The sequence below is a fragment of the Drosophila hydei genome, unplaced genomic scaffold (assembly GCF_003285905.1).
Source record: "Drosophila hydei strain 15085-1641.00,03,60 unplaced genomic scaffold, DhydRS2 tig00008135-arrow-pilon, whole genome shotgun sequence".
Taxonomy (NCBI): Eukaryota; Metazoa; Arthropoda; class Insecta; order Diptera; family Drosophilidae; genus Drosophila; species Drosophila hydei.
Window position 1 is genome coordinate 518,966 of NW_022045844.1, and position 268,302 is coordinate 787,267.

The window sequence follows — 268,302 nt, forward strand, 5'->3', positions numbered from 1 at the left end:
TTGCGCGAGAGCTAGCGCTGAAGGCAGATCTCTGGGCTTTGCTGCAAAGAGCACATCTGTTAGACTGCGCTTGAGACCCGATATGAACACACGCAACGCATCGTCGCGGAATTTTTCACATAGGCCCTTTGCTAAAGCCGGCTCATATGACATATTAACTTTGTTTGTGAGAAGAGCGAGTTTCTTCTCTACTTCATCATAATATTGAAGCAGGGACAGGCCACCTTGCCTCAAGGTACTTAATTCTTGTTCAATGACATGAATTGGTCTCTTATCACTGTATGTGAAATCTAGGCGATTTATTATCGCATCAAAATTCAGCACAGTACCAAATGAGGCTAGCACCGCGTCTGCGGGGCCCCTAATCTTGCTTCTTATGATGATGACGGCCTGATAATGACGAGAACTGCCATTATACGGTCTGAAGATCTCGTAAGTGGCTAATGCTGCCTGCCTCCAAGATACATACGATTCCTGTACCCCTGCAAACTCAGGTAAGCATTTGACGGCATCTAGTGGCTCGTCACAGTGAATATCGTTCCTAATTCCTATAGCAGCATACGCTACTACTTGTGGGGCGGCAACGTTTGCTACCGCTATTTGTTCAGCTAACTCATTAATTCGTTGAGTTAATACATGTTCCCTCTGCTGGTTTACAGCGGCCTGTTCGGCTAAAGCTTTGCTAGTAGCCGTCCTTATTATTTCCGTAAGCTGATCTGCATCCATTCTACCTGATGGTGGGGGAACTACACAGTCGGAATCTGAGTCGCTAGACTGCCTGCGAGGGTTTCTATATTGGTTGAACCGAGACATGCGCAGGTCAGTGGTCGCGAAAAATAAAACGGGCCGTCAGAAGATGGGTCGAATTACGTCACAGCTCTGAACTACGAGAACTGCATGCACAACTTCAGACACACAGAAAGTAACACAATGTAATTTTATTGACGATCTGAATGATCAATTGCTGCCACTAAAATTCCCAAAGTAGTCACTCTCACTTGGTTCTGATCATTAATTTTTTTTTTTTTTTTTTACATGCAATTGCAATATAAAATACTCGCTAGTCCTAGCTATTTTTTTATAAAATAAATTTTAACACTTTTTGTGTTTGATGAAAAATTTTGGCTAGAGTATCCACTTACAAGATTCAACTAACACAAAACAAAAAAAAAAATCCCTTTATAAGATCTGTCAATTGCAGCTCCCGCGCTGCTGTCTTAATTGTTGTTGGTTGTGGAGTCCGACCACTAGTTGGGCGCCAATTATATGATTTCCAGTCCTGTGGTGACTGAAAGTTAGGTTGAGAGGCGACTGTGCCTCTTATTGCTGGCCTCGGGCTCAGACAATGAAATAAGCCATTTAACGAGCAAATGACGGAGTGAATATTTATTTAAGCGGTTTACTGGAAGAACGCTTTTTAACCCTGCTTTTAATTGTTCTTTTTTGAATAATCGAAACAGTTAATTTTATTGGTTTTTCTTATTATATTCACTATTTTTAGTTTTACTTATATGACACCAATTTTTAGCATGTCCTATCAGTACGAGTTAAAACACGAGACTGATCTATATTTTTACAAATCATAGCCTCACCGGCGTAAGTAGAGTTGCCCTTGCCAGGGCTGTTCCTTAACTTGTCTAGCACCCGATAATAAGTGTTGAATAATACCTTACATTAAGTGTTATAAGCTAACTAAGTGTTATAAGTTAACTTATATATATATATATATATATATATATATATATATATATATATATATATCTGACTCGGCTGCTATTTATATACTTATTTGGTATACTGTCTGACTGTGCCTGTGTGTGTCTATGCGTGTAAGTGTGTGTGTGTGTTTTGTGTATAGATCATATCGATTCTTTTTAAAGGCAGCCCATCTATAAGCATAAATCTCTTGACGTTGCTCTCGGCTAAACTGAACTCAATTGAACTGAACTAAACGAACGGACCCCGTGCCCGAAAAGTATATCAGCATTCGAAATCGAGCCATAATCGATGCCATTGTATACCAAAAATGAACGAGCTCTCTCGCATATAGAGCCAAAAACAGTAAATCCGAACCGTCGAACCCCGTTGCCATGTGTCAGCACAGAGCAGAGCAGAGCAGCGAGGTTATCGTGCAAGACTCTATGAATACGAATACGAATACGAATACGAATACGAATAGAGTCGAGCGTCGTAGTCGTAGTTTTATAGATATAGATACAGAGAGATACATGCAGCATGGGAAAAGATGAGAGGCAGGGGCTGGGCTTCGCCAATTGGTGGTGAGTGGAAACGAGTCTCAATCTGAAACTTTGACTTGGCCTGAGACCGAGACTGAGACTGAGACTGAGTCTGAGTTAGAGTTTGATTCTCTGTAGCCCCGGCATGGGCAGACTTCGACAGCAGCTGCTCCGTTTGTTGCTGCTTAAGTATTTGGGTTGTAAGCCTCTTGGGCTCCTCAAATATATATACTTATATATGTATAAATATATATGTTTATATAACATACTGTTGCTGTTGTTGTAGTCGTTGGCATTGCTTCAATTCCATAGGCATCATTGAGACCCAGAGCCAGACGATGATGGCACTTGAGCATCAGCTCCACCACAGCCAGTTCTCGACTGGCTTAGACTCTAGGGGAGGCATCGGGGCTATCAGCCATGCCATTCTCCTTCAATGCTGATGATGATGCTGCTGCTGCTGCTGCGGCTGATGATGATGCTGCTGCTTTCAGTTTTCAGAGTTCAGTTTTCAGCTTTCAGTCATGCGCCCGAGCGACCCGCATTCATTCGGATTCATTCGGTCGGTCGCTCGTTCGTTCTGCTGGCACAGCTTTCGATAGATGCTAATCTATCTTTATTGTACAAAGATGTCGAGAGGATGTGTATGCGAATTGTGGATTGGGGATTGGGGATTGGAGCTTGGGGATTGGGGAATGTGCTCACAAAGACGACAGTCGGTGCGACAGTCAGTTGTTCAGTTGTTCTGACTCTCTTTTCGGGGGGCTGGCTATAAATATAAATGGTCTTTGGGCATTTGTATGTATTGGATTTCACTTGGGTTCGATTTTGGTGTGAGCTACGTTTTAGGGAAGCCAAGCGACTTATATATATGCTGCATACAGCACACACATACCTTTTTCGAAAGGTATTATTAGAGCTATGTGCTTGGCGTCTGCTCGCCTTCAAGAGGTACAGTTGTGTTGCCTTCAACTAGGCATGGAAAACTCCAGAAAAGGTAGAGATACTTTTCTTTTCATAGACATATATTATTAGATATATGCACCTTGATAATCAAGTTAACTATTTTGTTTTGATGTTCAGTAATTGTTAGCCTACAGTTCTTTCCCCTTTTCGGATTCAAAGTATATATTATATAGACTAACGAACTATGATGAATGAGCTCATGGCAAGTGTTTGCATTACCTGTAAATATCATTAGCAATATTCTGATTCATTGGCCTAGGAAAGTCCCTAGTTATTCGAATTAACTAATTGCTTATATGCAGTCACTTGATATCTCTCAGTTCTTGGTAATTGTAGGGCATGTGTGAGTCGTATACGACCTAAGTCTAATACACAAACACAGAGTAAAAGATCAGCATCATTCATTCATAATCTTTGGATCGGGTTTTAAATGATCGTATATACGACACGTTCCTTGAGTTTTCGCTTACTTCTTTTATTTGCTGTTTTTTTTGTTGGTATTCAGTTTTCCAGTTCCAGTTTTCCAGCTAAGCCAATCGAATCGAATGGCAGGCAGAGAATACAACGCAAGAGATATAAAGCCCAGATATGGAAATGGCAATAAACTCGTATACATAGGAGACGAGGGAATTGGGATTACTAACTGACGCTGGCAGCGACGTCAGCGCCGACGCCGACAGTGCTGTGAAGTGGCAGCCAACGAGGCCACTGGCACCAGCCATAGGAAGAAGCGAATGGCACAAAGGAAATTACGAGGAAAAATTCAGGTCCCTATAGACTGCAAATAGAATAGATACGCACCCATACTTACATATATATATATATGTATATAAATATATATTTATATATATATATATATATATATAGAGTGTGCTGCATATAGATTATAGAGCACACAATGTGCGAGATGCAGAGATACGCGAGTCGAGAGCCGGGAGCCGGGAGTCAGGAGTCGGCGATACCTTTAGCTGTGGCAGCTACAGTAGCAGCGGCCGCAGCAGCATCCGCAGCAGCAGCAGCATCGACTCGCAGACCCGGACCTAATCAAAAAAGGTAATGGAAAAATACTATCTGGTTGCTATGGCTATGGCTATGGCTATGTCTACGTCTACGTCTACGCCTGTTCCTCCCTGGCATATCGTATCTGTGAAAAGGGACGAGCACTAAGGACATTCAGAACTTGTTTTGTGGTGCGCTCGGTGGGTTAGCGGTATGAGGGCATTTCAGTTCAATATAATACATGACCATAATAAATTCTATGGCTAAATCCCCGCTCTGTAGAAAAAGGTCATAATAGATGAGCTTTTGTCAAGGACTGAGTATGTGTGCGTGTGTTTATCAGGGTGGGGGAGCTGGCTATATATGTATATATATATATATATATATATATATATATATATATATATATATATATATATATTTATATATATATGTGTAGCTATGCATCTGTATGTTTTATCCTTAGTCGTAATCATTCGGTTTTCGTGCAAAGCGCAAAAGGAAAGGTCATTTTCTTCGCTCGTTTGCCACAGCTCGTTTTTGGGAAAGGTTGCCAAAGGGCTTACAGCTCCCTTAAAGCCAGCACCCTACCGCCTGCCCTTGGCTCCTAGCTTCTAGCTCCAAAAGGACAACCCCAAAAAGCATTTGAAAACTTTTGCCGGACAGTCGATAGCTGCACAAAATATAATGTATATTAATGTCGAGTCATCGTCGTCAACTCTAGAAACTTAAGGCATAACTCGAACCACCGAACCACCCACCCACAGCAGCTGCTGCTGCTGCTGCTGCTACTGTTGGATGCTGTAAGGTGGACACTGCGTGTGGTTTAGCTACCTTTGCTAATACTTTTAGTTCGCATTTATGCACACATATAAAATTGCTAATATTTTCCCAGCTTCACTATATACCTTTTATATATATTTATATATATAAATATGTCATATGTGTGTATATAGATTTTGCAACCACCATAATCCAATCCAATTCAATTGAACCGAACTGAACCGAACCCAAACTGCATTAACCAGCCACATTTCTACTTGGACTTCGACTTCTCTCTCACTGGTCCGACTCCTCGTATTAAAACTAATCCATCAAATTGCTTTGGGCGACCCACAACCAACGACGATAATGGGTTTAACTACAACACGTTTATAGTGTATATATTTGTTGTTGTTGTTGTTGTAGCTTCTGCTGCTGTTGCTGCCCGGGCAGAGCAGCAGAGCTGAGCAGAGCAGAGCAATACTTCAAGTTACAGATATACACACGTCGCAGTGGTATCAACTTCTCAGCATCTTTTAGATAGCTCCATGTATGCACGAGCTTGTTATAAGTATTTGTATGCGTGTGTGCGTATGGGTGTGTGTGTATGAGTGTGTGTATTGGAAAAGATGTTGGCGTAGAATGGATTTTCTGTATATATATATATATAAATATATGTAGAGCTCGCATTGAAGTTGCTTTGGCATTTCGTTAACGGATATGTATAAAATATAATGACCTGGGAACCGAAGCAGCAGCTACAGATACAGATACAAATGTATCTTTTGGCTCACGATTGATTGAAGACGCATAATGTGGGTAGCATACGAATACGAAGTACTCGCATCGTATCATACGGAAACTTGTTTAATTTGGCCTGATGCCGAACCAAAATAAGAAAGATATATATATATATCTTTATAAATATTTGTATATATATAATCGAGTATTTCTCGCACTATATTTGCCATTTGGCTGGACCAAAAAGATGTGCTAATTATATGAGATCTGCTCAGTTGGCTGCGATATTAGGCAAAACTGTTAATCCAGAGAGCAGCTGCTTATAGTATTTAATAGAGTTTTATAGCTCTAATCAAAGGTAATTTTCCATGCATGGATCACGCGCGGCAAAGTCGAGTTACCTGAGATCGGTGCATTAACAAAGATCGGATAGGTAAGTGGCTAGCAAATCAAATAACCCAGCTGAGTCCTAAGTAAATGCTGCCACTGTTTAATATATCGTAAAAAGTCGAATGATGTCCATAAAAATGATATCACGCATAAAATATATTTACGATATATACATATAAAGAGCATAAGGCATATACATATATTATAAAAGAGCACACATATGTATATACAATTATAAATATATATGTATGTATATACAGTTGGGCGAACACACCCTATATCATTAAAATAGAGAAATTTAGTTGACGGACGAGCTCTACGTCTCGGCGCCTTCTAAATCCCATCAGTGTTCGCTATAGACGACGCACATAAAGTCCCGAACTCGGGTAGCACGACTAGTCGAGACCAGCAGCAGCCCCCAGCCACAGTCACAGCCACAACAACAGCTCCAGCGCCCTCTAACCACCTAAATAAAAAGTCTTAGCGTACCACCAAAGGGCCCAACAGAGCAGAGGCAAAAGCACCCCAAACATCGGATGAACTTCGGGTTTTTGCTATTGCCGGTTGACGAACTGACAAACGGACGAACGAACGAACTGACTGAATGACGAACGACCAGATAGACAGACAGACAGGCAAGCAAACAGTTTGGCTCTGCTGCTGCGTATTTGCTCTGCACGCCTGACGCCGACTGCGACGTCGACGTCGAAAGATATTCTGCCCGTCCTTGCCGACTGCCTTGCCCCTCGCCCTGCCCTGCCCTTCCTAATGCCTGGCCCATCGCTTGGCTTGCTGCTTGCTGCTTGCTCGGTTGGTTTTGGTTTGGTTTGGCTTGTTTGGGATTAAATATTTCCTATAGATGGGAAAAACGAGTCGGTCGGGTCGGTCGTCGAGTCGCTTGGCGATGTTGTCGCTAGTTTCGTATATTTCACTTTGTGTTGAACGTTCGTCCGAAGCGGTTCTCACAGCGCGACCAAACGCGCTTCTTGTTAGCCAGGCGTTTTTTTCGATTCGATACGCTACGATTTGATTTGATTTTCGGCTTGGCTTCAGACCGATTATAATATATAGACATAAATAAATAACACATTTATATACAAATATAAAAATAAATATACAGACTTTATACGGCATCGATAATCGTGCAAAGTTTCATTCAAGAATCGAATGTTTGTGCTCGACACGGCACACGCTCCTAAAGTGAGTACCACTGTGCGAATGTGTAATGTGCCTCTGTGTGTGTGCGTTTGTGTCTGTGTGTGTTTGTGTGCACGTGTGTGTGGCGATGTAAACAAACGGGGTCTTGAGATTCTGCCTCTGCCCAGCCGCTGCTACGGCTGCTGTTGTCAATGCTGTCATTGTTGCTGCTCCCGTTGCTCTTGTTCTTGTTCTCGTTCTTGTGTTGTGTTTCTGTGCAATTAAAAAAGCGGCGCAACGCGGCGCCGCTGACGTCGCTGCCAGCGGCATCGTCATCGGCGTCGACATCGGCATCGGCATTTGCATGCCACACGCGGCGCCAGCTGCGACAGCAGCAAGTGTTTGCCCGCTATTTAAAAATGTTTGCGGGTCGCGTTTGTTTTTGTTTGCATACAGTTAGACTGCGCGTCGGCAGCGACGTCGACTGCGAAAGTGTTTTGGTCTTTGGGCCGTTGATTGTTTTGGTTTGTTTTTGTTTTCATTCTGCTTCAGTTTTTTTTTCATCGTGCTTTCGTTTTTCGCGCCGTTTCCGTGTTGGCGTATTGGCTTTTCGGGGTTGTGTGAGAAAGAACCGTAGCACTGATAAGCGGACATTGACACTGGGCGACCAGCAGCTGATAAGCATCTAGTTTTGAGTGCATGTGCAAGTGGAAACTAAAGTGTAAATAGCTTAAATAGAAAACAAACTTAAATAGAAACAGACTAAACTAAAAAGCGTATAGTTCAAATACATATATTCATATGTCCATATTGAATCTTAAGTCGAGTTTCACAAAGCAGCTTTATGGATACATAAATAATTCTAATTACAGCCATAAACGTAAATCATTTATTGGACACTTTATATCCGTTATTAAAAGAAATCCATCTAATATAATAAATATATTCCATGTATAATGATTATTAATATATCACATAACCCAATAGAAAAGGTCAAATCGAAGTCACCTTGAACTATCACGACTAACACATACGACATAAATAGCTCAACATACATATTTAGATACATACATAAATGCATAGACATATGTACCACATACATATACATCTACCTAAGCATGACGAAAATCAATCTAAAAATTACCTGACAAAATGAAAAGATATGAAAACAAAACAAAAAATACACACAGACTCAGAAATCTGAAACTGAATTAGGAAATGGAATGTTAATGCTACGAATATTTGAAGCATAAAAGGCAAGAACGGGCAGTAGGTAAAGTGTCTGACGGAATATATAAAGGCAATAGCTGGGTTATACAAAGATAGAGAGATATCGAGATACAAAAGATACGTAGCAACAAAAGGGCGCTCGACGAGAACTGAACTGTAGACGTAGCCGAGCTAAGGCTCACGACGACGATGATTACGGTGATGATGATGATGATAATGATGACGATGCACGAAATTTCACGAATCCCCAAAGCAGCCTTACAGCTAAAGCCGACAACCTTAGCCAGTTGTAGGCAACCATTATTCAGGGTGTGCGAGGAGGAGGATTTAGGGCGCGGAACAGGGACGATGTCTCAAGGCGATTAAGATAAAGTGCCAATCGATATAAGGGAAAGAAAGGCGAGCAGGGCAGCATCAGCTCAGCATCAGCATCAACGGCAGCAGCAGCAGCAGCAGAGAGATGAGATGAGCTGAACAGAGCTCAGCTAAAGCAGAACAGAGCTAAGGCACAGGCAGAGCAGGGGCAGGGCAATATGTATTCGTATAGCAGAAAAACATCCACAGCCACAGCTCGAACGCTCGAACGCTCGAGCAGAGTGTATATAGCTCAGCGACGACATAAAAGGAAATATAAAACCATTTATAAAGCAAGTCAGTCAGGGGAGATTTGAATTGGAATTGATGGTGTAGTGCACTCGACTACAAGTATATATATAAATATATATATATATATATGTGTGTATATGTATGTTTGTCTTCGACTGTCTTTTCTGTATGTGAGTGTGTCTGTGTTTGGAATACGAAGCATAGACGAAGACCGAAGCGTTTTGTTCGTTTTGTGTCAAGGTGTGCGACGGGCTGTGTAGAAATATCTTGAAGATGCTTAGTGGAAGGGTTTTTTGGGCTATGAAACTTTTGCTTGCCAACTAAGTTTCCGGCACACAAAAAGTTTTCGCCAACAACAGCTGCGACAGTGAACAACCCCTAAGCTAGCTGACAGCAGCAGTTGAACTGAAAGATAAAACCCAATTCCGTAAATCCAACCCAAGCAACAACTTGTGCCGGGCTGCGAGGGGAAAGGCAACGATTTCAAATAGTAAATCTTCAGGCGAACACGAACATTGCTTTATGTATTAAGTCATCTTATTAATCGAAAATACCGGCTTCTCTGACTCAGGCAGGTGGCTTATTCAAAAGGGGGCATCGTAGCTATGTATCTGAGTCAGCAGAGTATTACCCTCAATCTTAACAAGGAGGAGGCGGAGGCTCGACCAAGTCGTTCACTTTAGTCAAGTGCTGCTGTTGCTAGAGCGGAGTAGAGCAGAGCAGAGTTAGCAGCAGCAGCAGCAGCTATCTTCGTATTTGTAGCTGTATGCGAGTGTATCTGTATGTGTGTGTGTGTGTGAGCTCTGCCGATATGGGTATGGGTGCTTGGGTGCTCCCATAATGGAGCGTTCGACGTACGACTGGTTCTGGTTTTGGGGGCTGTGACTTGGGACTGGAAAACGTATCGATTTCTGAAGGCGTACGCATCGTTGCCTCAGCAGCGCTTCAAATTTATCAACAGTTTTATATAAGTATGTGTGTGTGCGTGTGAGAGAGATGTTTTTTATGGTGTGCTCGTATCTGTAACTTATAGCGGGCATCACGCTCGTCGTACTGCTCTTATATATATTCAAACTTTCTGAAGTACCTACATAACTAAACGCATTCATAAGCAGGCCTGCCTGTGTGTGTGAGTGTACGTATCTTTATTGTATGCGTGAGTGTGCGTGCAGATGGTATTTTTCCAAAAACCCGAGGTCGAAGCTATTATAAATACAAATGTATTATATAATCTATAGATATATAAGCATGCATGTAGATATAATGCGTCATGTGTTGAACCCCCATAAAATCTGGTTTGTTCATAGATTTCAATATAATTTCGTGGTAGTTTTTGTCCTTCTGGATAAATAGTATTGATTCATACTTCACAAGAAGTCGAAACCAAATTTTATTTTCAATTTTAGTATACTACACAAGAGTTTGTCTTCTCCTCGATAAAGTACTTCTCCCTAGGGCATGGCTTAATGGAGTTTGCTTGCAACAAAAGTTTCTTAGTTTTTGATGTTGATTAAGCACAAAAACTTCTATTGAACTTTCTTTCAAATTGTTTTCCTTTTTTTTTTAACTTTTTGAAGGGTTGCTTGGCAATTTCTAAGCTTACAGTTGATTGCAGTTTTTGCAATTTGAAGCTCTTTAACCGTTATATTTTTAATGTTATACCCTAGCAAGCGAGAGCAGAGTGAAAAGTCTTAATTGCTCAGACAAAAGTTGATAGTACAATTAATTCTTATAATTTAATTTTCAAATAAATTGCGTTGCGCCCTCTCAAGGCGAGCTAATAACTGTATCTGAAATTTCCAGCGTTGCCAGACTGTTCGCTTAAACCGCGGCGAAATTCAAAGCAAAACGAAAGAATAGATAATGCCAAAGAGGCAAAGGACAGAATAGAATCAGTGTAAATTTACGCATATCTCAATAAAAAATGAATATATACATTAACTATACTTAATTAAACTAACATTTTACGTGCTTCTTCTCTTTGCAGCTGATTATTTATATTTTTATGTTCTGATTGGTATTGGCGGGCATTTATTTGCAACGCCAACAAAAATTCATTAACAATTCGGGGCGTAAACAGTTTACCAGTTGCCATGCCGACTATACGGCGATGCTGCATCATTGGATGCTTGTCGAATTCGAGACAGCACCCAAGCATGCAGTTCTTTGCCTTTCCCCGGCCAGACAATCCCTTTCACAAGTTGTGGAAGGAGGCGTGCCATGCCTCATTGCGGCGCATCATTCCATTCAAGAAACCCGTTGTTTGCGCTCTACACTTTGATCCCAGTGTGCTAGGCGGGCGACGCTTGCAGTCGAATGCATTACCCACTTTGCGTTTGGAGGTGCCCTCGAATTTGGAGGCCGTGGAGCAGCAGGCCATGGTGGAGGAGATCGAGCGCAGTCGCAAATGCGCCTACATTAATGCAGTTGTCTATGAGTGGCTGGTGCGGGCCAATATCAATCCACAGCTGAGAGGCAGCATCACTCATGGCATGATCAAGGACAAAGCGGAGAATGCACGCCAGGTGATTGGTAGCACATCTTTCATAGCGGACAACCGATGGCTGAATCGGTTTCGCGAGACGCACTTGCAGGGCTTTGCTCAGAAACTGGCCACCAATCAGCTGAAACCGATGGGAACGTCGCTATGGATACCGGACATTGTGCAGGACTTGCAGCATTTGTTTCCGCCGGCCAGTGCAGAGCGTGTGGCCAAGCTGGAGGAGATGCCAGAGCAGTATATGAACTACATGCAACAGTATGGCGAATATGAGGAGGACGACGACAGCATGGACAACAAGGAGCAGAGCTATCAGGAGCAACAGCAGCAGCAGCATTACGCGCTACAGCAACAGCAGCTCCAGCAGCAGCAACAGCAATTAAATCAAGCCTGGCCGCCCTTCCCAGGCCATCCACACGGACATCCACATCCACATCCGGGCTTTAGCTTTAATGACTACTACTTTGAGCGCCATCAGCAACAGCTGCAGCAACAAATGCAGCAGCATCAACAGCAACAGTTGCAGGCACAGTTCCCACCGCCGCATGTGGTGCCAGCACCACCAGGCGCAGCGCAGCCACCGCGCGAACCCTTCCAGCCACAATTGCCACCAAATCAGTCGCAGCAGCGCGTCAGTCCCTTCCAGCCAGTACAGCTGGCCAAGCGTCCCAAATTGGAATCTCCAGCCGATGATGAAGTACAAGAGATCAATGCTTCGGCTGCTGCACGTGGATCGCCATTGTCATTAACTTTGGCCGAATCCACAGCCACCACACAGCTGGATCAGCATACTCCCAGTCCCAAGGAGCAAAACAATAACAGTGGACGTGACAGCGCCAGCAGCAAGGAAAATGCACCCAAAACTCTGACCGACTGCCACAGCGGCAAGTCAACACCTGTACGTTCTATCAAAGGCAGTAGCCCACCAGCAACAGCATCCGCGCCAGCCTCGCCGAAGAAACATAGTGGCAGTGCCGGCAGTCAAACAAATGGCCACAACTCCCCAGAGCCGGATTCAAGCTCCTTGGTCAATGTGCTCAAGGAACTGGATAGTTATACTCAAGCGTTGGAATATTTGAAGCCTTTAGAGGATTTCGTGCTCTTCAAGGAGAATTTCCGTGCCATTGGACTATTGTCGCAGCTGGAGCTAGTGCTGCGCAAGGGTGACAAAGCCACGCTCATAGAAGGTTAAACTCTACTCAAAAGATGACAAAAACAGAAATGTGATGAACAGTGTACATACTATGCATATGTAGTTAATTAATGAAGTAGTATTATTAATTTGTCTTTCCACACAACTTGATTTAGGTAATACATGTTTGAGCAGACAGTACTGTGGCAAACCAATGATATTCGATGAGATTAAAATAAAACATATTAATTTATTTGAGAACAAACGTATTTTTATTTGAAAAGATGCGGTAAGTAGAGGTAAGGTAGAGCAAGTCTGGCAACGCCAATAAGAACACTTTACAACACTGTTGCGTTTCATTGTGAATGGCATTTAGTGACTGAAATGATAAACAAAACAGGAGTAGCAAATTGTTAAGCATATTTTTGCAAATCAACAAAAAAGTAATTGTAATTTAAATAAATAACAAATGTCGCTTCTTGAGCAATATGAGCAGCAATACGCAGCGCTAATCGCTGAAATAACTGCACACATTGGTCGTTTACAACAGAATGCAAGTGAGTGCAAGCCTTAAACATATTTTTCGAGCAGTTTGATTGAACCCCTCCCCTCGTAGCCGAACGCAATGAACTGTGCACCAAAATCGATGCCAGCCTGTCCGAAGCACAGGAGCTGCTCGAGCAAATGGGCCTGGAGGTGCGCGAGCTGAATCCATTGCAGCGCAGCACCTTCAATAGTAAAATACAAGTCGCCCAGGCGGAGCTGAAGCGGTTGCAAGCGGAGTACAAACAAACCAAAGACAGAATACGATCGAAGACAAATAATTTCACAACACTTGATTTGGCTGGCAGCGGTGACTACTACGAGGATGTAGCCATTACCAATGATCAACGTCAGCGATTGCTGGATAACTCCGAGCGCATTGAACGCACCGGCAATCGATTAAACGAAGGCTATCGCGTAGCTATTGAAACGGAAGCGCTTGGCGCACAAGTTTTAAATGGTATTTATTTTTTCTTCGGGTGTTATTTACATATTTAGTAATGCTTTTGAAAATATCTCAGATTTACATCATCAGCGGGAGACATTGCAGGGCGCACGCGCTCGTCTAATGGAAACGAATGCTGATTTAGGACGTGCCTCCCGCACCCTTAATTCCATGATGCTGCGCGCACTGCGCGAAAAGGTCGTCCTCTATGGCGTTGGCGTTTGCTTCGTGGTTGCTGTTGGAGTGAGCCTCTATTTAACATTTGCACCGAGTTCCACAGCTGCCACATCATAGTTTCGTGACTATAAAACACGTTAGCGCATTCCTTGTTGAGTTAATTGTTTATTTATTATTAGTTTCAATTGTGAGTTAGGTATGTATATTGAGGAAATTTTAAACATTAAACTACAAAGCTTAATTTACTATGACTTATGCACCTTATCCGTACATATGAGTGTTAAATGTATTTAAAGAATAAATTGTTCGTTGGATTTTGTATCTGGGCGCATTTAAATAATAACTATATCATATTGAATATATATAAATATATCATTTTAGGACGTTTTAGCATTAAATTCGCAGTGAATATTTACAAATAATAATAAAACTAACCAAGTTTGGTTTGGTATTAATAAATTAAATAAATTATTAAAAATCCATTGAGTTCAGCTTTAGCCAATAAATTAGCCAAACTCAATGTTTCCCAACTGCTAGCAGCTGCAAGAGGAGGCATCCTCGTTGATCTCTGTCTGGTTGGTTTTGTCTACTTGAAAACTTTGTCGTTCGAGCGCCTGAAGCTCCATTTTGGAACGATTGGCCTGCACCAGTTGACATGAGATATCTTGGAACATTTCCTCAATACCTTTGCCCGTGCGACAAGATGTCTTGTATGTTGCACTAATCAGGTTGTGGCACTGTTCACAAAAGGCTTCGACTTCTTCATCGGTTACCTCAGGCTCGCGGCCTTCAAGGTCGCATTTATTGCCGCATATAAAGATTTTGGCATTCTCCGCATAAGTGACTATATCCAACAAGTGCTGCGACAAGGAATGAAACGACGCAGCATTGTCCAGAGCAAAGACCAGAATAGCACCCTCTGCAAATTTGTAATAGGATGAGGTCACAGACGCCACACGTTCCATGCCGCCAGTGTCCCACAATTGCAGCTGCCCAAATATTGTGAAAATCAGTATTTTGATATAACAATATACACTACAGCGCACCTTAATTTGTTTTTCGCCCACATTGTACTCGCGGTCAATGTGATCGAGACCGAGCGTCGATTTGCGGTCTGTCTCAGTGACAAAGGTATTGTTGGTGAAGCGTCTGAATAAGGAGCTCTTCCCCACGCCATAATCCCCGCAAAGTATGACCTTCTGCTTTGGTATGCGAACCGATGCCATGTCGTTGATTTATTGTGAAATCTAATTTAATTAATGCCCACCCACACCTGCTGCTAGACACAAAGAAATATAACAACACTCAGCACTAACAGCTGTTGAACTGGTGCTGCCACATTTTATGTTTGCCGGTTTCATGTGGACGTTATCGATAACATATTTTAAGGTGCATTGAGAACTGACCGTTTTTATTTAAGCGGATTAGTTGCTTATTGGGCTTAGCTTTTAAACAAGGCTCAACAAACATGATTTCTATATTTCCCATAATCCCATTATTGATTTACTGGAATAATTATAGTTTTGGTAATTCTATATCAGTTCTTATTGAATATTAACTCGGGATAAATTTCTGTTAAGTGTGACACTTGCAGTCAATAAATCGATTAAAATATCGCGCTTATAGGTAAGACTACTAAATAAAAGCTTATCAAGATTGCCTAGCATTGACATTTCTGATAAGCGATTCTATTATAATGGAGTCCAACGAGCTGGTGGTAGTCATAGCGCCGTGGGTTTCTGACTATAACGGATGATGGCGAATACAACTCCAATACTAGCAATATTTTTGCTGTGCTACGCAACACTGGCACAAGGCAAGTTCAAACGAGAAATTTTCAAATAAAATTTTCATTTGCAACATCGAATCTATTAGGAAAGCCCGGATATGGACCCGGGGAACAGGATTGGGGCTATGTGGATGTACGTCCTGGCGCCCACATGTTCTATTGGCTCTACTACACCACAGCCAATGTCACCAGCTATACGGATCGGCCCTTGGCCATTTGGTTGCAGGGCGGTCCAGGTGCTTCATCCACAGGCTATGGTAACTTTGAGGAGCTGGGTCCTGTTGATTTATATGGCGACTATCGCGAGTGGACATGGGTAAAGGACATGAATGTGCTCTTCATTGATAATCCTGTGGGAAGTGGCTTCAGTTATGTGGACAATACGGCTTACTATACGGCTACAAACAACGAAATTGCTTTGGATCTGGTTGAGCTAATGAAGGGTTTCTATGCCTTACATCCGGAATTCGAGACTGTGCCGTTGCATATTTTCTGCGAAAGCTACGGCGGAAAGATGGCTCCGGAGTTCGCTCTAGAGCTCTACTATGCAAAGCAACGAGGAGAGATTAAGAGCAATTTGCTGTCTGTGGCTCTGGGGGATCCCTGGACTTCGCCAATTGATTCGGTATTAGCATGGGGTCCATTTCTGCTCGAAATGGGCATCGTGGATCATGATGGCTACAATGCCATCATGGAGGCGGCCAACTTTACGGCCGAACTAGTGGACAACGAGCGTTGGATACAATCTACTGCACAGTGGGGCAACACGCAATGGGAGGTGATGAAAGCCTCAAAGGGCGTTGATTTCTATAATGTGCTAAAGGAGACTCGTGGCGATCGCTATCAGCGGGGGATGTTGCAGACACCCTCAGGTGAGTTGCGAGAATATTATCAAGTAAAGCTGAGTACAATAAATGCCTATTCATAGAGCGCATGTATCGCACCATGGTAAAGTTTGACATCGATGAAGATCGTGATGAGCTGCTAGAGAATCTTATGCGCGGACCTGTAGCTGAAACTCTGGGCATACCCTCTAATGTTAAATGGGGTTCACAGAGTGGCACCACCTTTGACATACATAAAACTGATTTTATGAAGCCCGTTATACATATAGGTAAAGGACAGCATTGTCTTATATAAGAGAATGTTAGGTAATATTCGTATTTCCTATATATAGTTAATGAACTGCTGGACAATACTTCCTTGAAAGTGGGCGTCTTTTCGGGTGGCTTGGATCTGATCTGCGCCACACCTGGCACAGTTAACTGGATAGACAAGTTGAACTGGAGTAGAAGAGAAGAGTACCTGACGGCTCCTCGTGTTGCAATCAGCGTGGATCGTATTTTGGAAGGCTATCAGAAGTCGGGAGGAAACTTTACCATGTATTGGATAAATAGGTCGGGTCATATGGCGCCTGCGGACAACCCCGCCGCCATGAGCCATGTCTTGCGCCAGTTCACAGGCTTTGGATAGAGTTTCCAGTCGTGTAGATAGAATCAAATAAAGTTAATTGAAAATTGAAAGCCTCTTGAAACGAAACACATTGAAGCAAGGCGGTGATAAGAAACAATCGCTAACGCAAGTGTGCATTAAGTAATCAACTTATTGGCTTCTTCTTAATTTATGATTGCAAGTGATAAGGTAAGTATTTTAGAAAACATCACCCATAAATAAGTAAATGTCCACGCTTAACTCGTCACTCGTGAAGACCTGAAGACATATCTACATTTACGATCACAGTGTATCGTGATATTTGCTTTTTTGTTTTTCGCCCATGCGCCGCACTCGCAACCAAAGAGTAGCAATTCGCTTACCTTTGCCGTGTGTGGATTTACCTACGATCAGACGATCGACACAGTCCGTGCTGCGCGGTCGCAAGTAGTGCAAAATGAATGGTCTCTTAATCAGCTTAACTGTGCTCCTAGCACTCTTCAACTCTGGCGCAGTCAACGGTAAGTGGAACTGTAACAACTCGACCTCAATTTTGGCAGAAATCCAACTGTGCTTAGAACCTACTTTAAATGCCAATCGGCAGATAGTGATAGGCGAAATATTAAACCAAGGAGACATAAACCATTGGAGCATGGCTTTCAAGTGATTTACAGTAAATTTGCATATACCTAGAGAATACTTATAGGGAATACTCAAGTAGATCAGAGTGAGGCTTTCAATACTTTTATTAGACCATTTCCATGAAATACCCATAGAAATACTTGAACAGATTCTACTACTACTGCTAAGGCAACTTTATAACTAGTGGAGCTTGTCAATCAAACTCTTTTCAGTAGCTTTTTCTCTAGTTACTTTTTACCTAGATAGTTATCTTATCATACGAGTTTCTATCATTATATTTAAAGAATACTCAATCAGATGCGTCTCTATGAAGATAGCAAAGTTCACAAGAAATCTATTAAGACAGCTGTCAATACATTAATTAAAACTCAAGAGCTTTACTTTTTATTTATTTAAGCTATACGTGTATATCGAAGCGTAAAATGATCGTTACAGTAGCGCTGCGCAGGGTTCAGGGTATCTGCTAGTTGGGCACTTCCGACAAGAGCTTTCTTACGGGTATTTTAATTTCAATTCATTCTCTTTATAGCCCGCACGGGCTATGGTCCGGGCGAACAGGATTGGGGCTTTGTGGACGTTCGCAAGGGCGCCCACATGTTCTACTGGCTCTACTACACTACAGCCAATGTCACCAGCTATACGGATCGGCCCTTGGCCATTTGGTTGCAGGGTGGCCCAGGTGCTTCATCCACGGGCTATGGCAACTTCGAGGAGCTGGGACCTTTGCAGCTGGATGGCAGCTATCGCGAGTGGACTTGGGTCAAGGACATGAATGTTATATTCATTGACAATCCCGTGGGAACTGGATTCAGTTATGTGGATGGCTCCTCTTATTACACCACCACCAACAAGCAAATCGCTTTGGATCTGGTAGAGTTCATGAAGGGCTTCTATGCGCTTCATCCGGAGTTTAAGAAGACGTCTTTTCATATTTTCTGTGAGAGCTATGGAGGCAAAATGGCACCAGAGTTTGCCCTGGAGCTGTACTATGCTATACAGCGAGGTGAAATCGAGAGCAACTTGCAGTCAGTAGCTCTGGGTGATCCCTGGACATCGCCCATTGACTCCGTGCTTTCCTGGGCGCCTTTTCTACTTCAGCTGGGCATTGTGGATCAGGATGGACATGATAAGATCGAAGCTTCTGCCTTGAAGACCAAGAAACTTGTTGATGACGGAAAGTGGACACAGGCCACACTCCAATGGAGCTCCACCCAGTCGGTGGTGCTGCGTGAATCTAAGGGCGTGGATTTCTACAATGTGGAGACGCCCACTCGTGGGGATAAGTATCTGAGGCAGGTTGTAGAGATGAATCCAGAAGGTGAGTTACAATTCGCCAACTTGGTAAACAGTTTCTACAGTTTCATATTCATAGAGCGCATGTATCGCACCTTGGTGCACTTTGACATCGATGAGAATCGAGATAAGCTGCTGAATGAGCTAATGCTGGGACCCGTCACCGAAGCACTTAACATAACCAGCGGCATCAAGTGGGGCGCTCAAAGCGGAACAACTTTCAACAAGCTTATGGGCGACTTTATGAAGCCAGCTGTTCATATTGGTAGGCCTTTATACATGTATAGAAAGTATATATAATTTGTTTATTTTATAAAATTTTTTTATTTGCATAGTTGAGGAGCTGCTGAATAGCACAACTGTTCAAGTTGGTGTCTTTTCGGGTGGCCTGGACTTGATATGTGCCACGCCCGGTGCGGTCAACTGGATTGGTGATATGAAATGGAACGATAAAGACAAATATTTGAGCAGCCCTCGCGTTGGCATCACTGTGGATCGCGTGCTGGAGGGATACAAGAAAACAGCTGGAAATTTCAGCATGTTCTGGGTAAATCGGTCTGGTCATATGGTACCAGCTGATAATCCCGCTGCCATGTCGCACATTCTGCAACAATATACGAAATTTGGTTAAGATAAGCTAAAATGTTCATAATGAAACAAATAGCGAACGCTATGTAAACATGTATAGTATATAAACAGAAAGTTGTGCGTGCTCAAATTTTAAAATAAGTTTTTTCATTAAGTCGTTTTGTTGCGATCGAATTGAATCTCAAACAAGTTGAGTCAAATGTATATCAAATTTGTGCTGTCGTTCGTAAAGTTCTCGCATGCGCAGTGCATGGAGAGAGCGAATTGGTAAATAGAAATGAAAAATTGCAACCCTCTCTCGCTCTAACCGCCTTACAAATATGTGACCATGTATGAGAGTGTGAGTGTGCTGCTGCCATTATCTGAGGCGGTAGCACTCGCATACACTCACACACACGCACACAAGTTAAAGTTGCGCGCTGCTTGGACGCTTATCACGAAGCTCTCCGCCGGCGCAGAAAAGTACTCTCAATGCGCATTCGCGCTCACAGAACGAACAAACGCAGGGAACAGCAGAGTGAAAACGGCAGCCGCTGGCAGCGGGTGGGCAGCTATTTTTATACATATATAACGCTGTTCTAGTCGGGAAAAAATTATAAGCAACTGCACACGTGTGCATATGCGTTTGCTGTGCATTTAAACAACAATAAGAACAAGTTTAAAGAAAAGTGCATAACAAATTACTAACAAAATACCAAAAACAAGAGAAAAACAAAAATAAAGAACGGGCGACGTTTTGTTGCTGTCAACGCGCATAATCGTAGCCATCGCACACGGACACACTCAACCACACACACACACACGTATGTACTCTACGTATGCATGTGTGCCCATAACAGAATCGTGCGTAAAAGAGAGCGCAGGGAATAGGTCGCTGTGCACAGGGTGAGTCAGCGCAGCGAAACAAGACAATAATGCTTAAAACAATAACAGGCAGTAACACATCTCATTTTAGGTGTAAATAAATAATAAAGAATATATTTGTTAAGGAATTAAATAACAGCAAATACGGCAATGCGTGTGCGCGACAAACGTAAGCCGCACAAAGAGCAAAAGGCTCAAAAAAACAACGATAAACAAAAGGTAAACAATGTTTGTTTCTTTTTTGGGTTTCGCCTTCATGATTTTGTCTTTGCAGCCAATTGCAGGCGATGTGGAGGAAAAGCCCAATAAACCAACAACAGCAACGGCAACAGTAACAGCAGGAGCAGCAACAAGCACAACAACAACAACCAAAGGAATAGTAACATCAACCAAAGCAACAACAGCCAAAACAACAACAGCAACAAAAGCAACTGCAACCCGGCAGTCGCCACCATTGCCGCCATTGAATCCATCGGATAGGATCGCCTTTGATAATCGTATCAAGCGAAAAAATGTGCTGGCTCTGAATGAGAAGGTGGCCGCTCTGCGGGAATATGATCGACAGCCTGTATACAAGCATGTGGGTCGGATGTTCCACTGCAGTCCGGATCAGATCAAGCGCATTGTGCAGCAGAAGGAGCAGGTGATGCGGGCATGGGAGCAGCGAACGAGACGTTGCCAAGATAACAAGACGAAGGAGCTGAAGGTGGTGGTGGTATCGATGCTGGGCAAAGCTGTCTTCGAGTGGATACGTCGCATGATGTACTACAAGGACTTCATCATATCGGACGGACTGATACAGAAGATGGCGCTGCAGTTCAAGAGCTCTATGGGTCTGAACAACTTCTTTCCGCATCAGGAGTGGTGCGATACGTTTCGTACCACCTACAGCATACATCACAACGATACGAAATTATTGAAGGTGGGCTACACGCAGAGCTATTCGGTGCAGATCAATGATATAGTCAAGGATGTGATGTCTGAGTGTACGCCAGCCAAAGATGTGGCGCCCGATCTTATGGATGACGATGACGATGACGAGGAGGATTTCAATGCCACCATCAGCAACAGCAGTCATCTGGATGAGGATGAAGGCGACGTAGATATCGATGGTGGCGGCGATACATGTGATCTGGAGCGAGATCAGCATCAAGATGTGAAGCCCTCGCTCAGTGAATTAAATGCGCAAATGCTGCAACCACTGCCGCAATTGGTACGACTGCCACAGGTGCCACCGGGCACCTCGCAAAAGGTGCTGCTGGCCACGCCTATCTTGCCACCTGGGGTAACGCCTGCTGGCGCACAGACCATGACCATTATACCGCTGGCTACGCTGGCGCAGAGCATTACACAGCGACCGGTGACGACGCCACCGAAAAAGCCTTTAAAGCCGGCAATACCGCCACCCATGCTGGACATTAAGCAGGAGATCAAAACGGAGCCTAGAGATGCGGAAGATCAGGAGGTGGAGCTGACGCTGGAGCTGGCGAAGCAGCAGCAGGAACAACAGCAGCACGAACAACACCAACAGCAGCTGCTACAAGAGCAACTGCAGCAGCAGATAGAGGAAGTCGCCAAGGAGCAGCCAGCTGCGGAGCATACGGCTGTGTGCATCAAGCAGGAGTTGGACAGCGATGGCGAATACATCGTGGATGATGATGACGACAATGGTGGCCGGTCCAGCGTGACGTCCTTGGCGGAAATACTGGCCGCCAATGTGGATGATGAAAAGCAATATATTGAGCAGACGCGTGCTATGCGCCTGCAGAAACGAAGTCGCAGTCCAGCCAAAGAGATTGACACGCCCATGATCACATTGCCGCCCATGCCCACGCTGACCAAGGCGCCGTCTCAAACGCCGACACCGCCCCCGCTGTTGCCGAAGCGTCGACGCCAGGAACAGGAACAAAGTCAGCAGCAGCATGACAAGAACAACAATGGCCAACCGATAATTAGCTGTGCGGAGGCGCGCAAGTACCTGAAGCTGTTGAAAGAGTTTGCCACGTTCAGGAAAAACACGCGACTGATTGAACTAACAACGCGCGCCGATGAAGTCCTGTGGGAGCTGGACGACGATAAGGATTAGGAATAGAAATAGTCATATATGCAATGAGTGTACGGCTGATACACATGTATGCTTAAGAGCTAGTAGCACATCTCGAAGATGCAAATGGATGCAATCATAGAATACTTGTATATTTTTAATTACGTGTACTATTACCAAATACAGCAAACCAAATATAGCACCTAATAACGCACATACAACTGTTGCATCTCAGTCTAGTCAGTCAGCCAGTCGACCAATCACTCTGTCACCAAATAATCATAAAATCAGTCCACATATATGCGCTGTTTCATAGTGCGCATGTCTGCCCTTAGTTGGTGGCCGTCGCTGTTGTCGACGACAACGAGGTTGCCACTCTCTTGCATTCGCTCACCTCCTCAGTGTGTGCTCACCAATACGGCCACAAGTTCTAATTGCATTTGTGTGTGCGTGCGTGTGTGTGTGTGCGTGCGTTTGTGCGGTGGGTGGCAATGCACGCAAGTGCTCTGCACAGGGTGGCAATGTTAAAAATTTGCCGAAAAAGAATGTTAATTAGCAGTACTTAAAAAGATATGTATGTAAATGGGTTTATATGACAATCATTTGCTAAAGTAGACATACATTACATACATGACGCATACAGTTTCAGTATACAGCACAAAATGCAATTGGTTCAACCTAATGGCTACTATTGCAACTGTGCTTGTCTGCTAAATCATATGTATTAATGCATAGCCGGCATGCAAATCAACCTTTTAGCTTTGTTCTCAGTGCGCATGTTTGCCCTTAGCTGCAGACTTAGCCTGGGCGGGCAGCTACTCACCAACACAGGCACGCTAAACGATTTCCTACATACATACATTAGCACGTACATACATATGTACTTATATATAATTGTACAGACATACATTGAAACATGCGTTTAGGCCATGTGGCACAGGGTGGTATTGGTTGCGGCGAGGCAGTTCATAATAAATATTCAAAACAAAAGTTTCCATACAAAATAACTTTTTGATAATAATCACAAAGTTGTCTATAGCTTGGAAAAGTATGTACATAACTGACTTGTATATAAGTTAATGAAGGTATATCGTACACATATACGTATACAAGTGTATGCGTCAATGTGTCTACACATACACACTCACACAATTCCACGAACGTCTGTTGATTGATGGACAGTTTACCTAGACGCACACAAAAATAAACGCAAAAGCAAAGTAACGCACACATACACACAAACATGCTGACACACAGACACGAAACTAATCAATCAATCAATCGACAACAAGCAACGCTCACAGAGTCACACATCCACCGTCGTCGTCGTCGTCAGTCTGTGATTGGCGTTGCCACGAGGAGGTCGTCCAATAATGTGCATATATATACATTCATTTATTACGCATTTACTAAGCTAAACAGTAAGTAAAGGATGTAAACCTAAACAAAACAAGTCAATATAAAATACTTTCATATTAATAAAATTCATCTTCTGTATAGTTTGCGCAAAACCTGTAACTCTGCTAACTAACAGAGCACTGTTAACGCACACATAACGTGAAGTTGGCTGCACGCAATGTCAGGGTTGCTAGATCGTTTTATTGCTAATAAGCGACAGTTTTGGCGCGAGTTTTTGAAACTCTATCAAGATATGCCAGAGCTATGGGATGTTCACCATCCGGATTATCGAAACAAGGAATTAAGGAACGGATCATACGATATCTTACACAATAAACTAAGAGAGATTCAACCGACTGCAACAAAAAGCGATGTTGGACGCCGCATCAACATTTTTCGTACAAACTATAGACGCGAACAGATGCGCATTTGGAAGCAGCAAGATTTGGGACTACATCCAGACTTATGCAAGCCCACATTATGGTTCTACGATAATATGAGTTTTCTACTGACGCAGGAGTCCTTTCAGCACAGAGCACGCAAGATGCGTTGTAAGCCGTATATCAAACCACAGTCAATGTCAGATTTGAAATTTAATGTAAGCGACGTTTTTTGATTGATATGTATTATCGTATATATATATATATACTATTGCAGTACATGATGGATCCATTAGACACCGGTGCAATGACTTCCTTACCCAAGCTACAAAATGTGTGCCCTGAACCTTCGCCAGTCGAGTATAGCGAGAGCTTGCTGCTCAGCCCGAAGATTGAGATATTTGAAAATGATTTGGATGCTATGCAAACCGAGCCAATGGCATCGAATGATGTCGTCAAAGTGGATAATGCCGAAACAAGCACTTCAGACTTAAACGAACCAGCGTGCTCCACCGCAACCACATTGACTGTATTAAAGGGCTCCACATCGCAGAAGTCAAACATTTCGTTAAGTGATGCCTCCGAAACATTAGCCAAATCCTGGGCTATCCAATACGAAGAGATGGCCCCCACCCAGCGTATCCTGGCGCGCAAGGCCATTGCCGACATACTATTCGAGGGCTGCATGGGCAATCTGCGCATCAATCGCAATGAGCGAACCACTGTGGATAACTATGTGTAAACGTGCATAGCTGAGACTCTTCGTTAGTTAAGCTTCTAATTGTAAAAGAGCTACAAGTCTCTATTTAAATCTTGCCCATCTACAAGATCTATAAATGTGTATATATATATGTATATCAAGACATTTTCTAAGCCAAAGAACTTATTTGAGCTGTCATCAACTATGTTTCAGATGTCACTTCCTACCATTTCCTAAACACTAATAAAAAGTAAATTGTAAAATCTTAATTAGCAAGTTGTGCAGGTGACTGTAGCAGCTGTGAATGTGTGTATGTGTGCAGGTGTGTTGGCCACCCGATCGTCAAGCAGGCTGCCGCCCATCCGGTGATGCACTTAACGCGTTTGCAAATGATTTGAGCAGCTGTTGCCACTGCACCTGTGCCAGTGTCTTAATGCCGCCTGCTTTGCCCATTTACCGGCCCAACCGCATGGAAAAATTCAAATCACGGCGAACGGGTTGCTAGAGCTGAGCAGATCAAGCTGGCTGCAACGGCTGGGGTCTAAGTCATTGCAGCATTTTGCACCTGTCGTCCTACGCATGTGAAAATCAAGCGCAGCTTTAATTGATACAACAACAGCAGCTACAACTGCCGAGGGGGGCCCACAACGGGGCCGAGTTGCTGCCTAGTTGCACGTGTTTAGCTACGACTAGGTTCCCGAAGTGGGATTTGAAGTAGGCCCTGGGCCTCGAGTCGCGGCAAAAATGTTGTAAAAAATGCGTTGAGCTGCGCAGCTGCCAGGCTGTAAGGTTGGGGCCAAGACTCTGCTTGGGGGAAAAACTGAGCCCTTGACAACAACAATAACAACAACAACAACAACAACTGCTGCAACAACATGGCAAAGTTTTGCAGCCTTAAATGGGCATTGAAATTAAATGCAGCTGCTTTAATGACGCTGCTGCCTGCACTTGGGCTGCGTATCAAAATGGCCTAAACAAATCTGGGAATATGGCACAGAGACTGTGCTGTTGCTCTGGCTCTGCCCGGCTGTGGCTGCTTGGCTGGCTGGTGGGCGTTGCATGTGGCAGTTGTTGCATGGGCGTGGCGCCACAAACATGAAATGCATACAAGCGACTGCGCCGGTGGCCGCCGCAGCGTGGTGGGCGCCAGTTAACAAAGAGAACACTAACAGCAACATCGGCAACAGCAACAACAGCAACAGCAACAGCAACTTTTGCCTTTTTGGGCCGTTTAATGGGAGTTGCCGTTGCCTTTTTTGGTGCAACGAAATCAAGAAACAAAAATCTTTTTATCTCAAGTTGCCGTTGCCGTTGCTGTTGCTGCACAGATGATGATGTTGTTTGCTCAGGCTTAATGTATTACGTTTATAAAAATAAATTCGATTCCAAATGCAATGCACACAACAAATATCAAAAGACTTAAGCAACAAACTCATTATACCCTCAATCTATTGAAAATGGCTTTTGTCTAAATTCAGAAAGTGGCATAACCGAACTCCTAAGGCATACCAACAAGCTTGATCAAGTCGATGCCTATCTGCTCGTCTGTTTCTCTTTGATAGCGTTTATCGCGGGACTTTGGAATGAATAAGACTTAAGCTTCTAATGAAGATCTTTTTTAAGATATTTTAACTCGAACTATACCTGCCAGGGTATCTAACCAGTCGAATATTTATGACTAGAGTACTCTTACTGCAGCTGAAGATGGGGCAATTCGATGGGCACGCAAACGGCACCCTTCAGACACGACTGCAGCAGCTTCAAATGCCTTTCATAAGGTTGCCCATCAGCAGCCATAAAGCCGCAGATTGCAATTGGAAGTCTATATTTTTCAGAGAAAGAGAGACAGACAGACAGAGAGAGAGAGAGAGAGAGAGAGAGGTCAAGGCGAACAGCTGCCAGAGCTGCTGGTAAACTTAATGAGAAATTTGTAATTTTCAGTGCAAATTGGCAGCTAGCCGATCGAAACTCTTGTTGCAATCTGTGTAAACACAGGCAGAGTAAACAAAGCGAACGTTAAACAATAACAAATTGCATTTCTCACACGCGGCACGCGTCAGCAATGAAACAACCCCCATGGATGCATGGATGCAGGTGCAGCACACGCTCGCAACGCATTTTAGGGGTGGCATTCAAAGAGCTTACCCACGAAGCGCTGCGATACCAAAAAATCACACGAGAACTTGTGCAGTTGTTGGCAATGCGCCTGGGAACGCGAAAATCCATGGCCATAGCCAGGGCGATCATCGTCAACATGTGAACTGTCCCTGGCCAAGTTGAAGTGAACAGTGAGAGAGAGAGACCAAGAGAGAGGGAGGGAGCGAGCAGTGGTTGGGTAAATTGCTGGCCATCCGCTAATGAGACTGGGAATCAAACACGCACAGAGCACAGAACCTTCTCTGGAGCGGAATGTGGGCGCGCCGACGCGTTTGTACGGCGTGACGAATAATGTGAGAATGAGAACTTTATTAAAACACACTCTTTCGCCGCGATTTGTTTGATATGCCCTGCAAAAGAGCAGAGCGTGGGGTGGACTCTGTTGTCGCTCATAGCAAATACAATAGCATTGTGTGTGGAAATCTATATACAATGAATATTTATCTGAAATCTGTGTTGTCTTTCAAGTAGTTGCAGGGTATGTGAACTGCTATGGGATAGTTGCTTAATTGGCTGTCAAATCTATGTTTATCAGCTGCATAAGGAGTCGATATGCCCTCAAGCTTTACATATAGTTATAATATATATAAAGGGTATTAGCTGGGAGTAAGACTGACGCTGAGACTGTGGATCTACAGAATATTTCTGAGCTACTCAAGAGGCTTGAGCATGAGAGGCCATATACAATATATATATCAAATCTATATACAAATAATATTTTCATTGCTCATTTACTACAGGGTATCTCTTGGCTGCTCAAGCTGCTTTCTTTCGCATTACATTCGCCGAAAATTCTCAGTCGCTGCACATTTGGAGCATTCTGAAAATCGCTGAAATGCTTTTCACACGGTCAGCTGTGTGTGAAAGAGTTCTCAACGTGGGACTGTGAAAATGAAAACGATGAGGAAACAGCACAGAACTTTTTGTACACACACACAGAGACATTGGGCAGACACACCTGTATATGGGTCACTGCGTGTGTATATGTTAATGAATTGGTCAACCATTCTGGTGGCTGCTGCTGTTGCTGCTGCTTCGACTGCTGCTAAATGGGCATTACAATTAAAAATTAAAGCATAAGCTCCATAAAAGTTGACAAGCTAAACGCACAATTTGGCAGCAGCTGAAAATTTTTGTGCTCAGCTTGCTCTTAGCGGGCAGCCAGGCTCAAGGAACAAAAGGCAGAAACACAAAATTGATGCGTTAATTAACGAAAAAAAGGATACGGCGCCTTTTGATTTTTTGGGCGAAACTTTTATGGGCAGTCAGTGAGAATATAAAAATCCACAAAAAAAATGGCAGCTATACGTATGTGTATCTGTGTGTGTATGTATGAAAAGCAAAAGTTGGCGTATTTTATGGGCCGGCGACACCTTTTAAGAGCGCCAATCGAATCAATGTTTTAACACGAGAATACCATTTCCAAAAGCGGGCTCATTAAGCACAGCCGAATAACCCGGATGCCAAAAAAAAAAAAAACAGAAACTAAATATAAAAAACATTTATAAAGGATTGCTTCGAGTTCTACGAATGCTGCGGCAGCTGCAAATAAAAAAGGAATTAAAATTGGAATTGGAATTGGAATTCATATTCGTTTGATTTCACAATGCTGCGAAAGTGAAACCAGGCAGCAAAATGCCTCGATGCAGCAAACTGACACACATCTACCTGTCGCTCCACGTCCTCCTGCTCCTCTTCTTCTTTTGGTTGCCCAAAAAACTTTGACAAGCAGAAGCGCTGGACAAGTTTTGGCAATTTGAAAATCTCTGCGCTAATTACCAGGCAACCCGACAGGAGGAGCAATCGAGCAGCTGCTGCTGCTGCTTTCGTCTTGGCCTGGCTAATTGAACTCATCAATTTGGTAGCTAATGAAGTGGCTGCCAGTGGAGCAGCAGGCCAGCTGAGATGTGGAGATGCTGAACTGTCGCCTTACATTTGCAACTGCAATTCATGAGGCGTGCTCCGCTTTTGCCAACGCTCGCTGATTCTTGTGGCCTGATAAAGAGTCGCATAAAACACAAAATGCCAAGTGCTTCCTGCACAGGCAAAAGCCAGCTACTGGCGGCCATTTAATTAGCAGGTTAATTGCCCATGAGGCGGCGCATTTTGACTGCCAGCAACTTCATTAATAACTTGACTTGAGCAGCAGACGTTAACTGCAGCAAAAACAACAGCAGCAACTTCCACTGCAGCTTCAACTGCATTTGTCATAGACAAAGACCCGTTTGGTGAGTCGCTATCGATACGTTGAGACAAATGACAAATGATATGTTGACAGCGTCGCAGCATCAGCAGTTGCTAAATTTTGACACTGCCTTATCGCGGAGGCTGAGATTGCGACTAACTGGACAGCAGACGCATCTGCCAATTGCTCATTGCAAAATATTGTGAAATTGCGATAACTGAACAGCAGCAACAGCAACAGCAGCAGCAGCAACAGTTAAAGCCTGGCAATGCAAACAGTGAACAAGTTGCCAGTGGCATTAACAGCAGCAGCAATATTTCATTGTTATCTGCATCAGTGAAGGTCTTTAAGTGCCCTAAGTAGCTGACTCTTAAAGCTGCCCAGCATCGATCATCATTGATGCAATTTATCAACAGCATAAGCAAAGTGATTCGTAAGAGCAACGATAATGCGGAATGCGAAGGATTAAGTACTTAATAAGTCGCTGTCGTTGGACTTAAAAAAAGAATATATTTTTATTCAAGTTTTTTTTATATGCATATAAAATATATTTTTGATTTGATTGATTTAAATATATATTTAAATATTATAATTTGTATTTATTTTTTATTTATATATACAATTTATTTGAAGTCTCTCTTATTTATTTGCTCTTCTTTCTTAATATTATGCATATGCTTAACAATGGTTATCTAAGATTTTTGCACTCTTCTTTCTTTTTTTTTATCAATTCTAGATTTTATCTGTCTATGCTTATCTATATTTATCTCTAATGTATTATTCATTAAAATATTAGCTGCTCTTCTGGGTTCATTTCTCCTGCCCATTTCCTACCCCTCCCCAACTCTGTTACCCCAGTGTAGAGTTCGCACCCACCCCTCACAGCCCACACAAACAGTCGAGCCAGACCCACCCCTCAATACAATCCACATAGAAAACTCTACGTTTACCCCTGCCTATTGCCCCTTAGCCACCCCAGGCATTGCCCCTGCGCATGCGCGCATTGCTGTTCCCCTGCTGAGAAAATCCAGTGGAGAGTTGCTCGCAGAGAGAATTGAGCGCAGACGCGACACAGTCGGGCTTCAGCTTGAAAGCGAGCATGAAAAACGAAAGACTTAAGACACAAACTCGAGCTTCGGCTCTAGCAAGAACGAAGCGCATATATGACTCTCAGTGTGTATGTGTGTGTGTGTGTGGTTGACTGGTGACTCAAGAGCCATGCCCAGATGCGATGCCTACGCTCTGCGCATGCCACAAGCAACGAATTGCATTTGTAATCATGCGGAAATGATCGCGTTGACCTTTCAGCAAGTTGCAGTCTTAACTCTTAAGGCTGAAGTCTCAAGTCTGCATTCTGACTCTGTTTGTCTGTCCGTCTGTGTGCCTGTGTGTCTGTCTTTTTGTATATTTCTCTGTCTGCATTCCGCGGTTGCAATCTGCAAACTTATGATGGCTGCTGGGCCAACTGCTGTGGGCTGGCTACCCGTTCTCATCTGCAGCTCCATCTGCCTCATCTTCAGCTGCAGCATTTGGCCGCGTTATTTGCATGATGTGGCGACCTTTTGATCTGCATCGGCGTTCAGTCAATACAATTATTGATTTGCTCAGCCTTTCTCCTCAACCAGGCCGTGCCTCATTGATGCGCTGCTCCGGCTCTGATCTCGCCAAGGTGAATCTGAACCCTGTGGCCGCAATTTGCGGCTGACGTGCCTCTGCCTTGCACTCGGTGCACCCTGCGTCTGGCAATCAGCTTGAACTGCGGTGCTGAAAGATTGGCCTGCCAGCTACGTGCATACTCATCCATTGCGTGCTCAGCTCTGGACCACAATTAGTCACTCACTCAAGGGATTAACGCTGCAGCCGTAACTGCATCACATGGATCACTTTATTAAAGAGCTGCTCTTGCCAAGGAACATTTATATAAATGGCATTTTAATCAAAATTGTCGCCTGCGGTCGTTTATTAATATCGGGCATTATGAAAACAAATTGCACGGACAGCGGCGTTGATGGCCAACAACAGCGCAGCGAATAGCAACAACAACGTCGCGGAGTCTACAAATTAAAGCTGCCTAAATGTTAAACAATTTACACCGGGCACACACAGCCTCCGTCTGGCCAGCGACGCGACGCGACGCGCCGTTGTCGTGCATTAGTCAGCCAGGGTTAAGCCAAAACTCGTCTCCATTCGGCCCAAGTGGCTCTTGGTCAAGTGGTCTGGCCAACTGGGCAGCTGGCCAGCCTCTAGTCTAGTTGATTTAATTTCAACGTCACGTACTCTTCGTCGTCGTCGTCTGATTTGAATGCATTTTTTCTGTGGCCGAGCGGCTGAAATTACATGCCCCAAACCTGACTGCCAAATGAGAACTGGGAACTGGGAACTGGGCACCGGCTTTCGAGGTCATGGGAAAAACAGTTTTCAGTTTCTTGTATTTACTTAGCGTTTCTTATTTATTTTCATCTTGCATGCAATTTTCAAGCTGCAGCCAAATATCTCCCACAAAGATCATATAAATAAAATACTTAAATTGCAAACATTTTCAAAATTAATTTTATGGATGTCAATATAAATACTCAATTTCAGATGATAAGATAATAAAGTTGTTGTTGCATGTGATCGACTGGTGGGCGAGCAGTTCAGAGGGTGAAGAGGACGAGAAGCATGAGGAGGATGACGAAGAAGGAAGAGGACAAGGAGAAGGAGGTGGAGGAAGGCAGGAGGAAGGGAATAGTAAGAAAGAGAAGTAGGGGAAGGAGCTACTTTTAAAAGCAGTTTTAAAAATCCACTATCTAAATATAAATAGTAATACATTTTAGCATTTTGTCTGCAGCTCTTAATTATATCCCACATTTTAGTCTAGAAATCAATCAATCACAGCTGGACTATAAAATTGCCCTTGCACAATCTTGTTGCTCATTCGAAGGCGAAGTCTTTTCGGTCTGACAAGCCGTGTTGCCAGCTGTAAACGCTGGCAATTGCGGCAAATTGAAATGCATTGAACCTTTCCAGAGACCAATTGAGCGCCCACAGCGAGCAACAAGACAAATTTGGAGCTGTTAGTCGCAATTAGAGGATTGCGACTTGGACCTGGGCCGGTCGAAGCTGTCGCCAACGCCATTGATTTTGCTTTTCCATTCCCACACACACATACACCCAATGGAATTATTGACAAAAGCAAACACGAACAAAAGAGATTTGAATGCGTTTCCTGTTTCAGGAACAATTCAAATTAGCCAAACAAATGCGAACGTGAGAACTTGAATTGAGCTTGAAAAGTGTTAGATGAGCTGGCAGCAAGTGGCAGCGAGGACTCCATATTCAGTGAGCCGAACAAAGGATAGACAAAAACTTGAGATGAGCCACTTGCCGGCATCTGTCTGTGCCAGCTGCGCAGCTGCTCGTTTCTTAATAATAATAATTGAATTAAGCTTAAATATTTGTTCCGATAAAAATGTTGCTCATAAAACTGCGATAAAAATGTGTAATAAAACTGAACTAAAAATGTAATTTCCTCTTTTTAAGTATAATTTCTTTTCAAATTGAAGTTTGCGCTCATAAATAGTTTTGTTAACTTGTGCTTAAAATCATAAATAAATAATAAAAGCGTTTGCAGCTGCGCGCATTTAAGATCAATAAAAAAATACTCAAAATCATATAGTAGAAATGAACACAAATGTGTGCTTGGGTGTGTGTGTATGTGTGTGCCATGGTTGCAATTAAATATCAATTAAAAAAATTGCAATGCAAATGCGCACGCACCCAAAAGTGCCAAAACGTAACGAAAGACTTAAGGCACAAACTTGACGCTGCGTGCGGTTCACCTTCAGACCCCTCGCAGCGTGTGTGTATGTAAATTATATATACATGAATGTGCACACACACATCAAACACACATACACACACACATTCAAGCAACCCATTCGCAACGCACTTAAGACGCAGAATTTATGAGTTGGCCGACGGACAAAACGACAAACTTTATTAAAAAATTACGAATTCATATTTAATACACTAAGAAGAGAGTAATATGACTATGATATGAGTTATGCAACATTAAGTTATATATTCAAGTCAGGTTTTATGACAGTTTAAGTACAAGTGTCTACCCCAACCTGACCTAACTTAGCCCACTTTCATCATATATCATTTTAAGAAAGCTTTTATACATCTGTATGAACCAGAGAGTATTAAAACTTCATCCTCAACTGATATGCCTATTTTTAATTATATATATTGATTTTGCTTAATATAGTTAAGATATCTACATGATCCCACCCAGACTATTATGCGAAACTTAATTAGTCTTAACTTTATAAAACCAAGTCCTACACATCTTCAGCAAGTACATTCAATAGTCACCATTGGCACATACATGACTTCTCTACTTGCTATATTTTTCGGCCTACAGTCACAAGTTCAAGTCGTTTGTCATTTGCACACCCTGAGACTGGGAGCTTGGGCACTGCGACTGCGATTCTGAGATTTGTTGTGGCATTTGCATAAATGAATGCACCTTTAAATGGCTACTGGCACAATGCAGCGCAACAGCTGCTGGCATACGGAGTAATTAGAATCTAGACTTTTAATTATGTAGCAAATGCCAAAGCGAAAGAGCTACTCATATTGCAGCTGCCCGAAGTTTAGCTAAGACTCGCAATAATTGTGCTAAATGGCTTATGTAATTACTGCTTAAATGTTTAATTAAATGATATTGAGTCATTAAACTGATTTCTGTGTGACATTGCTGCATAAGTGACTTAATAACTAAAGCATAAACAAGGACGGGAATGTCGCTTAGCTAATCAATTTAATTTAATATGTGAATAATTTAATATGTGAATATGCTGAATTTTGACAGTTTTATGTTAAGTTTAACAGCTGGCAATGCATAGGGAAAACTCTGCATACGTTTTCTATTAAGCTTAACAGTGTTGATTAATAGCTAACAAAAATGCTAAATATTAGCTTGAGGTTAACAGTTTTCTGTTAATTGTCACAGAAGCAAGAAAATGATGCTCAAACAGATTATTTAAGTATATATGGATTATATAAAGACTAAAGTCGCAAAGTTAGCTATTTCCATTTATGTGTAGTTTACTAAAACAAATATTTATGTGAAACTCAAGTTAAGCTGAGCATTAATTTTGATAGTTTGTTAGTTTGTCTGGCGGCTTGAGTTGCAAAACTGCAGTTGCGTATCGTTTTGCTAAGGCTTCGCTGCCACTTGGAGTTGCACGCCCTCAAGTCTCAAATCAAGTCACGCGGCACAGCGCAGCCGTCGAAGTATTTGGGTTTATCTGGTTGTCTATAACTCGTATCTTGGCTGCCAGTGGCCTGTGGCCTAAATGGCTGGCAAAACATTTTTGAACAGGCAAAGCCAAGGATTTTGTTGCGTCTGCAACTGCGACGGAGTTGGCGGCCCACGGCGCACATTTGGCGCCATTGAAATCGAACAACATGCAACAAAGAATTGGAGCTGCGGCAGCACAGAGCAACAGCAACAGCAACAGCAACAATTGCAGTTTTGTCTTACAGAGAGCTACACTGATCTGCATGTCCACGATTTGGTTTTTGGTTTTGGTTGTGGAGCTCTATTTGGTAAACCGATTTGCCAGCTTGGTGCCAAGTTATGCGGCGCCACAGCTGCCACAGCAGCAGCGGCCGCAGCAGCATCCAATGCTAATGTTGCTGTTGCAGCTGCAACACTGTCAATGCCAATGCCATTGCGTTTGTCATGGCGTAGACATTGCCAAACAACGTCAACATTTTGGACAACCGGCAAACAACAAGGACACATTATCAAAAGCGCCGCATTTGCTTCCGCCATCATTAATAATATATGTATAAGTAGTTGCTGCTGATGCTGCTGATGTTGCTGCAGCTGATGTTGCTCTTGTTCTGAATTGATGCTGTCTTCGTCCTCGTTTGCTGGCAGCAGCAACTGTTGCTGTTGTTGCTGTCATTTTGCAGCGGACTTTTAATTTATTTATGGCCGAGGATGACTTGCCAACTGTTTGCATTGCCGACATGCCGACAATCCACTCCTCCCTCTCCCTCTCTCGCTCTCTGTCTATTGCTCATGCTCTCTCGCTCTCTCTCTCGCAGCTAAAGCTACACCAAAATGGCAATTAAGCAAACAATTTATAGCTAAAATGTTGCATTTAATTAATGTTCGAATTGCACGCAGAAATTAGCAAACATATGTGAGCCACAAACCCAGAGACCTCTGCAGCAAGCCCCACGATAACCCTCTAGCCACCAGCCTTACCGCCTTACCGCCCAACGCCCCCTACCTGCCTTGAGCAGGACTTTTGTTGAACGCCAGCAATTTAAATAAAACTTTTGCTTAATTGCATCGCATCTGGAGCTGTAAAAAAGTCTCGAAATCGGTTGCATGTTGCATGCTGCTGTTTTACCTCCCTCTGCCTCGCTCCCTCTCTCTTTCTCTCTCTCTTTCAATCACGTTGTCGAAGCTGCCTACCCCGACGTACCCCCTCTAGGCTTCCATTCAATGTTCAAGCCGACTGCCGTTTGTGATTTTGCGCTGATCGTTAATTTAAATTGAACACATTTTGGACATGGACTCGGCCTCTCGGCAGTCAGTTGGCGCTTTAATTGCACAGCCAGTCAGTCGCAGTTGTGCCTACCTCTGCCATTTCTCTCTCTGTTGCCTGCTTCTGCTTGTGAAGCTTAAGCCACGTCTTAAGTCTCGGCTAAACGATTTCGTTTAATGCAAGTGCCCATCATTTTGGGCCACTGCACGTGCTGAAAGTGATTTTGTTGCGCGCTGCCCGCCGGATATTTTGGTCATGGCGAACCGGCAATTAAAGCAGCATCTGAATACCCCTACCTACCTCCGGCAACACGGTTACCCCTACGCCCAGAGGCTGGCCTGCTGCCTAATGAGATTTTAATTGGCCTGTGCCGCATCGTCCTGCGCTTTTGCTAATTTGTCGATCGTAGCTAAAGTGCTTTTTTTTATTCTTCTCTTTTATATCAAAGCAACTTTCTTCGCTTGACGGGTAATTTCTTTGGCAAGCAGGTAACCAGGTAACCTGACCTGATTGAGCCATCAGGCAGCTGCCATGCTGACGATCGACGCGTAACTCGAGCTACTTCTTTCTAAGCTTCGATTCGCACCTTGCACCAAACAGTTGATGCTCTGCCAACTGTTTGAGGACACAACGGGTATGTCCGACTAGAAATTATCCGGAACTCCAAGTATTTAGCTAGCACCATGCAGCAAGACTTCTGATGAATATGGTCCATTTAATGTCTATCTGGTGGGGAGTGTCAGACTAGCTATACCCTGACTTCACTTCAAGCTACCAAAGCTCTTGCAAAGGTGAACAGATCTATATCATATTTTTACTAAAATTTCTGTTAAATCACATTCTTAATGGTTTATGTAACGGTTGTTTCTCTTGTGCACATAAGCACATCTCTGAATGTGCTCAGGACTCGCGTTTCTTCAATTTGGGCTCGTAAAATACATTTCTTTTTCCACTTAAAAATCAAGCATAAGTTTTACTAAATTTTAGCTGGCAAGTTAATGTATGTCGTTGCCGCTGCTGTCTCCCAAGACTCGCTCTACCTTCGTCCAAGTTATTTTGATTTCAATTTCTGTTTCAGTGTGTCTGCAGCGACGATATGGTTGGGCTTTGAGTGCGTTTGCGTGTTCCTCATCATTTGTTTGCAATGAAAATAACACCAACATAAACAACGATCGACAGGCTCCAACTGGGTCCAGCTTCAGATCGAGGACCAGGCATTAAAATGCATAAAACCCGCTGCGCATGCGCTTCCACTTGGCAATGGCCATTGGCCATTGGCCATGTCCTGCACTGTCCCTGGCGCCACACCCTGCTGTGGTCCAGACCGAGACAAAAGCCGCAGTAAACGAGGCTCGATAACGCGCTCGTAGGCGGCAGTTGCGTTGATTTGTGGCAGTCCGAAAGGTAATCGGCCTCTGAGTTATGTCAAAGGCTGAGACAGTTTCTTAATTGCATTTCGTGGCCAGGCAAAGCTGCTTAACATTCACTTGAAATTAGTTTTCCTAAAAATCATATTTAAGTCTGAAAACAGAAGCCAGAGCAGAACTTTAGCACCTTCAAATTAGTTAACATGCCAGAGAGCTACTTTTAACAGCTTGCTGTTAAGCTTAGCAGCGGTCAATAAGTATGGACGCTAGTCTTAACAGATTTCTATTAGTGTAGACTTAACAGTTAATACATTAACAGCAGTTAATACATTGCAGATCCTTTAACAGCTCGCTGTTAGATGCTTAATGATTCGAACCTCTGTTAATCTTAATTGCATGGAAAGTATATTTTATGATTAACACGATTTTGATTTACTTTCTTTACGACTCTGTCAATAACATTTTTTTAAATATTTAAATTAAGATTTATTTCAATACTCTAAAGTGCAGCTTATCATTTTTTCGTTCTTTTTAATTCAACTTCCTACGCATTTTTTAATCTTTAACAAAAATGTTAAGCTCTTTCTTTTAAAAATTCTCATTTAATCCTTGATTTGAAGCACTCAGCCAAAAAAAGCTGGAGCATTTCGCCTTCTCGAATTTCATGTTACGATCTCCTTTTTTATGACCCAAAATGCCGAAAATATTTTACAGTTTATTATGGCTGATTGAAATTTGTGGTGCCCCGTCGCGGCACCAAATTGCATCAGAGTGCAAATGTGTGTTTGATGCGGCTGCAGGTGTTGAAGCAACTGCATTTTTATGATAAGATAGCGCCCCAAAAAAGGCGAAACTTTAATGAGCCAAAGGGCAGCGGCCTGTCGATTGCCACCACAGCAGCAGGGGGCTAAGTTTGCAGTTGGAGCTGGAGGAGATGATGCTGCTGCTGCTGCTGCTGCTACATCCCATGGCGAGGCCATAAAGATTATAACGTAAAACGTTTAAGTGCCGTTGCCATGGAATGGGAATTATATAACCAGGTGAACCAGGCAAACCAATGACTGAAGAGAATATAATCGGGTAGAAGTTTTCCTCAGGGGCAACAACTGGAGAAAATTGCAACTGCAACCGCAGTGGGATTTCAGCTCAACGCCCACGCACGCACAACAATGTTGCGGCTGTTGTTTCTATTGGCTCGCAAATTGAGTTTGCAGTGGCTTTTGTTTGGCTTCGCCAGTCTCGACAAGTGCGTGGGCCAATGTTGCATGCCCCATTCCCGACAGCAACGGCAGCAGCAGCAGCTGCCTGCCTTCAAAAGGGCTTCGACCAAGCCGAGAGCCTGTCTTACTCAGTCTCTCTATTCCAGGCGACATCTGCGCCAGCAATCTAAGCCAAATGCGCAGACAACAACGTCGACAACGTTTGCCTGCTTCATATAAGGCAAACAGACTCCCCTCCCCCAACTCACAGCCCTCTCACCTGTCTGCTGCAATTCCAGCTTCATACCTTGGCGTACATTGCTGTGCAGCTGCAGTTACTCGTAAAATGTTCTGCTCTGGCTCATTTATGGCATTGCCTGGCAAATCTGTAGAGGATGGCCAATGCTGAGGTAGGGAGTGACGGGCGGGAGCTAGCAGTGGGCATAGGCTTGCAGGTGTTCCATAGACTGATGGGCGCCATTTCAAATGCCATTGTTCAGCTAGGTGGGACGCAACCACGCCCCAGTTAATTTAAAGGCGCCAGCTGACAACAAATTCAAATTAAATGCGTGACGCGTCACATAAAAGTCACCTACTCTTTAGCAGACTATGCAAATTATCAGCAACAGCTACAGCAAAAGCAACAGCAACAGTAACAACAACAACAACAATAATGGTTGACACATAAAATGCAAGCAAAGGTTGGTTGGTTGGTTGTTTGGTCGTTCGTCCGGCTGCTGGTCAACCTGGCTAGTTGGCCACGTTGTCATCGTAGTCGTCGTCGTCGCCGGCCGTTTATAAAGTCAAAGGGGGCACATGGCGAGTTTTAACTGACAGACAATTACGCTAATGGGACACAAATGGCAAATTAATTAGCTGCGGGGCCAACCACCAAGCATTGTGCTTGGATGTTGCTGTTGACTGTTGAATGTTGCTGCTGCTGCTGCTGCTGCAGTTTGTTTGGGCGCATAAATCACAGATGATGGCATAGCCGGAGTGGCGCATGGAATGAACCTAACACCGAGTTAATAGACAACAAAACTAACATACTAACTTTAGGCTATCGCCACAGCTCAACTGAAGAATTTGGCAGCGTAGGATCTTTACAAGCTTGCAATTTGTGGAGTAGACAAATTAGTAAAAATATCAACTACTCTCCGAAGCTTATCTAAGTAAATGTATATTTATATTTGACTTGATTTCTATGTGAAGTTGAGCGTTAGATAAGGGAACAGGATTTGGTTTCTAATATTCTTGATTTTTAAAAGAAAATTCAGCAATCCAGTCAGAGAATAAATTAAAGTTCGATTGAATTGAGTCTGCCAACAGCAAAAATGCATTGATTATAAGCTTAAAGGGTTTTCCACTTTCCTTTTATTGTCTTTTATCTTATCTAATACAGTTAGAAAGAAAAGTGAAATGTAAGCCAACAAATGAATTTTATTAAAAACAACTCCCTTTACTCCAGAAATTATATAACTAATACTCAACTAATCCTTAGACTCCTAATTTGCTTAAGCATCAACAAAAGACTTAGACGAAGAACTCAAAGATTTCATAAAAAAAACCTATAAACTATGTTCATTCAACATTCAACGCTGATATCTTAAATTTTGATCTGTAAATAGCTTATAAATCAGCTTTTGCATTTGCATTGCCTGACAACTGTCAAAGCCTATTAAAGCCGCCCGATGGACCAGTTAGCAATGCCAATTGGCTATAATTTTAAGCAGGTGTTGCTTAATAATCTGTTGATATACATATTCAATGTAAAACATCTTGTTTGGCTATTGTTGTTGCTCATGCTGCTGCTGTTGCTGTTGTTGCTGTTGGTATATTTCGGTAGCTGTGCGAATGTGGAACCGCCTCTTTGATTACTAAGCGAGCTGCGGGCGCTACAGCATGTAAATGTGTGTAGTAGCCAATAATAATGTCCATAATTACAAAGCGCGGCCAAAGTCAACGACAACAATGCTAACAACAACAGCAACAGCAACAGCAACAGCAATGTGAACAATGGCTACGTTCTTATCGCTTACAACTTGTTTCGATTCCATTGACCAACTATGGTCAGACTCTTAATTTGGCCAGAAGTCACATTGTTGTTGTTGTTGTGAATTGTTTAATTGCCGGCGTATGCGGCGCCATAAATGCGGCACAATGCAGACGAGGACAGACAGTCAGACAGAGCGATCCATAATTGCAGCTGAGCTCCTATTGATGAGCGCACACTTTGAATCAGATTCGCACATGTCCATGTCTGTAGCTAATGATAGGCCCTGCCATCAGAGAAAAGAACATTTGCCAGGCAACAGCAACGGCAGCAGCAACAGGCTCAATTGGTGTGAAATTGGCCTTCCTGGAAGCAGAGAGTCAGTTGGGGCAGTTGGGGCAGCCGCATCCATGTAATTAGCTATGTTGCGCTCAGTCTTTTGGTGGAACATTTAGAGGTGTTGCCCGTCGCTGCGCATTTATCAGTGCAAACAAGCGTTAAAAGCGCTGCTGCCCCAAAAAATCGTATGTGCGTTAAGCCCTTTGGGCCACAAATGTGTTTTCTGCCATGGTCGGGACTAATAAGGATAATTGCTAGCCGGACGGGGCGTTAAGTGAGCTCAGCGATCAGCCGGGCAGAATTTGACAAATTGCCATCAGCTCTTACTGGAGTCGACGTGTAAACGGTTGCAGGTGTTTTGGCTGGGCGTGGCCGAGGCCCAATGCCCAGTCGAAGCGGCAACAGTTGCAGCAGCAGCAGCAGCAGTCGGAATTGCAGCAGCAACAGTCGCAGTTGCGATTTGTATCGCTGTCCAATTAAGGCAGCAACATGCGCTGGCAGCAACATGTTGCCAGCTCGACTCTGTCCCGGCCACATCCAGCCGACGATATTGCTAACGAAGCACTGACAATGAACGCGTATTGCCGTCAGTTTGACACTCCCGCAAAAGTAAAAAAAAAATCGGCGAATAACGTATAACGAAAAATTCATTACGATTTCGATTTAAGTTGAATAATTATTTATCTAGATAATGCTACTCAGTTCTCGTTCACTCAGCTCTTGCCGGGTCCCGTGATTCATATCAGTGCAATTGCAGGCGTGTCAACGACGGCAGCAACAGTTGCTGTCTGCCTGCCTGCTGCTGCTGCCTGCCTGCAATCACAGCCACTAAGCTGCAAGCTGCTGAGACCCAAACTGAAAACTGAAGCTAAGGCCTGACATAAAACAAATAGACTGTCAGTTTATATAGCATTTGGAATGACTAAATGTTGCCGTGATTGGATTTTGCATGGGCTTGTGCATTAGATAGCATATAAATAGACTTTCAATATGGCCAGTGGGTGAAGTGCAGCAGCACAGGAAACAGAGGCTGGGCTGGCCAAAAGAAAATGGAAATGAAGGCTGACATGTCAAAGCAGTTAAGACTTACACATATATTAGTATATTTCTGCGCTGACAACTACTCTACAAGCGCTCTGTGCATCTGTGGAAGACTTCTTATATGTGAACGTCTTTATGCATATTCGTCATTTCGTTCTATAAATTTATCAAATATGTAAGTAGCTGTCTAGGCTATTGAAGATGTACACTTGTAGTAGTTTTCACTGTATTTTAAAGAAGTATTTTTAAACGTAGCTGTTGCTTGGCTTGTTATCTTTGCAGCTTGACATTATCTTGATAGATTGGATACTTCTTAGCTCTTATGTCTACGATTTGAAATAGTTATCGTACAGAAGTTATTGACTGAAATGGAATTTAGTAATCAAGAAACATTTGTACGATGAATCTGTAACTAGTACATGACTATGATTTCTGGAACTGTGACTATTCATATTTAGAATACAATTTGTATTCTTTCAAAATCATTTAGATTTGTCTGTTAAAATGACTGAACATGTCAGTGTTATGCAAGACAAATATATCCTCTTAGTTCTTCTTCATCTTCAACTCTAGTAGCACTAGTTTTCACTTGTTCCTCATAAATTAATTTAGATAGTAAATTATAGTTATTCATATGATAACTAATTATAAGAAGCATTTTTTCCCTTTCTCTCTACAACTGGAGCACAAAGTTTAATCAATCTGCAGTGCAATGCTGCCTCGATTCTTTTATTCATAACAAGAGATCTTTGTATGTCAGCGGCACAGGCATAATGAGCCTTAACAGATTGGTTTGCTGCTGTTGCTGATGTAATGGGAATGTTTGTGTCATGATATCTTGATCGGATTAACATGGAGCCAGCGCCTTACACAGACAAATCATGCGAATTGCGAATTGTGAATTGTTCGACCTGCACCTGCCAGCTGTCACCTGCTGGTGCTGCTGCTGCTGCGCCTGCTGCTGCTCAATGACAGACGCCCACCTTTCGGCCAGGTGAGGCGTGTCTGTTGGGCATGCTTAGCATATTTCTGATTCAATTACAAGCAGCACACTTGCACACGACATACATACTAACATATCTGCAGATCGAGCGCTGGATACTGGATACCAAATTACAGCCCATAAGCGATTCAGAGTGGAGGCATTAAAAATGCGTGAAAGCGCGCTATGTTATCGCGGCCCAGAGTCGGACGTCGCAGAGCACGCAAATAAATCAAAGCTGGACCAGTTTCACTCCAAGAGCGGCTCAATTGATAAAAAAAAACACTTTATATATATATATGCATTTAGCCAATGCCAGGCACAACAACAACAGCAACAGCAACAACGACAACTTTGTTAGGCAACGGCAAATTTTAGCCAAGATTTATGTGGCCATAAATGCGATTACAGTGCCCCAGCGAAACGTCAAAAAATAAATAAATACAAAAACAAAATAGGCAAAATAAAGGTAAATACAAAACTGTGCGTCCAGTTTGCACTTTACACGATTTTGTAATTTATTTCTGACGCTTCGATTGCATTCTAATGACAAGTGCAGCTACGTCGACTCCGACGCCAATTCTTTGGCATAATTCACAGAAAGTTGCTGCTGCTGCTTGTTGCTGTTGTAGTTTCTATTGCTGCAACTGATGTTGTAGTTGCTGCTGCTGGCTGCTGGTTGCTGGTTGTTGGCTGCTGCTGCTGTTGCCACTGGCGGCGTTCACACTTCAAATTGCCAATTTGCATATTTTCGGCATACGTAATGTAATTGCCAACTGCAGCTGCTGATGATGTGCAAGAAGATACCCTGTAAAAGCAAGCGAAAGCATTCATGAATGCATTAAATCTAGCCAAGCTACTTTCTATATACTTCAGCAACTATTTTGATAGAGTATCACTATCACAGCATTATCTTCCTGGAGATACGCTTCTTAGAAAAAAAGAATAAATACATATTTGAGATATATTTGATAAGTCTCAGTGTTGATCGTGTTGCTAGCTGCTGATAGCTGCAATGGAATAGAAATAAAGTCTAACAGCAATTACTTTAATCTATATAGCTGTAGGTAAGCCCAGCATATTATATTATATATGTATTTATTTAAAATCAAAACAGGTCCATCAGAGCCCAGCTCAGCTATCTGGAGAGTATGGCCCACAGTTTATATTGCATAAATCAACGAGCAAGCAACAAGCCGACGCGTTTTCGGCGCGTTTATTATCGCGCGCCTGCATCTGCGACTGGCAATTCATCTCATTCTCATGCACACTCAGATTTCGGATGTGGATATATCTTGTGGATATATACGCGAGAATTTGTTAGCTGTACGCTGCATTTGCTAATAATTAATTCCGATTGCACATGCAAACGTTGCAAGCGCTCCGAGTGGAGCTAGCAGCTAGCTGTAGGTGTGGAGGCGCATTCGCCACGCCCACTTGGAAGGTGCCTCATGTGGGTGTTGTTTGTCTAGTCTGGGAAGCTGTTGATGGGTTTGCTGTTGCTGCTGTCGATGCGGCTGTCGATGCTGATGTTGATGTGTTTTGACTTGTGCGCTGATTTACGGCCCAGCGCCTGCCGAGCGGCAATTTGTTTGGCTGCCATGCAACAGAGGGGCAAAAGTCTAAGAGTATAGAGCCGCAGCAGCAGCCAAGGCCAGCAGCGGGCACAAATTAACGCGCCAGTCGCCACATAACTTGCCGTACGCATAAAACATGTTAAGTAATCAATTGCTGGAGTGAAGAGGCGGCCACAAAACGTGAAGAGATGTGCACTCTAGACCCGCTGCCAAGTGTTCATTGCCAATGCCAAAGGCAACAAAAGGGCTAAAAACACGTGCAGCAGCAACTGTTGCCAGATGATGCTACAGAAAGTTGCCAGTTGCCAGTCGCCAGTTGCTGTGGCAACTTCAAAGTATCCTGCGGCATAATGCGCTTAATAAACCATGAATCACTGTCCAAGCGGCTGTCAGGCACTGCAACAGCAACAGCAGCAGCAACAGCATTGGGGCAGCAACATTGATTTTGTCACGACGCAAACACTTTAAAAGGCACAATTGCTAAAGTGCGCGAGGCTGCGTCCAGTAAATGATGTGCGCATGTGATAAAGGGCCCGCAAACGAGCCACAACAGCAGCAGCAGCAGCAGCAGCAACAACAACATCTACAGCTATAAGCCCTAGTTGCCAGTTGCTCAGAGTTCAGGCTTGTTTTGGTCGCCTTGTCGTCGCTTGAGTGGCATAAAAAACGGCTTGCACTTGGACTTGAGAGCTTCAGCATTTTAGCTTTTCAGCTTTTTGAGCTGGAGTTGGACTCTGTGGGCCTTGGGCTCCATGGGGGCTATCAACATTCTCAGGTGCGCCAGCGCAGAGCCTTTGTTTGGCCAATGGGCAACTTTTGTCAGCTTCTTTTGCTGGCCAAAAATTGCCGTTGTTGTTGCTGTTATTCTTACTTCGTTTTTATTTTCTTTTGGCTTGCATTTCGGCCACAACCCTAAGCCCACCATCCAAGCTAGTTAAGTTGTTAGCTGCCCTCGGGGACCAGTTGCAGCTTCAAACTTCCAATTGCACAGTTGTATGCAAGTTCCCTTGCCAGCCAGTCAGCCAGCCAGATAGTCAGCTCGCCAGCTAGCCAGCCAGCCAGGCATCATTAATCAGCTCGGGTTCATCAGCGGCAACATGGTTCATTAGCTTTGGTTAGTTGTTGCTGTTGCCGCGACGACTGCTGCTACGGCTGCTGCTGCTGCTGCTGCTGCTGCTGCCGTGCCCGTTTGGCGGCCTGCTGTCGACGATTCTAATCATAAGGCACCGGCACAGGCACCGGCAGCATTCGACTTTGGCTTCGTCTGCCGGCACACCGGTCGCCAAGTTAATTGGCTAGAAGTTTTACATAGACGCAACTGCAACAACAGCAGCACAACTGCAACATTGGCGGCAAAATCTGAAACATCTTGCCAAACTTTATACGTATGCTGTTCTATGTTGCTTTTTGTTGTCGTTCAGCTTATTTGGTAGCCAAGTCTGGGACAGCCTCCCATTATCAACATGCTCAAGCTGATGTTGTTACTTCAAATCCCGCTGCTTATTGTTGCTGTTGCTGTTGCTGCTGCTGCTGACTGTGCCTTATGCATATTTACATGTTGCCCAAGCCTTGCCTAGGTTGTTTGGCAGTGATCTTGTCGGAGCGAGTGCCACGTCTGATTGGGTTGACAGTTTCCAGCAGCTTTTCCAGCTACTGTTAGTCAGCGCAGCGTGGGAAAAGCAAAGCTCACCGAGATTGGCTCAATGCTTGCGCTCAAGCAATAGCTTTGATATAGGTAAACGCTTGCGAATGGACAGATTATAAAGATAAATAACACTTTGATGCACATCACTTTTATATGTGATTGTCATGACTTCAAATAATGTCTTTTGAAGTATAAGTGCTCAATTTACATATATTAAAGAAATATTAAAAAAAAGAGCTTAACAGATAAGCTGAATATCTTTACCTCTCCCACTCTTTCCCTTTATTTCAAGCTCTCCCTCAAGTATTGCTTATAAAATAATTTAGACTCTTTTCTTTTATCTGCAAGAAGCTGCACAGGAAATTCAGAGCAACAACTTTATGGCTACCAGCTGCTCGACTTCAGTTCGATTAGGCGCATGCGTACATCCGCGGCATCGTTGACAAATCATGTTGGCAACTGTTTGGCGCTGCCAACAAGTCTATCAAAACTTGACAACATTTGCATCTGGTTGCTGGCTGAAGCGGCTCTATAAGACAAGATCATATTTATGCGTGTAAAACCAGACAGAGACCGGCTACTGTTGCGGCTGCGGCTGCGGCTGCAGCTAGGAGCCAGTAGAGGCTGTGTGTGGAAGCGGCGACAGGATGCATAAAATTTATGAAACAACGACGCCTTTTGCGCACATAATTAAATCAGACAAAGCGCAGCTCATGTAAATCCAGGGGAAACTGGCCCAGCCCAGCCCACAGAGAGGCGACTCAACCGGATGCGGCGCAAGAAATGCAGCTTGACTATTTTTAATTACCACTGTCAGTGGCAAAAGGCAACAACAGCTGCTGTGTGGGGTTGTTACTGGCACAGCACTGGCTCTGTAATTGTTATAGTTTGTCAAGCGGGGCTGGAGCTTGGAGCTGGGATTGAGATTCGAGGCTGGTCTCAGGCACGCGAATCAATTACATATTGCTGCTGCCGGCAGTCGTTGGCGATTAACTGCAGTGACTCTACCTGTTCGACGACGCTTTCATTAAAGTGCAAATTATGACTTGCCAGTTCCGCCAGGTGTTGGCCTGGCCTATTTGTCTTTAGCCGGCTCAGATGCGACTGCCGAGCCGCCCTTTTGTATAGTTAAGTTATCAACGCCATCGTCGTCATTGTCCGATTATTACCGCTTGCTGCTTTTACGACATTAATTACCCCTCTTCGGACTTTTCAGATTTATAAATAAATTTACGGGCCAACAATAAAAGCAACTGGCGCTAACAGCTTTTGGTTTAGTCATGCCATACACAAGCATATATAAAGCTTATTACAAAAAACATCAGTAATACGTACTTAACAAGTAGATTAACTTAAGTGGCGCATACACAAACTACAGCTAAGCAACATTTGTACTTTGGGTCTAAAGCTATGCTTCTTATACCCGACTTAGGCACACTTGTAGCAATCGATTGCCTCTGTGAAATAGATGTGACAATCCAATATCTCATGCACTTTCTCCTGAATGTTCGACTCAATCTCATTGTACGCCATGTGCCAGCGACAGCTGCCGGCGCGTTTAGTCTTAATGAGACGGCACAAGTACTTCATAACCTCATAGACTTTGTCCATTTTGTTCTCTTCCACCAGATAGCAAATGTTCATGTACATGAGGTCGACATCTGCCGGTTTGGGCACCTCCTCTGACTTCACCCAAGTGGCAAGCATAGTTTTATAATTGGGATCCACAAACACATTCATATCCTCCGCAGACTTTGCATCTGGATTAGCAGCGGGCACTACAGCATCCGGCATAGGTGGAACTTGGGATATTGTATTGTTGGATGCGAGGTACTGCATGATGGCGGGATGCACGTGCTGTGGGAGCTCCTGGACGTAATCAGCAACAATTTGGTCGGCGCGACAAGTGCGCGCCTTCTGCTTGGCCAGGGCCGCCTTTGAAGTGGAAGGCTTTAGATCGCTTTCATTCAAAGAACTTGCAGTAGAGTTTGCAATACGCATCGATGGCGGCGGTGGTGGAGGCGTTGGTGAACGTGAACTAGAACGTGAGCGCGATTTCCTCTTCTTATTGTTATGTTCTTTGTGTTCGTCGGTTTGGTTGCCCCATTTGTCATGTACGTCTCTCTTAGTTACGCGCAAATATTCCTCCGGATAGCAGAGTATGTCGCGTCGTATCTCTTCCGGCAGCTGCGCCAGAACATCCGCATCAAACTGTGTTATGGCTGGCGGTGTTACTCCGTTGGATATTAGTGACTCGCCCGTTGGAATGGTCTGAAAACCGGTTGACTTCTTAGCTGTTGCGGCATTCTTCAGCATGTTAAAAACATTGATTTCAGGTGGTTTTGCTTTCTTTTCCAACACCTGCTTACGTGCCTCTGTAGTAGTAGGCGCAAGTATTTCATTCTCATTGGGAATTGTTGATACTTCCAATACATCAGTTGCTTTCTTGCTGATTGCAGCGCTCTTTAACATGCTGAGCACGTCCACGTTAACCGACTTTACTTTATTCTCTACTGGTGCTGGAACAGAAGCTGCCCCGTTAGCCGTTTTTTCTAGATTGACAAAGATTATAAATACGAGTAAAAATTAGATGAGAAATAGGGCCTACCCTTTTGCTTCTCAGACATCTTGACAAACATATTCTTGATGACATTCTCCTTTTTTGTATCGGAAATATCATCCAGCTTGCTTAAGTGTATGCCAATACCACGCAGCTCATGTGGCGGAAAACCGGACTCTTTCATAAGCTTTAGTACATGAGTAGTAATTACTTCTACGTCGTTTGTGCTTTCCTTCAGCAGCGAAGATTTTGTCTGATTATCACAGACGCCGTGTCCCATAAACTTGGACGCTTCAACGGGCGCCTCGGCAGCACGCACCATCAACTTCAACGTAATCGATTTGGTTTTGCGCTTGATCTCAATCAAGCGACTGTGTACCTCGACGCTCAGCTGTTGCAGAAACTTCTCCAGCTCCTCGTACTTAGTAAACCGTATGCCGTAGTTGACCTCAGCAGACACAGATTTGCGTTGCTGAAGGAAATATTGCACAATTATTTATTTTTAGATATTGGTCGTTTCTAAGACTTACCTGTTCGTAGACTAATGGACGCAGATCAATGCCGCGACAATTTTGGTGTAGTGTTAAAGCCATTTTTTTACCCAGCAGCATTTCCAGACGCACCAGCGAAGCCATTTGAACATCGCCACAAGTATGGTAGCCCGCCTGGTTGAGTTTATAGGTCATGCTGCTACCCACACCGGGCAGAATGTCTAGTGCAAAGGTGGACATATACTTGGCAGCATCATCAGTGTCCAGCAGATGCTGTCCATTAGGCTTGGCCAACTTGGTAGCCATGCGAGCTAAAAGTCTGTCATGGTATAAATTTATAAGTAAATATTTAAGTCAGTTAAACGGTTTACGCATACTTGTTGTCGCCCACGCCAGCAGAACAGGGGCAACCAGTTACATCACGCACTTCCTGACGTAGATGTGTCACAAACGTCATGACATCAACTTGCAGCTCGTGCAGCAAGTCTGTGAGATCCACAAACATTTCATCGCAGCTAACGGCTTCGATATTGAGCGTGTACTGTGCTACGGTATTGTATAGAGCAAAGGCCACCTGTTATAGAGACAAATTAGTACCAAGAATTTTGAAAGGTATGTCAAACTACTACCTCACGATAGCCCTCAAAGTCGTAGGGAATGGTCTTCAGTTCGGGGCACAGCTTTAGAGCCTGGCCAACAAACATACCATTCTTGATGCCCTTTTCGCGAGCCTCGTAACTACAGGAAGCAATCTCCGATAGCGACATCTTTTTCTCAAAACCATAACGCACTTTGTCTGCACGAACGTTGTCGTGCAAGAGGTGCTCGAAACGTTGGGCAAACAGCTCCTGTTCTACCTGTCGATCAGCTCGAGGATGAACTGGCACATCTGCAGCTGCGTTGCCTCCCTTGGAATGTGTCACAGCAATGGGCAAGCCTCGCAACTCTGGATGCTTTCGCAAACCCACAGATACAAAAAAACAATCCATATCTATGTGCATCACATAACGCTTTTGAGTCTTCGGGTGAGAGATGTTTTGTTGTATGCCACTCAGTTGTGTACGTAGTTCGGCTCGTTTAACGAACGATTTGTCGCCATGGGCCTGTCGCAGATCGCAAACATATTGCTTGAAACCGGAGCCAAGCGTCGCAATATGATGCAAGCGCGAGTTTTTGTAGAACTCGCTGAGGAACGCCGGATCGACGGCAGTGCGAGCGCTACTGCTGGTATTTTTTGTAGTGGATACATTTGTTACCGTAGCTGAGTTTTTGTCTGGTGAAGTGGCCACAGCCTGCTGCAGCTCTTTGAGTATGCCACCCAACTCATTCTCCAACGATCCCGCTTCTTCCGTCTCTGGATGAACTGGTATGTCACTGAGTACATTCTCCAACGATCCAGCTTCTTCCGATGCAGTGGAATCATTGCTCTTGCCTTTGCCAAAATTAAGTCGCGGTTGTGTCGTCTTTTGATTGGTATACAACAAGTACGGCTTGTAGTCAACAATGCGCATTTGTTGAACACAATCAACAACCCATTGCGCGCTGATTATCCGGCTGGTGTCGATTTTACGCACTTTAACGTCTGGTAAATTGGACGCTATGATGAAATTTGTGTGGGATCTTTCATAGTGATGAAATGTGCCACCGTGAACCATCATAATGCGCTTGAGCTCGTCGGCTGATGGACTGACCAATCCATTAACGAAAATTGAAATTCCATCAAAAAGATTAGACTTGCGAAATGGATCGCTAGCTGCCGCGAATTGCTCCTCGAGCTTTGCCTTTTTCGCTTCAAAGTAACCGCCCTGTAATTGCAAAATAAATCTGTGTTTCTTATTTATTTCTTTTTGCTAACTCACCCAATCGGCAAACCCATTGTCTTCATCGCGTGCCATCGCAGTCCATTACTAAAATTGAATACCTTAATGTTTAAATTTCTTCAAAATCACCTTCAACTCGGCCGATAAGTATCTGCGACTGACACCAAAAGTCGATAGCCCACTCGAATTGCATTTAATCGATATTTTAAAATGTGGCAACTCTTTCTCGAATAGTGTTGAAAAATCGCTAAATTTATTGTTTTTATTTGTGTACGGGTTTTTAGTTGCTGCCAAAATGTGGAAGTATGGACAAAATCAGATGAATCAAGGTGGATCTGGTGGAGGTGGACCGAATATGATGCCTATGGGCGGATTTATGCAAGGAGGTGCTGGTATGCACATGTCCCCGCAACAACAACAGCAGCACCAAATGAATCAAATGATGGGAGGCGGTGGACCTGGCGGGCCAGGTGGCATGCAAATGAATCCGAATGCTGGGGCTGGCAGTGGACCAGCCGGTCTAATGCAAGGCATGGGTATGTCTCCGCAACACCAAATGCAGCAACAGCATCAAATGATGCAGGGCGGCGTTGGCGTTCCAATGTCCAATATGCCGCCGCAACAAGCGAATGTAATGCAGCAGCAGATGATGGGTCCACAGCAAGGAGTGGTCATGGGTGGTGGTGCTGGTATTGGCCCACAACAACAACAACCCAATATACCACAAAACCAACAGCAGCAGCACAATCCAGGAACAGGTGCAGCCGGCGGAGGTGGCGGAAACAACATGTTGGCAATTTCACAACCGAATCCACACAAAGAAATCAACATAGTCCAATTATCGCGACTAGGCCAGGAGACAGTTCAAGACATTGCTTCACGCTTCCAAGAGGTTTTCTCAGCTCTGAAGAACATACAACCTACCTCTCACAGAGATAACAACACTGAGAAAAAGGTCCAAGAGTATTTTCGCACTATTCGATTGCTTTTCAAACGTGTTCGCATCATCTATGAAAAGTGCAATGATGCCGGCATGGACTATATGAACGCGGAAACCTTAATACCCTACAGGGATGAGCCAGATCCACGTATAGAGCCATCGCAATGTGATGAGTATCGCAAAGTGCTGCAGGAGAACCAGGAACTAATCGAAACCGTAAAACTGAAAAATCGTCAATTACGAGAGATTATTGATAGGACGCGCATAATAATATGGGAAATTAATACGATGTTGGCTATGCGGCGCTCCTAAATATAAATTTATTTTAATGAATTCCAAACATTTGTTTATTTATGTATGTAAATCTATTAAAAAAAAAAGAATACAAAAAACAACTTATATTTGATTTCGGCCTTTTCCAACACTGCCCATTTGTGATGCAGTAGAGAATAGGCAGTTTGTGTTTGTACGCGACGACAGCGACTTTTCTTGCGTACATTAAAGAATAATAAAAAATACGTTTTCGTTATCTTTGAGTCAAGTAATCAATATTAAAACTACACCAACATGGCGAAAATGGCATTTCAACATCAGGCCGGAACGGCTATGGAATGTTTAAGCGTAAGTTTCAGTAGTAAGATATACACATACTCACACAGGTAGCTAGAAACAGCGTTCTTCCTGTATATAGATGTGCGTGTATGTGTATGTGAATCGTGTATGTGAAATTAGGTCGCATTTCATAGATATTAATCATAAACAAACTTTCACATTGTTCGTTAATTATAATTTATGATTCTTATTAGATACCCATAACGCTACATAAGGAAAAGGATTACGACCAGGAAGGCAGGGAGATACTGAAGTGTGGCTTTAAGATAGGAGGCGGTATAGACCAGGACTACAAGAAGAGTCCACAAGGCTACACTGACTATGTATACATTATCTATTGAATATATTTTGAACCTAAATCTAATATATGTATATGTAGGGCATATACGTGACGGAGGTCCACGAAGGTAGCCCAGCTGCGAGGGCAGGTCTACGTATACATGACAAGATACTGCAATGTAATGGCTACGACTTTACTATGGTCACCCACAAAAAGGCAGTTAGCTATATAAGAAAAAATCCCATACTTAATATGCTGGTGGCACGCAAGGGCGTCACATCTACATAATTTGATCGGCTGGTCTCCAAACTTCAAAAATCTACTATCTAGTACTTCACTGCCTCTCATTGATACGGATCTCTAACTAGCGCTCTCTTGGAAACTACTCGAATACTTATATATATTTAAGCATGTATACTTATTTAACCTTAACTTTATGCATATCGCGCGCACATATATATATAGCCATATATACAAGACAAAACATTTAGATGCAAATGTGAATGTAGCACGTAGAAAAGCTTTTTGTTAAATTGATTTTCTTTGACTTGGTTTAAGTTGATAGATAAAAAAATCACCCTTCTAGGTTGTTATACGATTGCCAAGAAACCGTGTAAAGAAATTGCCAAAACAAATAAGCCACATGCTACAAACAATCTATAGAAAACCCATATAAGCCATAACCCAAATTCAGCAGGGGCAGATTTCTAACCCCATATTAAAGTGTATAAAGTAAAATTGTCATCTAAATTCTTAGCCCGTATTGAATAGGGAATCACACGCGTAGATATATATAAACAATTTTGTACTTTTATACACCAATCCAGATACATACATACATATATAGACATACGTATGTAAGCAACAAACAACAGCTCTAATACAATCAGCAGCATTCCAAAAAGAAAAACGCATAGTTGTTGAAAACTAAATATTTCATAATTGTGATAAATGCCGTTAATTGTGCAGATGTGTTTTTTTTAAATATGTATAAATACACATTTATTAAGTATTTTTAAAATCAGTTTTTAAATGTTTAATTGCATTGAATAAATGTTCGCCTCTAAAAAACAAATACCCTGTATTTAAGTTTGACCTTGAAAATTGTGCTATAAATGGAGATAACGAATCATTGTAAAATGTCATTAGGTGTCGCTTGTTGTTTTTAATTACAAACTACTTTGAGTTTACGTGCACACAGACACATACTCGTGCATTTAATTTGGTAACATTTTGCACTTAAAATTTGACAAAACAAATCATAAACAACTAATCGTACGCAAGCATTTTGCTAGTTAGAATAATTACAAATATTTGAAATTGAAGAAGTGGTCGAGGAACTTTTAGATAACATAACAGAATAGCAGATAGTACGTGGCACGTTGACAGAGCGACCTTGCCACGCAGCGGGGGCAAGAGGCACGCTGACCTAACTACTTATTGGCATAGCCGTTGGGATTTTGACTCTGCCAACGCCAAGTGTCCTCGCACATTTTATCAATGCCACGCGTCGCCTTCCAGCCCAGAGCTTGATTGGCCAATTTGGCATCCGCATAGCAAGTGGCCACGTCTCCTGCACGTCGGTCAACCAGCTCATAGGTTACCTTCTTGCCAGAGGCGCGTTCAAAAGCATGCACCAATTCCAGCACAGAGCAACCAACGCCACTACCGAGATTGTACGCAAAGAATCCCGTTTCAGCAATGTTGCGCAGCTTGTCCAAGGCCTTCACATGACCTTCAGCCAGATCAACGATATGTATGTAGTCACGCACACCAGTGCCGTCTTTGGTGGGAAAATCGCTACCATAGATGCTAAGCTTTGGACGACGACCAACAGCCACCTGGGCAATGTAGGGCATCAGATTATTGGGCTCACCATTCGGATCTTCGCCAATTCGACCGCTAATGTGTGCGCCGACGGGATTAAAGTAGCGCAACGAAACGATTGCCCAACGCTGTCAATTGAAAGTGAGAATTATTAACCTATATAAGAGTAAGCAACTTAATGATTAGTCTTACCTTGTCTGACTTGCACAGATCCTTAAGTATTTCCTCTGTGAAATACTTGGTTTTACCATAGGGAGACGTGCAGTTGCCCGTTGGGTGTTCCTCAGTAACAGGCAAGAACTTAGGTTCGCCGTACACGGTTGCGCTCGAGCTGTAAACGAATTTGAACACATTGTTGTCAGCCATGGCCTCCAACAGGACATTGGTACCCGTCATATTGTTGTGGTAGTATTGCAGAGGAATGCGACAGGATTCGCCAACGGCCTTCAGTGCCGCAAAGTGAGCAACCATGTCGATTTTGTGCTAAAAACATTACAAGTAGCTAAGAATTAGCAAACAATAACAATAATATTTAGATCATCGATGCATCAAGTGCAACGTCAATGTTGACGTTGGCGCTTGCCAGCACAGCGAGTTATGTGACCGAGGTCACGATAATGCGATCGTTGACGAGGGCGCGTAGGAAGTATGCGGCAGCTGCGTAAACAGCAGTTGAACGTTGATAGCGTCAGCAATTATGATAAGAAACATGGAACGCTTGCCTATAGAAATATGCCACATACATATATCCAGTAATCAAGCGCATTCTATCAATTTGCTGACGTGCCTGTTGATACTGGTAAATCTCACCTCTTGGAACACCGAGCGCACTTGCTCACGATCTGTGATATCCACACGATAGAAGTGCACCTTCTTGCCGGTAATCTCCTGTACACGACTCAATGCCTCTGGCAGCTTGGACGCTCCGCCGCTATACGCATTACACAGATTGTCCACACAGATAACATTATAGCCAGCATTCAACATTTCCAGCACAGTGTGCGAGCCAATGTAGCCCGCACCGCCAGTGACTAAGACAGTGGGTGGTGCCATATTTATCGAACCGTACTCTGCAATCTTCTATTTACTACTCTTGCTCTGGATCTCTGGAAAGTGAAAATTGGGTTGAGCTTAAGCGAAATTCTTATTGACGTCACCAAAATTCGCTACGCGCACAAACACATACAACAAAATGTATTGGTAAAGAGTTCTGGTTAACGGTGCTTGCCAACAAGTGTGTGTGTGTCTGTGAGTTTGTTTGGCACTCACCTCAGTACTCGTTAATTACTTGGCTGACTAGCTGACTGAATCACTTGGCTAGCTGGCTAATATACACACGTCGCTAGCGCATCTGCGTTACCCTTGAAACCGAATGTATTATTGTTTTGTTTAAGCACACGCACCAGACATGGGCTGATGCTGGTATTGTAGCTACTAATGCTGATGATGGAGCTTGGAGCTGTTTAAAGATCGCTGACCTCTCTCTCTCTCGCTAGCTTGTCTGAGCGCTTCTTCACTTTTGTGTTGTGTTATCGTAACTCGTTTCGTGCACTTGTCGCGTCGTGTTCGCACGTTCATTCATTCATTTGCAGGCCTCCTTCTACTTAAAGCACTTAGCAATTTCCGTACGTCTGTTTTGCTGGGCGGTTTGCTCGCAACTGATTTCTGTTGTGATGTGCGCTTTTAACTTGTATTTCCGCTCCCGTATGTTTGGCTTATCAGCTTGCGTTTTTTATCAATGTGAGCGCCAGTGTAACGAGAGTTATGTTAACGGCAAATGCTAGCTGCCATCGGTTTTATATTTTCTCTTTTTTACGTTCCCCGCAATCATGCATATTTATGCAACAATTAAATCCAGTGTAGTCTAATAAAAAAGAGGAAGCTCGCGCTCAGAAGACCGCTCTCCGCTATTATCAGCAGAAAGTAAACAATTATGACGTTGGCGTTGCCACACCAGCAGTGTGTGCATTCGATAGCTTATCGATAGACAGTCAATGTGCGATATACATCATACGCAGGCAGCAAGCAAAGAAAATATGCATTAAATTATTATCAATCAATTTGTCATTTAAATTAGTAAAAAGTTAGTCTAGCCATAATCAAAAATGGCATCTGCAACGGTAAGAAATGTATGTATGCCACACTAACAACTAATGAGCAGCAGTTCGCACGTCAAATGCAACTAATACCAGCCAGCGTTGAAACAACAGCAACAAATTTTATCTATGACTAAACCGCAAACAAAAACTAACTAAATATTTTTATACACAGGTGCCACTACTAGACGATGATACGATACCTTTTGGTGAGGAAGATGAAATGCGCGATCCCAGCACAGCGGCCAAGAAATACACGTAAGCAATAAAACAGCAAAGGAAATGTATGTATGTGTTGCACTCACATATGTATTTTGCTAGGCATCCGTATGTCACCTTCTTCCATCTGTTCTTCCGCGGCGCATCAATCGTCATTTACATGTTCTGCGGCTGGTTTAGTGACTCCTTTATCACCAGCTTTGTATTCGTTGTGCTCTTTCTATCTGCCGACTTCTGGACTGTGAAGAATATCTCTGGAAGACTTCTAGTAGGGCTACGTTGGTGGAACTACGTTGATGACGATGGCAAATCGCATTGGGTGTTCGAGTCGAAAAACGTGAGTGCATTAAAAGTATTTGATTGCAATCGATATGATAAGTGTAACACAGTCTCCTTCCTATCAGAGCCGGGTCAACAAGCATGAGCAGCGCATTTTCTGGCTGGGATTAATACTGTGTCCGTTCTTTTGGGGTCTCTTTTTTTTGATGGCTCTCTTTGGACTGAAGTTCAAGTGGCTTCTGCTGGTCATGATTGCCATAGCACTGAATGCCGCAAATCTCTACGGTTATGTGAAGTGCAACTATGGCGCTAATAAGGATTTAAACAGCGCAGCCACAGACTTTATGAAGACACAGCTCTTCAAAAATGCTTTTGATATAATGACCAAACCAAATGCAGCAGCTCCACCGACTAATGTGCGCCCAACGGGTGTTGTGTGAGATCTTGAATGCGAACCAGGCACCTTGCCATCATTTGCTGCGGCGCATTCCAAAGAGTATTAAGTTTTTATGCTGACATAATGGTCGTTGTCTCTGTGTAACATATGTAAAACTTAATTTAGCATTAACTTTTCTTACACTTACGCTGCTTTCAATTCAGTAAAGAACATATGTATGTACTGAAATCCCATTTAAAACAATAGCAAATGTATCATTGAGATGCTTAACATTTCGAAAAAAGGAAAATGTATTCAACATATATTCAGTAAAGAACATATGCATGTTCTGAAATCCCATTTAGTACAATAGCAAATATATCATTGAGATATTCAACTCGAAAGGAAAATGGTTTTAACGTATATGACGCTATTTATAAATGTATGGAAACGCAAACAAATCAGGTATTTTCGGTCTATTTAATATTTGGTCACATTGATTTTTGATGCTGCCAACCTGCTTGAATTTTACTGTCATACTCATCGATTAATTTAGTTCACATCACTAGCATATTAGCCATTGTCGGAAAATTTTCTTGCGCATACGGCTTGTTATACCAGTTGTCAAATATAATTGTTAAAATAATTGCAATCTTATTGCAAAAACATTCATAACCAAGAACATTAAGTTTGTTCATTTTAATACATTAAACCAAAAGGTAAGAGCGGCGTTATTTCAAAGTGTTTTTTTCGTGAGATGTGTAGGTAGCAATATTGATTTTCTACCGCTGTCAACGCCGGCCCCTAATGCGAGGTGGAAACAGGGTGCTTCAGTAGACAAAAGAGCTAATTTTGGTTGCTAAATTTGTGTTCTTGTATTTGTTTTTGTAGGAAAATGCGTGGTCGCGGCAACTACATTCCACGTGGAGGCGGCACCATGCGCGGCGGTGGCGGCTATTACAACAACCGCAATTCCAGCAATTACGTGAACACACGTACCCAAGGGAACTATCGGCCAAACAATGGACGATATGAGAACAACTATCATCATAACAATCGCTACAGTGGTGGGAATAATAACAACTCCAACAACGACCACTACGATAACCGCAACCGCGATAAGTTTAACAACCATCATAACTCGAGCACCGGCGGACGCTATGATTCAGGCTCTTCTCACAAGCGCAGCTATGTAAGTCGTGATTAATGCAAATTGAAATCACAATCCTAACACAATTCTTCATCTGGGTAAACAGGATTCATCTCGTGATCGTGGCGATGACCGCAAACGTCCACGTCAAGACGTAAGTTTATATTAGAGCTAACCAAATATTAATATGCCATTATAAGAAAAGTAAACCCCAAAGATTTTAGGTTTCTTAAAGATATATATGTATATATGTACAGCTGCTATTGTCTGTGTAATTTTAATGAGTTTCCAAATATTTATAGCACTATTTGTGAAGGTTTAACGCCGGATGGAAATGCACACACATAAATGGTAGTGCACTCAAAGTAGTCAGAATAAAAGACTTTGAGAACGCAAGAACTCAATTTGTATTGCATATATATTATATATTATAAATAGCAGCAGCAGCTACGCATTACAGCAAAGATTTTGCCACAGCGATCAAGATATATGTATAAATGCATATATAGTGCAGGCACGGCTGAGATTAAACTTGAGCTAAACAGTGAATGAGACCGTGTATTGTGTGTATATCTCATATATATATATATATATATAAATTTTAATACCTGTAAAAGCAGACAATTTCTCCGTTCCAAGCAACAGATATATATCTATATACCTATAAATATATATACATTTGATATGTATATTTGTATAATCAATCCATCTAAAATAGCTCAAAATATAAGGTTTGTTCAACATGCTACTACTACTACTACTACTACACACACTTGCCACCAGGATAATGATTATTGCATTTGAGATAACCCAATTTATATAAACATATAAGTATATAACTATATACAAATGTATATATAGTAATTCTTTATCATCCAAAAACAAGAAATTTATATGTATATCTCTATGTATTCGAATATCAAATCAAAACAAAAACAAAAAACAATGCTCCTGTACACTCCTTCCTACTCATCAATCGTCATAGGATTACCGTCGCACGTCGTCGTCAAATGATCACAATGATCGTCCATCGTCTTCATCGCAGAACATGGGCTCATCTTCGTCCAGTTACCATCAACGGAACAGCACTGGCGGTGGTGGTGGCGGTAGCTCAAGCTCATATCGGCCACGAGATGATTCTGGCAGCCAGCGACATCAGCGCGATTCATCGATGGGTCCGCCAAAGCGGCCGCTATTACGCAGTGTCGCCGGCACAAGTTATATATCACGGCCGCGGGGCTCAATGTCCATACGCGGCGGCATGATGCGCAACAACATGCGCGGCGTTGGCACCATGAGGATTGTGCGTCCGCGCCTCAACGAATCTAATGATCTGCGTACTATGCGCCGTCAGCTGCTCTATGCACAGCAGAAAGATCGCGCTCGTCTGCTCAAGATACAACAATTGAAAAGGTAATTAGACAAAAAGTTAAGCAAACAAAACAAAAAGTAAAAAAACCTAAAAATCATATTTCTGTGTGAGAGGCAGCTGTCTAAATCCTATAAAGAACTCAAAGCTGATGATAGTTTAAAGTATGCCATGTGCCAATGAAGTGCGAAAAGAGCATCAAATACATTTGGCAATATGTTCAGAATGTGGGTGATATGAACACTCTATATAAATATAAATAATATGCCACATTTGAGTGTGTGTTAAGAACTATTATTGGCTAAATTTACAAATTATAAGGTTTGTTTAAAAAACCATTCCTCTATCGAAATACTAGAAAGAGATAGAAGGAGATTTGAGATCTTGTAATGTGTATAAATATGTAGAGAATCAAGTTAAGATAACCAACGACACCCGACACTATATAACAAAGTATTTTGTTAGCTTACATCTTAATTGTATACGAGTACTTACCACATCAATTTGCATTTATGCCTTCCCCTTCACCACAAAACAAAAAAAAAACAAAAATTCAATTCGAATTCCCATGTATAGCTCGTTGCGGCGCCAACGCCAGGCAGGGAACAGCAGCGATAACTCTAGCGACGACAATGATGACTCTGATAAAGCTGACAAGGGGGACCATTCTGATAAAAAGAAGATGAAGAGCAATGAAGATGATGGCGAAGAAGACGAGGACAACGACGATAAAGATGGCGCTGATGGGGAGGATAAGAAGAACGAAACGACTAAAAAGTCGACAATCAAAAAACGTAGCAACAAAACGGCAACCGAAGATGCCGAGGGCAAGTCGCATGATGACAAGGGTAAAGACGATGACGATGATCAGGAGCTAGATGATAACAATGGCGCGGAGAAAAAAAAAGCCAAAGTTGGCACCGATGATGATGATGATGCTTATGAGGAGGCGGGCAAGGGCAAGACCGATGAGTCCGGTGACAATGCCGATAAGCCCAAAGAGAAGGGCAAATCCTCGGATACAGCTGAAAAGTCAATAGGTAAGAAAAAAGATAAAGATGGCGACGACAAGGACTCCAAATCAAAGAAGTCGTCCAGCAAGAAGGATCGCTCGGCGCGCAAGGACAAAGACGAGAGCGAAGATGATCGCAAGGAACGTCGGACAACCTCTCGTCATCGTGACGATGAACACAATTTGCGCCCGCGCACGTTTATTAAACTCACCTGCGTGCATTGTCGTATTAAGTGCGTTACTTTCAAGGTGGGTAAAGACTGATTAGTATACTTTCTATAAATACATATTTCGGTAATTACCACAGGAATATCACTATCACCTGAACTCACGTACACACAAGAATTCGATGCGTACAGTTGCATTGCGTCAGCGTGCAGACTTGCAGCGCATGCGTGCCCGTCAACGCACAACACAGCGTGAGATTGAGGAAAACAGCAAGGAAGAGTACGAGTCGCGTTATTGTCGCCTTTGCCGATTGGCCTATCGCCAGCCGAAAAATCTGCATCAAGCCTCCGAGCATCACAAGACGATCAAGAAGTTCCTGATGCCCTACTGTGGCTCCTGTCACCTGGCATTTAAGAATGCCATGCTTTATGAAAACCACCGCTGCTCGTTGGAGCACATAAGAGTAAGTGTTAACAGAATGAATGTCGTTTTTGTATTTACTAATTACAAATTATAACAGAATAAAGCGCGCAATGACGAGTCCGGCTCGGAGGACAGCGTTGACGAGCGTGAAATTGATTTGAATAAATTCCTTACCGTTGATTCGGTAGGCGAGATTGATGACGACATTATGGATGCTGATGTTGATGCTATGCTGCTTCAGGCTGAAACAGCGCAGAAGAGTGCAGACGAAGAGACTCGTAAACGCGGTCTCATTGGACTGGAATTCATCAAGGCTGTCGAGGCCTTTTATTGTGAAATTTGCAATCATTATTCATCCAAGCAAGGCGATGATACTTTGGAGGCGTACACAAAGAAGCATTGCTTGCAGCATTTGCATGTTAAGAACTATCTGCGCCATAAGGAAGAGACGGAAAAAAAGTCCAAATCGGATGAAGGCGAAGATGATGATCCAGACGTCGATGAGGAGGGTAATAAGCTACCTAAAGATACTGACGAAGCAGAGGCAGAAGAAGATATTGAAATGGAAGCCAAGGATGAAGATGAAGAGGAAGAGGATTACGAGGGCGAAGATGGTGATGGATCGCATGATGAGAAACTGTGGGAGGAAGTTGACAAGGATTTGGGTGATTTGTTAGCGGAAGTCAAACCACTGACCCACGAAGAAGAGGATGAGGAAGACGAATCTGTGCTGAATATTGACATCGAAAGGTGACTTGAAATAAATTCTCATTAATATTCAACACAAATTACAGTATTAATCAATTCCAGTGAAAAGAATAAGCTAAAGGATGTCAAAGATGAATCCAATGGCAACGCAGACGAGTCTGCAAAAGATATTAAGCCAGCTGCCAACACACCAGATAAAAAGCCAGCTGCTCCAACAAACACACCGACAAAATCCGCAACTGCTGTCAAAGCGGAGTCAACAACGGCTAACAAAGCAATGGCCAAAGTGATCAAGGCCAACCGACCCGGCCCGGCCTCAATGAAACGTCAGGTGTTGGTCAGCCTGAAACGCACCTCAGCAGCAGACATCAAGGCGGCTACCAAATCTGCAACTGACTCAAAATGAGCACGACCTGTCTACCATTCATACACACTAACAGACCCACATGGATAGCTGCAGTGATTTAGTTGCTGCATAATAAAGAAAACCACATTTGAAATTCGACTTTTACATGCAACTGCAAACAACAATGTGCAACAAACTGTGCACGAGGCATGTTTAATAACCTTTTAGTTTTTGAAAATGTAACTAAACAAACCAAACCACCTGGGCAGCATGTGGAGCACACTTTTTATATACCTTTCGCATCATGTGGCAGCAACGGTAGCAACCTTTCTAAAGTGTAAAGCGACCAAACAATGAGCCAGCGAAATGTGCTCCACCTGACAATTTGCAGGGCAGCTGTTATAGAGAGTGTGTTAGAGAAATGGTAGTTGTTTAATTTGATTAAGTGGATTTTTCAATTTCGGTGCCGCCTATTTATCAGATGTATTTATTAACCTTGTAGACGAGAAGAGCAAAGACTTCAAGTTGCTGCTGTTTATTTCCGCACCGAGCAGACAATGGCAAGACGGTGGCAATGCCAACTGAAAGGAAAATACATTTCATTTCATTTCATAATTTTCGCTAAAATTAACTTTCACTGCATGTCACGTAGGATTGTGGACTGTGGCTGCCAGATGTGGCAACATGTCTTTTGCATGTGCCACATTACACAATGTGCCACTTAATATGCGTTAATATTAGAGGGGGGCGCCTTTCTCACTCTGCAGCAACGGTTGCAACTGCGGTTGCGGTTTATGCAGCTTCCTTTTTATTAAATCAGACAATGTCAAGTTTTTTGATTTTATTATAGCAGCGCCTGCATTTTTTGATGCTTGATGCTGTCCACTTGGTTGACTGTTGAAGCTGTGTCGTTAATCCCTGACAATCTCTCATTCGGCGGTTTGGTGAATTGCATTTCAAGCTGTCGCGAGATTTATGCGCGCATTGTTCTGTGCCACAAATCCGGTTTTTCGATTCGTTTGTTGCCGGCTTCAGCTTCGGCTTTAGTACTATTAACATTTAATCTGTGGCTTCAACTTGTTTATTTTTTGTTTTCTTACGTTTTGGTGCTTCTATTAAGAAATTGCGACGGCTTTTTTGTTTTTAACGATCTTCCTGTTGTGTGCAGCTCGTTTTTCTTTTTTTTTTTTGGGTTTTTTTTTGCACTTTGGCACATTTTAAATGCCAAGGTAGCGTCTCATGTTAGCTGAATCAAGTTTGCCAGGCTGCAAAAAAGTTTTTGTTAATGCCAGCAAACGCACGTATAGTGTAAATATGCTGTGAAGTTACGCATTTACCGCTGGGCATTGGCAAGTCTCATGTGTGTAAATAAATTGTTGTTAAATTAAACCATTTGGCGACTTCATTGAAATGTCATTATTCTGCAGTGTTTGCATGTCTTAAGGCATTATTATTTTTCCTTTGTGCGGGTGCGTGCTTAATTGCTGGTATTTAAACAAATGCTTTGTTTTGCACATTTTCACATCGTTAAGTATATGTATGTCTTATTTTGTTTTTATTTTTGTTTCTTGTTGATTTCTAGTTTTTTCTTCTCTTGTAAAAACCTTGGCACTCAAAAGCTGGTATTTGCATACATTTACGTGTGTATTCAAAATGATATCTGTTGTCCAAAATGTTGGTAATGATTTGATTGTCCAATCTCAACGGTTTTGTAACGCAAGGTCTTAGCTTTTTCTCATTGTTTATATATTTCTTTATTCAAATGAATTAAAATTAGCCACTGGCCTAGCAATGCTGTTAAATGACAGCACAAATATCGGTAACAATTTGTAACGTAATCAAAGTCGATCCTTGCTTATGCGCAATAGTTTAAGGCCCGCGACTGTGTGCATTTGAAGTACATATGTAATTAATTTTTGCATGCCCATTCTTATTGCAATGCCTAATGCCTGAGTCTAATGTGTGAATATTTCACACGACTCTTTGCCAGCCTTGTGATTGATCAAGCAGCATTTAAGGCATGTTAATGCCTAAGAACTTAATTGCTGTGCGAACACAAACACAAACACAACCACAACCAGGGCCAGGTGGACCAAGCTTTGAGAAATCCTCAGTGGTACTCATTGGTACATTCATTTGTACCAAATACAGTGGTGCACAGCTTTTTGCTTTTTCCGCATCAGTTTGATTTGGACTTGCATAAATATATTACATCAGACAGGCAGGTAGCAATTATTTTTTTGGCACGCAATTTAAAAGAGCACATGGGATATGGATGTGTGCAGATCTTTGCATAGATACCACAAGGGCGTTGCCGGTGCGAATAAATAGTACTACTACAAGATCTAATTAAAGCCAACCAGGTGCAGCTGCATCTGGGAAAGATGCAGCCAGCACATCTTGCCATACAGAAATATGTACATACGTACATATATATCTTTGCTATTTTGTTTGTCATATTTTTGCATGCTTCATTCATTCTTCTCACGCCTAAAATGTAAATGAAGTCGTCGACGTCGTCGTCGTCGTTGCCGCCAAAGGCACCCGCCAGGTGAGGCTTATGGGGCTTACCTATTGCTAGCACTAAGCCAAAGACGAGTTTACATGCTTCGCTAGTTGCTGTTGTCAGCAACTGTGATGCGATCTTTGTAGTGTGAAAATCTTTTTCTTTCTTTTCTGTTGTTTATTTTCTATGATTATATTATTCGATATATATGTATATATATATATATATATAAATGTATTCATATATAAATGTATATGTATTGCTTAAGGTTTTTGTTTTTGTGCTAAACTTTGGCTATTTGGGCTGCATTTGCTTTCAGCCAAGTTATTGCAACGCTTTTCTGATTTCTTTCTATTGAAGTCCGAGTCACAGATTTATTGTGCAATCAGACTTAAATGAAGCAATGCTTAACTCTTTTTTATTTTCAGGCAAACACGTAGTATGTTAATAGCTTCACCTGTGCCTTTATTTTCTTTCTATGCCCTCTGACATTTTATGATTTGATTGCAGAGACGAAAATCATAAATTTATGCAAGGTCGCTGGCAACATGCGGAGATCAAGCTGGAGCTTGAAATGCACGCCGTGCTAGCACGTCTATCAACTGTCTGCCCACATTAGCTCATTATCGAATGATGTGGATTGGGTGCATTAAATGCTGTCTGTTTGATTTTAATGGGCTTCCACATTATGAGTGCAGAGTGAAAATCGAGTTGCCAAGCGTGCAGTACTTAAAGCTTAAGCACATTAATTTATCACACAGACCGGACTGTGTTTAATGGAAACACTTGGCTAAAATGAAAAACCAGGAAAACACAAATCATATAACAATGCGAGCCCAAAAACCGACCATCAGACCAAAAATGATCTCGTATGGCCCCAGCGACCCACACAACATGTAATGCCAATCGCAATTGTCTACAGTTGACTGGACGCCACGCTCATTAGCAAATTATAAGCATAGCGAGCGAGAGTGTGCCGTATCTGTGTGTATGTATATGTGTGTGTGTGTGTGGTCCACGCTTCACTGGAACCCGGATTTAACTACAGATATACTTAGATACAAATTGAGATACAGCCGCCGCTGAGCAAATACAAATTTGAGATTCGTCTCTTTGTGGGGGGTTCGCCCGATTGGGCTTGCAGCTCATGAATCACGAATTGGTTTATGTTTATAGCAGTTTTACGCCCGACTGGTTTTTCAATAAAACGATTAGACTTCAAGCTATATTAATTGTATTTAAATCTTGTGTGGCAATTGCTTAAACATAAATTAGAATGCTCTTTTTTATGGCTTCAGACATTTTAATTAATGCAAAAGAGTTTTTATGACATTTATGATTTATGGGATCCGTTAAAGGTTTTTGGGCCTTTTTCAATATATTAGCAATACAGAGTAAGCAGTAAAGCTTAAGCCATAAAACTCATGAATTTTAATAAAATAATATTTTTAGCAAATATTTTTTTTACCATCTAGCTGCAGCTGAGAATAATTCTATTTACACCACCCTCAAAAGTATGCAATGAAATTTCAAAAAAACATATCAGATTTTCTTGAGTAATATCTTTCAGGGCATAGTTTAATCGCTAGAATAATTGTACATTAAAAGTGAAAAATTAAAATTTTTTTATGTCAAATTTAATTACAAAATGTTTTGACAAAAAAATATTTTGGAGTTGACAATTTTTAGGACTTTAGTCTGAGTTACGCATAAGAGCACGATTCAGCAATCCAGCAGCATCCATACCTAATCGAGCTACATTCAATATGAAAATAGTTTCTGTAAGTAGCAAAAAATCTATTGATTTAACTGAATATATTCATCCTCTACTTTGACATATTTACACATAAACTGAAGCTTCACTTAAGCCTTTTACGCATATATCAATTACCAACTGTAATGTTAGCCTAATAGACGTTACCATAAGCTGTGTCTTGGATGGCATTTTAATAACGATTTGCCGCAGTTTAATTATACATAAATTAGCTATAATTATTATGGCCATCTATATGATTAACGGGTCAGAGCTAGACTCTAGCCGCTAACAATAACAAAAAGTTACGATACACAGATTTGACATATGCACGACGACGACGAGGATTATGCAATAGCATTGTCCAATGCACATTTCATTAACAAGAGCAGCAGCAACAACAACTGCAACAACTGGAAATAGTTTCGCGTAGATTCTGCCAATTAAGATCTCGGTAGATGTTTTGCAGAGTATGTATATCAAATGCATAAGCTAAATGCTAAGGTTGACTACTGTCCAACAGCCTGTCGCGCTATAAACAATTTATACACATAAAATTTAGAGCATAAAACTGTCGGCCGCAAAAAGCATCAGCATCAGCAACAGCAGCAGCAACAACAACAACTACAACATTCTAGCAATAAAAACTGAATGCAAATGCCAAACTGCGAAGTGCAACAGCAGTTGAGTGCATCAACAGCAATTGCGGCAGCAGAAGCAGCAACATCATTATCAACTTCATAATGAGCATTGATTGAAGCTAACTGTTGCACTTCTGCTTGGCTGTCGCAAAAAGTGTTTGAAATTAAAAGCTGTGCTGCAAAAAAAGAAGAGAAGAAAAATAGAAAAAACTTTAATACAATAATAATAAATAGTAGTAAGAGAAAAGAAGATGTTGCCAATGTTGTTGTTGTTGTTAGTGTTGCTGATCGCATCGTTGTTTTGACTGCTGTTGCTGCTGCTGTCTGCGTCCAGCATGCAATGCAACAATTTCACAAGCAACACGCAGACAACTAAATGACAATGTGAGCAAACCAACAACAACAACAACAACAATGAGCTGAATTTATAATAAGTAAATCCCATGTAGTTGTTGCTGCTGCTGTTGCCTGCAATTGATCGATGTTGCTGTTGCGCAAATGCTGCAAGGCAACAAAAAAATACCAAGATCTTCAGCTTAATTATCAACTTATTTATTTGGATTGCAATTGTCTTAATCAATTTGTTAAGGATGAGGAAATGGCATCGAGTCTATAATTTGTCAGGCCATTTAAGCGGATTTCCTCAGCGCTAAATTTCACAGCTACCGTGTTAACTTTGACACCAACAGCATCAGCATCAGCAGCAGCTACAACAACCACAAACCAACAATCGCCCGCACGAAGACAGGCAATTAGGCATTGGGTAAGAGAGCTTGAAATTAAATCGCTCTGCAATTGAGCCAAATTGCTGAGAGTTGAGGCTGCAGCTGAAGCTGGCCCACGCATGCGCTGAAATGTTGATCAGTTGCCCGGTGGCAATTGCAAATGTCAAACGAAAGACTTAGGCAGCGAACTTGCCGATTGGGCGTTATTAAATATGCAATGCAAATGCAAATGCTTAGCCAAATTTTCAAGCTTGTTAAATGTAATGCGCACAATTTGAGCCAACTAAACAGCAACTAAACACAAAATGTGCCCTTTAGCCTCGGCCAGGCCCAGGCCCAGGCACAGGCATTGGCACAGGCATAGGCACAGGCCCAGGCCCAGGCCATGGCTCTGGTTCAATTTAGTGTCACGTTAGCATTTGTTGTATTGGTGGTTGGGGCGCAAACGCTTCCAGGCGGCTGCCAAATGCACGGGTGGCCATTAAACAAGCGCCTAACTAGCAGTTGCGGCCGTCAACGTTGAATTAACCAAAGTAGCCCCCTGAAACGTTTGCTTAAAACCCATAGAGAAGTCTATAGAGAAGCTGCTGCTGCTGCTGCTGCCGCTGTTGTCGAACCTTTCTCTTTGTGCCGCCGCAAAGGTCGGCAACGGTTCGTGGCTAGCTTTCGGTCTTAGTCTCGGCTCTGTCTGTGCTCTGGCGGTTTTTTTTAATAAATACAAGTGTTGCCCGCACAATGGCAAAGATTCGTTTGTCGAACGTGCAACGCGCGCGATCAAGACTTTTGCTTCGGCTGCTGCTGCTGCCAATAAATACTGAAGGCAGGCTACAAAAACAAACGGTAAATCGTCGCCAATAACATCATTAGCCAGACGTTAAGCAGTCAATAGCGTGAAGGCTGCTGTAATTTAAGACGCGTGCGCATCCAAGGATTAAAATCGACAATTTTCCAGTTTTTCTGTTTTTCAATTTTACGCATTGTGTGTCGAATCTCCATGTCTATTATATAACTCTTGGCTCTCTTAATAAGCAAACGTATATCGCTCAGTGTTCATTATGTGTCTTCTGTGAGTTTCAATGTTGTTTGTTTGTATTGTCTTTGTCTTTTTGCAGCCAGCAATGTGTTTAATGCAGTAATCCGTTTTTGCGAGCATTTTTGACAAGGAAAGCGAAACAAAACTTCGCAGTGACTGTGAAAGTAATAAACAACGACCAGCAACGACAACAACAACCACAACAACAGCACCACCAGGCAGCTGCAAAAGATATTCAATTACTAGTCCGTTGCAACAACGACACAAAATGAGAATTCAAATATTGGCCCTAACACTTTTGCTGGGTGAGTATCAAATACGGAAATTAACTGAAATCGTGCAAAGCCACAATGTGGGGCTTTTCCCATTTTAAAACTGGGAAAATTTCCAATTGATGGCTGAAAATATGTGAAAGGTTTTTTAAAATCTATACATATATTTTTTGTCTTTTACTTTAAATATAAAAAAATTTTTCTGAATGGAAATGGCAGATAAAAAATTTTTAATTGAAATTATTTTGTGGATATATTTAAAATTCAAATATTTAAATATATACATACACATTTTTTATTACAAAATATATTTAAATTGTTGTTTGTAGCCACGAGAAAAATATTAAATAAATTTTACATATTGTTATAATTTGCACAAGGAGAAGTCAAATTAGTACTCAATTCAGCATTCTTCTATTATTTCAGTTAAGGCTATACGTAACTAAAAAATTTTTTTAAAAATTCGCAACTGTTTATTAATATTAATTCTATAATATTAATTCTCTTAAAGCAATTAAAATAATTTATTTAATTTTGATAGAATTTCAAACTTTGAAGCTTGAAATTTTGTTGTGTTTAAACCGATGTACACGCTGAATTTAAATATGTTTATAAATATATTATTTTATATTCAGCATTTCTTATATAAAAATTTAATTACCATTAACAAGATCAGAGTTTTCAGATCAAACATGTAGTAAAGTAGAAGTAGTAAAGTTAGTTAAGCAATAAAAAACATCATTAAAGAGTTTATAGTTAAATATATATGTTCCAGTATGTACATATATCACTTTAACTATCTGTAAAGAGCTCAACTAAAATTGTGCTTAAGTACTCAGTTTTTATTATGCACAACTTAAACGACTTAATTATGTCTTTATTCTGCGTTACTCTAACTGCTTTTGATTCATTTGCGATAACAACTATAAAAGAGTTTAATAGAGTCATAAAAATATATCACAATATTTAAAAATAGACTTTTATGGTGTAGTTAAAACACTTACAAAACAGAGTAAAGTAATAATAAATAAATAAAATGCCAAACTTAATTAAATTAACTAAAGAGCAAGAATCGAAAGGCATATTAAAAATTAAAACAAGCTTGCATCTATATTCCAGTATATATATTTATATAGGTGTAAACAGAGTGCAGTTTCGTTGACCTTTAATTTCCTTTCTAATTAAAAAAAAAACGTTTACAAACTATTTTTTACCAACTCACTTCTTCCCACACAGGCCTCGTCGTCGTCGGCCAAGCACTTGATGCCAAAGCCAAGAGCGAAGGCAGCAGCTCCGCCTCCGCGCAGTTGGAAACGGAAGCGACCAAAGACAAGCGACAGGTGAGCAGCAAGGAGACGCCCATTTATCCGAACCATCGCAGTTCAGCTGCTGAAGCAGCCGCTGACGATCCCGAGGATGGGCAGGAGTCGATCTATGGCAGCAAGCCGAATCAGTTCATCATACGCCCCATTGCACCGCATCAGCATCAGCAGCACGAGTCGCATCAGGAGCCGCAGTTGCGTAACTTTGCAGCAGCCAACTCGCGCCCACACGCTGCACAGCTGCTCGAGCAAAGCCAAGAGGTGAGTTCAAGAGGGTGAGGGAGGCAGTTAGGTAAAGAAAGGTATCTCGACTCCACGTAGTGGGTCAATATTTGGTTGTCTTTCATCAAAAGTTGTCTGCTTGCGGCCACAGAAGCGTTTGTTAAACGTGACTCAACCGAATTACACAATTCTTTGCAAAATACAGGATGTTGTACTGTAACAACAACAACAACAACATCAACAACAGCAACTTTAGTTTGAATTGAAATTGTCAAATTAAGCCTTTCGCTGGCCGCCAGCTAGGCGCAAACCTTGACCAATATTTTGCTTCAATTTTCATCATTTTGGGAACAAATTGCGATCAAAAGCAATCGCAATTACCCAAAAGACAATGTTTTTTATATTACAAAATGTGCAAGAAAAATGATTGTTATAAAAACAAATGGAAAAATTAAAAGCGAATATAATAAATGCCATTTGTAGCGGACGAAATGTAAGTCACGAGCAGCCACAACTAAAAACTAAATAATTGCAAAATTATTATTATTGTTGCTGCTCTAACGCGTCAACAACAACAACAACAGCAAAAACATGCCACATCCAACACAATTTGCAACAGCAGCAACTTCTTCATCAACTTCTTCTTTTGCTTCTTCTTCGCCTTCTACCACTAGTCGCAGACAATGGCAGGCGTCCGCTGTCTTTGGCTTTAGTCGTGGGAAGAAAGTTGACATAATGTTATAATCACACCACCCCCCTGACTGCTGGCTAGCTGTCTTTCTGTCTCTGCTGATGGCGCCTTGACATGGCTGGGTTTCATTTATTATAATAATGTGAAGACTGTTGCGAAGGCAAACACTGCGCAACAGGTTTTGGGTTTTTTTTGGCTTTTTCACTCAGCTAATTTTAACTAATTTGCTTAAACTTAATTTTAAATAAAAGTCTTTAAGTTTTACTTTGGCACAATTGCCGCCACTTATAAACGCATTGTCTTTCTATGCGATTCTCAGCAATTTACCTACTACTTATACTGTCGCCTTTCTCTTCGTTTATCTGGGTGATCAGCTTGCCTGTGTCTGTTATACATGAAATCATACGAAAGAATCGAATATGAATCATCTAGTAGTAAGTGAAGTAAGCCCTTTGACGTGGCATATATTGGCGTTTTCAATGTGATATTCAATCCATAGCTTAGCAGAGCTTTAAGATGGTTCTCGCTTACCTGCCTGCAAAGAGGCTTCTTACCAGGTAGCTCCCTGCAAGTGCACGCATATTCATTTATCTTCGTAGTGTCTTCCTCCAGCGAGCCCTCTGAACCAATTCCCTTCTAAGCAATTCTCACGCCTTCAAGCACCTCGAACTAAAGTGTTATTGTTGTTTTGTTGCACAGTGTAATGTAAATAATTTGTTTTATGCCAACGCCGCCACCGACTTGCGCATCGATTGCAACAGCAGCCCAAGTCAAGACCCCGCAACCGTTGTGGCTGTTGCTGTTGTTGTTGTCGCTGTCAAACGTTGCACTGGTGTTATATAAGTTTTAGATGCCACACGATTCTCACAGATCACAGCTCTGAGTTGATCTTAATAGATGTGGCAGCTGTTTGCTGCCTCTAGGTGGGGAGCTCCACATTTAAACGTTGCCATTTGGATGTGGCATTGGCCGTTGATCTTTCGCACGCCCACCTAGCCGCAAGCAGGCTTAATCGTCATAATTTATTTGACACGCCCTAACTCTTTGTCTCTCGCCCACGTCTAGCTGCAGCACTACGTCTATCTGCAAGATATACAGCGACACCAGCCCAAGGCACTGGCATCTGCGACTCAAGGTAAGGCAGCGACACAGCCCGCCAAGAAGGCAACGCCCGTTGCCGAGGAACAGGAGCAGGAACAGGAGGCGGAACAACGCTACGCGGTGTCCATACAGCCACAGCCAGGCTTGAGAGGCGGCCCCTATTCGCCAGCGGCTTATCAGCTGCCCTTGCCACTGCCTGCACCACAGCATCAGCATCAGCAACAGCAACAGCAGCAACATGCTCAACAACAACAGCAACAGCAGCAATATCAAATCATACCCGAAGAGCAGTTCTTGAAAATTCTCGAAGAGGAGCTGCAGGCAAGAGCTTATCATGAGCAACTACGTCAGCAGCAACAGCAACAACAACAGCAACAACAGCAGCAGCAACAACATCAACACCAACAGCGCCAGCCTCCACCGCAGCCCAAACCGCTGCCCGTGCACAGCACCGCAGCCACGCACAAAGTCCTTCAGCAGGCAGAGCCCGTCCTGGGCCTAGGTGGCTATCGGGATCGCTATGTGGCCGAACAACAGCTGGTGCAGCCCAGCTACTCTCGTGGTGGACCCAAGTATTTGCCTTTACCCCAGTCACAGGAGGAGGATGAGTCGCAGGCGCCTGCGCCACAGCAGCGCCCTCAGCCACAGCATGCGCAGCAACCGCAGCAGCGGCTGATTTCTGGCCTGCCTCCGCAGATTGCCTACTATCAGCCACAGATTAGCTACAAGACGTTGCCCAATCATCCATTGGCTAAATCCTCGCTGGAGAGTGAAATCGAGAAGCTGCTGGCCGCCAACAAACCAGGTCCGGGTCAACAGGCTCTGGCCTATGTGGACAGCAGCAATGAGCCGACGTTGGTGAATCATCAGCAGCACGTGACCCGGCTGCCACCTCCACAGCATCCACCTCCACCCACTTCGCACCCGGCTCTACGCCAGCCCAAGGCCTATTTGGCCAGCACCCCAAACTCTCTGTTGGATGCCAACAATCAACCTTTTGTGCCTTCGCTTTTCAAGTTTAGCAACTTCCAACAACCGACACCTGTTTATCCTGGCCCGCAGCCGGAAGGCAAGCGGTTGGGACCTGTTATTTATCCCACTGGCGCACCTACTCAGCCACAGCCCTCGCAATACTACTACCAGGAGACGGCTCCCACAGCAGCGCCCAAGCCCAAGCACTATCGCACGAAGCAGTACAAACTCCCAACGCCCTCCCCCACAAAGTCCTATGAGAAGGCGCTGCTCTATGCAGAATATGCGGAACGTGCCCAGCCTCCAAGCACTGCACCCACCAATGCCCACTTCTATCCTAGTCCACCTGATCCGATCAAGCATGTGCCCCATGGTCAACAGCGCGCTGTGGTGCCCACTGTGCAGCCCATTGATTATCCAGCTCATCCATCTCCCTCACAGTCCAGCATTTATGTTTCCCAGGGCACAGGCATAGCCACGCCCTCTCGTGTCACACCCACTGCCGCTACGGTGCACAAGCTGCGAACCCTGGATGAGGTGAAGCAGCTGAATCTGCCACCACCCAATGGCAAACCCCTCACCCAGGCCGAGTTCCAGGCACTAGTCGAAGCTGGCTACCCAGTCAAAGCAGTGCCCGTACCTGTGCCCGTGCCCTATGAGCAGTACGTCAAGGATCATCCCGAGTATCGCAACCATCCACCTGTAGACTATGCGCATCTCATGCGTCTGGCCACACGCCAACTTACAGCCCATCAACATCAGCATCAACACCAACTGGCGCATCAGCGCGCAGCGCCCTCTGAGCCATCGGTAAAGATCCTCTCCTCGCCCTCTTCCGCCGAGGCGCAACAGCAGACGGCGACGGGCATTGGAGGTGGAAGCGTCACATATTTGCAGCGAAGGCCGCGGGACGAACAGGACACAGCTGTCGCTGGCAGCGAGACGAAGGCAACGGCACCTGCCGAGCCGGTGGCAAATTCCACATAAGATGCAATCCTTTAGTTAATCTCACTCGCCCTTTGCCTAGTTTTAAGTATTGTAAAAATGTTTCTGCATGTTCAGCACCTTAATAAAGTTAAATTATAAATAAATCATAAAGTAAGCTAGTTAATCAGATCTTCAGGCAAATGTTCTACAAACTATCAAAAACTATTTATTTGCGAACTTTACGAAACTTTTTTTCGACTCATATAACATGTTAAGCATTTGCATAAGGTTTACGAAATTAGACTCGATACAGAAAAAAAGTTTTAGATCTTAAATAGATTGTAACTCGACCAGCTGATTTCAATAGCTTTCATATAATCAATATTTAAATTTATATAGCTTGTCGAAAAATTCAATTATGCAATTCTTAAAACTAAGTAGTTAATTCACTTTTCACATTCACATCTTATTAATTGTTGTTATAGGGTATAAGCTTAATCGGTTAACATGCAGTTGCTCGACGACCTTCACTTAGTTCAGGCCCAGCGGGGTATTGCTGTTGCTGTTGCTACTATCAGCAGAGCTAAGGGTTTCGGGCGTGGCAGCGTCCCTTGTCTGCAGACGAGAGATTTGCGGGTCTCGGCGATCTTTATCCTTGCGCTCGCGCTCCCGATCTTTGTCCTTGTCCTTGTTGTGCTTGTGTTTGTGCTTGTGCTTATGCTTTTTCTTGTCCTTCTTCTTCTTCTTCTTGACACTGCCATCGGGTCTCAGTTTGCTCTCGTCGTAACTGCTCTCATATTGTCGTGTTGTCTCGCCGACATCGAGCACTGAGATTGAATTATCGTCTATCGTGTCTGCATAGATCTCGGTCCGTAGGCGCTTAGTCAATTGTTGCGTTTCACCAGCGCTTTCATCAACTGTTTGCACATTTAGCTTGGTCTCGCTGTCGTAGGCTTGCACCTCAATCGGCTCGTCCAGAACGGTAATCTCCTCACTGCGCTCTAACTTAATGATTTCATCGCCCACTTCGAAGGCTTCTGTTGCAGTTCGTTTAATAGTAACCATGGCTGGCTTATGTCTCTCCTGAGGCTCACTCTCTATAGGCTTGGGTTCGTTTGTCTTCTTAAACAAATTACTTGAAACTGTATTGTCCTTCATCAAGTCCTTGTAGAAGCTCTGATTTTCGGTCGCCTGCAGACAATTCGGTCGCTTGCTGCCATAGAGCGCATAGTACAGATCGACAATATTGCAACGCAGTTTCGTGTCATAAGCCAAAGTATTAATGCTGAGCCAGAGACGTTCCAGCAGATTTGGTTTGTCTAGGCGGCTGCGCGACTCGCGTGTAAAGGGCGGATTGTCAATGAGCAACTGGGCGAGCCCATGTCGTGCAGCAGGATCCGGATCAGTTTCTAGTAATGTTATCAAATGCTCTAGGTCTTCGCTGCGTCCATCTACTTTCACAAAATCCACAAGACACTCCATAGCAGCAATGCGTAAATCCAGAAATATGCCATATTCCGCATAGCTGCGATAAATGTGAGGCAGCGAAGGCAAATGGCCGAACTTTTGCAGTTTCCGTATGACTTTTAGACAAGACACGGATACCATATACTTGTACGAGGGCAAGTGCTTCTCCATGTTCAGCAAGCGCGTCACTTCATCTAGAACCAATCTATGAAAAAAAATGGGATAAGTCTACGCAACATAAATATGTTTCAATTTAAATTACTTAGCATCAGTGGATAGGCTGTCTGTGGTAATTTGTGTGCCGTGCATTGCCACAGATACGACTGGCGTCAATGTCTCTCCCAGCGCCTCGACCAAGGCAGCTCTATAGTAGGCGTCTGTATAATGATTACGTGAGTTCTCGTTGTACTTAAAGAGATCGAACAGAAAGCGCATCACCTCTGGCGGGCAGATACCATGAGAGGTACGTAAGCCTATGGCGAGGAAATACAATTAGAAATATAATAATAATCAGGACATGGTACACTAACCCGCCATGGCCACAGGTATAGCCTTTTGCAGGAAGTACAATTGAAAGTTGGAAAAGTTGTTCAACTTTATGATGTGTGGTGCACTGAAGGAGCCAAAGAACTTGCGAAAGATGTTGAGCATGGCAGGTGGTCCACTCCATGAAGCGACCATTTGATTGGCCACCTTGGTTAGGCTGTGCGCCGCCTGGCAGCGCACCTTGTAAAAACAAGATTCACTCTCGATGGTGTCGGTGAGTGCTAATCGCGTGGCATTCGTAGGATACTTTTGCAGTGCTTGAATGGCCTGAAACTGAGCTGTAACATCTCGCTCGTGCCGTAACTGGTATTGCCATTGAAAGTCCGGTTGCTCAATGATTAGATCACGCAGTAAAATCATTTCCGGATCAAGACGTATCCACAGCACAGGTGAGTCACTGTCAAATAAAGTTATTAACTGGTTTAGCTTAATTAAATGCTTATGAAACTTACTCCATAGCAGACAAGTCCATGTCCACCTCTTCTCCGGTGCACAATGGAATCTTTTTCTTCTTGTTGCGCCTGCTCTTTGAATGACAGGTTATGTCTGCCTTGACCAACGTATTCTCAATCTGCAGCGTGTGCTTGAATGTGCCATCCAGCTCCTGCAGCTGCACCAACAAGGGACCATTATATTTGCGTACACCGCGCTGATTGACAAAGTCCTGTCGTATCTCCAATTCGATCGTATTTCGCTTCCGATTAAACACTGAGGTAAGCGAGAACTTTGCATGTCCGCCTGTCCGCACCCATTGATCCATAAACACAGACATGTCCTTGCCCGTGACCGTGAATATGGCTTTGATGAAGATATTCGTGGAGATGAGCAGCTGCGACCAGAGGCCGGCGCCAATTTTTGTTGCTGCTGCATTTGTGGCCAACGCCAGTTGCTTGTTAAATACTTGGATGAGCAGTTCCTGGCCAATTCGATGCTCCAACATGCGTATGACCAGATGCGCCTTGCGGCGCATCGCCTCTACATATTTAGGTGACACTGTGTGCAAACTCTTGATAGGAAAGTAATGAACAATCTCCTGCTGCTTACTCGCAGCAGCTCCTGGATTGCTGCTCGATACGGGCAGAGGCGCTGGAGGCTGACTACAATCGAGTATAATGCCGCCATATTGCTCCTCGTATTTGACCACGCGCGCCAGCTCCGTTTGCACCCATTCGCGATACTCGTTATTTCCAAAGCATTTCCGTGAGTAGAGGCCACACAAGTACTCTGCTATGCCTTTTGCTAGCCAGGTGTCCGACCAGTGATGAGAGGTAATGAAGCAACCAAAGAACTGCTCTGCCACAGCGCGTGACATGAAGGTCCGTGAAATGTATGTTTGGTCTATAATAGCTATGGAATGCAGCAGGTTAACCGATGCTATCGTCATGGTTGCATATGCGCTGATGTCGGTGTCCAGTTCGTCTACAAACACCTGTTTGTAGCAGGAAAACGGATAGCGTGTGGAGAGTGTCTCCTCGAAGAACTCAAAGGCTTCGTGAAGGTATCGCACCGTATTCTTTAACAGAGGCAACATGCCGGGCAGGCAAAAATGCGTTACTTCATGCATATGCGGGTCCACGTAGATTTCGAAGGGACCTACAGCCAGTGCAATATTGGGCGCACAGACAGGTGTAGATACTGTATAATGAAACGTTTTCTTTCTCAGATCCGGCGTCATAATAACTTCGATCAATTCTCCACAGGAAACGGCTGTCAAATTCTTATCCACTGTAAATTCCAGTCGCCATGTGCATGGATCCGCAAAGCTGTCAACGCAGGGAAACCAAAGGCGAGTTGAGTTCTCATAGCAGTTAGTGTACATGTGAGCACAGTTGAGCTGAGCTGTATCATCGTCAGAGGATGTGGGTGGCATAACAAAATGCATGCCACTTTTGGGATTTTCGGCAGAGAATTCAATGCGTATGCGCAGACCACGACCCTCTTGTATCAGCGAATAACCCTCCGGAGGTACCTGTATTAACAGTTCGCCATTATTCACATCCGGATCGGTGATTTGAGCTGCAGCCAAATGATGCTTTGAGTAGACGTCCAGAGAGCGGCTGCAGTTAATGAAATTCAATATGTAAAAGATCAGAGCTATGGCTTATGTACAACAAACCTCTTGGGCTCCTTATGGCATATGTCTTGGAAAGGATCGAAGTAAACGAACTCCGCGTGGCAAACATCGTTGAGCACCACGCTGTAAATTCGCAGCTGTTTGGCATTTAGACGTATCAAACGTAGGCTCTCATTATTTGGCACTATGGTCAACTCTACCATGCCCTGCAAATGGTACATAATTAACATTATATTTCATATGTTATTAATATTTCTTACAATAATGCTCCGCCGCTCAAAACTAATTCCAGTAAGGCTCACAACCTGATGCGCCGTATTAGAGAAAAGAAAAACATTAAATGGCTAGTTTTATGTAACGTTAATGAAATACTTATAATTTAAATGGACGTAGCGGTGCCTCAGGTATCTCAGGTTGTGTGTCCATAGTTTTTTGCAGTTAATGTGCACTATTTTTTTCAATATTCTTTTATTGTTATCAATATCACCGCATTGTTTATTTTTTCTTATGCCGTCTTCTTCTTATTATACTACTTGCGGCTTAAACTAAAAATACCAGCAAAATATACCAAATGCCTCAGTGTGGCAACTCTAAATTGCACCATGCAGCCCTGATTACCACCTTTAACGCTGATGCTGCATTTTGGGCTATTTTTTAACACATAAAAATTGGATAAAAAAAATAAGTATCCAATTACATTGTTAAATGGAAAGTAAGTGTTTTAGTTAGTCAAATTAATAAATAAAAAGATTATAATATATATCTATACATGTAGCATACTGTATCTTCTATTACGACTCATAAGTATACATAAATTACATTAAGATTAATATCCGCATACATAAGGGTTAAGATGTGAATCATCTGCTCGAACGAAAGTTAAATTTGGATATTTCTCCCATTTAAAACGTATTTTCCTCAGTCGAGTCAGCAGTTTTCACAGAACAGCGTCGAGCTGCGTTCCCTGTAATAGTTGTTTATAATTTCATTAGCTGCGTAAATCGATTATTATATATTATAGAAAAGAGAATATATTTAAGAAAAAGTTAATTAAATATATTAAAAACTGTTCAACAATGTACGGCATTGATAATTATCCAAAAAATTATCATGCCAGTGGCATTGGCCTTGTCAATTTGGCAGCCCTGGGATACAACAAGAATGAAGTCAGCGACGACACGCAAAGCAAGCCGAAGTCAGGGCTTTACCCCTCGCTGCCCTATCCGACATCGGAGTCCGTGGGTGGCATGCCATATGTGGTGAAGCAAACGGCCCAGTCACAGAATGCATCGTATCAAGGCATGTCGCAGCCATCGGCGACACCATATCCAAACGCTGGCATTTATCCCAATCTTCCTGCGATGCCGTTGCCGTATCCATCCACACCGCTGGCGCCTATACCAAGTGCGTCGCCATATCCGAGTGCCTCACCATATCCGAGTGCCATGCCTTATCCGAGCTCAACGCCTTATCCCAGTGCAATGCCCTATCCGAGTGCGACGCCCTATCCGAGTGGCCCACCGTCGCTACCCTATCCAATGGCTGGAGGAATGGGCATGCCAGGCATGCCCATGCCCTACGCACCCTTGCCTACAAGCCCGGCACCGCAATCTATTTACCCATCGATGCCAACGCCATCTGCGCCGCCACCAAATGAGCCTACGCCTGAGGAGGAGCCATCCGTGGGCGTACAGGAGCTGCAGTTCACCAGTGTGAAGGTGCCCGAGAATCAAAACATGTTCTGGATGGGTCGCAAGGCGAATACCACGCGTCAGCGTAGCATCCAAGGTGACGACTTTGCCACGCTGCGTGAGTCATGTGTGTCCAACAACACGTTGTTCGAGGATCCCGACTTTCCGGCCAACAATGATTCACTTATGTTCTCGCGTCGTCCGGATCGCTACATCGAATGGCTGCGCCCTAGCGAAATAGTGGATGATCCGCAGTTCTTTGTCGAGGGCTACTCGCGTTTCGATGTGCAGCAGGGTGAGCTTGGCGATTGCTGGCTCTTGGCTGCCGCAGCGAATCTGACGCAGGACTCGAAGCTCTTCTTCCGCGTGATACCGCCGGATCAGGACTTCCAAGAGAACTATGCGGGCATCTTTCATTTCAAGTTCTGGCAATATGGTAAATGGGTAGAGGTCGTTATCGACGACCGTCTGCCCACCTACAATGGGGAGCTGATATACATGCACTCAACTGAGAAAAACGAATTCTGGAGCGCGCTACTGGAGAAAGCATATGCCAAGTTGCATGGCTCCTATGAAGCCCTAAAGGGTGGGTCAATAAATACATGTCGTTTCTTTTATTTGAAACCAATTCTGACATTCTTAATCCTTACTCTCTCTCTTAGGCGGAACCACTTGCGAAGCCATGGAGGACTTTACGGGCGGTGTCACCGAGTGGTATGATATCAAGGATGCTCCTCCCAATCTGTTCAGCATCATGACTAAGGCAGCGGAGCGTGGTTCAATGATGGGCTGCTCCCTGGAACCCGATCCACATGTGCTGGAGGCTGAGACGCGCGAGGGTCTGATACGTGGACATGCGTACTCCATAACCAAGGTCTGCATGCTGGACATATCGACGCCCAATCGTCAGGGCAAGCTGCCCATGATACGCATGCGTAATCCTTGGGGCAACGATGCCGAGTGGAGCGGTCCCTGGAGCGACAGTTCGCCCGAATGGCGCTTTATTCCGGAGCACCAGAAGGAGGCGATTGGTTTGAACTTCGATCGTGATGGCGAGTTCTGGATGTCCTTCCAGGACTTCCTCAATCACTTTGATCGCGTTGAAATCTGCAATCTCTCGCCCGACTCACTTACCGAGAATCAGGAGCAGAGTTCACGCCGCAAGTGGGAGATGTCCATGTTTGAAGGCGAGTGGACGTCGGGTGTCACGGCGGGCGGCTGTCGCAACTTTTTGGAAACCTTCTGGCACAATCCACAGTACATTATCTCACTGGAGGATCCCGACGAAGAGGACGACGACGGCAAGTGCACGGTGATTGTTGCGCTTATGCAAAAGAATCGTCGCAGCAAACGAAACGTGGGCATCGATTGCCTGACCATTGGCTTTGCCATTTACCATCTGACAGATCGCGATATGGAGCAGAAGCCCCAAGGGCTTCACTTCTTCAAATATCGTGCTTCGGTGGCTCGTTCTCCACATTTCATAAATACGCGTGAGGTTTGCGCACGATTCAAGCTGCCTCCAGGTCACTATTTGATTGTGCCCTCGACCTTTGATCCAAATGAGGAGGGCGAGTTCATTATACGTGTCTTCTCCGAGACTATGAACAACATGGAGGAGAACGATGACGAGGTGGGCTTCGGCGAGACAGACGATCGCATTGCGCCCGCTCTGCCGCCTCCCACACCCAAGGACGAAGACGATCCACAGCGTATTGCGCTCAAGCGTCTCTTCGACAGCGTTGCGGGTAGCGACGAGGAAGTGGACTGGCAAGAGCTCAAACGCATTTTGGATCACTCGATGCGCGATGTCATGGTCGGCACCGATGGTTTCTCCAAGGATGCTGTACGCTCCATGGTGGCCATGCTCGACAAGGATCGTTCGGGTCGCCTGGGCTTCGATGAGTTTGAAGCTCTCCTAACAGACATTGCCAAGTGGCGCGCTGTATTCAAGTTGTACGACACGCGCCGCTCGGGCAGCATCGACGGCTTCCATCTGCGTGGAGCACTCAACTCGGCGGGCTATCATCTAAACAATCGGCTGCTCAATGCGCTGGCCCATCGCTACGGCTCGCGGGAGGGCAAGGTGCCCTTCGATGACTTCCTGATGTGCGCCATCAAAGTGAAGACCTTTATTGAGATGTTCCGCGAACGCGATACAGACAATTCCGATACTGCATTCTTTAACCTAGACGATTGGCTAGAGCGCACCATCTACTCCTAGAGAGGTATATCCAATCCCAGTCAGACCAGTCACAATTCATACTAATCCGAAGTGCCACATTTACTTACATACCAATACAACTATATAGATGCTATTCAGATGATGCACAGCTGCAAGTCCATGACGCAGACAGAGCTTATCAAATAACAAACGAATGCTACAGTGAGACCACAACAAAGCGGAAATACAAAATCGTGTGTACATTAATTATATTGACCTTCAGCTGAACAGCGCTTGACGATAAACGCGAAAGAGCGAGGGAAGAGCGCAACCATAAATAAAACCAGAAACTCAGCAGAACTTGCCGGTTGTTTACAAAGATATTATATAGATACTATATGGCTCACACACGCATACACATATATATATATCATATTTATATAGTGTGTATCTATGAGTAATGACTAAATCAAACTGGGTCTACATTCACATTCTATGCAATAGCCAAAAGTCGCCGCCAGTACAAAATGATATGTGCTTTATACAAAAAAGAATCCAGCAGTATATAAATTTTACTACAATTATATATATATCTATATATATATCTATACATTAAATCAGCTGATTGTATATTATTTACTATTTTTGCAATGTGTTTTGTTATGTATTTGTTCAGGTGCTCGAAAAGCTAATCGATCAAAAATGCGGCTAAAAAACTAAAAATTATGATAGCTACAAAAAAATTATTAACACAGAAAAGGAGTGTTCAATTGTAAACTATCTTAAATAATATAAAAATTATATAAATATTTCTTATTGTTAACTTGAATACTCAGCAAAAAAGTTTGTTTAAACATGTGAATCACAGCATTAAATATTTAAACTTTTTTCTCATTAATTCTAGTTGTAATTATAATTGTTTTCAACTTTAATATATTATTTTATCGTTCTCTTCACCATAATTAAAATTTTTATTTGACTACAACTATTTCTGTAGCCCCGGTGGGTGCGCCAGCCAAGACGAGAGTTTCCTTCATCTCTTCATAGCCCAAATCGACCTCGGCGGAAAGCATTTGCAGCACTTCAAGAAAATCTTCATAATCTAGACGCCACTTTCTGAGGAAAGAGTCTCATCAGATTTGTAACAAAATGATGATAGCATAGCATATACTTATAGCGCAAATAGATCAGCCCAGTTTGCGTGCGCGTTATGGGTACAGGCATTAGCTTGGCTTGCATTAGCCAGCAGTCCAGTTGTGAGAGCAGAATGCTATGAAATTCCTCATTGTCCAGCTCTGTGCCAATCACCTGAGCAAAGGAGTTTTATATATAGACACAGATATAAGTATATATAGTAGTGCACGATACATATAGAGACCTTATAATTACAGTAGATGCGAAAGAGCGAGTCGATCGTGTGCTTCTTTGGTTTATCGTCATCATCAGCCATGACGCTACAGATACTAGAGATACTATAAAACTAAATTAAATACACTATATTTTATATGTGTATATATATATATATCTATATGTATCAGCCAGACAGCCGAATGCTCCAAGTACATTCCAGAGTGTGCGAACGATACAAGCTTTTTTTGTGTATTTGGAAATGTGTTTTTTGCTTTTTTGTTGACAAACAAAGTGCCAGGCAACTAGATATATATATAAGTAGATATGTATATATAAATTGAGCATATATATATAATTGATTTTTATGTCGTTGCCAAGTGTCCCGGCCGATGATATCAGTGTCATTCGCTTCTCTATTTGCTGGCCCCTGTCTCCTTCAGCTCCCCCTTCTGGGCATTGAACTTCTCGACGAGGCGTTGCACGTAGCTGACGAGCTTTGGCAAGTGCTGTTTGCTGCTGATGTCGCAGATGCGATAGGGTGGCACAATAGTCACCTGTTGGAGCACCATTATATTGTTCTGCTGCCAGGAGAGTTCGTTGTTGCCGAAGTGCTTGGAGAGTAAATTAAACAATTGTCTGCCACGCGGTGTGGCATGCTCGTTGCGGCTGCGCAGCAAATTTTCACGTTGCTCCACCGATTGTCGCAGACGCTGATCCAACTGCAAGCAAAGAGAGAATGACAGTAAGAGAGGGCCAATGAAACCCCACGTGAAGACTTCTTTCAACATACGCGCAACAAATTGAGGCGTGCCGGCTGTTCGTTCAGCTTATCTGCTGCCTTGGCCTCACGTATGATTTTCAAGCTCTTGCAAAAGTCTAAATTCACAATGCTCTGATTGCAACACTTTTTGCCCTTGCTATCCTTGATCGGACAGTTTAATATTAACATTTTGACGCTATGCTCGTAAGTGACCACCTCTCCAGTAATGCTATCCCCAAAGCAGGTCTCCACGTGCAATTGGGTACCAATGGGAAAGGGATTGAACGACATTGTGCTCGGAGAAAAGTTCTTTGACAGCGCCCAGTAAAACGTTTGACGTAATAGTGCTGCCAAGTGTTGCCAAATTGTACAGTTAATTGTGCAGCGTACACGCTCTAGCAAAGGCAATTCATGTCACAGAAATATCCCTTTTAAAATTGAATTTCCCCTCAATGATTTCTATTGAAAGCAGGAATTTTGTTTAGTTTTTCGTTTTATTTCATTTTATTTACATTGTATGTGTATGTATGCTAAATATAGAACTAAATATAAATGTTGTATATATATATATTTATATATATATTTCAAAAGTAAACCTTTCCTTTTAATGTAATTTATACGATGTTTTAATCTTTAATTTTAGTTGTTTTTGCCTTTTTAATTGTTGCACGAGCGTTGATTTTTCTCTATTAAATGTTTATGCTTTTTGTTGTTCTTCAAGACATATATATTATTTAGTTAATTGTAATTTTATGTGTGTGTACCTCCATTAGCACTATTAGCTATACGCTATATCTAACGCCCAAAAAATTTATATATAAAATGAAAACATGCTTTTTCCTTCTTTTGGCGTAATGTGAGAAGTGTGCCGTAATAAATTCTAAGAGAAAAGCAAAACTAAAATCGAACAGATTCTAAGCGCATAATTTATATAGGGAAGTTAAATATTGAAAAAATATGAAACAAGCACGTACACAAAACAAACATATTTATACAATTCAAGAACACAAACGTATAAAAGTATATATTTATATATAACTAATGGCGCTTAGATATTTATAAAAAATTTGCTTCAATCTGCCATAAATATATTTTCAATTTCTTCAATCTGTCTGTCTGTCCAATATGTGTCCGTCAGTCTATTCTGTCCCTTGGTCTAATGACTGCTTAGAGTTGTTAGTTCCCCTTTTAGCACTTTATGTTTATTCGTTTTAAGCATTTGCTTTTGCTTTCTGTTTGCTGCAGTTATATAATTGTTGCTGCTTTTTCATTTATATTTAAATTTAAATTTAATTTTTCAATTGTAGGTTTTACGCGCTCGGCTTAAAGTCTTAATTATGCTTTTTAGAAATCACTTTAAATGTGGAGTTACTTTGCTGTGGAGTTATTTAGCTAAGTTTAATATTAATTCAACACGAATAACTCTTGTAAGATGCGCGACAAAACTACGTTTTTTGCTGTTTCATTTAAATATATATATATATGATTTTATGTTTTCTTTTTGATTAGGAGCTTGGCGGTTCTGCATATGAAAATGTGTTCGAATTGCTTTGTCCTTTGCTGTTGCTGTTCGTGTTCTATTTGCGGTTGCATTACGTTTTAAGGGATTCTTTCTTGTTTAATATCAAAAGGAATGATATATATGCATAATATATATGTGTGATATATATATATTTATAAAAATAAAACAATGCACTTCCGAATTAACCGACGCGCCGCGAATCTTACATGGGACCATCGATCGCGCTAACTTTTAGTCGGAAATAGTAAACGGAACGCGCCAACATGCTTGCCGCAATGAAAAACAATGCAATGTAAAGAATATACATGCCGCCATGTTGCTGTGGACATAAAAAAGATTATGTTTATATTGTTATTCATCTATCTTATTATTATTCGTAGTTACCGATGCATATGTGATTGTGCCAACGGTTAGACCAATGCTGCCAACAAGGAAGAGCAATGCGACGATAGCAAACAGAATTCCACGACTATTGGCAAAGCGTGAACCTACCGAAGAGACCTTTCTGCAGTGTGGACAGCGTGCCAGTGCATTATGATAGGTGTTAAACTGTAGATAACAAACAGATTTAGGTAAGTTCAACAAAGACAATATTACAGAACAGGCTAAACACAATACTTTGTATACTAGGGTAAACAGCTTAATTACTCTTGCTTAGTTATGCATCTCTTACCAAAAATGTGTCCGAGCAGTGACCACAGGTGACACGGCACATGCCCGGCATGGTGGGCACGGGAGGTGTCACTGGACTGGGAGCCAGATTGATGATGCGCTTGCAATTGGGACGTGGGCAAGCGATGCGCTGCGATGAGCTCTTGCAGATCAACAAACAATTGCAAGGACAGCGCACATACTTCTTGCCGGGAGGTGCGTTCCTTATTGGCTGCAATGGAATGGGAAATAAGTATTGTGTGCTAAATATCAAAGGCAAAATTTCAGCGTCACTCACAGTTGCTTCATTGCAGTGAGTGCACTTGACCACATGTTGCTCCCGCTTTGTAGTTATGTCAATCATGTTTTGACACACGCGACAGGTGACCATTGGTACGCCACCTGTGCCGCTGCTCTGATACGGCGGTGGCAACTCATCAGGACCAATAAAAGGCACCGACTGTGCGGTGCTGCCTGCAAATAGCAAAACCAGTAATGTCAGTAAAGCGTAAACTTCAGAAGTGGAGAAGAAGAACCTTTAGTGTAAAACAAATACATCTTGATGCAGTTGCCACTGCTGTTGCACTGCTGCTGCAAGCTGAAAGCTGCATGAAAGCCGCTGATTGAGTGCGATTGATATTAACTCAAGTGGGTGTGACAGCCATGCAGATAAAGGCAAGTATGTCAATGCTTAGATACTTTCGGTTACCAACTACAACTAGAAAATCTACATTTAGACGCCTCATTGCAGTTTCAAACAAGTTATTTGTTGATTCAAGGGGGAGAGCCAACTACATTAAACTGCAGCTATAAATAGCACACAGTTTAGCGTTGAGAGGGTTTTCAGTGATCAGGAGCTTGGCACTCAACAAAAGAGTAAGTGCAAAGAGGAGTGAAGTCAGGGCAGTGCACAGCATTTGTCTGCGCGACGATAATGGAAAACAGGCGCATGACTCATAAAATGCTTCTCTGGCTGCATGCCTTTACAGTGCTGATTAAACAGCTGAACGACGATGAAAACGCTACCGTTGCCGACTGCGCAACTACGAATTGATATCAAGGCATAAACAAAACAATAGGCATGCAAAAGAGTTTTTATTTTAAAGTCGAAGTTTGAATATACTCTCAATAAGCAGTAGACAGCACATTATACATATATATAGTATGCAGATTTTAAACAAAATTTTGCATATATTTTTGATAAGTAAAATATAAAATAATATAATATAAATTATTTAAAAAATGATATAGATTATTCTATATCATTTGAAATTTCCTAAAATGATAAGCTCACGAATGTTTTACTGTTTGAAATGATAAATTATCTTAAGACAGATTAAAAAGATAAAACACCAAGCTACACGTTAATATATTTTATGTTAGATAGAATAAGTATATTATATATAAGTCTGGTAATAAAAACTTGTCTAGGTTTTTTGTATTTTGTTATATCTTAGTACCTAATGATTAAAACGGTTGGGAATATATTTGCCACATATTATTCCCACATGTTACCAAAGATTTGCTATAGCTGTAATTGCTTACTCTCAAAAGTAATGCAAAAGTGTGGCAATCAGCTATGAATTGGACAACATTCGGCATCAAATTACGAACTTTCTTTCGAATGTCGCGTAGTTAACGTGTAGTTATGGCACACACCCACACACATATCAATGAGGCCGACCATATCAATGACTCAGTCTGAGGGAAGTGCGAAAATCTGGGTATGCAATGCTAGACAAGAGCTACAACTAAACAACTAACTGGAAATCACAGTGGCTGATAAGTAGAGCGCACACTTGTTGGGTTTCCAGCCAAGACATATCACGCCCGCATAGATCCATATGCACGCATGCTGGCGAGCGAATAGGCGGGGTGAACGCACTTATTTCCGTTTTTGCTTAGGGTTCGGTTTATTGGGTCTACAGTTTTAGATTTTCTACGTACCTTCTTCGTTATTGGCTACGGCGCTGCCGCCGGGATTTTCGTTGCCTTCGGTTGGGAACGATGTGTACGAAGCCGAGGTCGGCTCGTCTTTGTTGATCAAGCTTTGTCTCTCGGGATCAGCCATTTCGGCACTTATTCTCTTTTCCCGTTACTAATGCACTCACTCAAATTGCAATTGAAACTGTTGTTGCTGTTGCTGCTACTGTTGGTGTTGGTGTTGTTGTTTTTGCTGCTGCTGCTGATTTTTGTATATCGCAACGCAAATGCTTCAACTGCAAATAATTGAAAAACAAATAGCATGAGAATTATTTGTATGCTCTATAAGCATATTTTTAGTTGCTTAAGCAGTAGCTAACGATTTCTTTGTTTGGTGCATTCGCTTGTTTTTTTCCTACATTGTTTTTTCTTTTACACTCTTTGCTGTTGAATCCTCCCTTTTCGGCATGCGCCGCAATAATCAATTTTATTGCTCTTTTAGCCGCATCGGCCTTACAAATCCAACACAGAGTTTCGATATTTATCACTTGACAACTTGATGTATACAATAGTGCTAATTGATATATGTTTTTATGTTTCTTGTGCTATAATTTACCTTATTTTGTTGAAATTGCACTGCTGCTGCCTTCGACGCACATTTGAGTCATTTGGCCACACTATTCTTTCAGCTTGGCCACACTGAACAGTTCTTTTTATTGTGTAGCCCTGCAATTACCTGTGCAGCCCTCACATAGAGCTGTCGTTGTCGGCCAGCTGACATATATATTTACGTCGCAAATGTAGATTAGCGGTCAAACTTTAAAATGGATAAAAGTAAAGAAAATTAATCGTCTAAAAAAGATGTTAAGGAACCTGATTACAGCACTTCAAAAGTTAATAATGGTTACGAAAGTTTTAGTGATTAAAAAGCAGAAATGATAAATCTAAGGCTGCTACGCAAACGCCGCCAACGCCAATTTACGCAAAACTTCTTTTAATGCGTTACCTCCAAGAATTGTTGGTGACCGGGAAACAGCTTAACACTTCAAGTTCAAGACGCGAAGTGATTTTAAAGGTTCCGCAATTTATTGACGATGCCACAGATATCAATTATGTCTTTTATATGTTCAGTGATAGCAGTAATGATACAACAAACAGATCCATTGTATTTCCTGGTTGATCTTTGACTAAATCTGATATAACTGTCAAGAGAACAATACGCAAACGTAAAACTCGAAGGAAATTAATCTGTTACAAAGCTATGTAGGCAAATCGTAAAAATAAATATAAAATATGTAAAATAAGTAAAAAAAAAACTATTGCATTTAAATTCAACTGAAATATTGTAGTGCAAATGAACAGGGCTGACCGCAACCGACGCTTTGCAACACTGGATCAGGGTTACAGGTTGGTTTGTGCATTTTGGAGTAGTGGTAATTTTTTACAGGCATAACTATTTATATGCGGTTTTTATGTAAATAAACCAAAGCATACGTAGTCAAATTATTCGCAAAGTGTAAGTTATGCATGCCAATAAACGTTTAATGTCCTGTAATCTATAAGATTAGGTTTAATATGGTAAAACAGGCATGTGAAAATGAGTGATGATTTCATTTTGTGGTGGTGCTGCTGCTGCGCGTTGTTGTATTGGAAACTTCGTCGTATCTTTGCTTTGACGCTCTTGTTGTTGTTGTTGTTGCTGCTGTTATTGTTGTTGGCTTAGGTACGGGAAACGCAGAGCCAAACTGGCGGCGACGTCAGCGAGGCACACAAATGTTTATGTAGTTGGTAGTGTGTGATTTAGGGCGGCATAGACAGCAACAACAATAAAAACAACTATAGAAACAACATCAACAATGAGAACACCTGTTTCTAATTGATTTTTCGCATTTTCAGCAACGCGTTCAGATCAATGACTTAACATCAACAACTGTGTTTTGGCATTATAAAAAAAAGAAAAATTAAATCTGAAGTGAAGTGCCACAAAACAAAAGCAACAGACCAATTATAATCGAATTTGCTACATAGAAAATAGGCAAAATAGATAAAGCCAATAAGCAACGAACGAACGAACATTTCTAACCCTGCTTGACCACCGACTAGTAAACAACATAAAGAGCATAGGATATGGAGGCCACACCAATATTTAACAGCGTCGAAGACGAGTGCAGATACTGGAAAGAGCGGTCAAAACAGTACCACAAAGAGTAAGTATTCAAAGAGTATAACAAATAGTCGAAGTTACTTAAGCCTTTTTTTTTTTGTAGGTGGACAGACGTCAAACAGGAGTACGATGAGTATGTTGAACAGTCGAGAGAAATGGAAGCTGAAATGGACGCCACTCTGGAGCAAAAACAGAGTATAATCAAAGATCTCAGAGCCAAGCTTAATATGTTAGAGAAAGAAAACGATTCACTCAAGGTGTGTTCAATCCATTCAACATCAGCTCAGAGTTAGAAATAAATATAATTTCTCTTACAGCTCAAGCTGGACTCACATGGCATTGAAATGTCAAATCTAGATAAACAGCTGGAAACAGTCAAGAAGGAACGCGATTCCATGAAAGAATACCTGCGGCAATTAGAGCAGAAAAACGATGATCTGGAGCGTGCACATCGTATACTCAATGAGAGCATAGTAGACTTTGAGAAGATGTTGGACAAAGCCTATGAAAAGAATGCACTCCTCGAGATGGAGGTGGACGAGAAGGAGGTACTGCAAGAGAAGTTACAGCGACTAATGGACGAGACTCGCGGTGAGTATCATAAGCAACAAACTGAAGAACTTCATCATAGTAGACATTCTTTTGTAGATCTCAAACAAGAGCTCAATGTGAAGTCGCGCTATACGCCAGCGAATGGCACAACAACAACAGTGTCATCAGCAGCTGGTAACAGCTCGATGAACTCCTCAGCATCGCTGCCCAATGGTATTGTGGCCAATGGTGATATACTGCTGCAACATGACAATGCCGCCACGAAGGCGACTAGTATGAGTGTGAATGCTCTAAATGGCAGTTTAAATAATAGAAACGAATATAATCAACAGCAACATTCGCTTAAAAGTAAGATTCTCCATTCATTGAAGCAAACAAAACGCGCACTCAAATTATCAAAATCAAAATCAATATCAATATCAAAATCAAAATCGTCTTGCCATGCCAAATCAGCCAATTGCTTTTAGCTACAATCGCGATTCACAGCTCACTGCATTGCCACACAATTGCTCAATTTGTTCAATGTATAAATAAGTTTTATTTTTTTTTTTTAATTTCATTTTTCATTGCTGTATTTCTGTATGCACAAAATTATTAAATGTAAGCCAAATTTGTTATATTTGCAACATTTCTCGTAGGCAATTCATGTGTGTAACTGTGTTTGCGTGTTTGTATCTGTATCTAAATGTTAGCTTGTTAAGCATTTTGTCACTAACACTCATGTTATCATGTCGTTTATTAATTGTGTGTCTTAGACCTAGTCTACTGATATAACTAACCAAACCGTGTCTGTGTGCTTCCTTTGCAGATCCCGAGAACCTTATCAATGGCAATGCTATGAATGCCAGCTCCCGCACCACGGCGCTCAACATTGTGGCCGACATGTTAAGAAAACTGAACGTAAGTCCCTTGAAACGAAAATTAACTCAAGAATGGTGCCAGCAACGCTTACTCTCTATACTCTATGCCTATATCCTTCCAATGTTTGTGTTTAATGTATTTTTCGTTTGGTTTTTGTTGTGTTTACTTTTGTTCAATACTTTCTTCATATGTTTTAGTTGGACAAGGCCTTGTTATGTCCTGAATGTCAAAAGTTTCGTTGCATTTGTGAACGTGCTGCACTGTCGCCAGGCAGCGAAACAAGTCTATTTCGCCGAGCCTTTGTCAGCACGAGCAGCTCTAGTGGCTGCAGCTCCACTTTGGCGACGCCCAGCAGCGAATGCAGCGGCAGCGGCAGCTGGACGGAGTGCAATGCTACCCGGCGAGCCAGTTTGGCTAGCCTGCAATTTGGCACGAACATATTTAAGCGCTTTGCTGAACGCATGCGCAGCATACAGGACTCTGAGCGTATGCCAGGGCCACCTGAGCTGTGATACATATACAAACAACAATTTGTAATTGCTTTTGGCTTGAGTCTAATGTTTTTTGCGCTTGCATTTATTAATTGCTTTATGTTAATAAATAACAAAATATTTATTTTGTAACTTGATCTGTTCGTTTTTTGTTCGTTATACTGTGATTTTGTTTCTGTTTGATTACAATGTTATTTTATATGTTTTTGTTTTGCATTACAGGCCATGGAGACAAAGCTGAAGACATATCGCGAGCACGCGCCGCCAATGCAGCCCCGTCAATGACCAATAGCAGCGGACAATGGGCGACTATTGCTGGAGTAGGCGAACTGGCAGCTGGGAGCAGCAGCAGCGGCGGTCGCAGCAGCAGCAGCAGCAGTTGCCACATATGGCAGCTGCACAGTTTCATTTGCAGTTGCAGTTGCACTTGCCGTTTCGTTTAGTTTTATGTTTATAGTTACAGTTAATGCGCTACTGCCCCTCGTTTATTTATTTTGTTTCATTGAAATGACTTGTAAAAATTAACAATAGTTATTCTACAACAACAACAAAGAAGCAACTAGTAAATAATTTAACATTATTTACATAGTCTGTGGACATCGATGCCCCGCCCAACATAACTGATAGCGCCTTATTAAGTACTTGTATTGTAATTACATTAATCTTAAGTCTGAAGCTAATCCTTTTGATTTCTCGTGTTCTAAGCATTGTTAAAAGGCCTTCGATTGTTTAATTTTTTGGCATGACATTCGTGGAATGTTTATAGTTATATCTAGAGTATAGTCATGTCCTAACAGAGCTTTGTTAGTGCACCAATACATGTATATTCAGCACTCACAGACACACACACAAACAAACACATTTTGGACATGGCTTAGCGCATAAGTTAAAAATTACAACTTAAGTTCAGCTGAGTCGAAAGTATTACAGCCCCAGCAACCGCACACAGATACAGATGCAGATGCATATAAAGATACACAGATACAGATACAGATACTATTTAACTGGCAACAAATACTCGTAGCATTAGAGGAGGTTTATGGAGGTCGTGTGGCACTTACACTTAAGTTAAAGACAATTTAAAACACCCACACACCCACACACACACACACAGACACACACACACATTTAGTTAAATTTAACAACGTACAAAATATATAAAAAAGAAATCCAACAATTTCAACATTTTCCGTTTATATTTTAAAGTGAATATAAATTATGTAAAAATGCAAAAAAACTGTTAATATTATATAAACCAACTTTTTTATTTATATTACAAATTGTACAACACACGCTAAATTATAAATAAAAGAGATGATTAGTTTTAAATAGAAGCAACTCGTTAGCTGTTCCTCTTGCTCGTTTTGTTTTTTGTTTTAAGTTGCTTTGTTGGATTCTCTCGCTTGTGCACTAAATAATTAATTATCTAAATATTTGTATTAATTTAGCGCGGGCTATGCCAAGGACGAGCTACTGCTGCTGCTACCTAACACCCCACGCCCACACACACACACACAAGTTTGAATTACAAACTCCTGAAAGCTTTTGGCTGCAGCTTTCGTTTCTCCTTTTTAGAACATTTGGTGCGGGTTGGTTTTTGGGGCTTTACCCCAGGAAATTATGCTGTGCATGGGGCATGCTACAACGTAGCTGACCTTGCCACAAGCGGCTGAGTGAGTGCCTGAAGTTGGGTGGCGCTGCCACTGACCATGAGGCGACGTTAAGCTAATGAAAGTGCTTTGGTTTCTGCGAACTAAGCAGCGCGATTTAGCGCCGTTGTCTGCTCTGGCATTGAGTGCAAATATTTTTCATCAGCAGCGACACCAACAGCAGCAAATTGGCAGCAGCTTTTTATCAAGCTTACAGCAGCAACTCCCACGCTAAGGACAGGTGTTGTTGTTGTTGTTGTTGCTGCTGTTGGGTGCATTGTTTATTTTGTCGTCAAACTGAAGCCGTGCAACCAGCAGCGGCAGCAGCACCAGCAGCAACAGCAACACAAGCCCTAAGCGGATTGGGTTGTGCACAATGCAATTCCCGTTTGAAAATAAAAAACAAGCTGACACAAAGCTAAGCTTATGTGTATATGTATGTCTCTCTGCATGTGTGCGTGTGTGTGTGTGCGGCTGCTGCTGCTTATTTTAAAAGCAATTCAAAGAATTTGAGGTTGGTTTTTTGTGCAGCTGCTGTCTAATGAACTCCCACGAGCTGTGCGTCAAATCTGCGTCAGCTAATTAAATGTGCGAAAACTACAAATAGACTGCTAAGAGCAAAGCGAACTAAATAAATATATATATAGTATATAAGTACAGCACCCACTTGAGTGCGGCTCTGAGCGTTGCTAATAATCAGGGTCAGGTTATAGCAGCCATAACAATATACACACAAGCAGAGAGAGAGAGAGAGAGAGTAAGGGAAACAGTCTGTATATTTGGCAAGGTATTTGTATGAAGCTAAAGTGTAATTGTTTTCACATAAAAACAGAGCCAAACAGCTCGTAAGAATTGTAGCGAAAAGCTTGCTGATTCAAGCTGAAAGTTCAGCCTGTTAAATCTTGAATACAGGGTGTTTCAAAACAGAAGGGACTTGATTAGGGTAAACTTTAGGTATATAAGGCGTAATCGTATACAACAAATAAATAAATATATATATAAATAAATAAATAAATAAATATATATATACATACTAAAACTATAACAAAAATATAAAAAAGTATATAAATATATATAATAAATTTCAATAAAGTAACAAGTAGAGCTACCAAATCTCAAGTAATTGAATCATCCTTCATTGAAAAGTATTTGAATAGTAACCAATAATGAAAAAGTTATCAAAGATTCTGTTAACACCTCCAAAAGTATTTGAATATTCGTAATGATTTAAAAAATAAATAAGTTCCACATAATTCCATTTTCCAACTGGGCATCTCATTCATACAACCAGTATTCCAATTTGATTTAATAGTGACACCCTGTGCCTACAATGGCCGAGCTTACAATAAGTATTCCAATTGGATCATCAAGACTTGTTGAACCGAACCTCCCTGTGCGAACAATGAGTATTTCTTTGGCATTTACACACTTTAAATATTTTAAAATAGCGAGCGTTAAATAAATGCGGCACAATGTAAATGCTAACGAAAGCTTCCATCCAGGTAGGTGAGGTGATGATGTTGTTGTTGATGCTGATGTTGATGTTGATGTGGATGCGGCTGTTGCGCCTTGGGGTGGCTACTCGTGGCATGTCCTGGTCTGAACGCGTTCTCAGGCTCTGGCCTAAACATCAAACAAAATCGATATGTGGGTGGATTTGTACTCCAGCATGATTTTCGGCATAAACAAGCCATGCAAACATATACGTACACATATATGTGGGTCAGAGGGGTATGGGCGTGGAGTGAGGAGAGGGGGTCGAGCGGCTGTTGTCTACTCCTCAGGCTGGGTGGGAGTCTTTGCTTTGTTTGAACGCCGCAGGACGCACATTTTTCGTAATGAGTTTGCCTATGTGCGAGCCAAGCCAAGGTGAAGCCTGAAAGCAGGACTCTCAATACCAAAATCCACGCTGAGCAAACAACAACGGCAGCAGCTTTGGGATATTTTCATAGCTGCAAAGGCTGCAATAATAAAAGGCATAATTTGCTTTAATACAAAACCAGAGACCTTTTACGCACACACACGTAGACACTCACTCACACGCAGTGTTGGGCCCAAAGGACATGTCGATGCTTGTTAACAGCAGGCAATGGCGTCGTCTCCGCCATCTTTGCCAACTTCCGGCTGGCATTACATCCGTCGCTGGCAGCTGGCACCTGGCAGCTGGCAGGTGTATACTATATAGGTAATTGCTAGCGATTTCCAGGTGTAAATTGTGTTACAAATGAATTTGATTAGCGCCTGTCCTCAGCTTCGACATCTGATCAAATAACGAGCTTCAACTGCATTTCAATTGGCTCTCTCTCTCTTACTCTCGTCGTTGCTCTCTCCTTCTCTCTCTCACAATCTCGTTTCGTCTTTCTGAATGCTAATTAGCTCAGAGGCATGCCACGCCTACTAAATGTTATGTGCACATCATTAGCAGACATTGGTGAGATTTAATTAAATTGAATTGGCCATTGGCTACCAGGCAACAGGACATTCGCTTGAGATCCTTTGAAATGTTTCGTTGCGGTTTAGCTTTGCATTTGCTGTTGCAGCCAGCTTCAATTAGTTACTGCGTGTGTCTGTGTGTGTGTGTGTGCGTTTGCAGCACTCTTACTAATTGAAGTCAGTTTCTATTGAGTATTTTTGTAGATATTTGCTGGCTTTTGTATTCCGTTTTCAGTTATTGCTGCCAATGGCCGTATAAATTGCCCAATGAAACGAGCTGAAGCCATGTGCAATCTTTTCATGGCTACCCCAAACAAGGTGCACGAATGTTAAAAAAATGCCACGTTGTGTCTGTGTCAGCTCAGAGTATATATATGTGTGGGTATCTACCTAACACACACATGCAGATAGGCTGCATGCGTGTGGCAGGCCATTGTCTGTAGCTATGCTCTGATTTATGCTTCACAAAGAACACACACACACACACACAAGCACACGCAGGCACACTCATAAAAACTTATTCATACGTAGCACATTTGTTGAGTGCTATCTTTAATATTTCTTTCGTTTTGGTCGCCTTCCAAGTTGTGCTAGCAAATAGCCTGCGCTTTTGACTTTTGCCAGCAAAACCCAATCAGCAGAAAAGTATGCTATATTTTTACACTGCTCCCCAGTTGATTCTTAGAATGTTTTCAGTTACATTCAATGGGAATTTTTTTGCTAGTTAGGGAAAATCTTGCTAGCATAGGTAGCTCCCTTAAGTACATGCAAGTTAAGGCTCATATATAAATATATTTATAAATATATAACTTTTTGTTATTATCGAACCATGACTAAACAGTTTTTAAAGGCAATACTAGCTACACTATTGCCAGTCTTAGACTTCTCTAATGAGTTTTATAACAAAATCAATGCTCATGTATTACTTAAGCATTGGACATATTTGTTTAAGATCTTGAATATGATTACTTAACTATATATACGCATATAGAAAAAGCAAGCCGGTCACCAAGAAAGAACTCTTGCTTTCTTCCTTACTTGCTTTTCTTCTACTAAGTAGCACACATACTTATGCCTCTATATCTATTCACCTACTTCTTTTGTTCTTCCACGTTTTATTTAATATTCCACATTATATCTGCCTAATATAGTATACCCAAGCGAAGCAGAACGCTGCAGGGTAAATACATCGAGCGCGTTGAAATTTATGTTGCATACTTTTTTGGGTGGTGGCTGCTTGTAAGCGTAGTCCAATTAGGCGTAAACAAATTTGTAGCTGTTGTAGCTAGTGTTCTTGTTGTTGTTGTTGTGAAATGGGAGCCACTGAGCGACCACTAGTTGCTGTTGTAGCCCACAGCGGCCCCGCCCGCCATGCCCAATCGATGCCGCCCACAACACGCCCACCATTGACATTGACAAAGCTGTTCAAAGCGCTCGCGTCGCTTTGTGTACTTTTTGTAAATATTTTGAACTATTGATACGCATACGCTCATATTGAAGTATATGTCGACAATGGCGATGATGATGATGATGATGTTGAGACTGATGATGATGGCTTCCGTTTGACCCAGATGCCAACAAACTGTTGCTTTTTTGGCCCATGGTAAGTGGCGCTTTTTAGTACAGGGGCAACGTGGGCTGGGACATTTCTGTGCGAATTTCCCTAAATTTCCCCTTAACGACGCAACAGTTATTTTCCCCATGCGGCAGGGGCTCGTGCCAAGCCTCGTGTTCCCGAACTCCACTTTTGAGTTGGAACATTGGGTAAGCCAGCTTGAATTCTCAGTCTTCTGGGGGACCTGATAGCGTTTGCTCGCTTCTTGCGCTAACCTAAATATATATATATATACATACATATATACAAATATATTTAGCTAGCCATATAGCGTAGTGATTCGCGCGTCGCGAGTGACATACATATATAATCAGGTTTTTTGGATCTCAGCAATTGCGAATCGTGAGTAAATAGATTACAAGGCGTAACAATAAAATGCCGATTGATGTTATTTACACCAACTGTTCTCTGTATGGTTGAATGGGATGCGATGGGATGGTGTGGGATGTGGGAGATGGGGTGGGGAGGCGTGGCAGGGGCATAGAGTGGCACTTAACGTACTTGTTAATCGCCCTGTTAAGAGGATTACAATGTTGCAAGTAATTATTATCGGTAGCACTTTGCTCTGAGCTTTGTTGTAAGTGCTAACAGGAATTAACTTTATTTCGATCTAGCCACGTTTTGACAACATAGCCCCAAGGAGACTAACACACACAGCTAAGCAACAGGCAACAGGCAACAGGCAACAATGACTAACAGTACATTTTGCCATTTAGTTTTTAGTGTTACCTTGCCCACACACGCACACACACACACACACACACACACACTGACTCACTCACACACATGCGCTCGTGATACACTTAATCCGACATTTACAATTTTTGCTTAAGGATTTATTTATGGATTCAATATGTGCTCAACGTTTACATAGCTCTGCGATATACACACAGTCACACATATGAGTGTGGGTGTGTGTGTGTGTGTGTGTATTCTAAAATGCTTGAATGCTCTTACTAAAACCCACCCCTGGTCGTCTCTTCTTACTTCTTGGTACATTTGCATGCGCACAACATGAAGCATTTGGAATACACGCATTTTAAATTTTGTAATTCATTTTGTAATGCATATAGGATGGATAGATAGATGAACATGTGTACACATGTGTATATGCAGACAGTCAGCTTCTTTGTGCTCCAGTCAGCAATGGCAGCACAAAACTTCTTTCGACCTCGACTCTGTGCTCCTGGGGAACTAGCTTTGATATGTGCTCAATATTCTTACTTATGCATCGAAGTTGCATTCAATATGGCTGAAGGCGAGCTCGGAAATGGCGAAAGCATTTGCTAAAGAAACTAACATTTCAATCATTTTTTACGGTCAAAGTATTTTATGAACTATATTTGGCAAATAGGCATTAGCTAGGGCTGCAATTTAAAAAGGGACATTGTCGGTGATTCGGCTCGTGCTTGCCTTCAAGATGAACTAGTGTAATTGGTTCTAGTTCAAGCAAACGGAGGAGATCGAGATGGTTTGGTTCCAAGTTCGGTTCATTGTAACAAGTAAATTAAGTTTCCATTCACTTGTCAACTAAATTGCCTTATTATTTATTGCGTACTTTTCCACCTATTTGTTTTCTATGAAAGCTCACACAGAATTACTAAATCAAACAATGAGTCAATGAAACTCAAATTATGTTTTACTGTATTTAAATTATGCTATGGCTGTGAGTCAAAGAGGGGGAGGAATTGAGGTCTCCATTTGTTTGGGTAGTCATTATCGATTTTAATGTATTTAATGTTGAAATTGTTCAAATTTGCCGTTTAATTAATTACCTATCATGCCATAAATCATGCCCATAAATTGTGTGGCCCACACAATTGTGGCTGTTGCTGTTAGCAGGTTGCATCTACAATTGCTGCCGATTCAATTGTTTGTCTTGCGGCTTGTTCAAATAAGAAATTCATTTGATTTGTTGTTAATTCTTATTGATTGCATTAGTGCTGCAACAAGCTATGAAAGTCAGTTGAAAAGCGTGCCGTACTAAAAGTTTTCCGCCTTTATACCACCCCCTGGTTGCAATAGCATCGCTGCCATTCCGACAGCCCTGGTCCAGCTGAAGGACTATTTATAGAAAGTTCAACTCCCACATTTAGCGCACACAGAGCATCAGCAACTCCCCCGTCATGGTGAATAATATGACGACAGCATGTGCGGGACACCGTTGAGCCAGTTGTTTTTGTTGTTGATGATGTTGTTGATGTTGTTGTTAATGTTGGCAAATGTAGTTGTTGTTCATCTACATACAGCACGGATTGTTCTTGTTGTTACGTTGGATGCGTAGGTGCGGTTGCAGCGTAACGCCAACGAGATATATAGAGAGAGGGCGAGAGAGAGAGGGAAAGGAAGCAATTCAGAGAGAGTATGTAGAATGCAAACATTAACCATTGGGTGCAAAATGTCTAACAAAAAGTGAAAAATACAAGTTAACACGCGGTGTGGCTAACAAGCATCCTGTAAACTTCAAACCATTTATGAATTGACTCAAATTTAAGCAAGCAATTGTGGAACAGTGGGAAAATGGAAAGAGTGCATTTTTATAAGAGTATAAGAGTACTGGCTTTAATTTTTATATGAGGCATTATTAAATAAGATATGTATACATATTCGGCAATTCAACTAAGTTATACTATTATGATTAAATAATTTCCTTAATTTCCCTTGTAAGTATGAGCTAAGAACTCAGTAAGTTATTCAGGGAAATATTCAAATGAACGATAGACTGTCATTAATGTAAGCCAGGGCTGCAAATACTTGAATTTGTATTAAAATGCTAATGAATCCGTGTTGGGTAAGCCATTTTGGAAAGTGATATATAAAATTCCCATTCATATTGCTAAGCTCCAAGTGTACTGGAAGGCAAAGCCAAAAGCAATCACCTTGTGTAACAATATGCTCGCTTTAATTAGTTATAGGGTATCAGAAGACACCAAAATAAAAGCAACAAGCGATGGCGCGGCAACAACACGACAAAAATCGATATCCAAATCTACATTCGGTAGATGGTTGTTGTTACGAAAATATCAAATATGCAAATATTTGCTCGTCAGCTACCTGAAAATAACGCTAAACTTGTTGTCTCCCTCTTCTTAACGCGCTCTTCCTCTGAATCCAACTCTGCCCCTGCCACTCTCGCTGAGTGCCTGTCGGTGTGTGGGTGCTGCATGAAAATTTCGGGCAGTGCTAAGAGCGAGGGAAGTGAATCCCGAACGCAGAGGCCCAGAAGCCGATTTGCCAGGCAATATGTGAATTGTGCCACAGGTAGCAGGGGAATAGCTGTCACCTTGACGTACCTGCACATATACATAAGAATATGTACACATACATATATGCATATATAAATATGGCGTTAATAACAAGACAAACAACGCGTGCAAAATAAAGATCAAAAGCTTTAACACGGCCGCCGCACGCTAAAAAGATGTGCAAATATTTTAGTTGATTTTATTACAATTTCATATTGGACCCCATCTCGCTGTCGCCAGCCTTTTCTTCTTCTTTTTCTGTTTATTTTTTCTTTCGTTCCAATTTTCCCTTTTTTAGGCGAAATAATAAAAAGATAATTTTATATCGAACGAAAGCCGTGCGAGACGGGTTGCCGGTCAGACTTTTCGGCACAGTTGGTCAGTTTGTTGCCATTTGGTTTTCAACTTTTTGTTCTCTGGGTCTCGTTACCTGCAGCTGTTTATCATAATTTTGTTGATTTGGCTGTCTGGCAACAACGGAGCCAACAGCAAAAACGCTTCAACAACAATCGCTGCTTGCAAATCAAAAAGGGGCGACACCGGAAAGCAGGCTCCAAAAACTTTGCTGACCCCCGCTCAGCTCCGCCTGCGTCCCCGCTTCCTCTCCCAACTCAAAAACTTTGCGCAAGTAAATTTAAATGGCCCCAAAAACGAGAAAAATAAAAAACCAACGATATTAGGCGTTCTTTTGGCAAAGTCTTTAATACCCTGGAAAAGCCAAGAGAGAACAAAGAGTTTTTCCAATTAAGAACTCTAAGCGTTAGCAGTTTGATCAAGGCAAATATGCGTAAGCTCCTAAAAACTAGCTCGAACTCGTACAAAGAGCTGAGCTTCTGCGAACTGCAAACAGCGCCAAAGGTGTGTGAGAAGGCAGAATGTTAAATGGGGCCACGGCAGAAATTTCACACATGAGCTGTTGGAATTCCCAAGCGGTTTATGAAAAGTTATCTTTATACACTTAATATACATATCTATTTATATATACTGTAATGGCTGTGAAGTGTGTCAAACCCAAAGAGTATGTCAGCAAGCTCTGTCCGTGGCAGCGCGCTTCTGAAGCGCACTTTTGATTGGCCAACGTGGCGTATGCGTCATTTCAAACGCTTCGCATAACTTTTTTTTGGTAGCATTTTGTGTAATGAATTGTTGTGACAGAATAATGTGGCCTGGACTGTTGTTTTTGCTTTTTTATGGCTGTGTTAGGCAATTTAATAAAATATGCAATTGCCCGAGGAGCCGAGTTTGCCGAGAAGCCGTGGAGCGTGTGGCGTCAACTGTTGCGCGCCTGCTGCCCCCGAGGGTCCGCAGTGCCAGGGCTTGGTTGGGTCCAGGCCGGGCGCCAGTGGCCAAACAGCCGCGTCTGCCAATTAAAAACATGGCGTCATGGCAACCAAATTGGCAAATGCTAGAACATCTAAGCGAACACGCAAACACACAAATGTTTATTAGCCGCAAAACGTTGCTCATTAAAAAGTTCGTCACGGCTAAACTGAAAGCAAAAGCAACCTGGCAACTGGCAACTGGCAACTGGCAGCTGACAACTAGGGAGAACTACGACTGGAATTGGCTCAAGGATAGGGAATACAACAACGTGGCCTGATTAAAAGTTTTGCCTTGGCCATGGCTCAACAAAACGTGGCTTTAACTTGCTTAGCGTTCGGTTAGCTAGTGTCGGGTCTAAAGCCTCCGGAACGTGTTTTCTATGCCCGCTGACAGCCTGCCTAATTATGTACAACATCAGCCGCTAAGCGTTCATGCAGAAGGTAGCTGAAAGTAGTTGGCCGAAGAAGTGACCGACTTGCACATATCCTGTATATCTTAGGAAACTTACTAATGGGCTTAAATAAATCCATAAATAATTACAGCTTTAAGAGAATTTAAAGCTTTAAGTAGCTTGTAAGCATAGTAAAGCGAAATTGAGGGTAGTTAAGCTTAACATTATATGCTGTAGCTTTAAAAGGCTTTTTTTATGTAAGCTCTCGAAATCTTGCGCTCACAAATTATTACAAATTATATTTAAAAAGATTTTTGTTTATTGATTATGACTATGACTATGACTATGACTATGACTTAAACAGCTCCAATGCTTTAAGAGGCTTTAAAGCTTTGAGCATCATGAGCATTATGACGTTAGTCAGCTTTAAGGCAGTTACATTCAAGAATTGTCAAATATTATCTACCAAATGCCGTAGATATAATGCTCAGAAATCAGCTAACTATATAGCCGGCTTAGATATGAATAAAGCCCAGCTCAAGCTGCATCAGCTTGTACAGCCCTTCAGCTCCTGTATACTACGTTTCTAAAAGTCAAACTGAACAAAAGTTTTTATGAAATTTTAAGTCGGCTTTAAGCTTTTAAGCACTCAGTAACTTTTCAGTTTCAAGCAACACAAATAAGCTATAAATATAGCTTTTAGTTCGAATATAGTAGAAAAACAAGCTCTGAAATCTTATCCTAGAAATCAAATAGAATTTAAGCTAGGTTATTCTCAACAGCTTACGCATTATTGTTCTGCTGCATTGCTTTGCTAACTTTTGTGCCTGACCGCTTACAGCTTAAGGCTTAAATCGCAACAGCTATAGCCCGGCTCAGTCTCTTGTTTTTTTGTAATATTCAGACTAATAACCCTTTGGATTTGATGGGCGCATAATAATATGCTCTAAAATGTGCCCAAAAATATTGAGCTTGCCTTTTTTGTGTCACAGAGGTTTCTGTTAGGTTGGCCTGCAGCGATTTGCTCAGCTGCTTTGATCTTTTTTCTGCTGTTGACTGTTCCCCTATCCCTCCTCTGCCCTCTCCTCCCTCTGTCAACCGCTGTGCGTGTCCCTTTCGTCTGCCCAGTGGGTCGTTAGTTTTTTGTTTCTGTGCCGCACTTGGCACGCCCCAACGCTTTTTATGGCTTTTTATGACATTTGATTGCTTCATCTGCCAAAAACGTAGCCCAAACTCAAACTAAAAAAAATCAAATACTATAAAAGAAACCTGAACCCGATTCGTTGTCCAAATCAATATCAATGAACATATTAATACACAAAACGTGAGCGCTGGCTCAATGGCAAATTGCACTCTTATGTGCATACGCGAGTGGATATACACATATGTGAGTGTGTGACTCAGGTCAAAGCACACACAGAAGCCCAAAGGACACGGCGCACAGAACAGATAGGACATAGGACACTCTGGACACTAATCAATGCGACGTTTCAGCGAGGAGTCAAGTGCGTGTCTCTGTCTGTCTACGTCTCTGTCTTTGTCTGTCTATATGTCTGTGTGGCAGCAACTGAAACTGTAATCATTATATAGCCGACACTTCCTGTGTGTATACACACACACACACACACACATGTGTATGTTTACAGTAGCTGTGCACACACACATCCTGGGCGTGTTTTCTTCTCGCCTTTGTCTCTGCTGCCTGGTTGCATTGCGCCATTTGAATAATATATGGCTGACAGACTGTAAGCACCCACACACCCACATCTATATATATATAGAGGGATAGACAGAAAGAGAGAGAGAGAGAGAGAAAGAGCTCAGCTACGACTGGGTCTGGGCAAAAGTTAAACATTGCTGACACTCGCTTCATTTATTATAAAATATGCAAACTCTCATCTCGGTCGTTGGAACGATCAGCACATTCGTCATTTATAATAATAATGACATTGTCATTCTCATTGTCCATGTCATTAACCAAGCAGACAGCGCAGTTGCAGCTGCGGCCCAGTTGGCTAGGCCAAGTGTTGCATGCAACGTCTCTGTGTGCTTTAAGTTGCCTGATTTGCATAATTGAGGCAACTGCATGAAATGGCATGTAGCAATGCTTTTTAAATGCCTCTGTCCCAGTGGAAAGCATAAATCAGCCTAATGGAAATCGTGAGTTGCCGCCAGCAATCCGAGTCGATTGAGCACGGTTAATTCGAGAAAGAAACATGAGAAAGGCGCTTTAAAAGAGTCATGAAAAGACGAAAGAAAAAGCAGTGAAAGGAAGAAAGAGAGAGGGGGAGAGAGATACGAAAAGGGAGAAGGAGAGCAAGAGAGAGAGAGAGAGAAATAAAGAGAGAGACGTAGAGGGAGAGAGGCATAAAGAGAGCCGGATATATATGAGGAGAGAGAGAGGCAATGAGCTATATGTAGATTGAGAAGAGCAAAGTAGCAGAGAGAGAATGAGGAGAGAGAGAGAGTGAGCTAGAGAAAGACAATATGAAAGATAAAGGAAACTAGAAAGAGAGAGGGCAAATTGATAAGGAACATTTAGAATTTGAACGATTTCGATTAAGTACATCAATTAAAATTCCCCTTTTCATCGATAATTCTCCCAGTTTGAAATGCGTAAGCAACATTTGAATATCTATCTATATGTACAAATATGTATATGCCACAGCGCTGAAATCATTAGCAGATGATGACAAGTGAAATACCTCTTAAATATGCTGTCCGCAAATTGAGCTGAGAATGCATTAATGCAAAGCTCATGCAGCTGTCAGACAAAGCAGAGTAAACAGTATTAGCAATAGATATACGCTGAGCTGCAATAGAAACAGACAGACAGGCAGACAGATAGACTAACAGAGGATAGACTGAAAGACAGGCAGGCAGACTGTCAGACAACTGGATGGACAGGTTGCTGATGGGCTGTGACGGCAGCTCTTGGCGCGTTGTCAAATCATTTTGGTGCGACTGGCGACAGCTGGCGGAGGCTGACAAAAGGCAAAGTGGGCGTAACTAACAGATGATTGACGCATGCACATTCCCTCTGTCTGTGTGTGTGTGTGTCTGTGTGGATTACACACATCAAAACAGCTAGAATGACAGTTAAGTTGTATAATTTTTAATTTTTTTCTCGCTCTCAACTGTTTTCCATCCAATTTGGTTATGAATTTTTCACTATGCCTTGCTGACAACTATGCAAATTACCAACTGTCGCTACCCGAAATGGGCTGCCACGCCCAATAAATACAATGCAAACACGCCACAAAACGGAGGCAACAGGCAACAAGCTGCATGCGAAAGTTTTGCTTATTGAAAAAGTTCTTTTTCTCCCTCTCCCCCCAAACATTTGTCGTAATATTATGCAGGTCGCTTGAACCCTTTTTGCGTGGCCAGACTTTCCAATAAAAAGGAGAAGCGAACGGGAAAGCAAAGGAAATGAATAAAAAAACAGATATAAATGTGTGTATGGAGCAAAATTGGGATTTCGCAGTGTGAACTTTTGCTTTTGTCTTACGCCCAGCAGCACTCGAGCACCTTTATTTTGCATTTGTTGTGCGCCCAGAGAACAAAGCAAATGCCGAGATCCGGACCCAGACCAGTACCCGGCACGGACTTCGACCCAGGCAGCTCAACTTGAACGTGTTGATTGATTGCGCCAGTCAGGGGTGGGCAGAGAACAGAGGACAGAGGGCAGAGGGCAGAGGACAGAGGACAGGGGGCGTTGCTTTCGAGGCGAGCATTGCATTGAAATCGGGGGCAATGGCAATGTAAATTGTTCGCATCTCGAGTGGCTGATGGCTCTCGGTGGCTGTTTGCATAAGCCAAGCCAAATGAAATGAACTGAAAAACAGCTTCAAGTGCTTTAACTAAAATTTAAATGCCAGTTAAAGCAGGTGAGTGTATGTGCGAGCCTGTGTGTGTGAGCAAACAGATGGCTGAGGTACGTGCTGAGCATGTTAAAGCTCTGGCTCGCATATTAAATTACAGTCACAAAATTGGTCGATTAGTCGCTGTGGCATAGAGCAGCAGCAGCAGCAACAAGTAAACGCTTGCTACAAATTGTTGCGCATACGCAACGTAGTGCCTGACAATGGCAAAGACAACGACGCTGTAAAAGTTTCCTGTTTTATGACCAATTTTTGTTGCTGTTGCTGTTGCTGTTGTGTCTCATAAACGCAAAATATATAAAATATGTTTTATAGGGAATGACGCTTTGAGGTTAAAAATAAATCAGGACATTGCGTATACGCACACCTTTACGTAAGTGTGTGCTTTTTAGTCATTTCTGGATGAAAAAAGCGGCCAACAAAGCGTTATTAAATGAGACATTTAATTAATTGCCATGGCCTGGCTGCAAATTAATTATGTAATCTTAGCACCTCAGGCAAACTGAGTGCTTTAATGAAATTTAAAAAGCTGCCAGGACACGAAGACAGCGAGCGTAAGAGCCACTGAGCGTGGCAGTCAGAGTGAGGTAGAGTCGAAGCGATATAGCGCCTAGAGCGAATTGTATTTGTGTACACATATTGAGGCAAAGAAATAAATTAAATTGCATACATTCTGGCGCCGGGACGCACTTGACAGCTGGTCACAAAAGCCAAGCAGCCAGTCAGCCAGTCAGCCTGGCAGTCGCTTTATATAAAAGCTAAAGCAAGAGGGTAGCCATGCATATACCCTGTAAGTCTGCATGGCAAGCGCTTAGAGGGCAGGCAGCAGTTGTTAAGCAGATTAAGTTCTATATGTCGCCTTTATTAGGGAACAAAAGCTTACTTTTCTATAGTTTCATACAAAGAGCAAGCTATACCCTGTACCTGTATGTATAGAGCTAATAGCAAAGGTCGCAAATTCTTAAGAAAACATTTGAGATTTAGATAAATCTTGCACTAAAGGAAACTCAAACAGTTGCCTGATATAGAAGCTGCATAACTACGTAGAAGCCAGCAGCTGAAGAGATTTAATATTATAATTTTAGTTTATATGAGGATAAAACTGTTAACTGCTCTATAACAATTGTTAAGAGAAATTCCTTTAAATGATGTTAAGCAAATATTTGTTCTAAAGTTTAAGCTCTGACTAAGCAGCCCTCGCTAAGCACAAAAGTGCAGACGTCTGCGTGCGTGTGTGGGTGTATGTATGTGTGTGTGTGCCGCCTGTAATAAGCAACAAAGGCAACCAAAAAGCAATGTTTATTTTGATTTACAAACTGAGGCGACGATTGAGACAGGGAGGCGTGCATAGATGAAGGCGCAGACAGCAGATCAACTTTTCACTTGACTACGGCAAAAATAAAGAAAAAGCAAACGAAAATGAAAATGAAAATGTTTTGTGCGAGGCGAGTAGAGTCGAGCAACAAGAAGTACAGTAACAGTAACAGCAACAGCAACAAATACAAACACAAAGCACGCAACACAAACACACGCAACAGCAACACAAACACAAAAGTTCAACTCTCTCGCACGCACACATGGACAGGAGCATGGACACGGCCACGGACACGGCATAATGGCAACGTATATAGCGGCAAAGCAAGTCCCGAGCTTAGCGCTTAAGCCTGCTGCGACAGGACATTTAATCTTCTTGTATTGAGTTTGGTGTGAGCGAGCCAAGGGTGGCCAGGCAGCCAACCAGGACAGGCCCAAGACAACTTCAAGACCTGGTCAACAGACCGAAGCCACAGCGCAGAGAGCGTGAAGTCAGCAACAGCTTCAAGTGGCTATAGGAACAAGCACGAGGAGTGGGCGTGCTTGGTGACTTGGCAAAAGGGTAATACCAAAAGCTGTTGCTCTGATTTTTATTGTAATTCTAAGAATTGTTATTTTACTTTAACAAGCCCGAACTCAATCTCTGCTATTTCCAGCCAAAGCAAGAGCTCGAGTGTGTGTGTGCGTTGAGTTAACTTGAGAAATGTCATGGGGCTAATATCAAATGTGTCGTGCCTCAGCCAAAGTGTCGTCTATTCTGAGGTCTCACACAAATTGCCATCTCTCAAAATAGGCAAAAGAGAATAAAAAACCTGCGCTCGCATATGCCCAGGCAAATGTACTCGAATATATGTTTGCTTTGTATGTTGCGGAAGAGACGAAGGCAAAAGAAAGCACTCGAAAGTGGTAAACCAATTCATTAGTATATTGTGTAAGAGTGAGCTAAATAAAATTGAGCTTATTTACTGTGGTTGCCACAAAAATTCGTAAAGAGAGAAAGGCATTTCGAGTCTGAATACTTATCTTAAGATTTGAGCTATAAAAGGCATTTGTGGTTAGCAATTGTAAAGCGTTTTATTGTGTGTATCTTGCGTGTTTATATTGCTTTGCTTGCAGTTAAATTGATTTAAATAAATTTATAATTAATAGTGAGATCAAATGTTAATTGCTGCAAATCAATTTAAGTGCACTGGCTCAAATTCAGTATTTAATTGCTTCCGATATAAATTGAATCTGAATTAGTAGCTCAAATGAGAAATTTAAGGCGAATTTAATTTAGAAGTACGATAAGCTAAGACGTGAACCAACTATTTGATCTTGCATCAGTAGTTTGCAATTCAAGCGAATTACATATACGAATTACCCTAACCAAGACTTGAACCAAATATCGAAGTTCTAGATACAAATATTAAGGCGAATTATAAGTTCACTACGTGAACCGATTGAGCATGTTTTTAAGCTATCGATAATGCTACTTATCGCGAACTAAAAGCTTAATAATTTATGTTCTGCGCTTGCAGCAAAATACTTAATACAATAACTGATTTGAAATCGTAAATTCTGACTCTTTAAATTGCAAAAAAAGGAGAGAACGCGAAGGTGTGCCACCAAGGCGCAGCAGAAACGAAACTAATTTCCGGCTATCGAAGGACGCAAACAAAAACCACGCGGAAATCGAATTAACGAGCTAAAGCTGGAGCATTGCGTGACTTCAATTAGGGATAGGAATGAGCATGCGAAGTTCTCACATGATAACTGCCCAGATGGAGCTACCATTTAAAGCGCGCCATATTGGGCGGTAAAATACATTTACGATATGACAGCTGGTTATAGCTGCTTTGCTGCTGTTCGCAAGTTTGTAAATAATGCAGACGAACTGCGTCTGTAGCTTGCCACATGCCACGTGCCGGCCCAAAATGACAGCAGCAAAGTGCGAAGCTAACGACGTGGCCGAAACGTTTCAAAAGTTGTTGCCACTGCTGCTGCCCAGACCCCAGAGTCCGGAGTCTGTTGCAGCTGCAGCAGCTGCTGCTGGCCATGCAAAATGCAACTTGTTGTATTTGTTGTTGTTGTTGTTGCTTAAGTGCAGATGTTGTCCATGACAGAGCGGAATGCATTCTGCATTCTGCATTTGCATGCCCCGCATTTTTATGCATTTCTCAACGGATAAACACACAAACATTTCGCTTGGGACAGCAGGGCAATCGGCAAGCGGCATGCTGCATGCGGCACGCATTAAGTGCAGCAAGCGAGTGCTGTTGCCCATGAAAAATGCATTTCAATATTTTTTGCTGCTTCGCTTTCAAACAAACATTAATTAATGGCCAACTTTTTATGTGTTCCCTCGTTTCGAAAAGGGTCAGCCAGTTGGTTGCCTGGCAACTGGGGAATCAGCATCGCGGCACGCCCCCTTGCAGTAAACGCCCCTGCCATTGCTGCTCTTAACATAATTACGCTTTTATTCAAGTGTTGCCTACCAGAAGTCGCACGAACAAGCAAAGCGAACATTGAGAGCGAAAGCAGAGAGTGTGTGTGTGAGGAGTATGTGTGTGGGTGTAAGTGTGGGTGTGTAAGTGCCAAAAGAAAATACAACGCTTCACAGTTCAGTCGCTTAATTTCCGGTGTGTTTGTTGTTCATCCAGCGAACTAATTAAAAGTTCAGTGTGTACGTAAAATAGAAAAGGGCATCAGACAACATTCTCGTTAGCAGCTGTAAAAAATGCTACGACCTTGAGACTGCTTTTCCATTTTCCTGTCTGCCCTTGAACTAAATACAATATATTATATATATGTATATATATAAGCTTATATGGGTATATTCATATGTTATAGCAGCATGTAGTGTATGCCAAAATCAATGTCAACCCTTTTTAGCTGCTAGCTATAAATTATAGCATAGGTTGCTGGGATGTTCAGACAAAACAAATCTATTATATATATGCATAAATCTATATAAGCGAAGGCGTGCAATGTATCTTTATGACTTGAATGTTGCATATCAGAAAATTTTTAACAGCAAAAAATCTTTAAGACATTTCTTTAACTAAGAAGCATCGTATCTATAAAATAGCATAGAATATTTGTGTAATAAATATCAGGGCCTTATATTTATATCAAAATTGAATTTGGCGCTTAAGATTTCAGTATCTATGTCTTGGTTGGGTCTTCATTATATACTTATCATAGCGAATATGTATATATAAAACTTTAAAGCATTCTATTAGATGTAGATTTCAGCAGCAATTTGAATTCGAGCTCATAGAGATCTTACAGCACTCACTTCTAAATACATTTCACAGCAGCTATGCCACATACAGTGAGTAACAATAATATTGGCACAGCAGCAATTTCCTAACTATTTGAATTTTGGCTAAGCTTCTTGCTAGGGTATGCAGAGTGCGTATTATTTTTTAAAAGAATTTTTGTCGCTACGACAAAGCGAACCAAAAATATGCAACGTTTTGTGGTCACGCTCCTAGACATTGACTTATATATATATAAACTATATATATATATGCCTATCTACGCATTCAGCAATAGTTTTTATATTTTATTAGCCATGTCATAGCTGCTGCAAAACCGCGGAAACCACGTTGCGTACATGTGTTGCAAGTGATGCAGGCGAAATTCCAGATATGAAAATCATTTATTCGCAAATTTCGAGAATGTGCGCGTGGGCGTCAGTGTGTGCGTTGGGCCCCAAGGGCGTGGCATGCCGTGGGTTAGTCAAAGCCGATTAACGAAAATTCAATTTTCAATTTGGCACTGATTGCACTTTGGCAGGCGCTCGCGCGTCATGACGGCAGCCTCAACAAAGGGAAACAGAGAAAAAGGGACTAATTTATGCAGGTTGTACGAATCGTCGTGAATCCTGAATTTGATTTAAATCTGTTAAATCTATTAAATTATGTGTATTTGTGTGGCAAGCAAGTACTCAGCACTTTTAGTCAAATCTGGATTAGATTTAAGCTAAGTCTGCATGCTTGGCTTAATTGCAATAATTTCTAAGAAATATCTTCAAGAATTCTGAGTAACAGTATTTATGAATATATATATATTTAAATTACTTTCCAAAAGATTATTTTCACATTACTTATTTGCTGATTTGTTGCTGCTTACATTGCTATGCAGCGCTGTTTCGATTTCCAATTCCAATAAACTAGCTCGAAGGACTATTCATTGCAAAGCTAAAAGGAGCTTGACGATGGTTTGATTTCTAATTATAATGAATTGATTGTAAACACCTTTGGTCCTTAAAGCCACTATCAGTTCCATTTATGTTATTGGTGAAAATTTAAGAGCACTGCTTTGGTACAAGAATTTAAAGACGATTCCCAGAAATGTATTAAAAATATAAAGTAAAGTTTATGAACGCCATTATTGTATATTTTCAAGGAATTCTCTGACTTGTGTAGAGCATTTACAAAATTCCTTTTGGCTCGAAATGCAATAATCTCTGAGTCGTCGGCAGCCAGAAGACAAGGTTAGACATGGATGAAATGGCAAAGATGGCAAAGGCAACGGGCAGTTAAGGGGGAAATTAAATAAACATCATAAAAACTATAAATCCTATGGAATTTGCAATAACTTATTCCGTAACCAGAAGCTGTGGCTCCCCATGGAATCCGATGCCAATCCCGTTTGCCAATGTCCACTAAGTCAAATTGCGCTGCAGTTGTCACATTTCTCACTGGGGTCTTCTTCTTAGCTTTGGCTTCTAGTTTTGTGTAAAACTTTTGTGGCAAATACTTTTAGACAACTTTTCTTGGCCGACTCTCGGAGCAGCTGCCAACCTGGCTAAATTTCTCGATTTGTGTTACCCTCTTCTTATATGCATATATATTTGTCTGTATCTTTGTGAAAGCCTTTGTATCGTTCGATTGTCTTATTATGCGTTATAAATCGTATGACGGCTGTTAAACAGACTTAAATCTCTATAAAAATCAGAATGTATGCAAACGAGCATAAAAAGCTTTATTTCAGATACACCCACGTACACAGACGCTCGATGTGCGTGCGTTTATGTGTGTGTGTGCGTGCGTGTGTGCGTGCGCTGGGTCTGTCGTTTGGTTCACCCCTACTCTGATATATATCAAATATTTCCTGCATGCGTTCACAAAAATAATTTCTTTCGCACATTTTCTTACGAATCAAATTATGGGCCACCTATGTCAATGTGTGTACATGTGAGTGTGTGTGTGTGTTTGGGATTATTATGAAAATGCCACGAATTATTCGCGTATAAAAGTCATCATTAATTTCTCTCAGACGCTTTTTCCTGACAATCATTTTGGAATTTATGCGCTCATTCATGCGAGACGGTGGCTGAAGCCAGAGCTGCATGACAGGCAGCTGCCAATCGTGACCGCCTACATGCTGCCACGTCTATAGCTGTCGCTTGGTGGGCCGATGCGCTGGCACTTTTCAGTTGTTCAGTTTACCTCGAGCATTTGCGTTCGCCTCAAGTTTATTTTTTTACGAGTTCATCAAAGTTGTGGTCGATTTTAAAGGCGCTGCCATGTGACAAGGATAAACAAGGTCATAAAACTGCGTCGGGACACAAGCAGGAAGCGCGTTAAATGCGCCAAAGACTTCGGCAGAGATTCGCAATGCATCACCCAGGCAACGAAGACATCGCAGCTGCAGCTGCCACGCAACGTTGCTGAACAATGGCTGCGGCATTTATTATGCATACGCCCCGTAGTGCATATTTGTTGTGTGATAAAGTCGGTTAATAGTCGCATGAATAAAACATGATCAAAAACCAGACAACAAGATCTCGCCAGCGAGGTGCGAATGCCAGCCAACTTTTCCGGCTCTTTTTTTCGGCCTTTGTTGCAGTCTAATAAAAATTAAACTAAACGTCTTCAGCGAACTGTTTGGCAATTGGTCTTGAATGCGGCGCAAACTAATTTACTTGTCCGTTTTAATTATGGCAAGCTATTAAGCGGCGCGTAAGCCACATGTACCACACACACAGCGCGAGATAGATAGATAGATAGCGAGAGAGAGGGAGAGGCACATGTGTGGGTTGTGCGTAGCCAGTGGCATATTATTAGGCCATATAAATTCATGTCAGTCGAGTTTCGCTTTAATTAACTTTCATGTTTGTATTAGCCATTTTGTCTATGTGAGTCTAAAATGACTTTGCCACTCAGTCTCTTGCCACTGCCACATGTGGCACATTGTCATGGTCAAGTTTTGATCTTCCTGCGTTGTTGTTGCTGCCGTTGTTGTACAATGGAATTTCCCAAAAGCTAATTGGACGCCCAAAAACAATGCCGGCAGGACACTTGGCCAATTTGATGTATGTATGTGTGTGAGAGCGCGCGCGTGTGTGTGGGTATTTGCACATGCCAAGACTAGAAATTAATTGGCAATTTGAGCTTTGTCCAAAATCTGATAAATCTCTCGAGTGCCAAGCATAGCCATGCAACAAAAGGTTGTTCAACAATTTGCATTTGCAGTTCACACTGGCCAAACGGCTTCCCAGAACTGGTTGTAGCTGCTATTTGAGTTTGCTTTCGAATAATTATGAAACGCAATAATATCAAAGATTGTGCCTAAGTGCACTTTACTTATAGGGATTCTAGAGTATATACTACTATATCTATGTTTACTTTAACTTAGCTCTGCAAACACTGGCCAATGTCAAGCTAGTCAAAGTTTTTGTGTTTGATTTGGGCAAAGTTTTGCTTTGGCTAATGCTAACTGAAAATCTTTGGTTTAGCTACCCAGTTGCCGAGTGCTGCTGACTCAATTTGCAATTAAATTGTAGAATAAAGGCCAGTTGCTGCCGGAGAGGGCGCCAAGCACATAAACTTTGTTGTAAAATTTCAGGCATGACTGGCTTCAGTAGGCGCACCGGAAACGGAAATGATTTTTGCTGTCGTTGCTGTTGCTGCTGTTGTTGCTGCTGCTGCTGTTGCTGATGGAATGTACACATAATATTTACTCAACGCTTTCATTTCGGGTTTTGATTTCTGTTTGAAATGCATAAAAAATTCATAACAATTCTGTGGCCACTAAAAATGAAACACGCCAAAACGAGCGCCACTTAAAGGTCCAAAATGGGAAAATATTATTTTACGCTCAATAAAATGGCATTTTGAAATGTGATTTGTTTATGTTTATTTGCCGCTGTCGCTTGTTTGGACAGTCCAAATTGCCACTGGCGACAAATAAATAGATATCATGAAGACCATATCATCATCCGCGTATATATATTCAATTTCACATTGAAATGAGAGGGTGTTAAATGGAGTGCACTACACATATGAAAGAGAAAACATTTTAAGCAAGTGTTTCAGCTTTAATGCAGGTTTCCACTTGCAGTGCAAGCATAAATTTAAACAAAAGCTAAGTGCATTTATTTATATTCAACATATTCGCTTGCAGCTGTGCAATTGTACTCCGGACTGAGCATGCTTCACATAATAAAGTCCTCACAGCAGGCAAAACTCAGTTACCTTTTTTCCCTATTCTTTCCGTAAATGCGTTTCGCTTGTGGGGCAGAAACGTTTTATGCTGCATACTTTGCTGGCGTATTTATAAAGAAACCAGATACAGTGCAACAACACGGAAGCCGCTTCAGTTACAGCTGGAGCTGCTGCTGCCGTTGAGCTTGACGCCTGAGATATGACTCGGCGTTTAGCCTTCACTATATTTTTAGCTCATCCTTGACGGCGGCTACTATTAAACCATGAGCTAGTTAAGAGTTCGTGGGAAGCTGTTACCTGACACGACACTTCACTTCAGTTGAGCTTTACAAATTGAGGGTCAGCTACAATTAGAGGTGATAGAAAAGCAATTGGATCTGGTCAGATAAGCACGCAAATTAATGCAAATCAACAAGCTATAAAAAACTGTTAATTTTTCATATTCTAAAGCAGCTTATTCGCTGTCGTTAATTTGATTACTCTGGCCACTCACTGATTGGGTAAATATATTTCGACATGGTGGCAACGTCTAAAAGTAACTAACAGGAATCGCCTCAGTGTTGGCCAACTAAAAGCTATGAAAACTAATCGATATACATTATCGATCGACTGTTTAGCGCTCAAGAAGCACTGCAGACAATAAAATGAAACGCTGACAAGGCAAAAGACCTCGTCTGGCAAAAACTAATTAAATACGTATTGATGCATGAGTATCACGTCGGCGACGGCGCCGCCATTGACGTTGACTTACAGGTCACCTGTGCCGCTTAATGTACAAATAAAATGCCGTAAATGTTGTTGCTGTGCATACTAATTGCAGCAGACAGCGACGGCAAGGACAAACACTTTGACAAAATTGCCCATTTCTTGGAGCCTAAGCAGGAGCAGGAGCAGGAGTAGGCGTAGAACTAGAAGCTTGTAGAAGAAGCAACAAGCGTAGAAGTCACATCAGTCGGCCCAAGGCCTCGCACGCAGTCTTCGTGACCCCCTTGTCTATGTGCATGTGTGTGTGTGTGTGCGTGTGAGACACGACGTATTTGTGACATTGACTGAGAGACCCAGTTCTGGCTAACCGGCTGGCTGGCAGGCTGCTGGGCTGACTGGCTGGTGGGCTGACTGGCTTGGCCAACTTGTCCTTGCCCCGCCAAACAACAAACTGTTGCTTCTCAGCTGTTTGGCCCTATTGCCCCAGTGCCTTATGTTGCCCCTGCGTAGCGCGTGCGCATTGCAAGCTTTTAGTACAGTTGCTGCCGGGCCTGGGCTATGGCAATGGCCCCTGTTCGCGCAACAGTTTGGGGTATTCTTATGCTCGATTTTGGGACATTTGGCTAGCTGTTGCTTCGCGCCGTCGAGTCGAGCACGCCGCCGATTCCGATTCACGGCGAGTCTCCGTCTGTGTTAGACTCGAGTCTCGACTCAGTCTGTTTGGGGACTTCACTGCGTGCGAACGTGCGAGCATTCTAAACGCGTCTAAAAAGTAAAAACCACGCCGAACACTCCGAACAAAAACATACAGGTATACTAATATGGGGTATAAAACGCACGTATGATGTATACACCTGGTACATAGACACACACACACACTCACACACGCATATACTTACATATGGCTGGCATCTTCTATGCATGTGTGTGTGCGTAAGCTGCATATAAAAACGCGTTTAATTAATGTAAGAGTGTCGCTGTTGTTACCTTCTTTGTGGGCCATTATAATGGCAGCAATGGATACTTAGAGACACTCACTCAGCGTGCCAGTTGACGAGATGTTTGCCCTGTTTGCCGTCTGCAAAACTCATAAGCATTAATGTGCCATCCATTTTTCATGTGCCTCTTATAAAGTGCTAAAAATTGATTTTGCCACCAAAATTTAAACAAAAAAATAAAAAAAAATGTGCCGAATAATATAATTTGTCAGCTTGTGATTTATTGCATATTGTTTTCGTATTTTTTTATATATCTGTTTTTTATTACTTTGCAGTGTGCTGAAAAGGTTTTGTTAAACTCACAAATATCACGTATACGACGAGTGTTGCAGGTGAGCCATGAACATTAAGCTATATATATAATATATTAAATAATTAATTTGTATTTGTGCAATTGAATCAAGCTGAGATTTAATTTCATTAAAATTGACTGATTTCCGAAAATGTTTCCACTAATTACAATTTTCTGACACGAGTTCTACGAAATACTGAGGAACAGAAGGCTTCAGTCAATTGAAGCTTATCAATATTTGAATGTTATGAGCGAATGAATAAATCATTTGCCAATCAGGCGTAAAACACTGATATGCAAACAAATATAGTTTTTCGAAGTGTAAATACATTTGCGGAATTGTTTAGCAAATAATTGAAATAATTTGCAATCATTTTTATTGTGTTTCCAGTTGAGTACAAAGTTTCAATCTATTTTAAATTAAATTGAATGCAGTTCTGTCTTGCTGGCTTGCTTGATTTGCTGCTGACAAAGTCCAAGCACTTTCCAAGTGCTGCTCAATAAATATAATAACAAAGGAAAACAAATTGTAGGAAAATCGCTTGACCCCATTTCTCACTCGACTATCTTCGTTTGGCCAGCAGCGGAACAAAAAAAATATATATGTATATATATAAAAAAAAGGAAAAAGTTTTTCTTATTTTAATTTTTTTATGCACTTTGTAGATGCATTTTTTGTTGTTGCGCAAAACTTATGCAAATTCGTGCTTATAACTTTCTTTAGCACTCACGGAATCAAAAGTTATAAAACGAAAAAGAATGGAAAAGAGAATTAGTGAGGGAATGAGAGAGAGAGTAGCACATAATGCCTGGAAAACTTGAAGATGTTGCCAATTTTTAAGCGATTTTAAATAAGTCTCCCAGTGGCTGCTGATGTGGAGTGTCGCTAAATTATATTTTATTTTTAGTCGAACAAAATGTGAGCTGTGTCAGGGCATAATTTGTAATTCCCTTTGCCAAGGCAACAAAAGCCAACAACCAACGAGGTGTGGGGCGCGCCGGGGCTGCAATTTAAAATAATTTCCTCTGTTGCCCTAAATGGCATTAAGCATTAAGTCATTTTGAGGGCAGGCAAAACTTACAGCCAACAACACAATCAACTTGGCTTTTTGCGTGCGTGTGTGTGTGAATAACTGTGCTGCTATTGTGGCATATGCGGTTGTGTGCTCTACTGCCTTAATGGCATTGCACATTTATGCATATAATTGAGTCCCAAACAAGACGACAAACTCTTTTGTTGTTCTTGTTCTTGTGGCTGTTGTTGTTGTTTTCATGTCATGCTTCAAATTTTTTGCTTGAACTCCGCTCCCCAAATGTTTTTCAACAAGCAGCAGAAACTCTTTGAGTTGCTTCAGGCAGCAGCTCATTAGACTCCTGGCATAATAAAATATCAAAGAAATCAAGTTAATTTGTATAAATATTTTCGCATTAAATACTTTGCTCTATATGTACGTTTGGCAGTTACATACATTGTCTATTCGCTGTAGCTCCTTAATAATTGAAAATTTGATGACATATTTTTGTGTGTTTTGTATTTCGGAGCACAGCCTGTTTAATATGCATATGTTGGCGCTGCACGCAACGGACACACCCAGTATTCAAATTTTTTATATCTCGTTTGACTGTCCAGAGTCCTTCAATACGTTAGCCACCTACAAATGCAGTAAATTAATATCCATCACGTTTGCAACAGCGCGCAATTAGCGACTGACACGCGCTCGATGTCGCGCTGCACGGCTGGTTGTCGCAGCAACGGTAACAACAACAGCAACAGATCAACAGCAGCAACAGTCCATTTGCCACATTTTTGGCATGTTCAATTAGGCAACTGCAGTAATTTGCATTTGTTGATTTTGTCTGTCTCTCGACGCTGCATAAAATAAAATTGAGTTTCTCACAGCGAAATTTCAATGGAAGCACCACAAAGCAAAGTGCGACCACTCTGATGAATTATAAATATGACAGCATCATTTGTGGTGCAAATTTAATTAAATCAGTTTATTTTTAGCTTGATAGCAAATGTTCACATTGAATTGCGTGGACAAAAGGTTTAAAAAGTGTTTAAATTTGAGTGGACGCAAGGCGGCATAGTAAATGTGATTTTCAAATTATGATAATTTATAATGAAATTGAATGCCAGAAATAACTAAAACTTTTGTTTATATCACACTTTAATGGTTTATATTTAATGTACATAAGCATATTTAGGCATTCATTTTGAATACATTTGCTTAAATTTGAAGCTATCGATAAGATAGAAATTTAAGCTCATTAAGAGTGGCGGCTGACGATAGTTAAGCAACACTTTCGTAAGGGACAGTGAGGATACGATCGTATACCAAAATGTCTATCGAAGCATTCACAATGATTTTACAACACTTGCTTAACTCTTAATAACAAATACCAAAAAAAAAAAGAATTAAATTACAATTAAATGCATATTATATATTAAAGCTAAACACATGCATTTTCTTTTTACTTATGTTTATTTAGAAATGCTGAAATGTATGCTATATTTTAAGTGTTGACTTTAGTAGCTTAAGCAAAAGTAAATATGCGTTTAGTGCTGCGATAATTAATATCATTTACGCCATATGCTCGCCTAAATTGAAATTCATATAGCGTGTGCACTAATAACCAATTAAATTAAATTTTATGCATGACAGTCTTTGAGGATTCAGGAAAACAACAGCTAGAGCGGCACCAGCAGCAGCAGCGACTTAAGCATGACAACGCACCTTAGCAGATAACGCAATAGGCGTGGGCGTGGAGATGGGTTGGGGTGTGACTTGTGTTGTGTTATTGGGTTGCTGTTAAAGCTGCTAAATACCCAGAGCGCTGAGCTAAGAAGTGGAGCACTTATTGAAAACTGATTACACAGGCACAGGCGCTAGCAAACAAATATATTAAGACACTGAGCCACTGAGCCCGTCAGCCTGTGAGCTACTGAAGCGTACGGAATGGAAGCTGACGCATATTGCCTGGCAATTAAGCCTTACAGCTAAACAGATTGTGGCCACGCACGCGGAAGAGCAACAAGCAATAAACAAGATACGTAGCCAACTGTTGGCTAATACTTAAGCTAAGATGGTCAACTAGGAGTTCTTTTTTAGTTTTGTTTCGGATTAGTTTTGCGTGCGTTTACGCCACAATTGGCTGCATGTGCTTGTGTAATTAGCTTTGTTTTAAGCTCCGCTTTGTTCTGCCTAATTTCAATTATTTAGCGCACAACAACAAATAATTCAGAGCCTATAATTCCGCCACGATTGTTGCTGCTGGCTGTTCGCTGCTGGTGCTGGTGCTGCTGCTGCTGCTTGCCGCCTGCAGTTAGAAGCAATTCAATTATGGCAGCTCGTCTGCAACACTTGAGTAAATGCTCGAGCAGGTTTTACTTAGCACACAAACGCGCACCCACCCATATATATATATATATATATATATAGATATATACATATAGAAATATATAGCGTGCACAAAGCGAATGCCATTCAATTTTCAAGTGCATACTACGGGGAATAACTAAACAAATTACGCAAAAGATTTAATTAAGCAGCCGTAATGCCGGCAATGGCACAGTCAGGTCAAAGGCTTGCCCCGAGCCACCCACGTCAGCAACAGATAAAGAGCCGCCCGCATCGCACACACAACTTCGCGTCAATGTGCGTTGTGGCACGTTTCACGTGGCGTATGCATAATATGCAAATGTACGCGCACTTGCCGCTGTCACAATGAGTTGGTTTGCTATGCCACTGTTGCGTCGCTGTCTTAGCTATGATATAGCTACCTAACTAACCAGACAGCGCTTGTATGGGATATGTGACGCAACTGTCTAAATGTTGAAATGTCTAACTGCCTGCTCATGGCTGACAAGCGTTCGAAGTGGAACCCTTATCAATTGTATTATATTACCCAAGCCGCAAGCAAAGAGACGACAATGCGTTGAGCTCGATTTGACAATGGGTAACTCGGGCGAATCGCTCTTGAGTGGAGATACTTAACAATGCAGCAGCTCGGCTTTGACCTATGCTGCGTATACGTAATACCCGATGACAGTTCTCGGTCATAGAATCAAATGAAATAAGCTCCTTGGCTCTGCCCCATTTGTGCATTTGTTATGCTTATGACTGCTTATTGCGGTCATTAAATGCTCGTATATGAAAGTCACATATGTGCACAGAGACCTCTCTCGGTTTTTGCCTGCGTGTGTGTCGTCTTTTGACTAGGGACTAAATTTATTTATGTGCTTTCAGCTGATTTAATCAAACATTAAAGCACCTTTGAGTAAGATAAACATATTCAAGTTGTTTTCTATAGAAAAGAGAGAAGAGTGAAGAGAGAAGATTTAAGAGTGAAGAGTGAAGAGTGCAGAGTGAAGAGTGCAGAGTGAAGAGTGAAAGTGAAGAGTGAAGAGTGAAGAGTGAAGAGTGAAGAGTGAAGAGAGAAGAGCGAAGACTGAACAGTGAAGAGTGCAGAGTGCAGAGTAAAAGAGAAGAGTGAAGACTGAAGCCTGAACAGAGATGCGAGTCGAGACAACAGGGAAGAGAGAATACAGAAGAAAGCAATGAGAGGAGAAAACAAAGAAGAGCAAAGTCAAAAGGGAAGAGAAGAGAGCCAAACAGAAAAGAAGCAACGCTGAGATAACAAAGCCAATAATAAGCTAAGATATGCCTTAAGATGATTATGTAAGAGAGATATCAAAGCTCTAAACATGTCTACTGGCATAGAGGATCGCTTATACTTTGTATAATAAATATTATTTAATAATATACGGCTTTCGAGCTGATTCAAGGGAATTTTTAAAGCTGTTTTGCCAAGAATAATTTATTTTTCACAGCCTAGGCTACGGACGGCAAAGGCTGTTGCTATAGCTATATCATATGTCTATAATCTCCACAACTGGCTCTTGTATGTGGGAGTGTGTGGCTTGTGTACCTTTGTGTGTGTGTGCTATATACAAGAAGAAGAGCGCGCAACTGACAGTGGCGACCGTTTATCAGGCGCTGCTTTTGTCCTTTTTGCCAAGGCGCACAATAAATGAGGCAAAAGCAAACAAAATATGTGGCAGACTGCCTCGCACTAGTATAGTTGTTCTTTTTAACGGTTTGTGTGGTTGTGTTGAGTGTGTGTCATTGTGTGTGTGTATGTGTGCGTGTATGTCTAAAAGGACCATCACTTTTTTTTTAATTGAGACATCAGTGCGCTGTTGCTCGTCAGAGTCCACGTTTATTTTGGATTGTGTGTGCTTTGTGTGTGTGCATGTGTTGCCGACGTGTGTGTGTGTGCGTGCTTGTGTTTGTCTTCAGTTAGCGCTAAGCAACGTTTGCCACATATTGTTGTTGCCTTTGCTGCTGCCTATCTTCGTTTGGCTTTGGGCTAAAAATATTAAACTCACAAAGCATTAGATACACACAGTATTAGGCATATATATAGGGCAGTCTGTGCGTGTGTAAGTGTGTGTAAATGTGTGTACTCATGTATTTATATATGCCAAATTGTCAAATATAACAACAACAACCACAATAGCAACAATGCCAGCGCACACAATAACAACGAAAATAATTTTCGCGCTTTGTGCCTTTCACGTTCGTTCGTTCAGTTTTGTTAACATTTTGCTTTCATCATTTAATTTTGGGCTGCTGCTGCTACTGTGTGTGTGTGTGTGTGTGTAAATCAATAAAAGTGACCCACTGCGTATGTCCTCTTCTGTGGCTCACCTTGGTTACGTGCCCGTAGCTGTTCGCATTTCGCATTTCGTGTTCGCCTTTTCTCCTCTTTTGAGCCGCTTCGATTTGTTACGTGTTCGCATTGGCAATATTCAAATTCAGATTTAAGTTTGAATTTACGCTAATTTCGGCATTGATATTCATTAGCCATTTATCATCATAATGATAATGATGACGCCGTGCAGCTGTGGGCCTGTGTAAGCATTTTCTGCCCTGATTAAAGACCATCTCCGGTGGCTCAACATGAAATGAGAGCGTTAATTTTTCACTTTTCCACGTTGCCCCAAAATAAAAAGGACTCGAATTTCATTGTTTATCAGCCTCGGTCTTTTTTCAGTTCATGAATTTTAATTGGACACGACAGTCTGTGCTCGAATTCATGTTGAAAATTTGCCAAAAAGTTTTACTGCCAAATTTATATATATATTTTTAACATATATTCGAGTGCAGAAAAAAACTCTTGAAATTTGTTTTGTTTTGAAGTCCTGGCTTTCCCCTATGACCTTTGCTTTATTCTTGCTGCATTTCAACTGTTGCCAGCTCGTTACAGTATGTGTTAAAGGTGAATTGCGGGCAGTACATTAGAAGCTGTAGCAGCTGAGCCGACCTTTCAAACTATTTAATTGGGATAAGAATATTAAGGTCGTTGCACACTATCAAACATTTTTGAAGGAGACGGCTTCATGTTAATATAGAAAAGAGTTTTATATTTTGATAACAAAATGTTATGGAATAGAATGAATGGAATGCCAGCCAAAAGACCAGAATCGGTTTGATTCATAGAATATTTTTTCCCTCGCTCTATTTCTCTTACCATCTCTCTCTCACTCTCGCTGTCTCTCTATCTCTCTCTTAGTTGCTATCTTTCTCACTCCCTCTCTCTCTCTCTCCTTTCCTGTGTCTCTCTAGCTGTCTCTGTCTTGTTGTCTTTCTTTTTCTCTATATGAATGTCTCTCTTTTTATATTTTCTCTAAGTACAAGAGAAGATCTATCTACCTCTCACAGTACACTTCACACATTCTCTTCGTTTCTCTCTCTCTCACTCTCATTCCTTTCCATCTCCATCTCTTTATCTTTTTCTCTCCCTCTCTCAATATCTGTCTCACTGATTCTCTTCCATTCCCTCCGTTAATTTATCCATACCCCTCCACATCTCTCACTCTCTAGCATCCCCCTACTCTACCTCACTCACTTTGCATTTATCTTCATAAAAGTTGATACACATTTTGATTTAGCTTGAAGCTAAGTTATCGTAAAATTAATAATAAAGTTTAAATTTCTAAGGACTTAGTTGGTATTTACGTGGCTTTTATGTAAAAACCCAATTGGTTTTCCGGCTTGCCGACTGAACTAAACCCTATGCAGATGTAATCAACGTGAATACACGTTGTGGGTTTATTGATTCAACGTTTGAAGTTCAACACTCGCTTATGGCCTATAAATATTTAAGCCAAATTCAACTTATGCTCATTGGTTACGGCTTTAAGCTTCAACTGCTGACCTAGTAACTTGTCTTCGCAGCCGCCGTTTGTCTCTCCCACTCTCTGCCTCGTTGTCCGTCTGTCAGCCCCTGTGAATGCTTTTAGGCGCTTCTCTTAGCGGACTGCTGTCTCATATTTTATTTATTTAGCCATGAAGTACAAATGAGACGCAATGGCGAAAAGGAAAAGCACCAAGTATTTGTACTAAATAGTTTAACGTACGCTCTGAAATTTATTTTGGCTATGTTGCCCTCTGCTCTCTGCTCTTTGTCCTTCCGTCCCAAGTCAATTTGTGGCCATCATAGGAGCTCAGACGCTCTGACAGATGCTCTGATGCTCAACTACTCGGCGCAAACACAAACGTGTGCACAGAGAGCACAGAGTGTTTGCACAGTGACTGCAGAAAGTCAACTACCTCACGTATTTACAGTGAGCGACTTTTGACACATTGCATGGCATTTAATTTCAATTTGGCCAATTGGAAAATGGAAATGCAAATACGTTAAATACGTAAACAAATATATGTATATTTTTTACTTTTAAAGCAATTAATAAAGAGATAATGAGCTTAAACATATTTTCATAAAATTATGAACCAAACAACACACGTATACACTCACTCACATACACGGACACAGTCTGACACTCAATTTGAATGGCGCTCGGAGCTCATTTAACTTTTTAATTGTGCAGTTTTGTGTGAAGCTGGCGGAAGAATGAGATGAAAAACGAAAACGAATGTAAGATAAAAGTCAGACCGGCAATAAGCGCATTAATTGCCAGTGCAAAATAAAGTGGGAAGTGCTGCAAAACAGCCGTTACGTAGGCTATAAAATATAGCAGGAATATATTAAAGGAAAAAATCACAATTTGAAAACAAACATGAACATAAAAGGGAATATCAAAGCTAATTTTGCTTGCGCCAAGTGAGTGGCAGTGAGTTAAATTCAATAGAAAGCGAATATCGATATCATTGAAAGTAATTAGAATATCGATAACTGCGGGTCCTTAATACCCAACTGCATTTGAGTGTTGGTAAGCGTTTGAATTGAATTTAAAAATGTTTATAGCGGCAAGCTATCCATTTTTGAATTCTTTTTTATATTAAGCTATTCATAACGAATTAACAATATACCCTACTGCTTGCCAATGCAACAGGGTATTTGAAATGGTTGTCGAGTAGCTGCGCTAATGGCTGAGCGCGCGTCAGTGGCCCAACGGTGCGTGGTGCGTGGTGCTTGTTGCTTGGTGCGTGGGGCATGTGAAGTGACTGCAATTAAAAGCATATTCTGCCTTTTCACTCTCTTTATTTGCAGCACATCAGCGTTAGCGGCAGCAGCTTGAGCTTCAGTTATAACACAGCTGGCTGTTTGGGGCATTGGAACCGGAAGCGGAAGTGCTCATAGTTGGCTGGCGGTGCATAGTGCGGGCAGCAACACGGCAACAACGGCGGCCAGAATTTTTTCACGTTTGGATAGTGTCGAGGAGGTGCAACGCAGTCGCAGTGGCAGCGCTGTTGGAATAACGCCCGGCGGTGGTGCAGTGGCAGCGGCAGCGGTGGCAGCGGGTTCACCAGCCAGAACTGGCGGTGGGGGCGTGGGCGCGGGCGTGGGCAATGCGGCAGGAGCGCGTAATCGAAGCGCCAGCACAATACTCGAGTTCAGTCAGAGTCAACTAGGAGCGCACACGCGTAAGTATTCTAGCGGCGGCGGCGCAGCACTTCTCGCTGGCGATGTGAATGGGTACGGAGACAACGCGGCAAGTGCGAAATGCGATACATTTAATGGCGTTGGAGCGAGTGCAGGTGCTGGTGTAGGTGTCGGAGCCGGTTCAGGTGTCGGTATCGGTGGAGGTGCTAGTGCGGCAAGTAGAGGTGCACCGCAGGATAGAAGCTCACTTGGATCAGTTAATACGCCAGTCACAGCAGTCAGCAGCTTGGGAATAACTCTGCGTGAACGCTTGTCCATCAGTGGTGCATCATCGAGTAACGAGTCAGGCGTTGCGGCTAGTGCGGGCGGTGGCGCTGGTGGCTCTGCGCCAACAATAGGCGGCAGCAGCAATACAAGTGCGCCACATTGCAAGCGACAGGGCAGCTTCTCGAATGTATTCTCCAAGCTAATCGATGGTATGCCCGCTGGCACAATGTTCGCTAAGTTCAAAAGCGCCAACGTGGCGGCCACCACATCCGTGCAGAATGTCGCCGAGGGCAATCCCATTACGCAGTACTTTGAGATTGGCAAGCCAGTGGCCTGTGCCGGCCCAGAGCTCGTCTGGCGCATACACGATGGTTATCGCAAGAGTGACAACAAGGTGAGCGCTTCAAAAAATACTGTTGCCAATCTAAATTCCACGAATTTAGCCTCGCCATCTCTCTCTCTCTCTCGGTTTTCTGGCTCTCCCTATAGGAATGCTCGGTCTTTATATTTGAGAAAAAGGTGGCAGAGAAACTGCACAAGCCGCGTCGCAAGGAGACCATTACAGAGTTGCTAAAAGGCTCGGTAAAGACATTGGAACGCTTTCGTCATCCCCGAGTGAGTATCCCCTTAATATATATAATTTCACAAGATACCGCAATGTAACTACCTCGAAATATATAGCTAAATATATTAAAGTTTCCTTTTAATAACTTTTATTGCTAAAGCTTTTATTGAGTTGAAAGAAGTTATCCAAAATATGTGCAAGGAATTTCACAAAAATATTTTTAGCTCATAAATTAGATGACATCAGAAAACCACTAAAATGATGCCAGTTGAGTGTGAGGTACTAGGACATACCCTGTAAACAGCAGGACTTGAGCCCATCAGCTTTAAGCTGTTGACCGATTGATGAGGACCTGAAAAACTACAAAGCTTTAATAAGCAAATTCCCAATTTTAAACGGACAGCCAAACAGACTAGGCACTTGTTGCTGGCTTGAAGATGATGACATTGAAGCATAGTTTATATTTTTCGATTAAAAAAACTCTGTTAAACTTATCTAACTTTCACTTTTCCTATAATATATATTTGCCTATTAAACTCTCTATTCGCAGATACTTCAAATCTATCACACTGTAGAGGAAAGTGCGGACACGCTGGCCTTTGCTGCTGAGCCCATTTTTGCCAGCCTTTCAAATGTGCTGGCCTTTCATGTGAGTTGGTTTTTTTGTTTTCATTTTTGGCTCGCTTCACAGTTTTCAGTTCAATTCAGTGCGGTTCGGTTAGGTTAGCCTAGGTTGGGTTTGGCGCTCTCTTTTAGGGAGCTGGCCAACAGGATATACAATTTGCGTTGTCGCCCGCTGCTCCATTGTGTTTTGGGCTCTATACCTTTTACAGCCAACTGCTTCAATCAACTGTCGTTGTTGGTGTTGCTGTCGTTGCTGGTAGAAACAAGGTTGTTGCTGCTGTTGTTCTTTTTGCGTTCGCTTAAAGTTTCGTATGGCAGCCAGTCAACTGCATAGTTTGGTTTTTGGTTCAAGTGCCAGGCAGCACAGCAATGTGAGCTATGCATAACACACCCACACAAACACACACACATACACACATTTACACTAAGTCACCAATACGACAAAATCGAATTACAGTGCGTGCTTGCAAAGTTTACGCTGTGGAGATTGAGTCAATAAAATGATTCGTTTCGCTAGCGTAGTTCAGAAATTGATACACACACAAACACACCTACACACACACACACCCAGCTATACTCCCACACAGGTACACTAACAGTAAAGTGCTTTGTTTTTAGCTAGCGCAAGCCAACAAAGCTCCAGACAATATTTTAGTTTATTGAGGAGCACACAGCAAGGGCAAAAACAATCGAAAGAGAAACAAAATTCGAATCGAGTTAAATTACATTGAAAATTGCATGGGTACAAAGTCGAATTGTTTTACAGAATAAACAATATCTTCAAGAATATTGAAAGGAAAGCACAAAAGTCACAGTTTATAGAACTATTTGTACTCTACAATTCATAATCATCTGAGGGAACGTGCTAAACGGAGAACAAAGACAAGTTTTTAACGCCATTTCAATTGAGATTATAATTCAGCACAAATTCTTCACTTAGGAGGTGTTCGGCCGTCAGTGCAGATATGCTAGACTTTCTTTTTTGGTATTTTTTGCTACCCCTTAATGTCTTTATTGTCTGCAAAGTTTATGACTTCATGACATAGTTATTCTACCCGGTGGGAGGCGGCGAGCAAAGTGAAAAGAAAAATGCGAGAAAAATTGAAAAAGCAATTGCCATAAAATGCAAACAGAGCTTTCTTTTCTTCTACTTCTTCTTTTTCGTTTTCGTTTTCTGTTTTTTTTTTTCTTTGGGTTGGTTGAGTCGACGTGTCTGCCAATTCTTATGCGCCACGCTGTCTTGCAGGAGTCGAAAACGTATGAGAATGCCAGCGTGGCACCCGCAGCAGGTGGCGGTGCGACGCAGACGCAGCCTGCTGCCGCTGGAGCCCAGCCACAACGGCCGGCGCATGCAAAGGAATACAATTTCTTGGATATGGAGCTAAAATATGGATTCTTGCAGGTAAACCAAACAACTTCATGCCAACGTGTGTAGTTGACTCTATAACAGAGTGTTTCTCTGCGGCTTCTCGTTTGCAGCTAACGGAGGCTTTGTCCTATTTGCACTATTCCGGTCACGTAATTCATCGAAATGTGTGTCCATCCTCTATACTAATAACCAAGCGGGGCATTTGGAAGCTGGCGGGCATGGAGTATGTGGGTAAGTTTAGCAGCACATTTCAATTGGAATGAATGCCACTGGCCACTCGCCACTCGATTTGTATTCATAATACCCATTGTTGTTGTTATCGTTGTTTTGCAGAAAGAATGAATGAGACTGATTTGAATAGCTCAATTCCTTGCCCGCCTTGGAGCAACAGGGTATCCAAAATGGCGCAGCCCAATCTCGATTTTATGGGTAAACAAAACGTGGCCACTTAAAAGCAGAAACAACATCCTTTCCCTCTCCGTCTCTCTCTCTCTCTTTTCTCTGCTAGCACCCGAAACGCAGACCAGCTCGAAGTGCAGCCTGCTCAGCGACATGTTCTCACTAGGCATGGTCATCTGTGCGGTGTATAACAATGGACGGCCACTCATACAGGCGGGCAACTCTACATCCAACTATGCCAAGCAACTGGAAACGGTAAGAGTCATTCACTCAGCTTCCACTTCTCACTCACTCACTCACTCACCGGCTAAATTAATTTGCTGCTGTTGCCCGCGGCCAGATCTAAAGCCAAGTGGCAATTGGTGTGGCTGGCAAAAGTTTTGCGCCGCTTGTGTTTGCGAGCTGTAATTAGATTCGGCGCTTTGTCAAATGCAAATGTAATCAAAAGTCCACTTGAAACTCTAATTATTCAGCCAGGTGCTGAAGCTGATGCCGAAGCCGTTGCTGAAGCTGCATCTGCCTCGGGCCATGTCATTAAAAGTTTTGGCCCCATTCAGCCAGACTTCAAGTGTTTGGCTTCAATGTTGTGGCCAAACAGTATTATTATTTATACTTTTTTTTCGCTATTTGGTCATCTGGCTTGACTTGTCATTCATTATGCACCGTGCTCTTTCCTTTTCTCTATTCTGCTTCCAGCTGGATGACCATGTGCACAAGCTAATGCCGCGTCTGCCCATTGCTCTACAGGAGGCGACATCTCGCATGGCCAGCCGGGATCCGACGGCACGACCCACCGCTCAGCTGCTGCAGTTGATCAAATACTTTATGTGAGTAGACAACTAGCTAACTTGGCAACCCACTCCTGGTCTTTCGCTCCCTATGCTGTTTCCTTTTCTGCAAATTAATTAACTTTTAACTAAACGCAAAGCAAGCAAAAGAAAAAGCGACAGCAATTTGCGCAGTTTTAGCAAAAGTTTTTTGTTTGAGTTTCAAATGAAATTGACACCTGTTAAAAACAGCCACTCGCACACACACATAAACCCACACACACAATCGCCCTCGCATACACAGGCAAACGTAAACAAGACACGCAATCTCTAAGCCAATTTGTACATGTAGCTAAAATTCAATTGAAGCATTTACTTTTACCACACCAAGCTCTGAATGAACGAGCACACAGACTCCACACACACACACACACACCTTAATTACGTCTGTTTGGTAAATGAAAACGGTAATCAGGCTTGAAAGACACAATGCGAATCTCTTGAGCTGATTGTGAGTAGTGGAAAGCGAAGGAGTCGCCACGCTCGGCCTCCTCTAGCCTCCTTTGCGGGTGCCATTGGATTTATGACGACAGCAGCTGCTAAGCAGACAGCCAAGGGCCTCGCAACTGCCTTGAGCGAAAAACGCGGCAGCAACAGCAACGAATAAATTCGTAGACTGCTGGGCGATTAATCCACAGTGGGCTAAGCTTGTGATACATGAAACCTACGCTTCTGCGTAGGTAAATGTGCAATAGTCGAGAGCAGCTGACTAGTAAATTGGAAGGTCGTAGTAGAGTAGGTACTTAGACGAACTAAAAGAGCTATGACTCTTGAATATTGAACATCCTTTGACCAAGTTCAAGTGGCTAAAAATAGGCAGTTACTCAACATGTTTGGATAATCGGAAGAATAAAGCAGAATTCTCGTGTTATTTTCAAAGATTTGACCTACTTCCAATAGTAAGTAATAGTAGAGCAGGTACTTAATAGATGTAAAAGAGGTATGACTCTTAACTATTGAACATCCTTTGACCAAGTTAAAGTGGCTAAAAATAGGCAACTGCCACATGTTAACATGTTGAAAAATCGAAAGAACAAAGCAGAACTCTCGTATTATTTTCAAAAATTTGACCTACTTCCAGTTTGGCTAAGTTTAAAAAATGTGAAATTCATATAGTTTGCATTAATACTCGCAACACTGTGCTGTGTTTAGACAAACTGAAAGTCACGGCTGTTGCGATGGCTGCTGTGCTGGCAAAATCGGTTGCTTGGCAAAAATGAATGGCACACGCCCCATTACCGCCCACCAGTCAGTCAGTCTGCTGCGTTGGCAGTCAGTTAGTCGCTTGTTGGCGGCACTTTGAAGTTCATTTATATGTTATCAGTGTATTCTTTTATCAAAGTTTTTTTAGCTGCGTTTGCAAATAGCTCAAGTGGGTCGCGACAACCAGCTCGGGTTGGCTGTCTGCGTGGGCTCAGCCAGCAGCAGGAGAAGTCTTTACGCTGATTATGTTGCCCATGGCTAATCAGCTGGGCTGCCAGGCAGTCACACGGGCTAGCGGGCTAGCGGGCAGCCGGGCATTTCTTTTAATGGCGCTTCGTGTGCAACGGGGCGCATACGCAATGTGATTTAAAGCCGCACTCCTGGATTGCTTAACCAAGCGCATGCCGCAAGTTTTTCATTCCCATTGCCAGTGCCACATAATTTAACTGGATTTGACTTTTATCGCCATTATACAATTACCCGCAACGGCAACGCTCCAATTCCTGCGCTTCGATAAGAGCTTCTGGCGGATGATCAAAAAATAAATGCAAACCACCAAAAATTCAATTATTTTTTTTGCTAATTAAACTTTAGCCAATTAGATATCTACAACAATTAAAACGCATTTAGATAAAGTTTTCCACACTTCAGTGGCGACAAAAGTTTGCGCCCGCAATAACTAAAGCTTCCCCCTAGCCTGCATAACTACAGATAAACTCTGTATATATAAATAAATATGTGCGCTTATATACCACAAATATGCTAGGGATTAAGCTATAGTTTTGTAAAAATAAAAAGTTGGCAACAGTTGATGCTATGTTTGCCTGAAAGGAATAACATGCCAACAAATTGCAACATTTTTTTTGCTTTGCTTTTTAATTTGACTGTCAAATGCTGCAAAATTGTGAAAAATTCCTGTTGAAATATGTTTGTTGAATGTTAACGAAGTTATGGAGTTGCTGCAACAGTTGCAGGGTATATACAGGGTGTACATATGCAGGCAGTAAATTTGCCCTGTTGGACGCCAATAAAAGCTGAGCGAGTGCTAATAAAATTCGTCATATTCTGTATTTAATTTGAATGGACTTTTCTTGTTGGCCCGTGTTTGCAGCGATCCGGCTATAAATGCGCTGAAATTCCTGGACGTGGTCAACATGAAGGACACGCAGCAGAAGTCACAGTTCTACAAGACCACCTTGATAGAGGCCATGCCGCTGATACCGCGCGTAAGTACCCATAAATTGAACCCAAAAAAGCCTTCGCTGCGGAAACGGAAACGGATATTGGCCAGCTTGCGGACGCGCCAGCCATTTGTGCTGACTGCTGACTGCTGTCTGCACTGTGAATGCATTCATCATTTATGGCGACAAGTTGAGCTCTTTACGAGCAATGACAACAGCAACAATTTGCAAATTACGAGCACTTTTATGACCGTTGAAAAAGTGTCACCTAAAGCGAGTCAGATGCCTTTGTCTTGCTGTGCCTTTTGTGGCAGCACCAATTGAAATGCCATCGACTAGTTGCACGTAGATTTGGCTTATTGTTTTCTCTATTTTTATTTGCAGAAACTTTGGTGGCAGAACCTGTGGCCCATGCTTAAATCGGAGATTAACAATGGCGAGGTGCTTGCTGCCGTTCTACAGCCCGTCATGCTTTTCGTCCAGGAGGCAACGCACTCGGAGTACGATGCCCTAATGTCAGCCACAATGAAGTGAGTGCCACGCTCTCATTAAGCGCCCACACACAAATACACATATTTTTAGGCTCGCATATACTACTTAGGCGAAGGCTTACCGCCTACAATTTAACTGTAAAGTAGCGCTGAAATTTCGTTATTGTTTGTGGGCTCTCGAGCTGTGGTTCCTGTGGCTACTGCGGCTGCTGCTGCTGTGGCCACCGCCGATAGCTGCTGGTCGGCCAAACAATAGAACTCAACTTTTCTGCTGCTGCTGAACAATTGAAAAACTTTTGTGGCACTTTTTATTTAATTTTCATGGCGTTTTATTGCACGCGCACACTTATATCGAGAGCGATAGACACAACACAGCATAGACAAGCGGACGGCTCATATTGTAATTTATAGACCGCAAGTTGTAGTTAAAGTTGGTGCCACGCAAAGTTTTGTGTCGGGGCCAACTATGTCAGGGCAAAGCGCACCTTTTGTGGCCACAACGCCGCTAGCTCGGCATACATAAATTAGTAAACCGCATGGACACATCTGCTGCTGCGAGGTGTAGTCGAGAGAGTTTTTAATAGAAATCATCACAGTTATGTTTACTATAAATTAGAGAGACCAGTTAACAAATTCGAGTTTCACAGACCAAAACTTTTTATAGGTTTCCGATTGCTTTATGGCAAACCTTAGCCTATCTTCTTTTCTTATTCTTTTAAGCTTTCTGTCAGCAATTTAGTTATTGATGCTGAGGCTCCGCAGTAACGAGTTAATCAGCCAGTCTGTGAGCCTTTTAGTCTGCGCCCCAGTCAATCAGTCAGTTATTGAATGAGTAAGTCTATCAGCTCTTCAATTAGTCAGTCGCTCAATACGCTATCTAATCAATAAGTTAATATCAGTTTCTATCAGTCAGTATCAATCAGTGTGCCTAGCAGTCAGGCAGTGTGTCAATCATTCAATCAGTCTGTCAGTCAATCAGTTCATTCACTATTTCGACGTTTAATCAGTTAATCTGTCTGTCTTTCAGTAATGCAGCCAGCTCAGCATTCACTTATTAGTTAAGCCGTTAGTCGGCTTATCAAAGCTCTTTTAGAAAATATACATTAACATTTACAACATTACAAACAGCCCTCGGCATAGTCTAACTTTTGACTAAGGCGATCGGCAAAAAAAGTTTTTTTTTCGACTGTTGTAAGACGCTTATTGACACGGGCATAAAAGTTGCAAAAAACAACTTTTCACACACAGACACACACGCACACACACATATATGCATACACATAAGGCCCAGTTAGTGTGCAAAAATAATGAAGTATTTATTTGGGTTCATTTTTTATACAAATATTAAATAAAACAGTCGGCAAACTTTTGTGCGTCATCAGATTAAAATATATGTGTGTTATGTTGATATAAATATTATATGTATTTGCGTATTTGCTTTGTCTGGCTAAAAATAGGATTGTCTACAATACGCCAAAATCCATTCAGGCGAGCGTCACGATACTTGAGAACTTGCATTTGATAATTGAGAAGACGAAACCGGAGGATGTCACCACAGATATAATGCCGATGTTATTCTTTTCATTCGACGGCTCCACAATACAAGTGCAGGTAAGCACAATCCGCAGACGTTGCCTTCAATTTACCTGCCTCGCCATAGATATGCAAATTAGTTGCAGAAGGAGCGAGTCGCACGTGGGTAGAGCGGGTGGACGAGGTAGAATGGGTTGACAAGTCAACAGAGTTGGCATTTGCCTTAGCGTTGATTGCGTAATTACAGCAGAAATTTCTTAATTAACTGTGGCACAAAGATAGCTCTTCTAAGCAGCTCGGTTGCCACTTCAAATTTATTGCCAACGAAAGTAATTTTACCTTTTGCGCCTGAGCACCTCTGAAACAAGGCCAGGCGAAAACAGTTTCCAGCACTCGAAACTCGAGCATTTAAAGTCGTTTGTAAATTGAAATAGAAACCACTTATGTGGCAGGCCAGACAGTACTTAAATTGAACAAGAATTTTCCAATTTGTAATATTATAGATTCTAGATATTTGCCCCTCTAACACAAAATTTTCTATCGCACAGAGTGCAGCTGTGGTGGCTGTGGGTAATGTTTTCGATAGCATCGATGAGCTGTCCATAAGGCGCATGGTCTTGCCCAAGGTGAAGATGGTATTCGAGAAGAACATAACGGACCCAAAGATTGTGCAGAACGTGCTGATATGCATTGAGCGAGTCATGGATCGTATGGAACGGGCTCAGGTGCGTATTAGCCACTAATCCAAGTCTAAACAATGCCACTTAAGCTGGGCTAACAACTGCAGGTCATGGAGGAGGTGCTGCCCCTGTTGGCCAATGTGCGCATACCCGACCCAGATATTATCATGCGGACTGTGCGTAAGTACAGAACCAACCTCTAGATAAATTCAATTGATACTAAATGCACACAAAAAGTTAATAGAATTTTACACACGCCCACACACACACGGAGACACATACAAACATACAGACATACAGACATACAATCAACGAGCTTTTCTATTGTGCCAATAAAAACTAATTAAATACCATAAAATTGAATCTCTGCCAACTGTGCGAGTGGGCAACGGCTTGCGGTTAAGCAATCTGAAATGGCTAAAAAGACTTTAAAATCTAGGATATATATGGTTGTGTTTGTATCTATAAAAACAATTTCTAATACTTTTTTAATTTAATTTAATTTAATTAATTTTATGCAGTCTATTGAGCTGTACTGAGTTTTAAGACTTTCAGAGACTTGTCTATAATTTCCTCTCACAATCTGCTGGTCATTGTGGCACAGTTAAAGTCGTTCGTAGTTCAATTAAAGTCAATTTTGATGCTTCTCTATATAGTGTTCGCTCGGATTGAAGCACATAACCGTCTCGAATTCTACTCTCAGTGATACCTTTAAATATGTTACACTAAACAGCCAATGATTTTACCGCAAGATTTAACTGATATGATTCAATTGAATCCATCGTATCAATTCAGACTTGAGATAAACAAATTAAAGCTTGCTGTACAGTGTAAGTGAAAAATCCATCAAAACGTAGAAGTGCCCAAGCTGTTGGCTTATTGCCTGCGCGCGCGAGTGTGTGTGTGTTTGTATTTGATTAGAATTACGCTGGCAACAATAACATGACAGTTGCTTACTATTAATGATATGACATACAATTTATAGGCATCTACCACAAGCTCTTTGCCGACAAATCCTATGGCTTAACCGTGGAGACGATGGCCACCAATGTGCTGCCCTTGCTGATACCCCACACTGTCAATCCGTCGCTCAATTTCGAGCAATATTGTTATCTGCTTGAGGTATGAGGATGGCTCAGCCGCATAATATTCTCAGGGAAATTGCAAAATTTGTTGGTTTGTCGTTGCAGGTGCTGCAGCAAATGCTGGAGGCCATCGATCGGCAGCAGCGCAACAAATTGAAGCTGGACAACCTGTCGATGGCCTCGCCGGAACGGCATCGCACACTACGGCATCAGTTCTCCACGGACAACATGAACGCGCCGCCATTCAATATACCCAACTTGCGTATTGATCAGCGCAAGACCTCCAGTGCCGAGGATATGGCGCGCAAGAATTCTGGCGGTAAGTGAATTCCCATCAAATGTGCAGCTGTGGTCGTTAAATGCCCTGGTAGCAAGTGGGCGAGCTGGGCAGCTGGGTGCGGGCAGGGAGGGGGTTGCATAATGAATAATGAGCTTAGAGCAGCTTAATTGATCATTTTCATTGGAATTACCATTGGAGTTTCCATTTGATATCCATGGTACGTGACAGTTTAGCATTGTTGGACGCCTAATCAGGATCCCGTGTCCAGCAGCGCTCACTAATTTGTCAAACCGAAAATGAGCCGTGAGCTGTGGCATTTAATTGTATTATGCAAATTAAAAAAAATCGAAATTAAAGCGAAAAATTAAAATTTAAATGAAAATGAAAACCGTATAATCAGAGCCCAAGCAACTGCTAGCAGGAGATTGAGTTACGTGGGGCACGTGCTACTTGGAGCTACAGCACTTAATGAACTTTCAACCTTAACGATGATTTATTATGGTGTCCTTAATCGCTTGTAAACACAATGTCATGCCCTTTGGGCATGTGGGTGTCAGTCTGGCTGTGTGTGGGTAAACTTTTAATTTGTCGCAAATGCATGAGTTGTATGCAAGTCAAAAGGTTGCCATGTTTTTCGCACCTGGCCCACATTTCACGGCCTGTTGCAATGTCAACTAAAAACAGATGCGTGTGTGAGTCTGTGGTTTCATCTCTCTTTCTCTCTCTCTCTCTCTCTCTCTCTCTCTTTCTCTCTCTCTCTCTCTTTGGTCAATGAACAGAGCAGCCTACATATTGCAAAATTGACATGTTGTTGCCACGCTTTCCAGTCAACTGCAAAGAAACAGGCTGCTGTGTAGTGGGTCCAACTGGTGGGCAAGAGGGAGGCGAAATGGTGTAGCTTGTAACATGGGGCTCTGCAGCAACACTGCGGATTTTGCGGTTAACAGTAAACAAACACGCAGAGAGAGAGAGAGAGAGAGGGAGTGCCTAGCTGTTGCTTGTGCCCTGCTTATTAACTGTAGTTCAACAGCTAACAGAAACACACTCAATATTTGCACTTCATTGCATATGTTTAGCAATATTAAGTATACGCATGGTTAGTCGCCTTCAGGTGAATCGAGAGGCAAAAGTTTGTCAGCACTCTGCAATTTTCAATTAAGGAGCGCATAAAGAGTATACACAGTTGAGCTGGAAGCACAAAGGCGAGAATTGAAACTAAGTCGAGGCCTGCGCTGGGAAAATCAAGTGGAAAATCAGGCAGGAATTCAATCGAAATGTAAAACGCATCAAGGTTAACTTTTCGTGCTTGCATCTCTGATATTTATGTGCAGAGCAGTCACATAATCAAATAAACTTATTCCATATGCTGTTGGTGAGCTGTAAAAAGCTGTCGAAACAGACGGCGAAAAGTAATTTATGTTTTTTAATATTTAACTCATTTACGAATTTTTGAGCTTTATTAATTGAGTTTGGCGTGGATTTTTAACAGCATTTATGTAGTAGGCCGTAAAATTGAGTAAAAACGGTATGCGCAACGGATTGAAATGTCACTGTGGCTCAGTGTGCAAGCATTCGAGTAAATAACTTTTGACGCAAATTACCAGGTGCAGCAGTAAGAGAGAAGGAGAAGGCGTGGGCTAGGCTAGGCTAGAAGCAGAGTGGGGGATTGGGGGGTTGGATGCAGAGGGTCGAGTCAGATGCAGGAGCCACAGCTTTAACCGCAGATTGTGCGTTTTGTCCTTGACAGTGACAGCGGGCGAAGGCAAACCTGACAGGGCCACACATAGCCACACTCGCAGACACCCACACACACACACACAGACGCACACATAGTGTGTGGCAGTGAATGTGTCTAGTGTGGTGGTCCAAATGTTTGAGGTCTCTCATTATTAAACCCAATTAGCTGACCACTGTTTATGCAATTTTAATTGTAAATCTCTATATGTAACTATTTTGCCTACGCTCAGGCTCTGGCATGCTGGGCGGCTGGTGGTTTGGCTGCTCGCCATCGTCGCCGGATAGCAATTTCCTGCGCGTCGGCAACGTGTTTCCCAATCGACGGCTCTCGGACAATACGCTGATGACACCAAAGATACGAATCGCACCGTCGTGCGCTTCTTCGCCAGGCGGCACGCCAGGCAGCGGCTTGCCCACCCGTCGTCATTCGAGCATTGGACCCCAGGAGCGACGCGGCTCCACCATCAATTTGTCACCACCAACTGTAAGTTGTTTGTGTCTGCCACGCGACGTGGCACGTTGCGCATTTTGGGTTCATTTTCATTTATTATTATTTATTTATTTATATTTTATTTTGCGAGTGCAGTTTTGTTTGCTGTGGTTACTTCATTTAGCATTCAGTTGAGCTTTTCTTTTTAATTTTCGTTTCTTTTCATTTTTATTCTTTCCATTTTTACTTTTTCCTTTCTACTTTTTTGTGCTGCTGCACTGACCTTTGGCTCGCTATTGTTTGCTTTACCGCTGACAGTCATAAAGGCTTTCGGTTATTTTATTGAAAAAAAGTTTGATTTTCATTCGCTTTCTTATTTTTTGTTTATTTAATATTTTCATATGAGCCTTACAATAGAGTTTTACATTAAAGGAATTGTATTTAACTTTAGCGCCTAGCGAGTAGCATTTAGCGTATATTTACAGTTAACAACAAAGTACAGTTGTCATCAACCAGAACAACAGCCGCTTAACATGAACATGAGAAACATGCAGTACTATTATATAATATTATACGATTCCTTTTACTTTACTTTTATGATTTGCCCTGATATCGACTTTTGTATATTTATAAGTACTTATGATCAGCTCATTTCCCGCAACGAACGATAAGAGAAGTCAATTAACAAACGCTCTAACACACGCTCTTTTATCTTATCTTCACTTTCCCGCCCCTCAAAACATTCGCTCGTCTCAACACAAAAAAAAATATATATATAAAAAACAACAACAAAACACAAAACAAACGTCGTCGTCGTCGTCCTCGTCGTTGGGTCTTTACTTCGCTTTTCCTATATACATATTAAATACATATACATATATCACATATATTCGTATAGTACGGCGCTCGAGGTAGCTCTGGATCGAGTCTATCGGTGCCCTCAACTTCGGCCTATGTTGTAAGTCTAAAAAACAAAGAAGTGTTTTCCATTGACATATTGAACAAATTAATAATATAATAACAATTGTAATAACAACAACAACAACACGCTGCACGCTGTGCTTGGGTCGCAATAGTCAATAGTTAAGCAGCATCCATATCCAAAGAGAGAGCAACGACTTTTGGATATATTGATTAAAACTTGTGTCTTGTGCTGTTTTTGTTAACTGTTCTTGTTTACGATATTGTTGTTGTTGTTGTTCTCGTCCAAAAGCAGTCAACACTTGCACACAACAGACATACACTCACACAGACAAAACATACATACGTATATAAAACGGCTGCTACCAAAAGTATTTAGTTGGCTCCGAAATGTATGCTACGGTTTTTGTATATGGGGCTCAAATATGGCGGGCGAAAGTCGTTCGCTCGCTCGCTCGTTCGTTCGTTCCAAACTTGTTTCTGGTTCTCTCTCTCTCTCACTCTATGACTGTCTCTGTCTCTTTCTCACTCTCTCTTTGTATATTTTGAATACCGCAACTTGCAAGTCAGTTTTGGATCTGCGCTTGAGTTTAAATTTGAATTGAAAGTTGCATTTGTTGCCTTACTAAATAGAATCTACTCCGTATATTGCCTGTCTCGTTCTGATACTCTCTGTAATTACCTTTGACGTGCTGCCTGAATGGAACAAAAACAAAACAACAAATAAAAAACTTATCAAATCTGTTTTTTTTCCTTTTGTTTTCTTACTTTCGTTTATATATCTATCTGTTGCTTTCTCTGTCTCTGTACTGAAACTTGAACTAATTTGCAACTCTCTTGATTTACATTTTGTACAGTCGTTTCGTTGATTGTTGTTTTTCTTTACTCTCTGTACTCTGTGTATTGAAGAGGCTGTTATTTGGTCGCCAGCGTGGTTGTGGGCGTGGCAGTCTATCAAGCTGGCTGCTTATGCTAATGCAGTGTGTTTGAAATCTTTTACATCAATCAATTATTTGTGTAAATTCCAAACTTAACTTTGTTTTACTTTAACTTATATTTTTCGTTCCGTATACATTGTGAACCTTTTGCAACATGTGTAAATATATATGTGCCTGAGCATTGTTAAAAGAGTTGTATAAGAGCTGTCTAAGAGCTGTAAGTAAAGGTCACAGCAAGTTTTTCTCTTGCTGTTCAACAACATCGTTGGTCTCTAAGTCTTTGTTTAACTTCAAGATTACCTTTTTGTGATAATTAAGTATACACATCTATATATTTGAGTGGTTTTTATTTGTGTTCGAAACAGCTGTATTTACTTGCCCCAAAAAGTATGCTAAGCAAGCTCGACTTTCAATATGTATATTTGTTGTTTCTCAACTGATCAATTTTTAAGCTAACTGAAGTAAAATTTAGGAATGTTGAACACACATAAAATACGAATGATATACATCTCACACAACAACAAAACATCAATCATAAATAAATGTATTCTGAAACGAAAAAAAACTTGTAAATTCTAAAAAACTTATTCATTATATATCCCGATCGTGCTCAGTTGTTGATTTGATTTTGTGTTTCTTTTTGTTACTGTACTTCTTGTCCTCTTTGAACGGTATTTAAAAAGTGAAAACTAAGACACACATACACTTATACACACACATATTATTACACATATACGTTGAGTGTATTTTCTAATATTTGTGCTTATATTTGTTACTGAATTTCTCGTTAAGCGCGCATCTCACGCTATGGATTGCCCATTTTACAATTCATATAGAGCTGTCACACATACATACACACAGTCACACACTCATACATTACTGTGCATATATGCTGTATTTATATCATGTGTGTATTTTTCGTTTCTCCATTTCATGTGCGAACAAAAAATTCTATATAAATTTAATATATATGAAACTATATCGAAAAAAAAAACAAACAAAACAAAAAACATAAATCGAATAAATTAATACAATTTGCAGCTTGCACGGAGCATGATCGTGAGTACACGTTACCTTATTTCGGAGTTTTTCAATTGAATTTTATTTGAATTTCGCTCTCTGCCTTCTGCTCTTAACTATTCACACCCACACACACACACACACGTAAACACACTGCTGATGTTAATTGGTTTATGTTTATGTAATTTGTATTTATTATTTACACAAAAAAAGAAGCCATTTCTGTTCGCTGTTCGCGTTCTCATTGTATTTGATGTACATGCGAATACTTGATTGATTCATAAACGTATATCAAATATATTCACTTAATACTCATACTCTATGTTATGAATATATATATATATATAATTGTATAACAATGTTTGCGCTATGTTTTCATGGCTGTTGCTCAGTTGGGGAGCTGTCTCTCCCGCTCTGTCTCTCTATATAATTTCGTTTGTTTGTTCGTATATGTATCAGCTATCGTTAACAGTTCGTTCAATAAGCTCAGCTGCTATGCTATGCGTAGGCACACACACCAGCATAAACTACATCCACTTCATTGTACATATACCTGTATATATGGCACATCTAATATATAGATACATATACTCCGCACAGCTCGCAGATAATGAAGCGACCATGGTGATAAGCTTTAACTAATCTTCCAAAGAAATCTCCTTTATTGTACTCCCAAAAACAGGGTGGCTCCATGCCCAACACCTCGAGCAGCGTTCCGTTTCTATTGTCGTCGAGCATGCAGTCCATACGTTCGCGTCGCACTTCGACTGTTTTGTCGTCGGGTCCGCTCGGGTCTGGATCGGGCTTGCTGCAACAATTGGGATCTGGAATGGTAAGACAATTAACTTCCGTATCCGGTACGGTTAGTCCTGTGCCGCTATTGCGGGTCAATGGTACGCGCAGCAACAACAGCAGCGTCCGAAAGTGTCCGTCACTCAATATAACATTCAGTCAATAATATAACCTGAACGAAATCGGCGAGGCGCAACCCTTAGCTGATTTTCACAATTACAATTACAATAACAATTACAATTACAACAACTACAACAACAGAAATGTGCGCTACAGAGCACAGCAACGCAACCTCAATCTGAACTTGAATGCGCCAAAATATTAATGAAAAACTGAAAGCTGAAAAGTGAAAATTGAAAACCAAATTGAAATGAAAATGAGAAAATTCTTAAAAAGTTGTATGCAAAAAGGGGCAGAGGGTAAAATGAAGCAAAAACCAAATATATTTCTATATGTATACTTATAATTTACTATATACTATATATATTTATATCTAGTTTAGTTTAATAACTAATTAAATCTAACAACTAATTAAAACACATTTGAAAATTGTGTAAGAAATGTTGTTTTTTTATTATTATTGTTAATTAACTATAGACTAAAACGCATTCGTATATATGTACAATAAATGTTAATGTCGCATTATAAAACATATCTGACAAATCGTAACGAATATATATAAATACGTATATATATATATGTTTATATATATATATATATAGAATTTATTATGATTGTTATTATTAGAAATTAGTAGATCTATATTATCATTATCATTATTATTATTATTATTATAATTGTACCTACTTATTAGTTGTTGCTGCGTAATATCCACTCAACACACACACACATTCACACGCATACATATACACGCTCACATCGAAATTTGAATAAAATATTTATTCAAGAAATTATATGCAAAATGAATGCCAATTTGTTCGAGCTCTCATCACAAAAAAGAAAGTGCTGCGCGTGTCTATGTTTAACTAAATTATTCATAACAAAGAGACAGATTTTTTTAAGCACACACCAACACACTCACACATTTACACACACGCATATATATATATATATTTATATATATGTATATACTCGATATCCCAAAACGTAGTTTAAAGTAGTTTAATGTTCGAAACGTGATGTTAGTTTTATTTCCACTTCTTATCCATGTCGTCAAATCAATTGTTATTAAGACTTAGATTGTATTTAGGCCAAATAACTAACAATTAGTTAAGCACATGCACTAAAAGTTGACTTTTGTTTAAATATTGGGCATAGTCTAAGCTTAAGCTGACATTTGTGACAATCGCAACATTTGATTTTCTCCTTCGCCCCTCCAGAAAGTGGTTTTATATAGCTTGGATGGTTATGCTCCATAATCGAATGTAAATATATATATAAATATATAACTAATAATCTTAATTTAATTTCAAAATTCAATTCTTTGCTTCGAATCGCATGTGTTTTTTTGCTAAAATCTAAAATCTAAAATATATAAATTACATATCGAAGAGTTTTGAAACTCTGATCATATTGAAGTCGATTTAGTCAGTGAAACATTCATCTTGGAATTGAAGCAAAGTGATAGACTAAAGTTCAAGAATTATATATATGGATATATGGTAGATGTTATTAAGAGAGAGCAGTCTAAGAAGATTCTAAATATTTTTCAGAAAATCTTTTCCAATAGTTCAACAATTATATATTATATATATGTATATATATATATATATATATATATATATATATATAAATATATATATATACGATATATGATAGATGTTGCTAGGAGATTTTTAATATTTTTCTTGAAATGTTTTCTAAATGTTCAAGGATTATATATATGATATATGATATATGTTATCAAAGGAAATTCTTGACGCAGCAAAAAGGGAGTTCTCAATATTTGTCTAAAAATGCTCAAAATGGGAAATGTTTAGCACTGTGATAAAAGTGAATCATGAAATAATTCTGTAGTTAAATGTGGTATGATTAGCCACAACAATTATATAAATTTAGGATTGGTACTACTCGATTCCAAGAGCGAATTCCTATTAAGACGACTTCAACACATTCAAAGCATGCTCAGTTTCTATGTGACGAATATATATATATATAGTAAGTATATATATATGTAGTCATGCATCTATTGTGATTGTCTGAATACACTCGTAATACTCGTATTTGTATATATAAATTGAATTGAAATTGTTATTGTATATCTACAAGCTATTTAACTTGACTTGCCATTTTACTTTCTGCCCATCTGATTGCACAAGAATAAATATATATACTGTTATATATGCATATAAACATATGTATATATATATATATATATTTGTTATATATAGATATATATGTATATAATTGGAAATACAACTAATGCAATGCTAATAGAAGAAACGATCTGAATAGCAGTAAAGATTGCGAAATCTAAGTACTCGGAACCTTCTACACTCGTTTTGAATGACTGACACTGGAGGCGTATAGCCAAAGCTGAAGGCGCTGCTAAACTACACTAAAATCTAAAATCTTAACTCAAACTGAACGTTTAAATGAAACTAAAACTAAATTTATAAACTGACTAACGATGATATGATGTGCATTTGTATTTCTAACCAAACTCAATTTACATTTAAGTCACTGCGAATTTATTGTACTCATAACTGTAGTCGTGAATCATCGTATATATATATATATATATATATATGTATATATAGTATATATATAGTATATATATATATGTATATATACTATTTGTATTTAATGTTTCTAATACTTGACTGTGACTTTGTGCTTGATTTTCTTGTTGTGAAGCTCCACAGCATCCACACCCAAATTCAATCTAACCCGCATTTTCTCTGTGTGTATTTGTATGTTTGTTTAGCTATTCGAATTGATTTCTTTTGTTTATGTTTATTTTGTACACATATACTGTCAGTATAAGATATATTTAAGCTTCGAAATGTGCCTTAAGAGTTGAAAGTATATATATTTATATATATATAAATATATATATGTATATGTATAAACATAATTGGAAGAATATGAATACTTTTTATTAAAATATATAAATAATAATACATATATATGTATATTTATTTATGAATAAATGTTAAGTATGCTATAAGTCCAGGGTAGTTAACCAATCCACACTCTATACATAACACCCGACTCCTTCCCAACAGATGTACCTTAGTAGTGGTTTTTTAGACACGCATACTCATAGACCTACACCAGCCCATACCCATACAGTCTCCCACAGGCACACACTCCGACAATCACCTGCTCACATCCACTAATTCATACTCCCAGACTCCAAGTCACACATACTTTATCTTTCTCTCTCACACACATATAATCCCTCACCATAACACATAAGATACCTATTGAAACCAAAATAAAAAAAAAAACAATTAAAAATATAAAAAAATATTCGATGTGTAGTTTTGAATTGTACACATATATATACATATATATCCAAAGCAGATCCCAAATCCAAGGAACCTCGCGATCCGTAGCCGTATGTGTGCATGAATTTTGTACCCAGTAAAATCCTTTAACAGAAAACCTCCAAAAATATAACCAAGTGCCAAGTAAAGATCCTAACTTAAAAATTCGTTAGTCGTTGTCCTTTTATTATGCTATATATATATATAATATTTTCTATTATCCACCTAATTCTGATTCTACATATATATATTTATATATGTTTTTTGTATCGATGTCAGCTAATCCGCAGTATTTCGTAGTTATCGAGCAATAGCCAACCAAAATATCTCCCTCCATTTGTAATCGTAGAAACATCTCTATAGTTTATATTGAAGATCGTGTGAAAACCTTAAAATTTATGGCCTAATTAACTTTATTACAGTATCAACTATTCTCCGGACGTAACTAAAAAGATACAAGAAATTAAATTATTTATCCTAAATATATATATTGAATATATATTTTTAAAGCAATTTCGGTCCATTAAAGAAACACCAATAATCAACTTAAATTAGCGCTATATATGTATACAGTATTTACACACTAAACAAAAAACATTGTAAACGTCAGTCACATAACAAAAAAGAAAAAAGTTAAATATCTATATTTGAAAAGAATCTAAATGTTATTAGAGAGCAAACAAGAAGCAACTACAAAGCATATTTAAATAATTTATGTGTATTTAGATGACTCCACAAATGTGTGAAACACAATCCAGAAACACAACAACAAATACAAATACGAATACAAACACACAACAAACATAAATGCTAAATGCAATCAATCACACTACAAAAATATATTATATCAACCTCCAGCTACATGTCGACTATTTAATACACTAACTATATATATATATATATAAATATCTATATATATCATATACAAGAACAAATCATATACCAATATTTTTCGAATTATTTAAACTGCATATTACATATACATATCTAATCATGGCTAACATATTTCTATATAAATCCAGTTAGAACATCGGGAATGCGATTTCCCCTCTATCCCTTCTAATCTGATATGGAAAATCAGTTCAAATAGCATTTTATTTTTCGTATATAACATTTGAAAGAGTTGCATATTTATATATATACACAAAACTATTTACCTACATATATAAATGAAATCATGTACCTATAGCGTACCTACTTAAGAACAAATAATTCCAGAAAACTTTATGGCACAAAATAATTATATATCGATATATCATATTATAGCTCTGTTAAATAGCATATTTTTGATGGCAAAGCTAAGACATTAACAAGTTGATCATTAAACACAATTTTAAACAACTTTCTAGACCAAGTATCACCCATATCTAACCAAAAAAAAAAGAAAAATGTTTAGAAAACTACTACTAAGGTTAATACACACACATGTAACCAAAAGAAAACTATTTTTAGCTCGAACTACTTGAGAATTCTGGAAGTCAATTTGTATAGTATATATATATATATATATATATATATACAATTGGAACAAGAAAGCATTAAGCACTTTGAAAACAAACTCTGAACACAATATTAAAAAACCGAAATGAAATTAAAACAATTATTATTGTTGTAGTAGTTTTTTAACTTATATATATATATATATATATACATATATATACATATATATATATATATATATATATATATATATATATATATATATATATATATATATATATATATAAGATCTGTCATCCAGCAGAACAACACGAACGGGACAATCAAAATTCTATTGACGCCCTTACTTTATGTACGTACGAAAGTTGAGTTTTAATTAAAGATACGAAAAAAAGAAAAAACAAAATATATGTATGACAAATTTATGTTGTTGTTGTTGTTGTTGTTTTTGTTAATTTGAATGAAATGAGTATAAAATAGGTTTATAGTTAATTCCAGCAAACAATCAAACATGCATCAAATCTAATTTGCTTTTAATTTACATTTGATTTTTTTGGTTTATTTGGGGTTCTATAACAAAGCATTTTTGATATTATTTTCTAGTGTATAAATATATTATAGATTAAATTAATTTTAATTAAATTTTATGTAATCAACAAAAACATAAAAGAGGGGAAAACCAAAAAGCTCAAACTGGACTGAACATTTAAGAATTATATTATTATATTGTATTATTAACAAAAACAAAACCAAATATTGTAATATTAAATGAGTATTTATATATGTATGTATATCTGATTGTATGTATGTATGGAACACTTCAGTTTTTATATATATATGTGTAACACCACTTGTAAAAGAAAAGAAAACAAAAGAAAAAAACTACCAAAGGCGTATCAAATCAACTCTGTCTCTTGTGATCTATTTGTGATGCTATGAGAGATGCAAGGAGCACTCAACTCTTTTTATGCCTGTTAAAGTTTTAAACAACGCTCTACACTCTATTCTATACTTAGACTATGCAATACATTTTGGCATTACTCTTGCGAGAACAACTCTTGAAAACAATCATGCACAATAAATGATAAAACCGAAGAAGAATTATAAACTAAAAGCCAAATTTAAATACTTATATATACATATATATACTCTTTCATATAGACTACTTCAAGTAAATTGTGTGAAACTTCCTTCGTAAGCCCCTCAATTTAAATTTTAAATGTGCTAACAACTGTTTATACATAGAAATGTACTTAAATTATGTATGTATGTATTAATTATCTTACAAATACGTACAATGGGACAAGATATATACAAGATGCAGGCAGTCTATACACCTAAGTAGGATTGAAATTGAGATTGAGCAACTTTAACAGTTTTAAGGATTGTGACAAATGTACGTGTACAATTTAACTCGATAAACAATTGAATTTAAATGTTTAATAAATATGTGTGGATACGAATGTGTTTGATTACGATTTCTTTTACAATTCTAAATTTATTCATCTAAAAACAATGGATCCAAACTGCATTTGTTCGGCTCCGCCTCATAGTTGTACTCCTGCCTTTCATAGAGATTCTTCCCCATGCGCCGTGCCACATTATCGGAATGATCATTGTTGGCCTCCTCAATGAGCAGCTGCAAACAAGATTACGTGACTAACAAGACTTGAGAATGGATATGAGTTGCCTTACCTCAATTTCACGTGCAAGAAACGCTTCGCTGGCTGTGCCTAATTTCTTCTGCGGCTGCCCAGTTAGAGCATTCTCAAGAAAACCGTATACCTCACTGAAAAGTTACTATGATCATCATTGAGCCTCTAAATTAGCTTTGCAACTTGCCCCATGTTGATTCCATCCAGTTGATCCGGCTCTGGTTGCGCTTCTGTGCGCACTATGGCATTCAGCACGGCAGCTGCTTCATATTCGCAGAGTGCTGACAATTCCGCCGTGTTTAACAACTCTAGCCATTGGTTGATGTGGCTGAGGCTAACTGAATCACATTCTTGATTAACTCGGGTCTCTGCCTCTTTGTAGGCATGGCATATGTAATCTATAAATAAGAGTTTCTTTCATTGAATTATCAAGAAGCAAATAATCAATTGTTCACCTATGACATGCTCCTGATTGTTGCGCCTTGCCCATGCAACGGCTTCCAAATTGGCACGCGTGCAGCCATTTTTCTTTAAATAATCCAACACGACGCGTTTCACATGGCTTGTTACAATATTATCTGATTTCTTTTTGATTGGATCGTCTACGTCCTTTTTAATGGGTATATTTGGGTCCATCTTATAAAATTGTAAAATTCAGACTGCTTGTAAGCAGAACAGCTGTTGCGCTCGAGTGCTGCCCACTCGTTTTTGAAGCCCTGGTCACAGAAGCACTATACAACAATCTTTTAATATATGTTTTGCAGAATTAAAGATGATTATGCCTTTTGCAGATATGTACATATATTTATATGTGAGATTAAAATAATCAATGTGTGCTTAACTATACTCTAAAGTTACAACATTACGCAGATTTTTGACTCAAATTTGACCACAATGAATCACTCAGTTTTGTTCAATCATCTTGAACAGTCTAATTCAGAAGCATCGAGCAGTGTTAGAATACGAACGAGAGTGAACGGACGCGCGATTGCACTGCCCGCAACCACTGCCAGAATAGTTCCATGATTAACTCCTTTTGTTTCAAACGAAATCTTATCAACAAGCATAAAACGTAGCTAATTTTAAGGTTTAACAACCAAGTGCAATAATATATTGAATAATTTGCTTTTGAAAAAATAAGGATCACTTCTTTGCAAGTGAACAAAAGAAACGAAGCCAGTTTAAGTGACTCATTTCGACATACATTTATATTCCTATTGTTTCTGACATTGTCATTGCCATTATCACTGCCTGTTGAGCTGCGTCCGCATTGCGTTCAACAAACGAAACGAACCGAATCGAAAATAGAATTAACTTCCTCGACCTCAAGGCTCCATATACAGAGAGATCAATGCATAGCATGGAGGAAGTGGGAGAGCAAGAGAGACAGCGAGAACGAGAACGGGAACGGGAGGGAGATCATGATCAAGAGCGAGAGCTTGGCATGCAGCAGAAGCACCGCCAGCACATTAAGAATAACATGGAAACGCTTATCAAAAAAACCGACTACAATATCATAATGGCGGAAACAGTGCGCCGAGGTTTACTCTCGCCAGTGATGCGTCGCAACATTGAGGCTCTGCAGTCGATGGAATATGATATGACTGATGAGCAGGTACAGCTATTGCGGCACAAAAGGTACTTTGAGAAGATTACCAAACGTGGGCCCACTGCCTATGCGGAGCTGAAGGCAATTCTAAGAAGCATGAAACAATTAGATGCATTGCGTCTACTAGAAGAGGTCGACCCACAGGTTAACGACTTCGTATCGTTGACCCGTGCGAACAGCAACAAATCCACGGATATTGTTGACACTCGGGCCAATGAACCGCCCAGTGAGGGGGCAAGTGTTAGTAGAGTAAGAAACTTGCCTTGAATCCCCTTGATTTGTAAGTAAAATTAATTTCCATTGCAGAAACCGGCTTTACACAATGATGCAGGAGGTCCCTTGACGCCCTTTGTTGGCCAGGTGAATGGCCAACGTCGCCAGGTGACCAAGTCTACTCAGATTCACACTGACAATGTGCTCGGCGTATATCCCATGCAATCGAAGCAAAACCGTGGTGTTCTCTTTATAGTGAACATCATTGACTTCCCGGACCCAAATATAAAGCGAAATGGGGCAGATGGAGACAGCGAATCGTTGATTCACATCTTCCGTGAGATCGGATTCACGACATTCTATTACAAGAATCTTAATTGTAATCAATTCTTCGAAACCCTCCGCGAATTAACTAATTCGGATTATGTGCGCGATACAGAGTGCTTTGTCATGGTGTTGATGACGCATGGCGAGCGCTACCAGGAAGTGGACAAAGTGAACTTCAGCGATGGCTCTTTAAGCAATGTGAAGACAATCATCGATCACTTCCAGCCTAATAGATGTCCCAATTTGCTACACAAACCCAAGGTGCTAATATTTCCATTTTGTCGTGGTGAGACTCCAGATCATGGACAGAATGTAAAACACTCAGTGAGCACGAGCATGCGCATCCAAACTGATGGGATGCCCATTGACAATGTGCCCACATTGTCAGATATTTTGGTATGCTATGCCAGCACGCCCGGATTCGAGACCCATCGGGATCCCAAGGAAGGCAGTTGGTATATTCAAAAGCTCTGTGATACGATAGCCGAGCATGCACACGACACTTCGCTGGAGGACATGCTGAAGAAGACGAACTCGTTGGTGGGCAAAATGCGCACCAAGCGTGGCCATTTGCAGACTGGCGCCTTCGACAACCTTGGGTTCAATAAGAAGCTCTTCTTCAATCCGGGGTTCTTCATTGAATAGATTGCTACATATAAATTGACGAGCACAAATGGAAGCATTCCCATTCGACTGAATTGCATTTATACTTATCGTCTCTATGTTTAATATATATATGGGTTTATACATATATATAAATATCTCTGTAGCTGTTTTTTAAATTGTATGTTAATGTGCTATTGTCCCCTCCATATCTGCCAGTACTATATACTCCATGTATTGTTTTTTTATAAATACAAACTATATTTTGTATAACTATATCTAGTTTATCTTAAGAGTACTAAGCATCGTCATATTCATCCATTTCTTCCAAATGGGATAACTGTAGCTTGCCAGCGGCCCGTTGCTTGGCTTGACTTGGGCTATGTTGTTTCTTTAGCTTCTTCGTGGACTTCTGCCCAATCACATATTCGGGCATCACTAGCTTGGAGCCGCGCAGTTGTGGTTTGTCCAGCTCTACATCATCCACTTCACTTTCCTTTAGCTGCTTGAGATTGCGATTCAATTTGCTTGTCTTTTTGAACTCAATTTTAGCCGCTTTTCTGACTCCTGCTTCATCTATGTCGTCATTGTCATCCGAGTCTGCATCTCGCTGTGCATCCATCTGCCTTAGAAAGGACAAAGCGGCCGCTGCGTTGGTCTGATCGGAGATGTCCACATCGGAGAGAGAATACTTTTTCCACTTGTGTGGATTGACTTGGTAGTCCGGTGTTTTGCGCGGCTTCAGGCAACGTCCAATGGGCAGCTCTGGTTTCTTGAATATGCTCTCTTTTCCTCGCATACGGCGCAGCTTCTCATCCTCGACTTCACTGCCTGCTTCAATGCTGCGACCTTGTCGATAATTCATTACCGGGTTTCTATTTGTGACCTTCTGCAATGCGGAGACTGTATACGGCTTTGCTCTGCTCTGGTCTAGAGCCGTACCCTTTAACTCTTTGCTAGCATCATCGAGGCAGGCAAAAAGCGCATCGCGTTTTGCGCTAAATTCTTGCATTTTGTTATTTATTTTTTAATATTGTGTATAATTACAAAATGCGTGCTGCCAACTCATTTTTCAGTGAACAGCTGTTATTCGATGGGCACTTTTCAACACTAAATAGTGCCGGTGTAGAGTTAGTGGCGAAAAGTGTGCGAGCTTCGCGAAAAGTATAGTGTTTCTACAAAATCAAGGTGTTTATGTTTATAAATTAACATATAATTGTTATAATTGTATTTGAAAGTGAGTATTCGCTCTCAGCAGTACCAATAGGTAAATGCAATTTAAGAGAGCACGTTGAATGCAACCTCAGGTTAATCCATGTGACTGGGCGAAAAGCCATCTTGTTTCACAGAAAAAATACGTATATGAATATTAAAGTAACAGAATAGTCTCTTAATTTATGTTTATTAAGAGAAATTCCATTCGCAATTAGTACATGCTTAGAATTTTTTCACATTTGTATATTCCAATTGGCGTTGCAATATTATTTGAGGAGCTACCGTGATGCACCCCTGCGTGCAGTGCTGTAAAACTTAAACTGACAGCTGCGTGACAGCTGTTTTGTATTTGGAAGCGAGTATTTATTTCATCAAATCGAAGCGGAAACGTGAACACATTTAGTTGTTATTTACATGCTTGCTGACTAATGTGCGCAAGCAAATTGCAAAGTTGGACTGTGATCATTTGTGATATTTAGCATGTCCATACAAACGGGCCTGGCATTCATATTCACAATATTAGCTTCCGTTAGTATTGTAGCTGCCATTATTTTGTTGGGTAAGGCAGAGGAAATTGATGTCAGGGGCAAACTAAACAACATTTATGCATACATTATATATTTTAACTTAATTACTTTGTGTTGCAGGCTGGTTTTTGATTTGGAAGGCATTTCTCTCGAAATTTCGTCTTGTGCGTGAGCTGTTGGGACAAGAGGAGCAGGAGGAACAGCAGCTGGTCGGTGGGGAGCAAAATCAAAACGTTCGAGCACGTAAAGCGCGGCGTGACTAAGCAGACAGACACACACGCATACGCACACCTTGATATCCACACACAGGCACATTTATATACATAAATATATAACTAGGATCGAAGATGAACATCCGCTGCGCCAAGCCTGAAGACCTGATGACCATGCAGCATTGCAATCTGCTTTGTCTGCCGGAGAATTATCAAATGAAATACTATTTCTATCACGGCTTGACCTGGCCGCAGTTGAGCTACGTGGCAGAGGATGACAAGGGCGGTATTGTTGGCTATGTGCTCGCCAAGATGGAGGAGCCGGAGCCTGGAGAGGAGAGCAAACATGGACATATTACCTCGTTGGCGGTTAAGCGTTCCTATCGCCGTCTCGGCCTCGCCCAGAAACTAATGAACCAGGCCTCGCAGGCAATGGTCGAGTGCTTCAATGCTCAATACGTGTCGCTGCATGTCCGCAAAAGCAATCGCGCTGCCCTCAATCTCTACACAAACTCGCTTAAGTTCAAGATCATCGAGGTTGAGCCGAAATACTATGCAGATGGGGAAGATGCCTACGCCATGCGCCGCGATCTGCGTGAGCTTGCGGATGACGACAGCAAGCCCAAGACTAAGGACGGAGGCGACGAGCTGTCGGCCCACGACCACAGCAAACACACACACAGAGGCGGCGCCCACAATCACAGTGGACATGACGGCCATTGCTGCTGAAAAGATGAATATATAATTGAAATACAAAGAAATGACTAATAAGGATATGCATGCAGGATGCGTTTTTATAGTTTTGCATTTTTGTGCGATTAGGTTTTTTGTATTTATCTAATAAACACATAAAGCGCAGTTAAATTAAATAGAAATGACTAAACCGATGTCGTCCTATTGCTTCCCTCTGTTCATATGGGAACCCCCTGATTTGCTTTTGGGTTTCTTCTTCGAATGGAGAGTGCAGCCAGGTGGAAACATTTCTCAGTTGCGGCAACTTTCGCGCCAAAACTTTATGGTTGCACCTTAAACTTTTCGTATATTTGGCGTGTTCATCTGTAAGCTTAACTTTTCTGACAGTCTATTTGCAACTGTTCCCAGCTGTTTCCAGTGCTATAAAATAGTAAGCTTTAAAATTTCCCCATATTGTGGTACATTGCGAGAGTGAGAGGCAACAGCGCGAGCGCAGAATTGACCTGCCGCAACAGCTGTTCGGGGCCTGGCACGTGCACGGACTTGGCGCCAAAGCAAAACAACTGAGAGAATTTCCTTGCCGCTGAGCGAGCTGTTCCCGTGAAATCACAGCTGTGTGTTGTCAAACGTCAAAGTGATGCTGCTGCTAGCGCTGCTGCTGCCGCCATGGCTTCGGCTTTGGCTTCATGAGCTCGACGTAAGCGACGTTAGTTCGTGAGGCGCTGGCTGAGCAGTAACGTCACGGTCACGGGTAACGGTACCATTGAGACATCTATATCCATTTCTAACGGCAAACAGAACGTGCGTTGCAAAAGTGTTTATTAAGCATTTATCATACCAAATATAATTTACCAGTCCTGCTGCTTAAATAAAAGTGTGGCAAACTGGTGGGAATTTAAATGATGTTTTCATTTCCTAAGTGTGAGAATAAAAGTTGAACTGATGTGAATTTAAAATGAAATATGCCTTAATCAATAAGCTATCAGCAGGCGGCAAAATATGCAAAGTATGTTAAATTGAAATGATCAAAGACGCAACACACACACACATACAGTTATAAATGTATCGAAGAAGCGGCGCCCACTTTGCGGCAAAATGCAGTGTGAAATGCCAAAGTCAGGAGATGTTGTGAGATAGAAACGGGACTCAAAAGCAGCTGTTACTGTTATTGTTGTTGTTGCTGCTGTTGCTGTTGCCCAAACGGGGTCAAAAGTTCGTGTGTAAGTGAGCCCCCGACACTGTCTGCCTAATTTCGCCGCATCCACTAACTAACAGCACTAATACTTGTTAAAAGCTCTCAAGTGTAGCTGCATGTGTTCGCGCGTGTGAGTGAAAGAGAGAGAGAGAGAACGTAAGCAGAAGACGCTGGCCAGACAAAAGCGTCAGACAAGTGCGCCAAAATAGCCTACGGATAGACGCACACATGCACACAACTAGAAGTGGTATAAGAACACAGTTGCACACACACAGAAACACGCACACTTATGCATAGATCTTCATACGTATTTATATGTGTGTGGCAACGCAAAGACAAACTAGGCCAATTCGCGAGTGAGACAAAAAGCCAATAGGAAAGTGCAACAAAAAGAAGCAAATAAAAAAACTTCTGCCACATTTGTCAATGACTGGGGCCAACGACTCGCGTGACTTGAAGCATAACAATAACTGACTGCTGTGCCGCTCTCACGTGTTCCCTAGGTAAGTCACGAGCCGCAAGCCGCGCCGCCTTCACTTCAAAGCAAACTTCGCCAGCGAGTGTAATGACATTTGTCAACGACATAATGCCAAATGCTGACACTGCCTCGCACTGTGCCACGCCCACATAGCTCATAGTCATACTCATCATCATCATCGTCATCATCATTATCATGATTTTCCTCATTATGGTCTTTGTCACTGTCAACAGGAGTTTAGCTGCGTCTGTCAGTCGCAGCGTCAGCTATCGCATCATTTTTAAGCAAACATTTGCTTGCCACTGCTACTGCCTCTGCCGCTGCCCCCTGCTCTGCCTCTTCTCCTTTAAGTGTTTGGTACTCTCTGTTGGCCTAGTAGTACGTGTTGGCTCAGAGAGGATGTCAACAACTTTTACTTGGCAAGCGTGTGTTTGCCCGCTTGTTTGTGTCATGTTGATCAAATTTCCAGGGCTGGCAAAGCAGTCAGAACTCTTTGGGTGCAAATGGCCGGCCACGCGGCTTCCGTTTCAGATTTCATTGGATGCTGCTCGCATGATTGATGCCCATCACACGCGCAACTCTAATTAAAGTTATTTAGCTAGTCGGCGTCAGCTTCGTCCTCTCCGTCGTCATCCTGGCGCTGCAATTTTTCATTTTCCATCGTCTCGTTGTGCCCTGCCTCTCTGCGCCTCTGCCTATCGCTTTGAGTGTTTATGGCTTCGATTCAATTAAACAACTGGGTCAGCTGCGGTCGTATTGGCAGTGGCTCGGATCAGCCTCTAGTTCTTCGACTGCGCGGCAAAAATCAGCTTGCCGCATAATTAATTTCCAGCCAATGCATTCAGCTAGACAGGATGAAGGGAGAAATAATAAAAAATCCCTCACATATTCTCCTTTGTGTGAAAATTGCATATTTTAAAAGCGCGAATCGAAATTAAATTAATGAAATGCCAAAGGCTGTATATAATGCATGCTAATGTAGTCCAAAGGTATTTTAATGACACATATATAGCGTATTAAATGTGATTAATGGGAAAGCAAATAAACTGTTCCTAAATACAAAGAAATCCAGATTAGAAAGGTAAAGGCAAGTTGCTGAGGTTGGCACGTGCTTCCAGCAGTCTTTGTTTAACAGTTTTAAGCGAGAACTTTAAGATTTTGGCAGATGTTAATGCAACATTTATGTAGTTTCAATGAAAATTCAAGAGAATGGATAGTTGTGGAAGGCAAAAGTTGATAGGGAAATGCTTGGCAAGGAAACGATTTGAGATCAGTTGGTTGGGAGAAGGCAGGCAAGTAGATAAGGCAGAATGCATTCTTAAGATTAAGAGAGTATTCTGAAGTGATCAAGAAGAATTGGCCAATTGTTATCAAGGTTATTTCAGTCATAGATCTTATTTCAACTATTACTTCGTACAATAATATAATCAGACTTGATAAAGTTTGATGAACTTTTACTATTTAAGTATCAATTATAAAGCTCTGGTAGCTGCCCTCAGAAGAGCATAAGAAAATAAGATCCAATAATGTATACGTCAAGTAAAAGTTGTCTAAGCTTCAGGTGCTTCTTTAAATACCAGCGAAATGGCAAAACAATATCCGGAAATGGAAAATGTTTCGTTATTTTATTTTGAAGCCAATCTCTGACATGAGCTCATGTCAATTTTTGTTGTTCACGTTGCGTTCTATGAATCAAAATCAAAATCAAAATCAGCGCCCGGAAGCAACAGAGCGCATTAAATTGCTGAACCCACACTATTTGCTGCTGTTCTGGTTGTTGCTGTTGCGTTTGCTGTTGGTTTTTATCGAAGGACATGTATTTATGAATTAGAACTTTCCGCCTGTTTCACAAAGAAGAAAAAAACAAGCAACAAAAAATAGACAACGACATGAAATGTCCATTAAAAAACGCTCGCTTTTTTATTGCCACTGCGGCTTGTTTACGAGGCGATTAGTTTTAGGGGAACGTGGAAAGTAGAAAGTGCTTATTCATTAGATAAAAAGGGGCGGCAGGCCAGCAGCTGAGGTTGAAGTTTTGCGCTAAGTTTAGCAACATAATTTCGCAGCAATGAATTGGACTTTACGTCCAATATTTATCTACCAATCGATTTAAATGTCAAGCGAAATTTGTCCTGCGGGAGTCGAAGTGTGAAAACTTTGCGCCCAGGCAAAAGTTTACTCGAGCCGTGCAAAAAACACAGCAAAAGTTGATCAATGAAATTAAAAAGATTTATGATTTCGAGTTTCGGGCAAGTTTCAAATGAATAAATCCAAAAATGTTGCCCCAGCACACACGCACACTCGCACACACGCACACAATCAAAGCTGCGTCGCTTGGGGAGTTGAAGTTTTCAAGTGTCATCCATGCCAGGCGGCTGATCCTGCTCCTCCAATTACTTTGAATTGCAGCCATTTGGGTTAATGCGCGGACCCAGGTTCGCCATTGAATTGCTGCCAATAAAAAGGGCCAAGAAATAAAAAAACAAGAAAAAGAAAACTTATAATAATCAGCAAACAAAAGCGCGTTACATTCTATTAAAATCAAAAGAGGTTCACACACACACACACACACACACACACACGCAGACACAAAGAAAAGTCAAGTGAAATACAAATTATGTTAATTTAAAGTGAAGGTTAACCCAAAAATATGGAGAAGAAACTGTCGAAAGTGTTTAAACGCATTCAACGCATTGCACACAGAGGGCAACAAAAGGCGTTCTGGGGCCGCATTGGGCCAAGCTTCAGTTAACCGAATTTTCAAGTAGTCCGGACGGCTGTAGCCCCTGCCTGCTCTGCCCTGCTGGTCCAGCCTTCTCGATTCTATGCGCTGCCCTTAGTGGACCCGCTTCCGGCTGCCTTTGCGGCGGTGACTTACGGTTTGTTTGAACAAAGCCTCGACCGGGTTCAAGTGGCCAACTCCAGAATGAATACGAAAAAAATGGAACAAGGCAACAATGGAGCGCCGTCCCCCCATTTTTCGGCACAACTAAGGCTTAGGCACGCTAATTTTTGATGTTGCGTCAATGCAGCTGGCCACGCCCATTAATAAGACGCCAACATTTGTTTGCATTTGTCTTTTAGAAAAAAAAATATATAAATATGATCCAAGCAAAGAGTCGCGCAATTGTTGCTTTTGCTCCGAAAGAGAAGCTGTTGTCCTGGGGCGTGGCTTAGAGAGTTGCTGTTGCCAGATGTTTCTTTAATAGACCTTAGCTACACACACCCATATACACAGCCTCACACACAGCCTCACAGACACTTAGAGCGAGACGAAAGTGTGACTAAAAATGGGCGCAAAAATAAACAAGTCGCTTGTCGCTAGCTGAGCCCTTTTGCTTATCGCTGCCGTTATAGTTACCGTTATCCCAAAGAACACTGAAAGAAATTACTGAAATTTGACTGCATATTAAAATAATAACTGCCAGCCATTAAATTAAAGCAGATGCGTTTTATTGACTCATCGATGCTTAACGCATTGACTGGGATGAAAATGAGTTTGACTTTTTGTTAGAAGATTAGAAGTATATTTGCTTTATTTGCATAAGTTATTAAAGAAGCTCACTTTAAAGTGTATTTATGGTTTTGCAATAGAGTGTGTATATTCGTGATCTGTATTTAGGATCAATTTGATATAGTTTCTCTCAGAGTTTTCTCTCTACTTCTAAGGAGCACTAAGATATTTAGATTTCGTATGATTGATGATATCGAATGTTATTTGTATAGTTTCAAAACTAGATACTTATGCACAATATCTTATTCGTATGGAACTATTTATTATATATATTATGATGCAACTCAATTCTTTTTCCACTAAAATATTAGAACTATTCGAACATGATTATTTGCGTGAAGATCTTTTTCACTTTCAGAATTTCTTGAACCACCCCAAGTGTAGCAAGCAAACGTGCTTAGCTATGCGTCAGCCATTTCGCACAGTGTACATAGCCCCTAGGCATCTAGGCACTGCATATGGTGGGACATCACATGACCCGCATATCATCAGCCGGCTGTCGTTTGCCTTTTGGCAGTGCCCTACAACAACGACAACACCAACAACAAGCACAGGACAGACAGCAACAACAAAAAGCGCGCCTTTCGCAAATTTAAACAACGTAAATGGAAACGGCGTTGAAGAGAAAGAAAAAAATGTCACGCATACGCCGCGTTGAACCTTTTCTCATTTTTTTTCAGCTTGAGCTCGTTGTGTTTTCATTTTTTTTCTTTTCAACAATTTTGCAGAGGCAAATGGCAAATGGTGGCAAACGCAGCCGAAGGAGTCGCTGGCACCAAGTCGAGCGGCAAAACTATTTGCGGGCGCTGTGGCTGGCGCTGTCAAAGGCAATCGGCGCCATGGCAGCCAAATCAAATGTCCAATTTGCGATATTGCGCATACGCCGCGTGTGTTGCGTATGAAAACCAAAAATCAAGAAATAGAGCGAAAGAGACGCAGGGTTTGAGAGGCAAATGGATGAATATGTTGAACAAAGTGTGCGACAGTTTTTATAAAGTAATTTCACTCAACTCCAACGACAGGGACATCAATTCCTTCATGCCTTTGCCTCAATTTGTTGAACAAACAGTGAGAACCGCATTGCCGCGCCTATAGGACCGCAACGGGTCAACGATTTCAATTAGGCGCCGGCTAAAACTGTTTACGCGTTGCAGCAGTTAATTAAAATTTAGTTTTCATTTTGGTTTTATGGTTTTGGCGAGCAAAACTTTTGGCTAATGCAAATACCAAAATGTGTATTATTGGAGCCGTTACAGGTGTGCGTGTGCGGGAGTCTCTCTGTGTGGCAGCTTAGGTGTTGACCAATACATTCTAGCAAATATTGACGTCGATTTGATTATGGTTAAATATTGGCCAAAATGCATCAGCTAATGCGCAGTAGTGTGCGTGTGTGTGTGACTTTGTTGTGCTGCCGAAATATTTATATTAATTAAAAGAAAGCACTTTCCCAACCAGGGAAAGCACAGCCACACGGACCAAAGTCAAATGTCAACAGGACCACAATTTTATTTTTATTTAAATATCACATATATATATTGTCTGTATACATATATAAATATTCTTTCATAATGTATTTTTATTTCATTTCTGCGCTTTTGTGTGTGCTCGGGCTTTATGCTAATGTCGCCTGGTGCCATAAAATGTGCTAATACACAGGAAGAGTGAAGGAGGCGCATTTGTAACTTTGCATTTAAAAAAGCATTATGTTAAAATCTGCCTACGGTCATAGTCAGCGGGGTGGAGTAGCTCGAGGGAGCAGGCGTGTCAGGGGGCGTGGTTGGCATAGACGCCACGATGCGCAATTAGATTTCCGCTAAAGCGGATTTCGTGATATCGCGTGACTTGGCGGGCCGCAATTCAGAGCCAGTCGGCAGCGGCAGCAGCAGCAGCTTTGGATTATGTTTAAAAATCAGAGCGCAAAATTGTACAAAATGACAACGACAGGAGCCAGAGCCAGAGCCAGAGCCTGTGCCAGAGAGCAGCCGTAGCAGGACACATTCAGAGAGCTGGTGGTGAAAAGCTTCAGGGAAGCGTAAAATGAAAACAAGTTGCTGGGCGCGCATGTAGGGCGACGGGGCCAAAACCAGAATGGCAACAACAATTACTGCAGTAGCGACAATGGGAAATGACGACATGAATAACAACAGCAACAACTAAACAACTAGAGAGCTAGAGAGGTGGGCGTGAGTCCTGGCAGAGCCCGCATCGAATGATAACAGGCGCAAATATCTAGCATATTAAAAAAGTCAAGCTGGGTGCAAATGCTCGAGGAGCGGGCGCATCTTCACTTTGTCTTAGTGCTAGATATTAACGTAAAGTGGAAGAGCGAGGGGGTGAGCGCCACATAGGGAGTGTCATGCCGATAACATCGACAAAGGTCCTGACTTTGCGTTGAGCCAAGCAACACTTTGCCTGACAATGCAAAATAAAAGCAAACAAAACAAATGCCGCCGTGTAGCTGTCGAAGTAGGCGCACAATGAGCGTGAATTAATGGCCAGATTCGAGATGAATCTCAGAATAAGTGGAAACTGCTACCCAGCCCCCACAATTGACAACAACAATGAGACTGACAACGACAACGACAACAACTTGGACATGTAGATGAACATAATAGCGCTCGCAGCTCAAGGCTCGAGGCTCGAGGCTCGAAGCTGTTAACCAGGCCCGAGCTGCCAATAAATGGGTCAAGCTTCAAGCTTGTCTGCATCAAGTATGCATAAAGTATGCCTAATCTTGTTATTTGCTGCAGATCGGAATCTCTGATGTGGGTGGTAGCGAGTGCTGCAGGCTAGTTGATATAATTATCCCATTGGATTTAATTATTTGTTTATCAGCGCCTGCTTGGCAGTGGGCCAGAATTTAAGAGAAAATTCTGTTTATATACATTTTATTTTTTAGCTATAGTTATCAAAAAAAGTTGCTGTAATAAGTTAAGCAATTCTATTTATCTATAAATGTTAACTAACTCTATCTATATCACCTTCATTATATATATATATATTCCTGTATATTGACTCCTAACTCTATCTTTATTTCTGCCTTTACTCTGCTTTTTAAGCCAACTCAACCCATTCCTAATCTCTGCCCATGCTTCCACAGTTCTCTTTATTTTAACTACATTTTACTCCCAACAAATTTTGGCCAGAATCTAAATTTTTAACTTTCCTATCTATATCTAACTTTAACTATATCATAGTGAGATTTGGATAAGTACTTCTTTGTTTACCCTCATCAATTGTCAGCAGAACTCGTCTACACTGCCTCAATTATTTCTTAATAAACACGAAATTTAAGATGGCAATGTCTGTGCCATTTGCACTATCTTATAGTTAAATACCTTTCTTTTTACCTTCTTCAACGCTGCGTAAAACTTGTCTTCATCATCATAATAACGACTTTAAGAAACTTTTCAAGCAAACATCTAAATTTTATAGATGCCTTTGCAGCGCCGCATGCATCTTTTTGTTCTCATGCAGCATGCTTGATTCAATTTATTAAAATGTAAAAGCAATTTTCACAAATTTCATAAAATTCCTCAACTTTGCACCGACTGCTGTGATACACTTAATTAACCGCAAGTTTTTCAACAGTCAGCTGCAGTTGCCACGTGGGTGACGAGGGCAAACACAAAAAAAGAAAGCACTCAAAAAAAAAAACGTAAATAAAGCTGAAAGGCTGTAGCGGAAAATGGGAAAAACCAGCTGGAAATGCAAGCGCTGAATTTCGCTGCGTCGTTCGAGCATTTCAAATGTCAACGCGAGCGCCTTAATTTATGCAGCGCTGCTGACCCCACAGTTGCCTATGTGTGTGCGTGTGTGTGTGTGCGTTGCAGTATAAACAAACCCGTTTCACGCTTGTCTTTTGATGTGAGTAAATTTTTATTCTGTTCGAATTGTGCAAAAGTTTTGTAACTGCATTTTATTAGCTCAAAATTCATTTGCATTTTGTTTGCGCTCTCGTTACCCAAAAAGTTGACACACTCAACTATAATAAATTGGCATTACATGCGTATGTGTGGGTATCCGGTGTGTGTGCTGCAAGAAAATAAACACCTAAAACTAAATGCAAACAAGGCACAGAAATTAATGCAATTTCAGTTGCTGTTGTTATATCTGTTTTTTATAACTTTTTTAATGCACTTGTTTGGCTCTGATTTAATCATACACACACACACACACAGTCGCACACACACACATATTTTAACAAAGCTTGTTGTCACTTGTAACTGCGCACTTTTCCAACAACTTTGACGGACCAAACGTCAAAAGTTGCTACATTTTTGTGGCAGTGGTGGGCGTGGTGGCCACTTTGAGGGCGTTGTATTTTGGCCGCGAAGGGTGCCCGCAGCAAATTGGCTCTGTTCGGGGCATGTAGTACCCAGTGCCTGCTGCCTGCTGCCTGCTGGGCGTGCAACACAAATTCGTTTAGTAAAAACTTTTCATTGCATGCTCCGTGCCTTCAAAATGCCATAAACTGTGCCCAAATGCCTGGACCGGAATTAAACAGTTGCCCTTTATTGTTGTTTGGCCAGAAGCTTCTAAATGGCAGTTAAATAAGCACTCTTTAAAGCCGTTTATAATTGAACAGTTAATTGAACGCATTGTAAGCGTTGTTTATGCCAATTCAAGTAGAGGACATGAGAGGAGCTGCCCCTAGGGGAGGAGGCAGTTTGCTCCAAATTGATGGCTGGTGCAAATAGTCGCATTGTAAAATGTTCACATAAAACACTTCTGGTTGATAAGCACTTAAATGGCGAAAGGTAAAATGTCTTTAAGGTAAAAACTGAAAGTTAAACAAATGATTATGGCTTGATTTGTGGGCAAAGGAAACTAAGGAAAATGTGAAACTAAGGAAGTAAGAGTTAAAAGTATTCTGGATCACTTCTACTGTTGTCTTAAAGGAACTAAAATTTAAACTAGTTGGCAACTAGAAAAGGCAGAAGAATCTAATAAAACAGTGAGAGTTAGCGTAAGGCACAAGGAAGTCATTTGATGCTGAATTAAATTGATGTTAAGATATTACGAAAAGAAACACCAAATTACTGAATAACTCCATCTACAAATTAATAGCAAAAACACTCAATCATTACAGGGAATCAATAGACAGCATAGCAACTTCGATATGCCCTGCAACTCTGCTCGATATATACTTTAACCAACAACCAACCAACAGTTATTAGTTTGAGCTTCAAAACGTAAAACTTTAATAAAAAAGTTTTGCTTGATGAGAAACTCTTCCATTAAAAAGTTTTTAATTTCGTTTAAGGATCGAATTGGCTTGTTAGTCAAATGGATTTCGCATTGCATTAGCTAAATTACGTACAATTCCAATCGTTATCAGAACACAACTCCTGGCTAAGCTCGGTTTCAACTCATATCTTAAAATTGTGGCTAGATTTTGCAAAGCGCTTAAACGAGCTTTGACAACAGTCGCAGCTGATGACCTCCGCTTAACATTTTGACTCTCTCACATATCAGCGAGCAGCTTTTACGACAGTTTCTTGAGTCTAAACTCGAAATTTCTATAGTACTCGTATGCGTGGGTCATTAATTTGAGCGCTTAAATTAGCAGCTGCTGGGCATTATATATGTACACAAGCACACACATATATATAAGTGGGTATATAGCGTATATATGCCAAAAGTTTGCTCGATAAAATGGCAGCGAGTCGCAGCCATGCACTGCCCCCATATGGCATGCCATAAAAGCCAACTCATAGTCGCACGCTCGTGTGGCGCGTACCTTTTTTTATTGACGTAATTTTATGCCAACCGAAAACTAGCTAGCTGGTTGAGCAGGGGCGTGGCTGGGCGTCGTCGCCCTTTTTTTTCTAATTCTATGCAAAATTTGAATTGACTTTTAACGACTTGCCTTGTACATATTTACATTTAATTTGTATACAATTTTTGGCGTTTTGGCTCTTTTTTTATGTTTAAGATTGTCGCTTAATTTGAGTTTTTGGCAGGGGGTAGTGGGTGGTGTGGTAGCTGCTGGTTGTGTCGTCGTTTTTAGCTGAATAAAGTCATTAAAACTTTGGACTATTTTAAGCGCTGCGCTCAAAAATGACATTTTATTTTATTTTGTTTGAGTTTATGAGTGGATACACACTCAACAGCGCCCACCGCCACCGCTGCCACGCCCCTCTCTGTCCCCTTTCTGCTCGGCAACCCTCTGGATATCCTCTTGGAGCCAAACTCGGGCTTAAGCTTCACTTGATAAGCCACTGCACAGTTGCTTTAATTGCGTGGACAGTTGTATGTATGTGTGTGTGTGTGTGTGTGTGTGTGTGTGTGTGTGTGTAGGAGGGTAAAGCGAAACGAAACATAAAGCAAAACTTTGCATTACAGTTCAAATTAATTGGGTCAATGCGGCTGAGATAGGGGCTGGTGTGTGGGGTCAGGGAAGTGCAGGCACGCTTTGCTTTTGACACATAATAAGTTGCGCCTTTCTTCTCTTCTCTTGCTTACTTTTTTGCAGTTGTTGTTGTTGTTCTGTGTCCTTGCCGATGAACTAGCGTGCTGCTGCAATTTTTCGAGGTAAATGAATTACGTAATCAAAAGGCGTAGGATGCTGGACAAGATCAAAGGCTTGGCCGTGGCTCTGGGGCCAAATTATGGCCGCAGGACGTGGTCGCAAGAAGCAGACGAAGAGGAAGAAAACAAAAGTAAAATTCGCTTAAGACAAGACAACAACCCAACTAATTATGCGCTAATTAATAATTCAAATAATGTGCCGTTGTCCCAAGCATCCAACGGCCAGCCGGCACCCGCCGCGTACCCCTGTCGTATACGTAATGTTTTTGCAGACCTTTCGTTGTTTATCTTGATTAGATGCCAACGCGTCGTACACTTCGTCCCGCCCCCTTAAGGAGTGGCTTAATATTTTTTCATTTGTGTAAGCAAATGAATATCTACGAGCATTAGTCAAAAATGTTGCTTGGCCCCTCCTCGGGCAGAACTTTGATTTGCAGCGCCGCGATCCAAGTTCTTAAATATGCAATTTATCATCGGAAACTTTTGCTCCGGCTAATGAATGCGAATGCAAAATGTTAATGACAGCGCACCAAAGCCGTTGCGAAACTTTGCACTCTCCTTTGTAATTAATTGAAGTTGTATGCGCAAACAGTAGCAGTTACTAAAGCAGTTAAAGCAGCAGTTACACTGTTACTCTCACTCAGTTAACAGTCAGATACAAAGCAACAGATACAAATAATAATAAAAATTCACGTTGCTAGCGTCGAGTGCATTGGGAGAAAGCAAAGCAGGAGCAACAGCAACTGGGACTCAGTTACAGCTTCATCAATCAGTAGCTGATTTAATATGCGCGCAGAGTGCACGTTTATGATGTATAGTGTATATAGTCGCCGCCAAACAAAAGGCAACAAAATCAAACAAAAAACAATAAAGCAGAAGAGTAAACTGTAAGCGAGTGGCGAGAAACGAGAAGCGGAACAGAGAACGCGCCCCGGCACTACGCTGCGTATGAGTTATATATTAATTATTTAAGCGCTCGTTATACTCTGCATTGCGCTGCTCACTTGGTGTTGGCGTTGGCGTTGGCGTTGGCATCGGTGTTGCATGTTGCATGTGCCGCGTTGTCTGTTTGCTGTTGTCTGCAGGCAGGGTCAGCTCAACTGGGCAGCCAACCAGCCAACCAGCCGTCCACCCAGCCAGCCAGTCAGCGCCAGCTTTCGTTTCGTCTGTTTGTGGCACTGCAGTGCATTTGTCTGCTGGCGTCTGTCGGCCCGGATTGAGGCCATTTATTTATCAAAGATACCCTGCAAAATATGAGTATATGCGAAATAAATATGCTTGAGGTAGATTGTTTGCATTGAAATTATATATTTGAATGGACTATAGATTATTGAAGTATCTCCCTTTCCCTTTCCCTTTCTCTCTCTCGCTGATGCTTAAAAGCCACCAATGGCTATTGTTCTACATTCTACCTAAAATCTCTCATCTTATTAGCATTGCCTTTGCTGTCATGGAAGTAGTTGAGTTGCATCTTCTGCACTTAAGCTTCTTATCTACCTCAACTTGGCAACGTCTTTCTCGCTCTTGTTTAGAGAATCATCAATTGCTATTGTCTAGCATTTAACTTCAAATCTTTCATGTCGTGCATTAGCTCTGCTCTCTCATCTTAGTAGCTTAGGTTTGCTTTTATAGTTAAGCATCTTATGTTGCTCTATTTCTCTTCATTTCTGCTCATTCGGGTGGAAGTCTTTCTGTTTCTTCTCTCTCTCTCACTCTCTCTCTACCCTTTCCCTCTGTCCTGATTTTTTAGAAATTGTAAATGAAAAACTTTATAGTTTAAATTGTAGCCATCAACTATTGCATATGTTTCAGTCTCAGGTAATATAAAATTTATTCCCGCTTATGTTTAGCAATTGGAGTTAAGCTGCTTAGTTTGCACTTTGTTTTTCTGCTGAATTTTCTTCCTTTATCTGTCTATTTTAGCATCACAATCGACACTTTTTAGATTTGATCTGAATAAAATATATCAACTCATGTTTTGCTCTGCACTCGTGTCAATTATCTGCATATGCCACCTGAGGTGTCATTTGCTTTTATTTTCTTGATAGTTAAGCCTCTTATCAATCTTTCTGTGCTTGTCTATCACACTACGGACTTATTTCTTTTTCTCTCGCTCTGTCTCTGTCTCTTTCTATCGTGTATATTTCGTTAATTTTTATTTGTATAACTTCCTTTATGTTTTCTTCAGCTTGTTTCTTTCACACCTCCGATTTTGTTGCGCTCTCTCTTTTTCTTGTACTCTCTCATTTTCTATCATTTTCTAAATCTCTCAATCTTTTCATTCTATTTAATGCGTTTTTGAATGGTTTTGCAGTGAATTCATTTTGTTCTTTAGCTGCTTATTTTATTTTTCATTTCTACCTTTTATGTTTTGGAGAACGTGTCTCTCTCTCTCTCTGTATGTCCTCCACTTTTCTTCATAATTTCTGTTTTATTCCCACTAAAAATTATATATATACGAGGTATCTCTAAGTCGTGTATACTTACTTCAGCACAACTCAATGTTTTTATGCTGCTCTGGCCTTTGGCCTGTTTTTAGTCAAGGCTTCATAAAAAGCCATACAAGAGTGTGTGCGTGTGTGTGTGTGTTTCTCGTGGCAGCAGCGTGAAATTGTTTACATTTTTGCTCAGGCCAGTGCACAGTTTTTCAATGCGCATAAATGGAAACACATAGTTATGATATTTTTTATATGGCCACAAATATAACGAAGCCTCTGCCGTGGGGCCAGTAGGTGGGAAGAAGGCGTGCCTGGGTACAGCGGCAAAGAAAGACGCGAAGAAGCCAACCACCAGTCAGGAATTGTGTCGTTGTTCTGGCTGGCGCACAACACATCACATCAGTTCGCCGAATGGTTGAAATGAATTAAAAGCGGGCCACATAAACCCGGTTCGGCCATCGCTCATCGAATTGAAATGGGTCCCACATTGTCTTTGGGCCGTGTCTGGCTGCATGTTACCGTTTTTTGCTGTTATTCGTTTATGTTGCGTACTTGTTGTTGCTGTTACTGCTACAAATGCTCCCCAGTGCACCGTTAAAAGCATAAAGAGCACTAAACTGCTGCCGGCCATGAATTAATCTTTAATTGTGCACGCATTTTAAATAAGCTCAAGGCAAGCAACGACAAACTTATACTCTATCTACACAAGTGTCTGTTCTTTAGATCTAAGTTAAGTTTAATAATATATAATAATAATAGACTACCGGAACTTTGATATGAATTTTATAAATATTTCCAAAACTCTTTTTTTATTTTCTCTTTTAATGATGTATCTTAAAACTATTTTGAGCTTAGCTCCTTGAAATTCACTAAGCAAAAGACTTTAATAAACTCTAAAAAGGTTTCCTCAAGCAATAATTGGCTATTGTCAAACTTTATCAAAACTTCTCAAATACTTTGGCGTAGTTACTTACGCATTGGTGAGTCCTCAAAACTCTGTTGGACAGTGTATGGCAAGGCAGAAGGCAGCTCAAATCTAACAAATGCGGCAAATAAAATGTGAGCTACTCTCCAGGTATTTTACGACTGAATGTGCAAACATTTGCGTTTAGTTTTTCATGAGGATTAAAATGCTTGCACCTGTTCGAAGCAGTTGTGCTTGCCCCGCTGGGGCGCCTCAGTTTGCGATAGCTCTTTAAATGCCACGAATGAAATAAAAAACTTAATGCAATGCACAAGCTGGGTGGCTGCCCCGAAGGGCCGGACTGTGTGTAGGCGTGGCAGGTGGAGAACTCAAGTCATTCGCCTAATGAATGCGCCAAAGTGAAGTGCGCGAAATTGAAAAAGCACAGCGAGACGACGCTGGCAAAGAGAACGCGGCAAAAATGATGAAAATGAAGCGCAATGACAGCAACAGGCGCAAAATCTGAATAAATAATACACAGGAAAAGCAAAGGAAAAGCGCCAAGAAAAGTTATCCAAATGGCAAAGAAGCAGAAAAAATGAAAATATTGAAATGCTGATTAAGTTTACTTTACGCTGATTTGCTTTTGGACTCAGATGCGGCAACATTCACATTCACATTCACATTCACATTCACATCGACATCCACATCGGCATCCACATCGGCATCCACATCTACAGCTACATCTATATGCGGATCTAGGGTCTTAGCTTTGGCTTAATTTTAACGCCTTGTTGGCTTCTGGCCGCAATCAACAAAGCACAAAAAAGAGCTGCCAGAAATGCAGAATCCAAGACTCAGCCGCTTAATTGTTGCTGCCAGACGCAGACTACGAAATAAAGAAAGGATTTGGTAAAAATACCCTATAGGGTTTGTCAGAGGTGAAAGTACTTGTACAGTTCGAGCTGCTTTTCACTGCCACTCTGCAGCTTTACACTACAATGGATACAATTAAAGCAGCTGCTTACCTCTGTTGCCTAGCCTTTGACACCCTATACTCCATGAGCAGGGTATGCCCAGCATAGTCAGTGCACTGCAATAGTCAATGCAATAAATGATTCATAACAATTCGCGTGCAAATAAGTAAATTGAATGACAGGCATGTTGATTTGACTGGCAACTGTAACTTTGAGTGGGTTTTGGCAGCAGTTTGAGCTCATTAACTTTGGCAACAAATAGCGCACGTGTGTGTTTGTCTGTCTGTGTGTGTGTTTGATTGAAGGTGCTGGCCTGAGGGAGCTTCGCAGATTGTTTGTTTGGCAGTGGTAACAAATCAAGTAGAGATCAGAACACGTGTTGCTTTGATATTTGATGAGCAAAAGTTTCAGGTTCTCGGCAACGACATGCTCCTGTCCCTGCCTCTGCTACTGTCCCAACTGCCACCATCCCTTGGCCAACAAAACTCAAACAGAAACAAACTTTGTCCGAGCTCTGCATGAATATTGATACATGTATGCGTGTCTGTGTGTGTGTCCACGTGTGTTTGTGTGTATATGTGTGTGAGATAGCAATTATAGTAATTGCTTAAAGTGGCGCTTGCCAGAGTCCTGGCGAGGATTTATGGCCCGCTCGCCGCTTCATTAACATAAAAATCAGATTACTTTACTCATAATGTGCATATTTTAAAATATGTGAATGTCTCTTGGTCTTTTTTTGTTGCTGTGTTTTTACTCTGCTGGGCTTTCTTTCTTTTTGTTGGTGTACCTCCCGTGTCTGGCTTGTTGATTCAAATGAAATATATTGTTATGGCAAACACGCAGGACACCAAGGACATTGAGCAAGGACCCTGGGGGGCGTCTCTGCTTGGCAGCTTTATTAATTTACATTGTTGACTGTTATCAGCAGCGGGCCAATGCGCGGGCATGTCAATGTCAACGCCGCGTCGCCTTGCCACGCCTCCAGCAGCTACAGCTTCAGCTACAGCCACAGCCATAGCCGCAGCCGCCCACCTGCCGCCTTATCAGCAACACGTGTAATGAATGCCTAAACTGTCATTATCACCTTCTGGCGCGTGTTATGTTTTTCGGTTGTCATGTCAGCAAATATTGTGAAAAGATATTCATACTCCCCTCCCGCGCCTATCAGCTCTGTGTTTCCTTGATTTACGAGTAATAGGAACTGTTTCGCGAAGGAGCAGGCGCCGCGCAATGCTTCTCAAACTGCCAGAATGTGACGTATATCAGCATTTATGGTGCTCCAACTCCCTTAACACCCACACACACACATGGGTGTGCGTTTGTTGTGTAGGCATTAAGCGCCTTTAGCCGGATGCATTTCTGGTCGGAAACAAATTTGGCTCAAGGCACAAAGCACGTTTATGAATTGTAAGATATGGGTTTAAAAGATAAGAATTATTAACCTAAGAAGCAAGTTGTCATGAAGACCCAAGGCTAAGCGATTGTGTTTATTGATTTCGGAAACTAACTAGAATTGAAGCCTGAGTTGTTGATAATTCTTTCTTGAGTTAGAAAAGTGAAAAAGAATTCAGTTTAAGCAATTTTTAATGTCAGTCATCTTTTCTTATCTTAGATCAGGCGAAACAAAAACGACTCAGAGTCAAGCAAACGCATGGAGGTGTCTGTTTCACTGCCAGCCAATAATTATATTCCATTCACTCATACTCAATGTGCCCAGAGCCATGGCAATAAAACTTTCATAGAGTTCTGTCACTTGCACATAGAAACACACGCAGTTCAGTCTTGAGACAATTATCTGTGGCAGGGTGACAGGTGTTGGATTCGCTGCGGGCTGCCAGCTTGGCTCCTTCAGTCACATTACTCATACGTCCCGTTGTGTGAAGGGTAAACAAGCTTATGAAAAGACGCACGCTGGCGTTGCCGCTTGCAAATTTTCGCGCTGTTGTTTATATTTATGCACGAGCACAGCAACCAACAACAATGAAGCAGAACAACAACAGCAAACACCTCACGCAGTGTTGAGACTTTTATTGTTGTTGTTGTTGCTGTTGCTGTTGGTTTGGCTGTCGTAGACGACAGAGCAATAAGTCATAAAAAGAAAAAGTTGTAAAGGGCTCTTAACTTTCACTTTCATCTTTGTTGTGTGTTGTGCTCTACTGTAGACCGGCGACTTGACTCGCTGGTGAATGGCCGAATGGCCAAATGGCCAAATGACTGAATGCCTGACGAGCTGTCCTCATTCTGCACTTGGACGGCGCTTAACTTTTATGGCGTTCAGCCCAAGACGAAGCCACCATGTTGCGATTACAATGCCGCGCCATGGTTGTGGGTCGGCCTGGGGTGCGCCTTTGGCGTGGAGAGGGACTTAGTATTGGAAGCAAGGCGGCAGGGCCGGGGAGCGACGGCGGTCGCATAAATAAGAAAGAAAATGTAAGTGATGGACTTTATTTTAATATTGGCCGCGAACGTTCGCATTGCGTCCGCGTACGCCATTCGCATTCACATTTTGTTTAATATTAAGAAATTTTCCTTTTGCTTAACATAATATATATATATATATATATATATATATATTATATTTTCCTTTCGAACTTTTGTTTTCCTTTTTTTCTTCTTTTTTTTGATGTTTTCCTGAAGGCTTTTCCGCTTAAGTGAAATGAAATGACTGGACGCTTTATGAGATATCTGCGCGGCGCTAATGAAAATATGTTTCGAATGTAAATTGGGGCATTCGTTGGGGCTTTTTGGACTGGTTTTATGACCAGCCGGACCTTGTGAACCTTGTGGGGCTTGGGCCGCAAACATTTCCGGCGCCTAATGAATTTGTCAATGCCTGACCCACATACAGAGCCAAGCCGCTTGGACACACAGACAAGGGGCGCCTTATCAGCGGCGCTGAGTGAGGCCAACTGTGCACAGGACATGCTACCCTTTTCAATTTGCTGATATGTACAATTAAACGCGTCCCACTGTGATAATCACAAGGCGAGGCGACATTCGGATGTGGTGAAGCACACTCCGGCCTTGTTAGCTTTGTCCTATCTTTAGTCTCAGATACCCGTGCCATTCACGTCTGAAAAGGGTTGATTAGCATGTGCGTGCAGTATGGAACACAGCTTGAATTCGGTACAATCAGAAACAAAATCTCACTCAGCTTGGGTATATTAAAAGTCGGTTCAGTTTATCATTTGCAGCGCTGCACTGGCAGCAGAAGTCCTGACCAGCTCTGCTCCTTATCGCCGCCAAGTTACGCGATACGCCATAAATCTTTTGCCTGATTTATGTCGCTGTGCGACATTGGCCTCAAATTTATCGCAGCAGCAGCAGCAGCGTCGGCGGAGGCGGCTCGATGATAGCTGTGCCCAAGTCAGAGCCACGGTCGCAGCCAATGTTGTCCTGGCTGCCGACAGCAGTGTCCTGGGTGCGAGTGGCCTTTTTCGTAACTGGGCCGTTGGCTGACATCCTTTTTCAACGTGTCGGCCGTCTTCAAGGCAAACACAGCCAGCCTGCTAGCCTGCCAGCCTGCCGGCAGGCAGCCAAGTGTTTGTGTGTGGTCAGCCCGCATGAGTGTCCTACGAGTGTGCCCAGCTCAATGTCTGTCGCCGTGTGACTGAGCTTAATTATCATTGCCGCGAGCTGCCGCCTCGGTCGCGCCTCGATGGCATTCTGTGTGACTTCTGTCGGAAATTAATTTCCTTGCGGCTCGTTCGCACCCGCGCGCTTACGTCGAGAGCACTCAAATACACAAGGATATGCGTGCAGTTGCTCAATGATGCTATTTACTTAGTCTGAGTGGATAATCCTCTGCTGCGCATTGTATTTGCGTTTAATTTTGTATGAATAACGGAAATTTGCGGCTTTCCGGCATTTTAAATAGCATTTTAAAGCGCCGCCAGCAATTGCTCACACACGCTCACATCCCACACAACAAAGGCACAACGCTGTGGCTGCGACTGCGGTTAGCGACCATTTGTAAATTGTTAAAAATTTAATAGCAACATTGATTCCATTTCTATTTAATTGAAGCATGTTAACAAGAGTTGAAAATATTTTCTACTGGCTGCGCGCAGAAGTAGGCAATGGATTTGGTCAGAACTTCGAGCGCTGAAAAGTAGGCAAGAAATTCTGCAAAGCATTTTGATATGAAGTGAAAAATGAGTTAATTGCAGGCAATTCATCAAAAAGCGACGAGGGCTGTTCGTTGAGTAACCAAACACCCGCACGCTCTGCATACATTCGTTGGCAATCAGTGTAAAATTTCATAGAATGATTTGCAAACTGTCCAATTTGCAATTTAATATAAATTGAAGCAACAATAAATTAGGCAACAGCTTTCAGAGAGTTACTTTCCGTGTTGGCATTAGGCAGATCATCTCTTTTGGAAGTTTGTACGTAAATGTTGCAACAGCTTTTGCAGTGCAAATGATGTTGCCTGAAGCGGCTCATAGCCGGGCCACTTAGGCCGCAAATTAAAGCCAAGTCTGCAAATACACAACTCGTTGTGCATGTCCTTTCCTTTTTGGAAGAAGCAGCATATTTGATTATGCTTTGCTGTGCAAATGTGCCTGGGCGTCTCGACGACAGCTGTGTGCCGCTTATTGCCAATTATTGTCCATAAATTGCGCATTTATGAGCCCAACATACGGCCAGAGATTTGTGGGTGTGTGTGAGTGTATGTGTGTGTGTATGTATGAATGAGTTTGCGCTTGTGTTTGTGTGTGTTTACCTTACTTGTGCAGAGTCTTATAAATATGCTCGTATTTTGTGTCTAATGGGCTCCATTAACAGTCTCGACTCCCAGCCAAATGAACAGCGCTGAAAGCTGCTCAATTGTTGCACTGACTTCTGTTGCTGATTGCCTTTGAATGTGGATGTGCCCAGAGAAAACTGAACCTAATCGATGACTAGACATAGCTAAAGAGAGATGACACAGTCTGACAAGTGAAGCAGCAAGTCCTGCGCCAATACTCCCCATTTGTCTCTATTACAGGGCAGTGGCTTTTCGAGGCGTTAGCTTAATTGCATTACTGAGCGGCTTTGTGTCGGCTTAAAGTCAGGCGTCCAGCGTTGATTTGTTTTGCCAACGTCAAACCCAGCCCATGCAGAGGGCCACGCCCATCGTCTGCTGGGCAGTAAATCAATGGGGCATATGCGATTGGCTGCAAACGAATTCCGCAGCGGACACAACTCCAGCCAACTCCAGTCCCATGCCAATTTAAATCTATGCATGTACGCCACTTTCTGCGCACATTTTTCACATTAACTGGCCGCGTCGTCGACGTCCTTGTCAGTAATTTTGTATGCACAGTCAGCTCAGGCAGGACAACAAATCACTATCTCACTGCACAGCAGGACCTGCTAGCCAGTCAGCCAGCCAGTCAGCTAGCGCAACACCAGATAAATAAACAGTTGCGCCACGGCTCGTTGATAGATCGACAGACGATTGCAGTTTGTTGGCGCGAAATTGCATTGGGGCAAATGTGGGCGAGGGGGCGTGCCTGGCAAAAGACATGATAATGCATTGGACTGTGCAGTCAATCGACAACAATAGCAGGCGAAATCGTTAGAGAGCTAAACAAGTAAGGGACGAGTGCATTTCAAGCTGAATATAATATTGTATGAATCATAGATAGATTTGATTGATAGTCTTTAATTTAATTATACGTACAAAAGAAAAATTTTCAGTTATGTTCCCTTAGCTACCTTTTCAGAGCAAGTATTTGGAGCATGTGCTGATGCCAGCTCGACAGAAATTTAACTTATTTTTGCACATTTTCCACGCAAGGCATTGAAGGATCTTAGATGTGTAGACAGTTCCTGTTGTTCGAGTTGATTTCCGTCTTTGCATGAGCTTAACTTTCGATTTTGTTTTGTGCTAAGCGCACTGGCTGGGGAGGAGGAATTGCATCGGGAGCAGGCTGGAGGCATTCCTTACGTATCGTGCATTTTTCAGTGTTCGACTTTAGCCTTGCTCAAGTTTTATGCAGAGTTTTTCGTTATCATGTTCTTGATTTATGAAACTGTTTTTATTATTTTCATATTGTTCGAGCAGCGGGCGGTCTAAGCAAGACGCCAGCCAGCCACACCCACGCCCAACCAGCTCTGATTTCTGAAATCACAAGTGCTTTTTTTTCTTGCCCCACGCCCCGCCACGTTCTTCATGTTCTGCCACTAGGGCATCTTCATACCATGCTTCATATTCAGTTGCTACATCGGGTTTTTGTGCGTTGCACCAGAAATTCGTATTCCATTCTGTTGGCCATGCCAGCAAACTTTCGTACAGATTAGAGAGAGAGAAAGAGAGAGAGAGAGAGGGTGAGAGAGGCGGGAGAGTTGCCAAGAGTTAGTGCAGTGTGGAGCATGTCGTGTACGATATTTCTTACAAGTTCTCAAATTTGATTTTTGCTGTTTGTTGTGGAATTTGAAATGATTATGGAGCATTTCGGCCTTCCACATCTCCACCATTCGGCAAAAGTTGCATTATGCGCTTTGTTGGTCAACAAAAATTCTTTGCTTCTGAAAGTTTCTGGCCAGAAACGGCTCCCATATGAATAATGCATTCATGCGGCTGGCAGCAGCACCAACGGCATCAACAGCATCAGCAGCAGCAACAATAACAATCTGAGCTTAATTTGGAGCAAAAACCACTCAGCATCCATTTGGCAGTTATTAATGAAATTCACAAATTTGCAGTGAAGGCAAATCGAGCGTGAAATATTTTGCAAATAAGTTAAGTCTCAGCTAATGCGTTAATTTTAAATATTTTAGTCATTTAACTTGAATTTACACTAATTGCAAATGAAGTCGCCTCTAGAAATATTAAATCAGTACATACCCTGTAAATTAGAATTTAAAGCCCAAGAAATTTCAAACTTATGCGGGGTATTTCGTTGTCTGGCATTCTTTTTGATACTCATCAAGTAAATTGCCTGACATAAACCGCAATTTAGGATAATGTTTTCTTGACACTTCATTTAATTGTATTTCAATTACTTAAGTTTTGCGAACTTATCAATTAAGTATCAATTTATTTATTCGCACTTTAAGTCAACTGCTTAGTTTCTAATTGATTTGAGCACTGGGGAAACTAAATGAAACTTAAATTCCACATAAAATATGTTGGATGAGTGGCTGGTTGTCGGTTTCAATAGAAATAGAAAATGCCTGCGGCAATTGTTGACATTCCTCGTAGCAGCAATCACAAATACACTTGTCGTTTACACGGCGCCTTCCATTGGGCCCCTTGGCAGCCCCTTTGGATTCGCTTGCCACACAATGAAATATTAATAAATTCCATTACGAAAGAAAACACACTCGAGTGCACAGCAAAACATCAATGGCAACAAGCGTTGGGCTTTGTGGCATTGGGAATGGCAGTGGAATAGACGATAGCGATGGTGATGGAGATATTGAGGAATCGTCATCTAACAATCACTAAAAACGACGCTACGAATCCGATTCCTATTCCTATTCCTACTCAGGGCTTCTCTATGCCGAATGCGTTTCACCGCCATTGGAATTTGATTGTGTATTGCTTTCTGTAGCAACATTTTCCTTAAGCTACGCACACACTTTTCAATTGAAGTGGCTGCGGGGACGCCTTTTCCAATTCAATTGTCAGCATATATATATAGATGTATATATACATCCATCTGATGAATGTCGACCGTACACACAGACATTTAGAAGGCATTCAGCAAGCACTTTAACTCGTTTATATGTAAATTTACAGCTTATATATGAGTTTATTTTAGGGGCTCCACTTGAGTTCCAATTGTAGAAAAAAGGCAAAATTTAATTGGTAATTTTTAGTTGAACGTTCGCTTATCGAATGGCAGGAATGGCACGCGCCCAGCTTTTGGTAAATGCGCGCAGTTGAAATGGCAGTAATAAGAATAATATTTGATTTCTCAAATGGCTGCGCCCCGCCCTGCTCCTCCTCCCTCGGTAGCTGCTTTGTTAAAGTCGTGCTGTGTACGCTGTTTAAGGCAAATGCGCTTGTTAACAAGGTCAACATGGAAACAGCAGGAGAGCCGAGCTGCAGCTGCTGCAGCTGCCGCATCTGCAGCAGCAGCAGTTGAAGTTGCAGTTGCAGTTGCAATTAAATGCTAATGGCGTGTGAAAGCCAATTTTGAAAAGTATACACAGAGAGAAAAGGAAGTGTACTAAGTGCAAGGCAATCGTACAGCTAATTTGTGGAGTGCCCGAGGGGTGCCAAGCACGTTGACAATGCCATTCAAGTTGAGCTTGAGTGGCTTTTAGAACTGGCCAAAAAGTCGTTGCATACTTTGCAGCGCACGGCAAAGAGTTTACTCGCTAATGCTGGCAACTATTGTGACTATTGTGACAGACGGACCGCGGCTACTCGTCCGAAATACCAATTGATTGCTGGATGGGGCAGCTGGGCTGGGCTGAGCTGAGCCTTTGTCTACTCGTTGGCATTCATTTAATTGCTAAAAGCAAAGCAAAGCAAAGCGAAGAATAGCACAGCAGGGAGCAGGCGCATACTTTGAACTGGCCGCAATGAAACCTTTTATTATAATTTAGGCAAGGCACGCGGCTGGCCAGCGGGGGAGCCGCGCCAAGTGGAGTGAGCTAAAGAGATGACGTCGCTCGAGCGGAAACCACTAACCGAACGAGACCCCAATGAGCGTTGTGGCTCCGTGTGTGTGTGTGTGTGTCTGTGTGTGTCTGTGTGTGTGTCTGTGTGTCTGTGTGTGTGTGTGTGTGCGTGCGTGCCAATGCTCATTGATGTTGACCCAAACTAAAACCGCAAATAACGCAAAACACAAACAGCAACAACAATTAGAACAACTTGTCTGCACGGCATGCCGAAAAACAAGTGAGTCAGTGAGGCGCAGTGGGCGTGGCAAGATCAAAACAACAACAAAAACACAAATAGCAGCAAACATCGAATTATGTCGGAATCCAAAGCCACAAACAATTAAACAAAATTGCAAATTAGACGTTATATAGACCAACAAACCGACTCCACAGTTAACAACAAGAAATCGGCCAGCCAAGCGACCAGCCGACCAGCCGACCGACCGAATAACCAACCGACCGACCCACTGGCCACGCCCCATTTGCGGTTACTGCACTGTATGGCAATGTCAATGGGAAGGAAGTGTAGGAAATTGCCTATTTGCAATTGTAATTTATTCATGTGGTTTAATATGCCGTGAAGCGACAGACTCCAAACAAAGCGCCTCCAAATTGAGCAAAACAATAATTTTCTCTCTTCCAAACTAGAATCTATGCTCGTCCCACTTTGTCGCCCACGTTGCCCTCTTCGCTTCTCGTCCATGTTTCAATTCCGCTTGTTTGTCGTTTGGCTGCAATGGTTTGACTAATGATTCGATGTCAAGGTCAGCCGGATCATTGTCACGATTATTGTTCTAGCTGCCTTTCAATTACGAGCAGCGCCCAATTTGGCCAAATTAGCATAAAGTTTGACAAACGATGCCCAAAAAGTTATGGGATCAAAACTCGGAAATGGGCTCTGACTTTGTCGAGTGAGTCGTTCACTTTGAATCTGTCCATCAATCTGGTTGAGTTCATGGTCATGAAGGCTGCTGCCAAATAGTTAAAATGAAATTACATTCAGCATTTGCCATGTTATGAAATAAAAATCAACTAACCCAAGTTTCATAATTAGTTCAGTTTGAACAGACTGTATAGAAGCTGTCATCCATAGCTTAGCTTCTCAAATGTCTAACAAATTTTAATTGCGTGAGTAAGCCCTCTCTCTGCCCTTTTCTCTTTGTCCCTGTTACTTGCCTTTTGCTGCACTCTTAAGCTGCCATTCAGTAGGTAGTTGTTCTTATACAATGAATGGCTTGTGGCAACTGGCTGTGGCTACTTACTCGTGCTGACTAAGTCTGCTAATCCAGTGCCCACTAAATGGACTATAGATTGCACTTTTATGTCACAACATTCAAGCAAATCGTTTGCCATTTAAAATGGCTTAAAGGCAGCCAACACACACAGCAAGCGAGACAGATACATTTGATTAGAAGCGACAGGCTTGATGCGCTGGTTGATTGGCCAAAAGTGTGCTGTGCTGTTAGGCTAGAACAATAAATGGCAGTCCATTTGCGTACGCCCATGCGGAAGATCAGCGTGCGCCACAGCAAATAGAGTACGAAAATTGTTTTGGTTGTCAAATTACGTAAACATTGTCATAAATGAAAAATTCATCCAGCCGCCGACGCCGTCGCCATCGCCGCCGCCGTCGTCGTCGTCGTCTCCGGTTTTCATTTGCTGTCGCTCTAGCAAATTTGTCAATCTCGTCGAGCCTTTTTTGCTCTTGCCAGCAGGCAGTGGGATACTGAATGCCAGCTTGGGCCCGGCTCAGTTGACGCCGTTGGGGCCTCACATGAGCTCTGGCTTTGTTTTTCTTTTCTCTCTTTTGGATTTTGGCGCTGTTTTGTTTACATTACTGCAAACCAGAAAATTGCCAAGTTTTTTTTGGTCGCTTTTCATTTTTGATGCTGCCCTCTGCTGGCATAGCATATGGAGCCGCGTCTCCGTCCGTCTCTGTCCGGGTCGTCCGCAGGCGCGACATATTAATTATTCATTTCGATTTTTGGTTTGCCAACAGCTTCTAACCAAAGCGTACAGAACTCGGAACGGGACTGTGGGCGTTACTTGGCAATCTGGGGGCGGGGCAATGGGGTGTTGGGCGCTGGGAATCCGCACGGGTTGCGACCATAACAGAGCTGCTTGTGATTTATAAACACGCGCGCCGCACTTTGGTGATTTACTGCAAATTGCTTTATAATGTTATATAAATTTTGTTGTTGTTGTTCTTGTTGATGTTGTTGTTGGTGTTGCCTGCTGTTGAATAATTATAAAAGAAGCAAAAATGTCAGACAACAAAATGGCTAAGAGGCACGCCAAATGCACTTTGAACTCTTGACAGATTAAGTATACGCCACGTTCTTATGGGACGCCTATCAACAGCTTAACGCGTTTTTATGTTACAATAAATATATGACAGTTGTGCAGTGTGCTTAATGAGGCTTAAGTTTGAGTTTAAAAATTGGAATAATTTAAAAATATTTTAATGTAAAATTCATGTGAAGGCAAAACTATGAAAAAGTGATTTAAAAGCTATTTTTACCTTTTCAGTGAGAGGTTAAAAGTGTTTTTTGATTAATGCTCGCTACATGGAAACTTAGCAACAAAAGCCAGCTAAAAGTAAAAGCAATTCTGTGTCTGTTACAAATTACATGCATGCGAGTTGAGCTTTATGTAAATTTCTGAATGGCTGATTTTTCTGCTCTTCTATTATTATTTTTATGCTATTTTATTTTTGTGTTATTGTGCTTCTTCTTCTTCTTATTTTACTAACTTTGCCTTGGGCTATGCCTTTTTTATTGTATAAATTTTTCGTAGCTGAAAATTAGAAATGTTCCATCGCGTTCAACTTCACTGACAGTGCGTGGCAAATTGCTTTCCGAAGTCTACAGTCTGGCCCACACACACGCACCCACATGCAGAGGCCTTGCACATACACCCACACACACATCCAAACAGGCTGATACAAGCATAAACCAATTGCTAACAATAATAAAAATTCCTTTTTTGGGGGGGCCTTTTGCTGCGCCGTTTCCGTTTCCTAACAATAAGTACAGTGCACAGACTGCTTGGGCAAGGGAGGATGAGAAGGATGAGAGGGTGGTGTAATTTGCATGAACAGACGACGAACACATAATATCCATGCATTAGAATTATGCCCATTGCCATGCCAAATGGCAAATAATGGCAGCCAGGGCCGGATAAATTCACTAGATAAATGCGAAAAAATTCGAAAATGTTCTCATGTTGCGAGCAGCTGTCGCGGGGAAATTGTATGTGCTGAGTGTGCACATGGCGTATGCGTTATAAATATGCCCGCCTCTCATTATTTCGACATAAATGCGAATGAATCGATCAGCCAGTGAGCCGCGCTGCACATTCGCAGTAATTATGGTGCATAATAATCAGAGCTGAATGAAGGGAGGATTTGCCAATTATTCTTATTACGCTTTAAGCTTGATGGATGGGCAGCATGCGAAGGGGGAGGGGGCATGGCTAAAGCGAGATAAGTGAATGTAAGTAACTATTTTTGGCAAATTAAATTGCATAGCTGGTCGCGAGTCGCTGCCGAAAATCGTGTAATAGAAAAATAAAAGGCAAGTGGTGCCACAATGGAACCACCGGCCATTGGCTATATCATTATGCAGGCGGCGTGCGCCATTATCGTTTTGCTCTCATTTCCGTTTTCGCTTTTCTATTTCGTTTCGTTTTTCGGTATTTTTTTCCTTTAACAGGAAGCGCTGTGGAGGCGTGGCAATGAGTGCATTTGACTCGGAGGCAGCTGCTCTCACTCCTGCTGCTGCTATTCACCTACATTTTAAGTATTTTTGTCACAGCAATAACTTTCATGTCAGTCCACAAACAGAACTTAACTGCTGCTCCTACTCACTCAACATCTCTCCATCTCTCTCTCTATTTCTATTTTCAGGCAACGCGCATGAAACAGTGGCTGGGCCATAGAAAAAGCAAACAGCGCTTGACTTTGCTTCTGGGCCAAAACAGAGTTGCCTTTTGTGCCCTGGCTTGGCAATTGGCCAAGTTAATAAAGAGCGTGAGCAGACGCCAATAATGACGCTGCTGTTGCAGCAGCTGCTCCTGATGTTGATGATGACGTCGCTAACTTGGTTATTGCTGCTGCCAGCATAGAAAATTGTCAGACACTCAGACCGAGCTAAAGACAGACCTAAAACAAAGGCATACCCGCAACTCGCGCCCGCTACCCGCCGCTGACCGAGTACCAGGGGCCAAGCGAAGGCTTGCTGCATTTCCGGTTGTTGTTCCTGTCGCCGCTGTCACCATGCCTCCACTCCATATGGCCGAGAGCAACGGCATGGCCTGGCTGCTCCTGCTCGCTCTGATTGTAATTGTGCTGAGCGGTAAGTACCACGCCCCAACTTCCATCGCCCACCGCCCACCGCCCACTACCCAGTTCTGTATTCATATTTATGCCAGCGGCTGGCATGGCCAAAGCATTTAGTTAAGTTAAGTTTCGCTTTTATTGTTGGCATAGTTAATTGTTGGCATTTGTTTGACGGCAAGTGCTTTGCTTTGCCTGCAGCCAGTGAATAGCTGGAAACTGCAGCGCCAACAAATAGACGGGATTTTGTTTCAATTAACAATTAGTTTGCACAAAACTTTTGCTGTACAATTTTTTCTTTCTTTTTTTTGTATTTTGACCAGCCAAAGTTACCGCAAAAGCTTCTCGTTTGCTATATTCCATCAAATAAAATAATATTGCGTATACGCCCCATGGAAAACTTAAATGCTCAGCTTCACAGAAGCCAGCTAAAACAGCTGCATGTATCCGAGAGATACAATTGCAGCCAGAGCTGCCAGACGGCTAGCAAATTGCATGCATGCAAAATGAAGCAAATCTGATAAAGTTGCAGTCAGAAATTAAATATATGTGCAGTATGCAGGGTGCAGGCAAAGTTTCGTTTACTGGAGATACTACAATATTTAAAAGCCAATTATATATCAGCTAGTCAAGTCAGCAGCTCCAAATTAAAGAATCATGGCCATAAATATTTAATAACAGCTTCAAATAAAGGAAAGCTCACGCCTAAGTAACTGTGAGAAAAAAACGTAAATATATAGGAAAAATAAAATAATTGTATTTACACTTGACCACAGAACTGAACTCAAGCAATTAAAACTCTTGCGAAAATTTCAACAAAAACTTTTGCTTGTTTGGCAATTATTTCGAAATCTCTCTCGTCCAATATAAATTGAATGAAATTGAGCATGTGAATATTCGACCCGAAGCTGGCTTCGAATCACATATATATATATATATTTATATATATATATATATATATATATATATATATATATATATATATATATATATATATATATATATATATATATATATATATACATATATATGAATGTATATTTATATGCATAACTTAGTAAATGGCGTGCGGGCATATCAATAAAGCAGCATGCAAATTGCGCATACGCCACGTGCGCCAGCTTGATTGCAACAAATTAACAAAACGTTTTAGTTAGGCCACGATTAAAATGCCAAATAAAAAGTTTGAACATGATTTAGGCCTAGTCGACCTGCCTGCTCTGCCTGCCTGCTGATAGCTGCTATAAAAATGCGGCACGCAACAATACAACAACAACAAAAAGAACAACTCATTTAATTAACAATTTCCGGGGCAGCGGGCGGCTGATTCTTAATGCATTTGATTTATGCTTAACGTGTGGTAAATTTATTGCAGCTACAGCAACAAATAGCGGCGAGCACGGTTCGATGGAACAATTCAAAAAATGCTCGAATTAATTGCATTTACGACAACAAAAACTGCAAAATGGCCAACACATATTTCAAAATTCAATTAAAATAAAACAAAAATGCAATGAAACGAAAATGTACGGCTGCTGCTGTTGCTGTAGCGACACTATGCAATTTCCGTTTAAGGGCGTGCCCAGGTGGGCGTAAAAATAATTAAAGCGCAACAAAAACAAATATTGACAACAAGCGACGTCAGCTTCCGCTCGATGTCGACAATTGTTGTTTCTGTTTTGGCTTTTGCGTCCGATTGAATTACAGAGTCCATTTGAAATATGAATAAACAACTAAAAGGCACAAAACGTTTAGAAAGTCAAAGGTGTGTGTGCATGTGTCTGTCCAGGTGAACTCAATTGACTGATAGTGGGCAGTTGCTTGCGGCCAGTCTCTGGGCTATTGCCAGCAAGCGAATGTCAATTTAATTAGCACATTCGACGCTTTTAGCGCAACTAATCGCAGAGCGTGCAACCATCAATCAACCAATCAATCAATAAGTCGCTCAATATATCAATCAGCGAACGCAGCCGACAATTTCGCTGAGTGAATTTGTGTGTTTTGTGGTGTGCGAAAAAAAAAACAAAGAAGACTCGTGCAAAAAAAGGGCAAAACTGCTATAGAAACTAATTGACAATCGAATACACTGCAATTGTAAAAAGGAACAATGCCAATAGTTCGAGTTAAGTTAAAGACATGTTAAATTATATCAAAATTAAGTTGAATAAGGAACCAAAGTAAACACAAATATTAATTTGGGACATTCCTTTGAAATGGGGCCGCTTCATGGCCAGCAGAGAGATATTTCTTTTCTGAAGCGACTATTTCTATAGATACATATGCACATGTGCAATGCTTTTATTATAGTTACCAGGCCTATATTTTATGCATAGAACATACTCTGCCTGCCGTAATCAATGGAAAATTTATATTAGCGTCCGTTGGCAATATTTTTCAATATATTCATAGAAATTTCAATATTGATTATGATTGATTTAGTGAGCTGGCAAAGCAGAATATTACTTTTATGGCAACGGGCGAGTGCATATATTGTTCGACTGGCTGCATGCGATTGCGACTGCGATTGCCGTGCGCAGCAAATTATTCAAAGTTAAATTTACGAGTTGTGCGAAGCTCCATAAAAGCAATTTTAATATTAATAATTTAAAGTTGGTCAGCTATACACACATACACACACACTCACACATACGCACACTTCTGTGCAGCATAGAAATTGCAGATATTTGTGTAAAACTTGTTTTATTTGTCCAGGCAACGCAAAAGTCCAAAAAGAAGTCAAATAAATAAATGCATTGGAATGAAATTCGGCGAATAGCGTAAAGCAAACGTGCCAAACCGGTCGGCAATAAGCCAACATACAGGCCGCTCCTCTCTCTCCTCCTCTCTCTCTCTTCCTCTCTCTCTTGCTCTCTCTCTCCCCGCTCTCTGGGGGTCGGGGCGGAAATGGAGTGCTTGCCTGTGCGCGGTCGATGGTCAAATATTTGCAACAAACTTTTTGGCCTGGCCAAGTCATTGAACGTTGGCTTGGCGAACTCAAACAGAAAGCACAAAACAAAAGTTCTACAATTCACGTCGAGTGTATGAGCGTTGCAGCACTGTGAATGAACTTACAAAATACCCTGTAATAAATATTTAATGCATCGAAAGATCCATTCTACTTAAAGCCTGCCACATACTACGTAAAATGAAATACTCTGTCTGTAAGCAAACCGAGCTGTAGTAGGTGCAGCAGCAGCGAAAAAAATTGAGGTGCTTTAGGGACTCGACCAGGTGGCATGCCACCTTTCCAGCAGCCAAGCAAAAAATTGCCACGTAGGTAATTGAGTATGAATGTGGAATGTGTCGAAAGCGTTTTTGATATTTGCCAAACAAAACGTTGGCATGGAAAGACGTGAACAAAGCAACAAAAACATATACATATATATACATATAAGAGAAATGCCCAGAGAAGCTAGCCAGGCGGCGCCTGAGCGAGGGACTCGAGCTGGTACTACGACCAGGTAACATGTGTGTGAGTGCGGGTCTGTGTGAGTGGGTGGCAAGTTGGCAAGCAAAACAAGTGGAAAATGAATTCGATACATTATCATGACGTCAAGTCGTGCGTGGTGACTGGCCGGGCTGGGCTGCGAGAGCAGCGACTCGGGGCCAAAGTGGCTGCCAAAAAGTATAAATTACGTGTAATGCGGCGCTCCCTATCGATGGCAGCCATTTCTTATGCGAAACACCTGCAGTAGGGCCAACGGACTGACTGACTGACTGCCAGACGGACAGACAGACAGACTGACGGCCAAAGCAAATGTGCGCATAAATGAATTACCAATGAACCGCATGCGATGCTCACTACGTGCCACATTTTATTTTCAATTTGGATCCGAACCAGGGAGTCGAATCGAGCTACGCTTGGGCGCTAATTTGTGGGCGGTATCAACTTCCAGATGGTCTAACACAGGCGGGTATTTAACCATCTGACAGATGCGCTACACAAAGTACCTAGCTAGAGTACAGTACAAAGCTATTTCAGAGCGGGGGCCACAATTCGACAGCCTACATAAAAGCGCAATTTGCGCCATTATGCGTCGAGTTCCATTTGATTAGAACACGATGACACGAACAGCGCACTCAAGTTGTGGGCGTGGTGTGGGCCGGGGTAAAAGCAATTTCACTAAATCTGCAATTGTTATGTCGCCTGCTAAACAACTCACTTTGCCACACACACATACTAACAAGCAAACAACTGCCTCTCAGGCGGCTTCTTCCATTCGGGCAGCCATAAAAGCCAAACGTTCTCACACGTCAAATATTTATATTGCATTGTCCCCCCTCCCCCACTATTCCGTTTCCTGTCTCTCGCTCATTGTTCCTGTGCGATATGATTTGGGTATTGATTAAGCGTCAATGGGGAGTTGCCTCTGCTGCTGCTCTACATGGACTACTGCCTCCAATTACTGCAGCGCTTTATATCCCCATGTGAGACCATGTTTCTCTCTGCACAGTTTTACAACATTTTTATGCTACATGGCAAGAAAAATGTGGGCAGAAATGTGCCATAAATCATGCAAAACGATTTGATGGCCTCTATTAGACAGTTTATGGGCCTAGTTAAAATGTTTATGGCCCAAACTTGACGGTGAGCAGCAATTAAACATAATGCTCCTGTTGATCAGCTCCCAAGCAAACACAAGCAGCTGGCGCACTCAAAACCCTGAAAGGATTGTCTTAGCAACGGAGCGGATGTAAAAGAAATTCTTTAGCTAAATTGCGCAATTACCAACTCAATCAAATTGGTTAGCTAATTAGGCAACTTACTTACATTAAATGGATTCTTTTGCACTCTCTCTCTCTATCTATATATCTGTTGGCTATATATCTGCTTATCACATGAAACACAACAGAAAGATATATATTTAGCTATAAAATTGGATAGACTCGACCTTCGATCACTCTCTTTAACTTCATATATACTTCTCTCTTTACTGTATGCTCTATACTCTCGTACTGCTCCTTATGCTTTCTCTGTCTCCCTCTCTATCTCTCTCTCTCTCTTTTTCTCATTCTCTCTTTAGTTACATTCACTTACCTTAAGTCCAGTGTTCCTTTCGCCCCATTGTCTTACTCTTCAATCGAATTATGTTGTAAATTTTTTTAAAATTTATATATTTTAATATTTTGAGCTGATTATTTTTTTCAGTGCACCTGCTGCCAATTGATGAGCAGTGATTACACATTTCTATGTTTATTGGGATGGCGTTTAGTCTCTGACTACGTGAGCAAATGGCACTCAGACGCACACGCACGCACGTGAGAGTATTTGGTTTTGGGAGGTGTTTTTTTTTACTACTGTTTGAGAATTCCCTCGAGTGCACTTTATGCGTTGCCACACGAGTCGCGCTTGAACAGCACAGTGAGAATTGTTAAGAGAATGTGTACATTCATTGAATTCGAGCGGTTGTTGATTGTGAATTGTTTTCTCCACGCCAAGCCAAGCCTCGGCTTGTCCTACTCACGGAGCTCTGCTCAGCTGGCCAACAGCTATATGTATAAATGCTGATATACATATATATTAAGCGAAGCATTTCCGCTGCACTGTTTACTGTTTACTGTATACAAACAACTTCCGCGGCTAAATCTACCCAGCAGCAGCAGATGGCAATATGTAATGCCTGCTCAGGGCTATTTATGGCAACCAATACGCATTGATCCTGCGGAAATTTATTGATGAATTTCATTTCATTTCATTTCATTTGGCTCACGCTCACGCGCACCTCTCGAAATTGCTTTATTTTCATCTGCGTCGCTTTCATGCTCTGTTCGCCATATGCAGGAGGGTATATTGGCACAAAGAAATTGGAATTCATATTACGTGACTAACATATAAAAGTATTTATGTATATTTAGAAATTGCCTGATATCTTAGGGAACCTTAGAACTTTATGTGAGGCCGAGTATTAGCTAGTCAGCTATACCCGTTTGCAACTAGCTCTGTTGCTCTCAATTCCAACTGTAAACCAGAGCTAGAACACACGAATCCAAAACTTTGGCCGTGTTGTTTGTTTGCTTTTCATTCGTCAGCGCGCTGGTAGAGAGCCCAGACATTTATATAGCTCCCCATCTACTGCCAGAGATGGGGAGGTAGGGAAGGTAGGGGAGGGTGGCTTGGTGAAAACGTTGCTGGCATCTAAAGTGGTTGCGATTAGTTTGCTAATGTTGTAATTTCATCATTGGACGCCGCCGACGTCGCGACTTGGCAGCGCCGACGCTCAGGCGGCGGCAGCTTAACTAAACATCATCAGGTACTTGACAGCCTGGAGACCGCAATTTGCTGGCAATCGCGAAGGGCTCAGCACCACCATTTGAGCCACTGTGCACTTGAGCCACTGACCCACTCATACCACCACCCAGCACCCGCTCATCCACTTGTGCTGTGGTTCAAGTTTTGTTTCGAATTGCGAGTTGCGTTCGCTCTGCACTCAACTTTCGTCGATTCATTGATGTGAGTGGCATTTTATTTGCGAGAAAATACGAAATATATTTATATATATATATACAAATATATATATATATTCTCCTTTATTTTACTTCTTTATTTTCCTGTTTTCTTATATAGATTATTTTTATTTTTTATTTTGGGTTGGACTTTTCGTATTGAAAAGGAAATGAACTCATAAAAAGTAATTTGGCCATAATGCTTTGGTCGAGTTAGTTACTTGATTTGCAGTTGCGAATAAAGTTTCGCTTTATTAATTTTGCTGTTAAATTTTGTTGATGTTTTGTTGTCTTCGTTGCTGTTGTTGTTGTTGTAGCTTTTCGCTAGCCACTTAAAAACTTGCCTGCTGCTCAAGTTTGCAATAAAGCTGAAAAGTTGGGCGTAATACAAAATAAAACAGTATTTATTGTGGTTTGCTTTAATGTCAATTTGAATACCCTTTAGTCGTACGCTTGAGGGGATGCCTGAGTGCTTGTGAATGCAACTCTTAATATTTATATTATTATCAGTTTTGTTGCTGACATTTTAATTTTTTTGTAGGGTATCTCTCAGTTGCGTATGGCACATTCACTCTATTTTTTTTTGTTGCAAATTGCGATTGAGCTCACGACTCAAATTTAATTTTCCCTACGAATACTTCGTTATGCTTATTGACATTTTGAGCTGAATTGTTTTTGACTTTGATCACAGTTTGCTTTTTGCCACATTTAATTGAACCGACACGTACTAGACATGGCTATAAGCACGCTGGCTGACAGTTAGCCGCGAGCTTACTTACACACTCTTTCGCACACAAACACATGTCGCCAGCAGCGCTTTGAATTGAGTTTCTCTCAATTTTATGTTTTTTTTATACCAGAATTCAATTAGTTTGGGAAACGTTTGCGACTGTCTTGTTAACTGATACGATCGCTTTTTATTTAATTTGATATGTATTGGTAGTTTTTCATTCTACACCCCCGCCCACTCACGCCCATACGCCCACGTGCGTCGCTTAAAGGGCGAAATGCGAAATGTGCTGGGGAAACGCTTGGAAATGTGAATTGTTTTTCTTTGCTGACTTCTGCTGGGCTCCGTGCGGCTCTACAGTAAATTGTAAAAATAATTAAATTTATTTATGTTCGTCTTATTTAATTGCCGTCGCAGCTGCGACACTGCCTGCGAATTTTCTGTAGCATAACCTGAGGCGCCGCTTACAAAATGGCTGCCGCAGCAAGAGGCAGAGCAGGTTCGTCCCTCTCCTTCTCTCTGTCTGTGCAGGCAAAATTTGTGCGCAAAGTGAAAGCAAATAAATGAATAACAAATAACACAAATAAATAAATAAACAAATGCGAAGCTGAAATAGAGTTTTCATCTGAGACATGAAAGATATTTCAGCTGCAGCTGCATAAACTAGCAAGTGGACATTTTGACCAGAAGTTGTAGAAGATACTGCTGTTGTTGTTGTTCTTGTTATTGCTGTGCTCTTCGTTATGAGCTTCAAGTTGTTTGATATTGTAGTTTTGACTGCTTCGTTAGGGTTATTTATTTATTGCTAAGTCCTTCTTCGCTTCACTTGTATTGATATCAAAAGCGAGCATTGAACGCTGCATTTTGCCAGAAAAAATCCAAGTTGTGCTATGAATGAGACAGTGCCAAGGTCCAACCTTTTGTGTGATGAGCTATTCAGAGAACAGCCAACTGTACATTGTAAGCTTATTACAGGCCACTAAGTGTTTCCCTCCAGCTCTGCTTTGGCCTTCAAATACTTCAATCAGAATTCCGAATGGCAATGAATGAACTTTGCTGCAATGAAATATCTTAAGCTTCAAAGAGAAGTGAAGTAACTTACTTTATGGAATACTACCATGAATAATAGTGTTAGAATACAAATTAAACTATATAATAGTTTGCTGGACACCTTATTACATCAGGTACTCCTATATATTTTTATTAAAGGCTTACTATGTGCTCCCTCTTAATATTGAACTTGCCCCGTATTGTTGCCATAAAATATGTTAACAACCAATTTCATTGACATATGCACGACATTTATAATCTACTCTCTTTTTGCTTTGTGAAATATTTTCCACGTCTTCGTCTGTGGCACGTTTTGGTTTATTGCATTATTTGCCCTTTGGCAAATTATTTGTGTTATGCTTGCGACTGCAACAAGGTTTCATCAAGGCCCCGTGGCACGACAAATATTTCTATTTCCATTTATGCAACGTCAGCTTCACGTCTGCGTTTCTTCGTTGTTGTCGATGTTGCAGTTGCTGGTGTTGTTGTTCCATTTGATACTTCGATAAGTTAAGAAATTCAAAAAGTGTCACTGCCACTTGGCATTCGCTGTTCGTGTTGCTGCGCGAAATAAATTCAATTCTTTTGTTTTTACCATTTGCCACAATTGGTGCGCGTCGCTGTTGCTGCCACAGCCTCCGTTTGCCACATCCCCCTGCCCCCCAGCTGTTCGGTTTGTCTGACTGTTTTTCATGCGCATTCAATGAACCATAAATTTCAAAGTGCCGCGTGGCCAGACACGACGGCGTCGCTAAGCTGGGACACCAACAACAACAGCAACAATAATCACAACAAGGACAACAAGAAATAGTTTAAAAGTTATGCAAAGAGTTGGCTGAAGTTCGTGTCATGGCCAAAACTGTTCGCTCACCTCTCTGCCAATTGCTCTGGGATTGGCAAGCGCTTGCAAAAACATTTCTCTAATTGTCCTGCAGCTGTAGCAATAGTTAACTAATGCACACACACACACACACACACGGACGAGCACGCACTCAGTGAGACAGGAGATATTCATATAAGCCGGCTCATGGGCAACACTTTACAAAACGTAATAAAAAGAATTGCTAAAACAAGAACAAAAAACTATCATACAAAACACTCATTGTTTTAGCCTAGGAAAAAAGAGAGAGATAGAGATAGTGCGAGGGGGCTAGCGAGGGGGTAGATAGTGTGCTGGGACAGGAAAAACATTTTAGTCGATGATATGTCTCGCTCTCTTATCTGGCGAACAATTTTATGCTTCCGGCTGAGCGACAAACAATGGAGCGTAAATATCCGAAAAGCGGCGCAACAACAACAATACAAATAAGAAATAATGGCTATTGCAACAAAAGTGTCGAATGTGAAATACTCTTTAAAATAAATTATAAATTGAGCTACAAACTGATAAGAGAAAGAAGTTTTAGCAAGGAAAAACTTTTAAGCAAGGATAACTATATTTAAAGAGCCTTTTCTATGGCAAATAAACTTTACACTTTATACATTATACTCATTCGATTCGTCTGTAAGAAACAGAGAACAATTCTATCTCTGTAATTTATGCGCTTTCTGTTCATTGCAAAGAGGTTCTTCCATCCATTTAACAAATGAACATGGCCAGCTGTAAGAGTATAAAAGCACTGAAGAATGCCTGCTAAAACGATGGATCGTACATGAATGTGCAAATATATGCATAAGTGAATGAGTGAATGGGTGAATCACTGAATGAGCGAATGACTGAATGACTGACTGAATGAATAAGTGAGTGAGCCCCGATGCATGTCCGGTGCAAACAAGCAGGCAAAGAGCCTAAAGCTGAGGGCATTGTTGGACGATAGAGATGGCATACATAGAAACATTATAAAGGGACAAACAGCAAAGAGGATAATAACAACAACAGCAACAACAACAATAAGACAGTTTACGTGTAGTTGATAAGATTTGTCTGCAACGTTTATTGTCCTTTGGTTTTCCACTTTGCTTGGCTCGTTTCAGTTTAGTAAAATGCTTTTTTGCACAATTGTCATCATGACCCTCACACACACACACTACATTTACATATGATTGTGAAGGTGTTAGTCGAAGCTGTTTTGCATACTTTGTGGCACTGTGGCATTGGCCAAATATTTGTCCTTTTTTTAGGTGCTGGCCGAAGCAACAAAATAAGCGATAAATAAATACAATTTTCTGGGGTTTTTTTATTTGCATTTAAGATTAAGCAGATAAAACACGCAGCTGCTGGAATAAAAACCAAATGAATATTTGTTTCAAGAAACTAGTCCCAACAGGAAAAAAAACAAAAAAAATCGAGTTTTATGTTCATGTGGAATCTTTAAAGCCGCATAAATTCGAAACGCAGCTAAGCAAGGCGCGTGGGGAGCAGAGAGGCGGAAGGCCCTTAAGCGCTCTCTAATTTGCTTTGACAGCAGACATGTGTTCAGGGCTTTGTCTTTGTGCGTGCCAACTGGAAAACCAAATCCAGCTGAGCGCGATGCGAATGCAGCAATGGAACGAAGTGGCGATGAGTATCCAGCAAAGGGAGCAGATCAGCAGCAGCAACAGCAACAGCAGCTGGAGAGACAGGCACGAGTAAGAGTTGCAGCTAAAGCAGGCATCAGGCAGCCTTTTAATTAATTTCAATGCGCGGCAGCTGCACTCGCATTTTACCTCTCTCTCTCGCTCTCCCTCTCTTACTCACACCCTCAACTTGTGGCTGGCTTGTTATGTAGGTGAGGGGACTAAATTTAGCGATGAAATCTTGTGCAACTGTTGCCAACACTTTTGATTTTTGTGTGCCACATAATTTGATTGTGCCGGGTGCAGCCGCAGCAGCAGCCGATGCCGCCACCGCCGTTGCCTCAGTCGGCAGCAACAATGCACCAACTTCCATTAAGAGGAAGCATCCGTCCTCTTTTAGCTCCACTTACAGTGGCAGCAGGTGTGGAGTTTATGAAGAGCTCATGAGGTCGCTGGCAAAAGATTTTGAATAGAACTTTTAATTTTTTAAGGCAAACCTCTTTTACCATTCTCTGACTTTAAATTACTCTTTAGCCGTATTTTAGGTTTCCATCTTTGTGCTAGAATTAATTGCAGCTGCACTTGATCTAAGCCACACGAGACACATCTCTTTATCTTACTACGGTTGCGTTGAGCTTTGTGTTAATCGAATTTGGCAAAAAGAAATGTATTTGGTGTCACTGTGCATGCGTCATCTTAGCTAACAGGACACAATGTTGCTGTGGCAACTGGAAGCGAAGCCGTCAACTTTTACAACGTTTACCGAGCATGAGCCATGTCGAGCATATTGTTAACTTTTTGCCTTCATCTCATCTGGCTTGCTATGCTGCCCCTCCTCTGCATCTGGCAACTGGCAACTTTGCTGCTTATTTACATATTTATAACTTGCAACGGACTGCGGTGTGTGTTGCATACAATATTTACCTTCAGTTTTTTTTGTCTAGTTTTAGTTTTTGTCTTACATAATATTCAACCGATTTCTAGGACATCCATCGCGCCCTGTGAATAGTCGAGAGTCCTGGCAGCAACTTGCACCTTTTGCTGCGGTTCAGTGATGCTGCTGCAAGATCGGGTGGCAACCAACTGTAATGCAAATCATATGCATTGTGCAAATTTTGTGTGTTGCAACAACTTGAAGATTGCCGCTTGCCACACATCCCAGCTTGTGTTTGACTTGTGAGCCTTGGCATATTGTCTTACCTTGCCTTACCGTGCCATGCCCTGCCTTGTACTTATTTTATTTTATTACCAGCATTATATTTTGTTTGTGTTCGAGGCGAAAACTTCTCACAGCTGTTCGGCTCTGCTTGCTTTCCGGTTGAATTGCCACTCACTTCGCCTTTAAAACTTTACAGGAATCAATTGAGATGGGCTGATGTGAGTGGGAGGCCATCATTTAAAATGCTACCTCGGCCTGGGCTCATGTGGCGTATGCGCAATATGTTGCACCTGCCTTGACGGCGGCAATTCATTTTCAGTTTAACCACACAGCCAGAACAATAGCCAAGGGCCGCCCAGCAGCCCCCAACTCACACGTTCATGCATATAGAAAGGCAACATTAAATACTACCAAGGCAGACAGCCTGTATGTGGGATGTGTGTGCGTGTGTGGGTATCAGTGTGAGTGTGTGCAGCAGCTAAAAAGACGCAGCGCGGCTGGATGAAGCGATGTGGGGAACGATGGTTCGAGGCAGTGCAACGCGCGTTGACAACGCCAATACAGGTGCACACAATGCAAACGAGTGACATGCAAATGCTTTCAACAACAATTGCAATTCATGCAGCGCTCGCACACACACACGCACAGGCACACACACCCACTCCCATACTTACGTACACGCGCTCATCATGACAGGCAGACACGGTCCTAGCTTCACATTTTGTTTTATTTCTGAGCGTCGATTTTGGAGCGTTCGCTTCTTCCAATTTCCCTTCCATTCTATGTTTTTTTTGTAGTTTGCTTGTTGCGTTGCGGTTTGCCTTCTTTTCTGCCGTGCAGCTGTGTATGTGAGCGTGTTTATGTATTTTGGGGCATTTAGCATGTTCTGCAGCACCCATACACTCACACATGCCTGACCAAAGAATCCTCTAAATGTGAGGACAGCTCTTGCTTCTGTTTTTCGCAATCTGCAATTACCCTGTAGGAGCACAATTAAAGGGTAGCTTAGCTGCTGTGTCGTGCATTGGGCTGGATGTTGAAGTAGTTAAAGCTCCTTCAAAGTACTCAAAAGTCCCTTAATCTCAATATTATTTGAAGACATTTAGAGCTTATATTTTGTAAGAAAGCTTCTTAGGAAGCCTTTTTGCAGCTATGTAACCTAGGCAATTTGTACCCGTTAAAGGATTTCTAGTGGAATTATTCAGAATGTTGCTCGTTTTGTTTCTAACAACGTGGTGTTTGCTGACTTGTCAGTCGGTCTTTCTCTCAGCAAATTCCTGCTGGTTAGCAAACTGTTTTTGTTTACGCCAGCGATGGCCACAGCAATGGCAGCTCATGCTGATGCTGATGCAGCATTTTTGTTGATGCTGCTGCTGCTGATGGTGATGCTGTTGATGCGGCTGCTTCTACACTCACTTATGTATTCACACTCAAATATGCAATGCGCCACAAAATTGCAATTTCCACTAAGATTGATGAAAAACGCCAACGTCGACTGCTGTGCCTTCACGAACGCGCACACCCACACACCTACGCAGACACATGCAGCATGAGGCAGCAACCAATACGTTGGTGGCACCACATGCAGCATCAGTCGCTAGCAAATCATGTCATCAATTGAATTTCAAGCGATTATTTTTGCACGTTTCACAAATCGCTGCGAAAATATCCATGGCTGTGCGTGTTGCTCTCTCTTTGTGTGTGTGTGTGTGTGTGTGGGTGTGTATATAGGTGTCGTTGTGAGTTTGACTGCATATCAAACGAGCGCACGGCATTGCGACGCTCACAATACGTTTCGATTACGCATTCAATTCGAATTGATGACGCGCGCGCGCCTGTTGTTGCCGCCAGCCATTGAAAATATGAAGATGCACCACAGTTCAGCACCGCAACACCCGCGTGCCCTTTCTCTCGCTCACTATATGGCGTGTAATCCCGCAGAGTGCATTCCGGCCGTAGATCACAAATCAGCGCAGATTGCTAGGTTTGAGGTGCCTGGCTTGAGGGTAGCTGCATATTTCATAACTCAATTTAATACAATGCCAAAAGGCATACCTTATGCATATTTTTGGCCAGACTCGTTCGTCTTACAAGCTGGCAGTGGAATGCAGTCCATGCATGTTTAATATTAACTATGTGTATATAACTGAGTGTATATATAAAGACGTGCAATTGTAAGCTGCTTGCAATTTTCTATCATTAAATTGGCAAATAAATTCACTCGAAGCACTCAAACGTTACATTTTGCTTGGCCCGCTATATAAATATTTAATGAATATTAGTTTTCAGGACGCCCCATGGCTTATTTATATATATATATATATATATACATATTTCTATATATATGTATGTGTTTATGAGTTTATACATTATCTTGGAATGCTTTGGCCAGCAATGCAAGATGGAAACGGATTGCAATTAAATTGCATTTAGAATCAATTTTGGAGCAGTGCTAACCGCTGCAACCCAATTAACCACGCCCCCTAAAACTTTTTGAATACCACCCACCTATTGCTAGCTGAAACGCATTGTTTGCGTATTTCAAATATTGTTGCTGCAAATTTGTGTGGCTTAAATACGAAGCGGGTAATTGGATGCTGTACAATAGATAACGGTTTACACATTCTAGTTGCAGCAGCATCTGTAACTGGCGCATTTTAGCATTTAGGCAATAGATAATTACTACATTCAATTACACCTTCATAATTCTATCGAGCCACCATTGTTACTTGGCTAATTTACTATGAGAAATTACATGTATGTGTGAGAGAGTGCGTGTAATCCTTGTAATGAGCTAAACGTCTGTTGCTATGCCATCGACATGGCCTCACTGTCCCAAATGCCAGTCCATGCATCTTGCCTAAGCTGCCCATTACGCATAACTGCAGCTCCGCTCACTCCGAGCGTTGTTTAAATATTAATTGGTCCAGCTTAAATGCCAACAGACTACCTATAATAATATCATATAATTTCGAATGAAATAAAAATTTGATTTTTATTATGCTATTAGACTGAAATAAATAGAATTTGACAGCTTGTTGGTTGGCTAATGTTAAATAAATACAATTTATTTTTGGCTGATTGTAATTTTCAGCTGAAATAAATTGTTTTTGGCAGCTTTCACAATTGACAGACTGCGGCTGAGACTGGCAGAAATGTAAATTGAATTGTTTACTGTCAAAGCTTTAATAAATATTTGAACACTTCTAGCGATTTTCTCGATATCTGTTTCGACATTCAGCTAAATCCGTAAAAGCATTCATTTGAGCTTGTTTATTATGAATTTTGCAACTAGTTTTAGAGTCAAGCTTATGCCATCACAGCTGCCTCTGCTACAATTAGACCAGAGTTGTGTGTCCTTGTGCGCCATTTCCATAAAATATGCAGCTAATTACGTGCAAGTTGCCTGAGCTCTGGCAGACAGCAAGCCCAATGACAGGGCACAGAAACCGAGACACCACAGAGCCCAAAGCGGAGACAAGATGCCAAGAAGCAGCCTGTCAGGACCCTAATACAATATAATTACTGTAAAAATCAGAGCTGAAAAGCTCCATAAGGGTGCGTCTTTTGCCGCGAATGGCTTGCCAAATGACGCATAGAAAGAGACAAAGACAGATGTAAACCGACAGATAAGATAGAGGGAGATAGAGCGAGAGAGAGCGGGTGGATGAATGTGGGGAAGTGGAACGAGCACGGCAATAGTGCGTAAATCTTGACGCCTTTAAGGCTCCCAGCCCAATTGACAATGACATTTTGTCGTCATTATTGCGTTCCTTAAACAAGCAGCTCAGGGCAATGGACGACTGAGAGTTACCCTGTAGAAAACTTGGCGCCTTAAGTTATTTAATATATAAAACAAATATATATATATATAAATAAATAAATATATATATAAATATTGTTATCTTTTACTTTATATACATTGTATACTAAATACTTCACAAAACTATGATTATTTTTAGCTTATTCTGTTCAAGGCTCCTATATACCCCGTCGCATGCTGAGCAGCAGGGCATATGGTTAAAGAAAGTTGGAGCGTGGCAGTTACCGCGACACTGGCAAGAACATTGAGGTTGATTCGCTCTGTGCTGGCAATTACAGAAATTAGCTTTCGTTTTTAATTTATTATCGCCATTGTGCGTGCCCCTAATGGGGCGACAAGAGACAGTCGACAGTCGACAGTCGGCAGTCGAGAGTCGACGCTTGCCAGCGCCTGCCCCTGGCTTGTGGCTGGTGGTTGCTAGAGTCTTGTTGATGCCATTGCTAAGACAAATGCCTGGGCTGCTGTCGAGTCAAATTAATGTGCATATAACTTACGCTTTAACTGAGCTGAAACGGAGGGCAGGTGTTGGGGCTGGGGATAGCCATAATGTTTGCAGCGCTTGTTTGAGAGGTTCATGCATTTTAAAGTTTTACAACGATGGCATTCTTGGCTACTGCCTGCACCCATATGGCATATGCAATGAAGTGTGCATATGCTCAAACATTCATGATGATTTACCAGCACACTCACACACTTGCACACTCACACACACTCAGTTGGCTGTGCCCATGCATATGCATACAAAAAATTGGCCAGCCTTTTGGGCCAAGTAGCCGCTGGTGCATGCAATGCAATGGCCAAAGATTTATTTACTCAGTATGCAAATAGCAACATAATTGAAACAAAAAGGCTCTGAGGCCACGCCCCATGGCAAGAGAACGCTATAAAAAAGTGTTGCCTACCTTTTGGGGCAGGCATTGCCAGCGGGAGCCTTGACAGAGCTGTCAAGTTATTTATTAATGGTCTGCGGTGCAAAACAATTAATAAAGAGCGCTTAGGAAATGGGCATGGTCGCGTTGCCAGTTGTAATATTTCGACATTTTTTTAAATTTTGGGCGGGGCATGCCACAGTTGATGATGTTGGGGCGCTGCAGCGTGCAGTTGTGGCAACCATTTATAAAAGGCGCTTTGCTAGGTGCTGCTTTGGCTGCATGTTGGTTGTTGCATTTGCTAACCGTAAACTGCGCATTAGTGTGATTGCATAACATTTGCACACATGCACACACACTGAGAGGGAGTGAGGGAGAGCGATAGAGAGACACACGCGAGCTGCTCGTAAGCAGCCAGAAAACCCTTAAACCAAAAGCGAACCGAAACCAAAATCCTTATGTATGTTCAGCTGCTGCGGCTACGTGCTGTATCCAGTATCCAGCATCCAGCTGCACACTACTGCGCACTTGGATCCCTTTCGAAAAGTTTGCACAGTTGCAGCAGCAGCACCCACAAATTTGCAGCAACCGGCTCACAGTTGTTGATAATTTAAGTCGGAAATTTCAAGGAAGCAGCTCGCACGTAAATGTTAAAACAAGAGATATGTGGACATACACCTACACACGTGAAACTACACATAAAGCCACACATCGACAACAGTAAATTGCAATTACAACAAGTGCAATGCAACATGCAACAGCAACAACATCAGGCACTGCAACTGTAATCAAAGTAACACAAAAAGTGCTGCTCACAAAAAAAGTGTGGAATGCAATTATGGCTAGAAGACAATTGGGCTGGATGGTTGCTAGCACAAGCCCAAACAGCAAATAAAAGCATATACAGTCAGTCGCTGAAGTTTACGTACAGACGGAGCCAAAAGCAAACTTTGCTCGGCTGTTAAACAAACCGAAAATGAAATCATTGTCAATTCATAAAACCCAACAAAAATGTTACAAATTGCATTTACATATGCTGCAACAGCACACACACACACACGCACAGGAATACACACATACACAGCTGCTGTCGGTCATTACGTTGCCCATTATGCTTCATTTGTAGAGGCGCCGCTTGACACACATACCAGCTGGGCTGTTGGGACGGGGCGTGGCTGGGCAGCTGTAGGTGCCAGACTGATGGTGGCTAAGCCCCAGCAAGCATGTCGTTCATTTAAGATGACAGCAACAGCTAGCCCAATGGGCCAGGCCCAATCCAGTTGCGGTCAAGTGTGTGTGCAAACATATGGCAGCCACTGTACGAATGCTAGCCGAATGGCATTTGCTTTAGGGCTGTCTCTGCCTGACCTTGTTTTTATGCTCGAACGTAATTGACATTTATTAATTGGAAAACAATAATTTTGGTCTCTGCTGGCGCCAAAAACTGGCAGCTGCCAAGTGAACCTACAAAATGTGTGCGTGTGTGTGCGTGTTGCATGCCACTCGCTTGTTGCTGAATGATTTATGAGAAGCTAGCTGGGCTGCAAGTGCTTGCTGTTTATGCGGGCGGCGATTAAAAGCCGACAACAGCAGACGGTCGTCGCTGAAAAGTTTTGCTAGCTGTGCGCTTGCTGCCCATTAAAAGCTGTCAAATTTTAATGTTTAACAGGGCAGGCTCAAAGTGCCAGCCAAAAACCAACACGAACAACAGCATAATCAGCCGCAGCCGCCTGTTCCGGGCACCTGTCAGACCTGTGGACAGGTAGGCAGACAGCACTCTATCTATCTAGCCGCGCCCCGACAGAACGTTAAGAGCACATAGTTTGCCCGAGCCTAAGGCGTCAGCCCTAGTAGTGGGAGTTGGGCGTTTTAAAATAGTTGCCCTGTGTCCTTGGCCAGCTCGGGCCAACGGGGCGTATGTGTAACGGAATCCCAACACGCGATAAATTCATTAAAGAGCTCGCATAGCAACTGAAATCTGGCTGACATGTCTCGCGGGCAACGTAAAATACCCGAGTGCTTGCACACACGCACGCACACACACAGGCACACACAGAGACACACGCACGGAGGAGCACACACAAAAAGGCATTGCATACTTTCGGGCACGTTTATAGATTAACACATTTTTACTGCTGAATGTACTAATAAGGCAAGCATTTCCACTTTGAGTTGCCCCCAGGAGGCATATAGCCGCACTCGCTATCTCTCTCACATGCACACACACACACATACGTGCGAGTCTGTGTTTGTTGTATACTTTCAAAATTTATAACGCCAAGTAACAATGGGGACTTTCAGCTGGCAGCAGGCAGCAGCACTGGCCAGGTGTAGAAAAAATGTTAACAAGAGCAAATAACGCGAAAATATTTCATACACTACGCTGCGCAGCACAGCACAGTCCATCCGAACCCAAGCACCGGCCCAACCTGGAGCCAGCTCTTACACAGCCAGCCAGCCAGCAAGCCAGCCAGTTAAATGGCAAAGCTTCTGGGAATTCTGGCAGTCGTGCCTGCTACTGCGCAGTTGTTGTGATTTCAAGTCTGGCCGTCGAGCGCCGGTTGTGCACACACTCAGGCCCAACAAGCAGTCTACACACACATACTGGCCAGGTGGCTACGTGCCTGGCACACGGTACGAGATCGCGGCAGCTGCCCCTGCAGCCTGCTAGCTGCAGCTGTTACCCTTCAGTGGCGACGACCACGCCAGCGAGTCGTATCTGATTCGACAGGGGCAGCACAAATAGTAAATAATCCAAGTCGACTTGTAATTACCTCTGCATGCTGCACATTTATTTTTCTTTTTGTATGCTTTAACTGTTTTCATTTTCCCGTCGTTCTTTTGATTAAATTGCTCTTTAAATATTTTCTTAGCTTGTTGCTTCCATTTGCTCAAGCCCAACCGAACCTAAACAATGGCGTGAAAAACTTGTGTAGTTAGATATGATGTTATAGTAAATGCATTTTTTTTTAATTTATTAAATATGTGCCAGCAAAATATATTCATTAAAAATTCTTTTGAAACAATGTCGATAAAATATTAAGCAAACACAATTGAGCTTATAAATATATAAAAAATATACTAAATTGGGACTAAAAATGTATTAAAAATAAAAAATAAACAAGAACAAAAAATTCAAATTTTATGACAGCAAATGAATTAAATTTAAAAAACTAATAAAAAATAATAATAAAAAAAAAGAAGCAAATGAATTAAATTTAAAAAACTAATAAAAAAGTCATAATAATCATAAAAATCATAAAAACAGAGATAGACATATATAAAAATCTCCTTGGAAATGAAACGAATTATTTAACTATACAAATTACAAAAAAAAATTAATATAAACAGCATAGAAAAATAAGTTGAAATAACATAATTAAAAATTATTTTAATGTAGACAACAATGCAAAAAACATGCATAATTTTTATAAGATTGATAAATCACATATTCATATATACCTTTAATGACTGTGGAAATAATTGAAAATATGAAATTGAAAATAACGACTTATATAAATTATTTGCAACCATTAAGCTGCACATTTGCAATCCATTTGACTGAAAGAGCACGCTGTAAAATGTTAATGTTAATGTTAATAAACGCATTTTCGCGCTCAACCAAAGGGAGGACAACTGAAAAAAAGGGAATATAAATAAATAAATGTGAGAACTATAAATTGAAATTTGAAGCAAAAAAAGTGTTTGTGGAAGCAGCAGCAGCTCAGCAAAGTGTTTATTAATGCATTGATGCACGCATAAAAATCTGAATTTAATTCAATCGATTTGTATTCTCGAGGCTCACAGGCTGCGATAATACTGGAATACAAATAGCAAATTGCATGCTGCCACGCTGGCAACTTAAGCTAACGGCAACAAATGCGACGAGTCGTTGGCAGGAGCAGCGCAGCCTTTCGTCCCACACAACGAAATTGTCTGATGAATTTGCTCAATTCAAAACGTGACTGACGCAATGATTGTACACGTTACAGCTCCGACTCAGACTTGAAGTGGAAGCCATAACTAAGTGGCACTATGTAAGTGAATAGCAGAGACCAACGACATCTGCCGACAGACAGATATATATATATGTATATATATGTATTTGTGTGTTTGAGGGTGCACAGAACTCGTTCACTTAGACAAACACATGAGCCAAGCTAGCACACACGAGTAGTTGGCACTTTTAAGTCATTTGCTCAATTCGTACTCAATTCGAAATGCGACCATCAAGTCGAATGGCCACTCAATCAAACTAGAAAAAAGAATCAGCTGAAGCAGCTGATGTAGCTCCACATCGAGACAAGGATTAGCTCAACTGGAGCCCTGCTGGCTCGGCACTTCGCTTAAGTTTGTGGAGGCAGCACGCGTACAGCAAACATTTCTGACTGTATTCTTTAAAACAACGCGACCACACTGCATATGATAGAGGGTACAGGCAGGTGATTATGTTTGCCATGCCAAATGGGGTGTGCCCAACTAGTGGGCGTGCAGCTTATGACATATTATAGCTTAAAAGATTAAAGCAGTTATGTGTGTAGAAAGGTTAACATTGCGTTAGGCCAATATGTTTGGTGTACAGCATTCTCACTTTACAGGGTATATGCAAGCCAAATCAACGGATTTATTGAAAGCAGAAACTTATATCCACTATACATGAGGGTTACTACTGCTTAAAGGGTATAGCCAAGTCTATGCCAACCGACGGCGTGAGCACCTCTTAAAGTGCAAGCCAGTCACATCGGCGCTGATTGCACGTTTTGCGGATTTGCCAGCGAATTCGTGACAGACAAAGTGAAGCTTTTGCTAAGCCATTACACGCCTCGTGTCGCGTCGCAAAAAAAATTATCAAAAAAAGGGAAAAGAAAATAAATAAAAAATTTGTTTTTTTTTCCTTTCAAACTCCATTTGAAGCAGACGTCAAATCGTTGACGCGAAAAGCGCGACATGTGCGAAATCTTTTTTCGTTTTTGTTCAGTTTGCTGCAGATCGATTTTATTTTTCGTCTGTGGGCTTAGGCGGGGCACAGGCCTAGTTCTGAATGTGCAAGCGTTTGCCATATTGTAAATTATTTAAAAATGATTTATTGTAAGTTTGTTTACACTTTGCCATGCGGTTGCATTTGGCAGCAGCTGTGTGCCGTTGTAAATATTTCATAGCTCGCTCGCTCGCTCGCTCGCTTGCAAGCAGCAAAGAGCAAAAAACCAGAGCACAAATTCTATTGTGTTTTCATTTGAATTTAATATTTTATATTGCTCTGAAGCCCACAGGAGCAGCAGCAAGCAGACGGGCAGCGGCACAGCTGAGAGATGCCCTATAAACCGACTCGATTTTGACAATACATAAACAACTACGGGAATGTAATTTAATGCACTGTTATTTGGCTTATAAGTTATTGCAGTTATATACCCGCTATGGCCGCTCTTTGCAGGGTATGAGAGCAACAACTGCAAAAGCTATATCAGGAATTGCAATCGCAATCGCCATTAAGTTTGCCTTCTGCGGTTTGCAGCAGCTGTAAATACGTAAGTGTATGTATGTGTGTGTGATTGTTTTTGAGTGTTGTGACATGTCACTTGCATGGCCTGCAATTAAAAGTTTAACTATAAATGCCTACAATGCGGTTTTGACTGTTTGCCAACAAGATGTTGTCGTTGTCATAGATTGCTGCTGCTCTTGTTGTTGTTGTTGCTATGATTGATTAAGTTTAATAAATAATACAAGACCACACGACACCTGGCAATCAAAGAGGCAGCTAACAAGAAGACAACTTTAAAGTATATTTATATGCTGTGCAGTTGGCTACTTTTCGGGGTCACGTCTCTGGGCCAACCGATAGACATCAATTGTCAGTTGAAATGACCGAAACCCAAGTTGGAATTTATGTGTCACATGCGTAGCAAATTGTATTTGCCAAAATCATTGCCACAACTATAAATTTAACTTTTCAGGCCGAAATGCCGATCTGCCTGCTGGACCCAAATATTAACGCACGCAATTAAAATTCGACAGCATCGACAAAAAAAAAACCCGAGTGCCAAGTGACATTTTGAAACGCCATTTCTGACCCTTTTCCAAGCGATTGAATTGAATCCTGTTTGCCGAGCACAAAATAAAAGGAAAAACATAATAATGTAGAGAGTGGAAAATGCGTGCCGGAAAATGGCAGCAGTCTGAGTGAAATACAAAGTGCGTGCTGTGGATTGCTATTCTAGTAGCCATTGGGGGCCCTGGGATTACAGCTTGTGATTGGAAAATCTATGATGATCATTAATAAAAACAAGTGGACATTGTCGAAAATGCCGAACAATAACCGAAAAGACCAAATGCCTGCACTAATCAGGCTATCACGTTGGCAAATTCAAATGCAGATGCTGCTTATTATCATTCTGTGCTTGAGACTGTCTGCTGAGACTGAAACCTGGTCCTGTATGGTTGCCCGGCATCTTATGCATTATACGCACCACTTCAGTCTTTGTAAATATTATTTTAATATCTTGTCAGCCAACCAGATACCCCGCAAACGCCCTCATTCCCATACACACACTCACACAGGCATGCCCAGTAAGTTAGCTTACTTCGAGACATGAATGCTTTGACTTGTTGTTGGCTCTTGGCTGGTTTCTTGCTGTTTTCATTCCGTTCCAAACTTTGTGCAACAAGCAATGCTTCATTATAAGCTTCAGCGGTAAGGCCAGAGGTGATAAGCCCTGCCAGATGCAGGCAGTCAGCCAGCCAGCCAGCCAGGCAGCCTTTCTACCCAGTCAGCCATCCAAGCAGTCAAAACCAGGCAACTTCTTGTAGAGTAAACTTAATTTTATGTTTTCAGCTTTCACAGCCTCGCACAACACTTATACACACATATACACATGGCACTTGCTTGTACTTTGTATGAAATTTTACGAATATTTCATATATGAGTCGTGTGTATGTGTGTGATGTTGCCTTGCCTGTTGTTCTTGTCTTGTCGTGTCGCATCGTATCGCATGTTTTGTCAGCCGAAGTGGCTATGCAAAGACAAACAAACTAAAACAACAACAGCAGCATGAAGAAGACCAACAACAGCAACAAAGGCATTGCGCAAAAATGTTGTCAATCAACGTTACGGATAACAAGTTACACAAAGACTAGGGACTAAAGACAAAGACTAAAATTCAGCTGAATGCCATAAAGCTTTCAACTCAAAGGGTTTCAAATGCCATACGTAAATCCATGCCAATATTCTTAAATTCTTAGTAAAGTTCATATAGGTATTTGCAAACTTTTTTAATAACATATCAACTGTGTCTTACTTTAAATACTAGGCTAGAAATTTCTGAAGTTGGCACACAATACAAAACTATAAACTCTTTGATACGTCAACTTCATGCTTTTATGTGCATAAATTCAAATTCGAAAGCAAACAAATTTCTAAGAATTTTAATGGAGAGTCAAAAGAATTGATTTCATGCTGAATGCAGATTCGACTTATTTTAGAAATTAATCATGCGAGCAGTTGATGCACATTCCGATTGAAATGATTTAATGAAGGACATTAAAATTAATCAACGCTGAGTTGTGAATAAAACAAATATGACAGCTGTGCAGTCAACCCGAACAGAACCAACCGCCACACACCTCCACACACACAAACACACGCACACATTCTCACACACATGTCACAGTAGCCACATTTCAATTTTCGCCGTGTGCCATGTAATTTGCTTGGATAATTTATATGCACGCCGCGCGTATAGAAGATGCTCCCACAACAGGTTCATGCAGAGGTTCGGCTTCAGTAGCACGCCTCGAGTGCGAAATGAAATAAATTTTGCAGCATCATTTAAGCTTAATTAAGACGGCAGCCGCAGCCGGCGAAAGGCAGCATCGTTCGCTGAATGAGGGCGTAGAATGTTGGCAACAAAAGCCGCGCAATGCATTGCGCAGCACATAAATAAATAAGTAACTGAGTGGTTGAGTGGTTAAGTGGTTGCCAGCAGCGGCAGCCACCGACGTCGACGCGTCGTTGTCGATGTCGGTGTCGCTGCCGACGTCAACGCCAAGGTGCCGACTGCGTGCCACATGCATACGCCAGTGGCAATCAGCGCGCTGTCCAGTTTAGCTTCAATGACAGCCCATCGAGCAACACTGCGAGCATTTCGCTGTACATTGGAATTTCGAGGCAACTCATGTTGCCACGCATAAAACTACTTAGACAATGTCAAAAGGCATCATTATTCATGCTAGCAAGCACAGCACTGGCACAGCACCAGCAGCACATGTACGAGCCCTGCACGATTCTCTAGTCTCCATTCTCCGCCAGGCCAAGCCAAGCCAATTCCAATCAGAATAGCGCTCGTCATGTTGCATTAGTAGGAAATTAATGGCACGAGGTCTAGGCACGAACCCTTCACATGGCTCAATATCAGCTCAACTACTGACGCCTTATGTTGATTTTTAATTACCCACACACACACTTACATCCAGATGCAGACATAAGATATGAAAAGCCAATGAAGTGTGTTGAAATTGACTACAAATTCAATGCCATAAAACACCCCCATAAGAAGGCAATTAGTAGGCACGAAATTCATTGAGCTCTGGGTTCAAAGTGTTACACATTACGCATGATTTCAGTGAAACAGGATCAAATTCCACAAAATTAACCAAGTTGCTTGTGGCAAGAAAACTAAGTGACTGCCTTCGAAATACCCTTTGATAAAAAGTCAATGAATCTTAAGACATTTTCTGCGTGGAGCTCCAGCAAACTTGTTTGGAAATTTAATGCTGTTATCATATACATAAATAAGCCTCATACTCTGCAGGGTATACAAAATACGCCAAAAATATAGGCATGAAAATTACAAAAGTTTTCTTAATTGCTCCACGCAGTCGTTACGTCCTATCCCGCCGCGTTGTCCTCTCAAATTAAACGCAAGTATGCAAAGTCATTGTATGAAAAGGCTGACTGCCTGCCGGCCTGCCTGCCTGCCCGCTTGCCCACCCATTCATTCCGGCAGCCCGCCAGCCAGGCAAGCAGCCAGTCAGTCAGTGGGCGTGCACGGCCTGCGTAATGATTAAGCAAACACTCAATCACCCCTTCCCAAACAGCACATTCAATGCCATTCCACACACACTTTCTCACACAGGCCTGAAATGAAGCACATTCAGCTGGGGCAATTGAATTTTTTTTGCCAGCGCATATTGCCCACAGCTCGACTGCTTGGCTTTAAAGCTGTTGCATGCCTGCCTGGGAGATTTTATGAAATATGTAGCATACTTTTACGGGCAGCGAAAAAAACTCAGCTGCAGTTTTATTAAGAGTGAATGCAATATTTACAGAAAATTTGTGCAGTTTTCTGTGCCATGGATTTTAAGCGTATTAAGCTTAAGCGTCTATCGTATGTATGCCACGCCCATCTGCCTGCCATATAGGCGGCAATCCATGCATACAAATACGCGTCATATGCTGGAAACCTTTTGTTTAATGAAGCCGAAGTTGAGGGCGACCATAGATGTCTCTCTGTATATATAAGGCTCTATTTGTGCGTATGTGTGTGACTGAAGGCGTGCATGTGGAAAAACAGTTTTCGAATGAATGCAAGTTTTAATCCTTGAAATATGATTTGAGTGCAAATATTTTGCATAACCATGAGCTCGACTCTTCCATATAGACACACACACACACATACACCCCGACGCAGTCACTTGCGGTTTGCCTACATGGGTGTAGCGTGTGAGTGTGTGTGTGTTTGGATTTTGCCTGCCTCGTGATGTAAGCAGTGACACAATTTCGTTTTTCTTGTGCGTGTGTGTCCGTGTGTGCACTTGTACTTGCCAACCGCAAACACTTCACTCGCTTGAAGGCTGCCCTCCGTGCATAGGCCAGCCGAGCAGCTCTCTGCTCTGACTTCCCCTTCCGCTGCCCACTGTGGCGCATATCCCATTTTCATTCCCTGTGCGTTCATTTTTGCAGCTGCTTGCGGTTTTGAAATGCATTTGCCCTGGCATTCGCTGATGCCCTTTCACTGGTTCAGTGGTTCAGTGGCTCAGTGGTTCATTTCTAAATTGAAACTAAAGAGTTGCCAGTGGCTACCATTGTGGCCACTTGTACACCGTCCGACCACTACTTCAACAGCCGGCGGCCAGCGGGCTTAATGAACAAAGTTTCACTCTGTCACTCTCTCTAAGCCGATGACAAAAGTCAAGCTGCAACCTGACGGGGCTGACGAGTGCTGTCAAGATATAAAGTGTGAGCCCATGCAGGGTCTCTGACATTTTGATTTTTTGTCTGAATTTTTACCTGATGAGTATTTCTTATGAATTTTTTTCTGTCGCTCGCTGTAAACAAATGTTGCACGCTGAAAAGCTGCTGCCACAACTTTGTTTTGCCGTTTTTTCTCCACTTTTGTCAACGAGTTTTTAATATTTGGTGACGAGCGGCGTGAAAACACCTCACTCGGACTTGCAAATAGCACGAAACCAGAGGAGAAAACCAGGCATTTGTAAATAGAGACATTTGATATTTCCGAAACTTGTCTCTCCCGAAGTTAAAGGTAAATTCCGAAATGCTTCGCAAAAATGTTTTATGTAGCGAACAAAACAAATTGAATAAAGTCCATTTATGTGGGTTTCTATAGTATTTTTCGATATCAGCATCGACATCTGCATTTAAAATAAAAATCCCGAACTGTCAAATGAATTATTTAAAAGTTGGCTTTAGGGCGTATGCGTGATATTTGTTTGAATATTTAAAAATGTTACGAAACAAAGCTCTTAATACCTTTACTGTACGCAAAAAGAAAACTTAATCAATTTCTAATTAGTAACTGGAAATTCAGTTAGTTTCCACTATGAAAAATATTAATTGAATTTGATTTTGCCCTGGTACTTCGTTGCAGATATGACAAATGGCGGCGTGCATGGACCCATCGAGGGCTACAACTCGTTAGATGAGATGGCAACAACGCCGTCAGGACTGGCCACAATTCCCACTGCCGCCTACACTCATCCCAAATGGATGGAGCCATATTTTGATCCCTCGACGCCCCGCAATGTCACCGCCCTCATGGGCAAATCCGCGTATCTCAGTTGCCGTGTGCGCAATTTGGCCAACAAAACAGTGAGTGCAAACAACTAACAGCTAGCAGCAGAGAGAGGGCCAAAACTTTTTGCCTGTTCGTGACGATCCGTTCAGCCTTTAAAGTTTTTTGACATTACGCATCCCTCTCGACGGCTGCCACGCCCACCAACTGTTTGGTTATTCTCAGCTTGACTGTTTTTGTTACTGTTGACTTCGTTGATTTGCCAACCTGGTCGGCAGACGCGTTGCCAAAATGTAATTCCCCTAGCATGACTGCGAAATTTTTAATTAGTTACACGCCCAGCCCACATTTTTTTTATGTTCGTATTGTCTGCGACGTGCTGTGCTGCGCGGGGATGCACGATAGGACCTTTTCTTGATGGCGGCCTTCGTCCTAAGTCCTAAGTCCGTATTAAGTTGTTTTCTTTTTAGAAATTTAGAAATTGTTTCATTCAGCGCTGCTGTAAGCTACAGACTGTTATTGCAATTGTTTCCTTTGTTTATCTGCTTTAATTGCGCCCTGCCACGTTGTGTCATCTATTTAAGAGACAGCCTGCCAAGCTGTAGCTCCCAGGACAACCTGCCAAGCTGCCGCCTGTTGGGAGACTTGTTCTGCCCTCTCAGAGGGACTCGAAGTGGGCATTGATCGACTGAGACTGTAAGCTACACTGTTAAAAAAATATGTGAGACTGAAAATAATCAGTAAGATTGAATATAATATACAGGCCTTGACAGGATAAACTGGAGCAGTCCATAGATATACCATAATAAGCCACCTCAACACCGACTTTCATGAATTTCAGTGTATTAGTACCTGAGTCATTTGCTTAACAGAATATATAACATTTTTTTTTATTTAATTAGTACAACGTATGTTTCTTCTGCTGAATGTATATTTGGGGACGCGTGTAAATATTAAATGAAATGAAATGTCTGACTGTCAGGGATCTGCCGTCTGTGCGTGACAATTTTTTATCGGCCCCTCTCTGAACTTTTTTAATATGCGTAACAGACAAGTTTATGAATAATTAGGCAACGAAAGTGTTGCGCAGTGCGATTAATCACTGGAGTCCCCCAATGAGCAGCACGTGCCCGCTGCCCGGGGTGCACAGCGTGGCGGAGACGCGGCAGGGAAGGGCGAGTTGGTGCGGGGCTTGGTTAGAAACAAGTGCTTGCCTAAAAGATTCGAACGCTCATTAACAAACAATGCGTCGCACGCGGTGGTAAGGCAAACAAACAGGGCTTCAAATGCCAAACACCAACAAACTTTTAGCACACGCGCCGAACTACCAAGCACTTGACATAAATGCGCCAACGGCAGGAAGAGGCAACAGCAAAAGCAGGAGCTATAGCAGCAGTAGCAGCAGCAGCAGCAGCAGCAGAAGTTTGTGGCATCAGAAGGACTTGCAGCATGCAGCAACTTTTAATTTCTTGGCAACACACAAAAGCGTCGAGTGGAAGTTGCCACACGTCAGCGACTAACTGCTGTGGGCGGGTGGCCCTTTTTGCTGGCCACGCCCTCATGCCACCACGCCCCACTCCACGCTGTCCTCCCGTGCCACAAAACACTTGCAATTGCATTTAAGCGCGAAATTATTTAAACAATTTCGTGAAAATTGCACTCGCCGCACGCGTCAACAGCACTTGGCGCAGTCCGAGCCGAGAAAACCAAACAACAAACCGAAACGAGCTCAGCAGAACATGTGCTATGGGTGTGTTTTGATGGGTGTGTGTGTGTGTACTTAAAGGGGCAGTGGCATGTGTATGTGTGTATTGCACTAGAGGCATTGCTGCTAATATGCCGGAGACTGGGCATAGGAACAAAGGGGAACCGCGTGCATTGGGACACTGTCAGGCGATGCGTGCTTTGTTGCTGTTGCTGTTGCTGTTGCTGTTGTTGTTGATAGAGCACAGCGTGCACTTGTTAATTACACTTTAATTTGTTGCGTAAAATGTTTGTTTAATGGCAGCCCCTTGTCGACATGTTTTTCACACTTTTATACACTCATTGCGGTCCACATGCGTCGCACAAAGCTGCCGAACCGTCAGCCCGCCAAGTGGCTCTGGCTTGTTCGATGTGTGTGGGGTCCGCCATTGTTTAGTGTGCAACAACATTTCGTATAATTAAACGCACGCACCAAAATGTGCCACGCCCCATAAAGTGAATGGCTGTGTGGGGGTCTGCAGGCAACATTTTGTAAGTTTTTGAAGCACGGCAACTGGCAACTGCGATAATTTTGCATTTGCATTTGACTTAATAAGTTGTGCATATCAAGCGTCAGACAGAGACACAAGTACACACAGAGGGAGGGAGAGTAACAGATAATGCGAGATAGAGAGAGACAGAAAGACTGCAATGCTGTTTAGCATTAAGCTTACAAAGTTGTATCTCAGCGCTGCAACTACTTAAAAAGTTTGTTATAATTAAGCAAAAGCTAAAAACAACTCAAAACTCACCAGCAGCAAAAGACCCAAAAAAGCAACTGCTGTTCCAAACGCACTCTCAACATGCCCATGCCCAGATTTATCAAGGATTACGACACGGCCATAAACTTGCCGTAGCCAAACAACAGCAGCAACAACAACAACAATCTCATGTGCGTACGTATACATCACGTTGCGTATACGTCATGTGCGCCATCAACTTGGATGAGATACGCGTCCATTAACAATGCGAGAATTTGCAATGGCTGCTGATTAATCGCTGAAGGACATCCAGCCAACTCACACACACACTCAGAAAGAAAAGGAAATTGAGGAACCCTTGTGAAACCCTTACGCATTTCATTCGATTTTGATTGCACTGCGACAGCAATTCGTTTTTCAATTGCTGCATTTTTAATGCCAGTTTTTACCTCTGGCCATAAACAAAAAGATTTTGGATTGTTATACCCAGCTTTTAGTCAAGTTGTTAGAACGGGGTATGTTGATTATAGAAGTGGTTGAATGGAGAAGCATTAGGCTACGTCCACTTAAAATTTAATCAAGTAAATCATCTCTTTTCAACTATCGCAGCTTTATTTCCTTTTAACTATAGAGCGTTTCCCCTTTCGAATCGTCCACACTTTGATATCGTGTACTTCATTTGATTGACATTTCGTGCAATACCTTTGTTTGCTTGATTTTCGTTTTTTCGTGCAGGTATCCTGGATACGGCATCGGGACATACACATATTGACAGTGGGCTCCTATACGTACACGTCCGATCAGAGGTTTCAGGCCACACATCATCAGGACACCGACGACTGGACGCTGCAGATAAAATGGGCCCAGAAGCGAGATGCGGGCATGTACGAGTGCCAGATATCAACACAGCCCGTTCGCAGTTATTTTGTACGTCTAAATGTTGTCGGTGAGTACGAATGGGTAGTCATACGAGTATGAGCATGAACATGAGTCTGAGTATGTGGATACAACTGCCCGCTCCTACAAAGCGATTACGTTTGAGTTGGTGAGCATCAGGAGGCATTGGCATCGACAGCGGCGCTGCCTCTGGCTCTCGCTTTGGCTTCATGAAATAAAAAAATCAACCATTTGTCGCAAATAACAAAGCCAAAGGACACTCGCGCCACGAAGGCAAGCAAAAAAGTTGTTGAGCAAATAAATTACATACAGCAAACGAGTGAGCAACACGCACAGTCCAAACGAAGAGACGAAGACGACGATGAGCATAAGGATGAGGGCAATGTCGAGTAGCAGGGCGATGGAACGTCGAGGACTTGGTTTTTATACGACAATAATTTCATTTTATCTTGTAGTTTATTATTCTACAGTGTCAGCCAGGCTTGCAGACCTCGAGCCTCCTACCTATGCGACCAGCCAGTCAGCTTTGGCCGTGTCTGACTCGTTTTAACAGCGTTTTTTCTCCAAGCATTACTTTTTCTTATACCTCCCCGCTCTATACACTTCTCCTTTTCGTTTCTTTTCGGTGACTCGTCTGCGTTTTTCATTGGTGTTTCCTGTTGACAGTGCCAACGGCGACCATACTTGGCGGACCTGACCTTCATGTTGATAAAGGCAGCACCATAAATCTCACTTGCACTGTGAAGTTCAGCCCCGAGCCGCCGGCCTACATATTCTGGTACCATCACGAGGAGGTAATTAAACTTTATTGTTACAATTGTAGCGAAAATTTGGTTTCTTCTTCTTTTTCCTTTCTATTATTATCTTTTTCTGTTTTATGTGTCATTTTGACAGTCGGCTTGTCCGACAGTTAAACTAGTTGCTAAAACAAATTAAATATTCTTAATGAGATTCATTTTTAATTAGTTATTTTCAAGCATTTACTTACAATATCAGTTGGGCTTTATCGATGAGTTCGCTGTTTCTGATTTCATCTGTGCAACGCGTCAGCACTGAGGCCTTCCCGAACTGAAGTTTCAATCAAAGAAGTTGTCGTTTCACCGCATCTGCAGTGCATGGCGAGCCGATGACATAATTTAAAGTGACAGTCGTTGATATTTAATGTGTAAATGAACACAGTTGCATGTGGCAAGTGGAAAAAGTGGGTCAATGGGGCTTCAGTGCACGCACGGAATATACTTGGCGCAACACAAATATCAGCTGAACATGAAAACAACAGCATGGTGATCCAGGTGGTTACATTGTCCTGCAATAAGCTGGGCGCTCTTCGTCCCGTTGGCCGACAATTAGTTGCGTTAGTTGCAAGCGATTTAAGCAGCATAAACAGCCTGGCTAATTGCGCGGCATTAAAAGCGCTTAAAGCGCTCCAGGACCAGGGTCAACAGTGAAAGGGACAGAGAGAGAGAGCAAGAGAGAGAGGGATAGAGAGTCCTAGACGTAGTCGTTATAGTTCCCAGCTAATTGCAATGCAAATGCCAAGCAAAACAGCGACGAAAAACGGAGTAAAAAAAGGAAATGTGACTTGGGCCAAAGGCAAAGAGAAGGCGCATTTGCTGGCAACGTGTTAAAAAGTGCACAAATCCTGCTGCCAACTACTGTTGCTGCCGCTGCTGCTGCTGCCGCTGACTCTGCCGCCGTCTCTGCTACTGCTGAGTTCTGGCTAGCACTTGTACTTCTGGAATTTTCTAATTAAAATCCTAGCAGAGCCACGCGCCACAATTGTGTGCCTCTGGCAGGTGGCCTTACAAGTATGTATGTGTGGAGTGGTATGTGTGTGTGTGTGTTGGGTGTGTGTGTAGCCACAACCTTAGCACAAGTCGAGCGTCCTTGCCCATGCTGCACACGGATTATTTACGATCCATGCAAATTTGCTGTTAATTAGTTTAATGGATGGATAAACTTAGTTGATGCACTTGCTCCTGCCAAGCGCTGCGCTTAAATGTATGCAACACTTTTTTTGTTAGCGCACATCCGCTTGCTAATTGTAATTAACGTGTTACATATTTCCTCTCTCAGTGCTGGCTCGCCTGACTCTCGCTTCCTCTGCTTTGCATGCGTTTCCGCATTGGCTTCTGGCATATGTCCGTCCGACACGAGGGTCGCCCATAAAGCTGTAGCGAATTATGAGTGGACATAAGATATTTAGGAGTACTTAACCCTGAAACTGAGTCCAGCTTAAGCTGTAACTTCTCAAGCTGCCCTCGCTAACAACAGTTGTAATATGCATAGCGCTTAAGTGTGCGGCCGGCAAAAGTTTCGTGAGCTGTTGGGTAGACTTAGCCAGCTATTAGCTGACTGTCAGCCGCGGCTTCAGTTCAGCTGCACGCCTGCGACAGGCAGCTGCTAGCGGTTCTGCTGTTCTGACAGCGTGACAGACTTTTATGTACATTTAACTGCTTTGGTTTTTTGCTATGCTCGATTATTGTGTTGGCAAGTGCCACATAAATCGGATATATGCGCATTTTTAGTATGTTTCTTTTATGTTATTTGATTCTGTGTGTGTTCCAAACAGCTGCAGTTGTCCGATGGGGTAGTAAAATTGTAAATTTTTGATGCAGCCGCTCCTGTAGCAAAATTTTATTCCAATTCTCATAGCCGGTAAATGTGGGGATGTCAGTTTGCCATTTGGCATTTACCAGTCTGTCAGCTCTGTCTGCCTGTCTGCCTGTCTGTATGTCTGACAGTCTGCCTGTCACAATAAGCCGTCGCTTTCATTAACCAATTTGCGAGCAACAATAACAACAAAAGCAACTACAACTACATACATTATAATACAAATACGAAATTTATGCTGATAGCGACGACAGCAATGGACTATAATGGCAACCAGACTTTCGTTAGTTCCCACCCTCCACCTCCCTCATCTACTCCCTGCCCCAATTCGCCGCTGATAGGCAAACTTTTTACTTGCTTGTGCAAAAGTTGTTAAGCCAAAGTTTCGGGCATTGTCATTGTTTTTTTATATGTCTATCCGCATTTTCATACCTACAGCTATATGCCGTATGCCTTGACTGTGGCTATAGAAACAGCTGCATGGACGTTTGCCTATCGTCATCATTATCAGCGACGCCAACTTTTCTTTCATTTTTCATATTATTGCAAATGCCGTCGATTAGTTGAGATTAGACAGCAAATTATGCGCCAGTTCCCCGCGTCCACTATGCTATACCTCCCTGACCCGCCCTTCTCCTCATGCAGAGGACACATACAGCTGCTCATTTCCTCTGGCTCTGTGTTGGCTCCATTTTCTTGTCGCTGTCAACGACATGATGTGTTAATGTCAGCTACTTGCTCCGCTCATTGCCGTCAGTCCTCTATCTACCCTCGCTCTCTTTTTCTCTCCATCTGTCCTTGCTCTCTGAACTTGCCCTGTATATCGGAATTGGTATTGGTATTGGTAAATTATTCTGGTATTTGTTTTTGTCAGCGCTTTGAGCATCTGCTCCGTTTTGTGACTCAATATGCATCTGGATTTGGCTGCTGTTAGTAGCACTCGGCAGTCGACATTTGACTTTTGCCCTGCTATTTACCCCCTACGCCCTAATCGATAATGAAGTTGACTTTGATGGCGGTGGCCTCTCGCACAGAATGTCATCGTCATAATGAGCCATCGCTTGCTCTAAGTCCAAGTGAGCCCGAAGCAGACTCTCGCCCACTTGATTAGCATAATTTTTGTAGCTAACTATAAGTGGCGCCCACGCTGTCTTGCGTCTACTCACATCTCTCTTTCTATCTCTCTCCCTGGGGAACTAAGGATCCTTTGATATAAGCTCCGTTAAGTCAACTTTAATCATGCGCGCGACTATCAAATTCCAATTAAAATCGCAATTTTAAACGCATTTTCGGCTGATAGACAGCAGAAACGAGGGTAGAGGGTGGCGGTACATTACTGAAAAGTAAACAAGACTCGCTGACATGTCGCTGATTTGTAATGTCAGTCAAGCGCAGCTGTTGCTACGCTCCACACACAGTCGACTGCCCCTCCACACCGCCTCCACCCAATGCTGTCACACGCATTTGAAAATTACAAAAAAAAAATGCGAAATTCAAGCATACGTTAAAAACCATATTTACGGAAAAAATCCGAAGTGAACGGCACTCGCTTATTATTATATGCCGGCAGCCCATCTCTCCATCAGCATAAAAAAATACATTTGCTGCTCCTCATCCATTGTTCTCACATTATGTTTGTTTTCTCAGAGCGGGCTCCACCTACTCTGCTTTCTGTTTGAGCCTACACTCACTCACTAACCGGGCCTTTTGGCGTAATGCTCTTCCATTTGCAGGTCATTAATTATGATTCATCAAGAGGCGGCGTGTCGGTAATTACCGAAAAGGGCGATGTGACAACCTCATTTCTGCTCATACAGAATGCAGATCTGGCCGATTCCGGCAAATACTCATGCGCCCCCTCCAATGCAGATGTTGCCAGCGTGCGTGTGCATGTTCTAAATGGTAAGTACCTACCGACACTACCAGACTACCAGAGTAGCAGTGCAGCTCACACACACACTAACACGCGCCCACACACAGACGCACGCACTCACACAGATTTTAACACTAATGTATGTACGTGCAGCCACTGTCTGTGCGCTGTGTAAAAAGTGTTGCATGCATCTAGGCGCCGCTCGTAACAGCACAACAAAGGCGTGCTGAGCTGTGCTGTGTGTTGTTGCGTTAGTGCTGCAGTGATTGATTACCTCAGCACATATAATGATTGCAGAAACAAGATTGGACCTATATGGAAAAAGTATCAAAGCAAAGTCTCTGAAATTATTATTTCGTATATTTGTTTGTTTCTACATATTTTTTGTGTCTGTCAATTAGAGGGTATTTTGCAGCACAGACTGAAATACTTAAAAAGGTTACATTAAGTACCAAAGTAGCAGCGAAGGCAGCTGTAGCCATGTTGCATGCCTCTGTCGCTGATGTTTTTGGCATTTTAGCAAATTTGTGCGCAATATCCAATGGTGCCGAGGCACATGACTAAGAGGAAAGCGGCCCAGAGTGGACATGTGCCACGGGCAATGGCGTACATATCCATGACAGCACAGCGGCAACCGCAACGGTGGGTCATTTTATGAAGTCACAATTGCGTGCGACGGTGTTGCATGCACTTGTCATGTGATTGACGTTGCCGCGAGCTAAGTGGCAAGTCGTGCCAAGCGTCAGGCTTCAAATGGCAATTGAAATGGCCAAAGACAATAGATACAAATCAGCTTAAGGCAGATTGGGCGGATGTGAATGCTGTTGTTGCTGCGGCACACAACTGCCACAAAACACGACTTCCGCTTTCAATTTGGCACAGTTCCGACATCTTGTGGCCGCTAGCTGGGCATTGCGCCGCAAATCTATAAATTCTGCAAGACGCCTGTTCAATTCGTTTGATTTCCACCCGGACTGGCAGCAAAGAACTGCAGCACATGAATGGGCAGTAGCAGCAAGCGAAGCAACCTAGAAATGGGGCAGCCATATTTCGGAATCGTTGCTTGATGTTGCCCCAGGCGCCAGTTGTTGCTTGTTTTTGGGCACAAATGAAACACATAATCGCATCAATTATGAGCAAATTAATTAGCACAGTGCGGTTAATTGGTGAGGACGACGACGCCGAACAAGAAGACGAAGACGAAGACGAGCAACAGCCACAAGCCAGCCAAATGAGTGGCACGGCTGATGGCGTAGTGGCCATTTGGGGCAAGAACGTATACGGATGCGAGCGACGTTAACAAATTGCAATCGGGACCTGGGATGGCTGGGAAGGAATTGTTGCAATTTGCCAGTATAATCGCTGTCGATTGGCGTGGATTTGACACAGTTAAAATAAATTACGTAATTGTGAAAGGAAAGCAACAACAACAACAGCAGCATCGAGTGCAACCACACAACAATACAATGCCAGTGACAGCACACAGAATGGCATGCAATTTAAGCCGGTGCACACAGCTGGCAATGGGATTGGGCCTGAGGTTAGAGTCTCGTTGCCCTCCATGGCTGGCCCCGGTCTGCTCAGCTGGCACGTTTTTCAATCATGCTAACGGCGCCTGGGTGACCAAAGCCCGCCTCGTCCTCAGCCCCCAGCCTGGCTGCCCGCAGGCCGCAAATGGACCGCAAATGGCAGCGTGCGGAAATCCATGCTGCAGCTATTGTAAACGTTTGCCAGCCATTATGCATGAGTGCATAGAAATACGTAGTGTCACACTTATACCACACCCAGCCCACTCGCTCAGCTATTCGCTTGCAGGTGCAGCTGGGCGGTAACAAAATAATGAAGTGGCTGGCAATGCAAACGACCCACAGGCCACACTCTCCCAATCGCAAATACCACACAAAAATCCAATTCTCTAAGTTTTTGCACTGCATCGAAATGAAAATACTCTGTACAGGCCGTAAGCTGAAATTGAAATTAAGTTTACAGGTGGCAAAAGGCAAAGATGTGGCTATCTAGAATTTTATTTATAAGTAATATTAAAGTAGCTAATATATATAAATGTATTATCTACTCCCACATTTCACTTAAATTTTTAAGAATATAAAAGAATTATTTGAAAAACTTTTTCCTACAAGTAGCTAAAACAATTTAAAGTGTGTAAGCCGCTTAATTTGTTTCTATGTTTAAGCCAGCTTAATCAAAAATGTTTAGCTTAAAGATTTTTATTTTTTTTTCATATTAATATATTTAGAGCCAAGACTTTTCATATCAAAAGTAATAATAATATTCTATTCAAATATGCAAATTTTGTGTGCCAAACGTGCGATGTTATCTATTGTTGCTGCTGCTGTTGATGTCGTTGTTGCTGCTGTTGCTGTCCTCTTGATTGACACCACAACCAATGGCATTTCATGGCTAAGTCGATGACTAACAACAGCAAAATCAGGCTAACCCTCAAAAGCTGGTCTACAGCAGTGGGAGATGTCTGTGTGTGTGGGTGTATGGGTTTTTGGGCAACAATGTGGCTGCGATTGCTGACAGCCACTACAATTCACGCGTTAATGGCATCAGCAGCAACAGCAACAACATGAGGCAGCAGAAGAACGAGCCCAACAAGGGCAACCCACAAGTTGTGACAGGCAAACAAAACGGAGCCTTCTCTTTGACCAGTGTGCAACGTGGACGTGGCCCAACTTGTTAGCCATCACTAACACACACACACACATACAGACCCCTACGCACATGCCGTTCATGTCACTACGCAGTTGGCATAACAAACTGCAACAGATAGAGAGACAGGGAGAGAGAGACAGCGAGCGAGCAACGAGCAGCGAGCGTTATGGTATTTTTGGGGCCGTGTGGCATGCTACACGCTTATTGCCTCACGAAGTTATGCGTAGCGCTCGCATGGAGTGGAGCGTATTGAACCGTTGACACAAAGCCAATGTATGCAAGCGTATCAATAGTATGGAAATGGCCAACTGACAACCCATCTACGTCACTCTCTCTCTCTCTCCCTCTCTTTCTTTGTGGCTCTTAACAGTCTATCTCTTCTTACTGCCTCTTTCGCTTGTTGGTATGTCTGGCCAAGCCAAGTTCGCCTGCAGCTGTTTCATTTGCAGTCAATCTGCGTGTAGACCTTTGCTGTTTGAATTCAAATGCTGCTCGTGAAACGCAAAGTCACTTGTAGGTTCGTACACTGTGCTACACGCGCGCATTTTTTTCACTGTAGATCAACTCTGGCTGAGTTTCATGTGAATTTTTAAATAACTGTCCCAGGCTCTGCTAAATATTTGCAGATTAAACTTCTGTTTTGTGGCATATTTTCATTTCTTTTTTCCTTGTTCACTTCGTTATTCCCAGAATTTGATTTATTATAGGTTATTTCAAAAAGTTCTTGGAAGTATTAATCTGTTTTTACATCATATGGAAATAATTTGTTCCTAGTAATTTCTAATGGATTTTTAAACACAATTTGAAAACTTTTCCCCTGCATTATATGAAAATTATTTGCATTTGTTGTTTGTTTTGCAAATCCTATGCAAATAAATTCACAACTAGTCCAAAATGGGTTTAAATGAAGCTGGAGCCACAAGCAGAAAACATCGACGTTTTAATGAAGCATGAAATAACCAAAAAGTTTTTGTGCGCAATTGAAATGCATGATTAAATGGAATTTCTAACCACTGTGCGTTGGTCGGGCCACCTGGAAAGCTAGCAAGCGAAGCACACAACAACAGGTGAGGGCGTATGCGGGCAATCGACTGTTGAATTCAGCTAGCGCTTGCTTTCACCTGCTTAAATCGCTGTGACGGCTCTTCAATTTGGCTTAAAATTGAGCATAATGAAAACTTGCAGCACGCTGCTTGCTGCTTGCTGTTTGCTGATTGCTGTTTGCTGCCTGCTGCCTGCCCCTTCCTGTTGGCATAGTGCGTGCTCCATTCAATTAATGTCCTTGCTATTTTAGTAGTTTGGCGCATGTGGCAGCTGTTGCGGTTATTTGTAAGCTGGGATCCTTGGACGATTTCATATTGATATTTGTGTGACAGGGCATAAGGTCTTTGCCGGGGCGTAGTTTACACTTGAGAAATCAAACGAAAGCCCCTGACCGAATACATATAACATACGATGGCAATCAGACCCAGAACAAATGTCCTGCCAGCTGCCGCTGCTGTTGCTGCTGCTGCCAGCAACAACAAAAGTTCAACTTTCGATTTATTTTTGTCAGTTTGAAATTCCTTGGCTATTTGTGTAGCGCTTTTGTTGTCGCACAGCGTTTCCTGTGTCCTGGCTTAACTGCCACTCCAGCTACTACTGCAGCACCTGCAATAAGACCAAGGGCTCGCCACGCTCATCAAATGCCAAATGCCAAGGAGCCATCGGAGCTGCAAAGCCTTGACCTGCCTACTAAGACAACGGACTCACGGCAAGCAGCAGCAGCAACAGCAGCAGTCAGTCCAGTTCTCATGGTTCAGTGCACGTATCGAAGTCACTCGCTGCTACACTTGAGCCACACGGCCACACACACAAATCCTTTGGCCAACTTTAGCTCAGCTTGCAACCTTGTCTCTCTGTGTATGGGTGCCTGTGTGGGGATTAGCTTTGTATTTTGTCACAGGAAATTACATTTCGCCTTAAGGATGCCAGAGCGCAAAAATTTCGCTTCATTGTTTGCGCCTGTGTGTGTATGTGGGTGTATGTAGGAGGTCGCAGTCCGAAATAAGGTGCATGTCCTGTGCGACGCTTAAGGATTGCGACTGCGACTGCTATAACTACGACTACGACTCCGACTACGGCTATGGCTACGGCTACGACTATGTTGTCGTTCTATCTAATCGTGTGTACGTGTACAAATGTCGTTGTGTGAGCTCAGGTTCGTTCCGCTCCACTCCGATTTCGACCTAACTGGCCAACATCCTTTTACCTGCAGCAAACGTAACTTTGGCTCCATTAGTATTTACACTACAACTTCCAGTTGGCATACATACATGCACAGGTAATAAACACAAGCACACACACACACGCGCGCACATATACAATTTCTACACTTCCTGTGTGTGTCTCAGTGTCAGCTCACGTGGTTACATCTCCTGGGCCAAATAACGGCATGTTCCTGCTAGCTGATCTAGAGACAACTAAACTTCGTTCAGCACTTAGCTCCAGCCAGAACATCAGAGCCGCATTGCGTTGTCTGCGTGCATATTTAAATGAGTGTGATGGCTCCGTGTTGATAGACCAACTCACTAATACACTGCCCGAGAGCAGTTGCATTTTAATTCAGATATTTGCCAACTGATAGCTGAGCAAATTGGCACAGGCTAAGGATAAGAATCAAGTTAACGGAGTATGCGGACTGTGAAATGAGAGTAAGTCCATTTTAATTACTGTCCTCCATTGGAATTTCGAATGGCAAACGAAATACGATGGCACAAAGTGTACTTTAAAATTCCATTGAGTTATTAATTAATTATGACAAATCGACGTACAGTGAAGGAGTGCGCTGGAGAACGGTCTTATGTGTACAAGTAGGGGAATATTTAAGGGTGGAAATGGACTTGGGGCAAAGTATTGAGGAATTTAAAGCATTTAATTCAAACCAAATTATTTGGTGAATCAATCTGCGACTCTTTCCCTTTAATCATAATGTGTTTTGCATATACTAAAATCTTAGTCTCATCTTCTCTTCTATTAACTTATAGTAAAGAGTAGACAGCATGTTTTCTTTGAGTGTATCATGCACTGCTGAAGCTCTGACTAAAAACTTTAGCCATAAGTTATGATGACTTATCCGTGAGCGCCTATGCCTCAGTCAAGCTCTCTAGGCTGCCGCCTCTCTGCCTTGCTGTTCATATGAAGGCAATCCTAGGAGATTGCCGTCTAACTTAATTCGGGCCATGTTCAACGAGCCACTGAAAGCCGCAGCTAGTCTAACAAACTCCTTCATAGCACACGCACGCTTGCACACACACAGCCACACACACACACACACGCACTCACGCACACACTGGCATAAATCCGCAGCTAATAATATACGGCTTTTGTTTATTAGATTCATACATTTTGCAGGCAGTTGTGTGAAGCGTGCGTGCAGTGCGGGCAGTGGTGTGGCACTCATTATGTTTGCTTTTATGGCCGCACTGCGTGCTCCAATGGGGCACCCAGCACCTTCTAGCTGCACAGCAGCCAGGCCCCTTTTAGGGCCAGCTTCTGGCTGAAGTGATTTTAATAAAATTGGCAAAGCGTGTAGGTAGGTAGGTAAAAACCACTTGGCTAATACAAAGGCATGGCAGATGGGTGACGGGTGGCGAACGGTTCATGGACTGTGGCAAATGGCATGTAAATCCTGACCAGAAATCGCTGCCGTTGGCACATTTTTTCGGTCTATGACGAAATCGAGCACAAATTGCATGATTTATAAATAAATAAAATAAATTGCTTAATTTACTGATAAATTACTTCAGCACATACACACACAAGTCGGAGTGTGTTTGTGTTTGGGTGACAAACACACACACATATACACACACACAACTTATTAAACACATACCTTGTTTGTATGTGTTGTGGTTGGCTCCTTTGGCTTTTTACTTTGGCACTTTTTGTGAGATTAATTTTGGCTCCTGGGCAGGTCCTAGCAGAACAGCAGCCGAACATACAGAGAGGCACAACCACACACACAGACACACACACACACAAATATGTATGGGAATGTATAAACTACGTCTACTTAAACTACAAACAAGCAGCTCCATGGCTGGGCAGGGACATGCATACACCTGGCCACAGCCGGCACTGACCTTATTCTGGCCAACTTCCTGCTGGACGTCGCATTGTAGAGCCAGAGCCAGTCAAACAGCCCGCACTGCCAACCAGGCTTGTATATTTACAAAAGATTTATGCCAAAAGCTAATTTCATGGAAAAACGTATTGTTCTAGCCAGTTAGCGTATGTGTGTGTGTGTGTGGCTGTGTGTGTGAATGTGGGTGTGGACGACTGTGTGTGTTCGTGTTTTTAGGTCGAACAAAGGCATTTTGCTATTTAACTAAAAACAGTCTGTCCGCTGTGAGACTTGACTCGAATCTAATTATTTATGTTAATCGCTCTCTAAAGACGTTCAATATATCAAATTTGCACAGATTTATTATGTGCAGCTAGATACAATATAAAATTTATCTACTCTATATATGTACGCAGGTGTGCATATGTATTTGCGTGTGTATGCAAAATAAATTTACGGTCGGTTGCCTAATTATTGTAATCCCCATATTATGCACCACAATCAGGGATTACTTTCGAAGTGGTTCATTAAAATTGATTATAATAAACTGTGCGTGCCATGGATAAGTTGCTATTCATAAGGTTAAATTATTAAAATATACATTTCAGTCTAATCAATTGGCACGTTAAGCGGATCATTAAAGAGCTGCAGTCGCCTAGAGCTCAAACATTGTGATTGGGCACGACTGAACCCGCTGTGACTGGCTAACAAACTAATCGAAAGCCAGTAGGTCACTGCATGGCAACCACTGCTACCAACAACAATAAAGCAAAGCAAAGCAAAGCGCTTGCAATTTGCCATAGCTAATCTCAAAGGATATAAGCTCTAAAGCAGCTCTCCGGCTGGCACCCTGCCTCCCGCTACTCCCCTTCCTCTCCCTCCCACTCGTTTTTCCCTTAGCCAATCTCGCTCTTGCTCACTTGTTACAATCAACTCCCTCTATAAGTTTGAATTTTCAATTGAAATCTGCTTTTAATATACCCAACTGTGTGCACTTACGGGCGTGTTACATATCCAAATGCGTGTGTATGAGTGTGCCGCCCATCCGTAAGCGTATGTGTCACAGCCATATGACCCCAAGCTGATAGCTCAGGACAACACAATTCAAAAGTATACACAGGTGAACTCATTCCGGTACGGACAAAGCGGATATCAAAATTTAATTAAAAATTTCATTTTTGCAATTTTTGTCTCACGAACTGTCGATGCCTGAGTCCGAACGGACTCGATACCTCTGCATTTTCAGTATTGGCAGCATTAAGCAGAGGCTCACCCTCATTTCTATGCACTCGAATTTCAGTTGCAGCGGTTTGATGCGGGACGGTGCGGTGCGGTGGTGAAGGCAGGTGGCTAAAACTCAATTATGACAACTCATAGCATCAGCCAGCACACTAAAATGCCAAAAATTCAATTTTCTTCGGTTCGGCTTGCTCGCCAATGCGATAGATCGCGCCGCCCACGCCCTCTCTGCGCACTTCCTCCCGTTTCCAACGAGCATTTTGTCATTTCCAAATTTGTCACTTGACATGCGGCAACAGCAACAACTGTGGTATCTGGACTGCGACTGCCAGAGATGTCGGTTGTTGGTGTTGGTTACATGGCATTCAGTGGCATAATGTTGGCTTTAGCATTAATGTCAGTCAATTCCGTGGCACAGAGCGCGGCAAACAGTCGTTGTACTCGTGGGAGATATTCACGAATGTGATTTGAAAATCAAGCATTTTTTTATTTTATTTTTGCTTTCTGTGAATGCGAATAAAGCGTATCAATCATTCAGTCAAGCATCAAGTGAGCTGAAGTGTATAGTAAATGTCACTGGCATGGCCAAAGGGCAAAGCCCAACATGCCGCACGCCGCATACCGCATGCCGCATGCCACATACCGAGAGACTGAGGAAGCGAGAGTGGGCTACTAGTTGCCCTCACCGTGTCCGGGCTAGTCGAGCAATTCGACTTCCGTTTGCACAGGCATTTTCGTTTGCCTCCAAATGACAGCTTCGACTCAATGGCTTCAATCTCTAGCTGCCAGCTATGTTTATGCGTTAGTCCTTTCTACGTATTACAAATTGAGGAGCATTACGAAGAGTATGTGTGTGTTTGCGTCTGCCTTTCTGTAACTACAAAGCAAAGATGCTTACACGCATTTGTCATTCTCTCAGTGTCGTGCCAACAAAAAAAGGATTCTTATACTTTATAACTAAGATGCAAAACTAAGTACATAACATATCTTTATAAATTCATGAAATTGCAGAACATAAACTTAGCCCAAGGGCTTCTGCATGTGTGCTTAAATACACTCAAAGAAAAAATCGAAGGTATTTGTTCGAAATTTCTTGTTCAGATTTAATTGATGCGCTCTTTTAGCAAAAATATTTCATTTTGTAGCCGTAAAGGATTTCTTATTTAGTCATTTAGAATTTGTGTGAAATAATTGATATAAATTCTTGTTAGTCTCTATGAAATACTTGTACAGTTTCTTTTTCTCTATTTATTTAATACATGTGTATGTCATCTCGTTGTTGTTGTTGTTGCTTTTATCACTGCAATTACGTTTGGCCTGGGGCCAGAAGCTTGTGTCTTCCTCTGTCTGTTGCCCACCTGCTGTGCGGCATTTTGTGGAGATGATTCACCCTAGGTGACATATTCATTTCTTGGACATTTTGATTATTTCAAACGAAGCGAGAATCCGTTAGAGAATTTGCCATTTTGACATGTGCCAACTCCAGACTTCTCTCTTGCTCTGTCTCTCTCCCTCTCGCCATGTGTGTGTGGTATGCTAAATGGTAATTTGTCTGGCAGTCTTGGCCCTTGTGTGTCTGTTTTGAATGCTGCTATTGCCAAAAATTGCATTTCGTTTATTAATTAAACACCAATTTAGCTGTCGCAATTCAATTATGACCCTCTCAAGCGTCTCTTTCGCTGCAGTCTGTGGCGCTTTTATGAAAACAAGAGCAACAACGCAAAAATTCACAAATTGCTTATTTAGTATGCGACGTCGCATGGGTAACTGTTATGTTATTACCACTATTCGTACCACCAAATCAATTAGGCTTTGGATAAATATCAAAGTGTAATTGCGTATACGCACTGATGCTTCTGCATTTCTTTTCAAATGCCTCTCATGGGACATTGCCTAATTGGACTTGTTTTAGTAGAAATAATAAGATTTTATTAAATGAGAGTTGCCCTCATACGAATTCTACATACCCGTTTTCAAAATTTGGTTCTCATCATCGAAATTTGCATTTGTTAGAGTCTGTGAACATCGCACATATTGGAGCTTAGATTGCCTATCGAAGCTTTAAACATATTGTTGTATAACAATGATTTTTCAACAGATATTTTATCGCATTTTTATTTTATTTTTATGTTCACACTTAACTTTGCGCTCTTGTTTGGCTTTAATCAATTTTGACGCCAATTTGTTGGTTGATTTACAAAGCAAAAACAAGCAAATGCCGTTCATTTAGTTAACCCAAACCCTATTTGTTGCTCGAACATTGTCTATTATAAACCCCAGGGACCCGTGGCCCCATTTTTCCACTTTTACCCTAGCAACCGTTTTCAGCAATTTTCCCTATCGCTGTGTAGTCATAATCCTGAAACAACAACAAAACATAAAGGCACAAAAAAACCTGCAGCGAGCATATTCAAAATTGAAACATGGAAAATCGCAAAATGTTTTGGGCTGTGTTTTCGCACAGTTTTTGTTCAGTTAAATTTTTTGTTGTGCTGAAATGGGAATAGGCGGGGCATAGTTCATTGTTTTACGTGACGTATTGTTGGATAAACAAATATTTATGTTTTTGCTTACTAAGCTGAGTATTTGTTAACACTTTGTTGTGTCTGGTGGAGGCGGCGATGGGGATAAGCGCCGATGCCTGCAGCTGAATGCAATCTCACTTTTTTGATTGGGCATCGAAAATGATTTTTTTCTTCTTCAGATGCTGAGCGCATTTTAAAACATAGATAGTAGCAAAATTCCTGTACTGCAGACCAGAGGCGAGCTTGGCCCATTGAAAAGTGAAAACTAGTTTTGACGGTCAGTTGGCTAATTGAAGGCTGAACCACAAACTGCAGATAGAAGTGTGTTGCACGCGTGGTCGACTCCTCGCTGCCATTTAAAGCAACTGCTACTGTTATTGCTACCGCTATAGTTGCTGCTGCGTGCTACACGAAAAAATTTACTTAAACTTAAAAGCATTTGCTTTTAATTAAAAATTTCCACTTGCCGCACTTTGCCGCCGCACAGGGAATTACTTACAAAAACTAACATTGTTTATACACGCACACACACTTACATATAATCAATTTTGCTATGCAATTTTAATTACAAATTGTGGGCGTGGTCAGTACACTGTCATATATATATATATATACACACACACACACGGGCACGCAACCCATTGGGCATGCCTGGGCGTGTGTAAATAGCTCCATAATGGATACGCAGTTGTGTCCCAGAGGCGTAGCCACGCCTCGTTGACATTCTTTGAAGCTGGCAGTGATGCGCAGACACTGTCTGCAAGAAGTTAATACACATGACGTGCAACAAATTATATTTATCGCGCATCGCCAAGCATCAAATTATAAGAACGCAAGGGCAGCCGCAGCAGCAAGGCGCGAGGCAGTTGCTGCTGCAAATTGATGCTTAAGGACAATTTTCACTTCATTACACGCTACTGCTGTTGCTGCTGCGGCTGCTGGTGTCTGTACTTTTTTGTGCGCTACCCCTAGTTACAACTATTTTTCAAGGAATTTTTTCTCCGGCTGTGCCGCCGCTGCTGGCTTGCTCGACGATTAATTCTCAAGTGTTGCTTAAGCAGCAAAACATGCAACAGCAACAGCAACAGCAGCAGGAACAACAATTGCAGTCGCTGCCACCGTGAAATTACAAATTGTGCCCGGCGGCAAAAGATGGCGCCCCTGCCGCTGTAGCTGCCACAGCCGCTGCCCGCTGTGCACCTTTGCATGCCTAATTTAATAAGAAAAAGTGCCAGCCTGTACATCATTTAAAAGCAACACCTACACACACACTCATATATAGCTGGCGCCCATAATTAATTGTGATTGATAGAAGAAATTAGTTGCCAGCGGCTTGGCGGGTTGCTCGACCGGGCTAAAACAGATGGCAGCGGCAAAAGGCAAGATGAAAAATCATTTCACAAACTGTCCCAAAAGCCAGCACACCCATACACACGTCCGCACATACAAAAACTGATCCGCACACCTGCACACGGCAAATGGGACATCATAAAGAAACTCAATTTGTTGCCGCTCGAGCGATTTGTTTGCCACGCAAATGAACAAAACGAGAAACAAGCAAAATGGCCAAAAATGTAGGTGTTACCTTCGCTGTGTGTGTATGTGTGTGTGTTTGTGTGTAGAAGATTGCATATGCAGCAAAAAAGCGTTGGCCATTTTAATTTATGTCGCCTGGTAGCGCTTTGCTAAGCTGCTTAACATTTGGCCCAAACGCCCGAAAGGACACAACCATCTGCCTCCGCCCGAAGCGCCTGCAATATAACCTTAAAATATAGCCAAAGACTAAAAACAAGGGCTTAGCCTTAGCACAGCAATAGCTTTGCTCTCTCTGTGTATGTGTGTGTGTGTGAGCTAGTGTGTGTGAATATAATTCGGTAGCAAATTGAAAATAAACGTTTCGCGCTGACTAAAAAACGCGCTGCTACTTTTTACATCGTTTATCTAAATGTGTGTGGGAGTATGTGAATATGAAGGTGTGTGTGTGTGTCTGTAAGTCTGTGTCTAGGTGTTTGGCTGCTTGTGCCATAAGCCCTTGCAGTTGGCTTAAAAAACGAAAAGTTTCTGCGTAAAGTTACTTGCCAATAACTCACTGTAATTTGCTAGAAGCTTTGAACTGTTTTTTTTCTTTTTTAAATCTTACTCTTTTGATAACATAAGGAATGTTACATATATTTGTATAAATTTAGTTACATATATGATAACATATATATTGAAGATAATATATTCGAAATTAGTATTCAGTTTTCTGCAAGGAGATAACTGCTCGCGTTCTAGATAGTATAACAGAGCAACAAATAGTATATATACTAATACTAATATTAACAGAAGTAAAACAGACTTAAAGAGAAGCTGCTATTAGTCTAAAAGCGTCCACGAAAGAATTAGCTCGTAGAGTAAAGAGAAAAATAAATAAATATAATATCCCTACCTACAACATTAGTCATGCTTAGTCCTACAGCACAACAACAGTAATCAGCTTGTAAACTAAAAACATCTTTAAATCGTTGGTCTGTATTACCCACTGAACAAGCAAATAAAACAATCCATAGATAACTACTAACTTTAAGTTCGTTGCTGGCAGGTAAATCGACAGCTGTCGAAGTTCGCTCTAAGTCGATCTCTCAAGTCAAAGTACAGCCACACATCAGAAAGTCCTGCCTCAAGAGTTCTAAAAATATTTCCTATCAGCACACAACTTAGCTAAATACGATACAAATAAATGCCAAAAATTTTGTGGCTCACAGAAGAGCAATTTTGGCTTAGATACGATTACAAATTGAACTTTACAGCATTTTTCTGGCTGGAAACAAGAAATTTTAAATGTGGAGCTCAAAAGCATAGTTGGCCTGTAACTTTATTTACAAATCTACCAAATTGGAAATTGAAATTTGTGCAAATTTGAGATGCAATAGTGAAGTTAAAAGTTATCTCGTCTGCTTCAACTGAAATAAGTTGTGTCAATTGTCCAGAGTTTACATCTGATGCCCCATTAAGCTATCGGCATATCGAGCGCTGTTCATATCTAAACTTTAAGCATCATCTGTCGTCATCTTCTAACAGACTAAGCTCCGTGCCGATGGCACTCTTCTTGCTGCTGCTTTAAATTGTGCTCCATTTCACATAAATGTCGTTTGCTTGATTGCAGTTGAAATTGCTGTTGGCAAATGCAACGCAAATGTGATGCCCGTCTCTATCTCTCTCTTAGCTTTAATTTATTTTTCTTTCACTTTACGCTTTTGTTTTTTTTTTCTGCCAACTGGTTTTTCATATCAAATTGTTATTTCGCTTATCGATTTACCTGTTGGTCGCCAAGTTGCCGGCTTCCATTCCGAAAAATGAGCTTGGAATATATTGCGTGGCGCTACGTTAATCATTGCGTTAAATAAATTCAAAGAAGTTTGAAAATGTTAGACAAAACTTTTATAATTAAACGCTAAGCTCACTTGGATATCACTCTACACGTAATGATACGAGTGCGTGCTTTTTCTATCTTATATCAAGTTGTTCTTTTTTGTTTTTGCTGCTGCTGTTGCTGTTCGAGGAATTTCTAATTTAAAGTTGCAAAAAATTATTGCAGCTGCAGCATAAAATCGCACGTTTTGGCCAAACTTAAGTAAACAAACAAATGCGCTAACATGGCTGAGGGCCATCAACACGACCACGCCCCAACGACGAAGGCTGACTGCAGTAGCTCGGTAGCTGGTGCTGGACAGCGCGTAGTTTACGCTCATTACACACCACCAATAACTAGAAGCTCACACTCACACAGACCCACACATAGAAGGGGCAACACTTTGCCGGCAGCACTTAATTACAAAATGGTTTTTTGGCCAAGAGCGTAAGAAGCAACAGCAGCTGCCAGAAGCCTTAGGCAAGCTTCTCTCTGGGTGTGTGCGTGCGTGTGTGTGTTGTGTCATATTTCGCTTGTCTGGTTCGCTTTTGTGTTGCATACAGCTGCTGCTGCGACGTCTTGCTGCTGTCAATTGCAACATGCGACGTTGCGCTTTTTGTGCCAATGATGATGGCTACAAGTTCCTCCAGCCGGAGACACACCCACGCCCACCGCTCGCACCCCGCCTTCACAGCCTCTGTTTGAGCTGGCTGTCACAGGCAGCTTAATAGGTTTTTGTTGTACCCAGACATTTATGCAGGCAGCGCTCACAAGGAGTTAGGGCTGCCAGCCCACCTAACCACCCAGCAGCTGGCTTTTTTCTACTTCTCTCCTCGAGCTTGGTTTTTGTTTGGTTCTGTTGATGGTTTTTAAAATTATTACATCTTATTTACAATGTGCGAGTTGTGGTTGTGGGCCGCCCTTGAAGGCGTGGCAGCGACATGTTGTTGCGCCTGCTGCTTGTAACAAAAGAAATGTTGCAAATTAAGCGCTCGGCTGCATGCGCCGCACAACTTTCAAGTGCGCTACAAACAGAACAAAGCAGCTGCAGCAACAACAACAACAACAACAAATGCAATTGCAGTAAAATTAAATAAAAAATGCTCATGTTTCTTTATGTGGCATGCAATACGCACACGCAGACACGCACACAAACACGCACACATAGATGTGTTGGTTGGCTTGCTCGTAATTGTATTTCAACATTTGGCTGTACTTTGCTGCGTATACGTGATATTTTATTATGTTGCTGCATTTTTAATGCCACAACAAGCACTGCGCGAAAATATGTCATCGTTTTACAAGCGCTTTAACCGCACAACTCTTTTTTGTTCTGTTTTTGTTTCGTCTTTATTTTATTTGTTACAGAATCCCTCTTTGGCTGCCCCCTTCAGCAGTAACTCAAGTGCGGCAAACTCATTTTGCGAGTCGGTTACTTGAAATTGGATTAAAGTTGCTTGGGCGCTGCTCTCAGATTTTTATTTGCTGTGCTGCAAACTTTTTAACAACCTTTCGCTTGAAGTTGGCTTTAATACACGTCCAGTTAACATGCCAGTGGCCGAGTGGGCGGACCTGAAAGGTAGCTGCTGAGTGTCGAGTCTCATTTCATGCACACGACAATATCAGTGAAAATGCCGGTAATAATATTTGAGGTGCTCCGCAATGGCGCCTGCACGTTCTACTGTTAGACAAGACTGTTTCCTACCCCTCGCACCCTTTGATTGCCGCCTCTAGTTGCATGTCTGCCACTTACACGCTGCCTAGCATGCGCCACGTAGAGCAGCTCCCCAACGGCCAACGGTCCGCAAAAGCTGACCCAGAATGCAACTTGTGCTGGTTAGTTGGCTCTGTGTATGCGTGTGGGAGTGTATGTGGGTGCGTTGTGTGTTGGGTGTAAGCTGAGCTGAGGCTGAAGCTGAAGCAATGTTTTACTAACCACAAAATGCTGTAACTAAACGCGCACTCACACTCGGACTAAATAGATAGAGCTAGGCGGACACGAAGCATGCAGCACTACTTATGAACCACTTGAGGCAGCTGCAGCAGGTAAAACTGCAACTTGTTTCACACAAGGCTCAGTTTCGGAACTTTGCCACACACACCCACTCACACATACACATCTATGTATAGACGTGCACAACATATTGTTATGGCCATGCCAAAGTTCTTGGCCCCAAAAATTGTCAACGTTTTTGGTTGCAATGTTTAGCACATTGACAGCATAAACTTTAACTAACATTTTGAACGTCCAGCCGGATCCCAAGGCACCAGCGCATTAAATTGTTATAAATGTTTGCGAAATAGTTGGCCTTTACGCCAGCAAAATTTTCTGATGTAAAAATATTGAGATTTTTATCCACAAAATATTTGGCTCTTAAAAGAAGTCTAAAAGTTTTTTGCTTGTATTTTGTTATATTCTTTTAATTGCATCTTAGATTCACAACATTGTGAAAAACATAATGAAATATAGCTAAAAGTTGTTCTTTCTTTTTTTTTGTTATATAACAAGTAATAATTTATTCACATTTTATATTCATTTTTTGCCCAGTATATTCCTAAGTAAAAGCGTCTACGACTTAAAAGTGGTGCGATAAATAAAATTAAAAAAAAATATATAAAAACTTTTCCACTCAACTAGTAAATCTTGTTGGAAACATAATGTTAAAAATATTCTAACAAATTTTTAATTGCCTTAAACTTTTGAAACGCCAAAAACTATTTGCAACGGAAAATAATGTAATTTGGCTTTTTCATCGTTCGCTTTAGGGTTGCGGCTGCTCCAGTTGAAAACTAAGTGGACGCTAAGTGCACTTTTGCCTAATTTGGCAATCATTTAGGCACTCAGTGAGTCAATCAGCCAATCAATCAGCTTGACATAGGCCAGGCAACATAATCCTAATTCAATTGCCTGGCCACGTAATGGGAAAAGCCGCACAGAATCAACTCGAATTGCAGAGAGTTGCGTCTGGTCTGTGTAATGTAATCTTGTCAAGCACTGGACGGCTGTTTAATCAGGCGTCAAACATCAAAAAAGTAATTTGAAGTGCTCACTCACACTGCGTATAAGTGATATTTTGGTGTAAAATAAAAAGGATTTCGTTTTGCGAACCAACGATTTGGAAGCCAGTGAGTGCGCATCTGCGGTGCTTCGATAAAATTTGTTAGATAAATCAGCAGAAAAATGTGGGAGTGTTGGAGCAACCCTTTGAGCACTTGCCAGGCCAGCAAAACTAATTGAAATCCCAACGAAAACTCATTTATTTGCTGGCCAAATTAGAAATCTTGGCAACTGGCAGGCAGGCGACAGGCAGGCAGCAGTCAGCAGGCAGCAGCTGGCAGCGCAGTTAATTTAAATATTAATAATATTTGAGTTGAGTAGATCGATAAATATATGAATAATGCTTACTTTAAATTATGCTTGTATTAACATATTCGAATATTCCAAGTCTCATGCTGACGTGTCAAATGAAACTCGAGTGTCCGGCTTGTCCTTTCTTGCATAATTCTTTTGCTGTGGGTGAGCAAATCCGTTCGATAACGAAATAAATTGCTTTCAGCAAATGCTTAGTGCTTTGATTAATAGCAACAAGCAGCAGCAGACGGAGCGGCAGCAGCAGCAACTGGTTCTCGAATAAAGCAACTTCTGTCCGCACTTTGCCAGCTAGCTGATTGCTCCTTGTTGCTTCTTCTGCTTTATTCCTTGCTGATGAGCGCACATTTACTTAAATGTGCTGCCTGTGTGCCAGTGTATGTGTGTGTTTGTGCCATACGAATTTAATTGAGTGCTAAATGGCACGTAAACTGATAGGTCAACACATACACCCACACGCACACACATCTAGACTCAAGCAAGCACAGACGGACGCCACAGACAAACTTTTGCTATCGAAGGCGTTGCCAAGGACATGCGCTAGAAAGTCCAAGTATGTACATCAATGGTACACGTCTGTCAGCAATCGATGGCATGGACAAGCACTTTTCCCAAATTGTGTGGGCGTCAATTAATTTCTTTATACATAATGGAAACTTTACATTTGTTAGCTGAGCCCGGAAAAGTATGCAACACTTTTTCGATTTTCGCCCTCTGTTCAGTTTGTGAAATAATTTGCTTGCCGAGTGCGTCACATTAGCAGCGCAATTTGTTTGGTAATCCCCATTTGGCAAGTCTTTGTGCTTGGATGAGCAGCAAGGCCTTTTTGGTCAGCTAATCCCTAGTGCTGAGTGAGAGGGGTGCACAACGTCAACACGTGCAAATAAAACATTCAAATTGAAGTCAGAGCAACGTCAAAGGCGCCTTGACCGCAATGACTGAGCTGAGAAGCGGTTCAGCGCTCTCTGTCGCTCACTTTCAATCTCAGTGTTTTTTTTTTTTATTTCTTTATTTTGTTGCAGCTTATTGTCTTAGACTCTATAGCGCATTTAGCTCTAAACCTTAACTAATGGGAGGGCAGATATGCCAATTATTCTGCACTTGTAGCTACTATCTTAATTAGTTCTAATATTGTCTAGAGGATGCAATCTCTTCAGTCTTCGCCTATTGTTGTTTATAGCCAGGTTGCTTGCGAGATGGTTAGGATGCGCTGCAAGTCTGTCCGCGTATCTTGAACTGTGTCGCCCAATGAGTTCAGCAACTGTGGGAATTGCTAAATCCCTATGTAAGACTGAGTTTCTTACAAACCAGCTGGCTCCAGTCCATCTGCGTAGTGCTTTATTCTGCAGGGTCTGAATTTTGTTCCTTGTAGTCTTCGCCGAGGAGCCCCATAGAGAGATACCATATACGAAGGTTGGGACAACTATTGCCTTGTAGATGGCGGCCTTGCTGCTGTAAGACAACTTGCTTGAAGCTCTCAGCATCCAGTCGAGGGTTTTTAGCTTGCTTTTGCATTTTGAGGTTACTTGACTTATGTGCGCTTTAAAAGTCAGCCTTCTGTCAAGAGTGATACCAAGGTACTTTACTTTTGAGGCTTTGGGAATAGTGGGCCCCAATGCAACGCTTGGGCAATCTCCTCTTCTAGTGGCGAAGGTAGTATGTACAGACTTTTGTGCATTAATGGTGATACACCACCGTTTTGCCCAGCGTCCGAAAGAGTCCAGATATTTTTGTAGTGAGTCTGAAGCTTCTTGCGCAGATACGTGACGTGATAAGATGGCGGTGTCATCTGCATAGGTCGCTATGAGTACTGCATCTGTACTTCCTATATTTGGCTCGGGAGTTGGCATATCTCCTGTGAATAAAGTATAAAGTGTTGGGCCTAGAACACTACCCTGTGGTACTCCAGCCATAATTGGTCTAGTCAAGGATACTGTTTGCCCCCTTGACACTTGGAAGGTTCTTCCAATAAGGTATGAGGATAGCAACGCGAAAAATGGGGCTGGAAGGGTGGTCCTCACTTTCTGCAGCAGTCCCAGGTGCCAAACTCGATCAAACGCCTGTTTGATGTCTAAAAAGACGGCAGAGCAGTACATCTTTTCTTCAAAGGCTCCAAGGATATGGTGCACAACTCTGTGAACCTGTTCCGGTGTTCCATGCTGTCTCCTGAAGCCAAACTGATGGTTTGGAATGGCCTCCTGGCGTCCCAGATGTGTCAGTACTCGTTCCAGAAATATTCTTTCGAATATTTTGGAGAGTACTGGCAACAGGCTAATTGGTCTGTACGACTCAATTTCTCCCACGGGTTTGCCAGGCTTAGGAATCATCACAATCACGGCGCGCTTCCAGCAGGCTGGAAAGTGCCGGATGCGGAGCATGGCGTTGTACACCATAGTTATGTAGTCTATGGTGGAGTCAGGCAGTGCTCTAAGGACTCTGCCGTTTATTAGATCATATCCAGGGGATTTTTTTGCCTTCACTCTTCTGATGTGTTCAAGAACCTCTTCTTTTGTACATCCAGTTATCTGGTCTTCAGCTGGGAGGGGCGAGAGAACGATGTCTTCTGTTGCTTCGATTTCTGAGGCCTCTGCGGTAATCACCGGCGTGAATTGGTCTTGAAGGTGGTTTGCAAAAGCCTCAGCTTGAGCTTCGTCTCCAATGTGCCAGGAACCAGAAATGCTCCGAATGGGATGACGTCGTATTGGCTGCCGTTTGAGCTTTCTTGTAAATTTCCATAATTGAAACTCTGCGTCAGTGGGCGATTCAGCTCGTACCAGCGCATCGCTGATACACCTCTTTTGAAGCAGGGCGAGAGCAGCTTTAAGATGCCTCGTGGCTTCGTTGTACATGGATTTGGCATCAGGCGTGCGTAATCTTAACCAGCGTCTCCTGGCCCATCTTTTGTGTATTAGTAGGTGTTGGGCCTCCAAGGTGAGGGGGATGTTGTACGGAGACTGTTGTCTTGTTTGGCAAGATGGTGGGGCGGCTTGGTGCGCAGCTTTGACTATTTCTTCCTGCAGTTTGTTTGCTGCGTAGTCCACGTCTTCAGGAGTGTTAAGTTCCATTTCTATGTGCAAAGAGTAATGGAGCTCGCGCCTAAAGACTCCTAAATCTGATCCTGCTGGCAGTAGTTGTTTCCTAATGGGCAAGGGCTGTGGCTGCGCGTGGATTGTGACTATTAGTGGCAGGTGGTCAGAGGATAGGTCCAAGGATTCTTCAATGGTCAATTGCCGGTCACAGATGCCTTTGTAGACAGCGAAGTCGATTGCCGAGGGCCTGTGTCCATTAATTGGGTAACGGGTGGGGGCTCCAGTCGCCAATATGCTGAATTGTAAGTTTTGAATCGCCTCAAATATGACTTCTCCGCGACGATTCGCACTATTGCTTCCCCAAAATGGGTGCCATCCATTCCAGTCGCCGCCGATGAGGGTCTTATTCAACCTTTGGCCTAGAACCTGTTCCATGTGATGATCACACAGACCAGTGTTTGGCGGAAGATAAATTGACGCAACTTCGATCGCTCCAATAGACGTAGGCAGGGTGATGGCTGAGACCTGCATTGTTGCGTTGCAAATTGGCAGTAAAGGTGTATGCGGTATTGTTGCTCGTATGAGGATTGAGGATCCACCAAAGCAGTTTGCTCCTTCACCATGAGCCTGATAGTGTTCGTATCCGAAAATTTGTGTAGTGGGGCACTCATGAGTTTCTGTTATTAACATTATATCTATGTTTTCTTGTGAGAGAAACGCAGCCAGTTCCTGAGTCTTGTTTCTCAGGCCATTGGCGTTCCAGATACCCACACGTAAAGCCATTATTTGTAGGCAAGCTTGGTTATGATGGCCATTAAACTGTTTAGCATGGTTGCTTGTTGGGATTGTACTTCTCGCATCGCTTTGAGCTCGGCATTAATTGCGTCAAACTGACGTTGTTGTTGCTGAAGCATTTCAGTGAACAAAGTGTCACTTGTGGTATTCTTATTTGACGGTCCACCTCTAGCGGCCTGTGCGTAAGAAACACCACTAATAGGCGTTGCAAAGCTCGTGGCTTGGGTAATGCTCCGGGGCCTTGTAATTTCGGAAGCAGTACTCGGACCCGTAGACGGTGTTTGTGTGGGACTCCTTTTTTGTGCTGGGGATTGCAATTTGCGCAACCGCTTGTATACTTGGCAGCCCTTATAGTTGGCTGGGTGCTGTAACTCACAGTGCACACAAGTTGGTGCCTGGTCCTTTTCGCGGGTGCAGTCTTTGGATGCGTGTTTCCCGGCGCAACGCACACATCTGGGAGCTTTGTGGCAGTAGCGTTGTGTGTGTCCAAATTCTTGACAGCGATGGCATTGTGTCAGGTCGTTGTATCTTCTTGGCAGTTCCACTGTGCAGCGTTGCCTGCAGACAACTCGAATGTCCAAAATTTCTTTGTTGTTGGGGGCCTGAGCCACGTCAACAAAAAATATATTTAGCGGTGTTTTGTCCATACGGCTCAGTGGGTTGTGCACATTTGTAATTGTGTGGCCTTTGGTTTCCAATTCCTTTTTAATTAGTGTTGTATCAGTGCTGGAGTGAAGCCCTTTGAACACGACTCTATATGGTTTGTCCTCCTTAAGCTGGTAGCAGTGGAACTCCAATTCCAGCTTAGTAAAGTGGTCTATAACTCTGCGATAGTCCTCACTGCATTGGGTTAATACACCTATGTTATTCTTCTTTGGCTTAATTACGTATGATTTAGCATCAATTACTTTATCTATTATCTGTTGAAGTAGGGCCACAGACTTGATGTTTGGACACCATATGGGGGGCGGACGAGGTTTCGGTGTAGTTTGCTGGTCGGTCAATACTGGGGCTTCTGGAGCTACAGGTGATTCGCTGTAGTCTTCATCTTCTTCTACGAGCAGTGAAAATCGATTTTCTGATATTAATGCTGCATTGCTGGTGCTTGGTTCGTCGAAGATGAGCCTTTTCTTGATGGTTTTTGGTGAATTTGGCTGTTTACGTTTCGTGTTTTTGTTGTTAGTGATGCCTTGCACGGAGGCGATATCTATTTTTGAGTTTATTGGCATGATGGAGGCTTGCCTATTTGCCATCACAACGTTAAGCTGGGCTTGCATTTCTGCATTTACCTTTACAGCTGTAGCGAGGTTATTGACATTAGATGTCATCGCGGATTGTGCTTTTGAGTGCAGGCGCACTCGCGCCAAGCGACGAAATTTCGTAAATTGCAATTAAAGCAATTGAGTTACGCGGAAGCAAGCGATAAGAAAACGCTGCGTGTGCGGTTTTTGTTGCTGTTGCGTTGAAGAATGCACCGCAAAGTTCTATTTTTAGAACTCTGCAGCAGTAGAGCTTAAGCGAAGGCTGTTCGAATTCACGTCTTTACAGGTCGAACGACTGATCGCGATTGCAGCTACTCTCTAACCTAGATTCTCAATTCTAAAGCTCTCTTCTAGGAATTCGCCCTATCAGACGCTGCAATGAGTTTGCCTTCCTCTTACAGAAACATAGTTTGTGAAATAATTTGCTTGCCGAGTGCGTCACATTAGCAGCGCAATTTGTTTGGTAATCCCCATTTGGCAAGTCTTTGTGCTTGGATGAGCAGCAAGGCCTTTTTGGTCAGCTAATCCCTAGTGCTGAGTGAGAGGGGTGCACAACGTCAACACGTGCAAATAAAACATTCAAATTGAAGTCAGAGCAACGTCAAAGGCGCCTTGACCGCAATGACTGAGCTGAGAAGCGGTTCAGCGCTCTCTGTCGCTCACTTTCAATCTCAGTGTGGGTTTGACTTATACAAACAGTAAGCCGCACACACTCGCACCACAGACCATACATTAGCCACACACATTAAACGAGCTCAGTCGCCGCACGTCTCAAGTTTATCAAAAGACAGAAAAAAGAGAAGAAAAACTGAGAACGAGAATGTAACGCGCAAAAGGCAAACCTACATATGAGACAGATGAATAAGGTTCTATAGAGACAGCCATATAGAGAACAATGGAAAGAAACAGCACATCGAGAGAGAGAGAGAGAGAGAGAGAACAACGAGAACATAACCTCACTTAATTCATTCGTGATTTATTTGACTCACTTTCTGGGACTTAAATGTGGTTGTAACTGGTCTGCGCCATTCCGGTTTCAGGCGGCTCCATAAAAAAACTAAAACGAAACTATTTTTGTGGTCTGCCCAAAGCCCACCGAACTGCTAAGACTTGCAGTCGTGGCTCTCAATTAAAAATTCCTCTTGAGCTGCTCCGAATTCAATTCAAATTTTCGACACAGATTCTTGTAAGCCTTAGCAAAAGCCAGCAAAACCGCTGATAAAATGCGACAGCAGCAGCAGCAGCCACACACTCACATACACACACATTACTAGAAAGTTGGCTAAGCCATGCAAAAGCAAGTTTCAATTTTTTGGCTCGAAACGGCATTTTGTCACTTTGACAAAATTGTTGCTACTTTTCGAACAGGGACTTAAACATAGGGGGCTCGGTCTGGGCCTGAGCCTGGGCCTGGATTGGGGCCCAACTTGTCGTTCAAGTGACATTCAATTATTATTTCAGGCAGGGCTAAAAGTTTTGCAACAAAACGAAATTTAGCTACAAACGAGCAACGACAATATTGTTAGAATATAGTATTGCGAGTCAGAGAACTCTGTAGGGCACTGAGGCAGCGAGAGCCGAGGACACAGATACACGAGCAAACAGTCAGACAGACAAACAAACAGAGAGACAGGCAGAGAGACAGACAGACAGGCTGAGAGACAGTTAGATAGATAGTTGGATAAGAAGAGAAGCATAATGCGTATTTGCGCATTAAATGCAAAACTTGGCAAATAGTTTTTGTGCCGAAAATAAAATCAAAACAAAATCTAACAGAAATAAACGGAAAAAAAAAATTAAAATTAAATGAAAATCAAAAACTTTTCAATTGCATTTGATGAAAAGCGAGCGACAGCCAAGCAAGACACGGACAAGCAAAGCAGCATTAAGTATGAAGAAGCTCAACTTTATTTTAAGCTTAGGCCGACTTTTAAACCGATAAAGTTACAAAGATAAAAGCATTTAAAGTTTAAACCTCAGTTAAGCTTTAGGCGATGGCGGCGACAGTTGAAGTACGAAAAGAAGAAGGAGAAGAAATAAGTTACAAAAGTTGTGAAAGCTTGGAGATGCTCTAAATCATATGGAGGGAAAGTTGTCTTCGGTTCTTACAACTCATTAACAAAACTCAAACTATACGAGATAAATGAGGAATATGCAGTATATAGAGTCTTAATAGGTAGATTTTAATGCACGATGGCAAAAAGTTGTTGCATGCCAAATGGCTGGAAGGCAGTGGAAGTACGAGTACCCGCAGTTTTGGGCAGACCCAGAAGCATGCAGCTTAAAATTAATGACAGCGAAGTAAATGTCAGCGCAGAATGAAAAACAAGCCCGAAATGCCAGGCGCAACTTTGCCAACCGCGACGTACGTGTGTGTGTGTGTGTGTGTGTGAATGGCAAAAACAATAACAGGACGTGAACAAGGATGTGAGCGTGGACGTGAACGTGAACGTGGCTACAGACAGAAGCGGACAACTCGAGAAGGACGCTGCCGACTGCGATGCATGGTTTCCGGTTTTTGTTCGCGCGCTGGTATTTTCCATGCCCTGCCGCGCCGCTTTGCCGCGGCAGTCATTGCGTGCGCGAGTGTCGCATATGCACATTTTATTTATAAACTCACAGCAAAGTAGAAAATAAAAAGTGTCCAGCTTCGAGCGCAATGCACCTCCGCGGATAGCAACGCGGCCCTCCCGGCGAGAGCGTGGCCCGCCCTCTTTGGTTATTGCATGTGCGGCGATAAAAGTGGTAAAATGCTTATCAAGCTCAAGCCGGATGTGCACAGTGTCAAACAGTAGCAACCAGGAGCTGGAGGAGTAGGTAGCAGCAGCAGCTGCAAATAGTTTTTACGGCAACTGTAATATAAGCGGTAGTTTAATGCATAATTGAAAAGCACGCAAAGTTAAACAATAGAGCGCCAAGGGAGACCCTGTCACACTAAACACAAGCTGACTGCAAAAAGGGTTTACACTGAGAGAATAAAAGGGGCACACTAAAGTGCGGTCACATTGATCACAAAAATTAAATCCTATGAATTATAATAATTTTCTTCTGTTGCGTAAGAAAGAGAGAAAAAATCTAAAGTCAGCATGAAAATGGTCACGCTGAAATACACTCAAAAATGCATTGCTTCAGCTCCTCAAGTCACGGTCACACTTCTAGTTCAATGATTAGCTATTCAGTTTTTTGGCTTAGCACTTGTGTTGACCAGTGTTAATCGTGTTAAAGGGCACCACGTCGCTTCACTAACCATTTCGCTCGTATTTGACTTAATTTACGAGTCACAACACGACAAGTGACGGAGGAGGAGGAGAAGCGGCGGCAGCTAAGGAAAAGCTCTGGGGAAATTTGTGTCAAATCACAATTTAATGGCAATCAACATTTTTGCTATTTCGCACTTGCTTGCACTTGATAATGGTAATTATTTAACAATAAGGGTGCGATGGAGCACGAAACAGGAGCGTTAATGAACTGTGTAATGTTTCCACAATTATAAGCGTGAAAAGGAATTGAAAATCGACACATTCAGAGAAAAGCTAAGGTTGAGTGGGATTAAAGTGTGAGTGGGAATATATATATATATATATATATGTATATATATATATGCTAATTGAATGCCCACTTAAGCCAAATCAGGCCAAATCGGCGCTTTGTGTCACACTTGAGATGCACTTAAAGAGCGCTCTCTCAGCCGTCAAACATTACTCGTCTTCATCCGGCGACTGCACAAACAAAACGCGCTATAAAATGTAAAAATACTGCCAAAGTATGCAAAGCTCCTCATAAAAACACTCAAAAACTAACGTGCATTGCAGCCAGGCAGCAAGTGCTGGATGCTGCTGCTGCTGCTGCTACAACCATGTCCTTCGTCCTTAGGCATCCTTCGTCCTTCCTCCTTTGTGGTGTATGCTGTGTGCGTGCTTTTGTCTGCGCTTCGGTCTATGTCTGTGTCTGGAGCTACTTGCTTAGCTGCTTCCTGCCGCCTCTACATGCCCTGGCTTCCTTCCTGAAAATCCATCAGCGCTAATTTTGCATATTTTACTTTTACTTTATTTTTTTATCTCACACGCTACGTCTGTACGTCTGTCTGTCTGTCTGTGTGGCCGTCTCGTTCCCACTCAAGCAGCTCTCCTGCTCACCACTTTATGCGCTTTTATTTGCTTTAGCCGGCTTGTGACTTGTGTTTTCATAGCCGCAGCCCAAAGATATTTTAGCTATGCACAGTTGAGGGCAATCCGGATTCAGTGGCCTTGTGTCTGCTCTGATGATGAATTATGTGCGCCACGTACGTTATTAATAATTCCTGTCCTGTCAACAAGTACATTGTTACATTTCCCGCTCACAGCCCACACCCTCAGCCCGTGAACCCAACCAATCTTCATTCCTATCCTAGCCGCAGGCTCTACTCACATAGCGTATGCGTAATATGTTTATTTTCAACACTGCGGCCAGATATTTATTAAGCAGCTGCTGCGCAAAGCCAAAAAAACAACAAACCTCGCTTTTCAATTGAAGCTTCTGGCCAGCTGGGGAGAGATCTGCCGAGAGATACGCCCGTGAAGCAAATCACGTTTAAAGCAACAAACAACAGATGACGAATGCCATTTTGTCAACTTGAAGGTCAAACAGTGCAGAGTCGGAGAAAAAACAGCAGCTTAAAGCTTATTAAACGTATTAAATTCAATCAAGCTAAATGTCTGAAGCTAACACGATCGACTCACGTAGCGCGCAGCAGCTGCGGCATTACGCATACGCCGCGTGTTGCGTCATCGCTGCGCCAATCCAAAAGCTGAGAGCAGAAGGCGAGTGCAAGACCGAGGGTAGGGCGCTTGCGATGTTTGTTTGCACGTTGTATTGAGTTTCAAGTGCACAAGTTAATTGCTTGAAAAATTGAACTCAATCAATTACAAGGGCACGCGACGTGTGTGTGTGTGTGTGTGTGTGTGTGTGGGTGTGAGCAGAGAGCAGTCAAGGCGTTGGCTGCCGCGAGCAACACTTTTATTATATGAACACGCAGACACACATCGCGTGCATCACACGCATCGAGTGTGTGTGTTAACACACCACTTAATAACGGCAATTAATTATATTATGTTGCATACTGAAGGGCTTGGTAGATATTAAATTGTTTTGGGGCTGAAACGTGAAGCTGAATATATGTGGATTAAATTTGCAACTCTCAACTCAACTCAACTTAGCTAATTATTTGTGCTGTGCTGTCTTTTGCATTTAAATAGCTACAGCAAAACTGACGGCAAATCAAATGTCGGCACTTTTGGGGCCAACTGTGGCCGGGCTCATGTAAACAGACACTGCACATTAATGAAATATTTATGTGTTCTGCACACAACCACACACACATGCACTCATGCATATACACAGACACTCACAAACAAATAAACACTTATATGTGCTAGAGCCAAACAGAGCGCAACAAATAAAGAGACAAACAGCAACAACTACTTGACTTGCTTGCAAACTTACTACCCACACACACACACACACCAGCACACATTTATTCAGTCGCTTATTGTTGAAGTACGAATTTAATATCTAAGCTAAAGACAATGCAATAAAGTTGAAATTAGTTCGGGCCATAATTTCAGGTGAACATCCGGAGGCAATGCAAACTGGCTCATCCGGTTGCCAGTACAATTGGCTGACAATTGTCATGCTGCTGGGTCTTGTGCTCGGCTACAGCCAGCGGCAGCAGCAACATTGTACCACACAAGCCGCACCAGCCACTTGCAACAGAACCACAGGCAGAGGCAGCGTCACGCTCGCGGCCAGTGAAACAGACAGCCGTAGAACAGCAGGAGCACCGACAGCAGCAGCGAAACGTACTGCGGGCGGCCTTGAGGCAACGCTTGCGGTTAGCCACAGTAACAGCAGCAGCGGCTGTAACGATTACCAGACATGCCACGCCTACGTCCACGCCAAACGCTGCTGTCACAGATGATCGCAAAACAGCATCGAATGTGGAAACTAAACAACGCATATGTGTTTGTGTTTTTGTGTATGTAACTAAGTGTAAGTCTAACTCTGAATGTGTATGTGTATGTGTATGACTGTCATGGCTAGCTAAATATTAGTTTAGTTAACTAAGCCAAGTCCCATTTGCCAGTTCTAAACTAGCAATTTGCAACTTTCCCGGCTCCCAAGCAGACACACCTAGGCGAATGGATTAACATTTAATGTGTATTTTGTGTAGTTTAAGCGGCGTGTAAATAGCAAACGTAAACTTATTAACGTAATTGCAACATCAAATGTATCACATTACAAAAAGAAAACAAGCAAAACATAAATAAGAGTAAATATAAATATTAAGACAAATTAATATGAATATAAATACAGAGATTTTTCGCAAATGGCTCTTTAAATAAATACATAAATACAAAGCCAGAGCGAGGTGCATTAAATAATTAGATGAAAAACGCAGCAGCAGTCACAGCAGCAAATACCAGAAGAAGCACAGCAAGAAGCGGAGAGAAAAAAGCGAACACTCACACAGATTGAATGCCCATAAAATATTTAAATTAATTGCTATATCATGATATGCAAATATTTGAATAAGGCAATTTTTTCGCATTTGCATTGGCAACTCAAATGTGATTCTTTATTTACATAAATATTCAGTTTTTTAATTCGATAAATGGCAATTATTTAGCAATTTGAATAGGACAAAAAACCTGCAAATATTCTCTGTCTCTCTTTCTCTGTCACGTGAGCCATCTTAAAGTAGATGCAAACTACACAAATGTTTTATTAAATATTTGCTTTCGGGCCTGGTTTTTAAATTAATAAAATACTATTGCAGCAAAATATAAAAAATTACGACTTTAATTTCCTTTTATTGCTTTTCTCTCGGAATTACATTTTTTAATTATATTTGCTCAATTAATGTGTGGAAAAAAATTGATTGTATTTTTGCTATTTGATTCAATAAATTCATTTAATTTAAAGCCACTTGACGTTTCGATTTCTATTTGACAATGCAAATTGGTAACACAATAAAAAAATGTCATAGAAAATATTTGACTTTATTTGTTCAACGCAAATACTGCAAATGGCTCAATTATTGGCTACAATGCAACCTAAAATTGGTAATGTAATTAAAAATTGGTTGAATGTTGCCCTGGCGCTGGCTGTGGCCGTGGCTGTGGCTGCACGCTGTAATTCATATTGGACAACAATTAAATTATAATTAAATTTAATCTAAGGCCGCATTATAATTTGTTATCAATATTGTTGCTGTTTGTGCAATGCAGGCAAGCGTTCTAGCCGTAATCAGAATAATTATCTTAATAATAATAACAATTTGTTTCATTCCAATCATTATAAACTGTAAAAAATAATGTTAGTCCTCTCTACATATAGATACATATATAATATATATAATAATTATAAATGTCTGCCTAATTGCAAACATAAAATACGTTTAAGACCTTTCAGTTTTCCAAATTAATAAAAATAATCAGAAATCTTCCTTTTTCCAACACGTGTAAGCATTAAAACTCGTCTAAAATGTTATTAAATTATGCATATATATACATATATAGATATATGCCAGCCAATTTGTGTATATTGCTCAGCATTTGTGTTATGCTGTTGCCCCAATGCATCTAATGGCTACTATTATAGCATTAATTCCAGTTATATTGTACGTCATCAGACAAAACAAATTCCTGTAAATTAAAGTTAATTAGAGCAACTTTAGAGCGAGTGCGAGTGCGAGTGCGAGTGAGAATGTGATTGTGTGTGAGCATGTAATCCATTATAAGCTATATAAACTACATATACTTAAATTATTATTAAAGTTAAGCAAAATATGCATCTGAATAAAGCAATTGAATTGTGTGAATGAAAGCTAAATATACATAAACGAGTATGCAAACCATAATGTACTTTTAGCTGTTGCATTCAAAAACAAGTAAATTAATAAATAAACAAGAGTAAAACCAGTTGATCAAAGTGTGTATTATAATAGTATACCATTTAGCATAGTATTATTTATAACTGGGCAGTCAAAATCAATAACAAAAGCATTAACATAAACATAAACATAAACAACTGTGCACACGCGTAAGCATTGACATAATATAAGAAGACTTAGCAGAGCATATTACAACAATAACAAAATTCATAGAAACAATAACAAAGCCATATGCAAATGTTGCCAGCAAACCAGGAAAAAGAGCAAAAGAGGAGATAAAATAAAACAGAAATTGTAAACTGCTGTGCGTGCGGCACGTGCTACTGTAACAGTAACAACAACAACAACAACAAAAACAAAAACAAAAACATACATTACACAGTGCAAAACGAAGAACAATTAAACATTTTTTATTTAAAAAAGAAAATCTGAGTATACGTGTTTTGATAACTTATGAAGTGGATGCTTTTGCAAACAACTCGTGCGTTTCTTTTGCAACGAGCTGTTCAATTATAGTATATGCAAACTACGATGCTCTACCCCAGCCTGTGCGCACCTCCACCTGTCCTCGACGACAGCCGAAGAAATGAAAAATAAGCTGCAACGTATGCGTGTGTCACATGTAATCTCTGGATTATAGACAGCAACAGCCAGCAGGCCAGGCAGGCAGGCAGGCAGCCACGAGCAGAGTCCTTGCTCAGGCACTGGGGCACGAACATGGCAGATGGGCACTTTTTAAAACTGGGTCAGCATATAAATCGAAACGGCTTAAGCTGGGGGAAACTAAGGCATCAATATTGGCGCATCGAAATATTACATGCTCTTTTAGGTCTTAATTTCCAGAAGCAAATACCATTTTATTTACATACCAAAATTATTTTATAAAATTTAAGCAAGGGCTTATTGAATTTTGATATTTAAAATCACCCAGCATAAATAAACCAAAACGGCAGTAAAAATATACTTAAGTATTGTGATACTGAGAGCAACAAAAGGAAGTGCCTTCTGCACTGCTTGCGATAAGCTTAATATCCGTTTGTACTGCTTTCATACTGCTTAGCGACACTGGCGGTTAAATCTGTCTTTGCAGCAAAGCTGATTACACAGCTATTGTAGACTGATGGGGCATAGAGTATCTGGTAATTCCATCCGCTGCGACCTTTGACAGAGCCTGCAACAAAACGCGCATACCGATCGAAAAGCCTCATTAATTAACACACACAGGCAGTGAGAGAGAGGCAGAAAGACGTAGCAAGTATGCGAAAAACGGAAAAAGCAAAAAAGAGAGAATTAAATTGAAACAACAATTGGCCAATGCAACACACAATTGCAACTGTAATTCTATTAAAATTCGCCACAAAGCAGCGCTAATCCTCATGCATGTCCGCAACCAAAATAATCAAGCTGGCCACATGCAAACCAAACAGCAATGAGCGGGGCCATGCCTCGACACCAGATTCTGTTGGTTTTTGTGACTGCGTTGGCATAAAAATATTTATACGCTCGCTTGGCCTTTCAAATTGATGCGCGCTGCTTATGCAAATTTTCCTATTCTGTTTTTTTCCTGGTTGGACTGCCTAAGCCACGTGACCGCTGTTGTCCTTGTCCTTACGCTTCCTGAATGGACATGCCCAACAGCATGTAATTTGGCCTGATAGATTTTATTTAATGGCCTAGCATTAGACACATTTGTGGCCCCGCAGCAGGCAGCAGCAGCAGCAATCACAGCATTTTCGATATATTGATTCGAGAGCAGCAACACAGAAACGTTTTGAACTTTGCTTTTAAAGCGCGACGCTTGTACACGTTAAAACTTAGCATTTGACATTTATTATGGCCACAATTTAGCAGATTTTATGCGCTAATTTTGCAGTGAATTTTTTCGGTCAAAGCGTTGAAAGCCTTTTACGACCTCTAATATTAAATGTGACATTTGAATAAATGACAAAAGCGATAAACCGAACGGGTTAGGTTCGCGTGACAACTCGCATGACCTTTACGCAATGTAGATCCAAAGTGCTTTGAGCAATTGAGGTAAGTAGAGTCTGCAATCTAGCTTATGGAGTGAGGTGTACACAAATGCTCCTACTTATGCGGTAGTTTAAATTTAAAAGAGTTATCTCAACTATCTGCAAAATGTAGAAGAACGGCAGACCCATAAAACTTTTTTCGGTTAATAAAGCAAGCCGAATTTCTCATTTGAGTTTTGACTTTTGAACTTGTTTTAATATAAGAAAGTTTTCAATAGCTGAAATGATGAACGAGTGACAAACCAGTAATATATTCAGCTAACAATGTACAAGCTTTTGCCACAGTAAACTGATATGATTCTGAAGGAATTTTTTTCGACAAAACAAATTTTCATGACATTTTACGTTTGGCATTTCTTTTTAATTTTAGCTATGAGACACTCGGCATTCAATTTTTAAGTGTAGAATGTAATATGAGTTCAATTTACTCAAATTGAAAGGTAACTGAGAAAGGTAATTGAGAAAGACGAATCGTTTTAGAATCAACTTACTTTACTCTAAATAAAATAAAGTTTTATTTTATGCATAGATCTCTTACATAAAATATTTTATGCATCTAAAATTATAATTATAGCTATTATAATTATTTATTTATAATTTTTTTGTTTCATTAATAATATAGTGCATTTTTTTAAGTTAGCTAATGAAGCTGAATTAGATAATCTAACAATTTTAATATTTTCAAGAATTGCAGCTTGCACTGCTTGTCGCACTGCTTTTAAGTTAAGACAGACAAAGCAGTAGAGAAACTTCAATTTAGATAATTCAGAAGAAAAGTCAGATATATAAATATATGGTTTAAAGGTATCCATATTTATATGTATTTATGTACACCTTTAGGTGCTTTCAACCTCAACACATAGTCTATCACTCTACCACTGATTTCCCCTACGTTAGATCCACACTCACATAGAAAACAATATGCATTGCGTAGCGCAGCTGCTGATAAAAGTGCGTGATGCGATAATATACGAATTTCTAATATTTTTGGATGCATTTTTACAACAGATTTATGGTTATTGTGTGTGTATGTCGCCCTTTGTCAAGGACCGTTGGTGTTGTTGGTTGCTGTTGGTGGGCGTGGTCAGCTAGACAAACGGGAAAAAGTGGCCGCAGGCAGAGCCGCATGAAATGCCAGTTGAATTATATAGACCATTTGAATGAAATTATTTTAATTGCGTAAATCACTTTACAGCCAACCAAAATTCAACAATGCTGCGGCATTTACAACGACTTCTGTGTGCAATTTATATATGTGCATGTGCGCGTGTGTGTGTGGGTCACTTATTGGCCCATTGTATGCGACGCAACTTTGGGGTGCTTCAATGTGGACAGCAAGAGGCAATGCATGCAGCAGAGAGGCGAATGGAGCAGAGGGCTAAGAATAGCAACGGGAGGTGGTGCAGTGGTGCAGCGGAGGAGTGCGCCTGCAGTTTTGAATTGGAAACTAACGAACAACAGTACTCGAAAATTTAAACAAATATTTCAGCTGGCATATTTGCACTCCATTCCAGAGTAATTGTTTTCCCTGCGACGGCAGTACAAATAAATTTTGGCAACAATTGCCATGGCAAACACTATAAAAACATGCGAGTGTAAGCAAGTGAACGTCGCCGGCAGATACCCTGTAACAACAAGCGAATTAAATGGCAGTAAGCATGCAAAGAGCAGAGGAGTAGCTAATGCCTAGCTCGTATATATTTGAACTGATTGAGAAGAGTTCCAGTCGAAAAGATATACCCGCTGTAACTTCACGCGAGAGTAGCGAAAGTGCTGTCATGGCAACAGCTCCACTGGGATGCAGCGCAATTGGTTGGCTTGTTGCATTGTAATTGCGACCATAATTTGTCGAAATTATCAGTAATATTATAAATTAATTTCAGTTTAGCTCCCAACTAGAGACGCATTTCCAAATATTCGGTAACACGTGGCGTATGCGTGCTATCAAATAAAAGCACTCATTGTGCGACACTTAAAAAGGTTGATAATAATTTATGATATGCACGCTGTCATTTTTCGGCAAATGCATTAATAAAATATGCAGCTAAGTAAACAATCCCCAACAAAAAAATAAAACATTTCCATTTCCATATCCATTTCCATTTCCATTTCTATTTGCCAGCTCAACTTTTGGCGCTGACAACAAGTTAAAACTTGATTTGGCTTTTGCTCGCTTTTGCTTGCTGTTGCAAATCCTGCAGCCCTGCGAGGCGTGACCCATTGTAAAGTTTGCTTTGAATATGAAATAGCCAGCAGAATATGCGTACAGAACTAAGCAAGCACTTTGGCACTAACAGCTCAAGACGACTCCACACACATGCCCTAACAATGTCCCGTCTCCAGGACACTCACTCACGCGTTCACTCGTTCGATTGCTGTTGGCCAAGTATATTTGACTTGGATTTGTTTGGCTCTCAAGTGGTTATTGTTGTCGCTGAAGCATAATGCATGGTCGTGCGCCATAAAGATGTGAGATGCGATGAGATGCGATGCGATGCGTTGCGATGCCAGCGGCATGATAAATGATATGGCTTAGTCGCGCTCAGTGCGCCTCCAAATAAAGCCTGAAAGCCTGCCCATCTGCCATGTGAACTATTATGATGTGCTTAGAACCAAGTACTTACAACGTATTTGCTGACAACAGAAGGCAGACGACAGACAGCAGACGGTAGACAGCAGCCGGCAGACATCAGCTGCACTTAGCGCTAAGTATTCCAGCAATAGCAAATGATTTCAATCTGCACCAAATGCCTCTTCAGTTCAGCTTAGTTCAATTAATTTGAAGGACTGTTAAAGATAACATTTAACCCCCCCCCCCCCCCCCCCCCCACCGTTTTTTCTTCTTAAACTAATTATAAAACAGGAAATTATTTTGCTAGATGAGTACTTATATTTCACTAACTTACAAATATCCCACTGCTAATTCCCTTTTCGGCCTAATTGAGGTACTTTTGAAAGACCATATTTGCAAAGGACTTATTGTTATATAGCCAGTGTGGCTTAAAACTTTACTAGCTTTACAGCGTAACTTGACGAAGTCCACTTAACGTATTTTAGCAGATTTGTGCGTTTAGCACACTTAACGAAACGTTAAGTATATTTATTTAAACTATAGAATACTCTTGGGCTGACACTTTCTGTTATATATGTGGATTGTGTAAATGAGGACTTGCTTGCTTGGACAACCAATACACAAACCATTATTACAGTCAATTTATTTTTATTAAAACTGTGCGAAAAGGAAATTTCGTCAACTGTTATTAATTTGTATGCGCTGTTATGTTAGATTTCAGTTTATTTTAATTATAAGACTCCCATTTTTTGTTAAGTTAGTTTTTTAGAGATTATTCATGAAAGAAGATAATTGATAATAAATCATTTGAAAATAAGAGTGGATCATGAAAATAGCTCAATATGTATAACATTTATCGTTATGAAGTACTGCTGCCTCGCTTACCTGCCTTTACTCTTAGTGCTTCATCCAGTCGAAATTTAACCTTGTCAAACTCTTTTTCTTCTTGGTAATTTTAATGGGATTGAAATCTGTTTTGCGCAGCAACTAATCAACTCCGAGCACAAAACGAACTGTTAGCTACGCCCACTGTTGGCGGCACAGATGAAAGACAGGCAAGAGTACAATGGTTAAAAATGTCCTCGTAGATAACCGTGCTGTGCCGCACAGTGCTCGATCGCTCGATAGCTCTCTGTCGGAAAAGACACGCTTCACTATGGTTTAATTGCTTCGAAATAAGCCACACCCACGGTGCCGAAAATTTCATCTTGCACGCACATTACGGCTGTCGTGGGGGAAGGGGCGGTCCGCTTTGATCTGCAGGATCAGAGCGACCGGCGAGGGGCGCGCTGTCAATTGCGGTTGGCTTGAAAAGCAGTTTGGTTACGCTGTTGACGCTGTTGATTCTGTTCCTTTGGCCCAGCTCTTACTTATCCTAGACGAGAATGAAGTGTGTAATTCGAAATTAGCTGAGCTCAGCTCAGCGGCACCTTTGTGCGCACCTGCTGGCAACATGTCCTTGTGCTCAGCTACTCAGTTACGCATCGAATAAAGAGACAATGGATGGCAACTATATGTAGCAATATATCTATTCGCATATGTGTATATATGATATATAAAGTTATTGATTTGTTCGCTCCAGTCATTCAACATCGATTTGCATGTTTTGAGTTAATTCGTTACCGATTCGAAAACGTAAAGTCAAAAGCAGAATTTATAACCGAACACATCTGTATGTACATTTATAATCTGACTAATTTTAGGATATTCATATCAAAAAAAAAAAAACAAATCAAATAAACAAAGCTGAACGAACCAAGTCCGCCTGCATAGACGACTGTGATTGCTGCTAATCAGGTTTTCTTCTCAGCCAAATTAGATTTCATTTTCATATTTCAATTTCGAAACAGTCGAACAGTCGAGCAGGCAGCAGCCGAACAAAATGCAAAATCAGTAAGACCAGTAGTCGCGACATGATATAAATTAACTGTTTTGACTTTGTGAAATGAAATGCGGCCTCTTTGAAATTCCAATTCAAATCGATCTCTTGCAGCAGCCCCACTAAAAAAACAGTGGGTGACCGATAGAAAAAATAACGGAGAATACCAGACTATGAGATACCCTAGATATAGATATAGATATAGATATAGATATAGATATAGATATAGATATAGATATAGATATAGATATAGATATAGATATAGATATAGATATAGATATAGATATAGATATAGATATAGATATAGATATAGATATAGATATAGATATAGATATAGATATGGATATAGATATGGATATAGATATAGATATAGATATAGATATAGATATAGATATAGATATAGATATAGATATGGATATAGATATAGATATAGATATAGATATAGATATAGATATAGATATAGATATAGATATAGATATAGATATAGATATAGATATAGATATAGATATAGATATAGATATAGATATAGATATAGATATAGATATAGATATAGATGTAGATATAGATATAGATATAGATATAGATATAGATATAGATATAGATATAGATATAGATATAGATATAGATATAGATATAGATATAGACATAACTAGAAATATAGATGCTTTAAGACATATATCTGCATCCAGTTCTAGTATCTTACAGATACTCCTGATCTGTAGATATATGCATAGCTATAGAAGTATTAATTCTTACTAAGCTCATGTGGATGCTTAGAGTAGTGCAGCTAACTGGATTATATTTGCTATAGGGTATCATATGTGATATTTAAAATATCATTAAGAGTAGTATTTGGCTCTTTTGGTTGAGGTGCTGGCCAGATCTTTGTATCGTTAGAGTTGCCAGCGCACCGATTTCTTTTCGGCTTAAATGGTTTATGTGCGTTTGCAACCAGTTTAGGCCGTTTGCGTTGCCGTTGCCGCTGCCGTTGCTGTTTTCGTATTCAATTTAAAGTTTTAGGTGGGCCGTGGCCGGCGCCTTTGAAGCGTGCATCTCGTTTACCACGTGCCGTGCCCCACTCAAGCTGAGACTCAGATTGAGTTTGAGCTTAAGCTTGAGACGAGCTTCCGACTAGGCTTTTGCGTCAGCAGCCGCAGCAGGAGTTACAAAATTGACGACTGATCCAATGATCCAATCAAATCAGCGCCATTTGAATTAATAAACAAAAATGTTTATCAATCTATAAATATATATATATAAGTATATGTATGCATATCTTAGTTTATTATTAATAAATATGCATTTTGATATTCAGCCTCTCAAGTCGAGTAGCAATTCCAACGATTTTAATGAGGTGCTCAGCATTTTATGATTTAATTAAGCCTTCATTTCGCAGTTGTTTACTTTGATTTTATTTTGAGTATCCAGTATACGTATATATATATATATATATATATATATATATATTTATATATATATATATATTTATTTTTTTAGAGCCTAAGCCCCATTTGTTGTGCCTTAATTATGTGCGTTTTAAATTCTTAATGAATGCCCCATTTGGCGATTGGGTCTTCAGCTACTTCAGACATGCGACAATGATTTAAATGATAACGAAACCCATCTGCATAATGTAGTAGGAGGCCACTATTTTGGCATTACGGAAAGTTTATATGAAAGGGGAACAGAGCCAAGCGAAATCTAGTCTCATTCATGGATCCATTAGCCAGTTAAATAATTATATACGAAACTGTTTCGCCTCTGGAATAGCCTAATAGTGGCTCAGCGATCTCATTTTTTATTATTATATTATTTGACAGGTAATCGATGCCTAATGTCATGTCAGAATATCATCAGCTTCATTTTAAGGGCTCCAGTTCCCATTTATCCTTGGAAACACTCACTCATTTCCGCATACCCTTAACAGTAAAAGCTGAAATTGGTAAGCTGCGTGTAAGAGCTGCGTAAAGGGAGCTCGGATATGGATGAGCGGCCTGGAGGTCTGTCCAAAAGGAGAGCTGGCGACATATGTAGGTTGCGTTTTGCAGCTTAGAATTAAAGTCGGATCAGCGCAAATCTCTGTGATCTCTGTGAATGTGGATCTGTTGCCTTCGCTGCCGCTGCCGCTGCCTCTGTCGCTGTTGCTGCCGCTGTCTCTGTCGCTGCTGCTGCTGCTGCCGCTGTCGGTTGAACACTTTGATGTCCTAATTGGTTTATTACTTTGTCGGCATCTCGAGTCTTCTTTGTGTTTTTGTGTTTTTTATTCTTTTTATGCTGTTGCCTGTTTTATTTATTTCTTTATTTCTTTGGGTTTTCATGCGGCCGCTGCGCTGCATTGTATAAAAAAATAAAACTCGCCCGTTGCGGCTCTCGAATCCCGAGCCAAGCTTCAGCCTCAAGCCCCAAAGCGGCTGAGCACGCGCACAGCACAGGAATGGGCCAGGGGAATGGGTATGGCCTAAGGGGCATGGCCCACCCGCCCCCTCTCTCTACTCCTCTGCATGGCCTAAGCTTGTTTACAATGTTACCGCGTGTGCGTTCAATCAACATGTTGCGATATCAGCGCAATTTGTCATCCCATAAACAACAATGCAACCTGGCTAAATGCTTGCCCCCTACATCATATGCCAGCCGAGGCAATAATCGGTTGCAGAAAGACTATACTTATGCCTGTATACGATGTTCAAGCGAACAAAGGGAAGACCTACCTCAACCAAATACATTGTAGCTCTGCCTTAAAACGTTTCAGAAGCACACAAAAAGTAGAACCAGTTATATTCCTTAAAATGTCTTTTTCTATAGTTTATTGATTAATTATTCGTATTATACCTCTAACTTTACATATTCACAGCTTTCCTTTTACTTTGAAACAATTTGTTAAATGACCAATAAACCCCATTTTAGCTCCAGGTTCAGCTTGTGCAGCAACCGTTCGCGCTGCAGGCGTCGACGCCGCTGTTGCCGCCTGCGCCGCTGTCGTCTAAGTTTCTGTAAACGGTGGAGACGTTCACTTGGCGATCTGGTGGTGTTGCTGGGTCCGACGGTGACGACGATATTAGGGGTGATGGCTGGGTTGGGTGCTAAGCCGCCGGAGGATGTTGTTGTTGTTGTGGTTACTAGAGAACCGTCATTGTCGTAATCAGGACTAAAATAATCATATTGGCTGCACACCAACTGAGCCAGCGAAAAGCAGCAAAGTAATCCAAAAAGTAGGACAATAATCGAACGCATTATGAAGAGCCAATGATATGGCTTGCTAACCCATTCAACTTATATAGCAAAATTTGATAATTGTTGGCAGAGTAAACTGATCTAGCAGCTGTTCTTCAAGGTGTACGCAGGTGGTTGCTGTTTACTATTTACAGCGGATGTAAAAGTTGAATTGACTTCCGATCAAACGTACTTCTGTTTCAGCATAAATACCAATTCTCAAGCTCACAATGTGCTAACCTTTATATTGTCGATATTTCAAATTGTTTGTAAAAGATGTTTGATATGGTTTCAGATTGATATATACTTAAAGTATAACGGTAAATAAGTGTATATAACTTATACTAAATATTTACATATCTTTACTTATGGAAGTCTACTTAGACTATCGACTGCATAACTGTATATAACTTATATTAAATAATTATATATCTTTACTTATGGAAGTCTGCAGTCGATAGTCTAACTGCATTATAGCCGCTCACGATCTGAAAACGCCTAATGCACATAAGATCAAAATATTCTTCCACTTCGTAAACGAGCATAAAATGATGCGAATTCAAGTCATAGAATTATATAGTTAATATCGAATCTACGACCAAATTTAACAACCAAAAAAATATTCCCAAGTAGTCTTCTCCCAATTGATCCTCCTACACATATACATATATACATATATATGGGTCTCTGTAAGTGACAAAGCACTTCCATAATTTAGAGCTAGAAACTCGATATATAAAATGATAAAGAGTATAACATAACAAAGACTATTTCTATATTCGAAATCTCCAAAATGAATGCCATAGAGTTACTTTTAAAAGGGCATTGATTTATTTATATTATTTGATTGTTGTAGGTTTGGCACAATCCTAACACAAAGTAATAAAAAACTAAGTTTAACTTTAACTATTCTTTATTTTTTTGTTTACAAATAAATTTGGAATTCGCTCAATGTCGCATTTGACTTCTGGCCGCCCACATTTGGCTTATCCCATGCGTCTGCGACGCCGTTGCTGCTGCTGACGCCTGCGTTGCTGCTGTTGACGGCGTTGACGGCGTTGACGTTGTTGACGCCGGCGTCTGCGTTTCTGCTGCTGCTGCCGCCGTTGGCGTTGGCGACTTTGGCGCCTCATGCGCCTCAGGAGGCGCTGCAGCCGTACAACTGTGTTGGATGTGGTTGATTCTGCCGTTGTACTTGTTGTCGTGGTAGCTGTTGTCGTGGTAGCTGTTGTCGTGGTAGCTGTTGTCGTTGCTGCTGTACTCCCGTCATCTGTCTGAGCCTGGACCTGAGCGAGGCAGCAAGCTAAGCAGAAAATCACAAGGAACATCAAAGCGAAACGCATAATGAAGCTTTAAAATGCTCAGTATATGTTTAAGGCCTTTATATAATGCTTAGTCAATGTAGTAGCTAGGTCGTCTAATGATTGTGGTGTAGTGCCAACAGCTGTTACCTTATAGACTCAGGTGTATTTCTAAGAGTTTGAGCTAGATAAATCAATATTGGCAGTAAACTTAAAGCTGACCTATGTGTGGGGAATTAAGCGGAACCTTCTATAGCTACAAAGTAGTTGCTTGGAAGGTTCCAACGTAAGTAAGTACATTACAAAAATTATACAAAAGGAAATCAATACAGCTAACCATAAGAAGCTCTTCTTACATAGTAAAATTTCAATAGTATCAAGACTTAAGTCAGCAAACTTGGCCAGCCGCTAACACAGACTGAAAATTCATCAGCTTGCCATGTCAGAGTGTTGCAGAGGCAGCGGCAATGTTGCAGCACTCAATCAACATGTTGCGATATCAAGACAATTTGTCATTCCATAAGGAAGAGAGGACGTGGCCATGGCCATGGTCATGGCTGTGACTGTTGCTGTTGCTGCTGCCACACAGCGTTGAGACAATGTTAACCGAAATCTCACATCTACCATGCCGCATCTTTGGCAGCTCTGGCCCGCTGTGCTGCCAAGTTTCGTACGGTGGTCCTGTCTGATGTTTGCCGTATTCAAAGCATAAGAAAACTCAATCAAGAGGCTCGTAAATCTTGGCACAATTTGATGAGCGCTCAGTGGGAGACCCGTCTCCAGCATCGTCTGCGTCTGTGTCTGCGTCCGCATCGTCGTCTCTGTCTTCGGCTCGTGTAAGAGGTCTTACATTTCTCGGCTTATTGATTATCAATGCTGGTGCCGCGTCGGGGACCATTTCCGATTCGTCATCATGAGACGAGTGAAGTTTCAATCTGCTCCGAAATATAGTATAAGAAATATATATATATATATATATATATAAGAACTCTGATGTACGCCGTGTGTGGCGCATTCTGAGTGTTTTGACAGCATGGCACACACACAGTCGCACACATACAGTTACCAGTTCCACCTAAATTTGATGCAGCACAAGCCCAGGCGACGATCACAGTCGACTTCAAAAGTGTGCGGCTGAGCGTTATTGATCGTCCATGTCCCGCTGTTGTGATCCGCTCCCAGCATGAGGCATTACAAAAGGCCCAGTGATGGCAACAATGCCGCTCGTTGTCGCCGTTGCAGTTGTCCATAATCTACACGCACACATTGACAAAGTCGGTCCTTTTGAAGGTCCTTTTGGCCAAAGTTCTCGAGCTCTCACACACACAATGCTTGATGCGCTGCATATGCAAAACACAATGAAGTTCTTTGAAGCGCGGCGCGTCAGGTAAGCGACAATTATTTATCTTACAAATTTACCTGAAATTAAATACTTGCGCTGCGAAGCTAAAGTGCTCTGCCAGGCAATGCCACACACGCAGATACCCTGGAAACGGAAGAGAGAAGGAGGAGTGGTCTCTGGAGAATAAAATGAATTATTGCATATAATTCTAATCTCTCTCTATATATAATATATATAATTCTGCTCAATCACAAATGACATCTCAGATCCGAGAAATGGTTTCCTCTGCCTGCCTCTCAGCTTTACATACCCAATTTGTACAGTTGATGTTAACAGGGCAACAAAAGGGCGACAAATTCCCCCTTTTTAATCAGCGGCAGGCACTTTGATCACCTGACACACACACGCACACACACAGACTCGCACAACCATTCAGCAAGGCCGCAGTTTCAGTTTCAGTTGCAATGGCTGTGGGAACTTACCTGGCCACAAGGTGTGACAAGTCAGCGGATTTGCGTGTTTTCCTGCGAAATATTTAAATGCAAGATTATCGCCACACAGGCAACAGCGGCAACTGGCAACAGGCAACAGGCAGCAGGCAGCAACTGTTGCCAACAAAAGGCTCGCTAACTTAATCCTGCGGCCTGCCCTTTTGATCTGCTTCTGTTCGACTGGCCGGAGCGTTAACTAATTAGCAGCTGGACTGGCATTTGCCTCATTTCCGCCACAAAACAATTTCGATTAAGGCGAACTTAAAGCAAAAAGCTACCGACAACAACTAATCCAATCATAATCGCGCAATCATAATTACAACAATCTACCAAATGAAACGCAGACCCAGACCCCAGACCCCAGACCCCAGACCCCAGACAGCCCAACCAAGACATAGACCGATGATGATCGAAGCGGCAGGCGAGTGGCCAGCCAAGCAACCGAACTAACGGGCACAAACGAAACCCACAGATCTGGCCAGCATTGACTTCTATTGCTGTCGGGGCAACTGCATACAGCAGCAGCAACAACAACAATAACAAGCAACAAGCATCGACAACAGGTTGCGGCTGCCTGAAGTGCTTCGTGGCCAGACAAACGTTAAGATTGTAATAACCATGTTAAAAGCAATTTACGTTTAAAGTGCTACTGTGATACGCCGCCGATGCGTTTCTTGATTAAGAACCCAGAGACGCAGAGACGAGAGGAGGCACACACAGACACACACACACACACACATATGAAAACTGGACAGTAAGTAGAAGGTTGCAGGAGCTGCCTTGTCTGCTCCTCTGCATTTATTTGGCGGCAAAAGTTGTTTTTTTTTTTTCGAACTTTCCTTTCATATTCACAGTCCACTTAACACGCGCGTCGCACAATGCGCCTCAAAACACAAATGAGCAGCAGCAACAGTGGTTGTTGCTGTTGTTGTTGTTAGTGCTGCTGCCCCAACGGTGGCGGCAGCCTCAGAAATCTGTGCCTCGGTCGGCACGCTTTGATGTTGGGAATGGCGTGTGCCCAATGCAGAGATTCCGCTTTGTTGTTTTGCCGACGCCAGCGACGCCGCCGTCGTCGTCGTCGTCGTCGTCTTCGGGCATGCAACAGCAATTTGCCGCCAAGTGAGCCGCAGCAAGCGTGGACCGTGGAGCGTGGAGAGCATACACAAGAGATACAAACGAACAGAGACTGTCACGGAGAGCCAAATCAACTTAGCTCAACTCCCCAAGACGCCCAAAGTGCCCAGCCATTGCTCAGTACCTGCCAACACCACAGACTCCGCAATATTGCCGTTACTCCCCATGTAGAAGTTCGTTAATTTGCTGCGGATTAATATGTCATTCAAGCTCGAAAATCTCTATGAGAATTTCGGCTAGAGTTTTAAATAAACTCAACTAGGTCTGGAAATGTAACTCAATTTTTGGCAAATGCAGTTTGCAGTGAGATTTTTTTAACACTTGTGTGGATTATATACGATTAGGATTATATACGATTGGGACTCTAGATATAAAAGCTTTTACCACAAATGGTCACAATGTGACTAACATTGCATTAGGTAAAACATCAACTTTCTTTTATATTTACAAGGTATGTAATAGAGTTGAGCCCTTTGCAAAAATAATTCCTAAAAAATAAATAATAATTCCAAATATCATATCTTAAATATCAATTAGTTTCGCATTAAATAAGCAAGTATGAGGAGAATTCCTGTGGAGTCTAGAATCACTATAAGTCAAGCGATTAACATGGGACCTTCGAGCTGCATGGTTTTTAGAGCTCGAACAATTCTCTACTAATGTTTGGTATTCCAAAATAAAACTCAAAATTTTGACTAAATTTGAAAATAAATGAAAGTGTTATACAAAAATCAATCCAAGTCCAAAATGCTTAACCTTAAATTCCGTCAAACACTGAACGATGTTCAAAAACCATTGAAGATCCTTTACGATTTATGCTGATTTCTATCTTCTGTTAGCATAAAATATTCTGAATTAACAGCAAAATGTAGCTCAACTTTTAAATAAATAAAACTGAAAATGTTCTGAGTTAATAATAACCGTAATTTTTTTAAAAATAAGCATTTTGGACTCCACTCGAACCTTCAAAGATTCCATTATATCGCATTCAAGCAATCAAAATTTTAATTCTGACTAGATTTAATCAAATTTGGCTACAAAGTTTGCACCAGTTATTATTAAGCTTGTTTAGCAACAGTTTCTTTCTACTTCTCTGCAATAAATAAAGTCTTTTATTCTTAATTTTATATGACAGAACTTGAAACTTATGCGAAAGAGTTGCAATTATGAGTTAATCTGCTTAAGTGAGAGCGCAAAATGAAGCGCAGGCTGACTGGCTGCTGTAGGCATGTCTCTGGCTGTAGCACCTGTTGCTTTTCCCACACAATGTTGCAGTTTGCAAATCGACAGCTGCAACAGGCGCAGCAGCCAAGGATCAAAGGCAGTTACCGTAACTCAGTCCAAGCTGAGCTGTGTGATCCGTTAATAAAGTTGTGCGTCTTGGCTGAAATTTTAATTGCTTATCGAGCGCGACCTGTGCGCATCTGTTGAAAGGTTAGAGCACAAGATAGAAGACGAAATAGAAAGAGAGCGAAAAAGAGAAAGAGAGAGAGAGAGAGATTCCTTCGTGTTGCACGATTGATGTCAAGCGCTGCGACTGCGGCAACTGTGACTTTAAAGATTATGCCGAAAGTTATGATGGTAGCAGCAGCAGCAGCAGCAGCGGCATCAACTGCGCGGCTCCAGGTGTTCTGGCCTAGCATGCGAAATTATATGGCTCAGTGGCAGCAGCAGCAGCAGCAGCAGCAGCTTTAACTACGCAGTGGCTGCTTCTTCAACAACATCATGAGCATCAGCATGATCACCATCATCGTCATCAGCTGCTGCTTCTGCTGCTGCTGCTGCTGGCGTCGCTGGGCAGTGCGGCAAAAGATGAAAGGTGGCGGCAACACTTTGATGCGGCCAAGATCAAAGCTGCCGATTGTTTACATAATAGTGGCCTTTGAAACGGAACAATAGAATGCCAGGATCAAAGACACCGACCGGTTAGTGCGCTTAAGCGAAATGAATGTCCATGTCCCGCATCAGTGAGGGGCCAACGCATCGCAACGTAACGCAGCGCAACGCAACGGCAACGATCATCTGTTTCTCCTGTTGCTGCTGCTGCTGTTGCTGCTGCTGCTGCTGTTGAGCAAAAGTAGCACTCGTCTTCATCATGATCATCCTCTCGAGCCGAAGACATCATTATGCTCGGCTTTCAAATTGTGTGCAAGTCGTGTGCGACTCTTGTAATTGTTGCAAAAGAGTTACAGCCCATGCCCATGGTCATGCCGCCCCCTCCTCCCCCTCTGGCCCGCTCAGCCTCGATCTCGTTCTTGCTCTGCTCAGTGCCAGTGCCGTGCTCCCTGCTGATTGCGCGTTAAATGTTTATGGGCATTCATCGCGTGCTGTTCGGCGGCGTTTTAATTGCCCCCGATGCTGCAGCAGCAACAGCAACAGCAGCAGCAGCAGCAGCAGCAGCCACAGCAAGTGCCACACCGTGCGTATGAGCAATGCGAGCATCCAATAATCTCCAGAGATGTCGCCGCATAATAATTGCGTACGCGGTCTCGTACTTAATGCAAAATTATTGCAGCGCCTTTCCAATTCTCACTTTCAAGTTGCCGACAAGTTGTTGTTTTATGTGTTTATTTTTTGGTCCATAGGCCTAGAAATTTCTCTATTAAACGAGCGATCGGCGTTGGAAAATAAAATTAATTTAGTCTGCGATAGTTAAAAGAAGCAGAAAAATTAAAAACATTTGCAAAATACAATTTTATGGCTACCAAATGTGCTCATCGAGGCAGTTAAAAACAAGTATGCGGCGTTGAAAGATCGTAAAAGATTGAAATATTTCGATTTCGGCAACGGCATATCAAAGCCACAGATATTTTTGTATTTAATGATCGGTCATTAATTGAATTTCGTATAGAAATGGAAATTGAAATGCGTGGCAAAGGGCCATGTGGAGTCCCTGTTGACCAGAGATGAACAAAGATATATATATATGCGTATATATGCGAGATGATTTCTCTCGCATTTCGGCAGCAATTTCGTATGGGAATTAAACGTATTTTTTTGTAGATTTACAATTAGATAAAGACGCGACTGACTACTTTATTGAGATTTTATGTGCTTAAGCCGCCGTCCCACATATTCCAAAATATATATCCCAGGGCCACGGCGACTTGGGCTCTTTCCAAGAAATGCCGCGCGATCATAAAACACAAAAATGCGGCGCATTAAGAACATAAAAATATATATACATACATACATATATATATATATATTTATATACACATATATGCATACATATGTATAAATGTGCATATATACGATTATGGGCAAATTATTGGAGCTGACGTTCCGGGTGCTTCTGAGCGCAGCATAAAACGTAGCTGCATTCAAAATTTGCAATTACACTAAATTAGCATTAAATATGCCATTAAACAGTACGACAAAAACAGCAGCAATAAAACAAAAGACTTAGGCAACGAACTCGCCCAGCGCAAAAGATGGCGAATTAAACAACAACAAAAAAGAAACGAAAACTGAAATCCGAAATCCGAAAAAATGAAACCGAAACGAAAACCAGAAGCCATTTCGGCTTTCGATTAAGCAGATCAAAGGCGCTGATAAAAGCGTAAGACGATTATTAAAAAAAAAAAATAAAATAAAAAGGAGCCAACATCGACGTCGAAGCCGACGCAGCGCGGGCTGAGAGCGAGCCGGAGAGAGCGAGCGCATAATTCTTTCAAATTGCATTGCCTTGCAGTTTATTATTAGTTTTGTTATTATTTTGCGTATTCTAAACAAAAACGAAGACCACGCCGAGCGCACCGAGCGTGAGAGTGAGCGAGGGAGCGAGCTGAACAGATAAAGCGCAAGAGAGCGCATGAGCGCACGTGAGCCGCAGCTGGCAGCGACGCTGACGCTGACACTAACATCGTCGACGTCGGCGTCAGCGTCAACGCCAGCGACAACGCTGCCCAAGTGATACAACAAGGCAAGGTAAAAATTTCATTCCGTTTCGAGCATTCGACGTGTGCGGACGTACCAACAAGTGTCTTCCCAGTCTCAGTCTCAGTCTCAGTCTCAACTCTCGCAACTCTCACGCAGTCGTGCAACGGGCGTGCAAAGTGTTCCAAAATAATTATTAAATAATCACATCAAGCAGTTAT

General features: G+C 41.8%; 29 protein-coding genes and 2 long non-coding RNA genes across 42 annotated transcripts; 19 read left to right on the top strand and 12 right to left on the bottom strand.

The window, feature by feature from the left end:
- Positions 1-10,985: 10,985 nt before the first annotated feature.
- LOC111598720 (integrator complex subunit 3 homolog) lies at positions 10,986-12,930 on the top strand. The gene has a single exon (XM_030225611.1). The coding sequence runs from the start codon at positions 11,162-11,164 to the stop codon at positions 12,758-12,760; it is 1,599 nt and encodes a 532-aa protein (XP_030081471.1). The 5' UTR covers positions 10,986-11,161; the 3' UTR covers positions 12,761-12,930.
- Positions 12,931-13,063: 133 nt separating this feature from the next.
- LOC111598770 (vesicle transport through interaction with t-SNAREs homolog 1A) lies at positions 13,064-14,137 on the top strand. The gene is made up of 3 exons (XM_023314186.1): positions 13,064-13,257; positions 13,317-13,703; positions 13,765-14,137. The coding sequence occupies exons 1-3, from the start codon at positions 13,170-13,172 to the stop codon at positions 13,980-13,982; spliced, it is 693 nt and encodes a 230-aa protein (XP_023169954.1). The 5' UTR covers positions 13,064-13,169; the 3' UTR covers positions 13,983-14,137.
- A 151-nt stretch (positions 14,138-14,288) lies between these two features.
- Positions 14,289-15,186, bottom strand: LOC111598771 (ras-related protein Rab-14). The gene is made up of 2 exons (XM_023314187.2): positions 14,912-15,186; positions 14,289-14,854 (listed from the first exon to the last, which is right to left on the bottom strand). The coding sequence occupies exons 1-2, from the start codon at positions 15,089-15,091 to the stop codon at positions 14,399-14,401; spliced, it is 636 nt and encodes a 211-aa protein (XP_023169955.1). The 5' UTR covers positions 15,092-15,186; the 3' UTR covers positions 14,289-14,398.
- A 390-nt stretch (positions 15,187-15,576) lies between these two features.
- LOC111598768 (retinoid-inducible serine carboxypeptidase) lies at positions 15,577-17,158 on the top strand. Its single transcript, XM_023314182.2, has 4 exons — positions 15,577-15,681; positions 15,741-16,526; positions 16,583-16,768; positions 16,832-17,158. Exons 1-4 carry the CDS (start codon positions 15,618-15,620, stop codon positions 17,125-17,127), a joined length of 1,332 nt encoding a protein of 443 aa, XP_023169950.1. The 5' UTR covers positions 15,577-15,617; the 3' UTR covers positions 17,128-17,158.
- Positions 17,159-17,450: 292 nt separating this feature from the next.
- Positions 17,451-19,739, top strand: LOC111598767 (retinoid-inducible serine carboxypeptidase). Its single transcript, XM_023314181.2, has 4 exons — positions 17,451-17,606; positions 18,257-19,045; positions 19,100-19,285; positions 19,356-19,739. Exons 1-4 carry the CDS (start codon positions 17,543-17,545, stop codon positions 19,649-19,651), a joined length of 1,335 nt encoding a protein of 444 aa, XP_023169949.2. The 5' UTR covers positions 17,451-17,542; the 3' UTR covers positions 19,652-19,739.
- Positions 19,740-20,086: 347 nt separating this feature from the next.
- LOC111598772 lies at positions 20,087-22,726 on the top strand. The gene is made up of 3 exons (XM_023314188.2): positions 20,087-20,493; positions 20,564-20,691; positions 20,747-22,726. Exons 2-3 carry the CDS (start codon positions 20,623-20,625, stop codon positions 22,556-22,558), a joined length of 1,881 nt encoding a protein of 626 aa, XP_023169956.2. The 5' UTR covers positions 20,087-20,493; positions 20,564-20,622; the 3' UTR covers positions 22,559-22,726.
- Positions 22,727-23,562: 836 nt separating this feature from the next.
- Positions 23,563-25,229, top strand: LOC111598769. The gene is made up of 3 exons (XM_023314183.2): positions 23,563-23,937; positions 24,017-24,512; positions 24,572-25,229. Exons 2-3 carry the CDS (start codon positions 24,093-24,095, stop codon positions 25,034-25,036), a joined length of 885 nt encoding a protein of 294 aa, XP_023169951.1. The 5' UTR covers positions 23,563-23,937; positions 24,017-24,092; the 3' UTR covers positions 25,037-25,229.
- Positions 25,230-36,719: 11,490 nt separating this feature from the next.
- LOC111598773 lies at positions 36,720-42,086 on the bottom strand. The gene is made up of 3 exons (XR_002751392.2): positions 41,879-42,086; positions 41,487-41,663; positions 36,720-37,411 (listed from the first exon to the last, which is right to left on the bottom strand). It is a non-coding gene; the product is annotated as an uncharacterized LOC111598773 (long non-coding RNA).
- A 5,185-nt stretch (positions 42,087-47,271) lies between these two features.
- LOC111598682 (DNA repair protein REV1) lies at positions 47,272-51,032 on the bottom strand. Its single transcript, XM_023314044.2, has 6 exons — positions 50,944-51,032; positions 49,714-50,889; positions 49,462-49,658; positions 49,124-49,403; positions 48,642-49,065; positions 47,272-48,585 (listed from the first exon to the last, which is right to left on the bottom strand). The coding sequence occupies exons 1-6, from the start codon at positions 50,977-50,979 to the stop codon at positions 47,462-47,464; spliced, it is 3,237 nt and encodes a 1,078-aa protein (XP_023169812.2). The 5' UTR covers positions 50,980-51,032; the 3' UTR covers positions 47,272-47,461.
- An 86-nt stretch (positions 51,033-51,118) lies between these two features.
- Positions 51,119-52,201, top strand: LOC111598759 (mediator of RNA polymerase II transcription subunit 30). Its single transcript, XM_023314168.2, has one exon. The coding sequence runs from the start codon at positions 51,200-51,202 to the stop codon at positions 52,154-52,156; it is 957 nt and encodes a 318-aa protein (XP_023169936.2). The 5' UTR covers positions 51,119-51,199; the 3' UTR covers positions 52,157-52,201.
- Positions 52,202-52,281: 80 nt separating this feature from the next.
- On the top strand, positions 52,282-53,695 carry LOC111598761 (uncharacterized protein C45G9.7). The gene is made up of 3 exons (XM_023314173.2): positions 52,282-52,465; positions 52,651-52,779; positions 52,836-53,695. Exons 1-3 carry the CDS (start codon positions 52,412-52,414, stop codon positions 53,022-53,024), a joined length of 372 nt encoding a protein of 123 aa, XP_023169941.1. The 5' UTR covers positions 52,282-52,411; the 3' UTR covers positions 53,025-53,695.
- A 51-nt stretch (positions 53,696-53,746) lies between these two features.
- On the bottom strand, positions 53,747-56,470 carry LOC111598758 (UDP-glucose 4-epimerase). The gene is made up of 4 exons (XM_023314166.2): positions 55,833-56,470; positions 55,374-55,669; positions 54,756-55,046; positions 53,747-54,691 (listed from the first exon to the last, which is right to left on the bottom strand). Exons 2-4 carry the CDS (start codon positions 55,614-55,616, stop codon positions 54,170-54,172), a joined length of 1,056 nt encoding a protein of 351 aa, XP_023169934.1. The 5' UTR covers positions 55,617-55,669; positions 55,833-56,470; the 3' UTR covers positions 53,747-54,169.
- Positions 56,471-56,533: 63 nt separating this feature from the next.
- Positions 56,534-57,789, top strand: LOC111598760 (uncharacterized Golgi apparatus membrane protein-like protein CG5021). Of its 4 annotated transcripts, none has more exons than XM_023314169.2 (4): positions 56,534-56,692; positions 56,835-56,917; positions 56,981-57,215; positions 57,268-57,789. In XM_023314169.2, the coding sequence occupies exons 1-4, from the start codon at positions 56,669-56,671 to the stop codon at positions 57,595-57,597; spliced, it is 672 nt and encodes a 223-aa protein (XP_023169937.2). In that variant the 5' UTR covers positions 56,534-56,668; the 3' UTR covers positions 57,598-57,789. The 4 variants fall into 4 exon arrangements, with proteins under 4 accessions (XP_023169937.2, XP_023169939.2, XP_023169938.2 ...); XM_023314171.2 differs by having other exon boundaries at positions 57,283-57,788; XM_023314170.2 differs by having other exon boundaries at positions 56,534-56,683; positions 57,268-57,787.
- Positions 57,790-57,927: 138 nt separating this feature from the next.
- Positions 57,928-62,863, top strand: LOC111598757 (probable WRKY transcription factor protein 1). Of its 2 annotated transcripts, none has more exons than XM_023314164.2 (8): positions 57,928-57,998; positions 58,425-58,725; positions 58,790-58,837; positions 59,669-60,096; positions 60,629-61,313; positions 61,372-61,695; positions 61,753-62,405; positions 62,466-62,863. In XM_023314164.2, exons 1-8 carry the CDS (start codon positions 57,943-57,945, stop codon positions 62,767-62,769), a joined length of 2,799 nt encoding a protein of 932 aa, XP_023169932.2. In that variant the 5' UTR covers positions 57,928-57,942; the 3' UTR covers positions 62,770-62,863. The 2 variants fall into 2 exon arrangements, with proteins under 2 accessions (XP_023169932.2, XP_023169933.2); XM_023314165.2 differs by lacking the exon at positions 57,928-57,998 and adding an exon at positions 58,085-58,252.
- A 6,228-nt stretch (positions 62,864-69,091) lies between these two features.
- On the top strand, positions 69,092-75,007 carry LOC111598715 (histone-lysine N-methyltransferase 2D). The gene is made up of 4 exons (XM_023314104.2): positions 69,092-69,174; positions 69,447-69,672; positions 70,876-71,222; positions 72,940-75,007. Exons 2-4 carry the CDS (start codon positions 69,636-69,638, stop codon positions 74,932-74,934), a joined length of 2,379 nt encoding a protein of 792 aa, XP_023169872.2. The 5' UTR covers positions 69,092-69,174; positions 69,447-69,635; the 3' UTR covers positions 74,935-75,007.
- A 243-nt stretch (positions 75,008-75,250) lies between these two features.
- LOC111598747 (transcription initiation factor TFIID subunit 2) lies at positions 75,251-79,484 on the bottom strand. The gene is made up of 7 exons (XM_023314148.2): positions 79,338-79,484; positions 79,222-79,276; positions 79,004-79,167; positions 77,340-78,944; positions 76,872-77,284; positions 76,604-76,814; positions 75,251-76,546 (listed from the first exon to the last, which is right to left on the bottom strand). Exons 1-7 carry the CDS (start codon positions 79,385-79,387, stop codon positions 75,406-75,408), a joined length of 3,639 nt encoding a protein of 1,212 aa, XP_023169916.2. The 5' UTR covers positions 79,388-79,484; the 3' UTR covers positions 75,251-75,405.
- Positions 79,485-79,573: 89 nt separating this feature from the next.
- LOC111598741 (calpain-B) lies at positions 79,574-83,520 on the top strand. Of its 4 annotated transcripts, none has more exons than XM_023314137.2 (3): positions 79,574-79,673; positions 80,105-81,238; positions 81,315-83,519. In XM_023314137.2, the coding sequence occupies exons 1-3, from the start codon at positions 79,667-79,669 to the stop codon at positions 82,874-82,876; spliced, it is 2,703 nt and encodes a 900-aa protein (XP_023169905.1). In that variant the 5' UTR covers positions 79,574-79,666; the 3' UTR covers positions 82,877-83,519. The 4 variants fall into 4 exon arrangements, with proteins under 4 accessions (XP_023169905.1, XP_023169907.1, XP_023169904.1 ...); XM_023314139.2 differs by having other exon boundaries at positions 80,079-81,238; positions 81,315-83,518; XM_023314136.2 differs by lacking the exon at positions 79,574-79,673 and having other exon boundaries at positions 79,850-81,238; positions 81,315-82,880; positions 82,965-83,520.
- Positions 83,521-83,742: 222 nt separating this feature from the next.
- Positions 83,743-84,350, bottom strand: LOC111598726. Its single transcript, XM_023314117.2, has 3 exons — positions 84,195-84,350; positions 83,988-84,124; positions 83,743-83,932 (listed from the first exon to the last, which is right to left on the bottom strand). Exons 1-3 carry the CDS (start codon positions 84,264-84,266, stop codon positions 83,788-83,790), a joined length of 354 nt encoding a protein of 117 aa, XP_023169885.1. The 5' UTR covers positions 84,267-84,350; the 3' UTR covers positions 83,743-83,787.
- Positions 84,351-84,401: 51 nt separating this feature from the next.
- Positions 84,402-85,453, bottom strand: LOC111598725 (LSM12 homolog A). The gene is made up of 2 exons (XM_023314116.2): positions 84,957-85,453; positions 84,402-84,885 (listed from the first exon to the last, which is right to left on the bottom strand). The coding sequence occupies exons 1-2, from the start codon at positions 85,215-85,217 to the stop codon at positions 84,580-84,582; spliced, it is 567 nt and encodes a 188-aa protein (XP_023169884.2). The 5' UTR covers positions 85,218-85,453; the 3' UTR covers positions 84,402-84,579.
- Positions 85,454-86,004: 551 nt separating this feature from the next.
- LOC111598717 (type 1 phosphatidylinositol 4,5-bisphosphate 4-phosphatase) lies at positions 86,005-89,736 on the bottom strand. The gene is made up of 6 exons (XM_023314109.2): positions 89,639-89,736; positions 89,047-89,318; positions 87,398-87,573; positions 87,122-87,331; positions 86,833-86,997; positions 86,005-86,767 (listed from the first exon to the last, which is right to left on the bottom strand). Exons 2-6 carry the CDS (start codon positions 89,168-89,170, stop codon positions 86,651-86,653), a joined length of 792 nt encoding a protein of 263 aa, XP_023169877.1. The 5' UTR covers positions 89,171-89,318; positions 89,639-89,736; the 3' UTR covers positions 86,005-86,650.
- Positions 89,737-89,826: 90 nt separating this feature from the next.
- Positions 89,827-93,478, top strand: LOC111598716 (nuclear distribution protein nudE homolog). Of its 3 annotated transcripts, none has more exons than XM_023314105.2 (7): positions 89,827-90,538; positions 90,919-91,229; positions 91,290-91,443; positions 91,504-91,777; positions 91,835-92,086; positions 92,547-92,638; positions 92,797-93,119. In XM_023314105.2, exons 2-7 carry the CDS (start codon positions 91,150-91,152, stop codon positions 93,109-93,111), a joined length of 1,167 nt encoding a protein of 388 aa, XP_023169873.2. In that variant the 5' UTR covers positions 89,827-90,538; positions 90,919-91,149; the 3' UTR covers positions 93,112-93,119. The 3 variants fall into 3 exon arrangements, with proteins under 3 accessions (XP_023169873.2, XP_023169875.2, XP_023169876.2); XM_023314107.2 differs by having other exon boundaries at positions 90,284-90,429; XM_023314108.2 differs by lacking the exon at positions 92,797-93,119 and adding an exon at positions 93,313-93,478 and having other exon boundaries at positions 90,288-90,538.
- A 24,401-nt stretch (positions 93,479-117,879) lies between these two features.
- LOC111598749 lies at positions 117,880-127,160 on the top strand. Its single transcript, XR_002751391.1, has 3 exons — positions 117,880-117,899; positions 118,362-118,418; positions 126,899-127,160. It is a non-coding gene; the product is annotated as an uncharacterized LOC111598749 (long non-coding RNA).
- Positions 127,161-127,675: 515 nt separating this feature from the next.
- On the top strand, positions 127,676-147,480 carry LOC111598737 (SCY1-like protein 2). 3 transcript variants are annotated; one of them, XM_023314130.2, is made up of 19 exons: positions 127,676-127,892; positions 127,988-128,113; positions 128,614-128,712; positions 129,934-130,089; positions 130,167-130,287; positions 130,390-130,485; positions 130,565-130,710; positions 131,152-131,282; positions 133,597-133,711; positions 134,051-134,196; positions 135,615-135,768; positions 136,239-136,415; positions 136,478-136,550; positions 137,356-137,492; positions 137,561-137,774; positions 139,703-139,956; positions 140,801-140,860; positions 143,434-143,613; positions 147,448-147,480. In XM_023314130.2, the coding sequence occupies exons 1-19, from the start codon at positions 127,710-127,712 to the stop codon at positions 147,472-147,474; spliced, it is 2,595 nt and encodes an 864-aa protein (XP_023169898.1). In that variant the 5' UTR covers positions 127,676-127,709; the 3' UTR covers positions 147,475-147,480. The 3 variants fall into 3 exon arrangements, with proteins under 3 accessions (XP_023169898.1, XP_023169899.1, XP_030081491.1); XM_023314131.2 differs by lacking the exon at positions 140,801-140,860 and having other exon boundaries at positions 143,464-143,613; XM_030225631.1 differs by lacking the exons at positions 127,676-127,892; positions 127,988-128,113; positions 128,614-128,712; ... (5 more) ...; positions 140,801-140,860; positions 147,448-147,480 and adding an exon at positions 142,803-142,820 and having other exon boundaries at positions 133,586-133,711; positions 143,464-143,998.
- Positions 147,481-149,671: 2,191 nt separating this feature from the next.
- On the bottom strand, positions 149,672-150,960 carry LOC111598734. The gene is made up of 4 exons (XM_023314127.2): positions 150,576-150,960; positions 150,308-150,518; positions 150,161-150,254; positions 149,672-150,104 (listed from the first exon to the last, which is right to left on the bottom strand). Exons 1-4 carry the CDS (start codon positions 150,754-150,756, stop codon positions 149,964-149,966), a joined length of 627 nt encoding a protein of 208 aa, XP_023169895.1. The 5' UTR covers positions 150,757-150,960; the 3' UTR covers positions 149,672-149,963.
- A 106-nt stretch (positions 150,961-151,066) lies between these two features.
- On the top strand, positions 151,067-153,109 carry LOC111598732 (caspase Dronc). Its single transcript, XM_023314124.2, has 2 exons — positions 151,067-151,978; positions 152,036-153,109. Exons 1-2 carry the CDS (start codon positions 151,472-151,474, stop codon positions 152,912-152,914), a joined length of 1,386 nt encoding a protein of 461 aa, XP_023169892.2. The 5' UTR covers positions 151,067-151,471; the 3' UTR covers positions 152,915-153,109.
- A 46-nt stretch (positions 153,110-153,155) lies between these two features.
- LOC111598733 lies at positions 153,156-154,108 on the bottom strand. The gene has a single exon (XM_023314126.2). It carries the CDS (start codon positions 153,882-153,884, stop codon positions 153,171-153,173), a length of 714 nt encoding a protein of 237 aa, XP_023169894.2. The 5' UTR covers positions 153,885-154,108; the 3' UTR covers positions 153,156-153,170.
- A 337-nt stretch (positions 154,109-154,445) lies between these two features.
- LOC111598736 (small integral membrane protein 13) lies at positions 154,446-154,942 on the top strand. The gene is made up of 2 exons (XM_023314129.1): positions 154,446-154,646; positions 154,735-154,942. Exons 1-2 carry the CDS (start codon positions 154,568-154,570, stop codon positions 154,875-154,877), a joined length of 222 nt encoding a protein of 73 aa, XP_023169897.1. The 5' UTR covers positions 154,446-154,567; the 3' UTR covers positions 154,878-154,942.
- Positions 154,886-156,473, top strand: LOC111598735 (N-alpha-acetyltransferase daf-31). The gene has a single exon (XM_023314128.2). It carries the CDS (start codon positions 154,962-154,964, stop codon positions 155,553-155,555), a length of 594 nt encoding a protein of 197 aa, XP_023169896.1. The 5' UTR covers positions 154,886-154,961; the 3' UTR covers positions 155,556-156,473.
- Positions 156,474-184,110: 27,637 nt separating this feature from the next.
- On the top strand, positions 184,111-221,221 carry LOC111598697 (kin of IRRE-like protein 2). The gene is made up of 6 exons (XM_023314063.2): positions 184,111-184,518; positions 211,951-212,171; positions 215,274-215,484; positions 216,102-216,229; positions 219,782-219,983; positions 221,076-221,221. Exons 1-6 carry the CDS (start codon positions 184,440-184,442, stop codon positions 221,219-221,221), a joined length of 987 nt encoding a protein of 328 aa, XP_023169831.2. The 5' UTR covers positions 184,111-184,439.
- A 38,380-nt stretch (positions 221,222-259,601) lies between these two features.
- Positions 259,602-259,955, bottom strand: LOC111598698. Its single transcript, XM_023314064.2, has one exon. The coding sequence runs from the start codon at positions 259,953-259,955 to the stop codon at positions 259,602-259,604; it is 354 nt and encodes a 117-aa protein (XP_023169832.2).
- Positions 259,956-260,920: 965 nt separating this feature from the next.
- Positions 260,921-266,305, bottom strand: LOC115483482 (protein new-glue 1-like). The gene is made up of 2 exons (XM_030225637.1): positions 266,183-266,305; positions 260,921-261,220 (listed from the first exon to the last, which is right to left on the bottom strand). The coding sequence occupies exons 1-2, from the start codon at positions 266,303-266,305 to the stop codon at positions 260,921-260,923; spliced, it is 423 nt and encodes a 140-aa protein (XP_030081497.1).
- Positions 266,306-268,302: the final 1,997 nt, after the last annotated feature.

What these genes read in the sequence shown, in the direction of transcription:
- LOC111598720 (XM_030225611.1), top strand. Translation starts at nt 11,162, where the DNA reads ATGCCGACTATACGGCGATGCTGCATCATTGGATGCTTGTCGAATTCG.
- LOC111598770 (XM_023314186.1), top strand. Translation starts at nt 13,170, where the DNA reads ATGTCGCTTCTTGAGCAATATGAGCAGCAATACGCAGCGCTAATCGCT. An exon ending in TCGTTTACAACAGAATGCAA is followed by an intron (nt 13,258 to 13,316) that starts GTGAGTGCAAGC and finishes CTCCCCTCGTAG; the next exon opens with CCGAACGCAATGAACTGTGC. An exon ending in TGGCGCACAAGTTTTAAATG is followed by an intron (nt 13,704 to 13,764) that starts GTATTTATTTTT and finishes AAAATATCTCAG; the next exon opens with ATTTACATCATCAGCGGGAG.
- LOC111598771 (XM_023314187.2), bottom strand. Translation starts at nt 15,091, where the DNA reads ATGGCATCGGTTCGCATACCAAAGCAGAAGGTCATACTTTGCGGGGAT. An exon ending in TGGGCGAAAAACAAATTAAG is followed by an intron (nt 14,855 to 14,911) that starts GTGCGCTGTAGT and finishes ATATTTGGGCAG; the next exon opens with CTGCAATTGTGGGACACTGG.
- LOC111598768 (XM_023314182.2), top strand. Translation starts at nt 15,618, where the DNA reads ATGATGGCGAATACAACTCCAATACTAGCAATATTTTTGCTGTGCTAC. An exon ending in GATGTTGCAGACACCCTCAG is followed by an intron (nt 16,527 to 16,582) that starts GTGAGTTGCGAG and finishes GCCTATTCATAG; the next exon opens with AGCGCATGTATCGCACCATG. An exon ending in GAAGCCCGTTATACATATAG is followed by an intron (nt 16,769 to 16,831) that starts GTAAAGGACAGC and finishes TCCTATATATAG; the next exon opens with TTAATGAACTGCTGGACAAT.
- LOC111598767 (XM_023314181.2), top strand. Translation starts at nt 17,543, where the DNA reads ATGAATGGTCTCTTAATCAGCTTAACTGTGCTCCTAGCACTCTTCAAC. An exon ending in CAACTCTGGCGCAGTCAACG is followed by an intron (nt 17,607 to 18,256) that starts GTAAGTGGAACT and finishes TTCTCTTTATAG; the next exon opens with CCCGCACGGGCTATGGTCCG. An exon ending in TGTAGAGATGAATCCAGAAG is followed by an intron (nt 19,046 to 19,099) that starts GTGAGTTACAAT and finishes TCATATTCATAG; the next exon opens with AGCGCATGTATCGCACCTTG.
- LOC111598772 (XM_023314188.2), top strand. Translation starts at nt 20,623, where the DNA reads ATGCGTGTGCGCGACAAACGTAAGCCGCACAAAGAGCAAAAGGCTCAA. An exon ending in AAAACAACGATAAACAAAAG is followed by an intron (nt 20,692 to 20,746) that starts GTAAACAATGTT and finishes TTGTCTTTGCAG; the next exon opens with CCAATTGCAGGCGATGTGGA.
- LOC111598769 (XM_023314183.2), top strand. Translation starts at nt 24,093, where the DNA reads ATGTCAGGGTTGCTAGATCGTTTTATTGCTAATAAGCGACAGTTTTGG. An exon ending in TGTCAGATTTGAAATTTAAT is followed by an intron (nt 24,513 to 24,571) that starts GTAAGCGACGTT and finishes ATACTATTGCAG; the next exon opens with TACATGATGGATCCATTAGA.
- LOC111598682 (XM_023314044.2), bottom strand. Translation starts at nt 50,979, where the DNA reads ATGGCACGCGATGAAGACAATGGGTTTGCCGATTGG. An exon ending in ACAATGGGTTTGCCGATTGG is followed by an intron (nt 50,890 to 50,943) that starts GTGAGTTAGCAA and finishes TTGCAATTACAG; the next exon opens with GGCGGTTACTTTGAAGCGAA. An exon ending in GCTGGCGTGGGCGACAACAA is followed by an intron (nt 49,404 to 49,461) that starts GTATGCGTAAAC and finishes ATACCATGACAG; the next exon opens with ACTTTTAGCTCGCATGGCTA.
- LOC111598759 (XM_023314168.2), top strand. Translation starts at nt 51,200, where the DNA reads ATGTGGAAGTATGGACAAAATCAGATGAATCAAGGTGGATCTGGTGGA.
- LOC111598761 (XM_023314173.2), top strand. Translation starts at nt 52,412, where the DNA reads ATGGCGAAAATGGCATTTCAACATCAGGCCGGAACGGCTATGGAATGT. An exon ending in CGGCTATGGAATGTTTAAGC is followed by an intron (nt 52,466 to 52,650) that starts GTAAGTTTCAGT and finishes GATTCTTATTAG; the next exon opens with ATACCCATAACGCTACATAA. An exon ending in CACAAGGCTACACTGACTAT is followed by an intron (nt 52,780 to 52,835) that starts GTATACATTATC and finishes ATGTATATGTAG; the next exon opens with GGCATATACGTGACGGAGGT.
- LOC111598758 (XM_023314166.2), bottom strand. Translation starts at nt 55,616, where the DNA reads ATGGCACCACCCACTGTCTTAGTCACTGGCGGTGCGGGCTACATTGGC. An exon ending in TGCGCTCGGTGTTCCAAGAG is followed by an intron (nt 55,047 to 55,373) that starts GTGAGATTTACC and finishes TAATGTTTTTAG; the next exon opens with CACAAAATCGACATGGTTGC. An exon ending in ATCTGTGCAAGTCAGACAAG is followed by an intron (nt 54,692 to 54,755) that starts GTAAGACTAATC and finishes TTCAATTGACAG; the next exon opens with CGTTGGGCAATCGTTTCGTT.
- LOC111598760 (XM_023314169.2), top strand. Translation starts at nt 56,669, where the DNA reads ATGGCATCTGCAACGGTAAGAAAT. An exon ending in CATCTGCAACGGTAAGAAAT is followed by an intron (nt 56,693 to 56,834) that starts GTATGTATGCCA and finishes TTTTATACACAG; the next exon opens with GTGCCACTACTAGACGATGA. An exon ending in GGGTGTTCGAGTCGAAAAAC is followed by an intron (nt 57,216 to 57,267) that starts GTGAGTGCATTA and finishes AGTGTAACACAG; the next exon opens with TCTCCTTCCTATCAGAGCCG.
- LOC111598757 (XM_023314164.2), top strand. Translation starts at nt 57,943, where the DNA reads ATGGTTTTAACGTATATGACGCTATTTATAAATGTATGGAAACGCAAA. An exon ending in GCAAACGTCCACGTCAAGAC is followed by an intron (nt 58,838 to 59,668) that starts GTAAGTTTATAT and finishes CAATCGTCATAG; the next exon opens with GATTACCGTCGCACGTCGTC. An exon ending in TTAAGTGCGTTACTTTCAAG is followed by an intron (nt 61,314 to 61,371) that starts GTGGGTAAAGAC and finishes TAATTACCACAG; the next exon opens with GAATATCACTATCACCTGAA.
- LOC111598715 (XM_023314104.2), top strand. Translation starts at nt 69,636, where the DNA reads ATGAGAATTCAAATATTGGCCCTAACACTTTTGCTGG. An exon ending in GGCCCTAACACTTTTGCTGG is followed by an intron (nt 69,673 to 70,875) that starts GTGAGTATCAAA and finishes CTTCCCACACAG; the next exon opens with GCCTCGTCGTCGTCGGCCAA. An exon ending in TGCTCGAGCAAAGCCAAGAG is followed by an intron (nt 71,223 to 72,939) that starts GTGAGTTCAAGA and finishes GCCCACGTCTAG; the next exon opens with CTGCAGCACTACGTCTATCT.
- LOC111598747 (XM_023314148.2), bottom strand. Translation starts at nt 79,387, where the DNA reads ATGGACACACAACCTGAGATACCTGAGGCACCGCTACGTCCATTTAAA. An exon ending in TTGAGCGGCGGAGCATTATT is followed by an intron (nt 79,168 to 79,221) that starts GTAAGAAATATT and finishes TACCATTTGCAG; the next exon opens with GGCATGGTAGAGTTGACCAT. An exon ending in ATGGACTTGTCTGCTATGGA is followed by an intron (nt 77,285 to 77,339) that starts GTAAGTTTCATA and finishes TTTATTTGACAG; the next exon opens with TGACTCACCTGTGCTGTGGA.
- LOC111598741 (XM_023314136.2), top strand. Translation starts at nt 80,038, where the DNA reads ATGTACGGCATTGATAATTATCCAAAAAATTATCATGCCAGTGGCATT. An exon ending in CTCCTATGAAGCCCTAAAGG is followed by an intron (nt 81,239 to 81,314) that starts GTGGGTCAATAA and finishes TCTCTCTCTTAG; the next exon opens with GCGGAACCACTTGCGAAGCC.
- LOC111598726 (XM_023314117.2), bottom strand. Translation starts at nt 84,266, where the DNA reads ATGGCTGATGATGACGATAAACCAAAGAAGCACACGATCGACTCGCTC. An exon ending in GCATCTACTGTAATTATAAG is followed by an intron (nt 84,125 to 84,194) that starts GTCTCTATATGT and finishes TCCTTTGCTCAG; the next exon opens with GTGATTGGCACAGAGCTGGA. An exon ending in CTGATCTATTTGCGCTATAA is followed by an intron (nt 83,933 to 83,987) that starts GTATATGCTATG and finishes CTCTTTCCTCAG; the next exon opens with AAAGTGGCGTCTAGATTATG.
- LOC111598725 (XM_023314116.2), bottom strand. Translation starts at nt 85,217, where the DNA reads ATGTCGTTCAATCCCTTTCCCATTGGTACCCAATTGCACGTGGAGACC. An exon ending in CACGCCTCAATTTGTTGCGC is followed by an intron (nt 84,886 to 84,956) that starts GTATGTTGAAAG and finishes CTTTGCTTGCAG; the next exon opens with TTGGATCAGCGTCTGCGACA.
- LOC111598717 (XM_023314109.2), bottom strand. Translation starts at nt 89,170, where the DNA reads ATGGCTGATCCCGAGAGACAAAGCTTGATCAACAAAGACGAGCCGACC. An exon ending in CGTAGCCAATAACGAAGAAG is followed by an intron (nt 87,574 to 89,046) that starts GTACGTAGAAAA and finishes TGCTATTTGCAG; the next exon opens with GCAGCACCGCACAGTCGGTG. An exon ending in CTCACTGCAATGAAGCAACT is followed by an intron (nt 87,332 to 87,397) that starts GTGAGTGACGCT and finishes ATTCCATTGCAG; the next exon opens with CCAATAAGGAACGCACCTCC.
- LOC111598716 (XM_023314105.2), top strand. Translation starts at nt 91,150, where the DNA reads ATGGAGGCCACACCAATATTTAACAGCGTCGAAGACGAGTGCAGATAC. An exon ending in ACTAATGGACGAGACTCGCG is followed by an intron (nt 91,778 to 91,834) that starts GTGAGTATCATA and finishes ATTCTTTTGTAG; the next exon opens with ATCTCAAACAAGAGCTCAAT. An exon ending in ACATGTTAAGAAAACTGAAC is followed by an intron (nt 92,639 to 92,796) that starts GTAAGTCCCTTG and finishes CATATGTTTTAG; the next exon opens with TTGGACAAGGCCTTGTTATG.
- LOC111598737 (XM_023314130.2), top strand. Translation starts at nt 127,710, where the DNA reads ATGCCCGCTGGCACAATGTTCGCTAAGTTCAAAAGCGCCAACGTGGCG. An exon ending in ATGCCAAGCAACTGGAAACG is followed by an intron (nt 130,711 to 131,151) that starts GTAAGAGTCATT and finishes TTCTGCTTCCAG; the next exon opens with CTGGATGACCATGTGCACAA. An exon ending in CCTCAACTTCGGCCTATGTT is followed by an intron (nt 140,861 to 143,433) that starts GTAAGTCTAAAA and finishes AATCTTCCAAAG; the next exon opens with AAATCTCCTTTATTGTACTC.
- LOC111598734 (XM_023314127.2), bottom strand. Translation starts at nt 150,756, where the DNA reads ATGGACCCAAATATACCCATTAAAAAGGACGTAGACGATCCAATCAAA. An exon ending in CAATCAGGAGCATGTCATAG is followed by an intron (nt 150,519 to 150,575) that starts GTGAACAATTGA and finishes TCTTATTTATAG; the next exon opens with ATTACATATGCCATGCCTAC. An exon ending in TTCTTGCACGTGAAATTGAG is followed by an intron (nt 150,105 to 150,160) that starts GTAAGGCAACTC and finishes TCTTGTTTGCAG; the next exon opens with CTGCTCATTGAGGAGGCCAA.
- LOC111598732 (XM_023314124.2), top strand. Translation starts at nt 151,472, where the DNA reads ATGCATAGCATGGAGGAAGTGGGAGAGCAAGAGAGACAGCGAGAACGA. An exon ending in AGGGGGCAAGTGTTAGTAGA is followed by an intron (nt 151,979 to 152,035) that starts GTAAGAAACTTG and finishes TTTCCATTGCAG; the next exon opens with AAACCGGCTTTACACAATGA.
- LOC111598733 (XM_023314126.2), bottom strand. Translation starts at nt 153,884, where the DNA reads ATGCAAGAATTTAGCGCAAAACGCGATGCGCTTTTTGCCTGCCTCGAT.
- LOC111598736 (XM_023314129.1), top strand. Translation starts at nt 154,568, where the DNA reads ATGTCCATACAAACGGGCCTGGCATTCATATTCACAATATTAGCTTCC. An exon ending in AGCTGCCATTATTTTGTTGG is followed by an intron (nt 154,647 to 154,734) that starts GTAAGGCAGAGG and finishes TTTGTGTTGCAG; the next exon opens with GCTGGTTTTTGATTTGGAAG.
- LOC111598735 (XM_023314128.2), top strand. Translation starts at nt 154,962, where the DNA reads ATGAACATCCGCTGCGCCAAGCCTGAAGACCTGATGACCATGCAGCAT.
- LOC111598697 (XM_023314063.2), top strand. Translation starts at nt 184,440, where the DNA reads ATGCCTCCACTCCATATGGCCGAGAGCAACGGCATGGCCTGGCTGCTC. An exon ending in TGTACGTCTAAATGTTGTCG is followed by an intron (nt 215,485 to 216,101) that starts GTGAGTACGAAT and finishes TCCTGTTGACAG; the next exon opens with TGCCAACGGCGACCATACTT. An exon ending in GACACTACCAGACTACCAGA is followed by an intron (nt 219,984 to 221,075) that starts GTAGCAGTGCAG and finishes TAATTAGCACAG; the next exon opens with TGCGGTTAATTGGTGAGGAC.
- LOC111598698 (XM_023314064.2), bottom strand. Translation starts at nt 259,955, where the DNA reads ATGCGTTCGATTATTGTCCTACTTTTTGGATTACTTTGCTGCTTTTCG.
- LOC115483482 (XM_030225637.1), bottom strand. Translation starts at nt 266,305, where the DNA reads ATGATCATGATGAAGACGAGTGCTACTTTTGCTCAACAGCAGCAGCAG. An exon ending in GCTGCGTTACGTTGCGATGC is followed by an intron (nt 261,221 to 266,182) that starts GTTGGCCCCTCA and finishes TGCCTCGCTCAG; the next exon opens with GTCCAGGCTCAGACAGATGA.